The 288,358-nt window shown below is 34.3% G+C and overlaps 2 protein-coding genes across 9 annotated transcripts; both read right to left on the bottom strand.

Annotated features, from left to right (window-relative positions):
- Positions 1-59,258: 59,258 nt before the first annotated feature.
- On the bottom strand, positions 59,259-164,577 carry CALCRL (calcitonin receptor like receptor). 7 transcript variants are annotated; one of them, XM_070045941.1, is made up of 16 exons: positions 164,387-164,577; positions 144,980-145,047; positions 107,458-107,571; positions 103,593-103,958; positions 102,447-102,539; positions 100,017-100,149; positions 97,213-97,323; positions 97,003-97,115; positions 95,518-95,609; positions 79,579-79,705; positions 76,510-76,663; positions 75,116-75,176; positions 74,966-75,032; positions 67,907-68,125; positions 67,710-67,751; positions 59,259-62,385 (listed from the first exon to the last, which is right to left on the bottom strand). In XM_070045941.1, exons 5-16 carry the CDS (start codon positions 102,498-102,500, stop codon positions 62,170-62,172), a joined length of 1,389 nt encoding a protein of 462 aa, XP_069902042.1. In that variant the 5' UTR covers positions 102,501-102,539; positions 103,593-103,958; positions 107,458-107,571; positions 144,980-145,047; positions 164,387-164,577; the 3' UTR covers positions 59,259-62,169. The 7 variants fall into 7 exon arrangements, with proteins under 7 accessions (XP_069902042.1, XP_060158142.1, XP_060158146.1 ...); XM_060302159.2 differs by lacking the exon at positions 107,458-107,571; XM_060302163.2 differs by lacking the exon at positions 107,458-107,571 and having other exon boundaries at positions 103,593-103,681.
- Positions 164,578-178,719: 14,142 nt separating this feature from the next.
- Positions 178,720-247,829, bottom strand: TFPI (tissue factor pathway inhibitor). 2 transcript variants are annotated; one of them, XM_030850058.2, is made up of 8 exons: positions 247,678-247,829; positions 216,560-216,682; positions 210,948-211,145; positions 204,160-204,204; positions 197,802-197,978; positions 197,036-197,131; positions 182,143-182,322; positions 178,720-181,469 (listed from the first exon to the last, which is right to left on the bottom strand). In XM_030850058.2, exons 2-8 carry the CDS (start codon positions 216,678-216,680, stop codon positions 181,363-181,365), a joined length of 924 nt encoding a protein of 307 aa, XP_030705918.1. In that variant the 5' UTR covers positions 216,681-216,682; positions 247,678-247,829; the 3' UTR covers positions 178,720-181,362. The 2 variants fall into 2 exon arrangements, with proteins under 2 accessions (XP_030705918.1, XP_069901951.1); XM_070045850.1 differs by lacking the exon at positions 178,720-181,469 and adding an exon at positions 185,815-185,839 and having other exon boundaries at positions 182,149-182,322.
- Positions 247,830-288,358: the final 40,529 nt, after the last annotated feature.

Below are 288,358 nucleotides of genomic sequence, written 5' to 3'. Positions count from 1 at the left end.
TTTAGGGTCTTTTGTGGGTCCATATGAATTTTAAGATTATTTGCTCTAGTTCTATGAAAATGTCATGGGTATTTTGGTAGAGATTGCATTAAATCTGTAGATTGCTTTGGGCAGTATAGCCATTTTAACAATATTAATTTTCCAATTTAAGAGCACTAGATGCCTTTCCATTTCTTTGTATCATCTTCAGTTTCCTTCATCAATGTTTTCTAGTTTTCAGAGTGTAGGTCTTTCACCTCCTTGGTTAAGTTTATTCCTATGAATTTTAATTCTTTTTGGTATGATTTTAAATAGGACTTTAAAAAAACTTTATCTTTCTGATAGTTCATTATTAATATATAGAAACACAACCAATTTCTGTATATTAATATTATATCCTGCAACTTTGCTGAATTCATTTATTCTAATAGTTTTGGGGTGGAGACTTTAGGGTTTTCTATATAAAGTATCATGTCATCTGCAGATAGTGACAGTTTTACCTCTTCCCTTCCAATTTGGATGCCTTCTATTTCTTATTCTTATCTGATTGCTGTGCATAGTGTTTCCAATGCTATGTTAAATAGAAGTTACAAGTGTAGGCATCCTTGTCTTCTTCCTGAGTTTAGAGAAAAGACTTTCAGCTTTTCACTGCGAGTATGATGTTGGCTGTGGGTTTGTCATAAATCGCCTTTATTATGTTGAGATATGTTTCCTCTGTACCCATGGTGATGAGAGTTTTTATCATGAATGGATGTTGAATTCTGTCAAATGCTTTTTCTGCATCTGTTGAGATGATCATGTGATTTTTATCCTTCCTTTTTTTAATGTGGTATATCACATTGATTGATTTGCAAATGTTGAACCATCCTTGTGACCCCGGAGTAAATCTGACTTGATCATGGCATATGATCCTTTTAATATATTGTTGGATTTGGTTTACTAATATTTTGTTGAGGATTTTTCCATCTATATTTATCAAAGATATTGGCCTATAAGGGAGGCAAGAATATACATTGGAGAAAAGACAGTCTCTTCAATAAGTGGTACTGAGAAAACTGGACAGCTATTACATGTTAAAGAATGGGATTAGGACATTACCTCACACCATATACAAAAATAAACTCAAAATGGTTTAAAGACCTGAAACCATAAAACTAGAAGAGAACATAGGTGAAACACTTTTTGACATAAAGCATAGCAATATTTTTTTGGATCTGTCTCCTAAGACAAAAGAAATAAAAGTAAAAATAAATAAATGGAACCTAATTAACCTTAAGAGCTTTTGCACAACAAAGGAAACCATTGACAAATTGAAAAGACAACCTATGGAATGGGAGAATATATTTGCAAATGATATGACTGATAAAAGGTTAATATTCAAAATGTATAAACAGCTCATGCACCTCAACATCAAAAAAACAAACAACTCAATTACAAAATGGGCAGAAAAAATGTATGTGTGTACATACAATGGAATATTACTCAGCCATAAAACGAATGAAATTCTGCCATTTGCATCAATGTAGATGGACCTAGAGAATATTATGCTTAGTGAAATAAGTCAGAGAAAGACAAAAACTGTATGATATCACTTATGTGGAACCTTAAAAATAATAAAATGAATGTATATGCAAAACAGAAGCAGACTCACAACTATAGCAAACAAACTAGTGATTACCAAAGGGGAGAGGGAAGGGGGGCACAAATTAGGGGTATGGTATTAACAAACTACTATGTGTAAAATAGATAAACAACAAACATATATTGTATATCACAGGACATTGTAACCATTATCTTGTAATAACTTTCAGTGGATCATAATCTATAAAAATACTGAATCACTATGCTGTACACTGGAAACTAGTATAATACTGTAAGTCAACTACAATTAAAAATCTGAAGATTGGCTGCCCTTGGATCGTATATTGATTTGTGGTCCACTCTGTGACAGGCGCTGTATCATGTGAGTTTAAATATGGGTTAACATTTTGTTGGTGGGAAAGCTAAGGTTTTTTCCTTTAGGAGAAACTGTAGGCTTGGAAGGAACAATAATTGGTACATCCGAAATACAAGCTTCTGTTTTATCTAACACAAAGGAATTGTGCTCCAATATTATGCATCATCTTTTATGTACATTTTCTTATATGGCAATTCAATTTGTACATGATATACACAAACTGTTAATTTAGGGTGGAATATATTGGATTTTATACCTCTTCCTCATCCAAGAATAAGGATATTTTATGCGCGTTGCTTATCAAAGTAAGTTATCAATGAGACTGACTGATGATATGGCCCCTGAAAGCCAGGTCATATGACCTTATATTCTATATTTTATAAGATGATCCCCCCCAATCCCAACTATAATCATAAGGAACTTTGCCTGCTGTTAGGCATGTATTTCTTTAAGGATCATACTCCTTCGTATTTTGCATCCTGGGTATATCAGTAATGACTTCTCTAAGTGCCTCGGTGCCGTGGGAATTATGATTCCTTCGAGTCCAGGTTTTTCTTGGTATGTTTGGAAGTGACAGTACAGTTGATGTTAGTATCCCATTTTCTCATCATTGTTTTCATTTCAGTATGTTCTTGATACTATTGCTGCACTGAGGGTTTTTTTTGTAATAAATGGATGACAGTTTTTAATTGATCTTATTTATTTTTCATTAAAAAGAGAATAAGTCCTCTATGCATCATGCACTCTCATTTTAAGATTTAATGCCAAAGCATTAATGTAAACATTATTAATACTATGATGGAGTTACATAGCTATTATTAGCAATTGTGTGTGGCATTCTAATCTTTGATTGTATAAATTAGAAATATTACACAGAAGTACATGTGCTTTAAAATTAATGTACAGTTTTACATTAAAACTGTAAACATTTAATCAGATAATTCCACATTACCAAATTTTAATCTGAATTTATAATTATAATCTCAATTTGTAATTCATTCATTCACTGATCCCATAAATATTCTTTGAGGCCCTATTGTTTTGGGCCCTTATACTAGATGTTGGAGATACAGATATAAAAATGAGTATTCCAGAGTTTTTAGAGGGATTCATAATTTGTTTAGTGCTTGGCAAGACAATAGAATAAGTGCTGTGAAAAGAGTATGTGTGTGTCATATGGAAGTTCATATATGGCCATTTAGCCCAGGGAGAAAGGAGTTACTGAAGAGTTTCCATATGGAATCATTTTTAGTCAATTTATTGAGGTATAATTTACGTACAATAAAATGGATTAACTCTACAGTTGTCTGACAAACATATACATCTGTGTAAACTCTACCCCAATTAAGATATAGACCTTTCAGTATTCAAGAAAATTCTCTTGACCTTTTTCACCCTTTCCTTGCAGACCCTTCCCCATCAGCCTTCCTAGCATGGGTAATTTTTAAAATGAGTTTTTAAGATGCCCGTGAGTAGTTCAGTAACTATGTCAGAAGAAGGAGAAGGAAAAGCACCCGACTGAAATTAGGGCTTCTATCAGAGAGTGTAGAAAGTTGAGGCTAGAGAAGTTAGTAGAATTAGATTCTAGAGACCCTGAAAGCCATTTTAAGGTTTTCAATTTCATCCTTATGGTAATGGAGAGTCTTCAAATGGATTTAAGCTTGAGTCATAATAATAGTTGTAAAATTAAAAGTTAATAGTAAGAAGAATTTTGAGTGGTTACCAAGGGGTAAGCCCTTATATGCATGACTTAATTTAACTCTGTAAGGAGGATACTTTTCTTATCCGTTAAAGATGTGAGAAGATAGAACCTCAGAAATATTAAATGAATTGCAGATTCACGATTAGTAAGAACTCCTGGGAAGATTTTACACAAAAGCCCATGTCAGTTCATCTTCAGTATCAAGTTTTTTAAAACATTAACAGTAAATGAACAGATAAATCAAAATCAGCAGGACTGGTAGCAGAGGTATAATACAAATGAGAAATAATGAGGCCTGTACAGGGGAGGGAAGGAAATGTCCAATTGGAGAGATAATTAGGAGATAGAATCTACAGGGCTTAATAATAAATCGTTGGGGAAAGGATTTAGTGGAGAGAGTACTGAGGGTCATTCCCACCTTAGGTGATTAGATGGTGTAATTACCTAAAATAATGAGACTAGAAAGAGAAACAGGTGTGCAGATGACCAGGTCAGTGTTGGCCTTGCTGATTTTAGGTACCTATGTGACTTCCAAGTCTTAAGTCTGGCAGGAATTTGGAAATACAGGTCTGAACTTCTGAAAAGATTTCTGAACTATTGAGAAAGATAAAATATCGTTAGTTTATAGATTTTAGTTAAAGCCAGAGAGAAAGTAAGTAATTAGCAGAAGAAAGCTAAGAATAGAATTGGGAAACATGAGTCTTTAAGGAATGCTGGGGAAAACAAAGACTATCTAGCAGCAAAACAGGAAGACATATAATAGAGAACATCTCAGAGATCAAGGGTTGGTGGGTTTCTTAATAGTTCAGTGGTACGACAAATAGCATGGAGAAGTGAAAGGAGAGAAGGGATTAAATGTATTAATTGTGTTTTGAATCCAGGTGGTCACTGACAATTTGAGTGAAGGTAAGTCCTTTGATAGGGGAAGAAAGACTGAAATGCAGAGACATGAATGGGGAAAAAATATAGACAATGCATGTGAAAAACTCAAGATGCTTGACTGTGAGGGAAGGGAACAGATGGGAATATGGTTATAGGAAATCAGGAAACTGAGGGAGCTCTTTTTTTCCAGTGGGAAGTGGGTGATGGATTTTGTACAAAGAGAATAGAGAAAGTAAACAAAAGAAAAAAAGCCGGTGAAAAAGAAAAGATACATAATAGAGCAAAGTTCCTGAGGATATAGGAAGATATAGTATTTGAGCACAGGTGGAGGGATAAGGTAATGAGGGCACTGCAGCTCAGTCATTGAATAGGTTGAATGTGGGTTGGAGAGCAGGCATTTGTAGTTGAAGCAATTTCCCCACCTCTGTGTTTAGGGAATGTCAGAGTGTAACTATCCTTTCGTGGTGGCAGGGTGGGGAGCTGCAAGGAAAACTGTGCACTCTGAGGTTCACTTAAGGCAAGTGTTGTGGGCAGCACTTTCTAATGAGGTGCAGATTTAGAGGCAATATTTTTGATGAAATTAGTATCACAGAGCAGTGAAAAATTTTTGAGAGGGAGGAGTCTTACTCATAATGGATAATTCTGTTTTAAGTTTTACTCCATGAAGCATCATTTCCAAGTTCAGAACCCTAGGTGGCCTCTAATTGTTATTAATCACCTCTCAAGAGCCAGGCCTGCTTCCTCCTATTAAGTGTGTGTTTTTGCTTGTGCTATTCTGTTGCTTAGACTGTTTTCTGTGGTTCTTCCTATTGCTTTCTCATTGAATTTTCTTATCTTTTCTCACATTTGTTTCCTTGTGATAGAGCAGGGCTCAGTCCTCCTGTTTTATTACTGTTTTTAGTTCCCCATCTATGAAGTGGCACCCATTAAGTCTGCTCTGAGCTTCTGCTAAATTCTATGCTGTAAAAAAAAAACTTGTTTGCATAGACATTTTTCCTTGTTTGTTTTAAATGTGTGATGGGTAAGAGACATCAGTAAGGAATGTTTTAAGTGTGATGGGTAAGAGACATCAGTAAGGAATAGTAAAAAAAATTAGAAAGAATATATAAACAAATTCTAGCTTAAAAATTGAACTACTGCAGGCTTCCCTGGTGGTGCAGTGGCTGAGAGTCCGCCTGCCGAGGCAGGGGACACAGGTTCGTGCCCCAGTCTGGGAAGATCCCACATGCCGCGGAGCGGCTGGGCCTGTGAGCCATGGCCGCTGAGCCTGCACGTCCGGAGCCTGTGCTCCACAACGGGAGAGGCCACAGCAGTGAGAGGCCCGTGTACCGAAAAAAAAAAAATTGAACTACTGCAATTGGCCTCCTATTATGACTTTTCTTATTTAAGTTGCTAAATTATCTAAATTCAGGCTTGTAGAAATCTTCATGAAAGAATCCTATTTTATTATGCCCCTACATTTGTATTAGCTACATTAGGTATCTCTGTCAAGAACACTTTTTAGTACAAATTATATCAGAATTAAAATAGTTAAAATAGGTGAAAATAGTCAGGTAAAAGAAAAAAGATGATTAAGGACCTATGTCCCATCAACTGTTACTATATTTAAAAAAAGAGGACCATAATTCAGAGTATCCTGTTTTTCCTTTATGCTTTGATGTTTTTGCTTGTAGTTGCCTTCTTTAAAGTATATAAGAATACTCAGATAAACTAGAATAAAATTAATGAGCTTAACAAGTTTTAGGTAATTAGCCTAGCTGGATTTGTTTTTCTAGGAATAGTCTGTGAAGATACTTTCACAAATAGTCTTAAAGTTTTAGCAATTCAGTAGGAAAAAACAAACTTTACCACATTAAATTAAAAATAGAACCATTTGTAAATTAATTTTCAGATTATTTTTACTGATTTTAATGATGCACATATTGTCTCTAGTAATATACTTGGATAAACTATATCTTACATAAGCAAAGCTCAACATAGATTATTTGTATCATAATTAAACATTTAAATACAGAAATGTTTGGTAATCAAATTAGACTAGAAAGTTTAATTCCAAGTAGCAATTTATTTTCTGAAAATGTCTGATGGATTTTTAAATCATACTTCCCACACAACTCCTTAATTTTTATATATTTTATTGACCAAACAGTATCATGTAATAAGTAATACTGTTCAGGTTAATCATATCCCCTTGAATGCTATAAACACTATAGTTACTTCTACTTCTATGAACTTTGAGATTATTAATTTCTGAGACTATCAATTAGTCAAAAAGCATAATAATCATTCACATTCATTTGTTCCCATAGTATAAGGTCTTAAGAACCGTTTCATGTATATATATACATGGCATATATATATATATATATATATATATGCCATGTATATATGTGGCATATATATATAATATATATAGATATGGCAATACTAAGTCAATTAAGCTTGGTACTTTTGGAATTTATTTTGTTACCTTTCAAAAAATTTTTTGAAGAATAACAGGGGATCAAAGGAACCTAATCTGTTTCCTTTTCTCATGTAAGTAATACAACCAAACAGGGGTGCAGGGGTATGGTTAGGTGGTGGATGGGATAAGGCACTTGTACCATCCTCATACATGTTGCATCTCCAGAAAACACACCATCTATCTATGCTACTTACATGAGAATCTATTACTGTTCTTTGTGAAAGTTTCACAGAACAGAGCACTATGTCTCTTCTGTCATCCCAGGAAAAAATAGCAAATACAGTAAACAATATTTGGTATCAACCCTCATGAAAACGAGAGAGGAAATTTTGACAATAAAAATAATCTCCTGTGTTTGTACTTCCAAATTAGGTTTGGGATGACAATAGGTGGAAGGATAAAATAAAAAGTATAAAAACTTCCTCTTTGATTTCTTCAGTGATCAGTTCATTATTAAGTAGTGTATTGTTTAGCCTCCATGTGTTTGTATTTTTTGCAGATCTTTTCCTGTAATTGATATCTAGTCTCATAGTGTTGTGGTCAGAAAACATACTTGATACAACTTCAATTTTCTTAAATTTACCAAGGCTTGATTTGTGACCCAAGATATGATCTATCCTGGAGAATGTTCCATGAGCACTAGAGAAAAATGTGTATTCTGTTGTTCTTGGATGGAATGTCCTATAAATATCAATTAAGTCCATCTCGTTTAATGTATCATTTAAAGCTTGTGTTTCCTTATTTATTTTCATTTTGGATGATCTGTCCATTGGTGAAAATGGGGTGTTAAAGTCCCCTACTATGAATGTGTTACTGTCGATTTCCCCTTTTATGGCCGTTAGTATTTAAAAAATACCTAGAAACAAATGACAATGGAGACACGACGACCCAAAACCTATGGGATGCAGAAAAAGCAGTTCTAAGAGGGAAGTTTATAGCAATACAAGCCTACCTTAAGAAACATGAAACATCTCGGATAAACAACCTAACCTTGCACCTAAAGCAATTAGAGGAAGAAGAACAAAAATACCCCAAAGTTAGCAGAAGGAAAGAAATCATAAAAATCAGATCAGAAATAAATGAAAAAGAAACGAAGGAGACGATAGCAAAGATCAATAAAACTAAAAGCTGGTTCTTTGAGGAGATAAACATAATTGATAAACCATTAGCCAGATTCATCAAGAAAAAAAGGGAGAAGACTCAAATCAATAGAATTAGAAATGAAAAAGGAGAAGTAACAACTGACACTGCAGAAATACAAAAGATCATGAGAGATTACTACAAGCAACTCTATGCCAATAAAATGGACAACCTGGAAGAAATGGACAAATTCTTAGAAATGCACAACCTGGCCAGACTGAATCAGGAAGAAATAGAAAATATGAACAGACCAATCACAAGCACTGACATTGAGACTTTGATATAAAATCTTCCAACAAACAAAAGCCCAGGACCAGATGGCTTCACAGGCGAATTCTATCAAACATTTAGAGAAGAGCTAACACCTATCCTTCTCAAACTCTTCCAAAATATAGCAGAGGGAGGAACACTCCCAAACTCATTCTACGAGGCCACCATCACCCTGATACCAAAACCAGACAAGGATGTCACAAAGAAAGAAAACTACAGGCCAATATCACTGATGAACATAGACAGAAAAATCCTCAACAAAATACTAGCAAACAGAATCCAACAGCACATTAAATGGATCATACACCATAATCAAGTGGAGTTTATTCCAGGAATGCAAGGATTCTTCAATATAGGCAAATCAATCAACGTGATACACCATATTAACAAAGTGAAGGAGAAAAACCATATGATCATCTCAATAGATGCAGAGAAAGCTTTTGACAAAATTCAACACCCATTTATGATAAAAACCCAGCAGAAAGTAGGTATAGAGGGAACTTTCCTCAACATAATAAAGGCCATATATGACAAACCCACAGCCAACATCGTCCTCAATGGTGAAAAACTGAAAGCATTTCCACTAAGATCAGGAACAAGACAAGGTTGCCCACTCTCACCACTCTTATTCAACATAGTTTTGGAAGTTTTAGCCACAGCAGTCAGAGAAGGAAAGGAAATAAAAGGAATCCAAATCGGAAAAGAAGAAGTAAAGCTGTCACTGTTTGCAGATGACATGATACTATACATAGAGAATCCTAAAGATGCTAACAGAAAACTGTTAGAGCTAATAAATGAATTTGGTAAAGTAGCAGGATACAAAATTAATGCACAGAAATCTCTGGTATTCCTATACATTAAAGATGAAAAATCTGAAAGTGAAATCAAGAAAACACTCCCATTTACCATTGCAACAAAAAGAATAAAATATCTAGGAATAAACCTACCTACGGAGACAAAAGACCTGTATGCAGAAAATTATAAGACACTGATGAAAGAAATTAAAGATGATACAAATAGATGGAGAGATATACCATGTTCTTGGATTGGAAGAATCAACATTGTGAAAATGACTCTACTACCTAAAGCAATCTACAGATTCAATGCAATCCCTATCAAACTACCACTGGCATTTTTCACAGAACTAAAGCAAAAAATTTCACAATTTGTATGGAAACACAAAAGACCCTGAATAGCCAAAGCAATCTTGAGAAAGAAAAACGGGGCTCAAGGAATTAGGCTCCCTGACTTCAGACTATACTACAAAGCTACAGTAATCAAGACAATATGGTACTGGCACAAAAAAAGAAAGATAGATCAATGGAACAGGATAGAAAGCCCAGAGATAAACCCACGCACATATGGTCACCTTATCTTTGATAAAGGAGGCAGGAATGTACAGTGGAGAAAGGACAGCCTCTTTGATAAGTGGTTCTGGGAAAACTGGACAGGTACCTGTAAAAGTATGAAATTAGATCACTCCCTAACACCATACACAAAAATAAGCTCAAAATATTTTAAGGACCTAAATGTAAGGCCAGAAACTATCAAACTCTTAGAGGAAAACTTAGGCAGGACACTCTATGACATAAATCACAGCAAGATCCTTTTTGACCCACCTCCTAGAGAAATGGTAATAAAAACAAAAATAAACTAATGGGACCTAATGAAACTTCAAAGCTTTTGCACAGCAAAGGAAACCATAAACAAGACCAAAAGACAACCCTCAGAATGGGAGAAAATATTTGCAAATGAAGCAACTGACAAAGAATTAATCTCCAAAATTTATAAGCAGCTTATGCAGCTTAATAACAAAAAAACAAACAACCCAGTCCAAAAATGGGCAGAAGACCTAAATAGACATTTCTCCAAAGAAGATATACAGACTGCCAACAAGCACATGAAAGAATGCTCAACATCACTAATCATTAGAGAAATGCAAATCAAAACTACAGTGAGATATCATCTCACACCAGTCAGAATGGCCATCATCAAAAAATCTAGAAACAATAAATGCTGGAGAGGGTGTGAAAAAAGGGAACCTATTGCACTGTTGGTGGGAATGTAAATTGATACAGCCACTATGGAGAACAGTATGGAGGTTCCTTTAAAAACTACAAATAGAACTACCATATGACCCAGCAATCCCACTACTGGGCATATACCCTGTGAAAACCATAATTCAAAAAGAGTCATGTACCAAAATGTTCATTGCAGCTCTATTTACAGTAGCCCGGAGATGGAAACAACCTAAGTGTCCATCATCGGATGAATGGATAAAGAAGGTGTGGCACATATATACAATGGAATATTACTCAGCCATAAAAAGAAATGAAATTGAACTATTTGTAATGAGGTGGATAGATCTAGAGTCTGTCATACGGAGTGAAGTAAGTCAGAAAGAGAGAGACAAATACCGTATGCTAACACATACATATGGAATTTAAGCGAAAAAAAATGTCATGAACAACCTAGGGGTAAGACAGGAATAAAGACACAGACCTACTAGAGAATGGACTTGAGGATATGGGGAGGGGGAAGAGTAAGCTGTGACAAAGCGGGAGACAGGCATGGACATATATACACTACCAAAAGCAAGGTAGATAGCTAGTGGGAAGCAGCCGCATAGCACAGGGAGATCAGCTCGGTGCTTTGTGATCGCCTGGAGGGGTGGGATAGGGAGGGTGGGAGGGAGGGAGATGCAAGAGGGAAGAGATATGGGAACATATGTATATATATAACTAATTCATTTTGTTGTAAAGTAGAAACACACCATTGTAAAGCAATTATACTCCAATAAAAATGTTTAAAAAAAAGTATAAAAACTTTGCAAAATAATATGATATTTAAAATGTTCAAGCCTAAAATTGTTGGTCACATTGTGATGTGAGCACCAAGAAAGAATAGAGCTGTAATACAGATGTTACTCCTTAATCAACCCTGCAATTAGTGTTCACATTTCCTTAAAAATTTTTTTTAAAAGAAGAGAAACAGAGTGCATCTCACATGGAAAATCTAGAAATTGTATTAAAATATTTTGTTTCAGATAGATATATTTGATAGTAGATAGATAGATAGATAGCCTAGTTATAAAATTTATTTCTACACTGGGTAGTAGTTTCATAGTTTAAAAAGTTAGAAAAACTTCACTTGAGAATTTGTTTCATTTTCATACATAACCGTCAATTCAAATGGAAAAATGTCTTATGCATATTGTTAATATGTTTTGTTTATGTGAATTTTCAGATTTGCGTAGAAAAGGAGGTGACTAGTTGTGGAGGTCCATCTGTTTTGAATCCTAGTTTTATCCCTAAGCATGGAATGTTATACTGAGGGGAAAGGAAAAAGGGACTTGAGAAAATCATCTTCAGTAGTATAGAAGGGGGCTTCCGTGGTGGCGCAGTGGTTGAGAGTCCACCTGCCGATGCAGGGGACGCGGGTTCGTGCCCGGTCCAGGAGGATCCCACATGCCGCGGAGTGGCTGGGCCCATGAGCCATGGCCGCTGAGCCTGCGCGTCTTGAGCCTTTGCTCTGCAAAGGGAGAGGCCACGGCAGAGGGGGGCCCGCGTACCGCAAAAAAAAAAAAAAAAAGAAAGAAAAAAAATATATAAAATAGTATAGAAGGTAAATTGCTCATTTTTCTTATAAGGTAACATTTTGGTCCCTAAAAATTTATATTTACATAACAGTGAAAAGGTAAGGTTTTGTAATACAACAAAAGGTAACAAAAATGAAATGTTTTATAGAAATTGTTATCAGTGTTACTGTTGATTGAATAATGCATGAACTTAAAACTTCAGATTATTAGGTGTGGCACAAAAGAAGTCCACATAGCAAAACACGTTCTGAAAAATTTGGCACTCCAAAAGATTACAGAGTACATAATATTTTTTAAATTATTCTAGAGGAAAGAAAGTACATCCCTAAAAATTTAATATTTTGAGTCTAATATTAGTGATAAAAGATTTACTAAAGATAAAATGCAATTTTCTTGTGGAAAGGAAAAATGTTTAGCAAAAATTTCCACTTTTCTTAGTTGCTATTATTTTCCCCTTACTAGGGAAGTGCATCTCACAGAAAGGGCTCACCTCATTGGATCTGTTACCTTGCAGGGGTCTTTTTTTTTTTTTAAGTTTAGTGTTGTCACCTAAACTTGAAGCAATTAACATATATATTTATTTTTGGAGAAAAGTGTGGTATGAGAGTTATTCCATAGTGAGGTATGTCTTACGATTTTAGACTTTCAAGGCTTCCACTTGAAATAGTTTTAATCCCAGTTAGTATAGTCTTTCATACATACAGTATTGCTGCACTTACATTTACAATGTTAGTGGTAATGATATTGTTTTTCATATTTTTAAGCTATGAATTGGAATATTTCTAAGTGCTTTATAAGAGTAAATGTCTCTAGCATCAGTTCCCAGTTGAGTAGAGAGTTTTGGCTAACGGATTCAAATATCAATTGCTGTTCTGGGGACATAAGGAAAAAAAAAAACCAGAAAGAGATATTCACTTTCTTAGTGAGTCATTGTCAGAACTAGAAATTGTATCATGTTAGTACATTTCCTAACATTTTATGAGTAATTTCTATTGTTCTTTTCTCAAGCCTATAAGAAAAATATTTATTAATTCTGTACTCAAAATAAAAGCAATAAATTCCTCCTAAATGTTAACACTGGGTACAATGAAATTCTTTTCTTTCAAGATAAAATTATGACAATTATGTATGAAATTAAAGAACAGTATTCTATCTTCAAAAAGAAAAAAATATGTTGATATATTTAGATAGCACTTTATGATTTAAAACCAAGTAAATAATGATAGCTAAAATTCAAAATGATGCGAGGCAGAACATTATCATGTAAGATTTTAATCAAACCAGGAGACTAATTGGACCTATCCCTCAAATCTTAGTCAAATGCTTCTGACTTCTGAAAGAGCAAACACAATTTTTAATGTTCTCAGTTGGAGGAAGAGGTATCCTTATTTAGTTTTATTATCACCATGGAAATTGGATCAGAGATTGAAATTAGAGTACAGGATCAACTATTTTTTCTTGTCATGTGGTTACGAACATATATTGGGGAAGAATTAATGCTAAGCTTGGAATCACAAAATTACGTTCAAGCTCCTGCTCACACTTTATGAGGGGCATAATCGTAACACAAGTCACTTTTAATCTTTGAGTTCCAGTTTCGTCATCTGCAAACTGATGAGAATGGTGCCTATCTCATAATAATGTGAACAAGTTTGAATCTTTTATAATTAATAATACTATACAGAAATAAATTCTTATTCCATAAGACTCTGAGTTATTGTAAATGCATATTTTGCATTAAATAAATCAGCTTTTTGTAAATCATAATGAAATCATATTGCTTATACATGATGTGTAGAGAAAATAAATGTTGCACAAAGCTGTTTCAAAGCACAGAAAATTTGAAAAACATGACTGTTGAGAATGATGCAGTGTCTTTGTTTATACGATGAGAAGCTTGATTCTACACTCTTACCATCTTTAATCAATTTGTTTCTGTTATAGCAGGGGTTACTGGGATTTATTTAATCTGAAGAATAATGTGAAAACCCTGGCTTAAGATATCTTTTCTCTCTTTAACCTTTCCTCTGTAGGTACAGTGTCCAAGCAGAAGCTGTATTATGAGTTAATGCTTTGCTTCTCAAAACTTATCAGATCAAACAAAAAACAAACAGAAAAACTTATCAGATCAATAGAGATGACCCAAACCTTTCCCATCCACAAATTTCCTCTAATAAGGACAGAATAGATATGATAATTTATGAAGGAGATTTGATTCATAATACTTGGTCATATCAATACATCTACAAGTTAAACCTCTCTTATGCACTAAGCATATAATTCCCTGCTGAAGGAACTGCCTATTCTCCCCTTAAACATTCCCCTGTGTCTTTTTCCTTCATCTCTTTATCTGACTTAAAAAAATTGCTAATCTTTTGATTTTGATTAATCTTTTGGTTAATTTCTCCAATCCTACTTTCTTTTGAATTCATTAGGCCCGCTTTCTTCTTATCAGAGTCTTATCTTATCTTCTTATCAGAGTCTTCAACTTCTCACCCTTCAGCTCTTCTAAGATTAAATATGTTTTTAAGAGTTCTCATCCTATAAAAACATTTTTTGTTTGGTCTGTAGTTTTTAAAAGTACTATTCTATGTGTAAACTTCTATTCTTAACTAAACTTCTTGAGAGTCTACAGTCACTTGTCTCTGCTTTCTCACAAATCATAAGCATCTTGAATTTGGCTTTTACTACCACTTCTCCATTGAAACCTATTCATGAAGGTTTAACATGCTTTCAACTGTCATCCTCTTTGAATTCTTAACAGCGTCCATTACTATTAGTTATTTGATATGTGGGTGGTTTGATGGGACTTGATAAAATTTGACTAGATCCCTGACATGCTTGAATCCTACTTTGCCAATCACCTCTCTCTTGATATTTTCTAAACGAGGGAAGTCTAATGAATAATAGTGAATGGGAAACAAATTATTACATTATTTTTAGCTAAACCAGTGACAATGGTTTCCATTTCTAAGCACTTGTAGAAATAGATTATTATATGTCTCAACCCAACAACCTATAATCACCTCTTTTTACCACTCCAAATTCAATAGAAAAAATAGAAAAAAATCCCAAATATCACACAGAGATATTAAAACTCTCAAAAAGAAACTTCTCTTCTTTGGATAAAGTTCCAAAGTAACTAAATTCACTGTCTCTCCTCCTTATTGTCTTATTTTGTTCATCTAGACAGATTTTTCACTCATATGTCTGGGTGGTCTGAATTCCTTCTACACTATGTGTAACGAGGGCCATTTTCACTGGAATGGGTGTGGCCATTTCAGTGCATCCAAATTTGATTCATTTAATCCCATTTCTTATGTGTTCCACTTTTCCAAAATTTCAAGAATAGCCAGGTTCACAAAAATATCCCTACACTCAAATTTAGAATGCAAGAAAGACAGTATAGAAATGCATTATCTAAACTCCAATTCTATTATATCAATGAAAAATAATGTACCCAGGGCCCAATGACCATTACATGCCCTTCTTGCTTTATTCAGTCATAGACCACAGCTAAGGCTCAGAGTTATTTGGAATGAGCAGGATACACAGAGCACTTGTAAGACAACAGTAACAACAATAATCCAAACAAACACTAAAATCTTCTTGGTTTTTGCTTCTTTGGGATGCTGGTCAGTTCATTCCAGTTTTCCAAAAGCCATAACGTGTGGACTTAAAATACACTGGGTGAAGTCTCCTTTCAAAAAGCTGATTATCTTGTTATAGAAGTTTCTGGCTTTCTCAGCTTCGTAGTGACTTCCATAGAGATATTCCAAACCTAGAGACTCAGAGGAAATTCCAATGAGAAGTAGCATTACCTCCCCCCCAAATCTGTTTATCAGTTTTAATTACCTGGGTCCTTATTAATTTTCAATATGACCATCGTTTTCCATCATTTTTTTCTCTTTTCCTTCAGTTGTAGAACCTCGTGGTCTAACAGAGAAAAATATCATTCCTTTAGTCCTATCTAAATACTGAAGGAAGAAAAAAACAAGAAACCATCTAAAGCAAACCAGTTTTGGAGCATCCATTCTCATGTTTCTTTTTTTTTTTGCGGTACGCGGGCCTCTCACTGCTGTGACCTCTCCCGTTGTGGAACACAGGCTCTGGACGCGCAGGCCCAGCGGCCATGACTCACGGGCCCAGCCGCTCCGCGGCATGTGGGATCCTCCCGGACCGGGGCACGAACCCGCGTCCCCTGCATCGGCAGGCAGACTCCCAACCACCGCGCCACCAGGGAAGCCCATTCTCATGTTTCTTATCAATTCACGTCACTGTAGAGATGCTGGTTGAAACCTCATGAACTAGGCTTCGGCTAAAGATTACTTTAGTCAGTGTGGACAGCAGCCATTGTTGAGAATGCATCCATATACTAAAGACAGGTGTATTTTAAGGTGATCATTACTTTCCTTAGCAAGGTCTTTACTTTTCCACAAAGGGCCACAAAGTCCTAAAGAAATGGAGCTTCCATTATTACCAGAATCCCGAGTCAACTAGCCTCCATCTTTTACCACAAATACTAACTGAACTCACACCTAATGCTAGTTTTAACCCAGAGCTACTAAAAACTTTTGAGCTGGACGGTGTCTCTTCTCTCTTACGTACATCATTATCCATTTATACTCTTTTCTTTATCACTGGGTATGGAAGACAGAAAACTAATTTAACACTACCTAGTTCCCTGTTATTAGGGTTAGGGTTACACTAGTAGGTGGCACTGAAAGAAGATTGGAAGGAGGCAAGAAGAGCCATTTCCTTTCATTTGTTTATAAAATGCAAAGATCTTATGTTTTTCTAAGAAAAGCAGAGGAAATAACAGCTCTTTAGCAACTCAGCCTCAGACTTGATAAGGTTTTCTCCCTTTTGCTTTTCCAGTAACATTTATACCATGTGGTCTTTCAGCTACCAAAAGCTTTGTAACCAATTTTATGACTTAAATCATCACTGTCTGCTGGATTTGCAATGATTATTTTTCCCTTGACTGAACATTGACCAATAGAGTTCTTGATATTAGAAATGGAATCAAGAAACATATCCACCCACAAAGATAGGCACTCAGGAATTGTGATTTGATCTAATTGGATCTAAATGCAGTGATGACCTCATTGCTAGTGGAAAATTGGAGGAAAATTGCTAGTCAAAATTATGCAGTGGAAAAATAGTCATTGAAATAACTTTCTGTGATTTTCTTGCATGAAGCTCCTAACGAAGAAAAACTTTTGGGAGACCAAGAGTCTGCTGCATTTGATCATAATTGAGTAAAGGATGACTAAATGGAGGGTTAGGGCAACTGCCTTTGACTTAACTTGAGAGACTATGGAAATAAAATATCACGCTGAGTATTTTAACCAGCTCAAGTCATTGTCAGACAACCAGAGAGCTTCTAATGTTGCCCTAAAATTATTTATTTTCTCTAATAGCTGCAAGGCTGCTGAGATAGAAATAAGACTCAAAATTTGATTCTGTGGATAAAAGATAACAAAGTAACTTGAATTCAGAGTATTGTCAGTTTTTATTTGAAAGTGTAACCTAGGAAGATGTAGCTTTTACACAGTATAATGGCACTAATTTCTGCAGTCAAAAAATGTCCAATTTTTATTTTGGCAGGAACTTGGAGAATATGTACGAGAATTTTTTCTAAGGCTATTAGACCAAAAAGAGTAAAACATAACATTTGAGTCAAATTCATCAATATTAGTATACTTACCAGAGATTCTTGGATTAATATGTTATCTTGAGCAGCAGCTCTAATATTTTGTTCAGTTGATTAATTGAAGCTGTAACCCATCTTCAGTGATGTTGCTGCCGGAATATTCTTTCTATATACCTCTTTAGTTTTTTTTTTTACATCTTTATTGGAGTATAATTGCTTTACAATGTTGTGTTCATTTCTGCTGTACAACAAAGTGAATCAGCTATATATATATTCATATATCCCCACATGCCCTCCCTCTTGAGCCTCCCTCCCACCTTCCCTATCCCACCCCTCTAGGTCATCACAAAGCATTGAGTTGATCTCCCTGTGCTATGCAGTAGCTTCTCACTAGCCATCCATTTTACATTTGGTAGTGTATATATGTCCATGCCACATGCCACTCTCTCACTTCGTCCCAGCTTACCCTTTCCCCTCCCTGTGTCCTCAAGTCCATTCTCTACATCTGCATCTTTATTCCTGTCCTGCCCCTAGGTTCTTCAGAATCATGTTTGTTTGTTTGTTTTAGATTCCATATATATGTGTTAGCATATGGTGTTTGTCTTTCTCTTTCTGACTTACTTCACTCTGTATGACAGACTCTAGGTCCATCCACCTCACTACAAAGAACTCAATTTCATTCCTTTTTATGGCTGAGTAATATTCCATTGTATACATGTGCCACATCTTCTTTATCCATTCATCTGTTGATGGACACTTAGGTTGCTTCCATATCCTGGCTATTGTAAATAGTGCTGCAGTGAACATTGTGGTACATGTATCTTTTTGAATTATGGTTTTCTCAGGGTATATACCTCTTTAAAATAACAAAAAAGAGAGTCTCCAAAGGCTTATGGTCATAGGAACATTAGAGTGAATTTGTCACATTTGACTTTCACTCCGATCCACCAGCAGGTTCAGAGGACATTCCCTTTAGCAATACATTAAAAAATCTTGAAAATCTTTTCATTGTTTGCTCTCTGAAATTTAAGGGTGATGATGCAAGGTCAAGTCAAAAAATGTACTTCGTGATATCAGTGGAAATGGTAGAAATGGCAAAGACTAAGTGCTGGCACTTAACTGACAAGAGTCAAGGTGGGCATGGTCACTACAAAGGACAGAAGGACTTGGATGGCTATCAGAATGTAAGAATGATTTTTCCTTTAGCCCTGGCTAATTGTTCAGTTTCTAGGACTGAAATAGATGGGCAGCCTTCTAAAATATTGTTGATCAAAATTTAAAAAAAAATACAACCAACTCTAGACCTTACTTACATCATCAAAATTGGCATAGTGCAGTTTCAAGAACTTAGCCATTTTACATACATTTGCCAGAACAAAGACCCAGAATCTCTTGAATGAAGGTGAGCCTAGTCACCTTGAAAATGGCTGTGAGATAGCACAAGTATGTACTGTTAATTTTTCTCTGTGCTTTTCCCAAAGGGGCCAATGGCCATTTTTCAGAATTATTTTGCATTGGAAAATTGGAAATACTCAGACCTTTATAGGATTACTAGAAGCTTTGAATTGGCTTTAATCACTAGAGATCTGAACCATCATTATGGTCCACTGATCAGAGAGGGGAACTATTGATGACAGGTAATAAATGTTGATTGGAACTAATTCCATCACATAGTGGATCCAGTGGGTCTGTGGAGACAACATGTGCCTATCTTCCCTATCTGTAATGAGGTGTTGGAAGACACATTTAGCACCTGGCACAATGCCCACGTGGCTTCCCAGTCTGTGGAGTAAGAGCTATTACAAAAAGAAAGATCATGTAAAAAGCTTTGAAATGCCCCTTCCTACGTGAGTAATAATAATGATGCCTGCAGCATGACTCTTTTCTACTCCTGTGCTGTATTGAAGTGATGGGGACTGGGCTGTGTTGCAAATATATTATTTGTTAAAAAAAAATGCAACCCAAAACAGATGTAACCAAAAACAATACTCTCACCCCAATGGAATTGCAGAAATCAGTGCCATCCTTGAAAACAAAAGATGCATGTATGATTACAATCACATTTCAATTTTGTTCAGTTATTTAGCATGCAAAATAATTACCTGCAAAATAAGTACATGCAAAAGGTAAGTCTTCAAACATTACATTTAATTATCACAAAATTAACCAAATTGAAGATGCTATTCTAAATATGATCTCTTTACTAGACAAATCAACACTGTCTTGTTTGTATGTGCTATTTTTTCTTATTCCCATGATTCTATCTCCTGCATTCTTGAACAGCACTAGTAGCAGGACCTCACTTTGCTAAGACATGTCTCTGGGTAGTCTGTCTGAAGCTATTTCTTTTATTTCCCTCTCTCTCTCTTTTTGAGCTTAATTATTATAATATTGATTTCCTTGCATTTGTAAAATAGTTCACAATTTACGAATTATTCTCTCATATATTTACTTTGTCTTTAAACAATTTTATAGTAGATATTTTCTTTTCATTTTCTCAATGAGTAAACTAGTATTACATATATAAAATCTCTTTCATAATTTTCTTATAAGTATTTAATAATTTTCCCAAGAGCAAAAGTATAGCTAACTCAGAAGAGGAAACTTCAATTCAGATTTTCTTAAGTGAATCCCAGACTTTGTGTATTCACTGAGGAAAGAGCAAAGGGCAGGTGAGGGGTTCATAGATGCCTGCACACTGCCTTCAATAGAAATACACCCCTCTACGGAATTACAAATTAGGAAGAACCAGAAAGACTTCAAGGATCCAACCCACTCATTTTACAAACAAAGAAACCATTATAAACAGTTTGAAAAGCATTATAAATAAACACCAAGGGGACAAAAATTTCTTTTCCTAATCTAGTATCTAAAACTCTGTAAGAAAACAAATGGTTCAGTTTTCAGTGATTCTGGTGTATGACTCTTAATTACAATGATAGTATATTTTTAATAATATATCATCTCTGAAATATTTCTTAAACTTTAGATATTATTATTATTATTTTGGTTATTTCTAACCCTGTACAAGTAAAAGAATACAAGTGGCATTGAAGAGATCAAAATAAGCCAAATCCAACTAATTTTTGTAGTTCAACATGTCAGGATGTCAATGAGGAATTCAGACCCCTTACCCTCCTGAGATAGTTGCAAGAAGCTAAGACAAACAAATAACAATTAAATGTTGTATGGAGTCAAGACAGCTGGTATTTGTTAACAGTATTCATGGGTCATATTAAAGTCAGTGGGAAGAAGCAATGGGTGGGGAAATTTCTTTTTCCAGATGGCTTCTGTAGCTTAGCCTGTCATAATTAAAGCCTGATGATGGGATATGAGTGTGTACATTGGGGTTTAAGCTTACCAAAGCTTTGAGTGGACAGGAAGATATTCCTTAATACCCTGGGCCCATTCTTTTTATACTTTGTCCATTTTGGAGAGAACACAGAAATTAGCATTAAAATACTTAGGTTCCAATCCCGTCTGTGTGGTCTTGGGCATGTGCTTTCCACTTTAGGATAAGCATCTTAATCCATAAAAGAAAGGAAAAAATAAAATTAATAGAAATATTATATGCCCAAGATTAGACAGTGGTTGTGAAATTGTGAACTATTACTTATTCCTTAAATTTTAATTTAATAAATATTACATATACATATGTACATAATGGATAGAAATCAAGGATGAGTCTTTTCTAATTATTTCAAATCTATGATAACAACTTCTACTTCTAAAAATAATTAAAAAGCTGGTTAAAGTGGCTGCCCACCATAAATAATTTAAAAATTAGAGTTAACATATTAAATAATTGTTTTCAGATTTTGAACAAAAAATTACAAAACTGTAATAGTTAAGATAAAGGAAATGAATGAGATAAACTGCCAGAATAGTTGGTTTTCTGCCTGGAGGCACTTTCTAGATGTCAGTACAGAGATGGTGAGTCCAAATAAGAGCATGGCAGCCATGCTGAGCAGAGGAAACAGAGACTGGTCATTTTACAACTATTAAAGTGGCTAGAATTGGTCAGATACCAGAGTAAAGAAAATTTTGCAGAGAAACAACAGGAGAACTGAGAATAGGAAGTAGTCTACCATTGATTCTGTAACCTGCTCCAAGTATTTAAGTCAATCACTTGCCATAGGGAAAAAAATCTATTTGAACAATTTTTTAGTTAGGGGTCATTGAAATATTTCAGAATATCCAATCTTCTGACTCTTCCTGGATTTGGAACATCTAAATCTCATATTCTTCACTCTTATATTGACTTTTGAGAAAATCTTATACCATTGTTCTAAAAAGAGATGCACAGGGTGAAAAAAATACCCTGAGGCTCTGGGTCCAAAGGATGGCTGAATCAATATGTTAAACAATCAGAATTCAGATATTTCTTATGAAAATACTCAAAGTCCTAGTTTTCATGTCTCTTAAAGATGTGCTTCTGTGAAACAATACCTAATTTGTGTCATGAGAATGAGTGTCATTACAAATGTCTGTTACTAATCTATCTATTCACAAATTATAACACAAATGCCAAAGCTTCTACATAAATACTAAAAAATGAAATTTTCAGCTTAACTAACATTTATATTCTGATATTTCTGTTTTCTTATTCATTAAAAAATATGAACTACTTCAAGTACACAGAGAAGTAAAAGAGAAAACAAAATAAAACTAGTTATGTAATGCAGTGATTAAGAACAAGGCCTCAAGAGACAAAATGCATGGGTTCAAACCCAGTTCAACCTTTTATGTACTGTGCAATTTTGAGGCAACTTATTTAACTTCCCTGCCTCAGTCGGGAAGAATGGAAAGAATGGAAAATGGAAAGAACATGGTACTTTTCTTACACATTGTTATGATAATAGATATAAAACACTTAATGGTATTAGTGAGACTTCAATAGATAAGAGCTATTTTAATACATAATATTCAGTTTTGTCAAATCTTTATATTTGGCTATATTTGTTTTAGATATGTCTCATTTTTAAGAATTAAAATATGATATGTAGTTCAAAGTCCCTCAAATTTTTCCCCCTTTTTTCTCACCATAGGTGGCAAATGAGTTTGGCTTTTATCATTCCCATGACTGTTAATTTTTATGTACTTATGGAACTGTAATTAATATATATTGTTTTATATACTAAATTTAAAATTCCACACCTAGTGCCCAGTTTTAATAAATGAGGATGCCGAGTTTTCAAAATACGTGTTGTTTAAATCACCTTTAAAAAAGACAGTTGTGCAATTATATCTTCTATTGAACAACAGTTCAGCTTTTTATAGCTTGGTGTACCAGATAAAAGATCAGATAAATAAATAGCCTTATATTATTTATCACAGGATATCTTATATATTTCATCTGTTAAAATATGTACCACAGTTATAAAGTGATTAAACACAGGCTATCATAAATAACATTTTAGTGACTTAAAACTGTAAAGCATTTGTTTGTAAATAATCTTGGACTAATATAATTGATTCCTATCAAGCTGAAAGATGGTTTTGAGTTTTGAGGTGCATATGAGGAACTGATAAGAAATTGGATATTGCTAACTGGAAAAAATCAATAAAATACTATAATACTCTTAAGTAATAGCTGAGAGAGAGATGGAGAGGAAGAGGGAAGGTGGAAGGGGAGAGAAAGAGAGAAGGAAAGGAGAAACAGCTTCAGCTAGACTATCCAGAGACGTGTCTTAGCAAAATGAGCTTCTGTTACTAGTGCTGTTCAAGAATGCAGGAGATAGATATCACGGGAATAAGGAAAACAGTGCCTGAATGGTGCATCAGTTTGACTTGATGGACCCCTAGGGCTTTCTTGTTCTTGTATGAGAATGTGCTTCTGTTTTCATTCATCAAAGGTGGTGTCATAGCATTTCATCATAACAAAAACATGGTATTTTAAAATTGAGCTCTCATAGAACCTGTTATAAATGTTCTCCTCATAAGACACACATGGTTTTATGTTTCTGTTTCCAAGCTGATTGTCTTATGTAACTCACCTTGAATTTCATTTACTCTACTTAGCCACAATCACATAATATATGGGATTTTACATACCAGAAAATAGTTGCCTAATGAGGTCTTATGAATCAAAACAATGAAAGCTTCCAGCAGACATTTATTTTCTCAATTTTCCCCATCATATTAAATGATTGTTCAGGAGTATTTTAAAGTTAAACAGTATGTTTTTTCCTTCTATCTCTTCTTTTGTCTCTTTCTCACACTATGAATATTTTCTAAAAACCTTTGGACAAAGACCTGTGTTAGGAAATTCAAGTGGTTAAAAGAAAAGCAAGTTATATAAACCATGTATTCAAGTATATTTTACTCTAAGGATAGAGGGTTCAAACACAAAAAGAACTGTATATACAACGTAAAGATGTTAAGAATTTTACCAGAGAATAAACAAGCTAATATGAGAACACTGAGAAGTGGGAAAGCATATGCGCTGAGAACACTATAGGATTAAGAAAGAAGCAAAATTTAGATAGTTCAGAAAAATTGACAGAAATTCAGTAATTGGAGATGGAAGAGAAGTAGGAACATACATAGTGATTTTGGGCAGGGGGGATGAAACTCACTTTGGCTGATGTAAGAGATGTGAGAAGGAGTAGAAGAAAGTAAAATGAAAGCAGATCATAGGGAATCCTGAACACCCAAAGTCTGAATTTCAGTAGGCAATAGGGAATATGTTAAGAATTTGAGTAGCTGACTATTGGATAGCGTTAAAAAAAGCTTCCATTTTGAAATTTTTCTTTGTGTCTTCGAAATTTAGGAAATTGTATGTTTATATGTGGATATGGAATGTTTCCAAGAAGTCTGTATTCTGTTCATTATTTTCTTATTGATTTCTAGTTTATTGCATTGTGCAATATGCAATTCTGGTCTCTTCCCTTGTTTTGCATTCTTGACTCTTTCATTAGGACTTAATGTACCTTCTAGATGTGTCTCAATTATTCCGCCTTTTGTACCCCTAGTCTAATTGCCACTGTCATATCATCCCCCACTTTAGGCTGTCAGCCAAGCAGTAGTTAGAGACTCAATTCTAAAATGCTGTTTTGATCATGTTACTTCTCTACTAACAATCATTTAATGATTACTCCTTGTTTAGTTGCTTACAAGTTTAAAACAAGGTCTTTTACCAAGAATTCACGTACCTTCATGATCTGACTCATGGCTTTCTTTCCAGCCTTATTTCCCGTGCCTCAGAATGTTTTTTCCTATGTAATGGTCATGAAGAAATACTTTCTTGGGACTTCCCTGGTAGCTCAGTGGTTAAGAATCCGCCTGCCTATGCAGGGAACACGGGTTCAATCCCTGGCCCGGGAAGATCCCACATGCCGCAGAGCAACTAAGCCCGTGCACCACAACTGAACCTGTGCTCTAGAGCCCACGAGCCACAACTATTGAGCCCACGTGCTGCAACTACCGAAGCCCGGGTGCCTAGTGCCCGTGCTCCACAACAAGAGAAGCCACTGCAATGAGAAGCCCGCGCACCACAACAAAGAGTAGCCCCCACTCGCTGCAACAATACGAAGCCTGCACGCAGCAACAAAGACCCAATGCAGCCCCCCAAAATAAATAATTTCTTTCAATGATGTTCATTTGTGAATTTGAATTTACCATTGTCTCTACCCAAAATGTTTCTATCCTCTTTGTCTGTTATTATATCTTTTATCCTTCCTTGGTAATGCACTACAAGTATCCAGGAAGGATTTTTTTTTTTGACTTTTGTAGGCACAATTACTTAACCCTCCTCTATAATTTGTTCACTTAACTCTCTTATCATTTTCGTTTTTGAAATGCAACTACTTGAGGACCTATGTATCTGCTTCACTAGACTGTAAGTTCTTTGAGTCAGTGCCTTCCTTACTACAGGATAGTAGCAGACACATTGCAAACATAAATTTTTGTTGATTGGATGAATGAATAAATTATCCATTCTACAGGATAGTAGTGGGTACATAATAAAAATAAATATCTGTTGAGTGGATGAATGAATATATCCATGGCATATTAAGATTTTTGTAATCCCCCCAAATAAGAAACTTATATGTGCTTATTATAATTAGTATATGCCTATTTATACTTATCTTGAATCCTCATTTAATTATGGATCATTTCTGAAATTTGTCACAGTTGAAATGATCATGGAGATAGGATAACATTTTTGCTACCATAAATTTAGACCATTACTGTGCTTTATCCCAGCAGTCCCCAGACTTTTTGGCACCAGGGACCAGTTTCATGGAAGACGATTTTTCCACAGACCGGGGCGGGGAGAAAGATTTTGGGATGCTTCAAGTACATTATACTTATTGTGCATTTTATTTCTATTACTATTACATTGTAATATAGAATGAAATAATTATACAACTCACCATAATGCAGAATCAGTGGGAACCCTGAGCTTGTTTTCCTGCAACTAGATGGTCCTATCTGGAGGTGATGGGAGACAGTGACACCCGAAAAGTGTTGCTTATGTCCAGTCTACTCCGTAATCTTGTTCTGGTTACTGCCACTGCAGAAAACCCTGCTTCACAAAGATAGGATGTTGGTAATGGAAGCAGGCTTTTCAGTGCTTTTGTGGCAATCTCAAGATATTCCGCCTTGACCTTAATACAGAATGTATGGAGATTTGAAGTTGTCTCATACATACTTTTAAGGCCACCGTCATTTGCGATCGCAAGCAATTGATCCTCTTCTAGCACGGAGAAAGTCAATTCACCAGGCTTATTTACAAATGGGTCACAGATCCATTCCTTCCCAGTTCGGGGATCTTTTGTGGTTGGGAAGTAATGCTGAAACTCTTTTGAAAGCTGAGATAGGTGATCATGCACCAGCTGGGAGAAAGAAGGCCCTGGCTCAGTCTCTTTCAAAATCTCTGCTAATGTTTGAAACATGTCAAAAATCCCAGTGTTCACTCATCGCCCCCATAATTCCAGTTTGGTTTTGAATGCAGCCACTTTATCTGCCGACTTGAACACAGTTGTGGTTCTCCCCTCAAGTGACAGACTGAGTTCATTGAGCAGGTTGAATATGTCCCACAAGTAGGCAAGTTTTGTGACCCATTCTGTGTCACTGAAATGTGCTGCCAGTGGTGACTTTTTCTAAAAGAAATCTCTGCAGCAGCTCTCATAACTCAAAAGCTCTGGCCAGTGATCTACATTGAGAAAGCCATCTCACTTCTGTGTATGAGAGAAGACACGTGTGCTCTGCGTCCATCTCCTCACAGAGCTGCGCGAACAGACGTGAGTTAAGGGCGTGTACTTTAACGTGGTCGATAACTTTAATCACATCCTGCAAAACATTGTTAAGTTCAGGTGACATTTTTTGGCTAGCCAGCATTTCTCTATGGATGACACAGTGCGTAGACTCACATTCAGTAGCGACCTCTTCGACCGGAGTAGTGAAACCAGAAAGCCGTCCAGTCATGGCAGCCGCTCCGTCCGTGCATATACTGACACAAAATGACCAATTCAGTTTCCCTGATATGTAATCATTTAAAGACTTGAATAGTTCTGCAGCTGTGGTGTTGGTTGGCAGCAAAGGTGCACATAACATTACCCTCATGCCATCCTCCCGAAAAGTATATAGCACAAAAACAAGCATTGTTGCCTTGTCAACATCGGTAGACTCGTCAACCTGGATTGCATACCACGGTGACTCATTAATCCTCTCTAACAATTGCACCTCAATATCCTCTGCTATTTCATCAATTTGTCTAGTTATGGTGCTAACTGAAAGAGGAACACATGCCACCTTTTGAACTGCAGCCTCTCCTAAAAGTTCACAACAAATGTCCTTAGCAGCAGGCAGGATCAACTCTTCACCAATGGTAAAGGGCTTCTTAGCTTTGGCAATGCAGTTAGCCACTAAGAATGATGCTCTCAGTGCAGACACATTTGATAAAGTTGTGGCCTTCATTAATTGCTTCTGTTCTTCGTGTTCACATTTTTTTCTTTTGAAAAACTCCAAAGGCTTGGGCTTCTCTGGTGGCGCAGTGGTTGAGAGTCCACCTGCCAATGCAGGGGACGCGTTACGGGAGGATCCCACATGCCGCGGAGCGGCTGGGCCAGTGAGCCATGGCCGCTGGGCCCGTGCATCCGGAGGCTGTGCTCCGCAATACAAGAGGCCACAACAGTGAGAGGCTTACGTACCACAAAACAAAACAAAACAAAAAACCTCCAAAGGCTTGTCTTGTAATGGAGGGTGCTTGGTCTCCATGTGGCCAAGCAGTTTTGAAGGTTTCATGACTTCATTGGATAGCCAGTTTCCACATATTATATAAAGCGGGCTTGGAGAATGTGAATCACCTGTTACAATGAACCCCTAATTTAAGTAGGACTCTTGGTATTTTCTTTTAAATGCAGCTTTCTTTTAGTTGGCAGTCTTAGAGCCTTCTGCTGTCTCATCATTGGGTCTTTCCCCCTTTTCAAAGAAGCTCTCCAGTGACGTTTAGTTTTTATTCATTTTGGCTAGGGTTAGCTTGTGGGCTTACCAAAACTATGACTGAGACAAGTGTGCAGTGCGGGAAAGAGGTGTGGATGAAAGTGGTAAATAAAATAATGGGTGGGCCATGCATGGACTAAAATAAGTGTCGGATTCTGACTTAAAGCCTGACATCAGATGCAGCTGTACAATTGAAGTACATCAACTCACTTGCTACTATAAAGCCTGCCACCAGATGAGGCTTAATTGTCACTTGCCACTCACTGATAGGGTTTTGATATGAGTCTGCAAGCAATTGATTTATTACGGTCTCTGTGCAGTCAGACCTCTCTGCTAATGATAATCTGTATTTGCAGCCGCTCCCCAGTGCTAGCAACACCCCTCAGCTCCACCTCAGATCATCAGGCATTAGATTCTCATAAGGAGCACGCAACCTAGATCCCCCACGTGCGCAGTTCACAGTTGGGTTCGTGCTCCTGTGAGGATCTAATGCTGCCTGATCTGACAGGAGGTGGAGCTCAGGCAATAATGCAAGCGATGGGGAGTGGCTGTAAATACAGATGGAGCTTCACTCACTTGCCTGCCGCTCATCTCCTGCTGTGCAGCCCGGTTCCCAACAGGCCACGGACGGATACCAGTCCGTGGCCTGGGGGTTGGGGACCCCTGCTTTATCCTATAATTGTATATATTCAGCATGCTTCAGTACAATAGGAATAGCAATTATTACTATAGGCAAGGACATAAAAGTTGGCAATAGTAGAACCTGAAAAGAGTTAATTCTAGAGAGAGCCTAAAAATTGATTCCTTTCTGCCAGATCAAAACCATGAGTGTAGATCAGAAGAGGGCAGCAAAGTGCAGCCCAGGTCAGAAATCTAGCCTTGAGAAAATGGCCTGATATGAGATGGAGAGTATGCCTGGAAGAACCCTGGAGGGTGAGTGCAACATTTATCAATGGAGAAATGTAGGAGACCCAAGAAACTAATCTGCTGTGTTTGTATCAGGGACAGTAGCTAATATACTAGATAAAATAAAAAGAATATAACAAGATTGCTTGTACCCTCATTACCACTTTTTAATCTTTGAAAAATTCTCTGTGGTATAGATAACTAGAGGGAAATAACACCCAAAGAGGGAACCACTAGGAAAGAAAAGAGCCAGGACGTCTCTCAGATAACCCAACTAAGACGAACATGAGGAAGTCCGATTGACAGAGGCAGAGCCAGTAAGGTTTCAACCTAGAAAGCAAAGGCCAAGAACAGGGTCCAAGTAGAAGCAGCAAAAGGAGAGCAGCAGGAGGCCATAATTAGGATACAGATGGAGAATCTCAATGCAAGATAGCTTTTGAAAGGGATGGTGGGGATGGAGTCTGAAATCTTGGATAACATTCCTCCTGGTTAAAGATGCTTTGTTATGCCCAGAATCAGTGTGAGATCTTACGTGAACGCCAGATTTGTCTTGTTGGAACTCAAATCTTTTGACATCTCTTCAATGCCCAAAGTTGTATGAGTGTGATTTATTAATAACTTAGCTATCTCTAGTCCCACTGCCTTCTTCCTGTTTGGTGTACCTACACATTTTACACATATTTTTCTTGTGTAATTTTAAAAATGTTTTAAATTTTGGTTGAAACATGTCCTGTTTCTTATCTCCTCATCCCCTAACAAGTTTGAACTGCTCAAGGATGGGATAGGATAGTATAATAGGCTCTCAAGCAATTTTTGCTAGATGCATACTCTATTCATACCCACCTAATATATCAATAGATGAATTTTATTAGCACTGTCATAGAGGATAAAATTTTGCAGTTTAATTGTAGTTTACTCTCTACTGTTAACTGAGGTGATCAATATAGCCAAAATTAACACAGTTCTTTTCCTGTTGCAATGGCAGAAGTATTCTCTAAATTGGGGCCTTCTTCTTAGAGGAAGTAGGTGTTGAGAGGCTTCATCTACCCCATAAGCCTGTCAGAAAATTGCCACTGCAGAGAATTTCAAAAAATTTCTGGCATCATAGTTACAGTTGTACAAGGGCACAATCAGAAGGCCACTCTGAAAAATACACATTATGAGTACTTTCCTCCCCATCTTTCCTCCCCGTCCCCCATATCTTTCCCACTCTCTCTTTCTTTAATTTTTTGGGGCCCTTTAGGCAAAAGTGAAAATTTCTCTTACCAAATGAAATTGTCATCATTTCCCTTTTACTCATAAACATTTTTTCCTTGGACTAAATACAACGTAAATGTTTACTTTCTTAATTATCTGAGTCACACTTTGTGCTTTCTAATTACTGTTATATTTGTTCACATTTTTCTATCTTAAATTTAATCAATATATATGATACCCAGTAAAACAGCATATCTAAATCCTGCTGGGAGATTGAAAACAATGTTGCTCAATTAGAAGAATTAATTACCGGAGACAAGCTTTATCCAATCTTTGTTCATTTAACTGACCTAACAGCAGGTTCATATACCAATATCATGGTTGAAAGGTTTATATGAAAAATATTATTTTAACTATTTCAGTACCCAAAACTAACCTCTGTGACCATTGTCTAATTTCATATCTTTATTTTTAAAACATATCATAGTATAGTATGGATTCACCAGTTTCTGTAAGGCAGTTTTGTTTTATTTTTAGCTACTGTAACATAAAGTTCTGAAATTACTAAAAAGTAATCATTTTAGTATAAAACAAAATTTGTTTCTAATGTTTTTACTTTAGCCAAGTCTGTAGTTCTTTTAGTAATTATCTGGACAATGGTCATGTAATTAAGATTTTCAAATGACAAAGCCAAAATCTGCATGTTTTTCAAAAACAAGAATTTTCAAATTCAATAACAAAACATTTATTTATAAATGTGTTTTAAGTATGGAATATTCAAGTGTAGTATCCCTACAATTGAGCTGGCAAATTGAGGATATATATATATTCCTGAAATATTATAATTTCTACTTCCCGTATCTAAACATTGGAAAAAATGTTTCCAACTAGAACTAAAATATTTTATGCTTGATTCTGAAATTTTCTATTGAGAATCATGTAGTAAAATCATATTTTCTGTTAATTTCAGAAATATATATTAACATGGAAATATAACTTTAAAGTAAAAAACTGACCTGAGGAAAGAAAAATAATTCTCCTTAAGTTTCTTTCCATTCACATCTTTTGTAGTAATTTTTAGTTTTTTTCTGTTAGTAGGAAAAAATGGGTAAATATTACAGATGTCATGTTGATATAGAAACAGATATCCATTCACTACAATGTGTATTATTTTTAGATCTTCAATTTGGCAAGACTTTCTTTGCAGTTTTTTAAAAAGCAAAAATTATTTAGAGTATGCATGTGGACAACAACACCTCCATTTAGAGAAAACACAAACAAGTGACCCTCAAAGAGTGCTTTTCTGTGTGTACTAGCTTTGCATGGCAGAAGTTCAAAAGCAAAAAGCAGCAGGACTCTCCCATCTGTTTGCAAGCTGCCCTGGGCAATTTGATTCACAGAAATTCCATTTTCTTTTGGGGAAGGGCACACTTCTCTAAGATTTGAAGAGAAATTCCAGTGGTGCTCAGAGAAATAGGCACTCAATAGTAAAACTAATAATCCTTTATTTGGTAATAATAATAATTTTACTTTTAAACAAAATATAACCACTAATAGAGTAATTGATTGAAGAACTCAGAATAAGCAAAAGAAAAAAAGAATAATTTGGGATCATTTGAAACCATAGTATTCATGGATAAAATGGATTACAAAATATATAGAGGATTCAGACAATCATTTACAGCTTTTTGGAGAGATGTACGCACATGCACACACACTGATACACACACACATTTCCTTTACACAGTGGAAATATTGCCCTTGTATTTAGTACCCAGTTTTATCCCATTGTTTTTGAAGACCAGGATGTGATTCATTCTAAAAATAGCCCTCTTCAGTATAAAGTGTCTGAATAAAAATAGTTTGTTGTTGTAGTATTCAGGGAAGTCTAAAGACCTTGTGTGTGTGTGTGTTGTGTGTGTGTGTGTGTGTGTGTGTGTGTGTTGTGTGTGTGTGTGTGTGTTAACACTAAGCAGCCTCATAACACTGCTAAAGAATCACCAGGTAGTAAGGTATACTATACATAGAAGAATCATTTAACGGTTTGAGATGTTAAGGACTTGAAAGAGTATATTGGTTTTTAGATATAATGGTAATCTGACCTAAGTATCAGTCTTTTCTATTAACAAATAAACATAGTTTACTTCATTTTATATAATACCTTTTAATAATAACCTGGTCATATTTTACATAAACTTTTAAAGTATTACATTTTCCCCTTTTATTGTATTTTATAGGTTTTAGGTGAATCAGTATCCCACTAGAGAATATTTCCACATTTAATGTTTCTCATTAGTATTGTATATTGTATGATTGTGTAATGATTCTTTACTTTTAACAACTTTTAAATATAAAAGGAAAAAGACAGTATGGCAAAAAAGGCAAAGAAAATGAGAAATTGCTTGTCTGTGAGTACTTCTTTTTGTATTGTTTTACTTGTTTACTTTGTTTTAACTGAGATTGTACTTCATTTTACATTACAGCAAAAGAAGGTTTTTTGAACTTTCTTTTCTGAATTCAACAATACTGTTAACCAAAAGCCTAAATTATGTTAACTGAAATACCCATGTAGTGGGAATTTTAAAAAAGCTTTTCATCTCACACCAGGAATCATAATTTATCTGAAAAAGACTCTATTCAGCAAAGCAAATAAGAATTTTAATGTCATTAAGAACAGGGTGTTAACAATGAAGCACATCTTATTTTCAGTAATTAAGAGTATACTATTCTAGCAGTCTTTTCTACTGAAGTCCCATATGACCATTTCTTTAGTCTACTTCAGAATTCATTAAAGAGATTTTAAGATGAATACATACTGATATTAATGCAATAAATTATATTCATGAGTAACAGCACAATTCTAAAGCAAACGGAATATTATTTGAAGCTAAAATTTTGTGAGATTAAACTTCTCAAATGATTTTTATAATCACCATTTCATACCCCTCCAATCATTTTTCTTCCTCCCCTTTGCAGTGGAGTTTTCTTTCATTAATTCCCTACTAGTGTAATTCAGTGTTCAAACACAGAAAGCAATCATTAGGAGCTAGCCAAATTGTCCTATATTAAGCAAACTGAGAGTTTTCCTTGTCATTCTATCTTTGCAAATTGGCGATGAATATTCATTAAGCTATGGAAAGATTTGCCAGCTGCAAATCTTTGTAGGGTGCCCTAATGCTCCAAGCCAAAAGGAAGACAAACATGATAAAGAGTCTATTTATTTGTTTAATAAAGGATGAAGAAAATAATCTAACAAAAGTATTCTCAGGGAGGAAAATGTTCTACCACATATTTTAGAGGAATATATACATTTTTTGTGTGAAACTATGATTTTCAGGTTTTTTTCCAAGATCACCTTAAAATGACAAAATGGGAAGGATATCTTATAATTATACTAGTCCTTAATTTTATTTCCTTTCTGCTATACTATGGGGATCTATAAAGAAACTAAGGTTTTTGTGTTTTTCTTAACAAATTGTGAGACTTTTCAAAGTAGCCAACACCTTATATTATATTTAGTCATTATGAATGAGGATGGAGCACTTCTGCCTTATGGGAACCATATTTTTCTTATAAAAATCTGTGCTAAATTCTTGGATATTAAAATATTTGTGTTAATTTTGTGTCTTCTTGTGTTGAAATTACCAGATTTAAACTGAAAAGAATTATGCTCATGTGTTTGAAAAACATTACATGTATTTACTGAATCATAGTGTACTTTCAGATTTTATATTTCTTTAGCTAAGAATGCTCCACATTTTAATGTATCAGCCCAAAATGCAAAATTTAAAAGTTTTAGCTTCACTTTTCTCTATACTTCAGAGTGAGAGTTAATAATTCTTTAAAATCTATGTTAATTTGTATTAAATAAGCATGCATTTGTTCACTTTAAGTCATAATTAAGAATAATAAAGCTGTTATTTTGCTCTCAAAATATTTATTTCTTAATTAAAATTATTAAAAAGATTTCTTCTTGGGCAGAGAACCAAGAAGAAGAGTTTCCCACAAGCCAACAGTAGCTTACTGATGGCTTGGAGCCATTTAGTTATACCATCTCAGGCCCTGGTCTTTTTTGGCAATTTGCATTAAGGTTTGCAAATTTATGTAATACATAAAATAGGCAGTGTCTGTTTTCCTAAATCATTATTGTCCAACTGGTTATTCTTGCTAAACTTCTCCATTTAAAAAATTATTGTGGGCTTCCCTGGTGGCGCAGTGGTTGAGAGTCGGCCTGCCGATGCAGGGGACATGGGTTCGTGCCCCGGTCTGGGAAGATCCCACATGCCACGGAGCGGCTGGGCCCGTGAGCCATGGCCGCTGAGCCTGCGCATCCAGAGCCTGTGCTCCGCAGAAGGAGGGGCCACAGCAGTGAGAGGCCTGCGTACCGCAAGGAGGAAAAAAAAAAAATTATTGTGATATAACTTACATAGAACATTGTGCAAGTTTAAGGTATACACTGGTTGATATATTTATACATTACAATATGATTATCACCATACCATTAGCTGACATCTCTATCATGTCACACAATCATCATTTCTTTTCTTTATGGTGGGAACAATTAAGATATAGTCTCTTGGCAACTTTGAAGTCATAGTACAGTGTTGCTTTCTATCATTTTTATGCTGTATATTAGATCTCCAGGACTTATCTATTGGTGCGAGTTTGTACCCTTAAATAACATCTCCCCAATTCCCCCACCCCTGACCACTGCCCCTGGTAACCACCATTCTATTCTCCGTTTTCACAGCTTTTGGCTTGATAAACTACTCAAAGAGGATTCTCTGACTTTCTATAATTTTGTGAGAATTGCAAGTGTCAATATCCTCCCTTCATAAAAATGAAAAATCCATTTCTGAAAAGAGTGGAGACTTCCTGTTTATAAAAGTATGCTGTATGTTCTAAGGCGATACCATTAGATGATCCTTTGGCTATAAAATCACCATAGTATAATTAGGTTGAAAGGGCTCTTAACTCATACTTACAAACATTTTCAGTTTTATAGAATATTTGGAAGATACTACTGATTAATTTTTTTTAATTCTCTATAATGTACTTGTATCTATGCATAAACATTTAGAGAAATCATTTCTAATGTAGTATAGTATATATAAAGAGGATTTCATATTTAAGTAAATTTCCAAATCTGGGTCACTGGATTTGGAATAATCTCCCTGCTGCCTCTCAGCTGCTTGTTTGGTTGCCTTAGAGCTCACTGTAACTGTGACTTCCTTAGGGAGGCCTTTCCTAGACTAGGTGAATATCACCTGTATTTCCTCTTTCATAGCACCCAATACAATCTTTATTATTTGGGTGGTAGTTATATTACACCCTTCCCACAAATAAATGGTAATGATGGTACATACTCTATGTATTTCGGTTTTTTTTTTTTTTTTTTTGTGGTACGCGGGCCTCTCACTGTTGTGGCCTCTCCCGTTGCGGAGCACAGGCTCCGGATGCGCAGGCTCAGCGGCCATGGCTCACAGGCCCAGCCGCTCCACGGCATGTGGGATCCTCCCGGACCGGGGCACGAACCCGCGTCCCCTGCATCGGCAGGCGGACTCTCAACCACTGTGCCACCAGGGAAGCCCCTACTCTATGTATTTCTATCCATCTTACCCATACTGTATCCCCAGCACCTAGCAAGTTAACTGACTTGAAATACTCAAACATTTGTTGAGTCAATGAATAAATACATTAAGTTTTTAATCTTACCATTGGAATAACTCGATCTGTTATATTGACTTTTAGTTTCATGCTCATATGCATGTTACCTGATTGGCATATCTTTACAAGTTGCCTCCAATAATTGGTGAAACTGAAAATAATAGGTAGATAATTATGGCCACATCAGCAAATTAGAATAACATCAGATAACTAAACAAATAAGCATTCCATATCATTATCACCAATCATTGTTACGTGTATTCATCCATACATCTGTTCAAGTAATGTTTTTTTTGTTTCACCTTTTTCTTTTGCAAAAGTTTCAAGCTTTTAGGAAAACTGCAGAATTAGAACAATAAATTCTCATATACCCTTCACTAAGATTCCCCAACTGCTACTACTTTGTCACATTTGCTTTATCTCTCTCCATACATAACTATATGTATATATATTGTTATTTTATTGATGAATCATTTGAGAGCAAGTTGCAGACATCACAACCATCTACTCAAAAGATAGATGCGAAAGTATTTAGGAGTAGACGGTTGTTCAAGCAGTGTTTATTGAGCATGTATCTCAAAGCACAAGGGAGATAGCAGTCAGAAAGGTAGAAAATATCCCTGACCTTATGGAATCTACATTTTAATGGAAGAAAACAAACCATTAATAGGTAAGCAAATAAATGAAAAGATAAAAATAATTGAAGAAAAAATAAACCAAACAGGCTAATAGGATGAAGAGTAATTAGATGGGGAAGAGGAGTGGGAGGACACTTTGGGAGACTGCTCTGAGGAAGTGATATTTGTGCTCATTCATGAGGAGTCGGTCAATAAGTTGGTTATATCCAAAAATTCTACTCTTTTCTAAGATCGTTAATAAAATGATGGCATGAAACACACCCAAAGAGCATACCTTAATCATTCATTCATGTAGTACACAAATTATGGTTTTTCAAAATAGAAACTTGAGAGTAACAAATTAGAATTTAAAGACTATGAATTAATTTGTAAATTAAATTAGGTGAAAAAGAATTTCATTATTTTCAGGATCTTAGCAGAAAATATGAGAGATCTTCTTGGTATTAGTTTCAAATTTTGATACTGATACAATGTAAGACCTATAAAAACCATAGTAGATTTTAGGAGATCGAGATAAAGCTAAAGATACAATTAAAAGCTTCTTGATGGATTTTTTTTTTTAGTATTTCCTCGACAGCCATGTTATCATCCATAGGAAAATGTTTTTCCTTAAATACAGACAGTTGAGAATAATGTTAGCATTTATGGAATTTGCTTTATGTAGTGGTCATGTGCAAAGGATAGGAGATGGAAAGATTATCTGGTCCGTTTAGTTACTGCTAAAAGTGGGAAAACTTTACCACGGAGTTAATGGAGTTAATGACATCAAAGGAACTACTCACAATGTCTAAATCACAGAAGAACTGAATGGTAATGTGTAGTATTGCTTTGTCTGATATTTGTTAGACCCTAAGTGTTAATTATGAATAAAAATCCAAATGTTAGCTAGCACGTTTCAATTCTGTCAGTCCATAATTAACAGAAACAGTTTTTATAAGAACCATGTCACTTTTTAATATTCTTAGTTATACCTACATAAACTTGTGATTCAAAATTTTTATATCATTATTGCAACACAAGGAAGAAGTACCAACTGATAAAGAAATATAAAGTTAAACATAAAACCACATCCCTTTGCCTTCAGAATGTGAGAAAAAAATTTGGGAATGGTTTTATATGGCTATTTTTAGCTAGTATTAATTTCATTGATATTTGTATTTTCAAGAGTTATAATTCTTCAGACTGTATCAGGGAACAAAAGGGCATCTTCTTCTCTTCCTGCTCCGTTTGTCTGCAAATTTAGGTACATGCACCCTTTGAATGTCTAAAATTAGACATTCTCACAGTCTTTCTTGGCATTTCAATGCTAGATATAAAACTATCAACAGTAGTTATCTGTGTTCTTAGTTTAACTGCTCTTTGATTTGATAGTTGCAAAATATTTTTCACCATATTCTTAAAAAATCATAAAATATGAATATAAACGTATATAAGTTATCTCTGTGTTTTGTTTTGTTTTGTTTTGTTTTGTTTTGTTTTGTTGGTAGGGACTGGTTTGCAAACAAAAACGTCCGCTCCTTATCCTGTTTTGATTTTCTGTTTCTTTAAATGGTGAACATTTTCTTTACTCCAGACCTCTGCAGGCTTCTAGAACCATTATGGGGGCACCAAGTTTCCTTTATTAAGTTGTACAAAATCAGTACAATGTATGTACTGGTAGCACAGGCTCCAGAGTCAGAGGACCTCCATTCTAATCCTGGATCTTTGACTCTATTTCTCTGGAAATTTCTGGAAACTACCTACTCTGTACCTTTCTTCACTCATTGATAAAATGAGGATCATACTATTGCATTCGCTTCATTAAGCCACTGTGAGGACTGACTGAACTAATGTATGTAAAGTGCTTGGAAATACCCTGGTATATAGAAGCACTACACTAAATGTTACCTGCTGCTCTTATTCTCACTTCCCTCCATCTGAAGGAAGGGACATACATAGAGCATGTTATCCCACTTCTATTGGTGAGCCCCTGGGTAATGCAATGACACATGAAGGAATGAAATTGTTGTAATATCAGAGAAATTGTAAAGATTATGTTGTAAAGTACTTAGGAGAGTACTTGATATGTAGAACATGTTCCCCTAACTTTATCTTTTTCTTAGTGCATAGAATTTATAGACTGTTTTTTATTGAAGGATAATTGACATATACCATAATTTTAGTTTCACGTGTGCAACGTATGATTCAATATTTGCATATATTACAAAATGATCATCACAGTAAGTCTAGTTAATATCTTTCACCATAGTTACAAATGTTTTATAACTATGTTTAGATTTTTTGTTTGTTTGTTTAGATTATTTTTGATTCATTTACTTTTTAACCAAAATAGTCCAGTGCTGAATGGCGAATAAGAAGCCAAGAAATTTGATTTTTGTTATTATTTGAAAAAGGTCCCTCAGTGTTTATTGGCCTAGGATTTTTAAAAAATATATTAAATGTTCTGGCCAGTCATGTCTGGGATGAATGCTAGCTCTGCTGTTTCCTAGTTATGTGATCTTTGGCAAGTTACAAAAGCTCTGTGAATCTCAGTTTTCCATCTGCAAAATGGAGACATAAGTATCTGAAAAATTTATTGTGAAGATTGAAAAAATAGATTTAGAAAACTTAACATCATGTCAAGCACATAGAGTAGCACTAAATAAATGGTATTAGCTCTTCTCTAATTTTTTCCTAACAGTCTAAATGACAATTCACTGTCTGGTTTACCTCAGCTTTTCTTCTTGCTCTTACATGGCCATTCCTCTTCCCTATCAAGTCAAATGAGGCAACATGCACGTGAAAACATTGATGACACAAAATGCACTGTACACATGTAATTTTAAAATTAGCATTAATAACCTCTACTATGGCTATTATCATGTTTGACCTTAGACCATCTGTTTTCCTTTAAATGTTCTCTCACTATTCCTTCTCTTGCATGACTTCAATGATCATCTTTCCAGGCCCTTGGGCATAAAATTTCAGTGTTCCCCATCTCTTCCTTCTCTCTCTTTTCATAATCAAAATCTTACAAAATATTTCTCTGTATTCCTCTGAGAAACTTTTTATTTTATTTGTCCCCTTTTATCTATCCTAGTAGGATAATCTCTGGTGAAAGTTTTAGTCACATCATACAGTTTTCTTTCCAATCAATGCTCTTTTATTCTTGATAAAAATCTTCCACCTAACCCATTGATTCGCCTATTCTTAGACTTTCAAGTTCATTGCTGAGTACCTAAAGGTCCTCTACTTCCTCCTTATCTATGACTTTTCTCTTTCTACTTCCACACACACACACACACACACACACACACACCTCCTTTTTTCAATTTTTGTTAGAGAACTGAGTAATTTTAAGACTCACTGGGATTAGTGACCATTTTCTGTAGTCACCAATGATATAAATATTTTAATTTGTATTACTGAATTAATAATATTGTTTTGAAAATTGAGAAATATAAAGATCAACAATTTTTTATTTGTTCACATCTAGTAAATTCTAATTCAAGGCATAATCATTGTAATATCAGTTAAACATCTTTCAGAAACTGTCATCTATAATAAATGTACATAAATATATTTATAATGATGTAATAACCACAGTTTTTAAGCAAAACTAAAGGACATGATTTTAATACACGTGAAAAGCCACATATACAAAAGGAAAGATGTTTTCTGGCTACATATGTGTTTGTTTAACTCACTGGACAGACAGTGGCTGGGAAAGTACAATTCAATCTGTGATACCTTTAAAACTGGGAGTGATTCCAATTTGATGAAACAAGAAAGGGGAGTGGGGGGATAGGAAATGTTTGAAAAATGTTTTTTCAGTGGCATTTGTCTTCTTTGCTAATCTTAATTTTTGCTACAACAGATTCATAAACTTTTGACATTATGAGTTGGATTGAATTCAGCTGTTTAGAGGAAAGTAATTACGACTATTGTCCTCAAGCCAAAATAACAACACACCAATTGTGACTAGCCAAGAAGCCTGGAATTCACAACCGCCTTATATTTATTTATTTCTTCGTGTTGGCTGTTTATCAGGAAGTGACTTCAGTAAAGAAGAGCTGAAATTCATTTATTAAATAAACTTTCAAGCTTTCACATATGCTATACTGAAAAACTAGTCCTTCCAAATATGTAGATGTTATTGCATTTAATTTGATGAACACTTTTTAATCATTTGGAAAAATAGGTCATAGTGACATGAGTGAATGTGACTTTTAATCTCTTTGTTTCTGAAACACCTTATTGATCTGTGTACAATACTTAATTTACAATAGTAAATATAATGATGATATAGAATACAAATTACAATTTCAGGCATCTTTAAGAGCAAAATTCAAAGTAAAGTTTACATGAATAAACTGAAAGCAAGTCTCGACTGAGTTGACTTTGATAATTGTAGATGTAAAAATACTTTCGCAAAAGTTGTTTGGAGCAAATGCTAAAACATCTAAATGACAGGGGAAGTTTTCTCTGTTTCAATTACCCCTTTTTCTCTATTCCAAATAGTAAACAAAATAACAACATTTTTGAGAGCTAATTATTTTTTAAAATATCCTGTTTTATTTTAGAATACTGTAAACTTAAAAAAAATTTTGGGCTCTCAAAAGTACTCTTAATTATTGCCTTGGAATTATTTTATCTCTGATCTATTTCCCTCTCTCTCTCTTTCTCTTACTCCCCAGCTTTTTGGGTTCTTAAACTTCTGGGTAATTATAGGTTCCTTGGAGAATCTGATGAATGCTATTGACTCTTTCTCCATTAAAAAATACTGCAAATTATTTCATGTCCTAAAGCCCATTCGTGGGGCCCACATTAAGAAACCTTGTTTTTCTATCTCACTCTTCTTTCTCATTTGTATACCTAAAAGCATATTAGCAGACAAAATAATATCTAACAACCCTTCACTCTCATCACCATAGGGCAAAGGAGCATGATGATCACGTTTATTAGAGTTGCCTTGAAAACTATGCTTTATCTTAAGAGCTTTTGTATTACAGTTCTGGGCTGTGTTTTACATGTATATTCACACCGTCACGGACAACTTATTATTTGGGGGCAAAGAATAAGAAAATGAATGTCCTTTTCCTTTTCTATATTTCTAATATGAGTTTATTGAATTTGTGAAAGTTGCTCTTTCTTTAAGATAGATTATCTAGTGGTATAATCGCATAAATAATATTTCCCCAATCGCCTCCTCTATACCCTTTAAAACTTTCACATCCCACTTATTTAATAGCTATTTTAACTACTGAATTTCCTAACTTCTTTCTCTTTCATCATACATAGCATGCTGATTTCTCTTTTTATCTAAAATTTTTGTTAATTATAGGAATTTTTAATGATGCGTTTTTAGTAATACAATGCTTTGCAGATCTCTTGCCCAATAGACCTAATAATAGAAGACTGTAAATGCTGTGAGGACAGGCACACTGTCTGTCTTTGCTCACCATTGATTGCATCTCTTGCACAGTACCTTGCACAGTATAGAAACTGAATAAACATTTCTTTTTTTGCGGTTCGCGGGCCTCTCACTGTTGTGGCCCCTCCCGTTGCGGAGCACAGGCTCCGGAGGCGCAGGCTCAGCGGCCATGGCTCACGGGGCTAGCTGCTCCGCGGCATGTGGGATCTTCCCGGACCAGGGCACGAACCCGTGTCCCCTGCATCAGGAGGCGGACCCTCAACCACTGCGCCACCAGGGAAGACCTGAATAAACATTTTTTAAATAAATGAATGAAGTAAAAATAACGTAATTACAAATCAGGCAGGATATTGCAACTGCCACTGAATAGAAGTTGGTTACTGTAGTTCCTAGTAAACATCAGTATTCCTAAATATAACTCATTACCCTTGCAAGGAAGTAGAACAGATCATTGAAATACCCACAATATCTTTCATAAAATCCCATCAGTAAAGCCATAGATTTTATTCTCTAAGAGAGGCCAATAAATTCTTCCTTGAGGGGTATTTGTTCTTTATAACACAATTATAACTTACTTATAATATAAAAGCCAAATCAAATTTTAAAAATTATACATGAATAGGCTGTAATTTGTAGACTTAGCAATAGTAAGAGAAACCATGACTAATAACCTATCATGAAGGCCAACACAATAAGAAGCAGATTTATGGTAAGAGATGGATTTCATATTGATGAATCTATGCATGCCTGAAAGGTGGCATGCGGATTATATTAGTGATCATCATTTTTAAAAATATAAAATATTTAAATAAATAATTTATTTTAAATAATTAAAATTATATTAGGGTTTACCAAAATTTTGAACTAGCTAAATCATTATTACACTGACCACTATAACATTAAGCTGAAAGGACAAATGAAATAATTTAAAAAGAATATTTGAATGAAATTTTGGCATGCAGATATTCATATATGCATGCATAAATTCAAATTACTCTACAATTATTATATTAGGGATGGAGGCATGGATGAATAAAGCAGTACAGTGGAGAAGACAGATATCAGAACCAATTACTACCATAGCATGTAACCGCTGATATAATCACTGTGTGAGCATGACTCCTTTGGGAGAGGAAAACAGAACAACTACTTGCCTGAGGGAGTGAGGGAAGGCCACGGATGAGATGCATTTGAACTGGCGCTGAGTGACGAGCCGGAGTTTGCCAAGAGGAGGAGATGGAGTAGGGTATTCCAGGCACAACATTCTGAAAGCATATTGTGTGTTCAGGGAACAAGGAGGTCAGTGTGCTTGGCACAAAACCATAGAGAAGAGAGGAAAAGGTGGGTAGAGAAATAAGTTGTAGCCAGCTTACAAAAAACCTCCCTCCCTCCATCTATCTCTCCTTTCCTTCTTCTCTTCCTCCCTTTCTTTCTTTCTTTTCTTTCTTCTTCTTTCTTTCCTTCTCTCTCTCTTTCTTTCTTTCTTTTCTTTCTTTTTCTTTCTTTCCTTCTCTCTTTCTCTCTCTTTCTTTCTTTCTTTTCTTCCTTCCTTCCTTTTTTCCTTCCTTCCTCCCTCCCTCCTCTTTCACACCCTCCTCCTTGTCTTTCTGTTTCTTCAATATTAATGTAATAGTTGAAGCCATAGCACTGATTGGGGTCGATCAGAGAGAGTGAATATGATTGAAGAAGGTAATTAAGGGTGACCAGTAAAAACTTGCACTGTGAGATGGTTAGAAGAGGAACAGTCAGTAAAGGAGAAAAACTGATTGCAAAACTAGATACAGAAACAAAAATCTCAATAACATCATAGAAGTTAAAGAGAGTTTAAAGAAGTCAATTTGTCAAGCAGCAAATTCTGCAGAGGTGGAGGAGTAAGAGGATATTAGTGCCCTTGGTAAGAGCAATAAGTGTGAAAGATTTTAATTAATCCATTCGTTTATTTATTTAATCAGCATTTTTCAAAAGTCTTCTATGTGCTTGGGCTTGACACACAAATATCTGCAGTATATGTCACAATGTACATTGTAGTGAAAAAAGGGAATTTCTGCAGTGTCAATAATTTTGTCAGCGAAATAATCCATTATGGGTAGGCCATTATGCTCATGTTCAGGCTTTACACTGCAACCCTCTCCCAAAAATGACATTTCTATTAAAGATGCATTTCATTATATGGCATCTATCACTATCTGGTCCATAATCTCTTTTTAATAAATCAAAAACATGAACTAAATGGGATTTAGTTCTATAAGAATGTTTACCCAATAGCTGGTAACTTGAAATGACAGTTCTATAGAAAATTCTCCCAATTATCCCCACCACTCACCAATTATCAACAGCCACACATCATTATCTAAAATTCCCATATAAAATGGGATTTGCATAAGTGAATTTTTTAATTCATCAATTAGAAGCACAAATGTTCCCTGCATATTTTAACTTAATTTTTAAAAACAAATGACACATCCAATTGTAAGCTGTATGAAAGTCTGGTCCCAGATATAATCCTTCACTTTCTCACTTATGGCCACATGACTTTTAGACAAATGACTTAATTTCTCCACAGTTCCACAGTAGGTAAACTAAGAATTACAATACCTGCCTTGCAGAGTTATGAATTAAGAAGAAATGAACTAATATTAAAGAAATAGCTAAGAAAGAGTTTGGCACAATTTTGATATAGTAATTATTGTAGTAATTATTAATAGTAATTATAAATAAAACATAAAGTGTCTAGCAAAATTCATAATACAATAGTAGCTATTTACCAAGCCTAATCCTAAAACTGTGTTTTTTGAAATATCCTCCAGTTCTTAGCACCCCACTAGACATTATAAATACCTTAACTAATTTATTTCATACAAAGTTCTAAAAGTTGCTATTTTTGCCTTCTCACTGAGGAGCCAGAGAAACAAAAGTACAATTCAAGTTACTCAAACTGGCTAAGGTAGAAAATGATAGAACTAGAATTAGCACAGTGGCCTTTCTAATTTAGAATCCTGTGCAGCTGAACACTGCATGACCCAGCATGCTTCTCCTTTAAAACTCCTCCTCACCATTTCCTCCATCTTTTTTTTTTTTTCGGTACGCGGGCCTCTCAGTGTTGTGGCCTCTCCCGTTGCGGAGCACAGGCTCCGGACGCGCAGGCTCAGCGGCCATGGCTCACGGGCCCAGCCGTTCCGCGGCATGTGGGATCTTCCCGGACCGGGGCACGAACCTGTGTCCCCTGCATCAGCAGGCGGACTCTCAACCGCTGCACCACCAGGGAAGCCCTCCTCCATCATTTGATCTAATTTCTCTTCTTATATTTTTCATTTCCCATCAATTGTTAACAGGTATCCAGAGAAGCAATTGATTTTCTGAAACTCCTTTAGTATGTGCTTGCTCCCAAGATCAGTAACTTGGGAAGCCTCAGGTTACAGTTTCACATAGGGGTACTCTACTGTAAAATCCCTCTAGGGGTTGCAATGATTTTTATTAGATTTATTAAGATTTTACATATCAAATAGTTCAAAATGTTTTCGGCAAGATTGAGATTTTTCCCCCTTTTCTGACAGACACACTAAATATCTCTTTATGTCACTGAAAGCAATCCCTTTAAAAAGTGGATCCCATGGACAAGAAAGTGGGAAAACATGAAATGATAATTAACCCCAGCCATTAGTGATGCAAGTTTCAGAGCTACATTATCTTTTCCTTACTTTTCACAGAACGAGAACGATATCAAATTAATCAAGTGATGGGCTATTATCATTTACTACTTAATAAGTATTCATCCTCCTTTGAACACTTGAAAAAATTAGAGGTGATAATGATTCTACTAATACTTTTCCCATACGCTTATTCTCTGAACTAGAATAGATCTTGAAATGTCTTTGAGATCTTGGATGCTAATGAAAACTTTCATTCATTTTGATTAAAAAGGAAACTAATGTCATTTTCCTTTATAGTTTAGCATCTGTATTTCAGTCATTTTCCTTGTTGCTTCTTTTGTCAGTAAAAAATAATGTTTCACAGTGAAACGAGCCAGGCCTTATCCTTTGAGAAATCTCAGTGGTTTTCTACTTGGGATTCTCAAATTCTAAATGCCTGCGGTCAAATTTGGCAGGAATTATTTAAATTTACTAAACCTATTTGATTGCTGATTTTCCCACATATTTATCGACGTATCTTCACTCTGAGCTTTGGCAGCTGCCCACCGTCCTGGGAATATTGTTTGAGTATATACATTTCCTTTAACAAACACACATTAACGCTAGTCCCCTGTACATTTTCTCACTCTAGCTCCCTCTATGCTCAGTCAAATATTACCTTTTCTTTTACTATGTAAGCTAAGTTTGAATAGAATGGTTGTATAGGCAAAGAACTTGTGTACACTGGGTCCAGGAGAATGGAATGATGTTAGAATTACATCAATTTCTAGAACATAGTGTGTAGAGAATACCACGTGTATTGATTCACAGTCACACCATCTTTTTTCCTTTCAACTCATCTGTGCATCTGTCTCTTCCTTCTGCTAGGAAGAGTTGCTAAATGTATAATCTTATCCATTAACACTCACACGTATAACTCAGGAGCTAATGTTAATTAAAAATCTACAGTCACAAGGAGAAGAGGCTGTAAAACAAGAGTTTATCACCACACAACTTTTTAAAATACTTTTGCCTGAGATGAAATTGACATGCTCAAGACTCCAGAGGCAGCTAATCTAATTTGGAGCAACTAACTGAATTATAAACACAAAATCAACCTTCAGAATTTACATGAATTATAGATGTAAAGATTCCTTCACTATTCATCAGTTTATATTAAGATATGCAATTGGGTTTAAAAATTTCCTGTCTTGGACGGGTTTTTGCAAAGTGACCTGGGTAGGAATAAGAGGAATAGAATGAGTTCTCTATCATTACAATGGATCATTCATCACTTAGAAGGGAGACTTCACATGCATGGTACATTTAAAGACACTGAGTTTTGAAGGAGATACATTTGAAAATACATCTTAACTTGCAGATTTCTTTCCTTAATCAAGGTAAAAATGTGTTTTGTATTTGATAATGGTGTTGATGTTTTCTATTGATTTATATTGTTATTGTTAGGAGAGGAAACCAGCTGTTTAAGATATAAATCTTCATACAGTGGATTTGCTGTGCTCTGATAGTAAGAAAATCATTTGAGCATTTCTTTTTAATGTGTGTGACCTTCAAGTTTTTCTGAAATCTTCCTTGCCAACATCCCTGTAGTATTTTTAAACAATTTTAGGCTTTGATTTTAAGAGCTGCCCATTCTTTCTTCCAAGCAATGCTGTTGCATTCATTTAAAAAGTTTAGTCATTGCACCAATTGAATCAGCATCACATGGGAACTTCTTTGAAATGCAAGTTTTCAGGTCCCCCCAGACTGGCTGGCTGATGAGAAAATCTTGGGATGGGGCTCAGTAATTGGTGTTCTAACAAGCTCTCTGGGGATTCTGATACACACTCAATTTTGAGAACTACTGCTCTTCTAAACTATGGCTTGTCACTATTTTGTATATTTTTGACCCCTTTCGCAGTATGGTAAAGCCCATGGATCTTTTGTCAGAATAATATTTTTAAATATCTGAAAGCCTATGGATCTTTTGTAAGAATAATATTTTTAAATATCTGAAATAAAATACATAGAGTACTAAAGAAATAGATTACGTTGAAATTTATTTATCCAAATATAAAAAACAAATGTGTGATACCATCATACATGTGCTTCCTTATTAATAAATTTAACTGATCAAGATCCAAGAGCAAGTCTAATAACTATCATAGTTTTAAAATATTGGTGATCAGAAAAAAATCATTTCCAGATATCTGCAACAATCACTATGTGATATGACTATATCTGTGATTTATATCAGTGACAAAGTCACAGATATTACTAATGCTGTTGTGGTTTATGCCTACATTTGTAATTGAAGGAGACATTGAATTTCAGCCAGCAGTTAATAAAAATAAACAGTTTTCTGTGCATCTAAATTCATGTATCCCCTGAATTCTATCCACAAACCCCAGGGGAATAGAAGCCTTGAAAGATGGGTGATTTTTAGCCCATCCAAAATATGCTTATCTTGTAATCTGATAAATATAATAATTGGGTTGGCCAAAAAGTTTGTTCGGTTAGAGAATATGTTGTTCAGTAAAGTTCTTGGTGAAAATGAAAAATGTGTCTTTTATTTTTACTTAAAACCAAATGAACTTTTTGGCCAATCCCAATACATTGTAAAATAACATGGGAGACAGGATGTGAATCAAATGTGTTCTGGAAGCCATAGAATAAATTGTTCTCCCCTGGGGCACCTTGTGGCCTAACACCTGTGACAGTTAAAGCATAGCTGATTTAATAGTTTACTGGAAGTTACCAACAGTGCTACATATTTTCCTGCTTAATCGTACAAGACCTTCGTATTCATTATAGTTTAAAATTTCTTTCCCTGTGCTTTGCAGATCTTTACCTGTCACTTTATGTCTTAATTGACACCTCTTGATTCTTTAGAACTTCTTAGAAACAGTGAGTTTTCAACTTTTTGTATTGCCACGGCTAACTGCATTTGAGGAAATGGATATTCAAAGATCACATAAACAAGTCAAGGTCATGGAGCACAGTTTAGGGTCATGACCCCCACTGGGTTCCACATTTCTGGTTCTGACCTTGCTGGGCATGGCTGCAAAGAGTCAGGCAGCCAATGAGACCTGGCCTGGCCACCGTTTGAGATAGCTGAGTGACCATATCAACTGAATGAAAAGAACAACAAATGATTCTTTCTCTTTCAGCCACTGATGACTGACTACTCAAACAGGAAATAATCGTAGTATAAAAGGATGAATCTACTTTCATCATGAGATAGAAGAGACAACAGACTGTCAGGGAAAAAAAAAAGTTCCTATTTTGTAGATGGGATTGTGCAAAGGAATTTTTGCCAATTCCTTATTTTGGAAGCCATTATTTTAAAACCATGTCTTTGCCTTTCAGCTCATTTTCTTTGACAGATTCTTCCCCCAAACCCTTATTATCAAATGACAGTAAAAGGTCTTCTGAGGGGCTTTCTTGTAAAGTATTTTATTCTATACTGTCTCTTTTTGGTATGAACAGTTTGATACTGTTTCTAGTATCAAATACGGACATCGATTTCTAGTCTTAACTTTATATTTTGGAAACAGTATGGCATTGACATAAGTTTGCGAAGCCTCAATTTTATTAATCAGCTGAGGATTACATTTGCCTTACTGATTCAAATATATTTTTTAATAGATGAGGGAAGAGAAACCATATTTACTGAGTGCCTACTATGTGCCAAGCTCTTAAAATATAGAGGAAGCCGTGTAAGATAGGACATAAGGTAACACATCCTATTGGGCAGGTAGGGTAGAGGGAAAAGAAAGTCTCTGCAGTTGTTACAGCTACTCAGGGAGCCAGAGACAGTGAAGAGGCACAAAACAAAGAGACTACAGTGCAGAAAGAACCCATGAGCATCTTAGTGGGGTGTACGTGTCTGCAAAGGATCAAGAGTAGCAGGCAACCAACAAAGGATTTTGGTCATGCAGAGTGCTGAGTTTTCTCCTTTAGCTTTAGACAGGGGTATAGAAATGTCTGCAGACACCTGCAAAAGGAAAGTTTAAGAAAGATAAAAGGCAGGGCAAATCTTTCTCACATGGAACAGAACTGAGTGCATTTTTACAGCAGAAAGAGAAGGGAAAGCAGTGTTTTCTGTTAGTTTCTATTTATCATACATAATATCTACATTTGGAGGTTGAAAAAAAGCAGAGAAGAGGACAACTTGCACAGTTTCTGTGCAGGAGAGAGTGGGAGGATCCTTTGAGGAAGAGGCTTCTTTGTGAGAACCAGTGTCTCTAGAGAAAGAACAACTGCCCCCCAAACTCTGATGTTTAAGTCAATGTTTAGGAATGCAGTAGATATTTATTATTATGTTAATGCCAGGAAATAAAGAACTTTCAAATGATCTTTAGAACAGCAGTGAATCTGGGTTTAAAATGTATCAGTAGAAGAAACATGACTTTTGGAGGAATCCTATTGCAATTCCACTTAGCAAGTCAAAGACAGAGATTATTAGTTACCTTCAGAGGTGGCCTATGCTTCACAGGACCACGCAGGTATGATATTTGATCAGTAGAGTTATTAGAATAACATGAGTAAAACTAGCTGTTTTCATGGTTATTGTGAAGAATTATTAGGTTATGACTGATTGAAAATAATGGGAAAATGTACGCTTTAGTGTGCATAATAAAAGCATGAAACACATCTGTGGGTAAAAAAGAAAAGGAAAAAACAAGAAAGGTTTAACCATTTAATATGTACTTCTCAAATGGGGTTAGGGGAGGTTTAGAGTAGCAGTGAATAAGGGAACATATAATTCATTATCCAAACTAAGAAATGTTTATTCTAAGAAAATTGCTCAGGCTTTTCCCTAGTATCTGGAGCCTGAGGCAAGGGTACGAATTAAAGCCTGTGTATGTGACATATTCCAAGTATATAAAGGAAGCCACAACACTATTTGGTAACTTTCTATACCTATTTTTACACGTAAATATTCAAAACACCCAAGAAGATAAATTTCACATTTACGTTTCTCAGAATTCTTAGGATCCTTGGAGTTTTGTACAGGAATATGCTGGTATGGGATAAACTGTTGCCTGTCCCCCAAAAGGGCCATTTTTGTCCATCCCCAGTTCCTCCTTGCACTGATGGGGCCTCTCATGTGGATGTAAGTGTTCATTTCAGCTTGTGCATCTGAGTTCTGTTCACTTCTCGGTGTAAACACCCATCCCATGGCTACTTCTTGAGACTAGGAATGGGCATAGAAGAGGCAAGGTCCATCATACGAAAGGAGAATCCAGCCAAAAGACCTGTGCAGTTCCTGGATATGAGCATAAGCCACTGGAGCTGGAAACTCTGGGGTCCCAGGGTTCTCAGGATATGGTTAGAAGGGCTAAGCTTTAGGTGGATATGTTTCCTTGGATCAGATAACTCCTTGTCACATGGAAAGGGATCAAGCTAGAATACAGCCAGAATTAGAGTCTCTGAAGTGCCGGGAGAAGAACATAGCTCCTTTCTCATGGATCTGAGGCCAGTACTGCAAATGCTAAGCTGTAATTGATGCCAGGACAATAAGCAACAAACCTAGACTCAAGCAAACAAATGTATATGGTTACCCTAAATTTATGGAGCACACACTGGGGTGTAAATTGCAGTCTAGAAAATTGTCCTGGGTTTGCAGACTTGGATCAAATAGGTTTCTTTTCATAGAAAGAGCTCTTTGTATATCCTCAGAGATGAAGAACATTCTTATACAGACTTTGTATGACTAAGTAACAGTGAAAAATGATACAGCTGGGCGAGCTTCCTGGACACAGAATCCAAAAGAGAAAAATGACTGGCTGCATTTGTTACATGAACACAAAGAAATAAAAGTTTAAAATAACCAAAATGAACCTTAAAGGAGAGAGAATTTTGAAGTTTGTGAGGAAACTAGTTGTCCTATGAAGAATATCAAGAAGATAGCCATCAGCAACAGTCTGGAAATAGACTTAAGCAATGACATTTTTGCAGAACTCATTTCAGAAAAGGGGGCACTATCTGATTTACAAGAGGAATGCAAATTTTAGTTTTTTGTTATGTTTTGTTTGCTTTATTATGAGGTAATAGGTTGTACACAGAGAACTTGTAATGAAATAATGACGTGTTATGCATTGAATGTTTGCATCCCTCTCAAATTCATATGTTGAAGCCCTAACCCCCAGTGTGGCTGTATTTGGAGATGGAGCTTCTAAGGAAGCAATTAAGGTTAAATGAGATCATAAAGGTGGGGCCCTGAAAAAATAAGATTAGTGTACCTATAAGAAGAGACACCAAGTAGCTTACTCTCTCCACATGCCCAAAGAAGAGGTCATATGAGCACACAGCCAGATGGCAGCTGCCTACAAGTTAAGAGAAGAGGACTCAAAATTAAACTTTAATCTTGGCACCTTGAACTTGGGCTTTCTCTCCAGTACTGTGAGAAATAACTTTCTGTTGATTAAACCACCCAGTCTATGGTATTTTTGTTTTGGAAACTGACCAGACTAAGACATGCAACAAGCAGTAAGAGGCTAGGGTTTAAATATATAAATGAGTTTACAGAAAATTTATGACAATAATGGTTGGAATATAATATATACCCTGAGATAAGATAAAGAGAAAAAGGTCAAAGGAAAGTTACAATGTAAAGGACAAATTGAAATAGCAAAATTATTTAAGAAATACCTTAAAACAAAATTGTATGGTGAAGATATTTGAGCTTTCAGAAGGCCTGAGAAATGCCTTCTAGCTGGAGTCTGAGAGAAGAGATTGTAGATGGAATTTAGAAACAAAAGAATAACTATTCAACTTTGCTGAAAATGTAGGCCAAAGGGATTTACTTAAGGTTTAAGTACTCCTAGGTCATCCACAGATGTAGTTCAGCATCCATGAATCTATGAAATCACTGAAATTATATGCTTATAACTGTAACTTGAACAAACAAACAACTGGCATCTCCACTTTTTTCCCAGGCAAAAATTAATGAGGAAGATGGCTTTTTCTACAGACTTTTATACTTAATGGGTAATAGTTTCAATGAGTTTGGCATTTTAAAGCCAAGGGAGAAACCACTACCAGTTATGTCCATTTCTTACATCTGGTATTCCAGAGTTGGCACATTTTTAAAGAAGAGAAAGTGGGAAAGGACAAGAATTAATGACTCTCTGAGTGATAATGTCATTCCACTCCCCATTCTGATTACTGTTTTCTGCCCAAAGAGTAGTCTGTATACACACTTCCCCTCCTCCTGTTCTCTCTGTTCTAATCATGTACCGTTACCACTGTTTTAATTGTGTTTCATAACATCTGTTAGGGCTTATCTCCTAACCACTGTTATTTAGAATCTTCATGACTATTTATTTTTATTACCCTACAGTCCACCCTCTGTATCCAAGGGTTCTGTATCTGCAGATTCAACCAACCTCAGATGAAAAAAAAATTCTAGAAAGTTCCAAAAAGCAAACTTGGATTTGCCACCCACCCAGCAACTATTTACATAGCATTTACATTGTATTTACTATTTATATAGTATTTACATTGTATTAGATATTATAAGTAATCTAGACACGTATACAGGATGTGCATAGGTTATATATAAATACTATGCTTTTTTTATATAAGGGACTTGAGCCTCTGCAGATTTTGGTATTGGCAGGGAGGAGGAGTGCCCTGGAACTAATCCCCCAAGAATACCAAAGGATGACTGTATATGAAATTTAGAATCAGCACATCTGATTTCAAAATAACTATCTACTATTATTATTTAGATCATAAATACTTTATAATTTATTTAGGGGCCAAATTACATCTTTACGATGATCTTCCTATTTAAGAACATGGTGCCTTTCCACGTAGTGATGTCCTCTGTTGTGACCATAGTAGTGTTTAAAATGTATTTCATTCATTTCTTGCTTATTTTTTTCCTATATGTTTTATTTCTCTTGATGCCATTACAAATAGCATTTGCTCCTTTTTTTCCCACTGCATCTTCTACCTGGTTGGTATATGTATATACGGAAAATATTGAGTTTTGCACATTTACTTTGTATGTTCCTAAATTTCTGAATTCTCTTACTGCTTAGATTAACATTCCAGGTGTGTCTGTATCTATCATCAGAAAATCTTGATAGTTTTCTGCTCCTTTCCATATTTTTTACCTCTATTTTGCTTAATTTTATTTTGTTTTGCATTGTCAAATTACATTGGCTGGTTCATTTAGCTGGATACTAAATAATGGTGGTTATATGTAAGCATTTACATCTTGATCCTGACTCTAGGGACAAAGCTTCCAGTATTTTTCTATTAACATGGTGATGATTTGGGGGCTGAGGTATCTTTTGTCATGTAAATGAAGTGTGTGTATATAAATTCCTTATTTATTTTTATTTTAAAAAATTAAGTATAAATTGAATTTTGTCAAATGCTTCTCCACTCTCATTGAAGATGATTATTTGATATTTTTCTCCTTACTGCTATTACTATGGTGTATTAAGTTAATAGATTTCTAAATATTGATTCATCCTTGCATTCCTGAAATATATCTTGCTTGGTTGTGAAAGATCTTTAATATGCATTGAATTCTGTTTGCCAGTATTTTACTTTAGTATTTTATCTACCAATATTCATAAGATATTAATTGTACTACTCTGGTGCAATATCATATTTTGAATTCGATGATATTCTCACTTTATAAAAGTAGTTTGAAAGGTTTACTTTTCTAAATATGTTAATTATGTCTTTTGGGGTTTTTTTCTGATATTTTTGTCTACTTTATCATTGTTGAGAGAGAGAAATTAAAGTCTGCTACTACTTTTGTGTTTTTGTCTAGTTCTCCTTATGCCTCCTGTAATTTCTTCTATATATTCATAACTTCACAGGTATTCATATGTGTTATGCTTTCTTTGGGACTTGTACTCTTTAGCATTATAAAGTACATTTATTTTCCCCAAATGATGCCTTATTAAAAAACCTGAATTCCTCCCTGACTGATATTAAGATCAGGACCATTGCTTTCTCGTTTGTTTGATTTCCCTGATATCCTACCCTTGCTGATCCTTGTATTTTCAAGGTTTTTAGGTTTGTCTTTTGTCTACCTCAAAGATATGGTTTTGCTTGTGATCCAAGTTGAAAATCTGCTAATATGTAAGTTAAGCCCTAGATGCATTGGATTTGATTCTGCCATATTATTTTTATGTCATGTTTTCTATTTTTTATTTTGTTCAAAAAAGTATTTTACGATAATCCATTTCTCTGGAACCCACTGTAATCAAGATTTTGTCTCAAAAACTCCACTGAAACTACCTTTGCCAATGTCACTAATAATGCTTATGTTGCCAAAAAATTAATGAAATTCTCAGCTTTATTTTGGTTAAGGCCAAAATGTCAGTGCACCACAAACTTTCAGACCATACCAAGTGGAGCGAACCAGGATTTTGAGAACTTTTTTAATTGCACAAGAGACATCTTAGTGACATTGCTAATGTGAGATCCACCAGACCAAGAATTAATTTCACAGAATTGAAAGAACTGATAAGGAAAAATATTTTTATTGTTATTTGTATGGAATATTTTTAATATTTTGTTTTAGCATTCTATTTTCTGGATATTATCAGTAAACCTTTTCTCTTTCATTTTCAGATATCTAACCCAAAATAATATTATAAATTTTGTTTTTAAACTGAAATAAAACATTTAAAAATAATAGATTCTAACTGATTCCCAAGAATTTTAGGAAAAAAACTTAAGTATTCTAACTTTTTATGATAATATAGTTATTTGAATAGGTTCATTAAGAATGAATCCTCCTTCCTACCAGTATGTAATAGGACAAATAGATTGTGTACTAAAGGCCTTAACCAGGAGTGTCATTTTTGAGAATGATGGTCATTAAATTATGGTCATTTGGGGAAGAAAGTGTGACTGTTCTTATGGAGCCAATGACTATTAAACCTTCCTAGGAAAACTGGCTTTGTGCTTGACTTACAGGTCCCACCCAGGCTTATAGGTGGTAAGGATGGTCAATTCCTAGCATGCTAGGAACTATGTCACATTTGGGAGACCTTGAGAAAAATGGAACTCACCCAAATTTATAGACACAGCAGGTGAAATCTGGCATAGAGACTTTTTTTGTGTGTGTGTGTGTGATTTATTAGTCCCAAGATGGCAAAAAAAACCCACAGGTTTTAAAAAGTCCAGTCCAAGATTCCTTATAAAATTTCCAGCCAAAAATCAGTTTGTGACCTTAGTGATTGTTCAATACTGTATGGTTAACAAATTAGACAAAGTAGATGAGACAGACACAGTCCTAGAAAAATATCAACTACCAAAACTGACTCAAGGAGAAATAGGCAATCTGAATAGGACAATACCAAGTGAAGAAATTGAATCAGTAATCAAAAAACTGCCCTTATCTGGTCCAAGTCCAGATGGCTTTACCACTGAATTTCACCAAACATTCAAAGAAGATTTAATACAAATGCTTCAAGGAATTCTTCTTCACAAACTCTTCTAAAAACAGAAGAGGAGGGATCACAATCCAAATCGTTCTATGAAGATGATACTATTGTGATACCAAAACCAGACAAAAACATCACAAAAAAGGAAAACTACAGACCAATATCTCTTATGAATATGGATGCAAAGCTCCTCAACAAAGTACTAGCAAACTGAATTTAGCGACATATAAAAAGAATTAAACATTAAAATGACCAATAGAGGTGATCCCAGGGATGCAAGATTGTTTTAAAATCTGAAAATTAAATAATGTAATACATCATATCAATAAAATATAAAACAAAAATCACATGATCATCTCAATAGATGCAGAAAAAGCATTTAACAAAATCCAACACCTTCTCATAGTAAAATCTATTAACAAAGTAGGAATAGAAGGGAACTTCCTCAACTTTGTAAAGGGCATCTACAAAAAACACACAATTAACATACTTAAGGAGGAAAGACTGGGTGCTTTTCCCTAAGATCAAGAACAAGACAATGACGTGTGCTCTTGTTGCTTCCATTCAACATTTTACTGAATGTTCTAGCCATGACATTTAGACATGAAAGAAATAAAAGGCATTCATATTCAAAAGGAAGAAGTAAAACTGCCTCTATTTGCAGATGGCATGATCTTTTATGTAGAAAGTTATGAGGAATCCACTAAAATATGTTATAACTAATACATGAGTTCAGCAAGGTTGAAGGATATACGATCAATACACAAAAGTTAATTTTATTTCTATACACTTGCAATAAGCAATCCAAACATAAAACAAAACAATTCCATTCATGATAGCATCAGAAAGAATAAAATGCTTAGGAATAAATTTAACAAATGAAATGCAAAACTTATACTCTGAAAACTAGAAAAATTATTGAAAGCAATTAAAGATTTAAGTAAATGTAAAGTCATCTAATGTTCATGAATCAGAAGATTTAACATTAAGATGGCAATACTCTCCCAATTATCGACAGGTTCAATGTAATCCCTATCAGAATTCCAACAGGCTTCTTTGTACAAATTGACAAGCTCAGTCTAAAATGCATATGGAAGGACTTTCCTGGTGGCGCAGTGGTTAAGAATTGGCCTGCCAATGCAGTGGTCACAGGTTCGAGTCCTGGTCCGGGAAGACCCCCACAAGCCACGGAGCAACTAAGCCCATGCACCACAACTACTGAGCCTCCACTCTAGAGCCCGTGAGCCACAACTACTGAGCCCACATGCCACAACTACTGAAGCCTGCGTGCCTAGAACCCGTGCTCCACAACAAGAGAAGCCACTGCAATGAGTCGCCCATGCACCACAACAAAGAGTAGCCTCCGCTCGCCACAGCTAGAGAAAGCCCGTGTGCAGCAACAAAGACCCAACATGGCCAAAAATAAATTAATTAATTTAAAAAATTAAAAAATAAAATGCATATGGAGTTCCAAGAGACCCAGTATGGCCCAAACAACTGTGAAAAATAAGAATAAAACAGAACAACTCACACTACCTGATTTCAAGACTTACTACAAAGCAAAGTAATCAAGATATGTGGTTTGGATACAAAGAGAGACCAATAGAATTTTTCAGAAATAAAACCATAAATCTAAGGTCAATTGATTTTGATCAGGATACCAAGACAAAGATATCCTTCAATGCAGAAAATATTTTTTTTCAACAAGTATTACTGGGACAAATGGAGAGCCACATGCAAAAGAATGGATTTGGCCCCTTATCTCACACTGTATACAAAACTTAACTCAAAATGGACCAAAGATCTAAATGTAAGAGCAAAAACTGTAAATTCCTTAGAAGAAACTGTAGGAGTAGGTCTTCATGACCTTCAATTTGGCAAAGGATTTTTAGATAAGACACCAAAAGCCTAAGAAACAAAAGAAAAAAGTAGATAAATTGTATTTCATCAAGATTATAGACTGTTGTGCTATGAAGGACACCATCAAGAAAGTGACAAGACAACCCACAGAATGGAAGAAAATGTGTGCAAATTTTATATCTGATAAGGGACCTGTACCTGGAATACATGGAGAACTCTTTCAACTCAATAATAAAATACAAGCAATCCATTTAAAAATGAACAACGGATTTGAATAGACATTTCTCCAAAAATATACAAATGGCCGATAAAAACATGAAAAGGTGCTCAACGTCACTAGCCACCAAAGAAATACAAATTAAAACCACAAGAAACCACTTCACACCCACTAGGATGGCTAAAGTACAAAAGACACATAATAACAAGTGTTGGGAAGCATGTGGAGAAATCAGAACCCTCAGACACTGCTAGTGGGAATGTGAAATGGTCCAGCTGTTTTGCAAAACAGTCTAGCAGTCCTCAGATGTATTTAACATATGATCCAACATTTCCACTTCTAGGTATATAACCAAGTGAAATTAAAATATATGTTAAAAAAATTACCTTGTACACAAATGTTCATAGCAGCATTATTCATAATAGCCAAAAGATGGAAACAACACAGATGTCCATCAACAGACAGATGGATAAACAAAATGTGGTAAATCCATACAGTGGAATAATTTAGTCATAAAAAGGAATGAAACTGGAGCAAGTTATGGACTTGTGAAAACATTATAGGTAAAAGAAGTCAGTCAGAAAAGATCATATTCCATATGATTCCATTCATATGAAAGTCCAGAATAGGGAAGTCTATTGAGACAGAAAGTAAGTTAGTGCTGCTTAGGGCTTGGGTGGGAGCAGGGATGGGAGGATAGAAGAGTGATAGCTAAGGATACATGGTTTCCTCCTGAGGTAATAAAAATGTAATAAAATTGACTGTGGAGATGGTTACACATCTTTGAATATATGTAAATATACTATACCAATATAATACACTAAAAACAACTTTAAATGAGAAAATTATATTTTTAAGTAGTTCTTTTCCTTCTGTTTCTTTCTGCTATTCAACACAAAACTATACAGTAGAATATAATGGAGAAAGGAGACAAATCTTTGTGCATTTTCCTATTTCTGGGAATCTTTTCCTTTCATTTAGCCTAGGAAGGAATTTGCGTACACTGTACTTTATTTGGAATTTTTTAGCTTACAAGATGAATTCATAATTTTAACAAACAGGTTTATGGAATGATTTACAGATTTATGGAAGACTTCAAAGAGGGTAATGGTGATATAGTCACCGATTTTAAGTATTACACTGATTGCTGTAAAGAATTATATTTGTAATTTAGATTATTCAGTACTCCAGTAAACATAAGTGAAAATCAACTTTAGCTCATAACTTTAATATTTTCGTACAATCAAAATATAGAGATATACACTAAGTAAGCATAACATGAGTTATTTTAATTGATCAGAATATTTTGGGTATGTTTTAGAAATAAAAGAAATGGTTTTTATTAGCATATTAAAACCAAGAGAAAATTAGATAAGTTCACATTTAAAAAACATTATCAAGCAATAAATACAGCACTATAGCTACCACTACTTCTATGTACATTGGATTACATTTGAACAAACACTAAATTCCAGAATGAATATTTTATGAATAAATGCACTAAATAACTTTAGAAATTAAAAAAAAAAATGACAGACTAGAATTGTTTAGAAATTAAAATGACTTTCACAAATACTTTCAGAAAAGCAGCAGATTTGCATTTTAAAAGTTAGAAGTTCCCCAAATAAGTTTTTAGATACCAAGGAAGTTTGCTTTTAAACAGTATTGATTTTACTTTTTTATATGAGTAAGATACAAAGGAGATCTTAATTATTAGTACTTCAGTTTTAGAGAAGTCTAATATTTAAAAATATTACTTCTAAAAAAAATGGGTTCAAAATTAACACTGATTAATCATGGACTGTCTTCACCTAAAGATGGTACAATAGATAAATCCTGGCCACAAAGGAAATCTGATCTAAACTTAATATGATAAAAGCACAATAAAAAGACTTGAAAGTTACAATGTATTTTTAATATAATGCTTGTTGATAATTTGACATTTTCTACTGTCATTTATGGTTGAGACTTGATAGCTTGTCTGGAAGAATGCTGAAATATATGAACAGTGCCAGTGAAGGATTTGAATCTGTGTCTTTGAATAATAAATAGCTAAAATATGAGATTATTTAAAGGAATTATTGTATAATTTAGGCATTAGAAAGTTCAGAACAGCCTGAGTTCCTTTTTATAAAAGCTTGTTTTGAAATCCGTAAATCTGAAACTAACAATACAGCTTTTACATGTGTATAGATAAATCATAAATCTACTGACCAGGCCTTTTAATAAGTGAATTCTTACTAATCTAGATAATTTACCTGGACAATTTCAAATGACTTCTGAACTTACCATCTATTGACAGCTTAAGAAACAACCTATGATGACTAAGTCATTAGTTAATCCATTTTAAGCAGATTGACACACCACAGCAACAACAACAAAAACATATAGATGTAATGAATTCTCCTGCCAAAACTGACTTACTAATTGAAGGCATTTTGGTTTTCAGAAATCAGTGGAAAATGACATTAGGAAAAATGAATCCCATTTAAATGTCACTTTAATTCATTAGCGAGGATTTCTTCCATCTTAATTTAATTATTCCATAAATGTTCTGACAACGATTCTTCCTTACTGATACATTCAGGTCTTTTACAATATTGCATCATCATATATAGTATCTCTATTAAAATATAAAAACATTGTATATGATATATATTGTGTTCCTCTAATTTTAAAAAATAGCCTTGCAGCATTTCCAAAGCTTCATATAGTAAGTCAGAAAAGTAATCTTTTTAACGGGGTAAAAACCATAAGAATAGCAGATTGGCATTTATTATAGGAGTCATTTAAATTTTCTGGATTAGAATGAAAGTTCATCATCAAAATAAAAAAGGAAATATGTCAAACATATCTATTATTAAGGTATGAATCACCAAAGCTAATATATTCAATAAAACAATGGCCTTGAGGATTTTTTAAATAAATATTTTATATCTTATCATAGATATTTCTCAAACTTAGTTCTCAAACTTCTGATGCTGGCATCTGGTTGTCTTTAAAATAGTTACCAAATAAGAATTCCAGATTCTATTTTATTATAAAATCAGCCCAGACACAGTATCAGATATTAACATGCACACATTGTTACATTAAGTATTTGTTTTTAAAAAAATTACCTAGATTGTATATATTTGAGACTATAAAATAGAATAACAGAGTATTTACAAGCTTACTTTTCACAATTTTTTTACAAACTTTTAAGAAAATAAGAAATCCTTCATTGATTTCCTTCATGTAAAATAATTGCTAATTTGTCCACAAAGCAGAAATGGAAGGGGCAAAGTTTCTATTTACAGGTATATGGACACGAATTCCTTCCCACTTGTGTAGTAAGATGGGAAAGTAGTCAACTACATGTTTTGTAGTATCAACCAAGATTTCTCCCTAATGTTACCAAAGTAGGATTGCGTATCATACATACTATTCCTCAAGCCTCAAAAATGGATATGACAAGGGGTATAACTGTGATGAATCAACAAATGAGTAGCCAACAGCAATTCTGCTCATTTATTTTTTGGGAGGAGAAGAGGGTAAGCAAACAGGAATAATTAATTCTTTATCTGGTCCATTTGAAAAAATAAAAACAAAAAGGGCTAGAATACTTTCTGGGCAAAAAATCAACTTCACAAAGGAATATGGGATAAAGATTTTAAAAACAAATGAAAAGCTCATTTTCTTTCCAAGTCTATAGGCCTTAGCTAGGTCTCTTTAGGCAACAGGAGTGGAATTGTGCCCATTGTGTCTATGAACTTTTATGGTCTATTTATTTGTGGATTCATGCAGTGGTGTGCTAGAGCTGGCTCACACCAACCTACAACTGACTGTGCTCATTTTTACCCAAGTCCACATTCACTGATGTCAAGTTGGTAACTTGAAATCAGCCATGGCGGGAGTACTTACACCATAAAAACTGGCAAAACTTACAAATCAGGACTGTTTTCCCCCATGGAGCTAGTGTGAAACATTTATCAACACACTACTGAATTCATGTGAGGGTTTTCTTTGTCACCTTCAAATAATTCATTTAATATTGAAGTCTTCTGGTTGTAAAGTCATGGATCCAAGTCCTTGAGTTAGGAGTGGAACAAAATAGTTCAGCAATACACGCTCTATTATCAGTCGTATAACTTTTCTGGTTTTATGACAACGTTTTCAATATCGTGGATGCTTTTTCCATTTAAGTGTTCAGTTGGACAGTCATGACTGTAACCTGCACCATCACTGATTGTTGACACTGTGTAAGATGCACTACGGAGAGCATCTGAGTGGGAAAAGCTGTTTCCAAATTGGATTTTATATTGATTCCAGTTTCTTCTCAGAATTGCTTGAACCTATAAAACAAAAAGAAACAGAAAGGGTAAGAGCAATTCATAAATGAAATGAAGATAATGTATTTAATAATACAATAAAATAAGTTATGTACAAAAGCTTTTTTTAAAAAAAGCATTGATATTGAGTGAATAATATTACTTTATTTTCTTAATTAAAAAATGAAATTGAGTAAACTATCTTTATATTAGGAAATCTTTGCAATTACTCTATACTTTAGTACAGACTACAGAAAACTTCATATTTCTCTTTCTATGCCTTCTCTTTGAAGCTCTAAAAATGCACATGAATGTTTTGCCGTCAGATAGTTAATCTACACCCTCACTTACAAGTTGGCATGTGCAACATTTAGTTTTGTATCAATATTTTTATTAAAAGAATGAGATAATTAGTGAAATATAAAAGAAGAGAGAAAAAAGATTTAAAAACAGGGATACGGGAATATAAATAATTATCACCATCATCATCAACAGCAGCAGCAACAACATTTTACTGTGATTAGCATGTGCCAGGTATTGAGCTACATTCTGGAAAAAAAAGATCAGGGTTTTTGTCCTCATGGAGCTTACCCCCAGAGGGAAGAAAGTGTTGAACAGATAATTACAGCACTGAACATATAATGGGATGAGTATTGTGGGAAAAAAAAGTTTAGGAATGTCACCACTCCACTTTTTTGTATTTAGATACCCCCCTGTCTGGATAAATTTGAAGTTTAATGACTCTTCTATCTTTTCTGCGTGGGGATAGAGATGAGAACTGGGTAGATATACAATGATTTTGGTTTTAACTGAACATAAGACACAGATGATTTTCTTCATATTGAGTCAGTGAGCATAAATGAGAATATCAAATGCATCTCCAACTCGATCACCTGTACATTTCCTGTCTGCTTCTAGGTTAAGAATGTATTAGCCACATGCTGTGACCTGATCTGTGTCTTTGCAAAGCATGTATAGCTTTGAATTGTCTTCCCCAAATCTCTACTGCTCTTTGACCCTTTGATTGTTTCCCCAAAGGGAATCTGAGCATCCAAAAACAACTTTCTAGTAGTTCATGTCCTACAAACATACTCATACAATATTGTTTAACTTTCTACGAATTACATAAATTCCTCAACTTTTTACTCGTTACATTCATGTGTACATATCAATATTAAACTTTAAAATAGGGCTGCTTATTTAAGTCTTTTCATTTTCTTATCTCTTCTCCAAATTACAAACAATCTATAGCGAATAGGTATTCCCAGGATGTCTGCAGCTCTGTGGGATACTTTAAGGTCCTGTTAGTCTCCTCTAATCTGTCGCTTAAAAGAAACACAAAGTTTTACTGTCTCATTTCATATTTTAACATGTAGAAAAACAAAACAAACAAATATAAGGTCAATCAGTTTCTTTAGTAAGAATTCAGAATGAGTTATTAGAAATTCCAGGAGGGGCTTCCCTGGTGGCGCAGTGGTTGAGAGTCCGCCTGCCGATGCAGGGGACATGGGTTGTGCCCCGGTCCGGGAAGATCCCACGTGCCACGGAGCGGCTAGGCCCGTGAGCCATGGCCGCTGAGCCTGCGCGTCCAGAGCCTGTGCTCCGCGGGAGAGGCCACAGCAGGGAGAGGCGTCTCCCTACTCTATAATTCAAAAATTATGTAGTTAGGAATGCAATACATTGTTTTATTAATATGAAATTCAGAACTTCAGGAATTTCAAGCTTACTTCTTTACATATGGCAACTATATCTGAAGGAAATAATTTTTATTCATATAAATTTTCTTTGAAATAACAGCATTTATAGGAAAATGAATACATTTATCTTATAAAAATTATACTTTATTCCTCTCATGGTTTAGTGATGTATTTCTAAGTTCTCCAAATAACATATTTAAATTAAGATAATTAAAAAATACCATCTGCGTATGTAATATCTTCAAGAATATAAGCAAATGACAAATGGAATGGCTTTAGAGTATGACTTTTAAATAAATATTCAGAGATTTAAAACAAAAATGACATTTGGCCAATTATCTAGGTATTTCTAATGGGAGTTGTTTTTGATCCTGATTTTTATGCTTAATTAACTTCTCACTTTGTTACTAAAAGCTGGACTGATTGAATCCATGTGCTATATAGTTTCTGTTTGAAAGGAGGTGGAATGTAGCTTTGTACAAAAGATTCTACATAAATGTTGGGAAGAAGCTGACATGAAGAAATATTTTAGCTATGAGAGTAGTACTTATAGTCTTAACAAGGAAAGCTTAAATTCAATTCTAAAAGCGAAAATGGCTTTGAAATGTATGACTGTTTGCTCTTGAAATATCTACTTTGATTAAGATCATCACCCTATTTCTTCCTTGCAACTAAATCGTCAGAAAAACCATGGAAAGCCAATTTCCTGACTTATTTACTGAAGCTAAATATAAAGGTAATTAGAGACCCAGAGGCCTTGTAGACATCTGTTTGTTTATGGTACTCTCTATAAGGATGTTATTTTTTTTCATCTGCTTTCTCTAACACAACATCACACCTGATTAACAGAACATTAAAGTGGCCACTCTCAGTAAACTTACAATGAGAAGAATGTAATGGGGAAAGATAAAAAGGGAAATTGCCATTGGATGGCAAGAGAGCCTGCCTGATGTTATTAAAGATATGAAAGTGTTTTCATTAATTTACGCATAAGTGTTATATAAATAGTAAGGCCAACTTTTTAGAATATAACACTGCAATATATAATTTTGTATAATATAAAGAATATGGGTTTATATGACCATTAGTACCTGATAAGAAACCAACTCTACACTGCTTAACCTAAATCAATTAAAAGGTGTTTAATAGAGCTGTATATAAAAATTCTACCTACTTCTCATTACAGGATGTGAGTTTGGTTATTCTCAACAAATCTTTTTGTTCACGTTGTAAAAATATCTACTCTCAGGTGTTGTTAAAGATACCCGTGAGACTAGGGAGGGCCCTTCTGATGTCTAGAGTCCCTAGTTTATGCTAACAGTGCACATTTTTTTGATTGAGAGGACTAGAGATGAGATGAAAGTGACCTGAGTACTTGTCAAGCCACGGTTATTTAATTAGTGAGAAATGCAACTAGGAATATTTTGGCTAATAAATAAAAATAAAATGTGAGAATAAAAAATAAATAGAGATGTTAAGATAAAGGCAAGCTATTTGACCTAACGTGGAAAGCAAGAAGGAAACTAAGCCTGAGCAAATGATTTCAAGAAGTACATGACATAGTTGGAGCCACACAAAATGGGTTTGGCAGCTGTGTCTTCATGTTATGAGAGTGAGAAAAACTAGAGGCAAAGAGACAAAAAAAGGAAGCATTATAGTATTTCTTAAGATGAGAAATGAATCATACACAAACAGGGATTGTATCTAGAGATGAAGACAAGGGGACAAATATTGGGGATGTTGTGAGATGCTGAAGGATTTGCTAACAAGTTGGCTCAAAGATTTTTTATTGTAATTTTCCAGTGCCAAAGTGTTCTCAATTTTAGAACATGGCAAAAGATCAAGGCCTGTGTCTCTTTTCCTTACACAGGTAGAGTGCAATAAGAGTGTTAGGCATTAATTTAGATATTCTCTGGACACTTTTTCTAAATATAAGGGCCAATTTGAGATTTGATTCAGATATGATTAATATTCCCGTTTGTACATATATTTTTGTAAATGAGCGATTTGACAAATCTAAAAAGGAATCTATAATGTACTGAGTATCTACTGTGGGTGGGGCATGGTGCTAAAAACTTTATATTCCTAGTTTACGTTAATCCCTGTGAGATTTGTGTAAAGAACTTGCTTTTATTTCCCTTTAATAAAAGTACACACTGAGACCTCTGGAAGTTCAGAATATTTCCCAAGATGTTACAGCCAGGAACAAAAAGGCATCTTTGGGTTTAAATGCATTACTGTGTCAGCGCCTTTATTCTACACTGCCTTCCATCACAAAATATTTTACTAGTGGTTATAGTTTGTACATTTAAAAAATACCCTTTATAAAAATCAAATCTGTTTCTGCAGATGCAAACGTGTATCTTACTTATTTCATACATGCTTTATGGCATATTGTCTGTAGCTTTCTCATCTATATTTAACTGTAAAGTCCTATGTAGGCAGAAATTGGATTGTCTAATTCAGTTTATACAATAATTAATTTATAGAGTTATATAATAAATGCTAATTGAATTTTATTATCAAAACAGATGATGTATCTATTCTTCCTAATTGCATTCTCTGTCCCTACTTCTCACAGACTTCAGAAAAAGTCACTCTTGTCCTCGATACAGCAGAAGAATCATGGAGACACCACTCAAAGATATGAAATATAGTCTACTATGTTTGATAGTTCTATATGCCATTATAAATAAATAAATATATAAAATAAATATGTATATTTTAAAATTGATTAAGAAATCAAATATGAAATTTTATTGTATGCTAAGAGAAAGAATTAAAATATTACATAAACAAGGGAAAACAATATTTTATAGTTTTTCATGACATGTACATGATTTCCAACATTGATTAGTTGTATAGAAATGGTTCTTATAAAGTTATGACGACTGGTTCCATGTGTTGCCCATCTGAAGCTTTGTGATAAGCTTCACCATTACCAAATATATGTTTCATTAGTTGCTGTCTGAATTTCTAAACTTTATTGAATTTTGCCAAAATCCTCCAACAGGTTAAATTTTGTCAAGTAGATTAAAATCTTATAAAGAACTAAATCAATATAGCTCAAACCACTGAGTTATAGCCCTATTGATATGCATAAGAAGTATGGTACCAGTTTCTAAGATGCCTGAAACTTCCCAATTAGAAAAAAAAATATTGGATAAAAATCTTGAAATATCCAAAAGCACATTTCCATGTTACAAATCAGAGGGCTCTTCTGTTTCCTAACCCACTGCAGCTCTTCCCAGGAGAAAAAAAAACCCAGAGAAAGGGGGAAAATAAAAATGACCCAATTTTATTTGAGTGTATGTTCTATGAGGATAAGGATTGCCTAACATTGTACCTAGGACAAAGTCCAGAATTAGTAGGATTAGTTCAAGAGGTAGGTCGAAAGACTAGATGAATAAAAGTCATTGATGGAATATTTTAAAGTGAGGCTGAATTTGCCCCAGCCTTGAACTCCAATATGACCTGAGCTTTTGGGAAGGAGAGTTACATCTAGTAAAAGAGATTCCATGGTTCTTTTTCCTGACAGAAATGGAATTTGAAATACTTGTTCTTAGGGAATTTATAATTCTGTCTAATTTCTTAAAGTAAAAAAGTATTGCAAATACAAAATGATAAGAGGAATAAAATCAATCACCATACCTCTCCATTAAAGAAGCAGAAAATTGTAGATACCAAAAGACCCTGTAAAAGAAAAATAGAATTATCTGATTCCAAATGGAAAAGATACATTATTTGTAACCAACTTGATGCACATATAGTTAAAAATAAAACCAAAGCTATATGTAAATTTAAAACCAAATTTCACAAGCTGCCTTCCTGATGCAAGAACACCATACCTGATAGTGCATGAGGATGTGCATGATGTAATCATATACCTCCTCTGCAATCCTTCCTTCAGGTCGCCATGGAAACAGTACAAATTCAATGCCAAGTAATGGCACCAGGATAAGCGTAGCTCTCACAGCTTTCATGTAGAGATTGGATTCTGCTTGGTGAGTAACTTTTAACTTGGTGATAAGAACACGTACAATATTTAATAGGAAAAAAAGATTCACCTAAAAGAAAATAAAATGGCATATGGAAATTATTTCATATTTAGTATTAAGAATCATTATTGAAGGATCTTTTATTTTATGAATCTTAGAATATTTTCAGTACACAAGAATATGTTCTATTGATGAGAATATTTGCCTAAATATTAATTTGTATTTCTGCTACTGAATTTTTTCATATTTTTCCCAGTTTTACTGAGACATAAGTGACACTATATAAGTTTAGGTTGCATAGCATGATTTAACTTACATATATTGTGAAATGATCATCACAATAAATTTAGCTAACATCGATCATCTCATAGAAATACCAAAGATTGTATATATATATTTTACCTTATGATGAGAACTCTTAGAATTTACTCTCAGCAACTTTCATGTATATCACAGAGCAGTGTTAACTATAATCATCATTTGTACATCACATCCCTCATACTCATTTATCTTAAACGTGGAAGTTTCTGTCTTTTAACCACCTTCCTACAATTCCTCCTCCTCCACGCCCTGCCTCTAGTAACCACAAATATGTTCTTTTCTTTCTATGAGTTTGTTTGTTTATTTGTTTAGATTCCACATATAAGTGAGATCATACAATATTTGTCTTTCCCTGTCTGACTTATTTCACTTAGCATAATGCCCATCCAAGTTGTCTCAAGTGGCAGGATTTCCTTATTTTTTATGGCTAAATAGTATTCCATTGTGGTGTGTGTGTGTGTGTGTGTGTGTGTGTGTGTGTGTGTATAAATACCATAACTTCTTAAGTTGTTTCCATGTCTTAGCTATTGTGGATAATGCTGCTATGAACATGGGGTGCAGATATCTCTTTAACATAGTGTTCTTGTTTCCTTTGGATATGGAATTGTGATTTATTAATTTAAAAAGTACATCAATCTTAATAGGCTTAGATTTTAAAAAATAAATTTATGGTGGAATTATTGTGGACCACCTTCAGCTAAGTAATATCTGATTGTTTTGCTTAGTTCATTTTCTTATGCAAAATTTTAAAATTTTGCTATGATTAAAAAAACCAAAGCTTCTGAACATTTTCAGCTCAAAGAAAGGAAATAATTGTTTGTAGCAAAGGCTAATTATTTTGTGTCTACTCTGTATTAGTGTTCATACTAGGTAGCTACCAAATATGTATTATACCATAATAACCATTTCCATCTTTTTGGTTTATCCTTCCTGCATTATTTGTATGTGTATGTGTGTAACAACGATCCTCACAACTCCCCATGATAGTAATATAATCCTCTTTATCCTTATGAGGAGGCTGAATCACATATTGGAACCAGTTGATATTCAACCTAGATCATCCTAGAGTTAAAAAAATTTGGCACCCAACAAGGCCTTCTGTCAATTACTTTCTATAATTATAAACTTACTATGAGTTTACAACTTTCCCCAAAACAAATCATTCTCTTTGAAAGGGAGACATGAAACTTTAAAAATATAGTGTTCAGGGATAGAAAGTCCAGAGATGAACCAATGCACATATGGTCACCTTATCTTTGACAAAGAAGGCAAGAATATACGATGGAGTAAAGATAGCCTCTTCAATAAATGGTGCTGGGAAAACTGTACAGCTACATGTAAAAGAATGAAATTAGAACACTTCCTAACACCATACACAAAAATAAACTCAAAATAGATTAAAGACCTAAATGTGGGCTTCCCTGGTGGCGCAGTGGTTGAGAGTCCGCCTGCCGATGCAGGGGACACGGGTTTGTGCCCCGGTCTGGGAAGATCCCACATGCCGCGGAGCAGCTGGGCCCGTGGGCCATGGCTGCTGAGCCTGCGCGTCCGGAGCCTGTGCTCCGCAACGGGAGAGGCCACAACAGCGAGAGGCATGCGTACCGCAAACAAACAAACAAACAAACAAGCAAACAAAAGACCTAAATGTAAGGCCAGACACTATCAAACTCTTAGAGGAAAACATAGGCAGAACACTCTATGACATAAATCACAGCACGATCCTTTTTGACCCACCTCCTAGAGAAATGGAAATAAAAACAAAAATAAACAAACGGGACCAAATTAAACTTAAAATCTTTTGCACAGCAGAGGAAACCATAAACAAGACGAAAAGACAACCCTCAGAATGGGAGAAAATATTTGCAAATGAAGCAACTGACAAAGCATTAATCTCCAAAATATACAAGCAGCTCATACAGCTCAATATCAAAAAAACAAACAACCCAATCCAAAAATGGGTGGAAGACCTAAATAAAGCTTTCTCCAAAGAAGACATACAGATTGCCAACAAACACATGAAAAGATGCTCCACATCACTAATCATTAGAGAAATGCAAATCAAAACCACAATGAGGTATCACCTCACACCGGTCAGAATGGTCATCATCAAAAAATCTAGAAACAATAAATGCTGGAGAGGGTGTGGAGAAAAAGGAACACTCCTGCACTGTTTGCAGGAACGTAGATTGATAACAGCCACTATGGAGAACAGTATGGAGCTTCCTTAATAAACTAAAAATAGAATTACCATATGACCCAGCAATCCCACTACTGGGCATATACCCTGAGAAAACCATAATTCAAAAAGACACATGTACCACAATGTTCGTTGCAGCACTATTTACAATAGCAGGACATGGAAGCAACCTAAATGTCTATGGACAGATGAATGGATAAAGAAGATGTGACACACATATACAATGGAATATTACTCAGCCATAAAAAGAAATGCAATTGAGTTATTTGTAGTGAGGTGGATGGACCTAGAGTCTGTCATACAGAGTGAAGTAAGTCAGGAAGAGAAAAACAAATACCTTATGCTAATGCATATATATGGAATCTAAAAAAACAGCACTGGTGAACTTAGTGGCAGGGAGGGAATAAAGACGCAGACGTAGAGAATGGACTTGAGGACACAGGGGCAAGGGGAAACAGGGATGAAGTGAGAGAGTGGCATTGACATATATACACTACCAAATGTAAAATGGATGGCTAGTGAGAAGCTACTGCGTAGCACAGGGAGATCAACTCGATGCTTTGTGACAACCTAGAGGGGTAGGATAGGGAGGGTGGGGGGGAGGCTCAAGAGGGAGGGGATGTGGGGATATATGTATATATATAGCTGATTCACTTTGTTGTACAGCAGAAACTAATACAGCATTGTAAAGCAATTATACTCCAATAAAGATGTGAAAAATATATATATAGTGTTCAAGAAATGAACAGAGTTCTATTGAAATACATTTCTCTCTCTCTTCCTAAATACTACGTTCTCTCTTTCTTATCTTTATCCATGTCAATATCTGTTACTTTTGTCTATATCCTCTATGCCTATTCCTTACGCCTTCCACAGAATTATGGACAATAGCCCCAGAAAAGTCCCTTCGGGCTCTTATTCTCCTATGCTGTTCTCTTTCCTTTTTTCTCACCCTGACTTCTAGCATCTGTGTTTTGTTTAATAATGTAAAAATTTCAAACTGTGTACTATTATGCAATTTATATCCACATACTTTAATCAGAAAAATAATGGTAGCATCTCATTTAATGTAGAAAGCAATGAAAAAATAACATACATTTGCTGATTTAAGGCATGTGTTATGAAAATAACTGGGCATAAAAATATTCTACTATTCTTTTAGAGAATTCAATGGAACATATGCTTCAAAAATAAACAGCTAACTATAATCCTGATGGAAACACATCTATGAAAAGTAACATGGTTACAGACACAGGACTGTCTGCTAAAGACAAAAGCAGAATAAGCTATTGCAACAGGTGTAAGAATGAAACATGATGAATCAACACATCAGCTGTTATTCCACCCATCCTACTGTTTTCCCTTCCCAAGCATTCATTACTGTTTTAAAAGTTTTGACTAAGTGGAAATTACTACCAGCCCATTGAATAAAAAGTAATAATGCCATTTTATCTGCTTATAAATTTAGAATTTAGAATATTTTATAATCCTAATATGCAAAAATCATAAATTATAAAAATCACTATAAATGTTGCAATTTAAATGCCCATTATATAAAAATTTCTAAATGCAAAGTGCTTCTCCAAATGGCAAGTCTGATTTAAAATGTGAACCTAGAAACTAGAAAGTCATCCTACTTTATTTTCTGCAAATACTTCCATTTATTTTAAATACAAATAGAACAAGAATAGTGAATTTCAGATGAATTACATCTGAATCTCATCTATCTTAGAGAAAAACTAGGTAAGGAAAAGAGAAGAAACTTGTTTTTACTCCAATACCCATAAAGTTCACATAGATGGTCGTAGGTACAACAGGACATTTTCACATCATGATACCACCTAGGGTCATGGCAGGAAGCCCTGTGAATCAACCCAGTGGCAGCAGGATTCCTGGAAGCCATTCCTCTACTAGATTAGCCAGCAATCACTTAACTGCTCACTGAAGTGACCTAAACATCTCTCACTAAACACAAATTAACCGTATCCCCTCTCAACTTCCCCTTAGCAAGATCTCAAAAGTGCTGTAGACACTCCAATACCACCCTGCTCGAGGGAATATGGGACAGAGGAAGTCTGAGTGGAAAGAAACTGATTGTGGTTGAAATCTCTTCATTTATAAAAATTGTACAAAAATATGTGACCATATAAAAAATTGCTAGAGCCCCTCCCAAGACCTTGGAATTGGCCAGGACCAGTGAGGAGCCCTAGAGCTTAAACAAGGACAGATCATATTACCCTGTTAGAAAAATAGGCTCCTAATCTTTGGTTAGGCCAGAAAAATGGAAAAAGCTTTCTGCAAATAATGTGGATTTTCACTTCCTTTCTTACTGAGCAGCTTGATGGGCTATATTCCTATGTGATATTTTATCCTAACTGCACCATCTACTCTTCCCTCCCAAAGTTGTTGTGGACAGGCTCTTCCAAGGATTGTGTTAATTGCTGTTATATTTTTCATTTGTTAGGTGCTTTTACTTATTTCCTGAACCTCTCTGATTTAGGACTCTGAATCACATACCCCTCTCTAGAGCCAGATCTCTTATAATAAAATTTTGCCTTGTATTTGTTCTGTAAGCTTCTGGATGGCCCAAAAAAAGAATCTTAATTTCTTTGTATTTTCCTCAAAACAGAATCATGGTATCATGTAGAAATTATAAGTGAAGAATCTTTTAAAAGCATTTTTTGAGAGTTTATTATATTCTAGGCACTGTGTTAATTGCTTAACAGGATACATCTCAATCCTTACAACACCCTATGAGGTATTTATTCTTATTACTGCATAGTCATAGATGAGAAAACAAAGGCATAGAGAGGCTCAAAACAAAACAAAACAGAACTTGCCCTGAGAAACACAACCAGCAATGGTAGAGCTAGGTTTCAATGCTGGTTCTTTCCAAGAATACAAAGCTAGGACTTCTCAGGATACAGCTTAAACAATGTGTTATACATGTTCCTAGTATGTGCAAGTAGCAAGGGAAGGAAATGCTTCTGCCTCTGAAATTTTCATAAAGTCTGCACTAAGGTACATGAAAATTTCCATGAGATATAATAATAAATTTCATGTGTTGATTTTTTGAACTGGCTGTCTTGTGTAGCCAAGCACAAACCAGAAATTTGACACTTGCTCCATGATTTATACATGCCAGGCTAAGCACTCTTTATGTATTAACTCATTTAATTTCTTGTTAAAAAAAAATAAAAGTATCTGTAATTACATTCTCTGTTTTGCAAATAAGGGACTTGAGGCCCAGAGTGATGAGTTTAATTGCATAAGGTCACATAGCAAATAAGAGGTAGAAGAATTCAAACCCAGGCAATCAGCTTCTAAAATTTACCCTCTTAATTATGGCAAACTTTTGAAAATAACAGTGATACACTTGAGAATGGCTTGAATAGTGTTCTAACATAACCACATACTAAATTGCAGCTAGAAAATGTAGTAAAATAATAGAATATTTCTCTAAAAAAAGGATCTGAAAAGAAGGGTTAGGAAGCTTTGAATTTTGGCTGAGAAATGTGCCCCCTTCATCTTTTTATATATAATTAAATATCAGCTATAGTTACAGTCTTAAAGACTGTAATTGCAATCTGGTCTCTAATGCTCTATGAGAGAAAGCATGTTAATTTAGATTAATTTATTTCCCCATTGAAACAATGTAATAAAAGCACTGAATTTGACTTCTGTTTTCCTGCAACCACACTTAAAAATGTCCAATTCGTGAACTTGGATTAAGTGCTGATCATTATGATAAAACAACAGTTTAAGCAATACTTTCTTTTTCCAAATTAAAGTCTTTTCTTTATGGGGATATTAGTCTTATTACCATCACAGGTGTGTGGTTTTTCCTGTTTGCCATCCCCACTCACTAGATCCATCCTCTGCCCTTCTCTGCTCTGCGCCCCAGCAGGCTCTGAGGCAGGTCTGAGGACTGCATCATCACAAGGCTTTTTTACCCTTGGCATTTGCTGCATTTGGCCAATGGGAGGATCCAAGAGATCAGAGCATGGGAAAAGAGAGAAGTTTGAGTATTTCTTTCTCCTTTTTCCCTGTCAGGCTGTGGTTTTGACAGTTGCTGTGTTCCTCTACCCAAGGCCAGACCTCTTGTTGGGCTACCCCTCCTAGCACTCACCCAACCCTCTCTTAAAGTCTATCCATGATAAAAGCTTCCCACTGTTGGTGCCTGGTGCCTCACCATCCCTTATGAATTAGTTCCTTTCCTCTTCCTGCCAACACTTCAAATATAACACCTTCCTTTAACCCTCTTCAATCAAACACTGTGAGTATGCCATCTATGTCTACTGAGATCCTGAAGGATACCATAGGCCAGATGTTTCAGGAAATAAAGTTGAACTATGAACAATGATGAAAAAAGGAGCATTTTAATTACGTACCAATAAAGCAGCACAAATTGGGCCATGGATAATGTAGAGGAGATGGGTATCAGAACTGATCCAGCAGCTAAGGGAAAAAGCAGGGAAATTATGTTGAAGATTTTCATTGTAATTATTTCCAATTGAAATCAAAAAGAGAGATTATCTTACTTGTCATTGTAATATAAGCTTCTGGCAACAGCATGTATACAAGCAGGAATCAGTGGAAATCCTGTAAATGTCAAACAAAAAGAAAATAAATAGGCATCTTTCTCTGTAGATGGAATTCCTAAAATATGTCATGAAATATGAAACTCAGAGATACTCTAGGAGCAAAAATAGCTGGTCACTGTGTGCTTCTGATGTAAATATTATCTGTCTACTCATACAGTAAATGTGATGAAGTATTAGGTATCTGTCTTCAGGCTTGTGTGTGTGTGTGTGTGTACAGTTTCTTCTAATCTGAGCCATTTTGAATCAGTGGACTCCAGATCTAAGTTCATAAATGTGCTGCCTGGGCTCAAAAGCTTAGAAGAAATTCAGCATCCACATATCTTCCATAAGATGGAACTGACCAATCAGATGTGGGAAGAAGTTGAGACTGACTATGTGAAGAAGAAGAGAAGGGAGAGAGAGATGGCTTATATATCAGAAAGTTTGCATGTTCTTAGCATTCTAAATCAGATCTTTCAAATGTAAAATGAAGGTATATTTTATAAAGGTAACCTGAGTGTACTAATAGCCTCAACACATACATACATATAATTGAGCAAAAATTGGACTCACTTGGAAAATATATATATGACACTTTTATTATCAATAATATCAAACAACCAATAGGAACAATATTTATTTCAGTAAAAAAATATATAGTGTGTGTGTACATACCTCTATATATCTACATCTATTATCTGACTGGATAAATAGGTAGATACATGGATAGATAGATAAGTATCATTTCAGTTATGTTTCTGGAAACTAGTCCTTTTGAATTCATGTACAATGAATTCATTTTCAGCATTTTATGTTTTGTATTATTCTGGTTATTTTTAAAAAATATGTTAGAAGTGTATTATTTTTTGCTTTGTGAATAATATGTCACGAGATTGTGTGGAAAAAGCAGATTTTTTTGGCTGTCTTTATTCAGTTACTGTTGCCTCTACTCTTAAAATAAAATAACAATTTTTTTAAACAATCATTTTTAGAATGGAACTTCAAAGCTGGTTAAGCCCAATGCCCTCATTTGGCACATGAGGAAAAAGGAGATTCAGAATAGATCCCTAATTTATGATTCTAATTCTATTGTTTTAGTCACTACATATTTGGCCAAAATATACACTGGAATATTAAATAGAAAAAAATTGTATTATTAATTGACCTGTGGTTACCGAAAACAGTGAGTCAGTGGTACTTTAAATATTTTAATTTACAACAATGAGCAAAGGTTAATCACTTGATATTGTTTACAAAATGATTAATAATAATATTTTTATTACAAAGGAACTCTGCATCCTCCAAAAGTTTTCTTAAAAGATGAGTCAGTAGATATGCATGATGGCACTTACCCCAGCCAAGAAAATAATACCACATCAAGTGCTGCTTCTCTGCAAACACAGCCACCACAATAAGTGTGTGTAGGTAAATGCCTTCACAAAGCATCCAAAAGTAGTTACAGCCCATCAGGTAAAGATGAATGAATTGGAACACTTTACAGCTAACCTATGAGGAAAGAAAGATATATATATTAGATATAGATATATAGATTTATGTATGTATATATGTGTGTGTGTGTATATATATATATATATATATATATATATATATATATATATGTTTTGGCTGTGCCATGTGGCTTGGGGGATTTTAGGTCCCCAACCAGGGATTGAACCTGGGCCCTGGCAGTGGAAGCACAGAGTCCTAACCACTGGACCACCAGGGAATTCCCAGAAAGCAATCCATATTTAGTTGTTTATAAATGTACGTGTAAAGCAATATTCTAGTTTAGCTTAGTTATACAGAAACACAGAATTTTCTCTCCTCTACACAAAATCTTTCCTACTAATGATTCAGATTTATAAAAGCCAGTCTTCATCCCCATCTAATGGTGCCTCTAAAGTATTTAGCCACTGACTTCAGAGATTTAAAATGCTACACCTCCCAGGAAATGTGTGAATGCCGAATTTATTACATTTAGTGGGTGTGTATTTTCTTAATATTGTTTTAGTTATTGTGTAATTACAAGTATCAAAGTTTTGCACATGAATGAATTTACATCTATTTTAACCATGTCATCATGAACTCCTCGATTGTTGCATTCTGCTGGAAAAATCTTAATAATTTTAAAAGCAGTTCATGAAAAATGCCAAATACTTAGGAAGTCTTGCATATCGTGTGCTACCAGTGCAGATACTTATTAAATAATAATCTAATGAGCCCATTCTTTGTTTTATTTAAATACGGGGTTTGAGGGTTTCATGTAGGTAAAAAGAAAAAAAAGTTATGGTTTTCCTTCCTCTTTTCCTGAGGTCTCACTTTCTCAAAGAGACAGGAAGAGAGAGGTTTAAATATTGGGTAAAGAAAATACAAAGGAGTAAAAGAGATATTTACCCCTTAACAAGGGGAATAAATTTAAAGCTCTCCAATTAACTCCCATCAGCTCCAGTTTCCAGACTGGAACTCAAATATTTAGTGGCAATTATCACTGTTTTTGAAATAAATATCTTTTTCACTAAAAGGAAAAGTGGAAATTAAATGCACTAGAAAATAAATATTATATTATCATAGAATAGTAGTAATAACATTGGCATATAAGTTAGCTTAAAAATATTTTAGTATGTATTGTTTTATGTAATCCCTGAGATAATTCTGTGAGGCATGATTAATCACTAGCCACATACTTTATAGATAAAAAACTGAGTACTGGAGAAGTTAAATGATTTGCTAATTCATACAACATCAATCAAAGCTACATCCTGAACAAAATTTTGTTTTCTCGACCATACATAATGCCTTCTGACTGAGGATATTTATAAAACTATTCTTTTATTAAATACATCTGCAGAATGTATGATATTAAATTTTAAATATTGTACATTGATGTCAAACATTATATTAAAAAGTTCTCTCAAAAATAAAGCTGAGTTATTTAACTATGTTATATAGAAATGATAGGCTTCAGCTTCAAAATTTTATCTGTATAGTTTTTAGATACATATATCTAATTGGGCTTCCAACTCCTGATTTCATTAAAAATTTAATCTATAAATTATTATGATAAAAAGAACTTAAAGCATGCTTTAGAAAAATATTTTTTTGATGGCATTGGCAATATAAACAGACAATAAATTTTCCAAGAATACATTAAAAGTAACTATACTACATTTTGCAATTTATGTGATAAACAGTATCACATGTATATAAATGTAAGATTTAGAGTCTCTTTCTCTGAAGCTTCATGACAAAACTCTGACTTTCCTTGCTCTAGAGAAATGCACTCTAAAATGGCAGGATATTTGCCAATTTTTTATATTGCTAATTATACCCCAGTGTTTCCTCACCCAGTGACTTTAGAGTGGAACATATACAAGATTAAGCATCCAGATGCATATGTGCAAACAACACAGGGAATTTTAGAATTTTGGAAATTACCCTAAAAGCACACATAAAACACATATGAGAGTATCGTTTATTGAACAATTAAGTGAAAATTCCTTCCCTTCCCCGATTTCAGTAACCAGAACTTAATCTTTTATAATCTTAACCTTAATCTTTTATATAAAAACTATTTTATATATCATATATACACACCCTTCCCAAATCTACATCCAAAACTGTATTATAGATACTACAAATATAAAAGCAGGCAATTAAAAAATCTCAACTATATGCTTGCTATTTATGGAGATATTTTAATTTAAACATAGCTTACATATGCATATAACTTGCATAAAATATATAAAATTGTATTGTAAATGTCAGGTTATATTTTTAAAATATAGCTTTTGTATTGTGATAGTCTCTGTGCTTATTTTTGTGTATCTTTTTATATTTATCCTAAAACCTGTGCTTCCAAAGGGATTGTAAGGGAACAATTTACAAATACTTGCTGAGACAGTTAGGATTTTGTAGAGCACTTGAAAAATTTTATGTTGATAAAGTTCAATATTATATAGGCATAATTCATTTTCCCTGGTTTTATTAACTCTTTAAAGTCAGCCTGATACCAAACACATAATTTAAATTAAATTTTCCATTTTCACGTCCTGCCTTTCTCTAACTGCACAGTTAGTTGCTTTGCTTGATTTTTTAAAAATTTGATTGAGGAAATGTTATGTCCCACCAGCAGTAAGACTCTAACCATAAATGAGGTGAAGACATTTAACATATATAGGTAACTGAAACAAAGAAATTACTCTTCCTTTTGTTATGCAATATTTATAACTTGGGGAATATTGAGATATATTTACCTTTCTAAATTGGAATATAGCTACATATACATACTCTTTATATGGCAGACATAAAATATACATATATTAGTACTTAATTACACACATATACATGTATCTACCCCTGCCCCCCCACCTCTCCTATTTCTTCCCCACTAACCCCTTGAACCTAAACTTCATTTTACTTACAGGATTTGTGGCCACTAAGGGCTGGTTGTTGGCCACTGCAGTGAGATGAATGATTATTACAATAGAGTTACAAACGAAAGAGAAGAACAAATTTTTGTGCAAGGTAATTCTTTGGCAACTTAGGCTCCTGAAAGGCAAGAGAAACCAAAGTGTGCTGACATCATAAAATGTTTCCACATTTTGTATTAATAATCATTCAAATAAGATACATTCACAATTCATAGCAGCTGCTCCAAATTGGGAAGAATTATTTTTTCTCCCCAAGATTTACTCATGATAAAATTTTAATTGGGGAAAATCTATAATTCCTTAAAGCATAGAGACACATGAGTTGCTTCAGTACAGGTAAACATATATAAGGAAAGGAAATTTGTCTGTACAAGGCCTCTACATAAATTTCTTCCCTTAATCTCTCATCATGATTAATATTCTAATTCATTCTGAAGATATAGAAACTGAAATTCAGTGAAAATAGATAATTGATCAAAAAATCATGCAGCTAATTAATTTGAAAACTTTGGATTTGTCATCAGATTCTCACATAGATAATGGTCTTTTCATTATACCACATAGGCTGTTCTATTTATATAGCCTGTTTATGGTGATTTATGGTTGTTCTGTTTATATAGCTCCTATGTGGTAGTGGTGATTATGTAGACCAATCATGAGAAAAATAACATTGTACTTAGAAGAAATGAGTTGATAAAAATATAGATTTAGCAACCAATGAGGTTTGCTCAGCTTCACTGAATTTTTTTCCAATTGGCCCAGCCATGCATAAGATATAAAAATATTACCTCCTTTTACTGAAGGTCCTCATGTGTAAAACAAAATTTTAAAACTGCCTAAATGGAGTTCATATAGAAATAGATTTCAGGAGCAGATGTCATTCGTGACAAGTAATGCTGGTCTTCAGATTGAATCCACATCTGCTCTACAAGATCGTATATGACTGCCTTACCCATGATCAAAGACCAATTCAAGTATTACCTCTTCTGTGAAGCATTATTCAATGGCTTATTATGGGTAAAGTTTTAAAATAATATAAAGGAATCCATTTGAAACTGAACACTTAATATCAAAACAAAACGTATGTAGGAAGACATGAGGAATCATTTCATTACAAAGAGTTAAAAGCTCATTTTGGGTTTTACACAGTTATACAATTAATATGATCAACCTAGATAATCTGTCTTATATAACTCAAATCAATGACTTCTACTTTGGAAACTTTGAGATTTTAACCTAGTTTTATCACTATATCACCTTATTTTAAATAGAATATGTGCCCAGGATATTATAGTTAGGCTGGATGCCAAGGTTTTCTATATTTAAAATGCAAAGTTTAGGCTATATTGTCTCTGAAATTTCTTGCAGCTAAAGGTCTGTGATCGTGTATATAGCTCTAGTATTTTAAAGGATCTGAAAGTGAATCCAATCCAAATCAAAATTTATGGAATTTCAATACATGCCTTTCACAGAAGTAGATGCTATCAGGGAAACTTCTTTGAAAGGCTTCATGAACAAGACGGCCCTCAGATCAATCATTGTGTGTGAGACAGTCATATACCAACAATTGTGAAGTCCAGATGGAGTCCATCAAAATAGAAACAGCTGAGAGTTGCTAGTATTTTCATATTAGAGAGTCTTTAACTTGACTTGACTTTGCAGTGCATGACAGTAGTGAGAAGCAGGCAGGGATCAAGGAACAGTGTAAAAATGATACTCTATAGAGAAGAAGAATCTTTGAAAGTTTTTGAATTAAGGAGTATCATGAGTTCTGCTCTTTAACTGAAGTCAACATTGAGGCAAAGATGGCTCTATTTTTGATAAAATGCCACAGCAGTGACACGAGTGCTTGTGTTTACTGAGAGTGAAGAGAATTAATGAATATGAGGAGAGGTCTAATAAAAAATACTCTTTTCAAATCATTTATACATATTATGTGTAGTTTATTTCTTGTAATTTATCACTCTTCTGTGTTGAAAATTATGAACACATAAAATTTGTCAACATGGTCTTATTTTAAAATGCCTGTCTTGGGCTTACCCTGTGCCTATAGAGTGCCAACTATTGTTTAAGGAAAAACTGCTTATCCATGCAATTATAAAACACCCATGCCCTTTTTTAGTAACAGAATTTAGATAACTCAGCTACCATCATGGGAAAAAAAATAAAATGTTTTCCTTAACTGGGTTGTTTTGCCCTTTTCTGCTGAACACACTTATATCCAGGTCCATTGGTTAAGACATATATACATAAACAAAATTTCATATTTTTCAAATTATGACCAAAAGACTAGGAGGGTTTGCTTACAGAGCAAGTCAGAAATATTTGTAAAGAGTAAATTGGAATGCAGGAAAACAAACATTGAAGAAGGCTTTCAAAAATAGCAATTCATTATAGAAGTAAGAGCTGAAAGATATGAACTGAGGAACATAAAACAAACAGCATTTATATAATAACTGTTGATATTTATAGGATTCACATGTGAAAAGATTGAAAATACGTAAAATAAAATGCCAACTAGTTAGTTGAAAAACCAGTTTAATTTTCCTTGTGTTCATTTAAACTTCTTCTCTTCTCTATGATAGTCTGTATTTCTGTTCCTCTGAGAATTCCCTCTTTTCTAATGACTCTGCTCCCACCTCAATCTGGCTTGAAAGTTAAAGACTTAAAAATGAGCTGCTGGATGTAGAGAATGGACTTGAGGACACGGGGAGGGGGAAGGGTAAGCTGGGATGAAGTGAGAGAGTAGCATTGACATATATACACTACCAAATGTAAAATAGATAGCATATATGTACATGTATAGCTGATTCACTTTGTTATATAGCAGAAACTAACACACCATTGTAAAGCAATTACACTCCAATAAAGATGTTAAAAAAAAAATGAGCTGCTGGTATCTATTCTCTTCTAAAGATGTAATTATTGTGACTACAGTCACCAAAAAAATGGTTTCTTATTCTCTTACTATGTGATAAAAGAATATACCATATTTCCATCTTTTAGACCCAAACAATGCCATATTATGGGCAAAATTTTGAAATGATAGAGTGAAATTCTATGGTAAATGAATTTTTGAATACCAAAACCAAACAAATACTTAAGAGGACACATGAAATCATTTCAATAGACACATGAAGCTTATTTTGAGTGTTATACAAAATTATCCAAGTAGTATGGTCAACATAGATAATCTACCATATATGACTCAAACCATATACTTCTGCATTAGGAACCCTGATATCCTGTTTAGCTGTCTATATCGTTGTAACATACTGAACCATTGCCAAATCATTTCAGTTTGTGTTGTGTAAAATAAGTCGTACTCTCTACAATACTAGACTATAGTTTTGGTTTCTTCGAATTTTTCCTCCAGGAAAAAATGCCATCTGACATGTTTTTTCTCAATGTCTAGTGGTAAAAATGGTTCAGATTTTTCTAGTGATGAGTATTGTTTTCTTTTAAACATATTCATTAATATGTCTAAGTACATTAAGCCAAATAAAATCAACTTGAAAACGAAAACCAAAATATGTACTTGGTAAACACACTGGTTTGCTTAAATGAAATACTAAAATACTTTGCTATTTTTTCAAATGTTAATCTGCAACCAATTTAACCTATCCTAAATTCTTTAATGTGATTATTTATTCAAAATATTTTAAAAATTGTTTTATAGGCTTATAGAATGTTTTACAAAAATCTCTGTCTGATTTCTTTAAATGTTATCCTAGCATAACCATAGAATAGAAAATGTGGTTTGTGGGTCTGGATTGTTTCCGTTTCATATTCTCTATGTATAATTATTTTAGAACACTATTTCAATATGCAATTTTGACAAGCGGAGTAATAGAGGCAGTTGGCATAAGTGTGGCAGCAAAACCATTACATTCCATGTGTAATGTAACCATGCCTTTCAATTCTCTTTTTGTGCCACCTACTGAAAGTGTGACTTTGGACAAGTTATTTAAAAACTCTAATCCTCAGTTTCAGTTTCCTTTTCTGTAATATAGGGATAACAATAGTACTTCATAGGATTGGCTGGAAGGTTAAATGAGTTAAATCATGTCTAGTGCTAAGCGTAATATCTAACCTATAGTGAACATTCCAAGTTAACTATTATTTTTAACATAGTTTTCATGCGGTTAATTTTAATCAAATTCTCTAATGGTTTTCTCTCACAAATAATAAAATAGCATCAAGTTTCGTGTCAGTAATATAAAACTGCCCATGTTTTAAGTAACGCAATGATACATTGTCATCTTTTTGTTACAAAACACAAGAATTCAGCATCAGAAAGAGAATTTCCATGTGATGAAGGGCAATAGATCAAGCAACCTAAATTATCTTCCCAAGGAGTTGTCTGCAAATTTCCACTTTCCTTGTCATGCTGATGCCAGCTATTATGCTGCTCCATATTCAAAGTTCTGCCACAGTATAGACAAAATACTTGCCTTTGATTCCCATTTGGTTTTGACATGAGGTCGAAATTTCCAAATTACTTTCCTCAGTACTAAATCCTGAGCAAAACTAGTCATGGAAGGAGGAAATACAAGCAATAAAAGAATAGCCCACTCTACAGTGTACTACTTCCTTATGCTAGTTTATCTAATTTAATTTCCAAATGCTCAGCTTTTTCCACAAGAAAACACAAATCATGTATCCGAAAGGAAAGCCTGTGCCAATAGGAACACTGCCAAAAACAACAGGCAGAAAGCAATAAATGTATTAAAAGAATAAGCAGTATGGCTATCTTTTGTCTACTGGCAATGGAACTTTGAGTTGATGGAATCACCTGGTTATGTGACACAAAGTAGACATAACCTCTAGCATTAGCTCTCTTTTGGAGGCTGCTCGTGATCCATTCAGCCGGATTAGAAAGAGTCCAAGAGTGTTTCAACCAAGGTGCTCAGTCAAGTCCTGCTAGAGAGGAAATGGTTGCCCTTCCTCTATCATGCTCTCTCCTCCACTGCCCATGCCTTTCAAAGTTGCTCATTTAATATTACATATAAATACAGGCTGCATAAGGAAGAGACCTGCTCATTTTATGTGGCCAAATGGTTTGCTCTCATGTGTGAATTGCCCCAGTGCAAGTGTGCTTCTTGGTCTCCTAATGGGCAGAAAACTAGAGAAGAAATAGTCTGGCTTTCTGAATGCCTGTGATTCTTATGCTCTAAAAAAAAGAAAAAAAAGAAAAAAAAATCCCAAAAAGCAAAACCGAAAAACAACCCTTTTAGAGATAAAATTCATAATAATAGCATACACCATGATATTGAGGCTTTACAATATCCCAGGTGCAGATATAAGTATTCCACATTCATTATCTCATTTAACAACCCCTTGAAATATCATTATCCTTTAATAAAATTGAGGTAAGCTGCTCCAGGTCACAATCCTATTAAGTGATCTTTTGAATTTGAACATTTAAGTTTTTAATAAAGTATCAATAATAAGGCTTTTGTCTCCTTTAATATTCATTTAGTCACTTATAACTATTTTTGATGCATAATAATATATTGTTCACTGTTTCTAGATACTGGGGAAACAGTTATGAACAACACAGAGCAAGATCCTGATCTCATGTTACTCATGGGACGGTGGAGGGTAAATAGACACATATATTACATAAAGTAATTCTACATAGTGTTATATGCTTTTTAGAAGTTAAAATAGAATTAGGAGATAGGCGAAAACTGTGGCAAGAGTGAGGGGAATACTCCAGATAGAACTGAAACAGGAGAAGATAGGGAAGGAAAGCATTTCAAGCAGAGAGAGCATCCTGTGTCGAACATTTTTTTTTAAAGTTAAAGCTTAAGGTTTTTGAGGGGCAAGAAGGACAGACAATGTGAATAAAGCATAAGGCAAAACTCTACACTGTTTTTTTTCCATACTAAATGAGGAAAATTAAATTCAAAGAACATAACTTACTAAATGACTTTTTGATTCTGCAGCTCTTACTCTTATGTTACATCTTAATGTTCCATCAGCAAATGTTAGCAATGTAATATCCAGTCATTCTTGGGTTTTGTTTTTCCTAACTACTAAAAAGATGCTACAGTTGGGAGGGTTTACTTTGCTTTGCTTTCTCCTCATATATAGTCATATCAGTGGGTATGGTCTAGGAAAATAAACTATGTCTGCAAGAGTAGGAAACCAGATTGCAAAACATATTATGATTTGGGGAAGAAAGATGTTATATTATTTGTGTTATCTATTTCAAATTACAAAATTTTAATCCATTCTAATAACTGTATAGTTTTTACACCAAGCAGCGGATCATTAGCATTCTTAAAATAATTTGTCATTTTGTTCCCATGAAAATTCAGTTATGCTTAAATAGTACTTACATTTAAATATACGTTATAAATACACTTATAAAGAAGTTGCATATTTATTAGAAAAATCAACATAAATATGTAATCTTTAACATTTAGTTATAGTTTAAATAATAAATTTACTCTTTAAAATAAGTCCAAATTCTTTAATTCAGTTATATTTCCATACTTGGGACTCTTCTCCATAAACCAGTAATAGCAGTTACATTATAGAGGAACTGGATTTTGTTAGAGTAAACCCATTACTTCTTGCACCAGTTTGTCCTGATTTAAATCTGATACTCTAATGTGGAAATGCAATGCTTTTATTATATAATTACAGTGGACATATTTAAAAAGCTTTCCAGCCAAGACTCGCATTCCTGAATAGGTATGCTTTCAGCTCTCATCACGTTCATTTGAGAGGGAAGGATGTTTCAGCACATTGATTAAATTCATTAATTTGGAAGTAGACTCAGTGAGTATGCTCTAATAAAACATTATATGAAAAACTATAACTAACAATATCCAGTGTTAAGCTGAACGAAGTCTAGAATACATACAATAGAATAGAATGTATCTCAGAACTGTAGTGCACAACAGACTTACAATGAATGCACTCTTACAAGAGTGGAGAAAGCAAGGGTGGTCCTGGGTAGGCACTCAGAGGTATGTTATTCAAGGATCGCTACATGACTATTTCTGAACTCAGCCATTGTCAGACTTCTGACAGTGCAGATTTGCCAGGTTTTAAACAACTTATTTAAGTGATAGCTCTGATTTGCAAATACAGGGACATCAGAACATGATTTGTAGATAAGACTCTCTATTCTCTGTTTCAATGTAGGATTTCTTTAAATAGTTAGCTTTATTTGAAACCAGTTTAAAGATTGAATCATGAACAGTTTTCAGGAGAATAGTTATAGCTTAAAGAAGAAAGCCATACTTGTTCTAATTCAAGAGATATATGAAGAAACTGGAAATGAGAGAAAGGTTCACAATATTGAATGAATATTTTCAAATATGACTTTAAAAAAAGAAAGGTGAGAATTTGTGTCACTTGTCCTGAAAAGCAGAAATATAAGCATTAAAGGATCATTTTATTAAGTTGAGAAATAGATGTTTTGCTGAATTTTATTCAGGACTACCGAGAAATATCATCTTCTGTATAGTTGTAAATATGCAACTTGGCTTTAAAATTATTTAGAATCACTGTCTGAAATGTCAGCAAAATTAAGATGGTTTAAAAAAAAAGAACTACCTTCTTCCCCATGCAAGTTACGTGTGCTCTTTTATGTGCAAGAATATGGAGCCTTTTGTCTGGGTTGAAAGTAAGAGCAAGATTTGCTATGCTCTCAGATTTTAAACAGTAATTAAAATATAATTTATAATTAATTCTGGTAAAGCTTATTTATTTTTTTTATCTAAAGGGTTCTGCTTTGTTTTTCCAAGGATCATTATGAGTAAGAGTCATTGCCTCTTAGGGCTTGGCAAATCCCAAATTTCTGTCTCTCTCTCTTCCCCTCCCTTTCTGTTCCCTTTCTTTTTATTTCCCACTCTCTTTCCTTAATTGGCTCTAATATAAAACTGAAGTATATCTGGTAAATAGTGTTTCGTGTTCTCTGCTTCTAATTTAAAGCATGGATGAGTAGTAGACTTTTCTTTTCTCTCTCTAAATAAAAAATAACAAACAGTACCGTAAATCAACTTTTTGTATGGTCTTGGTTTTTATTAGGATGGATCAGTGACCCTCACTCAATTAACAAATGAAAAAAATAGTTGCCTCTACCCTAGACTAAGCAAGAATGACTGCAGTATGAGGAACTGGGTTCAGAAGCAGAAAGGAGATATTGATAGATTTTTGTACACACAATGATTTTATGTGAAACATCAGCTCTCCTAGGAATTGTTTCCAGGTTAGTTGGAAGAAAGCTAAGATTTCTATTGCTCATGACTATATGAACGTGCTTCATTAACCATTCAGTTAAGCATTTTCTGAGATGGCCTTGGTCTTCTTTGGATCTAGCTGCAGGGTATCCTATGTTATTTTACACAGTTGCTTCTACTGGCTAGAATTGTAAAGAGTCTTACTCTAATGTCTTTCTTTGTTGATGGAGACAGCCAAGGCCAGACAAACTCAAGGGACTTGTCCAAGGTCACAGATAAGTCATGGGAAAGTCTGTCCTAGAAATAAGTTTCCAAGTCAGTTCATGTCTTCATTCCTTAAAAATGTATTAAGTGCCTACTATGCACAAGGTTATGTGCTAAGCCCTGGAATGTGTAAAGGAACCAAGCAGTGATGATTCCTGCTCTCATGGAGCTAAATTTGTGCTGTTCTTTCCATTATTTCCTGTTTTAGTGGATAGTTGTTTTGGGTTGATAGTGGCTTTTCCTATTTTAGTAGATAGTTCTGGGAGTATATATTAAAAGTGCCTTAAAATCAAAGACTACAAATTCAAGTACTGAGTAAGCTATGTGATATCTTGTGGGCATTAAAAAAGTCTTATTATCTTTGACTAATTTACTTAACCTCAATTTTTTCCTGATATAATTATACTACTACTTTGTTTTATAAAATTTTTCATTCATTGTATACTTATTTTTCTTATAATGTGAACGTTATAACAATTTCTTTAAAAATGTGGTACACATAAAACTAGAAACTGTGTTCTTTAATTATGTTTTAAAAGAGCCCACTGTTAATTATGTTTTAAAAGCGCCCACTGTTAAAATGTGCCAGTCAGGGCTAAATATTTATATAAAATCTTTTAATGGACTAGTAAGAAAGAGCAAGAGTGACAACTATGCCAATAATAGTGTTTTCCAAACGAGACTCTCCACTTAACAATGCATATATATCATCTCAGCTATGATATAGATACTAATAGAATCTGCGTTTTAAAGATGTGAAATTGAGGATTAGAGAAATGAAAGAAGCTGCTCGATACTATGCAGCAAGTAGCTGACGAAGGTGGAATCTAAGAGAAGATGTGCCTGTTTAGAGAACATACTCTTAACTACTTACCTGTAGTGAAGGCTGTCTAACACATAAAAAAGTATTTAGAATGGTATACCCGGGCCTAACTTGGCCCAGGTTTCTCATAAAGCCTGAGAATGTATAATAAAAAAGAAAAATTAATTTGAAACTTTGCTTCTTTCTGGTCAAATTCTCCATTTTTAAAAGATAACTAAAGTCAAATAAAATTACTAAGCCAAACAGAAAGTACATAGATGGGGAGGAACCCTAGATAACTTAGTTAACTACTTAGAATATAAGTAAAATTAGGTGTTGAACTAGATAATCTCTTCAGTTTTCATGGCTTACAATTTCTATCTGTTGAAATTCTACCCTCTTTATTCAACACTCATTTCAGTGAGATTATCACCTCAAGAATCTTCCAATTCTATGAGTCAAAATGAGTCTTTCTTTCCTCTGTCTTCCCATAGCTCTTTGTAGCTCCACAGCAATTTTGGGGGCTTTTGTTGTTGTTTACTTTGTATTACTATTTATTTATTTTTTTTGCGGTACGCGGGCCTCTCACTGTTGTGGCCCCTCCCGTTGTGGAGCACAGGCTCCAGACGCGCAGGCTCAGCGGCCATGGCTCACGGGCCCAGCCGCTCCGCGGCATGTGGGATCTTCCCGGACCGGGTCACGAACCCGTGTCCCCTGCATTGGCAGGTGGACTCTCAACCACTGCGCCACCAGGGAAGCCCTGAGTTACTATTTATATAGGGATAATGTTAGATGACTAAGTAAGTGTAGTCTATGTGCCTACATGATTGATATTGTCTAAAGACAAAATTAGTACCTTTTACTGTATATTGAAAGTTTGCTACATGCCAGGTACTGTGTGTGTCTTCTCTGCCCAGTATTTTAAACGTTAGGACTCATTATAAAGAAACAGGCTAACTGAAAAACAGAAATCAGGATAAGTCCATACTATTAGTAAGTGGTGATGGCAAGATTTGCATATATCCCATGTTTTTAATTACTGTATTACACTATCCATTAAAATTAACTTGTACCTGAAATCAAGTATATATCTATCATGCTAACTCACCATTAAAGCTTTTTTATAGTTCACTATAGAAAATGAATAGTTAATTGTAGTTTCAGAATAAACTCTAAAAATAAACAATGCAACTAGTTAAAAACCTTAATTTTTCTTTTATGTAGAGGCCAAGAACCAATTTCCATATATTGGCAAGATATTTATTTGTTTTAATGAGGTTTTGCCTATGTAGCATGTCACAAATCTTTTTTCTAAAGCATTGAAATTTTTAGTAATTAACATATATATATATACGTTATATATATATATTGCATATAGTATTCTTGATTTTAAAAAAAGAAAACCTGTTTTTCTGAAAAAAATAAGGTCTATCAATATGTTGAACATGAAGATGATGTTTGGGGCAACATGAAATTTTTAGCGTCTCTTTTTAAAATGAGAAATGGGTCTACAGATTATATCTTTAAAGCTGAAGTACTTAGCATGTATATACACAATTTCAGTTTTTTAAAAAGTGTTTTTCTACAGAGAAAATAAATTAATTCTCAAGTTTAAAATTTTAACCCTTCAGTTTAAAATTACTTGTATTGGTTGAATAGCATTTGCTTTTTAAAATATAATATATGTAAATGCAGATATAAAAATATTGAACCAGATTTTCTTTCAATTCCTAATCAATAATAAATGTAGTTTACCTGTGTAGATTGCTTTCAGCCTGCAAAATACTTTCACAAATGCTAACTTTGCTGATATTGAAATTATATATTTTGTTTTAAAAAATTAACTCTTTCATTCTAATCTTCTTTCCTAAATTATAGACTTGGGCTTGAAAGTAGCATTACAGATCATTAGGTGCAGCTATGAACCCAGTATAGAAATCACCTATTTCAAAATTCCTGCTAGGTTGACACCTAATATCTGAAAATCTTGGGTGACAGAAAGGTCAGTTGGTCAACAGATGGTTCAGTCTATTTTGTTATTGTTTTTAACTGAGCCAACTATTTTTTCTCTCTGTTATTATACAAAATCTATTCCCATTTTAGTCTTTCAGATTATTGAAGTCATCTGCTGTTCCCTGTTTATTTTGTTGTTTGGCTTAACATTTTTGGTACCTTCACTCCCTGATCAGCAGATATTATTTTCTTTAATTTCTGCATTGTCCTGATAAGTCAGTTCTATGACATACTCTTTTCCTCTTACAAAGTCAGTCCATAGTAGACAGAATAGATGACTGGTCTAATTAGAGCTTTGAAACTGGATACTTTGCATTTATGTATAGTCTGGCTTGCAATATTGTTTTCCCTTGGCAGTCCCACTATTGCCTCATTAGTACACAGCAAGCATTTGCTCAGTTAAATCATGGCTTTTTCATAAAGAAACTGTTAATTTTACATTTGGTTTTATGGAGTTAGTTTAGAACTTTATTTATATCCTTAAATTTCAAACTTGATTGGAGCCATAGGACTTGGAATTCTAGGACACCCTTTGTCGTCTTTTTAAATACTGATTTTGGCATGCAATATAATTGCTATATTTAACTTTGTGTCCTTCAGAAATTTAATGTGTCTAAATATTTTGGCTTATTACATGCAAAATAAAAAGAGATCATTTAATCTGAAGGGTCTCAGCTGTATTAGTATTAAATCTGAAGAGATGGTGGGCTCCTAAATGGTAATTAAAAATTTATTCCACATTCAGCACAAACTAGTTGCAGTTTCAGAAGTACTACAATAAAAAAATCACAGATTTCACTGAGGAAATGATGCTAAGGTTTAGATCTGAAAGATGACTACATTTAACTAGACTAGAGGAGCAGGGAAGAGACTATACAGAATATTCAATTATAGGATACATTAATGACTTTGATTTTATATAAATTATAATAGGAAGTCTAAAATTTTTAAAGCAAGGGATGACAAAATCAGATCTATATTTAATATAAATCTTTGAAAATATTCTGGCTGCGATGTTTAGCATTGAATGAAGATGGTGAAAGTGGACTTACTGAGGCTAGATAAGACTAGGTTGGTGGTGGTGGCAGGAGAGATGAAACAAAATGGATAGATTGGAGGACTGTTAGGAGGTTTTATCCACAGAGTATGAGGAGAGAATGATAGGAAAACTGAGACGGTATCAAAGATTGCTCCTAAGTCTATGGCTTATGCAACTAGATTGCTGGTGGTGTTATTTGTAAAGATGGGTCGCTCTGGAAGAAAAACTGCTTTGGGTTAGGAGAAGGTAGATAGTATGAATTTGTTTTGAACATGTTGATTTTGAAATACTTCTGAGATGATATATCTCCAGAGCCATAAAAAGATAAATACCCTTTCACCAAGAAATCACAAGTCTGGGAATGTAGCCTAAAAAAATAGTGTAAAATATGGGGAAAGTTATGGCTGAAAATGTCCATTGCAGTGTATTTTATTAATAGGAAAAGTTGGAAGCAACGTTAATTTTCAAAAATACAAGAATGATTTAGTAAACTTTTGTCAACTTACTAAATGCAGTATTAGTTAGCCAATTAAATAGCCAATTAGCCAATTAAATGCTTGTTTTAAAAACTTCTTAGTGACAGGGAAAGAATTATATAATGCTAAGTTGTAAAAATAGTTAAAATAACTTGTACATTACAAATAAAACTGAGTAAATACAAATGAGTATGAAATAAAACTGGAAAAATAAATGAAATTGCCCAATAGTGTATTAGAATTATAGGTGTATATATTTCTTTATTTAAAAATTTATTTTAAAAAACTAAATTGTTTTCAATTTTTAAAAATATTGCAAATATAAGTGCAGTTCTCAAGACTAGTTTGTTTTTAATTAATGGTTGCATTCTTTTTCCTGAGGTTAGAAATATTAAAACATAACCTTTTCTCCAAGAAGCTTTTTAAGATAGTCTTAAATAACTCTTATGATTTCTATTGTATGCCTTTAGGGTAGAGGCTGATCTACTTTATACTTAGTCATGGTCATAAAAGTCTCCATGTTAGAAAAAGAATCTTAGCTGATATTAGTTACATTTAAATTAATCTTCTCTGTGTTTGTATGTGTGGTAATATGTAATTTTAATGAACTCAGAATCTGAGTTCTAGAGTACTGCATAGATTTTAGGGAATTACTTGTATCATTTAGTTCTAAGTTCCAAGAGAGTCATTTTTTCAAATTTAGATACATTCATTTTTAAATTGTAAAGATTTTGTTTTCAGCAATAAAGAAGAAAAAAGAACTATATCTTGCTTAAATTTATACTAAGTGAGATTTTGAAATTTTAATTTTATTTTGTGTTTTTAAATGTACTAAATAAAATATTAGCTGAGTTTTAGTGCCATATTTTACCAATAAGCTTGTTATCATCAGTAACATTATTTCACTTTGTCAATTAGCATAAATAATTTATCACTGTAGACCTGAGGACTTTATTTAAAAATTGTCACTTTGGGAAATGGTTTATTTTCCAGTTTTCAATCTATTAGACAGTGATAATGAAGTTTTTCGTACTCCAAAATATTCATTTCAAAAATCTTACATAACCTAAGAGTATATTCAAGAGTAAAGACATGAAGTTTTATTAAACTGTGTATAAGCAACTGATATTATGTAACTAATTATAAAGGCAGTGACCAAGAATTGACAGTTTGTTTTGAGCAAGAACATTTTGGCAATTTGTTACAAAATATAGTATAGTAAATTTTATTCTTTAAGAAATGTTTTCCATATTTTAGGATAAAGAGTCTCTTCAACTTATTTTGATGCATGTTTTAACACAATTTAGTAAAAAAAAAAAAAAAAGTCACATTTTAAAATGTACTCAAATGTTGAATTAGCTTTATTCAGAGTGGAATATTTTTAGTCGGTTTCTAATGGTGCCTCGATAATGTTATAAATCAAAAGTGCCATTTAAATTCCCCAAAGTAATAGTTAGGGAGTATGGGACCTACACGTACAGATTGCTATATTTAAAATGGATAACCAACAAGGACCTACTGTATAGCACAGGGAACTATGCTCAATGTTATGTGGCAGCCTGAATGGGAGGGGAGTTTGGGGGAGAATGGATACATGTATATGCATGGCTGAGTTGCTTTGCTGTGCATCTGAAACTGTCTCAACATTGTTAATTGGCTGTATCCAATATAAAACAAAAAGTTTTTTAAAAATTCCCCAAAGTTGAAGATTCTTAAGAAAGTGCAAGTTTCCAAAAACAGCAATTATGATGCAATCTCTAGATCCCATGATTTTGATCCCATGAAAAATAATCATTGGTTGGTTCGTATATTATTTCATGTACTTTGAATATTTGATGAACTGTGGGCTAAAAGCTGGTGCTCCAGTTACAAATGAGCCTAACATCTAGGTGTCTAATAATTTCTGGATTTGGATTATTTTGATGTGCAGCTACTACTTTAGTTGGTTCTGAAGCTGCTAATGTTCCAAGATAATTGTTGAAGAAGGAGAAGGAGGAGGGGCAGGGGGAGAGGGAGGAGGAGGGAAGAGGGAAGAAGAAGAGGAGGAAAGAGAGGAAGAGAGAGACAATGGCAGTGACACTGGTGATGAAGATACAATAAAATATAGCTCTATATATAGAGCTATATTTTATAATATAACTCTCTCTATATAACTCTCTCTTTACACTGAATTCTTTAATTACTGGTGATGATCAAAATCATGAAGACCATGTTAATGCATAAGATAATTATGCAGTTTTAGAATTTAGTTTCCTGTCAATTAAAAAAAATCACAGTTGATAGGTTGAATCAAGAAATTGGAGGAAGGCAGATAAATTGGGAATTTGGGATTAACATAACACTACTATATATATGAAATAGACAAACAGCAAGGTCCTACTGTATAGCACAAGGAACAATATTCAATATTTCATAATAACCTATAATGGACAAGAATCTGAAAAAGAATATATATATGTGTGTATATATATATATATATACACATAACTGAATCACTTTGCTTTATATCTAAAACACAGTAAATCAACTATATTTCAATTAAAAAAAAAGAAATTGGAGCTGACTCTCCCTCCACCCTAAAAAAGAATAAACTGCAAGTAAATTTCAAAATATAATTTTAAAACTATTTTAAATATGTCCCCCCAAACCAGAAAAATTAATCTAACCATAATATATTGAAATTATTATTTTTAATAATATATATGAAATGTCATTGCTATTTTTTGCACAAAATACCAGTTCTTATAATGTACCATGTATACTGATACTAAAATTGACCAAGAAGTTGAAAATTTAATTAGGAAGGCCTATAATATTTGGCAGTTTCCAAAGCAAATAAGGATAGGTTTACATATTCATTTTGGCTCCCTTTTTACTGCATGACTTCATTCTTATATGCATACTCATTTTGTAAAGTTAGGCTTCAGATATTTTATCAATCTCCTGATTCTCTACATTTTATAAAGTCAAGATAAAGTCAACATATTTCTAATTATTTTAAACATTCAATTTATTTTAAACATTATAAATCATCTATATTTCATAAATTTTATCAGCACATGGATAAACATGCACATGATACTGCATTCACCAAAGATAATCAGTAAGTTAAAAAAAAATTTTACATGTACTTACTTGAAATAAAAGAATATACCAAGTGAGATAAGCAGTGATGCAATAGATAATCCATGTCCAATTATAGTCAGATAAAACAAATTCAGTGCAGTCTGTAATTTGTATGGATAAAAAAAAAATTAAGGCTCATATCAATACTATAATTCTACATGTGTGTAAGCTCAAAATCAATAAAATAACTTATATTTTTAAAAACATGTGATCTGATAGCCTTACCATTTAGTTTGCAAGCCAATGAGTATTAGAATACATCTGGAATGAAGAATATCTATGAAAATTTATCAGGTGATATCAAAATTTATAAATTGCTCTTTTTATTTAAGAAATTAGGAGTCACATATTAAACATATGAAGAAATAAATTTCTTGATCTGCGTTGTATAATATATGAAAACCAACATTTATCATTTTGGAGGACATTGACAATTTTCACTCTATCAGTTTGTGCACCTTAAATCAATGATTTTTGTTTGTTTCTTTAGACTTAAATGCCAGATAAGGCTTTCTTTCCTAACTGGGTTTTTTTTTTTTCGTTTGACAAATTTGAGGCTCCAAAACAAGTCTCAGAACAGTAATTTAGAGGCGCCTCGGATCTGTACAAATAAATTTTTTATCTTGGTTTTGACTTTTTCTCTGATTTTTGTCTTTATTCTATTGTAACTTACCATTTTATTGTGTATTTTTATAATTCTCTTCAAACCCTTCTCTGAGTAAGCAAAGAATACATGATTTATAATTATGATAGCTGGCAGTTATCAAATGCTTACTATAGGCTTGTTAGTTTTCTAAATATTTTCCTTGTATTAAGTCAATTCTTATGAAAACCTTGTGGATGGGTTTAGTATCCTCACTTTACACAGGAGGGGACTGAGGCAGAGAGAGGTTACAGCTTGCCCAAGGTCACAGCTGGTAAGGAGCAGAAACAGGGAGTCAGAAATCAGAACTCAGCTTTAATCACTGTGACAAACTGCCTCAATATACACACACGTGCAAATATATGCAGGCACTTTGTATCGAAGCTTTATTGTTGAGACAAACTGTGAATAACCTTGACTTTAATGTATGATGTTAAAAGTGGGAATGCCAGTGAAGGTGACCTAATAGCCAGTCAGAATGAAAGCCTTCTGCTGAGGGAACTGCGTAAACCCCGCTGGGCTTATTTTGTTTATTTGAGCACAATTCCTGACCGTAATTATAGGAATTCCACCACAGATGAAAATTTTCTTTTTTCTTACATTTTTAAAGTATGTTTAATTTGGAAAATTCTGAACTCCAATACTGAGACACTGAATTACCTAGCAGGATTGCTTCCTCGGTGTAATGACCAAATCAATAATTATTTCTACAAAGATATTTTTGTTCATTGTTTTTATGAGGAAAAGGCTTTACAATGGAATGAACACTAGCTAAATTTTCTCCAATATTGTATCGGCAACTAACTTTTAAAATAGTGTAAATTAAATCTGAATTTATAATTATTACTTACCTTCACTTTCTCATGTGTGTTAACATTACATTGGGTATAATTTGTCCATGTTCTGTTGCTTGCTGGATGTCTAAACCAGTTTCCATCTTGATCACAGATTTTTGTAACTTTTTCTTTAAAATTAAAAAGGAAAAAAGGAAACTAATTTAGTTAACCTAGGGTTTATTAAATAGATGTCAAGGATATTTGTATATAAATTTCTGCTTTTACCTGAAGGATCAAAGTCCTGAAAGTAATCTGGGCAGTGCTGCATTGATTCTGTTCCGGCAGCAACATCATTCCAGCACAGCCATCCATCCCAGGTTCTGTTGCAATAAATGCCTTAAGGGGAGAGTAGAAATTAGGGCTTACTAACTCTCTCTAGTTATATAGAAAGACATAAATAATGGTAGACTCACACTGACATGGAGTAAAGACTGTCTACTGAAAATGAAGGCATCATATAAAATCTTTATAACAATTACTTGGATTATTCACAAAGTAATTATTAGAATAACTAATTGTTAAATTAAATTTAGAAATATCTAAAAAAATATGAAGTTTAGCTTTAATTCTAATTCTCAAAGGTAGCTATTTATTTAATAAATCACATGATCTTTGCTGGTTTTCTTAACCATAAAGTAGTGGTTAATTAGTGTCCCTATGCTTGAAATGCAAAAACTATGGGAAATTGAAAATATGTTTTATTTTAGAAACTGTATTCTTAGGGCAAGTTATAGTATTTTCTGAAGTGAACGGATGAACATTCCAATATTTCCTGTTTCACCACATTAACCCTGACACATACTTATTTAGGTCCCTCCACCAAATTCTAGCTCTTACTTTCCTTCCTTTTCTTTTCAAATGAAGTAGAGTGTTTAATCTCTCATTCTTTTCTTACCAACATTAAGAGAAAGAACCTCTTACATGAAAAAATGTAAAGTTTTTTAAAGACATAGAGAAATAAAATGACCAAAATGTTCCAAAGTTATAAGTCTGTAATCAAAGAGAGTAATTTTCCGCCTTGTTAGGTAAGCACACATAGATAGAAACTTGAATGTTGCATGAGATGTTTATTATTATTAACAGATTTGTACAGCAATCTCAGAATCAATCTAGGCTTCACAGAAATAGAAAAAGTTCTATTGGCCTGAAAATCTAAATAATTCTAGTTAAAAAAAAAAAGCCTCAGATAGTCTGTTTTCCCTCCTGAGATTTTCAAACTCATATAAATAGCTTGCATCCACATATTACTAAATAAAGTGCATTTTGTGGCCTATCAGAGAAAAATTTCCTGATACCATTTTAGAAAGCCTCACAAACAAGTCCTTATACTGCTCCAAAAGATTCCACAACACTGGCTGCATGATAGATTGCCAGGTCTAGAATTTTTCCAACTGTGTTGTATGGCATTTGAGTGAGACATGAGTAGGTATTCCATTAAAAAATTATGTAATCAAATAGATTTGGAGAACACAAAGTTAAAATAAACATTTCTTTATAACAAGATTTTCTAGAGTATTTAAAATTACAAAGTGTATTATGCCTCTCCAAGAGGAAGATTTATTTTGCAGTGATCTTGAACTTATTTTATCACAAAATTATTTTATTATAAAACCCTCATAAATATATTCCTATTGTTAAACAATTAGATTTGAAGCTAGCTTTCACACATATCTAGATGATTTGGAAGGTGTTAATTCAATAATTTTAAACTAATAACACTTAGTTGTTTTGTTTTTTTTTGCGGTACGCGGACCTCTCACTGTTGTGGCCTCTCCCGTTGTGGAGCACAGGCTCCGGACGCGCAGGCCCAGCGGCCATGGCTCACAGGCCTAGCCGCTCCGTGGCATGTGGGATCTTCCTGGACCGGGGCACAAACCCGTGTCCCCTGCATCGGCAGGCGGACTCTCAACCACTGCGCCACCAGAGAAGCCCAACACTTAGATTTTAATGGAATAAAGTGAGAAGCCAGATCAGTTAACAAAGAATTTGTATACAAATTTTAATTACTTGATAATTCAATCCCTATTGAGCTAATATCAGATAGTTTGTCATTGTCTGGCATATTTTAAAGACATGTTTTAACTGAATAAAAATATTTGGGCAGATATAGCTAACTACTTCTCCGAAGATGAACAAATTGTATTGTTCAGTTAGATTAAGGTTTCAAGAGTTGTCCAATGTGGAAAAATTGCTTTTTTTCTCTTTCTCACAAGCAAGTTCATTTTGACAGTTACAAATACTAATGATAACCTACTTTTAACATTTCATGTATATAACAAACATTGTATTTTATACTATCAAATATTTTCCCCCAAAGTTAAATTCTTTGTTTCCACTGATGGTTTAAAGATTTTAAAATATCTAAAGTCTTCACATTTTGCTTTGTTTCACTATGAGTGTTGCATTTTACATTTTGAACATAACTCTGCCTTTAGGGTTGCCAGGTAAAATACAGGACTTGTTTTTGCTTTTGCTAAATTTGGCAACTCTACTTGTCCTTGTCATAATTGAAGCATATATACGGCACTTAGTAGGCCCTCAATAAATGTTTCAAAAATACCTTAAAAATATCTTAATGGAAACAGAAGCTCTTGGATTTCATTAGCTTTGCTACCAAATGTATCACACAAAGTATGTTATGTGCAAAAAAAAAAAATTATTTGTCATTTTATTAAGCTATTATCAAGGAGCTTTTGAAAAAAAAGACATACAAATCACATAAACTGAAGATCAACTGTCACTGATTTAATCCAAGACACATACTTATTTGATATTTTAATATCTTTATACCATAAAAAAGTTACTAAAAATATCCCTGTCACACATATTTTTATTAGAATTTTTAAAAAGAGGCAAGATAATTGCATCGTAAAATGTTCTTCATAAGTAAATAATTAAAACTGCACATATACCAGAAAAACTAGCAATTAACCCGTTTTTAAGAATGGACCTAAGGGACCCATAATAATGTAATGAGGTAGTTTTCTTTCAAAAATATTTTAAATGCATTTAAAATTAGTCATGTTTACCTTCTGTTTGTTGAACAGGGTCTTGCATAATTTTTTGGTAACATTCATATTGAGCCGTCATGATTTTATTTCTAGTAACACCCAACTGAATTAAGTCACCAGGGTTCTCTTCTGATTCTGCTATGACAAGAATCTAAGGGATTAAAGAAAAATAAAACTTCAGAATTGTGAGAATGTCTGTGAGAAGCAGTCTGTCACATTAAAAAACAGTAAGTGCAGTGATGTACTGCAGGGTCATCAGGCTCTGGGGGGAAATTCCTGATTTGTAGTGTTTGCCAATTTCCATCGTGTAAATATCCCTACTATGTCCAATTTCAAACCACCACCAAGAGTTGCCAATGGCCCCAGTGAGCAGCATAGTCCACAGTTCCCTCTCAGAAGACTGTGGGAGCCAGCTCCAGGCCATGTATCTGGAATGCAGACAGCTGTATTCAAAATTCACCTCTATTTTTTGACCTGGGAGTCAAAATATTTAACTGGGAGTTTAAAATATTTAATATTTAATAGACAAGATATTTAACCACCCCCTCTACCACTACCAAAACTTCTGCTTTCTTATTGTAAATGGGATAAAATAGTATCAAGATAACAGAGGGGAAGTGTCTAGCACATGGTAAATGCTTAAAATTGTTGCCATTTTTATAATTACATTTTGATAATCAAAATAATGACAAGTTCATTTATGATGTTGGTAAACAGAATTTTTATTGTATGCACATCAATAAAGGTTTTAGGCAAGGTATATATTTATATTCTTCCACTTTAGTAGCCTTATTTTAAGCTTCACTTATACTTTAATTTCTACATGACTTTTTTTCCTGTTTTGTAGCATGAAGCCTGTATAAACCTTTCTTCAACCTTATTTCTTCTTTGCTTTTGCATAATTCCTATTAATTATTTTCCATAAACAGTTATCTTTCTATTCCTATTTTGTTTCCTTATTTTTGATTTTCTATTCTCTAGCAGGAAGTTGAATTTAATTTAAATTTAAAATAAATAGTAAACGTCCCTCAGTATGTGGCACCACTCAAGTTTCACCATCACCTCACCACCATTTAATATTAACTTTTTTATTCTTTGATTGGCTTTAATCTCTTAATAAAGATTTATGCAGCTGTTGTGCTGCACAAGTAATAAATGGAAATTTATAACATCAAGAAAAAATTCTTTCCTCCTGTTCTCAGTTTATAGAATTGCATAAAATCAATATCATTTTTATTGTTACTTAAAAACTCAAGTTTGCACATTGTCTGAATGAATTCAAGAGAAACGGTCACAATTCCTTAAATTACAATAATCAGATTGGTAATCTGTTACAGAACTACCTACAGGGAACCAACTTTGGCCTGTGCAGCTCATTGGCATGCTCAATGGAGGGTGGGAGCTGAAGAAACAGGAATCCTGTTTCTTGAATTTCAGTCTGTTTACTTAAGATAACATCTAAGAAGTGCAGAATTTGGACTGCTCCTAGACTTGAGAATGTTTTTAAATACAAAGGATGACAGGAGAGTAGTTGTGCTTTTTTCCCATTTAGGTTTTCTATATTTTTCTTGAGTTTCTTTGTTTGAATCTTTGTGGGGTTTACTTGGAAACACCACAAGAAAATTATTTGCTGGCACAGAATTAGGTGAGATTATGTCTCTGAGTTTCTCAACATATAATAAGAGTATAGTCACTGTTTTAACGTGAAACAGGGAAAAATAGGAACAAAAATTTCTGTAAATAAAAATAAAATTAAATGTCTATGACCTATGACCCCTCGAGTACATCAATTGCTTTTTAGTCATCCTTAGTCTACCCTCCACCTCCAGCCCCACGTCCCCTGCATATACATGCAGAGGCATGCAGGAATGCACATACTCACATACACATCTGCCTCAAACTTAGCATCCATGCCTGTCAGAAAATGGGCACTTAATAATTATTTGAGTGAATGGGTAAGGAAATTAATTTAAAACATAGTGCATGATTCCGAAGTGCTTTTCAATCAATACAGGTCAATCAGTTGGCAGAATGGGAGAAAAATCAACAGGTTGGAATTGCTTTTTTAATAGATCTAACTCAGAATCAGCAGGTCTGATTGAAAATATTTCATCTATTATGTACGACTGTACCATAGAGCCATTCCATTTTTCTTTCGAACTCTGGTAATGGCTTTTCTCTGGCGTCCGCACATTTGTGTTCATCATCCCTCCACCCACACTGCACTATCATACTGTTGTGCCTGCTACAGGACTAAAAGCCTAAAAAGGTACACTGAAGGGAAACAAATGATTGCTGTGTTGATTAGATATAAAAATGTACTTAATTTATGCATCCAATAACTACATGTATTTTTGTGTTATTAGCCTTTATCAATTATGGGTATGTTGGAAGTTAAAACAGAAATAATCATAGATAGGGAGATACATTAGAGAAATTTATGCTTACCATAAGAAAAGGCAAGAGAAACAGAAAATACAGGACACTCTTTTTCTCCATCATTAAAGCCAAGATGAAATATGTTATATAATATAAATCAAACTGCAATAGAAAATAAAAGAAATATAATTTAGCAATATTTATGAAATAAACATAGATGGCTCTCAATGGAAAAAATGTTAAAACTACACAATAATTTTGCTTTAAGGATTGGATTAATAGTCTTACATATTACAAATGTTAAGAGCATCATGGCTTAAAGTACTAAAGAGCTTAATTAAATACATTTTAATTTAACTTAATTAGCCTTACAAGCAGGAAAGCCTCTTACAGATATATTTTTAAGTAATTAGAAAACATCTCACTTTCTTTACCTTTACCAAAGTTGGGATAAAAAGTACAAAGTAAAGAGTTTCACGAGAACATAAAAGCACAAATTTTGATAGCATATTTTACTATAAAGCTTACCTTTATTTCCGATAAGTATTAATATTATTTTTAATTTTATGACTCTTCAACAGTTTAAGGGAAAAATTTGTATTTGGGCCAATTTCTTGAGAGTTAACATCCATAAGTCATAAAAATGGCCTTATGATTTAATAGAAATTATTCTTCACTTCAGCATTCAAGTTTTTAATCAAAAGTAAAAGATTCCCTAAGTCATCTATATTATTAAAATAAGTTTACAGGAGATGGGAAATACCAAATAAAAGTATTTCTGTTGAGTATTTCTAATGATAGATACAGTTCTCTGCTAACTTCTTAATTCTAAGAGACAAACATTGCAGGAGTAACGTGTATAATGCTTACTCCCTCTAAGTTCCATGATCAACATACTCTGGCAGTATTTTTATGAAATATAAATGACCATGGTTTAGTCATAAAATATAGTATTTATTTAACTGAATGAGTAAAAAATATTTTTCAAAGGAGATAAAAATCTAATCAATAGATATTTGCCAGTGGACTATGAACTTAGATTTGATTTTGTTAGGAAACATGTCATGATTTTTATTATAGGGCAAATGTTAGAATAAGAATTATAAAAAACTTTTCTTCATTTTACTTAGCATTTGCATTATCACATGCAATGAGAGCATGCCATTAACTAGCACACAGAATCTATGCCATTGCTTGCCCTCATCAATGACTTACCTAGAAGAAACTTTTCTTTTTATTGTAGCAATCTTCCAAATAATGTTTTCTCTTCAATCAGCTACACTGGGCTTTTATTATTAGCTGATCTTTAAAAAATACAACCCAGAAAAAAAAAAAATAGGAAGAATTCCATTAATTTTAGATGTAAAAAATCGTGTTGTAATAGAGAGAAAACAATGAATCAAAGTTTTTGCAATTCAAAAATTAATGAGTTGATATTTTAGTTTTTATTGCATGGAACAATGAGAAAAATCTAATTTTCCAATACTTAACATTCACAATTGTCTCCAGACTCAAATCACATTTTCTCTTGGATTATACTCAAAACTGTCTTGAAAAATTTCTTAAATCCAGGGTCATGACCTGAAATATTGATATAATAATTTAATATTATTTCAATGAGCCAAAATCATTTCCATAATAAATTTAAAATTTCAAAGAAAATGCCACTAGAAAAATGATATTTTTATTAAGCTATTCCAATTTTTAAAAATCTGTTTTGCTTACAATATATTTGAGTTTTGTCACAAAAATTTGTTGTTTTCCATTATATGGAAAAACTTAATGTCAATTTTCATTTATCCAGGATGGTCAAAACACTAGCAATTAACTGAATCTTTTACTTAAGTAAATTTCAAAGAACTAGAGTATGATAAAAGGACTTTTAAATTAAACTGTATTTTAAACTTCCTTTGAATAATTTTATGTAATATTTATTGGAATGTGTTAATCTTAGTTATATCTATTTCCCTAGCTTGTGTGGTGTCTCACAGGCAGAAACCATATCTGATTGATCTTTGTATCCTTTGTCTCTGGCAGTTAATTTACATTTGCTGTATAAATCAATGAATAAATAAATAAACAAATGAAACAATAAAGTACTTTAGGATTTTAAGCTTACAATCAGGAATACTAATCATAACTATTAGTGAACTGTCATTTCTTCTATTAGAAGACTTTAAGTAGTGTTTGAATCTATACTGACACTGAAAATTGGGGAAAAAAGTTCTTATATCAGCATGTTTACTTTCCTACAGAATAAAGTCCTTTATTCAGTTTTTGAGTCCTGTGGTCGTTTGGATATTGAATAAGCAGTAGTTTACTGTACTGTCTTTGGAAGTCATAAAGCTTAAGCCAAATTTAAAACATTAGTCGTCCACATTTTTCTGTATTAAATACATATAAAACACACAGATTTACAAACAGGAATGTAAAGAAATATTGATATTGTTTTATTTGGAAATCAGATAGGTTTTTATGAAGCAATGCTTTGATGATTTACATGAGTCAAGACTAAATTACCTTCCATGTGTACATGGGCTCAAAAATTGAAGGAAAAAGTGCCTTAAAAAACATGTTTGAAGTTTTCCTATATCCAACATATTTGAAAAACAGTTCATGTAACAATAGCAGTTATTTTTGTTGCTTATCTAATGGGTTTCAAAATCAGAATTCCAAAAAGTATCTTAGTGAAATATCTCTTAGCATGCAATAGATCATCCTGGCACCAATAATTAAGAGGACTTTATTCAACTCACAAAATATTGATCAGTGCAAGTAATTCCACTTTTACAGCTTTCTCTCTTTACCCTATTCCCTAGCGATTTGGAAAATGGGCTACTAGGGACAAGATTGTATTCTGCACTGTGTAAACTTGTAGCACTCCTAACCAAGGGGGCAGGTTCATGATCTCTGATTTTATCAAGGATGCAGCAGCAAGTTTGGGTGCCAGTCTTTCAAAAACGTGGTGGACACCTGTACTCTTCATTAGATCTAGCAATGTCCATTTCATGTGGTGATACAATTCGCTTGAGGCATCTACTCTACGAAGGACTCATTAAATTTCCCTACAAGCAGACACATATGGCGAGTGGTAGTTATGGAAGAATCACCTCTTTCACCAAGAGCTCCCTAGGCCAATAATGGAGGGATCATGACTGGGCATATAGATAATGCCATTGCAGATACATATGAAGGTCAGTTTAGATTGAGCCTCATATTGGTAGGTGTAATGGCATGATTATTACTAGGAGAAGTATGTTTACTTGTACTCCTAGGTTTAGCTTATTGGTTCTTTGTATACAGCCTCTCATATGTTCATTCAGCAAGTGGTTCTCTCTTCTATGTTTAGCTTATTCCAAATTTATCTTTGCTGAAGTTCACTTGATATCAATTGACCTAAGCTGTTAAGTAAATTATTGTAAATTTCTCAGTTCTAGTTAAACCATTTACTGACAACTGAGTTGCATGTTGCCTGGTGAAATACATAGTAGCTCCCATTCAATTTGGAGGAGAGATCAAGTACATAATTAAAGGAGGTCAAGTTAAATGCCTAAATCTGGTAGTGGATTTTTCCAAGTGAACTTAGGTTTGTTTCATGGGAAAAGCACTTCTTCAAAACTGAGAAAGCTCTAATTTAAACTTAAGTGAATCTGTAATCACAGTGGTACTAGTAGTAGTTACTGGCATTTTCTGTTTCTGCTAGCCTCATGGATCCTATAAATACCATTTCATTATCACACCTCAAAATTAAAGTGGAAGATTTGGTTCTACTACTAGAAACAAAATAACTTTCTTTACTGTACACATAGAATAAAAAATAGCTTATAAATAGTCTACAAGCTTCTTGACCAAAGAATCACCAAAATAAAATTAAAATGATTGATTTCATCACAGAAAGAACTTTGACTTGAGACCTCAACTAACTTTTGAAATATAGCTTCCTAGTCACTCAAGGCTTTATGTAGCATCATTCTGGGTTCATTTCTTAAAATTTCAGTAGATCTGCAGCCCAAGACAGTTCTACCTTTTTTTAAACAGTTCTACATTTCCAAGTCCACAAAATTTAACCAATCTTCTTGGCTTACTTCAGTGTAAAAACATGTTTTATTCTACATAAACATAATAGATTAGTGTGACTTAATCAATACTAATTTACCAGAACATAAAAGCATAAATCCAGTGCCTTTCAAACCCGCTTCTTATTTTCTCAGATTTTTATTATACATATACACATTTTCCATTAATTTATTTTTCTTAATAATAATTCTTATTTTTAGTTGAGTCACCTAACCCTAATATTAAAAGTGTATGTTCACTCCAAGATTAAGAAAAAAAACCCAACTTTTGTTTTCCACTCCTTCATTTCCAAAATATCTTGGATTTTCAGAGGCCCTAAGCCATATTCTCTCCTCCTTTTATTTATCCAGTCACTATAAAGTTGGCTAACAGAAGCATTTCCCACACATATCTAATTTGCCGTTAAGTATCCTGAACCTTTGTGTGAGCAAAGTGAGGCTGTTTCCTATCTAGTTACATGTCTTCCTTTATGGCATATTAAACAAGCTATATTTCTCCTGAATCAAAACAAGGGAAAAGCACTTTTCAATCTCAATATTCTACATGTCTATGACAAATGCAAACTTCTTTCTGTCATTTTATACTATGTGGAACAGATTGTGCCACTAAAACAAGTATCCAAGTACAAGACCTGGTTACCTGTTATTCGCTCCTCACTGCTTATTTTTTGGCAAAACGTAAGTCTTTGTGCTAGAATGATTCTTGCAAATTACTGTCTTTACTTCCACTAGAGTCTTTGAGAAAGAAATTCCAGTATAAGGTTTTAATTCCCCACCCCCATCCTGACCTGGAATGTTCCTAACACTTTCAATCCATGAAGCAGTAAGAAAATTAAAATATAAATAGACTTCTCTTTCCTGAAGATCTGTTACTGATGTAAGAAAATCAAACTGTAAGTCCTTTTTTATAATATGGCTTGGGGTTTTCATTATTTAATGAACAGTTACTAAATTACTGTTGTAACATAAAACAGAATTCCACAGAGTGTGGGTTAATGGATCACCTGTATCAGAATCACCACCAGAACTTGCTGAACACGTGAGAATGTCTAGGGCCCACAACAGAACCTCTGCATCAGAACCTTCAGAACTTTGGAATCTGCACGTTTTGCAAGCACCTGAGGAAATTCATGGCCTGTTAAATTTTGGGAAGCACATTATAAATACATCATCATCATTTGGCCATGTTGAAACCTGGACACACTTATATTCCTCTGTCCCTAGGTACTAGCCAGACTATTTTAAAAGTACTATTAAGTATAAATCAAGCAAAATATTCTGCAGTGTTCTCAGGCATAATTAATATCTGAGAACTTCCAGAGCAAGTTATTCAAATATCCTATTTTAAAACATTTCATGTACTGTTGTAATTATTCCTTTGTACCGTTTGTGCCTCTAGATTGTGAGCACAGGAAGAATAGGACATGCATCATATTAATCTCTGTGACTCCAAACCCTAGCAAAGTGGGGGCATAAAGAGGGTATATCAAGTATGTTTTGAGTAGGTTACTTACAAAATGAATTTAATCAAGTTGAAGAAAGCTTGTGTTCTGGGATGTTCTCAACCCTCTCAAACATATTAAAATTTTCTGATACCTTAAAAAAGTCATTGCCTGGATTGTAGTCCAAGAAATTCAGATTCAATTCATCTTGACTATGGCCCAGGTATAAGCATTTTATCAAGTTTCCTAGGTGATACAGGAATATACAGCTAAATTTGAGAACCAGTGGGATAGACAGAAGAATACTGTGGTAGGCAGAATAATGAGCCTCCGAAGATTTCCATACCTAATCCCCAGAATCTGCAATTTTAAGGTTATGGACTTTAAAATAGGAAGATTATCCTAGATTCTCATGAATTATCCTGGTAGGCCTAAACCCAGCCCTTCAAAGTAGAAGAGGAAGGTCAGAGTGATGCAGCAGAAGAAAGGAAGCAGAAGAGATATGGCAACATAAGGAGTTGATGCACCATTACTGGCTGTGCCATGCAGGAGCTCATGTACAAGGACCAGAAATAGGCCTCTAGAAGATAAAGGTGGCCCTCAAACTAACAGCCAGCAAGCAAATGGGGACTCAACTGTACATCCTCAAGGAACTGAATTTTGCCAACAACCTGAATGAGTCCAAAAGCAGATTCTCTCCAGGATCTTCAGAAGAAAACACAGCTCTGCCAACACCTTGACTTTGGCCTTGTGAGACTTGGGATAGAGAAACCAGCCAAGCCCATAGGACTTCTGACCTATAGAACTGTGAGATAATAACGGTGTGTTGTTTTAAGCCACTAAATTTGTGGCAATTTTTTACAGCTGTGAGAAAAAACTAGGTACAACTACTTACCTGATCAAAAATTAATTTTCCCATCAAAACTAAGTGGTAATCTTCTGCTTCCCAACTGGTCAGTCATTCCTCCTAACTCTAGAATACAGATCTTTTTCAATTTATGATAGGGTTATCTCCTGATAAATCATAAATTGAAAATATCATAAGTCAAAAATGCATTTAATATACCTAACCTACTGAACACCATAGCTTAGCCTAACCTACTTTAAACATACTCAAATCACTTACATTAGCCTACAGTTGGGCAAAATCACCTAACACAAATACTATTTTATAATAAAGTGTTGAATATTTCATGTAACATATTGAATACTATACTGAAAATGAAAAACAGAAGGTTTTATGAGTACAAAATGGTTGTAAGTGTATCAGTTTTTTACCTTCATGATCTTGTGGCTGACTGGGAGCTGCAGCTGCTGCCACTGCCCAGCATCACAAGAGAATGTCATACCACATATTGCTTGCCTGGGAAAAGATCAAAATTCAAAGTAGGGTTTCTACTGAATGTGTATTGCTTTCACATTATCATAAAGTCAAACCATTGTAAGTTGGGGACTGTCTATGTATTCATTATACTGCAAGGCAATCACGTTAGCTAGCAGAATTTCTTTCTAGCTGCTCCTAAATTGCTGTGTGATTTTGAGAAAATCGATTCAACTTTTTTTCTGCATGGTTTACCCAACTAGAAAATGGGTACTCAACTTGATCTTTAGCTTCTTGTTTGCTACTGCATCCTTGTTAGAAGAGGTATGCTGGAGTCAGAGAGCCATATTTTCAAACTTAAGCTCTTGCAACACTTAAACTCACTAAATCTATTTCCTGACCTGAAAGTGGGTGTACAAGTAGTGGCTGAATCAATGTTGCCTAGAATTTTTATCATAACTCATCTTGTCAGTGTGTTAAATTGGATAATAGATATAAAGAATTTGTCTAATAATAAATACACAATAAGCATTAGCTCTTGCTATTATCATTATTACTATATTATTTCAATCAGTTGTCACAATGCTAATCTCAACTGAATGAACCAGCATACATATTTTAGTGATTTGGCCAAGGTCACATAGAAGCTTAGGGCTGACGCAAAGCTAAGAACTCAGATTCTCTGACCCTAAATCTGGGCCCCTTTGTCCTGCACCATCCTGACTTAGAGGACTGAGTCATTTATTTGGATAATTAAGGTTTAAAAAGTGCAGAATACATTTCTATTTTGCTTATTCAGTTGTTTTATTTAACCGGCCATTCATTCATTGCATTGCATTTTATTTTTATTCATAAGACACATTTATAATTTTTTTCTGGCACAATTTCTTCTTTTAATTCCTTTCCTTAGAAATGTTGTGACATTTGATTTTTTTTTTTTTTAACTTATATTAGTAAATGGCTTGACAACTCAGACTTGCCATTCTGCTAAGGTACCAAAATCAAAAACACATGTATTGTCTCACTTGCAAGCACTTTAAAGTGCAGTTTAGATTAAGAAGTACTTCTAGAAATTCAATTAGTCATCTTACCCTATTTCTTGAGCAACTACTTTCACTTAGTTGTGCACGGAGACAGAAGTGAACACAAGTTAAGATTTCTGCTCTCAATGAAAATATTTATCAAGTTAGATAGTGGTAATCTTACACTGATTTTAGAGGATTCGTTCAGTACTTTTAAACACAGTCCATAAGAGTCATTCATGAGGTTCTAAAAAAGGATGATTTCACAACATTTAAGAAAGGAAGCTAGTGCTGGGCCTCAGTCAGTACACTTGCAATGAGCTTGAGCAGGTTACATACCTTCTCAGGTGTCTCATTTGTAAAACAAAAGAGTAGGATAAGATAAATTTAAATATTGAATAAAGGTTCAAAATTTATATAAAAAGAAAAAAATGGTTAGTATAGGAACAGTTTTGTTGAAAGTAACCCAAATCCCAAGTATCCTTGAAACCAAGTCTTTCCTGAAACTTTTTTCTGGCTCAGGAAGACTTTCTCTAGGTCTCCTACTACCAATTACCCAAAAGGAGTTTGAGTTTGAATCTAAGACAGTGGAAAGTGGACCATTTGGCTAGATGCTCTTTCTTTTGTTACATGGGAATTCAGGGAAAAGGTATCTAGGCCAAAAAAAAAATCGCATCTTGATTTCACCTCTTCATATACTGCCTCTTTTTAAGAGCCATTCTTACTTCTGAAAGGCCATTTGTAAAAAAAAAAAAAAAAAAAAGGGCTAGTTCTCTCTTCTGCACTGCAGAAAATTGAAATTAGAAAAGCAAACATACTTCCTCATAAGCCCCCTTGCCAGACTTCTCAGAATGGAATCTGATCAGTTCATCTAGGCCAAGCTAAACTTATTACCATCATCACTGGAATAGCCTTAATGCTCCTAATACTGGAAACCAACAATTTCTGAAATTTAGCTACATTGGTTTTTATCTGTTTTTCATTTAACAGAAAATGACTTAGGTAAAAATTTAAAAATCATACAGTGCCAAAAATTACAGGACATGTTAAGAAATGATGCAACAATATACCCAACAAGTTAATTAATGAAAGAGTAAGAAAAATTATTACATTTAATTTATCAAAATCCTATGAGTGACTTAGTATAAAAACACATCTAATATTTAAAAAGGCAATAAAAACTCTCATAAAAACCTCCAGAAAGTATTTTATTTTTGAAATGACACCTTAGTTTAATAATAACCATTAAATTCCAAATGCTAAGAAAACATATATTGTAAATATTGTCCCATTGCTAAAGATACAGTTTTCCTTTTTCCAAAGTTATTGAAATAAAGTAATATCCAACTGATATTTATAATTAGCATAATTGAGGGACAATGTGTGAGGTCAGTTACAAGTAGAGGCAGTAGTTGTACTGATTACTAATATGAGTAAGATTTCCTGATTTTAAAACCCAACTCAGCCTCACACTTGCAAGTTAAAAAACTTCATTAAGAATAGTTTTCTCATTTGCAAAATAGTTTTTAAACCAAAAGGCTATTGTGAAAATAAAATGAGATAATGTACCTAAACATTTTAGAACACAGTAAATGTTAGTTATTATTATTATATCACATTAAAATTTTTAATAATATAAGTAAGTTCATACATGTTTTAAGTTATTTGTTACAATTTCAATAGCATTATAGGTGAAAATTAATCCTATATTTCAAGGTGATCATGATAAGCATCTTGACTTTTTATCTTCTGTAGAAATAATATGATTGTTTCTATTGTCACTTAAATCAGTTATGAAAATATTGAGTTAAGTGAATGATAACAAGTATATTCCAAATATAATATCCATCTAGTTAATAAATAACTGCATATTTCCTAATGCTGAGCTTATATAAACTAAAACTCTAGCAAATTGTACACATTGTAATCAGTCACACTGTAAAGAATATAACATGCTAATCCAATTAAAAACAAGGTATAAAACCTCTCAAATTTGACTTTAATTTTAGGTTGACTGTAACAGCCTTTACTAACATTGTATTGGAACCAAAAAGAAAAACATTGACTCTATGCTTACTTGCTTATCTAATGAACATTCCAGGGTGAATAGTTGAATAACCATTAAAGAGAGATAATATTGTGATTAAATTTAGGACTTCATTTTACACTCTGAAGTACTTACTCATGGGAATAATTTTCCCATTGTGGGCATAATTAGCCATTTCCGGTGATTTTGGTCACCTTCTTTTTATTTGAAAGAGGCAAGTGGCCAAATATCAGCCTAATTAGTAAAAGGTAGGTGGGAACCTGAAAAAAATTGCTTTGTACTTGATGGAACAATCTCCCTCCAGGAGATCTAATATGGAAAGAATTGCTTGCCCAAGAGCATAGAAACAAAATACATCTTTCCAGCTCTTTGGACTACGAGCTTTATACCTATTTCCCTTCCACAAAGTCAGGAATCAAGTTCTATGCGAAAACATGTTTTCTTCCTCAGACAATAAAATCAGAAAGTATATAATTCTGCTGGAGTTTTAATTTGAATTAACGTAATAGTCCATCATAAAAGTTATGGTATTTTTGTTATTTGTTTTCAATCTTTCTCAAAAAAAATTTTTTAAACACCACCTACTAGCATATCTCAGCATTTCGGAACCACGGGAACTCTGTTGATACTGTTGGTCTGGCACACTTTCTTTTTTTCCCTGAAAAAATGAACCTCTCTTTCCACTGGAAAATCTGTTCCCTCTGGTTCAAGTGAGGCTGCTCTACTGAGGTAGGAAGTGACTGAAAACTGGTCAGATTAGCACAATCCTCTGATTTAGGTTGATTTAGGCATGAAAATGTGATCCAATCTGTACTGTCAAAATTCTCCCTGGGACATTTCTTTTAATGTTATCAGGGAAAACCCATCAAGTTACATTTTATGCCTAAACAGGATTGATTTGGAGTTTTGTCTCTTGCAACCAACACGTTTCTAACTAACAATTTGAGAAATGCTAGTGTAGTGGAAAGATTACTAAGAAGGTTCCATTTTGCATTCTGCCTAGCTTTACCGAGCCTAAGATAGTTACGCTGCCAGCCCCCAGTTTCCTGACCTGTAAAATAAGATGACTTCAATCTCTCTTATACCTTGTAATCTAAATATCTCCAAATTATTTTCTTTTTTACCAAGGCAGGACATCATTATTCATTTCCAAAGCATATTCCAAGCCCAGCCAATATGAGTTCATAAACTAACTTTTTCCACCCAATATATCTATGATGTGATTGTTTTTTTCTAAATTTGAAATAGCCTTAACCATATATGCCCTTGGATAATCCACAGCTAATATGTGCCCGCAATAAGATATTTATAGCTAATTCAAAAAGTAAATGCAACTCTTACATGAAAACAAGTGAATAAATTTTTGTGACCTTGGGTTAGGCAATATTTTTTGACATGATACCAAAAGCACAAGTGACCAAAAAAAAAAGATAAATTGGACTACAACAAAATTAGAAACTTTCGTGTTACACATGATACCATCAAGAAAATGATGAGACAACTCACAGAATGGGAGAAAATATTTGCAAATTACGTATTTGGGAAAGGACTTGTATTCAGAATATACAAAGAACTATTACTACTATTAGATAATAAAAAGACAATCCAATTAAAAATGGGCAAAATATCTGAACAGACATTTCTCCACAGAGATATATGAATCACCAATAAGCATATGAAAAAAATGTTCAACATCACTAGTCATAGGGAAATGCAATTCAAAACCACAATAAGTTATGAGTTCCTACCCACCAGGATAGCTGTAGTGAAAAAGATAGACAATAACAAGTAGGAAAGGATGTGAAGAAATTGTAACTTTTATACATTGCTGGTGGGAATGTAAAATGGTACAGCTGCTTTGGAAAGTGGTTTAACAGTTTTTCAAAATATTAAACATAGAGTTACCATATAACCCAGCAATTCTACTCTAGATATTTACCTAAGAGAAATGAAAACATATATCCAAAAAACCACTTGTACTTGAATGTTCATGGCAGTATTATTTTTAATAGCCAAAAAGTGGAAACAACTCAAATGTCTATCAACTGATGAATGGATAAACAAAATGTGATATATCCCCCAAATGATATATTTTTTGTCAATAAAAAGAAAGGAATACTTATACATACTACAACATGGATAAACCTTGTCAACAGTAAGCTAAGTAAAAGAACCCAGCCACAAAAGACACATATTATGTGATTCCTTTTATATGAAATGTCCAGAACAGGTAAACCTATAAAAACAGAGACCGTATTAGTGGTTGCTTTGGGCTGGGGGAGAGTGGTAAAGGGGAGTAATTGCTAATGGGTACGGAGATCCTTTTTAGGGTGATGAAATGTTCTAAAATTAGATTGTGGTGATAGTGGCACAACCCTGTGAATATGCTAAAGCCATTGAATTATACACTTTAAATCGATGGACTATATGTTATATGATTTATATCTTAAAAAGTAAATGCAAAATAAGGTGTGTATATCTAAGGGAAGATTTACACTAGATTTAGTAGAACATCTAGTCTCATTTCTCTCTTCTTTGTCAAGGGACAAATAATTTTCATGTTGTAAACCAAAATACATTGACCAAAAAACCTGCCTAGTTTACATGGATGTATACTAAGTTGTCCCTTCAATTTGATGCATTATCTCATGTTCAGCAACACCCAATCAACCCTATTTTACATGCTTAGTACTGTTTTGATTTGTAAGGAAAAGTACATTTGCATTGAAATTTGCTTTCACCTCATACAAAAAAATTTTACATTTCCCTTGAAGAATAAATATGTTTACTTAAAATAGCCATTGTACACAATTGAGCAAAAAGTATAATGATATCTAAGAAAATTTCCCTTAGTTTTAAATAGGATTTGTAGTTGTTTATCTCTTTTCTCTTGACAGTAATTTCTCTTCTCTACATTTCTATAGCATTATTTCATTTTCTGATAGGAGTAGAAACTGACAATTTGTATACAAAAATGCAGATATTTTTATCTCATTTGAGGCATATTTTAATTGTGTGATTACAAACCATAACAACAAAGAAATAGCACACAGGAGTATTAGCAAGAAAGAGAAGAGAAATTATTGAACTTTGGTTCATTCTTGGAAATAAACCCTGGTTAAAAATCCTATATCCCAGGACTTCCCTGATGGTCCAGTGGTTAAGAATCTGCCTTCCAATGCAGAAAATGCGGGTTCCATTCCTGGTCGGGGAACTAAGATCCCACATGCTATGGGGCAACTAAGCCCCCATGCCACAACTAGAGAAGCCCACGTGCCGCAACAAAAACCTAGCACAACGAAAAAAAAATCTTATATCCCAAATATTTCCCTTTTATGACGTTATTAATAGGTAAAAGAAAAGTGAAAGAAGAATAGAGAAAAAGGAAAGAAGGGGGGAAAGAAGAAAGAGGGAGGGAATGTGTGTCTCAAGTAAATGCACACTTTATTTAAAATTAACTCTATTTTTCATTATTTTTATAAAGAATCAAACAGAAGGTTGATACTACTAAAATTTGTTCCTTTACAGATTTCTTTTTCTCACAACCAATAAACATAATTCCACCTTAATATTTTTTAGTATATTCATTTGAATATAAAATTTATTTGTTTGAAATATATATATCAAAAGCTATGTTAAATACTGGGGATCCAGAAATGCTATAATTTTTTACCTTAGAGGTAGTAAAAAATCTTGTAGGGGAAAAAGATGTACAAATGTAGATAATAAAGTATTATAGATGGTCAATAAATATTTGTAGTGTCTGATCAGATAGAATGATGCATTTTAGATAGGAGAAGTGTGTGTGTGGGTGTGCACGCTCATGCATGTAGAGAGAAACATATAGAATATGACACTTATGTGGAGTTTCAAAAAATCAGTAATTTGGAAGTGTCAGGTGCTAAAAAGATGCACGTACTTATGAGATAAGGCTTTCTTGAAAGACAGGGATGCAAATTAAAGATGATATTTTCTGTCATATTGAAGAGTTTTGATTTAACGCTCTAGGCTATAGATTTTCATCTCTATGCCTACTCTGATTTGCTGTTGATGGCAGGCAGTATTGCTGCACTGAGCAGTGATGAGGTTGAGTCTAGGCTCAGTGAGCATCACTGATGCATCAGTGATGTCTGCCATGGGCATCATCCTAAGAAGGAATGACAAGTATTCAAAATATTTGCTAGCCCAGCTGCAGAAAAATCATAATAATAATAATTGTAGGGGAATTAAGTAGTAAAACAGTACGTCAAGATTTTCATTTTACAAAGTATGAGGGTTAATTCAGAGATGGTGACAAGGGCAGTTGTACAGAGATGAATTAGAATACTGCAGTGACTTCTAAGTAAGTGAGGCAAAAAAATACTGTAATCATGGAGGCTGGAACTAAGATTAATAATGTGGGGATGGAAAGCAATATTTAAAAGTCAGAGATACTAAAAAGGTTAAACTATGAAGATATTAGAATTCAGTTGAGTGTAATTAACCTAAATGAATCCCCCCAATTCTAATATGAGTATCTGGCTTCCGGTCAGTAATATAGGGTCTACAACAGAGGAAAACAAGTGTGGGAAAATATCTGAGTACAGATGAGATATTCTGAAGAAGAAAATGCCTGAGAGTGTTTGTCTAGATAGTTCTGGAAATTAGTAAGGAAGGGCCTTGAAATAAAATGTTCACACTCATCATAATATAATAGAACAGTAAAAGATGCCATTTTTTCCAGAAACACTGTCTATAATGGGAAAGGATTAGACAGTGTACTCTAAGAGATGTACATGGAATTGAATTGGAGCACATTTCAAAAACACTGGTGGAATTTAAGGAATTCCTTCCTTCAAAAGGAAGACTGTGTGTTGATAGAGGATAGATGTAGAGCTTTCTAGAGACTAGGAACTAGAAACACAAAGGCATAGGTTCATGAAAGAGCAAGGTTTGTGTGAGTAAGGGTAAAGGGGCAGGCTTGAAGGAACTTGAGAATCTTTAGGAAATCAATGCGGAGAAACCTGGATATGTGACTTGAAACATTTCCCAGGCACCCAGTCCCATGATGTACTCTACAACTGCTGTAATTTTGCACATACCAAACACAGCTTATTTTTAATTATTTAGTCCTGTGACTAAATCTGGGTTGTAATTTAAAAATAGATATTCCATTGCAAAAGAAGTTACACAGGAAGAAGCTCCTTGCTGAATTAAGCCATGCTTAAGTGAGAACTGCTGCTTAAGAACAACACGTTCCCTGTGAAAAAAAGATGGCAAGTCCCTTTCAGCGAGTCTAACCTTTATGGAGTGCTATTATCAACTCAATTTTATGTTTTTTCCTGTTTCACAAACATGTTCCCAAAAGACTTTTAAAATAGCTTTCTTTCCTGCTAAATTGTTGTGCAAGCACTTTTTCTGAATCTCAGCCTTAACTGGACCAGGATGTGTTAAAGAAAAAAAATGCCCTATCACTCTTGACATGGTATAATAGGCCTTAACAACAACAGTAAAACATTTTCCTAACCTGACTGCCCCTCCTCTCACTGAATCTTGAGACAGTGCATTTTCATGAAAATGCAAAATACCCTGAAGAAACAACAGAAGAGACAATTTACCAAAAAAAGTCACCATTTTAAATCAAGTGAAAAATCTGTCCACCGAAGTAGGATTTTTCTCCAAATAAAGAGAAAAAAATTACTACAGAAAATAAATGTTTTGTAAGAGTTAAAATAACCTAAAAGAAAATAAATTAGTCATATGAAATGGTCCCCTAGGTACCCAGTAAGTTGATCTTTCTTTTTTTTTCTTCTTTTGGAGGAAAAGAAAAGAATCACAACATCCTGAAATCTGTCTTGGTTACTTCAAAACAAACCCCAAGCATTTTGGGGGCAAGTTCATCAAACTGCAACTCAGGTTGTAGTGTTATGCATGTCTATCTTTGCAGAGAGAAGTGTTTCTCCATCAAAAGTCTTTCTAAACAGCAATCAAAATAGCAATCTCAGAAAAGGAAAAAAAAAAAAAAAAAGGAAGAGAAGGAGGAGAAGGAGGGAGAGGAGGGGGAAGAAGAGGAAAGTAAATAAAAGATAAACACAGCCTCATGGCCACTTTGATGGGGGCTATGGCTAGAAAACTCACATGTGGCTTTCTGGGACAGGAGTCAGTGCATTTATCTGAACAGTATGCTGCTTTTGGCAACGGATAACGACAACTTTTTAAAAATAACAGTAGGGGACTTGTATTGGGGAAAAAAAAAGACAGGAAAACGGTAGAAAGCAAGATGCAGGGCAAAGAGCACAGGTTTTTGCGTCAATGGGCTCTGGTTTTGGATACCAGCTGTAGTATTTACAAACTGGGAATGTAGGCAGAAACCTAACCTGCAACATTTACCTGGGTTTCTGTAGTTCTCAGATGGGCATTGCACTTCTATCTTAAGTATACCTATGGGGGTTAAATGTAATAACCCACGTAATCACCTGTTGCTATCTGGGAAGTGATAAGTACTCAGAAAGTAGTGGTCTCTATTCTCCCCTGCAGCGGACGAGAATGCCATGGTTTGCCTTAATCGGTCTCAGTGACAAGACTTGCAATTTTGGGTAAAATTATATGTGAATATTTAACAATGCCAACCTCCTCAGCTTTCTGTAAAAGAGGAGATTATTGGCCATCAAAAGCCTGGGATTTACCATGTTCAAAGGGGAGTGACAATGGACTGTAAATCCAAAATTGCTTGTTTTCTCATGAACACTACTTTGCTCAATACATAGCACTGCTAACCCTTGCTCTGTTAGGAGGTACCATTTCATATATATACATATACATATATACATATACATATATATATATATATACACACACACACACACACACATATACACACATACACGACATCAGGCCTTTTTACTAAGAAGGTAATAAACACCAGTGTTCCAGTCTCTTCTTTAGATCCCCAGGACAATATTATTAAGGAGGTGAAATCTTTTATTCTTTGTCACAAACACATACCCTATGAAGATTTCTACATCTGCATTATCAATTGTTTTTGATTTTCTTAATCCCGGGATGAAAAAAACCAGTAAAACTGAAGACATCAGATATATTATCTGGAAACAGGGAGTTTTTAGCTGGAGGCAGAATAGTGCAAAGATATAAAACATAAAGAGTTGAAGGAGAAAGAAAGAAAAAACTTGGAGCAGTTCTTAGGTAAGCTTATTTTGTTGTCCAAAACAATTAAAATTAATACAGACATATATATAACACAAAATAATTCGATTAATAATTTATTATTTCTTAATTAAATAGTACTCTTTGTGTTTTAAGACATAATGTTGCCTTTTAATATAAAATAGTATGAATGTGGGGCTGTAAGTAGCTGGGCTTTATCCCTTCATTCTTATGGTTAAAACTGAATTCTGGCCCACCTCACCACCATCCCCAGCCAAAGAAAGAAAAAGAAAAGAGGGAAAAAGTTGATATGTTTGTTCGTGGCAAAGAAACAATAAAAACAATACCTTATCTCAAAAAAAGATTTTGAAGCTCAAAAATAATTTCTTGTTCTGTAAAATTGCATATATTTTGATTTAGCTCATTGTTTTATGAAAATTATTTGTAACTATTTGATTTAGCTCTTACCTTTTATGAAAATTATTTGTTAGCCCTTACCATTTTATGAAAATTATATGTACTTAAAAAATTGGAAATAAATTCATTAACTAATGAAGATGTTTAGAATACTCCATTCACAATTCAACGTAAGTTTTCTGTTAAATATCTTTATTGTGAAGAAAATCTTAGGAGGATTCTACCTCTGCATAATGGTGGGTACAATTGATAAGAAAAAGGAGGAAAAAAAGAGGACGTATTGGGGAACCTAAGATTATAAGTCTGTTTGTTTGGGTATATCTATGGTCTCTTAAAGTAATCATTGCTTAAAACACTGTGGTTGGTACTTAAAATAAGCAACTAATAAGTTTTGAAAAAGATGTGGTTTGGTCCTTTTGTGTGTGTGTGTGTGTGTGTGTGTGTGTGTGTGTATTCTTACATAAGAGAGGGAGAGAGAGAGAGAGAGAGAGAGAGCTAAAACTGGAAGACAGAAGGACAGGATTTCCCATTTTATTTCCTACACAGGGAAGGAGTGATGGAATCCACACCATTAAATACACACATTAACTACTTAACTGGAAAATCTTTTAGTCAGATATAAGAAGAGCAGAATTCTCGGAAAAAATAGAACTGTTTGTCCTATAATGCTAATGATGCTTTATGAAGGATCTAATTACTGTCTTTTCAGGACTTATCTTTGGCTCTCTCATCCTCAGGAAACCCTCTCTGAATCCCTTATGTCCCTAATGTTCCCACCACAGAGAGACTGCACCCTCTTACAGCACATTATCACACTAGACTTAGTTCAGTCTGGTTTTTTACTTTCTCCCACCAAATGTGAGTGCTATTTGAGGGCGTTTGAGGGTACTGCCTTACTAACCTTTGGGTCCCCAGGACATTGCCTGGTGTGTAGTAACCTTTACCAGTTTTTTTAATGAATGAACAAATGAAATAAATATTCATCACAAAATATGTCTATAGTTATAATAATTAAAATCGTTTTAATGATTTACAAAGACTGATCACAGCAAAATTCATGTGTATTTAGGAAGAGTGTATGACTATTTAAAAATGGTTTGTCTCATCCATTTGTCAAATAAAGAAATACACTTAAACTAGTCCAAAAAATGTTTTCTCTCAGACGGTTGAAGAAAATTTTTAAAAATTAGTGGGTGATAATATCATGGCGATTAAAATTGGCAAGTTGTGAACATTTTCAAATGAACTGCTTCTTTTAATTCTAAAATAGTGCATATTCAAAAATTTAGTGGCATATTTTTGCTGTTAATCCTGGAAATTTGTGCTGACTTTTATATTCTAAGAGAAAAAAAAAACAAATTTAGAAATAAAAGAATGAGAAATATTTTGGCATGAGGTAAGGGCTGAGTTAAAGTGAGATATAAATATATGCTGCTTGATATTAAAGTTTTCTTTAACGTTAAGCATATATTTAGGTAAAATGTTGCTATTCTAAAAAATTCGAATAGCTTCAGGTTGAGTGTGAATAAAACCAGCGTTCTAATTTTAGCCAAACCTGGGGATCACAGCGGAAAAGGAGTGAAGGCCGGCTCTAGTGTGACCTAAAGCTTCTTGTGCATAGTGCGGTAAGATTACTAGTATTTTCACCTCTATATGTTGTCTTGGTTTCTGTCACTAAACAAGCTCTATATAATTTGAAAAAAAACCATTTACCTTTGGTAGTCTCAGTTTTGTACTGTTTTGTTTTTAAATCTGTAAAATAAGGGTATTGGACTAGATTCTTAAGGTCCTTTTTTGTTCTTTAATTCTACTGTTCTGAGGGGAAATATCATTGTTATTTTATCTAAGATATATATATTAATGTAAATCCATTAAGTATTGAAAGCTAAACTAAAGAAAATTTTCCTCACTAATTTGTTTCAGATCTACATGCAACAAATATTACAGTTTGCAAAATAATGCTATTTTGATATCTATTTAAATATTTAGAAAACATTTTTGGATTTCATTTTTTAGCTTTAGTGAGTTTTTTTCTTTTTTTTTCCTCCTCCCAATGCCTTAATAAATGAGTAAGGCAACACTTTTAAGAAGCATGACAGTATATTTTAAAGTTTATTTAAAACATTATTAAGAAATAGGCAATCTGTTGATAGAAATAAAACTCAAAGATGCCTAATGTGATATTCATAAAATTATATTACATGCTATATATCTTTCTTTTAAAAAGGTAGGATGATATGGAAGCCCAAACACCTACTAAATGAAATATATGAATGAATTCACTATAACCTTTCCCTGGAGTCTCTGTTCTGTACAAATGAAAATTTAAAAACTCCCTTCTGTAGCTGGCTTTTTTTTTTTTTTTTTTTTTTGCCCTTGTGATAATCCAGAACGGATCTTGAATTTTATTGTAATTCGTATACAAATCCTCCCATCTCAGAAATGCTACCAAGGAAATTTTAGTAAAAGAAATTAAGTAATTTAATCACTGTATAGTTGACTGAAATAATTATACTCCAGTGATAGCTAAAGAATAGCTCAACCAAGAAGAAAAAGGTTTATAAATGCAGTTTTTTCTTTAACATTTTTATTCTATTCTCTCTTCCTCCATGCTCTATATAGTTTGTAATTAAAACAACATTTTATGGAAATATAGAACTTGCTTTTTCCTAAAAATTATGTAGCAATTACATTTTCAAGAAAGCACAAATAAATTATTCCAGCACACGTAAAATGTTTACAGTTACTCTTGGTTAAAGGTCTGAAGTCTTTTTCTTTCTTCCCTTTTTGTCTCCTTCTCCCCAGTTTTCTCCCTTGACTGCAGCAGTCACTGTGAGCTCTTTGTAAAGGAATGTTTTACACGTGAATGCCTTTAATTGACTCTGTTTACCAAATAATGATGGATAATAGCCTTGAAATCCCTGGGGAAATGTTTACAACACTAAAGTCTTTTTTTTCCTTCCCCTCCATTGGATCAGCTTTTCAAACTTATTTGTTTTGATTTAGGAGATAACTTTAATACTGTCAGGATTGTTCTCTGGACCAATAAAGGAGATATTATTGTGATCTAATCATCTGTCAGAGAGGATGAGAGAGAGAGAATATTCCAAATGGGGGAAGGACCAAGTGCAAAAAAAATCTTTTTTAAAGACATGGAGAAAAGCATGAATATCAAAAAGACACAGTATTTATCTCTCAGAATTTTGAAGTTTAAAGAGATTCAAACATTCATTCTGTTTCCCCTGACATTGTATATGTGATTATTGTCAGCTGTTATATTTTAAACCTTTTAAGGTAATTGCTATCTATCTGATGGCTGCCCTACCATAATTGTTATATCATATTTTTATCAGTTAATTAAATTTTATCTCCCCCCCATATGAGGAAAGCAAGAGAATATTATAGAACTATATTATTTAAGACTTTGTTATTCATATACCAAAAGGACAAAAGTAGGTTTGGGGCAGCTAAATTTTCAGCAAAATAATGGAAATTATTCTTCTCTTCAACAATTCTGGTAGAAAAACTCCCTGAAGTAATTGTTATTGGCCTGACCTTAAAATAATCTCTATTCAAGCTAAAATTTGTATGTTGACAGCACCAGGGCTGACGCAAAAACTGTGATTTATGTCTCAATAGATATAAAATACCAGAGAAGGCAACCCAGAGTTGCTTTGCTTACATTTTCATCTTGGGAGAAGTGAGAAAGACTATTTTTATAGAGTTAGTCACTGATTGAGTCAGTATTTCATTGAGTGCTGATATAAACTGTCACTATGTATCTAAATAACCTAGGCAAATCATTTTATCCCTCTAATTTTGATATCTACATAAAATGTGAATAATTGTAGTATATCCTATTTAGGGTTTATGTGTTAGTATGTAGTGAGCTAACATTTTCTGACACATCAGTAAGCACTCAATGTGAATTATTATTATGATACAATTTTAATATTGGTTATCATTAATTTTCACACAGCAGGAGGAATGGGAAGTACAATATGTAAATAGGGACATCAGCATAGCAAATATTTTATTTATGCAAAAATTTCATTTATGGGAAGAAAGTTCTCTTTTCTACCATGTTTTATTAGGGTGCAAGTATGGAAAGTTGTATAAGTGTAGTTGCCTAAGAGGTCAATTAGCATATTCTTAGCCAAAAAGGTGTTTGAATTCCTCAATATTAGTCAATAGTATTTCATTCCTAAATATAAAAGTAACTTTAAATAGTAAAGTTATAAATAGATGACCACGTTTTAAACTCACTGCTCACATATTAATGTAGGCAGCAGCATGCCATAATGAACTCATTTAAAATCTACTTTGCTCTGAGAGGTCATAATTATTAGCAGCTAGATCTGTAGGATGTTGAAAACACAATCTTTCCTTCATCATAATAGAATAAATAATGTCTAAAACCAAAGTACACATGTGAATCTTGGCTAAAACTAGGATCTAAATAGCAACCTATGCACCGTATGCCATCTACTATCTTTACACCAGCTACACACTGAATACCCAGAGGTTGAAGAAAAACACATAGAAACATGGACATTTAAGACAGATTTTCCCAGGACCATGGAGGCATTCCAATTAATGTAGAGGTGGACTCAGAAACAGCCAGTGCCTACCCAACAGACAAAAAATTGACACACACTCCATCCCAAATTTAACATCTTCTCTGAAGCTCAGAGGATTGTGAGCTGTACTCACCAAGAAATTAGTAAATGTAGGTGTTTTTGGTTTTAAAGGAAGAAGTAGCAAGGGCCCTGGTGAAGAGGTTTTAATGCATTCTATTGGTCAAAGTGTGAGAGTTCCAGATGATAGGATATAGGATATGAGACAATTCCACTCTAGAAAAATCTAGATAAATGCTTTGTAAATGTTGGGACTTTGGCTAAAATTATGCTTATCTGCTTGCCTTTAAACTTCTGACATGAAAAGGGGTTTTGATGAAAGCCTAGAGAACAGTGAGCATAACCAAGGGAAATTCTCAAGATGTCTGTCGGCGAGCAGGTCTATCTTCAGGCCATGATCAGCAACCAAAATAAAATAAACCTTTTTAAAAAGGGGCATGCTTGAAAAATATTGAATCACAAAAGAAAGAGAAATCCTTCTGAAGAATCTGAGGAAGAGTATAGATTTGAAAAGTATACTTACTAACAGAGAAACATTTTTATAAGCCATTGTGTCATCTAATAGTGTCTATAACAGGAAAGTAACAGTGTTTCTGACACCAGTTTGATATTCAGCCATGAAAGGGTTTATCATTATGAATGGTTTATAAAATATTTGGCTAAAAGTTCTTACTGAAGGGCTGATATGTAAGAAGCTCTTACATAACAATTTAAATTGGGAAGTTATTGGCATATAGAAGATATCAATTGTAAAAATTAATAAACAGACATCTCAATTCAAATAGAGCCAGGAGGCCAGAAAGGGGAGCTCTCATGCCCTACAATGATGGTAGAGCCCAACAGGAAGAAGACTTCATCTTCTTTCTTGGCAAGAGCTCAGCCAACAAGAGACTATCACAACTCAGCCAATGGAAAGCCATAGACTCTGTTTACTATAGTCCTCCCAACTTCCGTCTCCTTTCCATTTTTGGGGGGAACTTGCACAAAACCAAGCACCAACTGCAAGGTTTTTTCAGGCTAGTTGGTTATTGCCGAAATTGGATTCCAAATTTCTCTGTTATGACAAAACCTCTGTATGTTTCATTCAACAACAACAGCCCTGACCCAATTTTGTGGGAAAAACTGGACAATACAGTCTCTAAGTCCTTAAAGGAGAGTCTGATGAACCCACCTGCTCTTGGGCATCTCAATTATCAGACTCCCTTTTTTTCTTTTTGTATATGAAAAGGAAGCAAATGTCCTTGGGGTAGTCACCCAAAAACATGGGGACCACCGTTGACCCATAGGGTATTATAGCCAGCAACTGGACCCAGGGACATTGGGATACACCTCTTGCCTTTGAGCCATTACTGCCACTGCCTTTTTGGTTAAGACTACTGAGAAAATTGTTGTGGGATTTCTCCCTAACCATTTTTGTACCTCATGCTATAGAGGCTTTCCTGAATTCCCATCACACTTAACATTTCTCAATCAGCCACCTCACCTCCTATGAAGTCCTTTTTTAAAACCGCTCCTCATATAACTCTTTCAAGTTGCAGTAATCTTCACCTTGCTACTCTTCTCTCTCTCACTGACAAAGTTCCTCACAACTGCTTAATGCTGACAGTTCACCTCCTGACTCTTCAGGACGATCTGCTGGAAATTCCTTTGGGAAACACTGACTTCTCATGGTTCACTGTTGGTTCTTATTGAAAAGGTGACAATGGGAAATATTGTGCTGGCTATGCTACTGCAACACATTTTGATACTGTTGAGGCAGCATTTCACCTATGTCTACTTCAGCCTAACAGGCTGAATTATATGTTCTTACATGGGCTTGTACTTTAGCCAAGGGCAAAACTGTCAATATTTATACTGATAGTAGATATGCTTTCAGACTAGCTCATGATTTTGGAATGTTGTGGAAGCAGTGTGACTTCTTTACTTCCAGAAAAAATAAAACAAAAAATGACCCTTATGTTCAGGAATTACTAAATGCAATTATTGCCACTTTAGCTATTACTAAGATTCCAGGGAATTCTAAACTTGACTGCCTGGAAGCTAGGGGAAATCATTTCCTTAAAGGAACCAACAGCAGCCAAACCTCTGTCATGGTCAAAAGGTATATTTCCCCAAATGATAAGTTATAAAAACTGGCTAGAGAAGCCCAACAATTGGCCTCAGAAAAGGAAGAACCAGATTGGAAATTCAATAATTGTTGCTTTGACAAAAAGAGAAGGCTCTGGTTTGGACCAAAAAACAACCCAGTCCTACTGCAGACTCTCAGATTCTCACTCCTCACTGTTGTACATGCATTAAACCATTGGTCTACTGACAAAATGATAGCATTCATGAATCAATATGGGTGGGGAAACATTAACAAGGCTACAAAAAGTGCTTATGTCATTTGTCCCACTTGTCCAAAATACAACCCAGGGAAGCCTGTTTGTATTGCTCCTGAACATTTTAAACTTCCTAATGGATCGTTTGAGGTCTGTCAAATGGATTTCATAAAATGTCGTCTGTCTCATGAATATAAATAAGTTTTAGTCAGGGTCTGCATGTTTTTGCACTGGACTGAAGCCTTTCCTTGCAGACAGACTACTGTAGCAAAGTCCTTTTGGAAAAGATTATCCCTACCTGGGGGACTACTCTCAAATTTCATAATGATCCAACAACTCATTTTACTGCTCAGGTACTTCAACAAGTCTGTGTTATTTGGCCGGTTTTACGCTTTCACTGCACTTACCACACTCGATCTTCTGGTTTAGTTGAATGCACTAATAGCAGTATTAAGACTCAATTGGCAAAGTTTGTGAGGCCCTCCAAATACCTTGGCCAAAAGCATTGCTGTTGGTCTTTCTAAAGATTAGATCCACTCTTTTGGAACTCATAGAACTTTCACCCTTTGAGATAATCACAGGGCACCCAATGCATTTGGCTCCTGCCTCTTTTGACCCACAACTTATAAAAGGAGAGATACTCCAGTATTACAGAGGTCTAACTGCTTCTATTAAAAATAATCATGTTTTGGTAGCGCAGTCTTTTCACAGTGTGTTTCAGGAGATGAAGACCTTAAGCATAACACCTTGCAAACTGGAGATTACATCTATTGGAAAAGATACCTACAGAAGGCTCTCTTCAACCTCACTGGAAAGACCCCTATCAGGTGCTGCTAACCAACCTTTGTCCTGCCAAATTCTAAGGAACAGACTGTTGGATTCACATGACACACCTAAAGAAAGCACCAAACCCTGACTTACAGGCATATCATCTGGTGACCTGAAAGTAAAGATTTCCAAGAATTGAAGGAAACAACATCTGATGAGATAGCTTTCCCAAGATATCCAGACCAGGCCTTTTGCAAGTTCATCTGCCAAACCTTTGATTATGACATAACACTTCAGATGACTGTGATCCTGATAGCATATGGACCTTAAATAAAAATTACCTGAGAGCTCTCCTTCCTACCGCTCATTTTTACTTGAATATGACCTCAATAGGTTTCCAATTTGTGCATTCTCCCTTTAACAAGGGACACTATACCCAGGAAATATTCTTCCTGGCATTGAGGGACAAAAAGCCACTGAAACTGGAAAAACTGACTCTTGACCACAATGATTTTAGAGAAGGATCGTGCTCAAAAATGGGAAATGTAGAAATTAATAAACAGAAACCTCAATTAAAATAGAGTCAGGAGAACAGAAGCAGTTCTCACACCCTACAACTATAGCAAAACCCAACAGGAAGAAGAAAGACTTCCTCTTTTTTCCTTGCAAGAGTTCAGCCAATGAGAGACTGCCATAACTCAGCCAGTGAAAAGCCACGGACTCTGTTTACTATAGCCTTCCCAAATTCCTTTTCCCCTCTATAAAAGAGGTCTCCTCTCCATTTATTGTGGGTGACTTGCATGTGGCTTGCCAGGATTGTAGACCCTGAATTGCAGTCCTCTGCTGATCCTGAATAAACCCCCTTTTTTTTTTTTGCTGTAGAAATAACTGGCAGTCTATTCATTTTATGTCAACAGGATGCTTAGTTTTTTACTTAGGGAATAAACCCAGTTATTACTTGGGATTAATTAAAAAGTTTCCAATAACTCTTACCTATTTCAACTCCATTTTCTTTGAAAAATTTCTTAGAAATTCTTGGCATTATGGAGTAAATTTTCCCCCCCTCTCCAAACTTATTCTGTTGAAGATATAACCCCCAATGTGACTGTATTTGGAGATGGGGCCTTTAAGGAGGTTATTACGGTTAAATGAGGTCCTAAGTGTGGCTCCCTAATCTGATAGGACTGGTGTCCTTATGAAAAGAGAAAGAGACGCCACGGATGCTCACATACAGAGAAAAGGCCATGTGTGGACATAATGAGAAGGTGGACATCTGCAAGCCAATAAGAGAGTCTCAAGAGAAACCAAACATGTCAACACCAAGGTATTGAACTTCCAGCATCCAGAACTGTGAGAAAATTAATTTCTGTTTCTCAAGGCTCCCAGGCTGTGATTTTTTAGGATAGCCCTAACAGACTAATACAGTTGGGTTGAGTTAGTTCTCAGAGCTAGAGTCTAAATAAAACCTGAAGAAAAATTTCCCAGAATTTCATAAAGGTATTTTAAAAATTATCTAATTTTAAACACTTCCTTGTTGATAAATATACCATTTCGTATATTCAAGATTAAAACAAAGAAATACATTTTCTTTTGCTAAAGAGCTATTATTTAAAGAAAATATTTACTGTATGTGAGGTTAAATTAAAATGCATTAAAAAGGCCTTCCTTAGATTATTTTAACTAGAGGTATAAATCTACCACTAAAGGATCTATGCTATCTGCCTGAAGCCATTATGAAGATAAATAGCATAATATTAAGCCATTAAACATAGTTTAAAAAAATGCTATGATTAATAACTATTAGTTCAGGAGCCACAAGCTAAGCTTTATGGAAGCAGAGACTGGCTCATATGCCAACTTAACCTCTGTTTGCCCTAATAATCAATGAACCTTCAGTTGCCACTCTCACACTGAACTATATACATTCCTAATAGAAATTACTCTAAAAGCTATAAAATGAAATAGATACTAACATTTCTAAAAGAGCCTTCATAGTAAGAGCATTAAAAATCATTTTCATATAGTGCTTGAAGTTAATTAAATCTGCTGATATTTCATGTGTTTAAAAGATTGTATCTTTGCCAGATGAATTTAAGAGAAAAGTTTCTGTCTTTTGTGTCAAGAACCAGTCTGATTAAAAGAATCATTTAATGAACTAATTCTGAAAGAGATGAAATTTCTTTCATGAAGTTATAATGCATTTTACTGTTCATAATGCATATCTTGGAAAAATCTGTTCTTTAATGAACCGCTGTTTTTTCAAAGTATAAAAATGACATTGCAATGAAACTGGTTGAAGGTACAGCTCAAATAGGCTAATGGTCATAATTATATTTCTTCTTCTGAAATTTTTTAAAAGGAAAGAATTGGACCAGTTGGGAGAGGCAGCTGTCCCTATGGTGAAGATCATTGTAGAGCATGATTCTTTGCCAAATTTCACCTATTTGCCTACAGCCACAAATAAAACTCAGGGCAGGCTAAAAAATTTTTTTAAATCTATTAAAAGGATACATTGAAAGCAGATATGAATTCTTGTCAAATACTGGCTAGAGGAAACCAAATCATTAAGGGCCTTAGGCAACTTAATTTGGAATCTGAACTTGGCAGGAGATAACGTGAGTTTACATTTCAGGAGTACATATGTTTGAGTGGTATCTTGAGTAAAAAGAAAGAAGCATTTTGAAATATACGTGTAAGTGATACAAGAGAGTGGAGGTGTGGGGAAAGGCTAGTGTTCAGAAAGGAAGATGAAAGAAAGACAATCTCTAGTATCCACTCTCAGATTATTTACACATAAATACAGTAACAATACATGTCTAGAAGTTTATTTTAAGTAGACTTAAGATATCAGGATACTGAATGCTTTGCATGGGTTTTGAGAAAGGATTAAGGGTTTTAAAGCCATTTGAGAATTTCCTCTGAACACATTAGAGGGAGGGTATCTGTGAATGCTGACTTACAAGAAGTTACATGTTACCTTTCTTAGGTAGAACTATCTAAACCATGAATAGATTAATCCTTAGGATTACATAGATCAGTAGCAGGACCTCCCATGTGGAAGTAGCTATATTCATTTTTTCCCATCTGAAAATAACTTTGCTAGGAAATATCACATACCTCCTTATTGCCAGGTGACTCATGTAAAAGCCCAAGGTACCTTAAATCAGCTGGGTAATCCCATAGTTCACTTACAATTTTCATAAATTCAGACACTTTGAAATCTATTCTTGGCTCCATACTAGTTAAATATTTATCTTAATTTATATCTAAATAAACTTTTCCATAATTATTCTTGTGACTGAAATCTTGTTAGACTGTAGAAGCCTCTGGATACCAAGTCGTATCATCAATAACCCCCAAATTTCTAATTTTGTCTGCTCCTTAGAACATGCGACCTCCAGCATCCTGCAAAGTCCCACATAACTCTTGAAATCTCTAAGGAAATGCTTCATAGGCCAGTTTCTTTCGTAGGGCCAACACACACCCTACTTTGTCTAGAACTCTGACCTCTTTATTCTATGCCCTCTGTCTTTAGAATCACTGGAAGTGACTTTACTCTTGATATTTCTTACTGCTTCATCCTGAAAATGATAGCACAAAGGCACTATCTCCTGATGCTCTCAAAGCCTTCAACTCTTGGGGCCAGAGACCTGTTGTGTTCTGTGCAGAAGTGGTAGAAAATGGTCTTTAATATTACCCTCTGCTGTGTTGACACCTGGGATCTATCCAGAGTTTTACTAATACTCTCATGAAAACATTTCCTTCATCTTTAGCTCCCTAGCAGCTCCACCCAATTCATGCCCAGTAAAGCATAGGTGCCATGCCACCCTCTGAGTTTTACGTCCTCATCATCGTAGGTTAGGTCCCATAAAACAGAACAAAACAACCCCCTCTTTCTTCTTCAACAACATTCAAAGTTCCCTGCACATTATTTCAAGCATATAGATGCTGGTAGGGGAAAAGGAGGAAGTGGGGAAAAGGAGGGGTATTTGCACTAAGCATCCCATCCTAGTTCCACTAACTAATAAAGGGAGAGCAGAAATTGTCAGAAATTCCTTGAGGTAACATTCAGAAATCTATTAGCAAAAGATCAAAAGTAGATAGTAGGGAATAAATCATTATAAATCAGGTCTTAATTTGGTGTTATTTGCAACAATTGAAATCAGAATTACAGGATAATTTAAATAGTAATAGCTACCATTTACTGAGTGTTTACTGTGTGATAAGCACTGTCCCAGCCACTGTAAGCATGCTACCATATTTAATTCTAAGAGTAACAAATTATTACACTCTCTCTTTTATTTTTCCAGATAAGGAAACTCAAAGTCATCTCACTAATGCAGTGAACAGCTAGGACTCCAGACTGTGACTCTGACTTCTAAACATATACTCTTAACCAGAACTTTCTCTGGACCCTGATGTATTTCACTCCCCCAAATAGTCACTGGCTATGCAGATATTTATCAGCAATATTTTAAAGTTTATGTGAAGCACATGTTCTCCCACAGAGCAAAATTATCACTGAAAGACCAATGTTTATGGAGTAATCCCTTACTATGTGCCCACCATCATGCTAGATCCTAGAGGAAGGATATTAAAATGAATAAACCTCACCATTCTTTTACATTCAATTTTGTTTCTCTGCTTATATTAAGAGCATTAAAGTATACTTCAGGGAAAAATGGACCATATTAAATAATGTTATGTAATTTCTACCTTGAAATTGCTCATTCTATGAGCAATCACATAAGACTTGAGATCTTTCTGACTCCAGAAGGGATCTCTTTTTCAGAATTAGAAAAACAGTATACAACATGACTTTTGGAAGTATATGCATTGCATGTTATTATTTATATACTTTGGAAGTATATGCATTGCATGTTTATTATTTAGTATATGCATTGCATGATTAAATATCACTTTTTCACAATATAAATAAAATCAATTTGGTACAAAAATTTACTTTATAGATGAGGACAAAATACCAAAGAAGTGAAGTGTCGTGATCACATTCACGCAACAGGTCTGAGGCAAAGGAGAGACTAGAAACATGTCTCCTAACTCAAATCCGTTTGGGTACTCTATGCTGTCACTGGGAACTTATCCCAGGTATGCAAAATCCTGTGAAATGAGCTAATAACACCCTCAATATAAAGTATGAACACCTAACTATACCCACAAGTGATCAAGTGATCTTTATTACTGAGATTTCACTTGAAAATTAGTATTTTTAGACTAATGTATTTACATATGGGTTCAGGCAGATTTAAAAACCAGTGACTCAAAAAAAAAAAAAACCAGTGACTCAAAAGAGTTACATTTAGTGAACAGTGTGTGCTTTATCTTTGTTTTTGTCTACTTCACCAGTGTTTGAAGTCAGTTTGATGCTCCTGCTAACAAGTCCAGCTTTATCTTGTGTAATATGTATTTTTTCAACATAAATACTAATTGCATAATAATTTCTTAAGGCCCTGGGGCTAAATAGGTCCAACTTACTACATAAAGAGAGAAAAATAAAATAAAATGGCAGTTGAGAGACCTCATATAGACAGAGTGGTTACAAAGTCTCTAAGCACATGTGAATGCCCTCTATTAACTGAGTGGTACCCTCATCATGTCAGGATATGGAGAGCAATTTCAGAAAGTTATTTGATAGGGCCAAATTTTTAAAAATAGAAATATTAATCACGCTGCTTATTTGATCAGGGTTTGAACTGAAACTGCATGAGAGATTCTGTGGCAACAACTATCTGAAATTTAAGATACATCAACATATTATGTGATCCCAGTTAGAAAATAACTTGACAATTCAATGGACAATGGATAGGACATGAATCCAAAAATGGGGTAGTTTTTTGAAGTCCAGATTTAACCATACGTGACAATTTGTTTTAGGGCATCATGAAAGAAGACTTATCAAATCTGTCAATAATAGTGATGATCTTAGAGTCAATATCAGAGAATACTTTGTTAAGTTCCAAGGGAAACATATAAGAAAATGTCCAGAAGAATACGGGGGAAAATTAAATTTGTGTGAAGAGTGGAGTGTTGCTTATAGATAATTTTTAAGGGACATGATTAGGTAGTTTGTGGGCATTTTATAGAATAGTCAGTATAAGTGTACTGAAGTAAAATGGATACTAATTCTGTTGGTGACACCAGATTACTATTTTGTTTCTTTTAATCAGTCTTTTTATTTACCTGATTCTCAGTTTTTCATTTCAAAAATGTGGGGTTGTCTCAAAAAACTGTAAGGATCCATCTAGTCCTACAAAACTATGAAGCTAATGTATTAGAAGATTGAATATAGGGCTTTTTAAAGCTCTGTACCTGGAAATGGCACCAAAGACTTCCAAGCAATAGAGCTGTAATAGAGAGAATAGAAATTACAGTTTACATTACAGTATTTAGGTGGGACTTGTAAGAGAAAAAATAACTCCTCCCTGCTCACTACTAAAAATTTTTAAAGACGCAGTTAACCTTCAAAGACAATAATAGAAACTAACAGACATTAAGAATAGAGGATAATAGAAGAATTGTTCTGGCTACAAAGATATAACTTTCCAAACCAGCCACTACAAAGTGTGAACCAAAAATATCGCCTTATTCTTTTTAATTTAGTTTGTCTTTGTGAACAAACACACCTCTTTCTCTTTATTTTCATTGCATGTATTTTTTTCTCAGAATGCATCTGAATTTCTGCTAATGTGTTTCAAGTTACACGTATGTATGTATGTATATATGTTTGTGTGTATTCATGTATAATTTCCACCAAATAGTCTATGAAATACCAAGTAGAATCTGAGAATTTATAAAAGCATACAATGTCTTTTTCCCCCAGTAAAGAAAACACAGAAACTATCTTAATAAGATATTGTTGAGGTATATGTTTATGTTTTGGCTGAAAGATGAATTCTAAGGTCTGCTATGATTCAGAAAACTTACTCTTATGATAGTAAAATTCATTCTAAAGTATTTTGTGATTTTATGTGTATGCATGCATTAATGTTTCCAGTAATATGGCAATCTTTGTGTCACAGCACTGTTTCCTGGATCCCTTATTAAATGTCCAAAGGCTTTGGAAAAAATTGAGAATAAATACACAATAATAAATTTTTCAGGAAATATGTAACTAAGATTAGCACACTCTATAAACCGGAATCCCAAATGATTTGAAGTTAGAGTTTGTTACTAATTTTATAGTAAATGTGAAAAACAAGTTTACTCTATGTGTGAGATAACAAATAATAAATTCAGCATGGCCATAATTTTTTCTTTATAGATAGGAGATCTCTTGCTTAAAGCCTAATTAACAATAGCCAAATTTTATTTAAAAGATGTGGATATGCCCAATGAGGTAATTTTTACCATTGGCAGTTGACAGTTACTGGTTACTCAAATTTCTCTCACTTAAGGTGATATTTGGTGTCATACAGACAAAACATTTGACAGAGAAGTGTTGAACTTTCATCTGGAGGTTTTGATTTCTCTAAAACAACCTAAAACAGTAATAGTGCATCTGTCTTGTGTTATTGTTGCCAGGTATATTTGCCAGGCTCATTGAATTATAGCATTCGTTTCCTTTAAATCCAGGGTCTGTTTCTCATTGGTAGAAGTGCTTTACATTCAGCATATTAAAAGCTATAATTATCTGTGTTGCGTTTCTCTTTGTCTTATATCTACAGCAGTCTGAGAGAGCAAAGCACTTTTAGTCACAGCAGGAACTTCCTGTAAAATACAGTAAATGACTGTGGTTTCCTCATATGCCACACTCTTTATTCTTCCTAGGTCCTAGGCATTTCTCCACTACTTTAGGTAGAAATGTGGTCACTTAAACAGGAGTCAATAAATGTAAATGTGTTTTCATTTATTTTCAATAACTAGTAGATGTATAAATATCATTAAATTTATTAGCAAGACTCTGTACATTAATGGAATAAGCCAAAAAGTGGAAAGGCTTGCCCATCTGGCCATTTATAAATATATTGTGACTGATGGATTAACACAGACAGAAAGTTAGATAATCTAGGAACGTTATAAATATGGGCAGTTTAGGAAGAACTGTCTCAAAGTTAAAAACTAGCAAAATTATGACCCTGACATGTATAAGTGAATTGTGGCATAGGCTGATTGATAATTTCACTTTGTTGTGTTCATGTTAGGGTCTGCATAATTGGGGAAGAGGGAAAATTTTGTCAAAACTGATCTATTCCATAGAAAGGTAAATAATTTGCTTTGAAAGGAAGCTTAAGGAAGGCCTGGGAGATAGGGTGAAAGACAAATGAAAAAATAATAAAATATCTAAGTGAAACAGACAAGGTTTTCTGTAGGGGGAGAGAGGTGCTTTTTTTTTTAATGCACGGTTTTCCTACAGAGGGGAAATCCACACCCTAATGACTGTTAGAATTAATCTGGAGTCTAATGGACTCTGGCTGAGATTTGGTTGAGGGGTCTGATTCTTAATCATAAGTATGGGTCTATCCCATTAAATAAGCTTTTCAAATATGATAAAAAACCCTTTCAAGATAGGTACTCTTTGTTCAACTGATTGCTTTTTTTTTTTTTTTGGCGGTACGCGGGCCTCTCACTGTTGTGGCCTCTCCCGTTGTGGAGCACAGGCTCCGGACGCGCAGGCTCAGCGGCCATGGCTCACGGGCCCAGCCGCTCCGCGGCATGTGGGATCTTCATGGACCGGGACACGAACCCGTGTCCCCTGCATCGGCAGGCGGACTCTCAACCACTGTGCCACCAGGGAAGCCCGTGATTGCTTTTTATATGGGTCAATGCATCTTGGAAAAAAGCTGTGGAGTTTTCCCACATCTAATGACAACCTCTTATGTTTTTGCAAATTATAATGTTCTTCATTATCAAAAATAAAACTTCATTATCAAAAAATAAAAGTAAGTTATTTGTTAATCATAAGTTACAAATATAAATTATTACACATAGAGCTATAAGCTCCAGTTGCAAAGGACCTTTCTTAACCTCCTTATAATTTATTATCCTTAACAACAAAAGAGAAGCCCTTATGGTATCTTCCAACCCACTGCTTGCAAAGCCTTATATTTATTTTCTTACTAACAACAGCAAGAGCTCATTTCCATGTGATATGTGTAGTACCTAGTCACCTTATCCCAGATCCAATACATCCTCCTGTAATTAAGTCAAGAACATAAAGTTAGTTGTTTTGGTTACAGATCCATGGTACAATGAAAGGTATGATATTATAACTCATCCTATTTTCATGATAAAAATGCTATATTCATATTTATTAATAAACTTATTTTAAGTGTACTTTTCATGGAAGAGGAAATGCAAAGATGAATTAAACATGCCAATCTAGTGCAGTGTTCTAACTTTTCTGTTGACACTATTTATAAAGTAATTTTTTAAAAAACTTCACTCATTTAAGTTACTAGGTCATTTGCAAAACGTAATTTTGGGCACATTTTAAATGATGACATTTTAAACTATGACTGTTATAGTATTCTTTTTCAATGAAATGTAAATGCAACAACAATTTAATACCTACGCAATCATTTGTAGAGAAATGAATGCTCTCTTCTTGACAGTTGGAAATTTTACTTCATTTCTTAATCTCATTGACATCATATTCTACTCCACTATCCATCTTTCCCTGATAGAATTTTATTCTACTGAACTTATTTTTCAAATTCTTTTAAATGACCACATTGAAAGAGAGCAGGAAAAAGCATAATACAGAAATAGAAGGAGTAAAGACAGAGTGGAGCAGGAAAGATGGAGGGATGTAGAAATAGATTACTGAGTGAGCAGGTGACACTTAAACTATAATGTTGCAATATCTTCCTTTTCCTTTGAAGTGTTTGCATGGCTACTATGCAAACCTCTCCTAATCTTTTCCTAGCAAAATTTTCAATGAAGTCTTCTCTGCTCAAAATCTTTTATACAACAAAATATGTATACCTAGGTTGAAATTTCATTAAAAAAAATCCTATCTGAATGAATGTTTTAAAAATCCTTCCCAATTGCATTACCATTACAATTTTTATTAGAAATAATAATACTAATAACAATGATGATAATAGTAGCTAAAACTTTTGGAAGGCTTACTCAATTTCAAGCCATGACCTAAGCACTATATACTTCTGCCTCTACTTCCATCAGTTCATGTACAGAGTGGCCACCAAGTCTGGAAACACCAATGATACATAATAAATGATATGCTACTTTATATTATAATACATGAAAAAATAATATTTACCTTTTCAGACTATATGATCACATTATTAAAACATATAAAGTAGGTACTGTTTATCCCAGGTTTACCTTTGAGGAAATTGAGGCACAAGTACGTTTATTAACTTCAGCAGATAATTAAAAAAATTGTTTCTCTCTTTCTGACTTACTTCACTCTGTATGACAGACTCTAGGTCTATCCACCTCATTACAAATAGCTCAATTTCATCTCTTTTTATGGCTGAGTAATATTCCACTGTATATATGTGCCACATCTTCTTTCTCCATTCATCCGATGATGGACACTTAGGTTGTTTCCATCTCTGGGCTATTGTAAATAGAGCTGCAGTGAACATTTTGGTACATGACTCTTTTTGAATTATGGTTTTCTCAGGGTATGTGCCCAGTAGTGGGATTGCTGGGTCATATGGTAGTTCTAAAGAGAGAGACAAATACCGTATGCTAACACATATATATGGAATTAAAAAAAAAAAAATGTCATGAAAAACCTAGGGGTGAAACAGGAATAAAGACACAGACTTACTAGAGAATGGACTTGAGGCTATGGGGAGGGGGAAGGGTAAACTGTGACAAAGCGATAAAGAGGCATGGACATATATACACTACCAAACGTAAGGCAGTTAGCTAGTGGGAAGCAGCCGCATAGCACAGGGAGATCAGCTCGGTGCTTTGTGACCGCCTGGAGGGGTGGGATAGGGAGGGTGGGAGGGAGGGAGACGCAAGCGGGAAGAGATATGGGAATATATGTGTATATATAACTGATTCATTTTGTTGTGAAGCTGAAACTAACATACCATTGTAAAGCAATTATACTCCAATAAAGATGTTAAAAAAAAACAAACAAAACTGAATCAAAATATGAGAAACACACAAAAAAAAAAAATTGTTTGATTCAGGATTTGAACCAGTTTGGCTCTAGAGTTTATACTCTAGATGAAAACATAATAAATTTATTATAAATTTTGATACATAATTTTTAAACACATAAAGCAAAATTTTATTAGAACTACATCATTAATGAGACGAAGAAAGTGGGAAAGTCATGTGTTCTTTTTAAGAAGGCTTGGCAAACATCAGTGTATCCATCATCCCTGTCCCCTCATTTATGCCCTAGGAGATTGTTACATCCTGCAAAAATGCTTTGTAGTAAGGCTCAGAAGGGTGAAATAGTGCATGTGTGTATGTGTGTGTGTGTGTAAAGAAGTAAAAGGAGCACTATGAAAGAAAAAGTGAGAAGTGGCCTGAAGCTTAGACCTTAGTAATTTTCTGTGGCAGATCAGTTCTAGGATGGAGTTCAAATGAAGGTTAAGAATCTGGAAATTGATTTCTGTAAAACAAGCTGTTTCTGCTTACTCCTTAGGGGTATGCATACCCCAGTTTGTAGATCACTGGTTTAAAGTGTAAGACATATTAAATGAAGAAATTCAATTCTACCAAAAATAAAAATGCATTGCATTTGAGAACTATTATGCTGGGCACTGTAGTGAGAAAAATGAATCAGACAAATTGTAACTTAATGTAAAGCAAATGTGAAAAGGACAAATGATAAGTAAATAAATGTATGAAAGTTTATAGTGTCTATACTACATATAACATGGTTCCCGTTAAACTTCAATGACAACTTATTTTTACTTATTAAATTAAATATTAAATAATTGTTATTATTAACAAATTGTTACCATAACTTATTAAATAATGATCATTAACATTGACACCAGAATTCTTCTTATAGAAGGAATTATATTTTTTTTTGTAAAATACATCAAAAGTAACATGGGATAGAACAGCCACATGGCCATAAGTGTTAGCAGTTGCTCAAATATAAGAAGCAGAAATCTCCTCTTCATGCTTCAAGAATAGAAAATGTATTATTTCCACTCCTAAAAGGGAAGAAGGAAAATGAGTGATAAAGAAGAGCGTGGATCCAGAAAGATGGAAAGAGGCTGGAAATAGGTAAAATATTGGAAGAACCAAGTGACCTTTTTATTTTTTTAACATCTGTATTGGAGTACAATTGCTTTATAATGGTGTGTTAGTTTCTCCTGTATAACAAAGTGAATCAGCTATACATAACCTATATCCCCATATCTCCTCCCTCTTGCGTCTCCCTCCCACACTCCCTATCCAACCGCTCTAGATGGACACAAAGCACTGAGCTGATCTCCCTGTGCTATGTGGCTGCTTCCCACTAGCTATCTATTTTACATTTGGTAGTGTATATATGTCCATACCACTCTCCAAGTGACCTTTTAAAATGGTGATGTCTACCACTTGATTTGAAATTGTTTGCATTGCTAATCTGTGAATCTCTCCTGAATCTTTCATATGAAAATCTGCAGTGAAGTCTACTATGCTCAAAAACAATTTAGTGTATGGAATTTTTTATAGATGTCAAAGAAAGGACTATTTCAGGGATCAATGCAAAGTAGAACAACTTTATGCACTAAAAGGCAGTCTGATTAAAAGTAAGTTAGCAGGGCTTCCCTGGTGGCACAGTGGTTGAGAGTCCACCTGCCGATGCAGGGGACACGGGTTCATGCCCCGGTCTGGGAAGATCCCACATGCCGCGGATCAGCTGGGCCCGTGGCCCATGGCCGCTGAGCCTGCGTGTCCAGAACCTGTGCTTCGCAACGGGAGAGGCCACAACAGTGAGAGGCCCGCGTACTGAAAGTAAGTTAGCAAGGTGGTTTCAGAGAAGTGTATTTGTAAAGAATACCACCATTTATAGGATGCATAATAATACGGAAATCTCTTAGAGATTCAAAAGAATATTAGTAGACATTTTTGGCACTGAAAATGAGAACCCCAAGTCACTGGATCAATAACAATACTGACTTACTGAGGTGGTGTGTTATACTTAGGTTCATGCTTTATTTTGCATGTGAGATATGTAAGTTAACATAAATGACAGGTATATGTAGCAAATGTTCCTCATCGTTTGTGCTAAACTCATTTTGTTGAATCCATAATTTTTTTGAATAATTTTTATTGGAAACATGGCTCATTACACAGAAAGATGAGAATAGGTATTTTTTGGACATTCTAACTGTTAGAATATTGCATCTTTTGACTCTTTTAAGAATTACGTTTAAAAATATATGTAAATGGGGCTTCCCTGGTGGCGCAGTGGTTGGGAGTCTGCCTGCCAGTGCAGGGGACACGGGTTCGTGCCCCGGTCCGGGGGGATCCCGCATGCCGCGGAGCGGCTGGGCCCGTGAGCCATGGCCGCTGAGCCTGCGCGTCCGGAGCCTGTGCTCCGCAACGGGAGAGGCCCCAGCAGTGAGAGGCCTGCGTACCACAAAAAAAAAAAAAAAAAAAATATGTAAATGGAGTGTAACCTTTAAAATAGTTTAAAAATAAAAGATAAAAATAATTTTTTAAAATATTCAAAAGAATTCCAGTTTTTAAAATATATATATGTTACATATTTTTATACCTACTTTTTGTAACAGGTCATTAATTATGCCTTCTAGAATAATGATATCTCTTAGTTTACCTGTTTTTAACTGAGCAATAAGATAGTGTGCTATAAATTTTTCAAGGGACAGTAAGACAATCATGCATGAAGTTGATCTATAAACATAGTTTAAACAGTAAAGATATAATTTCCAGGGAGCATTTTAATATAATTTGTAAACGTACTTATTGAGTTTACAGGCACTAAAAGATGTACTACAAAGAGGTTTAAAATAGCTCTTTACAGATGCCTCTGTATTGTAGCTCGGGGACAAGAAAGACGGACATGCCAAATTAAAGGACAAAAGACAGAACGTAAAATGTACCCTTTGGAGATAGAGATAAAACCATGAGCCACAGTGCCTGGGAAGAGTTAGAATTGAGGATCTTAGAGCAACTTTCTGGTTTTTTTTTTCTTTTTCTCAGATTTAGTTTAATCTCCTATTTTACGGATGGGGCAGCCAAACTCCAGTCTATTTATGTGACATACATAAGTCAAAAGCTTAGCTAGAAGGAGAGATGTGCTACACACCAGACCAGCCCTCAGTGGCCAGTATCTCATATTACACACCCGTGGCCCCCTTGCTCCTTGGGTACCCTTACTGCCTTACCAGATGAGATGTAGGAACCAAAGCACTGACAACTTGGGGACTTATATGCTATGGTCTTGGATTGGAGAAAACTAACACACTTATAGGATTCCTCTTTTAAAAAAAACAGCACCAAATCATAAACTCAAAGTTAAATGCAGGGTCTTGAAAGGGTCTTATTCGAGTGAAAGTCCTGGAATTTAAGTTTCATTAGTTTAGTGGAATACGAATACTTTTTAGTTTCCAAATTTACCTTAATTTAGTTCTTACTGTTCTAACCAACTGGACTCACTCCTGATTGTCTGAACTATTCATATTATTTGCTGAGAAAACTTTCATCTTGCTCTGTGTAAAAATCTTCTCTGATCTTTAAGAAACAGGCACTTCTCCTGCATGGAGAGCCGTTCTGAAGAAAATATATAATTATCTTATGGACATAAAATGATTTTTAATAAATAAAGAGACATTTGTATTAATACATACAAAACTAAAATGTATAAAGATGCTTAATTTTTCCCCAAATAATGTGTAAATGTAATGCAGTCAAGATAATAAATAATTTTAAAGGTCAGCTAAACAAATAACAAACAACAATAAGACAAATGTACTCTAGAATCCAAAATAATTTTGTTAATATAATTTAGTAAATAGAACAATTTAGTTATGTTTCAAATCAGTAATAGGAAGGATGAATTGTTTAGTAAAACGTGTTGCTACAACTGTCCATCAATTTTGGGAAAAAGTTTATATCTGAGATTCAGTTTCAGTTGGTTTAAGATTTAAATGTAAAAATGGACCTTTAAATTATTATAAATTTAAAAGTTAATATTTTTACTATATTGGAGTCAAAGAGAATTTTCAATAAGAATATAATATGTTAGTGATAAATAGAAATGGATCCTTCTATTGCCAAAATTCAGTCTAGCCAGAGATATTCTCTTTGTTTTTTCCTCTTTATCACCTCTTACCCATTTGTCAAATTTCAGAGTCTACTGAATGATTATGTAAATAAAGCAAAGCAAAAATATTCGAAGTTAGAGGAATTGAGCTATTACAAATCACAGTATTTGTTACAAAGAACTTCAGATGATATTTTATTTCCAGCTCCTGTCTTTAATTCAGAGTAGTTACAGTTAGAGGATCCAGAATCTCAGAGCTGGAATAGACCTGAAGGTCTCACAGTATAACCTGCTTATTTTACAGATTTGGAAGGTGGGAGTTCAGGAGAGTTTAGTGATGTGCCTCATATCCCACAGTAGAGGTAGATGAGCTAAGGTAAAACTAGGAGTTCTCTTTCCTAAGTCTCATTTCTGTGCTTCTTTTATTAGGTTAAAATTAAACCACATGTGAGTCAAACTAATATGATAGCAAACTACAGTCCTGTTTCTCAGTTATATTTTTTAATCTCCCTAGAGATCATTTTTTCAACCTCTTTCTTGCTAGAATTTAAATATTTAGCCACCTTAAACTCTACTTGTTAGAAATAAAATTTTAAAAATTACCATTAGGCCTATTAGTGTCTCACAAAAAATCTTACCAATACTCTGCAAGTCAGAAATCAATTTAACGAAGAGAATGCAGCTTAAATTTGGACCTTTCATTTTCAAGCCACTTCCAATTTATCTCCTTCAAACTATCCAATATATGTTAGAATTTATAAGGTGGAAAGACACTTAGAAAAAAAAAAAGGGTAATCCTCTTAATTTCCATAGGAAGATGACTGGTGCTAACAGATACTGTAAGTCAAAATCAGTTTTCGCCTAGTAAGTGACTCTTTTTCCATTTTCTGCTCTTTCTTGTATGTCTTCAATAAGCAAAATTGGGGCTTTAAAAATTGATCTGGCACCACTTCACATAAAAAAGTTCAGGAAGAAAAATCCAGCTGTCAGATACAAGTAGGCATTTTGAGCATTCAAACCATGCTCTAAGGAACAGTGAGTCATATGAGATGCAATGTGCAAAGGAAGCTGACACATAAAAAGGATAGAACAACAATGATGAGTTCCCAAAGACATGCTGTGGGACAAAGAATAATTATAGAGGGTCTATTTTGGGGTCCAGCAGAATGACTTGGGAATTTAAAATCAGAAGAAGGAATTATGTCACTCAGCTTTGAATTTAAAGTAAAATAATTCAGTAGCCTTTATTTTTCATTAATGCTATTATAGTTTATTGGGACGATGCATGATTGAATTGTTAAATACTTCACAGTCTAAAAATAAGTAAGGACAGGAAAGCTACTTTAATTTTGTCAGGAAGGAGGATGTGAGGTGTAATAATAATCACATAATATCTTATCTGATATGGAACTATAATACTAAATATAAATAAGACACATCTGTCTGCAACAGTAATCTTTTTGGAGGCACCAATGCCCCTGAAGCTTGAAATTAATGCCCAGGATTGAAATTGAAACTGCTTTGCCAGGGAGTTCTAAAAATAGTATCTAGAGCAACTTAAATCTTTAATTCAGCTAACCCCCCATTTTCCTGTTCCCTTATTTATAAATAATATCTTTTTACATTCCAATTATGGGAAAGGTTTACAGACATTTATAAGAATATAATAGTGACTATGTGGATCAGAAAACAAAGAACTCTACAGAGGAAAGGAATTTAGTTCAAAAGAGCAACCTAGCCCTATTATTTTATACAGGAAACATAATTTGCTTTTTATATATGTATATATAGAAACATATACATAGTTATAGTTAAAATAAGATTAGCCAAAGACATTATATACATGTGTGTGTGTGTTTGTGTGATGTTTGTGGCTAATACTACCAAATTGTTAATATTAATAAATCTTATAAGAACTGTTCGTATTAATTTAACATTCCTAGTCCTCTGGCCAAGGGAAAAAATACATGGGGGATAAGTTCATACCCAAAGGTCCCAAGGAAATGACTTTGTAAGTCTGACAGATGTCCCTAAGCCTGTATTTTGTTAGATTGCCTTTCAAAGTTTTCCTTGATTCAGAAGTTATTTGGAGTTATGTATCATTCTGTGAAATCTTTCTGATGATTGTTAACATGTTCATATTATCCTCAATTTCATTGGAATTTCAACATGTTACTTTCATCAAGTCATGAATGTTCTTTTGTAATATATTCATACTCAATACCTGAAGGTAGGGCCATCCATAGTTTTGACAGGTGGTAGCACAAGTGGCTGGTGTATCATCATAGGACCCTGGATGACAAGAGAACATTCCTGTGAATTTGGTATTATTAGTGGATAGTGGGATTTTACATAACTTAAAGTTATATACTAGTGTGGTTTTTTTTTGTTTGTTTTGTTTTTTGCGGTACGCGGGCCTCTCACTGCTGTGGCCTCTCCCGTTGCGGAGCTCCGGACGCGCAGGCTCAGCGGCCATGGCTCACAGGCCCAGCCGCTCTGCAGCATGTGGGATCCTCCCGGACCGGGGCACGAACCCGCGTCCTCTGCATCGGCAGGCAGACTCTCAACCACTGTGCCACCAGGGAAGCCCTAGTGTTTTTTTTTAAATCACAAACATATGTATTTTAAATGTCTCATTTTAATGGGAAGTTGGGAGGCGTTGTTTCAGGCACATTTAGGTTGCCACCATGCTGACCTGAAAGTAATCAGGAACTTTGTTCTTGGACCTTATTTCTTAAGAATGAGTATTTTAAGGAGCACGAACATGGAGGATGGTCCCTGTTGTTCAAGATCTTAGCACTAGGGAGAGGTGAATGCCCTGAAATGTTCAGGTGAAAGGTTGTTCCCAGAAGAAATGGTGGCTTGGTCAATGGTTCTGAGAAGGAAATGACATGGCTAGTTCAAAGTACATAAAGAGAGCCAACGTGATCAAACTGGAGTGAATGAGGGGGAAAGAGTGACACAGATCTTGTCAAAGAGGAAGCCAGAGGCTAGACCATGTCAGTAATGAGATTTAACTCTCCTTAAACATAGGGTATCACTAACAGGTGAGATTCATCCACTGCTAAACTGAGTTAACGTATATAAATGTGGTTTACATCATTTTTTCAGCCTCAAAATAAGGTCGAAGGCAAGATATAGCTATAATCTTGTTTACCTTGCTTTGCATTTACACAGTATTATTTGGACTTTAGAACTTCAAAAATATCAAATTTGCATTTGCAAATTTTTTATCTCCATTAATTTATATTGTGATTTGAGAGGCTTTTATTAAACTTGTTCTTATGGATCATGAATTTGCTACTTCCAAAAATAATTTCTGAATGATTGTCAAGGATTTCCATGAAGGCACTAGGGATCCTTACATGAAAACCCAAAAGTATTAAGAAAGCTTATGTTAAAAGCAATCTCTGTAATCAAATTTTTTTATATAAATCAAAAAGTTTTGATTACTTTGTAAAATTATTTTGTAAATTTTCACACCTTCATATATTTTAATAATTTATTATATATTATAAATTGTCTAGTATATGTTGTAATTAGGATCATGATCTGGTCATCTTAAAGACTTGTGTATTTTTACACCAATAGACTCTCCACATATATTTAGAATCTGAATTTTCTACAAGCTATTTTGGAAAAAATAAAAACTCCTGTCAGTCTCAGGCTTTACTGGAATTCATATGGAATTCACAAGGTTCAAAGTTGAAGTTTATTTTGAGTATTTTCCCAACTTGCTAGAAAATGCCACTAGAAATAGACATGACCATGGAGTGTTTTCTTTTTCTGCATGGGTCTAGAAATTTCATTTTTCATCCGAGCTGAAAATGCTGTGAAAGAATATTTGCACCTTTTTGGTGATAGGGAATAAGTAAAAAACAAATATGTCAACGATTACTTCTGACTATCAGTAAATTTATTGATGAGTTAACTTTGGTTAGTAAATGCATTGCACATATTAATAAAATATAATGTATATGTCAGCATGGTCTTACTTCCACTTTCCTCTGAAAATATCAGTATCTGTAGTACCAAAAAATAGATTAATATCCAAGAAGAGAGGATACAAAGAAAATATTATAAAGCCTTAATGAAAGTGATAGCGATACCTAGAGAAAACTCAAAAGAAAGCTAATTTTGTGGAAGTAGCACCACTGACTGAAGTAGACAATGAAATCAAAATCAACTAAGCCTTAGAAACACAGAAAATAAATATATTAGGTAAGAATACTGGATAAACTTTCTTGATATTTGCCGTGGTGAAGCAAAACAATCAAGCTGGAAAGAAAAATGCAAACCTAAGTGTATTTATTAAGAGGAAATCAGAATCTTGAAATATATTAGTTAAATTCAGCTACTGGATATAAGGGAAATCAAGTGGTTTCCAAAATGTGGAATTACATGAAAGACACAGACTCCAATGCTTTCTATGATATTTTTATGTATAAGAAATAATTTTTACAACAGTACAAAGAGAGACATTATCTCTTTCAGGAGACTTGTAAGCTCCATGAATGATTTAAAATAGTCAAAATATTATAAAAACACATAATACTTGTCATGATACATTTGTCCTAACTCATAGAATGTACAACATCAATGGTGAATCCTACTGTATTTTCAGTGGGCATGATGTGTCAATATAGTTTCATTGGTTGTAACAAATTTATAACTTTCGTGGGAGATGTTAGTAATAGAGGAGGGTTGGGAGAGGGGTTATATGGAAAATCTTTCACCTTGTACTCAACTTTGATATGAATCTAAAACAACTCTAAAATATAAAGTTTATATTTTAAAAAGCACACATGCATCCGAATGGAAGTGTTCACTTTCTTCCTCTCTCTTTTTTTTTTTTACTATATATTTTTATTTATTTATTTTTGGCTGCGTTGGGTCTTTGTTGCTGTGCACAGGCTTTCTCTAGTTGCAGCGAGCGGGGGCTACTCTTCGTTGCGGTGCATGGGCTTCTCATTGCGGTGACTTCTCTTGTTGCCAAGCACGGGCTCTAGAGCGCAGGCTCAGAAGTTGTGGCACACGGGCTTAGTTGCTCCGTGGCATGTGGGATCTTCCCGGACCAGGGCTCGAACCTGTGTCCCCTGCAATGGCAGGTGGATTCTTAACAACTGCACCACCAGAGAAGTCCCTTCCTCTCTGTTTTTAAAGAAGATATGTATTTGATGGGATTTTTGAATAAAAGGAAATGGAAAATTTGGGGTATGATTCTAGGTATTATCAGTCTATGTTCTTGATCATGATGAGAAATGCCATTCACACATACCCAGTTTTAAAAGCAATAAAACAATCTTTCCTTTCCCTGGACCACCTAACCAAAAATAGTCCTCTTCTTAAATAATTATAAGCAAAAAATAATTCTACAACATCAAGTCACTGCTACCCAATTAGAAAGAAATATTTCAGAGGAAAATTTTAACTTGTTTTACATGTAGATTTGCTGTTACTCATAATTAGGGCAATACAAATTAGAACCACAGTGAGACTATGTTATATCCACCAGGCTGGCAAAAATTTAAAAGTTTGACAGTAATACAAAGTATTGGAAAGGATGTGGTGTCATGGGAACCTCATACACTGTTGGTGGGACTATAAATTGGTACAAGAATTGCTAGGATCCTGAAATCCCACTCATAAATTTATTCCCTAAAGAAACTCAACCATGTGTACCTGGAAATACATTAAAAAAAATGTTCATTGCTTCATTGTTTATAATAGCAAAATGGTAGAAGCAATCCAAATGTCCCTCAGCAGGAGAAAAGATAAATACATTGTGCATTCATACAATGGAACACTGCAACAGTGAAAAGAACAAACCCAAAATTACACACATTAACAGTGATGCATCTTTGGAACATAATGCTGAATGAAAGAAGAAAGTCTCCAAAGACTATATTCAGAAGTATTCCACTTTCATAAAAGTAAAACTAAAAACATAACACTAAATAATACATTGCTTAGAAATACATATATAGGTAGTCAAGCCATAAAGTAAAGCAAGGGAATGACTAGTACAAGTTTAGGCTAATGGTTTACTTCTGGGGACATACATGTGACTTAATCAGGGAGGAACATGATGGAAAAGATGGGTTCTAGGTATAAAGGCATTTATTTATTTAAGCATTTTTTTTTTATAAATTTATTTTTGGCTGCGTTGGGTCTTCATTGCTGCACGCGGGGTTTCTCTAGTTGTGGTGAGTGGGGGCTACTCTTTGTTGCGGTGCATAGGCTTCTCATTGCAGTGGCTTCTCTTGTTGTGGAGCACAGGCTCTAGGCACGCAGGCTTCAGTAGTTGTGGCACGCCGGCTCAGTAGTTGTGGCCCGAGGGCTCTAGAGCGCAGGCTCAGTAGTTGTGGCGCACGGGCTTAGTTGCTCCGCGGCATGAGGGATCTTCCCAGACCAGGGCTTGAACCCGTATCCCCTGCATTGGCAGGCGGATTGTTAACCACTGAGCCACCAGGGAAGCCCAAGCAGTGTATTTTAATAATCTTTCGTATGCATGAAAATTTTAAAGTTTAGAAAGCTTTTGTAGGACAATGTGCAGAGTGTGATTCCTTACTTTGGAATCATGTACTTGTTATGGATCTGTGGATCAAAATACATAAAAACGCAATGTAATTCAGATAGGTCTGGGGTGTTGGGTGGGAGATGGAGATGCCTCACACAACACGCATTCAATTTTAAAGTTTATTTCCTTTTGTCAGAATATTGTTAAGATTAGACCCTTTTTAAGATTTCACAGTTAAATCATAGTATATGTATGATTTAAACACTTTGTGAATTTTACAAGTATGATTTAGGTGTGTGAATTCTATTTGACTTTAGGTTAGTTTCTTAGCTACATGGAGGGAATTTTGGAACACCAATGATGACCAACCTGTGAATCAATGTATATGTGTGAGTATTTGTGTGTGTGTGTGTGTGTGTGTGTGTGTGCGCGTGTGTGTGTGTACTTACCCCCGAGTCCAGTGAAAAAGGAAAGGGTCAGTAAAGTTGTATTTTGGATTATTACCAAGTTTCTAAGACTGTTAAGTTATAATGATTCAGACATGGAAAATGTACACCTCAAATCACAAAACTAATAATTCTCAGAGCCAGAATTAGAAGGGAAAGCAATATATATCTTGTTATTTATGTGTAGTTCAGTGTGAATTTATACTTATTATTTCATTATTTAGAAAATTAATTGATTTAAACCTGTGCCTTGTTCACTCTTATTTTGTTACTGTAAATTTGAACCTAATCAGGTTATCATCTCTTATCTCACAATATGCAGTGTAAAGTAAAGGGAAAGTGGTTTTCAGAGCACATGGGACTCAAGTACTTAAGTATCACCTCCCTCTGTATGCTGAGCCACCCCAGATTGATTTGGTAGGTTTGGAATGAGCCAAGAGATTTGCAGTTAACCAAATAAGCTCTGCTGTTTTAAATGTGGTATGATTAATGTAGCCCAATTTCTGGGCTACCTTTAGAGAAACTATCCTAGACAGACTAAGATTTCCCAGTGGGTCAGTCTCTCTGAACCCTCCCCTTTTAAAAGTAGAGTCATTATCTTGACTAATTGGGTCCAAGTCTTAGAACATGATTACCATCCAGGTAATCTTGGAGGTGGTACCACCTGGTACCAGGAGGTGGTATTCGCTTCTCACAACTTCTTCATAAACACTCCTCACCTCTTATCAGAAGGAATAACCCTTAGGCTTAACACTCAACCCCATTCTTCAAACAAAAGAGCAGGTAAATTCTTCATATCCAAAATGTTATACCAAGCAGCTAGAGAGTATTTGTATACTAACTTTTTGTTCATGACCATGTACCCCAAATATCTCCACATCTTAACTGATGCAGTTCAGTGCTGGATTTTTATTTCCTAACCTTTCTGGCAAACACCATGTCTTATTGAACCAATTTATCTTCTCTTATAGCTTCTCCTTTTATCTTCTCCCTCTTTTCCTCTCTTTATTCTATTCACTCCCTTTTATTTTTCTGGTTTATTTTACTTACAATCCCATCCCTCACTGTGGCTTTATATCAGTTTTTTGACTCAGTAAACAATAATTACTAAGTTAATTACATTATTACAGTCATATATATTTGGTCTCTGAATGAGAATTTTTCTGAATCTTTCCTGTTCTCTGTTCTCCTGATTAGTCTCTAACTCCCTAATCTTGTTCCTTTCATTTCCAGTTTCATCAACTTCTGGTTGAATCTCTAAACCTTTCACCTTGACAGACACTGTCACCGGCCCTGACATGGTTTTACTTCAAGGCAGAAAAGTTTAGGATTTGTATAGTTTTTAAATTATATGTTTAAAAATATGCAATTAAAAAATAAGATCCATGTAAACAAGGAGAGCACATCCACTCCTTTAGAAACAAATGAGGTGAGGACCTAGTAAGTAAGAGGAATTAGTTAAAATAGAACTAATCAGAGAATTGCTAGTAATGTTTGTGGACAACATCATGGATTACAGAATTGATTTATGGTTATATTCCATGCTATAGGCTAGCAAGCTATTCCTCTAGAATAGAGACAGTTTAACAGAGTCAAGGAGATCCAGTATATAAGAGCTGAAGAACTACTAAAAATGATAATGAATTTTGTTCTATACCCTTAAATCCAATGTGCAATGAAGAGTCAATTATAATAATTAGTGAAACTTTTTTGACAGCAATTTTGTTAGACTTAATTTAGTATTAGACAATTATTCAGTCTTCAAAAGAGCTTTTTCATCCTGCAAGTAACACTCTATTAGAAAAGGCTCTCAAGAATACATGGTACCTCTGCTGAATCTAGATGAGAGTAAACAAATGTTTTGGCATTGCCTTTTTCTGAACAGGACTACTGGGAGCACCCATTTTTCATTGTAGGGACTGATTCTAGCTTGAGAAAGTGTGAAGTGTCTCTGCTCACTGTGAGAAATTAGTTATTTTTGCGCTCCAATTTCTTGAATTGAAAATTCATTATTATTCTATTAATATGTAAAGCGTATTTTAAGTGCCCTTTCCACCATTTCATCAAGCCCTTCTAGATTAGAAATTGTCACATTTTGGTCTTTTAAGTTATTGTTGATTTCAGCTTTATTTTATTATTGTTGTTGTTTTTAAGCTACTTGGGACAAAGAAAATGTAGATTATTGGATTGTCATGTTATATATAAACATACCAGAAATTAATTGAATGTAGAATAATTCTTAAAACAAATACAATTTTTTAGGGTATTATTATCATTTATGTTTTGTAATAGTAACTTTATTATAAGTTTACCATTCAATAATACCACATAAAGTCAGAAAGTTCAAGAAGACTTAAAGAAGAAGCTATTTCACAACTTACTTTTATGTTTTGAACAGTACTTCATTGAGGACAGAGCGTTGTTTAATCCAAGCTAGTTTGTTGCTTGTGGTTTAAAATCCAGTCATATTAGATAATATACCGAAGGACAGTAAAGTTACAACCTTGACACATTTTATACACATATTTTTTTTCTGAATACTATGGACATATGTTGAGAATCAGTCTTTTTCTCAAAGGAATATTATTATTTCCCTGAATGATATACATTCTAGACTCAGAAGAAAAAAAACCTCAACAGTGATATTTCTAGGTGAATGAATGACTAACACCTGTTTTAAAAGAAAATAAAGTTAGCTCTATGTGTCTCAAACACATGGAGAATCTTAATTAGAAAAGTATTGTTATAACTTATGAGTTGTGTCAATTAAAAGATACATTTTGTGAAAATTCATCATTAGGCTTTCAAGCAAATCATGATTTTATTTAATGATAAGTATGTATTTTAATTTATAAAATAGTCCTTTGGCTTTAAGTTTAGAAAACTTTCAAAGCTATACAATGATGAAAGGGCATTGACAGTTGGCACACTTTAAAATTATCTTTAAATATTTATAAATCAACACTTAAAAGCTTGATAAATTATAGATTTACAAATATGTAACTCTTCACTTATCAAACAGAGGTATAATTTTTTGTCAATTAAACAGGAGTTGTATTCTACCCTATATGCTTTATTAAAAGACTGATTTACTTTCTTTCAATTTCACTGCTAAGAGTTTTTTTCTCCTTCTATAGACTTTTTAGTGCTATTGTCCAAAAAGGCAACAATTAATGGAGGAAGACTTTTGTTGGGAGGCAACAGTGGGCAAGTCTGCCAGTTTCAACAAGAAATTCTGCCAATTTCAGCCATTGTTTGGCCATTTGGGGAAATACTTCAACAATTTGTGTTAAAACACTGACCAGCCTTCTCATTTACCCCAGTTTGAAAGGTCATGCTTTGGAATTCAGTGAAACCTGAACACTAAATACATTACCGAAAGCATCTTTATTAATTTATTTTCCTTTACAAAGACAGTGAAGGGGTAAATATTAGGTTGACCTAAGAATAATGAAATGCTAATTAGCTTCTGAATATTTTCTCTTTGGCAATGTGTAGTGATTCTAACACCTTCAAAATTTCAGCTCTGACATCTACTGTGTACTGCATACAAAATCACAGAGTTACTAGTTTTCTGTGGAGACTGGTAGAAAGAAACATATTCATTCATTTAATCATTTATTAAGCAATCTTTAGCACCTACTAGTGCAGGCACTTATTTAGGTGCTTAGGATATATTAGTAAAAAAAAAAAATAGAAGTGCTTGTACTTGTAGAGCTTACATGTTAGTTGCATGGACAGAAAATAAATAAAAACAGAAAATATGTAAATTATAGTGGATGGTTTGTTGCAAGGTGATTGGTGTTATAGGAAAAAGCAAGAATATGCTAAAATAGCTAAAGATGAACAATAGGGTTGTGGTGGTATAGGTGTAGGTTTATCTTAAATAGTGATTAGTTTAGGCCCCATAGAAAACTTTTTACTTGAGCAAAGACTACAGGGAGGAGAGGGACCTAGGCATATGGATATCTGGGAGAAAAGCATTCTATGCTCATTAAAAGAGACTCAGATAAGTTTTAATCCCTTCTTAGATAATGTGTTGACCTTCCCTTAAATTTATGCCAATTGATATCAGAAGTACTAGCAAGAAGTAAACTTGTCTGGAGGTGAAGGACTCAACAAAAGAAAGAAGAGCTACTAAAATCTGGAATCCAGGAACTACACACCCACAAATAAGAACGATTAGCATTTTTTTTCATATTCAGGTGCTATAATGATGCATATGTGATTAAGAGTAAAGAAGACATAATAAACTTAGAAAGTTACTCAATTCATTCAAGTAAGTATTCCTTCATTGATTTCTATTATAATTTTGTATTAGTAAAGTAATATGATACACAATGATCTGTTTTATTTATATATTTATCATTTATTGGCCACGCCATGCAGTTTGCAGGATCTTAGTTCCCTGACCAGGGATTGAATCTGGGCCCACGGCAGTGAAAGCGCGAGTCCTAACCACTGGACCGCCAGGGAATTCCCTGATCTTTGTTTACTACAAATTTAATTCCAAGGAGTTAGTCAAATTGGAATTGATATACTGTGATAGCTCTCCAGATAGAAAAGCTTACACGTTGTATTTACAGACTGCTTCCCTTTCGTGATAATGAAATTATGCAGTTATGTGTAGAAGAAAAACATAGACCAAGATGTAGGACAATCCTTGAAGTCTAAATGATTTTGAGTAATTAGGAGCAGAGTGTTGTCTCAGTGTAAAAATCTAACTTTTTTTTTAGAGCACACGCTATGTCAAGACCTACATCATAGTTACACTTAATGAAACCCTCTGAAGACACACTGAGCTGGAGTCTCCTATTTCTAAGTTAGGATCCCATTGACTAGATTTATTTAGCTTATTCTAGCTTCTAGCTTCAGAAACTACATGTAACATTAAAAGTTTTTAACATGTAGTCTTTTATGGTATGTATGGTACTATAACTGAGAAAGTTGAGAATATGTAGCCTTAAATATGTAGTGTCTTATGGTACTAGAGTTGTGACAGTTACGAACTCAGTGAACTGTGAGCTTTCAGAGTTAATCTGAAACACACAATTAGTGGATTTTTGAAGGATTTTTTCTTTTTTAAAGATTCCTTTTTTTTTTTTTAAATGGTACAGTTACTTTTGTATTTTATTTATTTACTTTTGGCTGTGTTGGGTCTTCATTTCTGTGCGAGGGCTTTCTCTAGTTGTGGCAAGCGGGGGTCACTCTTCATCGCGGTGCGCAGGCCTCTCACTATCGTGGCGTCTCTTGTTGCGGAGCACAGGCTCCAGACACGCAGGCTCAGTAGTTGTGGCTCACGGGCCTAGTTGCTCCGCGGCACGTGGGATCTTCCCAGACCAGGGCTCGAACCCGTGTCCCCTGCATTAGCAGGCAGATTCTCAACCACTGCGCCACCAGGGTAGCCCTGAAAGATGTTTGAGTTATACAAGAACTCTAACATAAATTCTTTGATTTTGGTATATTTATTTTGAAGGAAGTAGGCTGGAATCTGGTTCATTAAATATGGACATATATTAATTTTATGATCAAAAGACTTGGTAAGTCTTCTAATAATTTTTGAACTGATAACATGGAGCACAGTACAGGAAATCCTTTTGGAAAGTGTATAATTAAGGAAGTTAATTCATGTGAAGAATTCAATTAATTAAAATATTAAACAATATTTAGGAAAATCATTTATGGATTACATCCCTCTCAGTTTGCTCTAGATCTTAAAACTTGCTCATATCTCATTTGAAGACCTTCCTGTTCAAATTAATGAAACCAAACATTCTTCAAACTTTATTCTTAATGATATCACTTTCTTTAACCACATTCTTTTTGTCTAAAAAATGAACAATTTCTGCTACATGACCATGACATTTGTGGTGGATTTAGATGCAAGGAAATCTTTCTGTTAAAATTTAAAATGTCAAAGTTATATCAGAAGCAGTTGAAAAGAAGATATTTCAGAATATCAAAGCACATACAATTGTGAGCTAAGTAGAATCCATTATATTGTTCTTTATTTCAGTTTTTTTTCTACTTTTAATCTATAATCCAAGGTTTCTTAAATATAATAAATATATGCAGAAAGTATCTGATTTATCAGGTTTTGTCATTTTAGAAACACCCTAGTTAAGGCATTCAGTCCTGATCTTGCAACAAAATGAAAAATAGAGTGGCAGCCAGCAGTATAGCTTAAGAGTTAATCAGCACTGTCTTACACTGCACTGAGGTGGAGCTGATGTTGTCCAGACCCGGGGTCTTACCTTTAACATCTAACATAGAGGCTGGCACATTGTGAGTGCTTTCTAAACTGAAGATCAGGCTGTTTAACCGTAGCACCCCTAATATCAACGATGACATAGTCACTGGGTTAAACTACAACTGTTCTCTGACAAGATTAAATTCTGGTGTGAACAGAAATTTCCCCATATAAAATATATTGCAATGAGAACATATTTTAACTTGATAAGAGGAAGAGCGAATCTGGAAGATCCTGTGTGTATGTTATCTTTTTTAAAAAAAGTGGAAACCTTATATCATTTCTCTTTACCCTCCCCCATTCATAATGTATTTTTATGTTATAACATATATTATATTTCTTTTAAATATACCTTTAACATACATTTAAGCCCATATCAGACTGCCCTACCAACCCCCTAAAAAAAGTCCTGAGTAACTAGAGAATATGAACCATGCTCATGGTTGGATGACAACATTAAGGTCTCAGTTCTTGTCAATTTAACTAGTGAATTCACTACAGTTCCAGTTATCATTCCAGAAGGAATTTTTGAAGAATTTCCCAAATCTAAAAATCTAAATAATTTTGGAGAAAAAAGAGTAAATATGGATGAATTCCCCAAACTAGTATGATGGTTAATTTATGTTCTAACTTGGCTAGGCTATGGTGCCCAGTTGTTTGATCAAACAGTAGTCTAGATGCTGCTGTGAAGATATTTTGTAGATGTGACTGACATCTACCATCAGACACTTTAAATAAAGGAGATGACCCTTGATAATGTGTGTGGGCCTCTTCCAATCGGTGGAAAGCTTTAAGATTAAACACTGAGGTTTCCCAATAAAGAAAGAATTTTTCTTCAAGATTTTTTTCCATGCTACTCTTGACTATCTGAGGCCAGAACGAAGCTGCTGAGTATTTGGTTTGGAGGAGAGTCCAAAGGTGTAGGTGTAGGTATAGAAACATCGTGAATGGAGAAGGGTACAGAGAGGAGATAGAAAATTACCAATTGCGGATTCTACCTACTGTGTAGTTTTTTCCTAGAGCCCTGCAGTATTGCCCTCTAGTTGATGGAGATAATCTTAAAAACCATTTGTTTCTGATGTTCATGTCTATTTTTTGAGTTCATAGGTACTTATAAAAGTATCTGAAGTAACTGAAAAATATATACGTATAATTTACTTCATTCAGAAGAAAAATTGTCGTTTGAATTAATTAGCAAGTTTCATAAATGAGATCCAAAAACTCTTAATGGATCCATCAAAAAGGGAGATCCCATGAAACTCATGCAACTGTATGCAAAATGTGAGTCCCTATGAATGTAGTTGGTTTTGTACTGGAGAAAGAATTTGTAGTTTTCATTATATTCTCAATATGGACCGTAATTCATAAAATATTCAAAAACAGATTTTTAGAATAAATTATCTTAAACCAAAACTTAAATGAATGTTCACTGTCCTATTGCACAAGTACTCTTTCATCCTATTTCTGAAATATAATACATAAGAAAATATAAGTGTCTACCATTAGGCAGTAGTAAGAAGGCCCTGTAATAAAGACATTTTTACAAAAAGAAAATAACCACCAAAAACTTGGAGCCCTACAAATGAAGTTTAATTTGATCATTCTAAATGTCCTTTAAATTTTGAGTTTCTACAGCTGCTATAAGTAGTAAAAACTAAAAATTTCTTGACAAACATCTAAATTTATCTCTAATGTACCATATTCCACAAAATCCACATAACATAAATAAACTTACTTTTATTATCTTATGTTAGAAGAAATTGAGTTTAAATCTGGTGGATCATTATGCTTATTCAACTTTGTGCAATGTTAGCAATAAGAGATCTAATAATAGATAATATATAATAGTGCAACAAAATAGTTAGGATTCAGAGTCATGGTAGATGTACGTTAAAATCAGAGCTTTATCAATGATATCATTTGACTTCGGGAACACCATGTACTTCATTGGGCATCATGTGTAAAAGAAAGAAAGAAACAATAATTTCTGTATAATATACCTTTACAATTCTTAGCTTGAAGATACTTTTTAGGTGCTCAAGCTCTGTAGAAATGGTGATTAACAATGTCAGTTTTATTAGGTCTGGCACATATTATATGATGATGGCAAAGTGTGATCAGTCTAAAAACTGATTACAAATCACACTTGTTCACTCTCCCTGTCCTGTGAAGAAGTTGTATTCTAATTGTCTGTATGTTTATTGTTTGGAATGAGCTTTTGCATAGAGACAAGTTATGTCCTCAGTCTTGTTCACAAAAGATTTATGATGAGCACTAAAATGTGTTGAATACCTACTACGTGCCAAGTGCTGTGCTAAACATTTTCAATGTATTGTTTCTTGGATTCCTCACAAAACCTTATAAAGCAATATGATTAATCACTTCCATTTTACAGAAGAGAAAGGGGAACTAAGAAGTGGTGAAGTTTGGGTTCATATGTGAATGACCTGAAGCCAAAGTCCATTAAGCTGCACTTCTCATATTTCATATGCACAGCTCATATTTCAGCTGTGGTATTGTAATTTTTTTCTTTTCATTTTATTTGCAATTGATAAGAAAGCAGTGGGAAATAAAAATCTACTTAAAAATTAAACTTATGGACTAACCAGGAAACCCAAGATTATTTACTCTATCACTGTTTCAAAAGAATTTCAGTTCATTCTATACTTAACTTAAGGTTCCAGGAACAGCATCCCTTTGCAATAGGAATGATGAGATACCAGCCACCAATTGGAAAGGGAAGAAGAGTGGTTCAGAGCATGAGTCAGAATTTAAGTTCTGGTTTTGCCACTTGATAACCATATGAACTTTGGCACATTACTTAGGAGTTCTGTGCCTTGGTTTTGGAGTTTCTTACCTGCAAACAAAGATAATAATATTTGCTAGGGCTTTGGGGAAGATTAAATGGGTTTATACATGAGTAATTAATAATGTCCATAGCACATGGCAAACCCTTAAAGAAATTAGCTAAATCAGGAGCAGCAAGCCACCCTTTAAAAGGGGGTTCTCTTGTATGAGTGCAGTGTGGACAAATTCACCCATGCTGACTTCTGGTGGGAATGCTGCAGCAGGGAAGGCAGACTCTACTGTTTGAGGCAGAAAAAAAAAAAAAAAAAAAGTTTCTGTCCCTCAGGGATATTAAGATAGATGCATCCAATAATGCATCCTTCATCCAATAATTCATCCTTATCTAATAATGTCAAGGACCAAAAAGCAAAGCTGACAATAAATATATTTACCCAAGTAAACCTGACAATTCCAAGATATTTTAGTTAGTTAACTGGGAGTTTAACGAAATTGTGTTTAACACATTTAAAATGTAGCAATATCCTTACTAAATGTGATATGATTGATGTCTAAAATGTACTCCATTCCAGGGAATTGCTTCAAACAACAACTATATCTAAATTTCTAAAACACAAATCCATAAGTTATATTTTTTGCCTTAGCTAATAAAGTATAGGGGCATGTCCTAAAAAAAAAAGATTTAAAACCAAAAAAATTTCATTGAAAATAGATTTTTAAAGAAGACATATGTAAATTGATTAATAAAATATTTAAGCATGTTACCCTGATATTAGATCTGCATTATTTAAGGAAAAACAAGTCTCCTATTTTGCCTCACATTTGAAAATAACAGAATTACGAAAAAAACCCAACAGTTTTGTATTGATGACATTCTTTTCCCACAGTTTTAATCCTCCTTATTTTCTGCTATAACATTACTTATTCTTCTCTAGTACTTACTGAAGTTCCAATTTTCCCTTTAAGTTATCCTTGGAAGGGAAGCAAAATTGAGGTTCATGCACAAATATCTGCATAATAATTGGTGTCAGGTTAACTAATGGTTATGGGTTCAAAATAATGCTCGTTTGTAAAATGTATGAAATCAGTGCTTGGATATAAGACAAATTTATCTTAGTTTTGATTGATAAAACCAAGCTTATGTGTTCATGAATATGCTAATGACCTCCCAGCTGACTAAGCTGGAAGGAGAGGGGCACCTTGTAAACCAGCTAGCCGCTATTTCACTATATCACTGCTATTTAATATACCAAATGACATGCTCACAAGTCACTATGGTTTTATGAGAAGCACAATTGAGTTCAGGTTAACCTAAACCTAAATAGAGAAATAATGACAGATTTATACAAAAGTTTATGCCATATTAACATTTTTTATCTAAAAAATATGTTCCATGTTAAAAGGAATAAGATTTCACTAAAAATTGGGCTCCATCCAACAACTTCAATAAAGTATAAAGCAATAGCCTCAATACCACAGGGTTGGTTTGGTTAATTGTTTATTTAGATTTATATTGGGTCAAGCTGAGTTTTTGATCTTTTAATTGGTAGTAAGGTAGGAAGCATATGATGCATTTAATTAAACCAGGAAGGAAGAAAAAGATTAAAACTTGTTTTATGTTTAAAAGTAAATAAACTCTTTTGACCATTTTTGCAAACGACAATATGTTGTGTTTGTTTTGTATAATACTGTTTCTTTTAAGTAAACTAATTTAAAGGAAAAAGAGGAAGAAACATGTTCTAGGAAAGTATTTGCAACTTATCATCTGATAATAATTCTGGTAACCTAATAAACATAGACTCTAACTCAGTTCACAGCCAGTGATTCCATTTTATTTTTTAACATTAAGAAGCCTTTTATTGGATCTTTAAAATCCATTTCTTCATTTTTTTGTAAATAACATTAAATTAAAAAACTAACTTGATTTTAAGTTTACTCAAATATGGAAAAATACAGATTATTTGATCTAATCTGATTTAATGAACAATATTATAATCCAAATTAGACATGAGAAAATAATAATCTGGATTTATTGAGGACAAAAAGTTTAAATTATTTAAATGGGAATGGCAATAGGATGTATAAAATATATTTCCTATTATTTAAATGGGTTTTGGTGATTTAATTATCATATATCTAATCATATGCTCTTTTTTCTTAAATCACACTAGTTCAATATTTATATTCCAAAGTTTACAATTAAATGTATTCTATATTATTTTTTCAATTTTACACTAATTAAGGCTGTATACCTTCAAAATTATAAACCAACTTGTAAGTAGGTAAACTAAAATTAAGGTGTGAAAACTATCCAGTTACTTTGAGTTGCATAACTACTATTGATGAAAGAATTTGGGCAGGTATGATTGTCCATGTGAATAAATGGGAAAATGATCGAGATATCTGGTTAGCATATAGACCTTGTGTTTCTGGTTAAGTATTTGTTTTCCACCTAATTGCATCAGAACATTTTCTGATATTAAATGAGAGAATTTCTTAAATTTAATAGTGCAGCATGGTAATAGTACTTTGGTAGAAAAAGAGAGATTTCCTAAGAAATTATAAACATTTATATAGTGCATCCATGAACTTCAAAACCAGACACAGACAAATCTTTTAAATAGGTGTGTACTGATTTTCCATCTTACGTATATTCTCTGATAGTCTAAGTCAAGAACTAAGAGACACTACAAGTCAAGAACTAAGAGATACTACACTCTTTGAGTGTCGTCTTTAACACTGTTGCAATGATGTATCTTATGTTTATGGTTTAAGAGCTTCTCTGAATCCTAAATAAAGATAAGGAATAAAACCAAAGACTCAAATAATGTCCTTTAAATATATTTGTTTTCTGAAATGTTGACACCATTATCATGGTATCCCTAAAAACAATTATTTTTTCAAGCTGTGTTCAAAGTCATACATAGAGTATGAAATAAGTTTTGTTTAGTGAATGCATATTTAGATCTTTAAAAAGTTTATTTTAATTGTTCTATAGCAGTCTCTAAGGCAATTCTTAAAAATTAAGTAACTATCAAATTTTAACCATGGAACTAAAGGTTGAAAACAAAATATTGTTATAATGGTTACAAATATCTAAATTAGAAATATGTAATAATACTATAAACTGAATTCTGATTAGTTTTTTTGTATTTATCAAAGAATTTTTCCACATTAACATAAAGCTTATAAGGTAAACTTTTGTCTTAATATTATTTTGAATTTTTTACTGAAGTAAATATCTGTTATGCATAAAATAATGATAAAATATGTACAGGTTAATGTGAAAGTTCTCACAGTATACTAGGGTGTTGACTCCATTTAAACTTCAGTATGTCCTAGGCATCACCAATGAGTAAAGTACATATACCTTGGCCATTCATTTAACATAGTTTTTAAAATTACAGACCCAGTTCTAATTTCTATTTAAGTTTTTGTTATTCATTTTTTTCAAAGTGAATGAATACTCTTATATATTCTAAAAATTTACATATTTTAACTAACAAAATAATATTTTGGCATATGCCAAGATATACTGGGGAAAAAAGAACTTGTAGCAATAACCAAAAGCATATTCTTAAAGATATCTAAATATTGCAGGTAGAACATAGTTTTGCTCACATTACCCATGTGATTTCTCAATTCTGTATTTTTATCTTACATATTTAGAACTGTAATTAGATTCTGTGTATTGATTTTATGATCCTACAGGGTAATATCATCCAGAAAAGTAAATTAATTCTTAATGGCTGAAAGCATGCATTGATGCTCTGATATTCTCTTACCATTAAAGAAAGCAAACTGTAGAATTTAATAATATGAATTCTTATTTCCAACTTTCAATTATTTTCTCAAATAATAAACCTTTGCCAAATGACCCTCAATATTCGTTGCCTAGTGTTTTTCCACAGTATTTTTTGAAAATAAAGATTATAAACCATACTATAAGAATAGTTACAAAAAATAAATTAAATTATTTTAATAATTTAAAGAAAATTATGGGGTTTTGGCTAGCAATTAAATAAAGATTAGAGAATTTGAGGGAGTTCCTTATTATAAAATATAATATTAATGTAATACCTCCTTGTAAGAAAATAATCTAAATTAAAAACAGTGTTATTTTAATTTTTGTTACTAACCCATGGCATTGGGTTAGGCATTTAGTGTGTTCTTTCCATTTCTTCCCCTAATTATCTAATGGCTATTTACAAAGTCACATTCTAAAAACACTATCCATTTCCACAAATGTGTCAGGGAACTCAGTACAATTAATGAATGACAGGAGATAGGAAACCAGCCATAATATTTTTAAAGAATCACAAAAATAAGACTTAATTGAACTTTCCATTATTTGGAGAAATTTGTGGGAAAACTGAGTAGAAAATTATGAAGGAATTACTCAGAATGTGTTGGTAGTCCACCGTTAATGTGCCAGATTATGGGTGATTAAGTACAGGATTTCTCCACTGAAGGATATTTTGCAGATTATAATTTCACTTAGGTAAGAAAATATATTAAAATTATGTCAATTAATATAATTTGAACCCAAATCTGACATCTAATTTTTCTTAGCAACAAATTTGTCATGTCTCTATACCAACAACTTATTAAGTAGATACTAGTTTCTTAAATTGTCCAGGACGGTCTGTACTGTTGAAAGAAGCATTAACAGATGATTCATCTCAACATTTCAGTAAGTTTTATCCTGGAAGTTCTTTTTTTAATACACACTTTAATTTCCCTGTTTAATTATCTGATATATCTATTTGGGAAATATTTTGTTACTTTTCTTTACCCACGGTTATCTCAGTATCACACCCTCCCCGAAAAAGTTTGCAGAGGGATACCAGACAAATGGAAGTAACACATTCTATTAGCTTAAGAGCTTTGAAATTAGAGTTAATATAGAAATATCAACATTTTCTCAACCCTAGTTGTTTTTTTCCTTTGTTACCCACCCCATGATCCAATACAGCGGAAACAGTTCAGAGTTAGTAAAAGAGAGACTTAGACACATCTGGCAACAGCGAACAATGAAAATTCCATTAGTTCAATAGTTAGAGATGTATGTGTAAATAGGCGTGAGTGGCAAATAGAAGACAAATATAATAAATCCAAAGTGATTCCTTTTCTTTTAATTCTCCATCGTGTTCAACTACAGAGTGAGACTCTGAGACCCCCATAAGTAGTTATTCTTTCACCCCCTTTTTAGAATACTGATTATATGGAAAGTTTAAAGACTCTTCCTGGGGGAAAAATGTTTTCCAGCTGTCAAAATTTAAGCTTAGCTAATAGTAGAGCTAATTTTAAAAAGCATTGTTCCCTGATTAAGATATTTGTTCAAAAGTATGCCTTTTAATCCATTTAGATGTTTTATCACTTCCCAAATTTATTTTTCTAGAATATCACTGTACATAATATTATCTAGTAGTAATAGGTATTGTGTACATCTTGGGGAGATATACTCTCATTTTTCTAACATGTGAAATAAATGAGAATTGTTTCAACATAATTTCAATGTCACTAACTAAATTCTATAGTAGAAACATTGTCAAACTACATGAGAATACGACTCCGAATAAATATATTTATTTTGAATAATGCACTTACCCAGCACAGCTCCTAAGGAAATTCTTGGTGAAATATTCTTAGGATGGAATTTGATTTTCTGAGATTCCGCAGAAGAAATGTACCCCCAGACAAGGTGCGGAAGGGTGAAAGCTTTGCAGTAACCCTGCAGGCAGGGTGAGGTCCAGTTAGCAGAGCTTGATGATCTAAAGCAGGAGGTGACACTCTCTGCTGGAGAGAGAGGGTTGTTCTGAGTAGATTGGAAGGGTTGTCACATTGTATGTGCTCAGCAGCAGAAGGGAAACATCAGAGCTTCCTGTTACATCACTCTGACCCCGCCTGCAGTTAGTGTTAGGTTACTTTCTTTCTCAAATGGCATACCCCAGGAAAGCAGCACTCCTTTTTTATTCTGAGACAAGAGCAAGAAGCAGCCTGAACAGACAGAGATCATATGCTGTATGAATACATTGTTAGCAGCAAAAGCTGGCTGTATTTCACCTTGACTGAGTTCTGTTAGAACTTGTCAAACAGAGATGCCTATGATTTGAAGGAAATCTGAACATAGTATTCTGCTCAAAGAATTAAAGGAATTAGGAAGTGTGTGCGTGTGTGTGTGTGTGTGTGTGTGTGTGTTGAATTACACTTTACAAAGCATCAAGGGAATTTTTTAATCTAACATGTCTTTCTTCATAAAGGAACACAGAAAACTAATAACTATTTTTCCCTCATAATTAGTTCTGTGATCTAACTCTTGTTAATTTGGATCTCTGATAATCAGAGCTATTCCCTGATCAGTTTTCCACAATTAAATGATGAAACTCTATCCTGTAGGTTTTTGAACATTTTTTTTATTTTGTTCATGACATAGATATGTGTGTATGTGTCATAACCAAAACCATTGTGTGTGTATGTGTTGTGTGTGTATACATATACATACATAATTATTTTTCATTATATATAAATATATATCTTAGAGAAAATAACCTTTTGAGAACGTGTTTATACATTTAAAATAATTGCACATATTTAAAAATATTTGACTTGTTATCACCTATGAAATAAAAGAGTAATTAATACCACTACACTTATACCTCAAAATAGCCTTAACAAAAATGCCAATAATTTGTAGACTTAAATTATGAAACAAGGTAAAATATGTAACATACTTTAATGTTTTAGAAAAAGTTTTGCCTCAAAACATAAGTTTATTCTAAATGTGTTTAATAAATCATTGGAAGTTATCAGGGGAGAAAGTTTTAAATTTGAAATGAACTTTTTTTTTGAAAATATGGTGTATGTGTGAGATACAACAACAATAATAATTTCTGAAATCTAAACAGCACTAAAAGTCACTTATCTGGGCATCAATTTTCTATCTGTAAACTAGAAGAGATGTATCAAAGAATATCTAAAATCCATATATTTTTAACACTTTCAGTCAACAAATTAGGTAACATTTAGAAATACATATGATATGATGATGATTACTCAATTCTTAGTAAATCTGAAATCAGAGGCAATGAGATATTGGTGTGTTACTGCAATTCCAGAACAAAATGAGATTCTCATATTCCTTGTAGAATAACAAAGGAGGACCAGGCAACATAAATTAAAGAGAATTCACGTATTTTAAACAGTATGTTCCTGCTGACACTTTTATTACTTGGAAGAAACTTATTACACAATTATTGATCTTAAGATCAAGAGGATCAAGGTTGATAAAAATAAGTACATATAAAAATTGGATACATACTAATCTCTATCAAATTATAGTTATAAAGCTTGTAAGAAACTAACTTATACCTATTTGGTTATTGAGAAATAGAAAATAACCATAGGTTGCAAGTTTACAGAATATTGTCATTTCCAGTTAGGACTAGGTTTTGCTTTGCTTTGGGAGGCTGCTGAGATGTACTTCATTTGGAGTTATTTCTTTCAGCCCATGAGAAGAAAAGTCAATGTTGCAGATTATGACCAACTCCACAAACAGTGGCTCTTTAATCAGAATACTGACATGGATATTGCCAGGTGAAAACTTTACTGAATTCTGCTGCAGAGTGAATACACTAAGGGAACCACTAATACAAAGCACTGGGATTGGACCAAGAGACATGAGATTGCAGTCCTGGTTCTGATACTTTCTAGTGTGACCTTTGACAAAACATTTTACGTGTTGCTGTTCCCATCTTAAAATTCAGAGCAGAATCAAATACTAGACTTTAATATGTGCCTGAATGTTTACTGTCCATGTCTTCTGATCTCTCATGCTTGGTATATCATCTGACTCCTAGTAAGAGATCAAAATATAGCTTTTGAATTTAAGTTATAAAAAACTAAAACTTTTGCCAATAAGTTTGCAAAAGTACTAATATTTTTTCTTCAAGAGTCATTGATTTCATTTGCCCAACACTAGTAAAGTCTAGGGAATAAAAAAATCTATGCTTTGGACTTATGTCCTAAGAATCTGAAACCAACCCTGTTTCTCCTCTACTATACATCCTCTTTCTCCTTTACTAATACTACACTAAATGGGAAGGCTAATAGAGGCTATAGTATTTATATTTAAATTATTGTTCAGGCACATGTTTATACTCCATGAAGTCCCTTGGATAATTTTTATTACTTATCATTTAAAAGCCTTATTTAGAAATAACAGGCAAACTGCATCCCACTAATCAGATTCTAAATTGCCATTTTATAAACTCCAGATGAAATAAATGGCATGAGGACTTTCAGGGAGCCACTCTGGTTATGAAGGGACAGGTGAAAAGATGGATCTCAACACTGAAACATGACAACAGATATTTGGGAAAAATGTAGTAGAACAAAGTGAAAGCATTTCAATAATCATTGAGGTGATTCTTAACCAGTGAGGCATTAATCAATATATTAATTTAGCCTTATGTATTTTATTTATAAAATAATTTTTTTCCAGAACAGATGATTAAAGACACTTGCAATCATTTAATAAGTGATCAAACCTATATTTTGAGCTAGACACTGTACTAGCTGTGTTGGGGAATTAAGAAAAAAATAGGATGTATTCTGTTATCTAGTTTATACAGCATAGATTGACGAGCACATGAGGAATCAAGTGCCAAATTCTCTGCAATTAACAACTAATGTTGCAAACGCAGAGTCTAGATGTAACCATGCAGGATGCTGTCAATAAGGTTTTCTATAGAACTCAGGAATGATGTACAATGCAGAATGAAATATATGATAATAATTAGTCATGCTTGCCCATTTCAGAATCCTAGACACAGATTTGTGCCTACATTTGTGGTCCCATCTAAGGCACATGAGAGCCGTAGTCTACCAGTAATGAGTACCAATTACCATGTGAAATGCACTTTGACTAACACTCAGGAGGAGATTATCTCAAAATATCTGGATTACTGTTTATATTATTTGACTAACTTAGTCAAATTAGACCAAAAATGTGGTTTGGGTTGAACTGACCACTTATTTTGAATTCGTGTGGCTACTGCCTTGGAGCATAGTTCTGCCACAAACAAAACAAAACAAAACAAAACAAAACACTTTTAAATGAAACATATTATGAACAGACTGTCCTTCGTGAGAGTGCAAGAAAGAACTTTAAAAATTATTTCTATGAAGTTTTTCAGGTATTATTGTGAATTAATAATTCCTCTGTGTTCTCAACTGTTGGAAAGTCATTACTTAGAAAATGTATGCATCAACAAAATTATGTATACCATGCATTGTTTAAAATGAACCAATAATTTGGGGAGAAACACAATTTTTATAATCTTTAAATCAAAAAAATCCTAGTAAGGAAGTCGACCTGACCTTCTATTATTTTACTTAAATTGCTTAACATATTTAAAGTTATTTTATTACTAAATGAATTGCATTTAGTAGAAGGACCCAGATCTGATGGCTGAGCCATTGAAAGTGAATATGCTATTTTCCATTATTAAAACCAAAGGGCTGATTTCACTCTAATTTTACACATAATTTATCATTTCAAGGAGATCTTGATGTTGTTTTTAAAACATTTACTATAAATACAAATTTGAAAAGAACAGAAAACTTTAAATTTGAAGTGAGTACCATGACATCAGGTCCCTATATGGATAAATAAAACTATTTTACTAGTTTATATAGAGTATTTCTTTCAGTATTTTATAATGTGTTTCCCCAAGAAAGTCAAACAACATATCAGTAACAATTGGCTACAAACCTGCCTATTCTTTTCATTGATTCTTATGAAGTTCTGATGGATTTGGATCTTCTAAGGAACTCAATATTTTCTTATAGATATTAATGAGTGTTTGAGCCTCTCCTCCTCCAAAAGGGCTAACTGTTGCTAGAATTAAAAGCTAAGACTGGCAAATGAGATATGTCATGGACTAATTAAAGATTAATTTTAAAATACAATAAAATTATAAATGCTCACAAAATGAACTTTCTGAGGATGAAGTCCCCTAAGCAGGGTGATCATGTGCCCCAGTTTGCTAGGGCAGTTCCAGTTTATATATTTATATTCAAAAGTGTCCTGGTTTGGATGAAAAATTATATATGGTCACCCTAGCTATACTTATCCATATTGCACTGACCAGTGGTACATAAATACTGAGAGTGAGTAATTCATCTGGGAAACTAGAATCGCTTTTCCCAGAAGAGTTTAAAATAGTTCTTATTTCTAGGATAGTATTAGTTGGCATTGAAAAAGATGCCCTTTTCATCGCTGGATATGTATTGCGAACTTATTCTGAAATGCTTCTTATTTGCTGAATATCCATCTTCATTGTGAAAATAAATGGTTTATTTAATTTTGTGTTTATGCATGTTGACCTAAGCAACATTTGATTAAGTGACCACATCTTACATTTTGCTTAAAAAATTAATTATTAAGTTCTAAGAATGCCAAATAGTATGAATGTTTTCCCAGTACAGACTATTTTATTCAGCTATTGTCATATTTATATAACTTGTAAAATTATTAGCAATTTATATTTTCTTTTCAATAATTTATTTGTGTTTAACATCACTCTATCATACACAGTGAAAGCTTTTAAATATAAAGTAGTGTGGAACTATATATAATGCATATATTAAAGAATAATGCAATGTATTTGCCTAAGAATTCTTAACACCTTTGAGAAAGTATCATTTTTTTTTAATACTTAGCTTTGAGGAGTTGCGTATCTACAGTCTCATCCTGCCATCTAGTGTTAAACATTCTCAAATTGCCAAAGTTGCTCTCTTAAGTGAAATAATAATGGAATTCTGTCCTTTTTTTCTTTAAATAAAAATCCCAATAACTAGGGAAGATTTCTAAGAAAACAATCTGATGCACATGATGACTAGAGTTATAGTGGGCATGTACTTATGGTAGCTATACAATTAAAATATCCTTTTATATACAGCAAAAAGAATATGTACTTCATACAGTATTTAGATGCAAAGGCAAACAATCATTAAATAAATATTAAAACATGAGTGAAACATTACAAATTAAAATGACATACCACCTTTTTTCTTCCAATGAATGTACATATCACATATATGTAACATACATACATTTAAATATTTGAAATGATCTAAAGCAGGACAACTCTGAAGCCTATGGCTACGTTAAAGTGGATTAACTCCTACATATCTGATCAGGAATACAAATCAGATTTTCAAAAGCTCACAACAGAGTGAAAAGTGTCTTTCACATTTGATAAACAAGGACCTCACTGTATTCAAGCATGAAAGATATTTGTTTTACCACTCTGTGTTAGGGAAAAAAATCAATGATTAATTGGTTATAATCCTGCCAGTCTGGCTTAATACAGCTGATATTTGAGAGACAGTATTTGGGGGCATATTAATTCCCCCTGAAATCTACCTTTCTAAACAGTTGTATCATCAGAAAGCAAGGTTTCTGAACTAGAGCCATCCATTGGATGTTAACTGATCATCATATTAATTGATCATCTGCCATGTACCAAGCATTTGGATGGTTACTGGGAGTACAAAATTGGATAATAGGGACATGGTCCCTGCTCTCAAGGAATTTAGTTTCTATCCTCAGGTAAACATTTAGGGAAATACACTTATTTTTACTCATATTGCTCAAATACTCCAATTGCTTAAAAGCAATATGTTCAATGACTGAAACACATCAGGACTGAGTGGATAGGAAGGTAGGATGGAGGGAGGACATACTTCTTGCAGAAGAGCATTTTCTCTGAAGGTAATAATTACTCTGGAACCTAAAAGTCAAGAAATATGAGGTATTCCATGGATTAGAAAGGAGTCTGTTCTCCGTAGGGCCCAGAAGCAGAGATTGAGAGAAGGATTTAGGTTCCCACAATTTACTGAAGGAGTGCTCTTTAGACTTTAGGAAAAAGCATTAAGGGAGGGAATGAAGCAGGACTGGAAGAAGAATGAGGTGAGCAAGCATGCGGTCTCAGGTAAAATCTGGATTTGGCCTAATGCATAAGGCTAGGGCTCTGGAGTATAAATTGCCTGTCAGATTTGTCCTCCCCTGCTGCACAGGAGTCTGTCTTTTCATAGCTTCTTCTTAGTCAGTCCTTGTGTGAAGCGCTCTGGGAGAGGGAAACAACTTCTAGGGAAAGTAACTACTATCAGCTGAGGACAATTTGCAGAAGGACGCAGCTGGGAACTATTAGCAGCCAGTTCTCCCAGCAACAGGGAGGTGAGTGCACCAGCACAGTACGGGTGGTAAACCAAAACAAAGCTGACTCGGAATACTACTGCAAGTAAGCAAAACCTGTCCAAGTGCTGCACCTCGATTGTTCCTAGAGTCTGGAGATCAGTGAGCAAGAAGAGAGTTGCAGGTGAGTATATCAGGACATAGTAAGTAGGGCCATGTAGGTTGTGATAAGGAATTTGTATTTTAATCTATTTGCAATGATCATGCACTCCAAATCAAGTTTTATGCTTTATTCTGTGAGGCTGGGTGGGACTGGGGTGGTGGGGGTGGCGTGAGTAGGCAAGTACAAAACCTTTCCCTGAGAAATGTTTCTATGTCTTTCTGCAAAGTTATTAGGAAGTTAATGTCTGCAGTGTCGACCATGGTCCCTTATATATGGTATCCTTAAAATGCATTTTTCATGGTATTTGTGACTATTCAGAAAAAAAATACTATGGTTGGAGGACCCTCTTTTTTTGGATTAATTGTAAGGAAGCAGAAAAAATAGATTCAACTTTGAGTTGTATTAATTAGTGTATCTTTAAGTACTTAATATCTAGCAGTGCTTCTGTGGTCTCTGCTCTGTTTTAGGGGAAGTTGAGGAAGAAGAGTAGCATTGTTGATGACTGGCGTTTTTCCAGAAATATGCTGTATGCTTTAGACATTTTCTTTAACTCTGAATAAGATTTTATTTTCACTTTTCAGGTGAGGAAATAGAATCTTAGTAAGTTTACACAACTGGATAAATTGGTAGAACTGGAACTTGAAACTTAAGTTGTTTAGTTTTCAAACCAGTCCTCCTTCTTCGTGACATTATGAGTAAAGTATTTAATCTGGCAAACTACTTCAGATATTTCTGGGAGAAAACTGTATGGAATATAATTCAAATGATATTAGCTACTGGAGTTTCAGTTAGATGATTCTGCACTGAGAAAAAGAAAATAATGAGTAGTAGCAATATAGGAAAACACAGAACAGCGTTCAGAAAGTTTGCATTAAAGCATCACCAGACGCAGATGTAGAGAATGGACTTGAGGACACGGGGAGGGGGAAGGGTAAGCTGGGATGAAGTGAGAGAGTGGCATGGGCATATATACACTACCAAATATAAAATAGATAGCTAGTGGGAAGCAGCTGCATAGCACAGGGATATCAGCTCGGTGCTTTGTGACCACCTAGAGGGGTGGGATAAGGAGGGTGAGAGGAAAATGCAAGAGGGAGGAGATATGGGGATGTATGTATACGTATAGCTGATTCACTTTGTGATACAGCAGAAACTAACACACCATTGTAAAGCAATTATACTCCAATAAAGATGTTTAAAAAAAAAAAAGCATCACCACTAGCTTGGCTATTTTTCTATTCAAATATATTTATAATCTGGTTTCTATCCAAAGCACACATTTCCAATATTACTCATATATGAATAATAGCATAAGTTTCTGAATATTTGGAAGGATGACACAAGGAATAATGGTGATCATTTTTTAAACTTAAAATTTCTTAGAAACATAAGATATAGTTAAATACTTTAATATGAGTTTTACATAGGTTCATTATAAAAATAAAAACATTCACTGCTTTTTACCCCTTTTACCCATGTTCCATATTAAAAATTTTATAGCACCTCTTAGGCAATTATCTCAAAAACAAATTATTAAAAATTTCTAAAATTCTAAATATAAAATTTTTACATTTTTCTTCATTAATCTTGTTAACAGTAAAACTACTTAATCTCATTTCTCATTTTAAGAAATTGTTACTTTAGCAAACAAAATTTACCTAAAATTTCCTACTCTAACTTTTAATTGCCTAATTTATTTGAATAATTCTTACAGCTCAAACTACTTTTTAAAACTTTGGGAAATAATAAATATTCAACACATTTTAATATCAATAGCTATCATCTTATGGATACTTACGGTGCAGCAAACACTATGCTAAATACTTTCCATGTGTGCTCTCATTTACCCTCATAATCATTTCACAGGCAAAGAAGAGAGAGTCAGGCTTATTGAGTACAAATCCAAATTGGTTTGAATCCAAATCCTATGCTGTTTATTATTGCATTTGATTTGGTGTTTTATGTTTTTCTTCTACAATACTTAAAATATTCTTCATTTGTGTCTGACAGTTTACTGGCAGCCAGTAGATAAAGAGAAACTGTGGGATTTACTGGATTTTAAAGATTTTCTTCCCAATTAAATGATGGTATGTATGTGTGTGTAGCTTGTGAAGGAGAAAAATAAAGAGAATATGCAAAAGGTTGAATAAAATTTTTCCTAACGTATACTTAGCTTTATAATTCCACAAACTTTCTCATCGAACAGTGACAGATATTTTGAGTAAAAAAAAAATGGTAATTGTTTATTTCTTCATCTCTGGAGTAGAAACTTCTTGGCAAGATGGATCATTTAGGTAGCTCACAGCTGTTTGCATTTTGAAACTCTCTGGAAATCTCCCTAGAGTGATTTACAAATTTTGTAGAACATTCTTTTGAGAATAGGGAATACGTTAAAAAAAAATTGACTTTTGAAGGTCAAAATTCTTGCTTTCTGATTCCAAAAATTGACTAAGAAGGAAGTATTGAAAGTTTCCTCTGACTTCTAACTTGAGAGCACCTGCAGCTTAAGAAAAGCGGTCAGTAAATTGGAATTACACTCTTTATGAAAATACAGATTAAATATGGATTAAAACCCCAAAGACACTCAGGTTCATAACTGACTTAGCTGATATTATCTCATGATAAATGAAGAAGAGCAAATTATCAGTAGTGTTGACAGAAATGGCTTAATTTTGGTTCAATTGAATTTGCTTAAAACTTATTAGTTAGAATAAATTGTAGATTGAAATAAAATATTTTGGTACTTGAAATAATTTACGCTTCACTAAATTTTGCTAGCTCTTTCAAGAATTATTACAAAAAGAGATTAAATACTTTATCATAAGCAAAAGCCAAATGTTAAGGCATTCAGAATCTTCCAAAGTGAGTGGGCCCCCTGTAAAGTAGTAACTTGGAAGCTTGTCATAAAAAACTTCTGTTGTTTATGGACTAATCAGGCACTGAAAAAGAAAATCTGTTGCAGGTGTAGTCAGTTTAGATAAGGCAAGCTGCATCCACATAGGCTAGTTTTGGAGGAATATAGCAGACCACTGAAAATGACTTCCTTAATCTACATGGAATGCGGTTATTACCAACAGAAGAGCCTGGCCAGTGTTGACTTTTGTTTTTTAGTCACAGAACATCTTCACATTTGTTTTGGCTTACCATGTATCGGTGTTGGAGGCTTTAAAATAGAGAACATTTTTATAAAATTCTAAAATGCCAAACTGGAAGAATTTTTATAAGCAGTCAAGTCCAAAACACTATTTCTAAATATGAGTAAATGTGGGGTAAACAAATTAGATGACAAACAAATTCATCCACCAGGTAGTGTCAGTATTTGTATAATAAACAATATCTCTTAGTTCACACTTCAGAACTTTTCCCCACAGCCTCTGATGGAAAGTGAAAGCCTTAAACAACTTTACATTTATTTTAGTTAACATCTATTTTTCAGCTAAGCACTCCAGGCACATAATTGAAAGATCAATTAGTACTAAATGTGTATAACAAGTAAAGAGCTATTCCTCATCCCTCAGACTTCCACATCCAACTTTTTTCTGGCTTCCGTCAATTCTTGCCATTGAGAGGCACAATTCCTTTTTTTATTTCTGCTTCTCTGTATGTGACCTATTCCTCCATATTTTCCCCTGTTCTTTAGAATTTTCTCATCTGTAGTGTTTGAAATTTCGTGTGTGCATGTGTGTGTGTGTGTGTGTGTATGTGTAGGGAGTGTGCTGGGTAGGTTTCCCTTTGTTGAATACAATATCCCATTTCAATAAAGGAAACATGTTAGTTCTATAAAATTTCCCTCCCCTCAATTTTATCTCTTCTATTTTTGTAGAACTTCTATTACAACAAGTTTGGGCTCTTGAATTGAATTCCGAATTTTCTTACTCTTTTTTTCCTCTCCCATTTTCCTTTTCTATGGCTTTTTCCTTCTATAGCTTAGATATTTTCATCACTTTTCTCTCCAATTTCTTAATTTTAAAAATGTTTATTGTATTTTAGTGTTTTTTCTTCATAATCTAGTGTTCTTTCTCTGCAAATACTAATTATAAGGGTTACAATAAATAGAAAGGTATTTAGCTTTTTTTACATCCCTCAATAACATATTGAATTTTTCTGTGGGGTTTTTCTGTAAAGGTCATTTACACATCTTTTGTGGGATTTACTGTTAAGTAGATTAGGGTTTTTGTTCTATTGTCACTAGTATGTATTTTCTGTTTTTCTTTTTTTAAATTTATTTTTAATTTTATTGCTATTTTCCTATTTAGCCTACAGAAATACTATCGATTTCATATGTTAAAATTGCATAAAGTAATCTTGCTGAACGCCAGTGTTCTGTTGTTTTAGATTCTCTTGGATTTTCAATTATGACAAGCATATTATATGCAAATAACTAATATCATGGTAATATTTATACCTAATTTCTGTTTCTTGTCTTTTTGCTTTGACTGTAAAACTAAGCCTGGATATGTTAATAGCAATGGTAATAGAGAGCATCTTGCTCCTGTTCCTGAGTTTAATGAATATGTTTCTAAAAGTTTACTCCGAAGTATTATATAATTTTTGGTAGATATCCTTTACCAGATTAAGGACGGTCTCTTCTCCTAAATTTGCTAAATTTTTAAATCATAAAACAAGTATCAAATTTAATCAAATGATTTTTCTTTATATATTGAAAATGATAATTTGGCTTATACTTTTTATTAATATTTTTTCATTACATTAAACAACAATCTCATTTGAACCATCTTTATATTTCTTGTAAATCATCAGTATTATTGGTTTTTCCTTTTGCCTCAAATAACAATATGGCTCAGTTACTGACCCTGTCTTTAAAAAAATTTTATATTTTCATCATGGATATTTGCTTTATTTTTGATTTATAAAAATACTACATTACAGTATATTTATCTTACTGAGTTTGTTTATGTCCCTTCAAACTTTGTGCCTGAGGCAAGTGTCTCACTTGTCTCACTCTACTCCCAGCCCTGCCAGTCAGATCACATATTTCAGATAGTGCTGATACCAACCAGATATTTGGGACTAAATTTGTGAATCAAATCTGGTCAGTCAGAAAGTTACATTTCTCTAAACATGGCATTTGGCTCAAGGCTGGCCATAAGACATTTGGGTCAAAGAGAGGGAGGCCAGGATTTGTTTTTGTTTTTAAGTTAAGATTTTTATTATTATTATTACTGCTACTACTACTATTATTATTATTAAAGCAGTTTTAGATTCACAGCAAAATTGAAGGAAAGGTAGAGTTTTCCCATGTCTCCTCTACCATAACACATGCATAGCCTCTCCCATTATCATTATCCCTGACCAGAATGTTACATTAGTTACAGTTGATGAACCTACATTGACACATGATCACCCAAGGTCCATAGTTTACATTATGGTTCACTCTTGCTGTTGTACATTCTATGTTTGGACAATATACAATGACATGTATCCATCATTATGGTATCATACAGAGTATTTTCACTGCCCCCCAAATCCTCTGTGTTCTGTCTATTCATCTCTTCCTCCCCCATGCCCCCAACCCCTGGTAACCACTGATATTTTTACTGTCTCCATAGTTTTGCCTGTTCTAGGCAAATGCCATATATTTGGAATCATACAATATGTAGCTTTTTCAGATTGGCTGTTTTCACTTAGTAATATGCATTAAGGTTCCTCCATGTCTTTCCATGGCTTAGTAGTTCATTTCTTTTTCGTGCTGAATAATATCACATTGCCTAGATGTAACAGAGTTTATCCATTCATCTACTGAAGCACACCTTAGTTGCTGCCAAGTTTTGGCAATCATGAATAAAATTGCTATAAGTATCTGTGTGCAAGTTCTTACATGAACATACATTTTCAACTCCTTTGGGAACACCAAGGAGCATGATTACTGGATGGTATTGTAAGAGTATGTTTAGTTTTGTAAGAAATTGCCATGCTGTCTTTCAAAGTAGCTATACTGTTTTGCATTCCTACCAGCAATGAATGAGTTGCTCTTGCTTTACCACATCTTTTCCAGCTGTTGGTGGTGTAAGTGTACCTTATTCAACCATCCTAATACGTGTGTAGCTCACTGTTGTTTTAATTTGCATTTCCATGGTGACATATGATGTGGAGCATCTTTTCATAAGCTTGTTTGCTGTCTGTATATCTTCTTTGAGGTGTCCGTTAAGGTCTTTGACCCATTTTTAATAGGGTTATTTGTTTCCTTATTGGTGAGATTTAAGAGTTCTTTGTATATTTTGGATAACAGTCCTTTATCCAATGTATGTTTTGTAAATATTTTCTCCCAGTCTGTAGCTTGCCTTCTAAGCTCTTGATATTTTGCAGAGCAGAAGCTTTTAATTTTAATGAAATCTAGCTTATCAATTATTTCTTTCATGGATCATGCCTGAGGTCAGGACTTTATTTCAATTCTTTGAGGTAAGAGAGTACAAACTTTTCTAGAAAACTTTACTCTGAGAGGATGTGGGACTTAAATTCTGGAAGTCATCTTGAAATCCTGTGAGATTAGAAAATAAAGGCAAAAAATGTTGGGCAGCAGAATCAGAGGTGAAGATAGATTGAATTCTGATGACAATATGAGGCCCTGAATCCAACCATAATGCAGTCAGATACCTTTGACTTTTTCAATTTTTGTGATAAAAAATATCCCTGTTTTGTTTCAGACTGTGTGGGCCAGAATTTTTCTCATTTGTAAGCAAATTGATGAAGAGATCATACCTGTTGTCCTAAAGCTCTATTTTATTTATTGTTACGTTATATGATTAAATGCCTGTGCACCTCTCTCTCTTTGGTAAGATGAATTATCATGTATTATTACTCCCTTTAAAAGTGGTCTGAATAATCCTAGCCAAGACTTCAGCTATGTGGTTAGAATAGTTCAGAGGTTGGGCCTGAGCGGCTGACAAGATCAAGGTTTCCGGTTCTGCAAAGCAGAATGCAGGGAAGGCAACTAAGATGTGTCCATGTTCAAGTCCTTGAGAAAGAACTAAAAGTCAAAAATTGGAGAGAGTAAATACAAACGCTAACTTCATGAAAACGAGACAAGAGCAGGAAGAGCTGGTGAAAAAATCAGAAAGTCCCCTAAATAATTGGTTACTTTAATGTCATATTCTTCCTTCTTCTGGTATAAAAATTGGACAGGCCTCCTTCAATAGTCAGGATCGGAAGTCATTTATATAATATATTGTCATATGATATATATTTAAATATATTTGTACAAATATGAGATGATTGGTAGAAATATATATGGAATAAATTAAATGTAGAATATATGGATTATAAGGCATAGCACACTAATTTGCTGAGTAAGAAATCATAACACATGGATGCCCATTTATAACTGAAAGGATTATTAGCAAATTCCAATTAAAGGAGGTAAGTAGAGTGGAGCTTGTGGAATAATTTTTTTCTTTGTCTTAGAACTCTTTATCTTTGGAATAACTGAAGAGCATTAATTTTTATTTTTTGAAGTATAAAAAACTCATGAGTATAACAGTCATACTTTACTATTCAGGATAATATATTTTATTTCTTATACTGTAAAAAATAAAATCATTTGAGCAATTTTCAGCATACATGGTTAATTTTGAACAGAGAATAAACAAAGTCGGTAAATAAGCATTATATGCTGTATAATGTAATTCTATATAAAATTCACAGTTAGATGCATTTGATTATGCAAAATAAGGGAAAACAATACCACCAGCGACAATCTTACTTAAAAACACAGTAAACATAATATTCACATGCATTAAACATTGCAAACCATCTCTCAGTGTGTGTCTTTCTTGACTAAGTAATGAAGCCATGAATAGTTGTTGGCGAAAATAGTCAACTCACCAATGTGCTGTTTATATGTCCTTGGTAGCAACTTGCAACTTGGCCTAGGGAGACTTTACCCTTTATTTAAAGCTATCGCTATCCATGTATAAAAGATAACAGGAATATTTCACAAGAGATTTTGATTTCCAAAAGTTCCAAATTCCACAGCAGAGACTCAGTTTAAGGCAGTTACTTATGTATGAATATTTGAAATCAAGATATAGAAATTTTCTTACGTGAACAAATTGACACTATTTTTCAATGATATAATTTTTATGCCATAGGGTGTATATTAGAACTTTTCATATTATGCCTCAAAATACAGTGATTTTATAGTTCACATCAGCTGTACCCTGACTTCACATGAATGGTCTGGAGGGGATCATATTTTTAAATAAAAAATCAGCATGAATAAACTAAGTAACTAAACATATATTCAGTGATCAGTGAATACCACTTTAAATTGAAATAGTCATGAAAGAGTAGTGTAGGTAAGTGCAAAAATATATATAAATATATCAAAATTGAGGGATGGGGTGGGGTTAAGTACCAATTACTGAGTCATCGAAGGTTTGAGTGGTGGAGAAATATATGAATTAATTCTTAAGTGGTTTCCAAGGTTTGGGGAAGGAAAAGGAGTGAATAGGTAGAGCAAAGAGGATTTTGAGGACAGTGAAAATACTTCGTTTGATACTGTAAATGGTGGAATCATGTCATTACACATTTGTACAAACCCATAGAATGTACACCAAGAGTGAACTATAATGTAAACTGTGGACTTAGAATGATTATGTTTTGTCAATGTAGTTTCATCAGTTGTAATAAATGTCCCACTCTGTTGCAGGATGTTGATAATGGTGGAGGCCATGCATGTGTAGGGTCAAGAGTTATTTGGGAAATCTTGAAATGTCCTCTCAATTTTGCTGTGAACCTAAAAGTGCTCTAAAAAAATAAAGCTTAAGGAAAAATTTAAAAAAGAAAAGAATTAAATTAATAATGATATGAAGAATGAAGTAGATGTAAAAAGCCTGGGAGTTAGATGAACTTTATGAAAAAGGAAGCGTTAGTGTTTAGAAACTGATTGGAAGTAGTATATGAGGGAAAATAAGAAATCAAAATGGGTTCAAACTTTCAAACCTGAGGAGCAGGCAGAATTATGATACTATTGCTAGAGAGAAGTAATTAAGCTAAACTAAATGGATAAAGTGGTTAGTTGTTTCTAGATGACAAGTTCAAATTTTAATGTGAAATTTGAAGTGAACATCATAGAATCTGAAATATCTAGAAGGCTGTTGAGATGTCAGACTGTACATGACTCAGCAGAGAAGGAAAGGTATAGATCTGGATAAAGTGAATTAACTCCAGAGAAATGTTAGTTAAAAGCCTGAGAGTGCATAACACATATGTTTTCTAGTAGAATCTTCCTTGCTGATAATTTTCTCTTCCTTTTCTACAGAAATAACATGATTTTGTTTTAAAAGCATGAATTACTGGTTGCTTTGTGTGCAAAGCCTAATTATAAATGAATAGGTTTCAGGAGTTTTAAATATACTTGCTATTTTTGGTAAGAGAAAAGTTTGTCAAGCAATAAAATTAGGAAGTACATAAACAATTTCCTTTTGATTGCCACTAAGAAATTCCCTTTCCCACCAAGTCTTTTCTTATCATGATCTGTATTTAACACACAGCTATTCAGCCGTCTTTACTGATATGATGAGCCATAAGCAAATAAAAGTTACATCAATCAAAATCAGGCAGGCACATGATGTAGAGTTGACTTTCTTTGTTCAGATATGGTTTGGCTCAAGATTGTTCAAGGTACTGGTTAATGCAAAAGGAGAAAAAGTATGTCTAGGGAGGGAATCACATGACAGAATTCTGTTATTACCAGCTCTTTCCAAATAAGTGATCTTTCCAAATTGAGTGATCTTTATCAGAAGAAGATGCTTGCCACTATTTTAGATGTGAAACCCCAAAACCACTTGATCTTTAATAGTTGTATTTCTTAATCTGGACATAGGCTGTAAAAAATATAATTGTATACATGATCAAAACAAATAAGTGACAACATATTCTCAAATAGGATGATCACCAAATGGTAAAATGGACTGATTTGATGTCAGTTGTATGATAAATTGTAGTTATGGCAGATAGTTAGAAAGGGATTGAGAGAATAATAAGTTCATAGTAGACAGTTAATAAGTTATAGCCATAGAATAAGCAATTTGACCAGATAAGTAAAGGAACTCTGATGCAAATGCATTAAGAGCAGGTAATATATGCATAGAAAATTCATGAAAAATTCATTAAAAAGATTTCAGGTGAGAAAAAATAGGAATCATAATGAAAAGTTTTATCCAAAATATTTAGTAGAAATAATGTTGTAATGTAACAAATTTATATCTTTTTAACAAAAATTTCTTCATATACTATTTTCACTGGCTGCTTCTTTCTTTTTCTTTTGGTTTTAATTAATCCCCCTTTTGATATTCTTTGGATAAAACCTAAAAAGGAAGATAAATAAATTTATGCATGATAAAGTAACAACATAATAAAACATTTAATCTAAAATTTCTTCAAATTATCTTTTAATGTTTAAAACCAAAAAACATGTAACTGGTTTAAAAGTCTTTAATTTGTCTATATCTTTGTGTAAACAACCTCTTTCTAAGGATGTCACTTTGCATAAATGGGTAAACGTTATTGATTTTTATTATTCACCTTGAGCTACAAAATAATACTCATTTTATTAAAGTGGACATGTGGCTATGTAGAGTTATAGATGATTTTTATTTACATATTAATACTCTATAAATATGCAACATTTTTATTGTCAGAAGAAAATAAATACATTAAAGTTTTGTGCATTAGAAAGCTTAAAGATATTTTGGTATAATCCTTTAAAATGAAAGCTTAGTATGTAAATATTAAAAGATAAAATATTTTGTTTAAAATTGATTTTTTTCTATGAAGACACATTAAAAGGAATTACAGTTAACATATCTGGCAATATTATCAAAATGTAGTTGAAAAGGAGACACTTAGTTAAATAATAATACTGTTTCTTATCATAAATAGAACTCATTTCATACTTTCATAGATTAAAATTCATTCATAATTTCAATATAATTATTATCTTAAACACTAGTGAATTAATAGGAAGAATGTCCTCTATACCTTTTTTACAAGTCTTAAGACACGCTTTTTTAGAGGTAAAATTGTTTTCATTCCCTCCACATCCACTGTACTTAAATGGGCGGCATTTCCCAATGATTGAATTGTAGTAGAATCTACTCTCATTGGCTTGACATAATCCTCTGTCTGCTGGGCTCAGACACCAGGAGGGGCCATAAAATTCTAAAAACATCAAGAAAACATGGTAAGCCATATATGATAGTTAATCTGAAACTTTCATATTTATTGTTTATAGATTAGTCTTGTGGCATGTTTATGTAAAACAGTAATCTGAATGAATTAAAGTAACAAAATTCATGTATTTCAATTCCAGGAAAATGTTTAACCAATCTCCAAGTGTCCACTATACTGACACCTTTCTCCAATAAATGTAAAAGTAGGTACATTTGTTAAAGGAAAGTGCCGGGATTACTCTTTATGTGACAAAACTAGTTGTACATAATACAAACAACCACTATTCAACAATTTAATTTGTGAAAATTTATTAACCATATCAATTTTTTAAAAAATTATCATTGTTTACATATCATTTGTTCATGAGTATTCAACTTTGCAAAACAAGTCCTGATGAGCAAAATCCTTACTCATTGTATGACACAAACTGAAGCTGAGAAAGAGTTCTTTCCCTGACTAAAGTTCTGAATGATATAACATATCACAATTTAAAGCGCAGGGAATCAGGTATAGCAAATTCTACCTTAAGCTTTGGAAAAGCTCAGAAGAGATGATCTGGCTTAGTAATAAAGTTTTCTTGTGAATTGAACCATCAGTTCTAGATGAGTTAGATATTTTTGCAAAGGAAGGAATATTGCTAAAGGCAGGAAAGATCAAACATTTACAGGTTTAAACCAGACAGACAGGCTGGTCTGTCAATGGGACCAACCACTTTCAAAAACAGAAGGAAAAAAAACATGCAATTAGGGTAATGAAAGGATAACTCATTTCCTTAAGGCGAAGCAGAAAAATGGTTTCAGCCCAATGATAATTTTTAGCTCCTTCTGGAATTCCTGTCAGTGAGGGGAAGCTGGTACTCTTCAGTAGCAGAGCTAAACTGCTTGATATTATTGGTAAATCAGTACTGCAGGTAAATTGGTGGATGGTCAGGAATCAATAAAAGAGAGCTTTAGTGGCTTTGCCAAATAGTGAGATGTGGTACAGCAAATGCAGATGAAGAGGATTTGCTAAATGTACATCACTGGCAGAAAACAGAACTTTGAGGAATCCAGTAGCAATGAAGGCAAATAGGTTGTGCAAAAAAGCAAGAAGTGGTTTGATGGCAAGTGAACCCCAGGTGAATAGACTAAAAGAGAAATAAAACAATTTGAGAAAAAAATGAAAAAGATCTTAAATTGATAAACACAATTTTATAACCTCCTGCCTTCTATGTATTTAAATATTAGAGTGTCTTGATATAACGTCTCATGTAAAGAGAAATTCTGGAACATATAAGAGAAGCAGTGGGAATACTATGGGAATAATTTATGATAAAACATTTTAGAAAGGTGACATTTTCTGTCAATTCAAGAACTGAAATCACATTAAAAATTTTTGTATTATTTAGTCTTTGACTAGGTGTGTAGACACTGATTTTTTTTTTTTTTTTTTTTTTGCGGTACGTGGGCCTTTCACTGTTGTGCCCTCTCCCGTTGTGGAGCACAGGCTCCGGACGCGCAGGCTCAGCGGCCATGGTTCACGGGCCCAGCCGCTCCGCTGCATGTGGGATCTTCCCGGACCGGGGCACGAACCCGTGTCCCCTGCATCGGCAGGCGGACTCTCAACCACTGTGCCACCAGGGAAGCCCTAGACACTGATTTTAAAAGAAACTCCTAGGATCTATAAAACATCATTCAAAATCATGTAGTCTAATTTATGTTTGGCCTCACCCCATTTGGGGGTTACAGTGCATGATTATTGCCATCATAAATCACATTTAAAATGTACTTGGTGAGAATGTGTGCTTAATTTTTTAGAAAATGTCAAGGTCTTTTTGCCCCAACAATGGCTCAAGTAAGAGGAAATTTCTAACAACCTAGGAGAGATATGTTCTAATTGAGTCCAATATTGTGCAAGCTTTTCCAATAGGTATGTTGTGGATTCTCATTAATCCACAGCCAAGAATATGAGATGACGAGATGGTTATCAGTTGCCACCACTTCTAATTCCATGAGTCATCCAAAGTCATCACCCATGTTCAGAAACAAATGAAATACCCCACAAGCAATTAGCCTGATTTGAGAAACAGAGAAAACAGAGGAAATTGCTATTCTTTGAAAAATTATCCTCAGAAAGCACCCACAGATGCTTCATAGTATATGTGTAAGTATGATGATATGATTTATACATCAATTTCACTTTAGCATTTTGTACACAAGATGTCATTAGCCCACAGTAAGTTGAAAATAATAATATGGATGTACTTGTAAGTTGTACACTTCTTTTCAAATGTTAGTTATTATGTCTTAATAGCAATGCCCTACCTAAAGTGCCTTATTCCGGGACAGAGAGAGTTTTCTGATGACAGGGAGCAAAATCATCCTTCTTTTTGCTTAAAACCTAGAGTAAAACTGGCCCCATAACAAAATCAATGCCATTTCAACTTGAGCAAAAGTTGGCTTGGATATCTGGGGCTACAGTCCCTAGATTAAAGGTAACAAGGGATGTGTCTCTGTTACCACAGGCCAGGAGCCTCAAACATCTTGTGAAAGCTAGAACCAAAATGATCTCTCCAGTGGGATCTGAAACCATGGAGCATACACCACAGTTTTGGTGGAGAGAGGTACTGCAGCGTCTGTATTCCTTTGGCGACCCAGTCTTCCAACAGTTTGCCACTGAAAAGAGCATGTTTTGCCAACAGTTTGCCAAAGAAAGAGCATGAAGAAGGCAGGGGATTAGTTTGAAAGCAAACAGACAGTTGACAGCACAGATCCATCAGAAAGAGTTTTTCTACCTGTTAAATTGTCCCAGGCATCAGATTGCCTCTACCCGAAGCTCTTTGTGACTTCTGAATCAGAGGATGTGTGGAATGCTGCTTTCTGACAGCCTGGCATCTGGTGTGCAGACTTGAATTGTCCCTCTTACCAGATAGCAGCTCCTACTCAGAAAGTGTCTGTCCATGACTGACCCGATGACAGCTGTTTGTCTATCTCATTTATTTGTCCTGTTTTAATCACTACCTACACAGATCATCAAACACAACTCACATTTGACCCAGGTCAATATAGAGAAGTAAGAATATTTTGATTAGGGGGTTAAAGCTTGAAATTAATCACTAAGAATGTTGTATTTTAAATTTTAAAAATTATGTATTTAATAATGCAATAAATTATCATCAGTTGGGGAGTCTTCATAATGTCATTACTCTTCAGAAACATGAATTATACCCACTACATAAACTAATCTATTTCTTCTAAAATCATTTAAACTCTAAGCAGTTAAGACTCTCATTGGATTATTTTAGCATAAACAACAGAATTAAAATAATGAAGCAGATGGTTTCTCAAGGACATTTTAGCTCCAAGGATGTTTTGGGTCCTTGATTATCATTTGATTCAATCTCCAAAGGTGAGGAAATAGAAATATTTTTGCCCCCTGTGAGGAGATAAGCTTGACTGTTTTCAATTAACATATTTATTCTAGATAAACACAGTCACTCACCTATTCAAAATCCAGACTTTGATATCTACAGTGAAAGAAAATATAAAGATTTTGAAGTAGTTGCACAATGTGATATTTTGGTCTAGATTATAATTATTCACAGAAATTTAAGATCGAATAAAAAGATGCTAACCTGACTTCTGTTCTTTTCCAAAGTAATTTAATAACCAAATGCATTCTGTCTTGATCTTGCCATTAATAACAATTTGGATAGCTTCCATTTAGAGGGTCTATGATAGATTTCAGAATTCAGGATCCACTTATATTCTGCCAGGAGCTGCCATGATGTAGTATGACTGGTAAACTATAAGGTGATGCTCCAGAGCCAGTTTTATATGTAAAGTGCCTTATGCAATTGCTTTGAAACTTATACACTAAACTTTGAATTTTGTACTCACTTGAATCTTTACTACGGTGTCTCTCTTACTGTCCCATTTTACATGCCTATATTTAGGTTTTTATTTTACCAACGAACTTAGGTTTTAGGAACTACCTCATCACTTGTTGAATAAATTATTTTTTGTCTTCTGAGATTGTTTTAGGGAATTGAATAACAAATCTTTCCTTTGAACAAATTCTTTTTTCCCATAATTTTATTGTGAAGAAAAATATAAAGATTTTTATTTTCTAATTATACTTTATCATTGTAAAATGTTGAAATAATATAAAAGTATGACAAATATAAAACAAAAGTTCTCCATAATTTGACCCTTGCCCTTTAAACCACCACCAGTGGTTTGGGAATATCTTCCCCCAAATCGTTTGCATATGCAAACATATTAGTATACTGTTCTGTCTCATTATTATAGTTGATAATATTTTCTGGCTTGTTTCCACATTTCTTCATCTGTATACCTCATTCTTTTTTTTTTTTTTTTTTTGTGGTACGCGGGCCTCTCACTGTTGTGGCCTCTCCCGTTGCGGAGCACAGGCTCCGGACGCGCAGGCTCAGCGGCCATGGCTCACGGGCCCAGCTGCTCCGCGGCATGTGGGATCTTCCCGGACCGGGGCACGAACCCGTGTCCCCTGCATCGGCAGGCGGACTCTCAACCACTGGGCCACCAGAGAAGCCCTACTACCTCATTCTTTTTAATGTATGCACAGTATTTAATTTTTTGAATTGACTACAGTATACTTAATCCATTATTGTGTATACATAGATTACTTCCGTTTATTTTTTTCAGGTCCAGACAGTGGCTCATGAACATCCTTATATACTGGTTCAGATATTTCTAGGAGATATTTCTAAAATTAGAATTGTGCAAAAGCTATATTCAATTTATAATTTGGTAGATGCTGTTGCCTTTTCCACTAAAAGTTTATATAAATTTATACATTTACAATAGTGTTTAAAAGTGCCTAAACAATTTAACAAAAAGAAAAGTGCCTAAAAATTTTAACAAACTTGGACCTTACTGCATTGTATTTATTTACCATTTGTTGCTTTTATTTTCTCTTCATACCCACAAAAGTGGAAGTAATTGCTCATTACTCAAATGTTCTGCAAATTTACAGAACCTAAGGTGCCATTGATTTTAAGATGCACCATTATTTTATGCACTGCTTATAAAGAAAAAAAATACAATTACACTGTTACATACCATAAGTTACAAGTTTCATCATGATCTGAACCATGTTAAAACATGGAAAAATATGTACCTCACAGTCAATAAAATATGATAGTTTACCTTTCTGTGTCAACACCCCAAAATTAAGCACATACATATACATATATAAACACACACAAAAAGCTGAGAGGGTATGTAATCAGTGGGAAAGGTGATCACTGTAGAGATGTTTTTATGAGGTAGGGAGCTTAGACTTTACAACTCTGCAAAATAGATTCTTTTGTGCTAAGCCTATTCTATACTGCTGGGGATCCTCCAGAAGCTACTTTTACAGTATTTCATTTACTTCGTGATGAGTTGGAAACAAAAATAGCAAAGAAATAGTAAAAGGAAATATGTTAGAATATTAATGGTGAGTGTCTCCGTGTAATGCAAATATGGCTAATTTTTTCTTCTACTTTTGTATTTTTTGCAAGTTGTCTTCAATTATGCTCAAATTATGTAATAATAAAATATATTATATAATAAATATTAGAGATATTATATAATAAAAATATTTTTAGGGGATCCCAGTGTTATGGGGTCATAAAGGCTAGAGATTAGAATCTATATCAGATTAGGAATGAAGAATAAACCTGTCACTTGTAAATTTACTATTTACAGATAGTAAATTTGTACTACAGGGAAAGCATGTATCTCCATTCACTAGGTAGAACTGGTGTTAAATGGGTAGAAACTGACATGCCATATAGAAAAGAGGGCAGGGAATGGGAAAACAAGCACTATGGAACTTTCTTTTTTCTGTGTGTACTGGGCCACTTAGCTGAGGTTGAAATGTAAAAGGTAAGCTGCCAGGGCACTTGAAACTGAAAGGTCATGAGGAAATAGACTGTCAGAAACCTTGCCCAGACAATGAAGCCCCACAGATTAAACAGGAGGAAGGGAAATTAGGTAGATATTTATTCCTTGCCTAGATATTGCCTAATCCATGGACAAAGTTCACAAAACTATTTTCATCAAGGGATTTTTCTAAATAAAGCCACAAAGGAAGAAAGCCATAGTAAAATCACAAATTATGAGACTCTTATGAGTAAACTTATACTAAGATAATTATACCTTATAATACATTAGAAAAACTTTTCTTCATATCTGCAACATTGAAAACCCTACAAGATTTTAGTAAAAGGTGAAAAGTAATGCTTATTTAGTCCCTTGATCAGCTTTCAAGAAATTTTAATAAGCAAAGGAGGTAGAGGGAATATAGGTGAAGGAAAGCACAGGTCCGAATATTCCTGGTTTGTTGAGGTACTTCACAAACTCCAAGCTATCTGAAGAGCAGAGTGCATGGAGCATATAGTGGGACACAAGGCTGGAAACGCAGATTTAGACAAAATTAAGAAGGTCCTTGAATACTAATATATTTGGTTTTTATGATGTAGACATTAATAAATGACTGAACATATAAAAGGATGAAAGAGACAAATTCTGATCTATCTTTATGCGTGAAACAAACACAACCAGGCGTGTGTCAGCTGAATCCAGTAGGGGACTTGCAATAGAGGAGAATATAAGATAACCCTAACTAAAGCAGTTACAGTGGGAATGGCTAAAATTAAGCACCAGAGTGAATGTGGGTAGTGAGACAGCTAGAGAGAAGGTAATTCTAATATTTCTAGACTGGTTGACTTAGAAGATGGAATATTTCTAATGTATTATGAAATATAATTAGAGTATAAAATACAGTCAGTAGTTTCAAAATTTGTCATTTTATCATGGCTTTCTTTCAATGTGGCTTTACTTAGAAAATTCCCTGAATGAAGATGGAATTGTGAACTATGCCTATGGATTAGCCAGCACCTAGGCAAACAAGTCCAAGACGTTAGATAGAAGATGGAACTCAGGTTTTGAGAAGACAGAAAATTTTAATTTTGACAATCCTTCAGTGCAAGTACAACATCCTGACTATGTCCTCCCTTCATCTATGTATGCCCCTATTTCTCAGGCATGCCTGTAAAAGACAAAACCACCCTCTTATTTATTATTATTAAACTCCCAGTCTGCATGACAAATCCTGTCATATAGAAGGCACTCAATTATTATTGAACTGAATCGAAATTTAGAAACATAACAGATCTGTACCTAAAGTCATAAGATAAAGTTGGAAACACAGGTTTGCAAGTCCTCTGATTAGAAATAAGACCCAAAGACACGAAACAGGTATTGGTATTTTATAATTATGTTTGAATTTTACAAGTGCTTTATGTTATTTCAGGTAATCATAGTATTAAGTATATTAAATACAGGCACTTCAAATCAAGGTTACATACTTTAGTTGTATTAAAAATGATTACTGATAAAGTGCATACATATGATACCCCTGATTATTTTATTTTTTCCTGCTTTAAACCTCTGTTGATACTGGATAATCATTGATACCACCATCGTGAAAAATTCAAATATTAATACCTTTGAGCCCTTATTTATGCTAAACACTGGGTTAAGATAAGTCATTACAATCTTCCCCAAAATTTTATGAGCTATCACTCTTCACGTATAACAAATGAGGCACCTGAGACTGAAAGTTGTGTAATTTTTTTCAAGGCCACAGAGAGAGTCTGCAATAGCAGAACTGGAATTTAAACCACATCTTTCTGCCCATAAAGCCAATGTTCTTAACCACTATGATATGTCTTCTGAAAACTAACTAGAAAATAAAAATAACTGAGCAAATATATTTTAATAATTATCAGGTAAAATGAAAGTTGTCACAACTTATCCTTTATGTTTCATTCTCAAAGTCTCTCTTCTTTGAAGCTCAGATTCAGTATGTCTTAGAAGCTTCTTACCCTCAGTTATGTGAGTGGAGTTGGAATTTATCAAATTTGTACAGGAGAAATATACCTAATCAAAACAGGTCATCAAACAAGGAGGCTGAAGACAAGTTTTGGGAGTAACAGTGCTGAGCCAAACGGTATTCAGAGAGCTCAAACATTTGAAGGCGAGAATTATTGAGTGGGCATGTTCAGCCTGGGCAGATTCTAGAAATAGACCAAAGTTCCAGGATTTTATGCCCTCTCTGATCATATTTGCACTGGCCAGTTGGATCCATTTAATAGCATTAAGATGTGATAGAAGACTAGAACCCTCATTCTGCTGTGTCCCTAGGAAAGATAAAGTTGGAATTTTCCTAAAATATACATTTTATTTCAATGCTTCTCAAATTCATTCCTGCAAAGATTGTCCAGCATTCAAATAGAAAAAGGGCAAAGGCTTACACGCAACACGGAGTAGCACAGCGTTTTCTAACCTATTCCTATCTCATTCCTAACATGTCCTATAGCAGTCCATACCAAAATCATAATATAGGGATTTTTCCTTTTTAGCCAAAAACATGTGCCATCAAATGAATCAATGAATTAGTAATTTGTTAGTTTGCAGTTTGTATTGTATTCATTTGTGAATAAGTTTTGATTTATAGTTGTGTAATGGTCACATGCCAAAGAAGTTTATTCCTACCATTTTACTTGTTCATATAAAATTAATGTCATTCAAAGTAATTTGGTTTTCAAAATGGAGGTCTGTGAATTTTCTCTTTTAAAGGTATCCATATATTTAGAAACACTTCTCTGGAGGAATCTTATGACTGGGGCAAAAAATTTATCCTTGTTAAAACCAGAGATGGTCCAGGAAGAAAAGGATTAGCAAAAGTAGTCAGTGGTCACCTAGAGTGACTATAGTCAGATGGCAGCACTCTTGGCAGAGATGAAGTGCTACATTTTTGTTTCTCACCAGATCTCCTGCCAAGAAATAGTAGGTCTGATGAATCCTTACCACAAGTTGTTATCAATTTTTGTAAAGCCAGCTTGAAGGCACCTGATTAACCACGCAGGAATATTTAGATTATGAGGGAAGTTTCTGTGCTTCTTGGTTTGAGAACACAGTATGAAAAACAGGATACTTCTTTGGGACTATGGAAGCGGGTTGTTGATGAGTGGGGTTTTCCAGAATTGTTGACACTGCTTAGTGATTAACTGTGGTATATAGCTAAGTGTGTAACTCTTCAGTTGATGGAGGTTATTTTCTTTCCAAAAAATTTCCATGGTTGTAATAGTCTCCTTTATGTAACCACATCTTCAACAAGAGGCCAAATAGGTGACAACATTCTCTTGCAAATCTGTAAATTGACCATATCAGTAATGGTGTTTGTTTGGTGTCAATCAGGCAATTTCTGAGCATAACACCTCTTCCAGATGAGCATAACACCTCTTCCAGAAGGCTGATAACCAAAATTTTTAAAAAGATGTGTGTGTGTGTGTGTATGTGTGTGTGTGTGTGTGTGTGTGTGTGTGTGTGTCTTTTCTACCCATTTTTTTCACATATATATGGAATCTGGCCACTAGGTCATACAATGAATACAGTCAGGAGAGACACAGAGTTCCAAGTACCCAAATGGCCTTCAGAATACCATCCAATCATTCTCCCTTGACCTGGAGGCTGCCAGGAAGCAACATGGGACTAGGTCAGGTATATAGATGTTCATTTTCTTAAATAGTAAGTACCAGACTGGGTTGGCAATAGACTTTTGAAGTCTACTCAAAGTTTTTCTTTCCGAAATATCATATAGCTGGTGTAGTTCCAAGACAGCTATTAAGAGTTGATATACAGGGGCTTCCCTGGTGGCGCAGTGGTTGAGAATCCGCCTGCCGATGCAGGGGACACGGGTTCGTGCCCCGGTCCAGGAAGATCCCACATGCTGCGGAGCAGCTGGGCCCGTGAGCTATGGCCGCTGAGCCTGCGCGTCCGGAGCCCGTGCTCCGCAACGGGAGAGGCCGCAGCAGTGAGAGGCCCACGTAGAAAAAAAACCAAAAAAAAAGTTGATATACAGAAGCAAAGGAAGCTATGAGCAGCAGAAGGATAATCCACTTTTTTCATGAATGAGTCAAGTCCACTCAAAAGGCCCAGTACCAATATGAACACTTGAAAACATTAGTTTTTCTTTGCTAGTTAGATGTTTATCAAAGAGATATATTGAGAGGAATATATTAACTCTATGCATATAAATATTAAAACTTTATTAATAGTATCCTATGAAAGGCATCACATATACCATATAAATATTAAAGAAATACCAAAAAACAATTATTAACATATGCATAAAATGCTATGTAATCTTAAAATGAATATGGATGCATGAATGCAGATGTTCAGAAAGACTTGGTAAGTGTGATCAGCATTCTTCCAACCGTCATTTGTTCTTTCTGTTGTAACTGTGGATTACAAAATTAATAAATAAAAAAAATATTAATCTTCTATCCTGTGCCTAACAATGGGATAAACACTAGGGGAGGGAGGTCTACAAAATATATAATCCATGGTCTCTTCCTTCAAAAAACTTGTAATCTAGTCAGTGAGGCAGAGCTGACACATCAAGCAATATAAATATTAAATGAATCAAAATAAAAAGCCAGGGGAAAGAGAGAGGAAGAAGTCTTCCTTATGGTGGTAAAAAAGCAGCTTAGATACGATGAGGAAGGCCAGTGAGTTTTAGGTGGGAGAAAGCAGTGGATAACTTGTGTTTAATAATAATGAAGATAGTGGATAATTTGTGTTTAATGACAATATCTATTCTGAATGGACAAAAAACTTTTTTATTTACAGGATAGTGAGACAAAATCTGGAATAGGTAGACAGCTAACAGATAACAGACAAATTTAAGCCAAGTGGATGAGGCTAAATTAACATGGGGAAAAAATGTATCCATTAAGTTAAAAATCTTTTCTATAAAGCAAGAGAAATATGTAAATTTGCTTGACTCTAATATAATGAATGTATCTAAGTAGGCCAGTCATGTCAAAAAAGGTCATATCTTATACATGTTATATGTAGCTCTGATTCTCCATCTCCGTCTTTTATGTCTATACATATACACACATATACATAAAATGTTTTACTTGACTTATGCCTGGTATATGACCATATTAATAATATATGTAGTATATCTGAGTTATAGCTGAACTCTGCGATATCTATTTATTTATCCTCCTTATCTACCTATCTAATGTCTATAACATCTGGTCTGCCAGAGCTAGTATTAGTTCATGCTTATTTTTTGGTATATCATGTTCCAACATATTGTGCTTTTTAAAAATTGAAATGTTTTAAAATAAAACTATAATATTTATCCACCAAAATGACAAACCCAATTTTCTGTCTATATGTATATATTTTAAATAAATAAAATTTTTTTTAGCATTCTCCTTTCATTTCTATTAGCATCCCAGTTTGGTTGACATATGATTGTTGTAATCTAAACATGAAGGATTGATAGTCTGAAGGAAACAGGCTAGACGGAAAATGGAGACGATGAGAATGGACATTTCATCAGAAAAAGCAATAGAATTTAATGACTGACTAGAACAGAAGTGATCAAAAGAGATTACCAAATGCTCAAGCTGAAATAAATGGAAAAATGGTGGCAGAATTCTGAAAATTTGGAAAGCTGGAAATACTGAAAACTATAAAGAAAAATTTTACAAATAAAATTCTTTTGGTTTCAAAGCCCCATGATACTTCTGCATGCCTATAGTCTCAGTTTGTTTCTAGGAAACACATTTGAACTGTTTAAGTTCCCACATATGTATTTAGTTCTATTGTGAATTCTCTTTTAAAGGTTAATTGTAATTTTTTTTACTGAAGCACTTATTTGAATAATTAGAGATTTTATAAGTGGCTGAAATACCACCTTTTCCTGCAAATGGGAATTTACAAAGAGTTGTTTTACAGATGAGAAACTAAGACCTGGGAACTAAGGCTTGTATTGCTCTGAATTACATGGGTAATAATGACAAATCATACTTATGTAGCACTCAGTAGGTTATCAGGTACTGTCCTAAGCAAGTTATGTATATTGACTGATTTCACCTCACAATAAAACCTATGAGGTAAGTACTATATTATTAACATCCTCATTTTGCGGTGGGAAAAAATAAGGTTCTGAGAGGTTAAGAATTATCTTAAGGTTGCACAGCTAGTAAGTGAAAGAAATGGGATCTGAGACCAAGTCTTCAGGCTCAGAGTCATTTCTCTTATCCACTATATTTTAGTGCTAATCCCAGCAGGAAAGTCAAGAAGAACCAGTTGTGACAGTCTTTCATTCTGAAGATCTTACACAGAACTGCATACATTTAGAGATACTGTGTTAGAATTACTTCTCTCCCACATGTACTGAGCACATATTTATTGTAACTATGCAGAGATCCTCACAATTCAGGACAAAGAATTAAAATCAAATAATTTGCTCTCACTTTTGCACAGGGCCATGCTTACAAAACATTTATAAAAAATCTCTTTAGGGCTTCCCTGGTGGCGCAGTGGTTGAGAGTCCGCCTGCCAATGCAGGGGACACGGGTTCGTGCCCCGGTCTGGGAGGATCCCACGTGCCGCGGAGCGGCTGGGCCCATGAGCCATGGCTGCTGGGCCTGCGTGTCCGGAGCCTGTGCTCCACAACGGGAGAGGCCACAACAGTGAGAGGCCCGCGTACCGCAAAAACAAAACAAAACAAAACAAAACAAAAACCTCTTTAAGGAAGAGCAAGTTTCAATATTTGAGGTCACCTATGTAGCCTACTAATATTGAAATATGGAAATGAAAGAAAATTAAACCTCAGTTGTTCTTAATAAGCATTCAAATATCTTGAGTCAAGAGGGTTCACTGGAAAATATATATTCTCATGCTAATTTGCAATATTATGGTTGAGAATAAATAGCAATTAAAAAAAATTACCAAACCATTTTCCAGTAACATTGAACAAAATTTCTAAAATGTTTTTCTATTATCATCAGAAAGAGAAACATTAAAATTATATTTATAAATATTTCACTTAATAACAATAACACAATCTAGCTATATTTTTGGAATATTCAAATACCTAAGGATTGTTTTTAATGAAAAGAATTTTAAATGAATGCTATTCTATTTGTATTGTGGGGCACATTCTTATTCCTGTACACTGAATCAAAACCTTAAAGGATTTACATCTTTTCAAAAGAACCTAATATCCACGGAGAACCTTACACATTTGCTAAAACGTTGAACAAGTTTTTACATAAACATAGAACTGTATTTTCTTAAATTATTATAAAATGTATTTATATAATTGCAAGCAGTGACAGATGTAATACTTCACTGCTCTAATTATAAAATCTAAAGACCTGAAGGCATTTTGAATATACTAACTCCCTCTGAAATTTTGCATGCCCTTTATGACACTGCAAGTACTATTGGAACACTATTTGAATGCCTGCAATTTGGGGAATTTAGTCACTGAAGCACTCATTCATTTTTGAAGACCTCACATTAAAAATAAACACTTTACAGAAAGAAATTTGTACTTTAGATTTCATTCATTAATTCTGATTCTTAGGCTGGGTTGAGGGAGATAAGGAACCGGGGGGATATGGACAGGGAAGACTGAAATGGAGAAGATTGAGTGAGGCATGTACAGAATTTAATTTTCCTTTCACATGACAGTGTTTCAAGTACTGAGAGTATATATAATGTTCTCTCTTAGATCTCACATCTCCTTACACTTTCCAGTCCTAAGTCTCAGTCCAGTGACTTCTAAGGTATGGCATTCAGGGCTGAAGCAAGTCCACAGACATCATCAGGTCAATGTAGGACTATATTCCTCATTCTAGATAAATCACAGACAACATTTGCAGTCCTTTAAATCCATCTGGGCAGAAGTTTTGCTTGTTTGTTTGTTTTTTGTAAAGAAAGATGCTCAAAGACATTCTGAACCCCATCCAATTCTGACACATGGCTGGGGTAGAGAACCTGTGCCCCAGACACTATGTCTCTTTTTACCCTAAGGCTGAAATTTTAATAGCCACAGAACTCTCAACACATGCCACCTTTACGTTTAACACTTATACGGACTGCTTCTAAGCAAAATCTCCAATTTCTGAATAAGCACTTGTGATTTTTTAAATTTAGAAAGAATTACATTCATCCCATTAACTTTCAACTTTTTAGGTTGTTTGTCTAGATATTTGTAGTGTCTGGTTATGTTTTCCAGTATTTCCATTATTTTCCCAGCTCTGCATTTTTGTGAGCATATTTCCTGTATGTTTGTTTAAATTTAACAAATATGTTGACAGGACAGAGTCCAGAAAAGTGTTCTGCATACATCCAAAAGAAAATTCTCTCAGAGTGACATAGCCTCACGGATGGTTAGTCACCGAATTCCTAATCTGTCCTGTGACTAACACCAGAGAACTTCTCCAATGCTATGCTCAATTTAAGAACACTTTAGGATGCTTTTGACACACTGCTGCCATTACAATGATGAAGTTGATAATTCCTAGCATTATTTTATAAGATAAATTTGGTGCAGAGTTAAATATCATGTAAAAGTTTTCATGGGATATGTAATCAAAAGCCTACTACAAAGCATACTTTAAAATAGACTAGGAAAATTATCACTTTTCTGGGACAAAAGGTCTTAAGCAATTTTGAATCTCAGTATTTCAACACACGTATTATTAAATAACAAAAGAAGTATAATTTTCTAAAAAGCATAGTTCTCATATACATTCTATTTCTATTGTTACCATGATAATATTTTTCTGGCAGCAATTAAAAGAGAGTCTTACCGAAGAAGCTGGGTACCTTGGTAGGCTGGGGAGTCAAGGAGTCATTATTCACAGCATCAAGCTGGGTTCTATAATCATCCACCTGGAAATCATTCACTGGAAAAAAATACAGCCAATTAAAATAGAAGACATTTTCACAAGCTCATAATTGTACACATAAAGCAAAGCACAGAAGTTGTGTTAAGAAAAGTAGATGTCTAGAAATTTTATTCACATGGGTATGTTAAATTAGTGAATCTTTATATATCTTTATATCTCATATATATAAGATATATATATCTTTATATATGTATCTTATACTATAATATTTCCATGAGTAACTTTGTGGTTCTTTGTCAAAACAAAAAAGGTAACAATTAATGTTTAAGTCACTCCTTTAATTAATTTTAGGCTCAGATAAAACTGACTGATTTTAGGTGGTAGTTTCCAAAGAACCACGTGCTCTCAAATTTTTATAAGCCTAAGGGATTTCAGCAGTCCTACTCTTGTGCCTAAATTGCACTATAGTATTCTCAGAAAGGAAGATTAAATAATGTAACCTAAAAGCAATTTCTATGGAAATAATTTCCACTATAAATTTCTTAATTCTCTGTTTCTTAAATAAACTAACATGGTGACTAATTTCTATCAGATTAAGAGTGACTACAGTGGATCTTCATTTGCATGGCTGCAACAAAATCTGGGTAAGCCTGAACATCCTCTAGGATGCCTTATTTTAAAAAGAATGCTATAAAATGAAGTAAAAGGAGATGAGAAATGAACGTACATGAGTCCTCACAGGTGTCCTTGCATTCTTCCAGTGATTCAAAGTTGTTGAGATTGCCAAGGCACCCACCATACTTGAAGCGTTCACACTGCTTTGATTGATTGTTATAAAAATACCTAGTAATATAACCTCGACAGATTCCAGCATCTTCTTCCAAAAAGCAGAAATCTGGCTTTTCTAGAAATTATAAAAATGTCAGAAAGCAATATTCCTTTTTGTTAATAATTTAATTACGTTAATTAAAAATATAAATGGTTAAGTTGAAATTATTTAAGGAGTAAATATGAAAAGATAAAGATAAAAGGTAAAATATAACTTTATCCACAACTATACTATATCTACTGTGACATTTAGAATAAGGGAGTTACAACTGTTGTCATACATTGTGTCTATTGGAATTTCAAATTCTAAATTTCTCATAGTAAATTAATAGGGCATTAACTATCAGCTCTTTCATGAACTGAGAGAATAAAAGATATTTGGTTTTTTTACCCTTGGTTTGGAAGTCCAAAATATTATGGCAAAAATTTGGTTTAATTATTTTTACTAAGCTTATGTGCATCAACATTTAGGAAAGATCTACAAATATTTCTTATTTTTCAGGTGTGCAGTCTCATTTAAGTATACTTTGTTGCTTCATTAGAATGGTTTCAATTTTTAAAAAAGGGAGAAGCTTTGAGGGGTATGGAAGCTTTCATGGCTATACTTAGAATTTCCTGAATTCTTATGCTGAAATTAATATCTGTATTAGGTATGACATCCTCCTCCACTGTGTCTCTTATTTTTCTTCCAGGCATTGGAATGACTCCAATAGTGCAGAGGCAGACAGGAAATACATGTTCAGGGATTGGAGAGGCTTTTGAAAAAGTCTAATACCCATTCTTTGATAGTGCTCCAAACCAGGCTAAACATAGCTGTCACAAAAGTTGTACCACTGTGATCTACATTACAAGCCTTGTTTACATGCATACTCTGTAAAGAAAAGCAATAAATTATTTTCAAAATTATGATGATTGCAAGATATATTGGGCTTGAATTTTTTAGGGCAAAGTTCCAATTTCCGCATTTCTTTCCCCCTGCAACTATATATTACCATAGCTGCAAAAATGAAGAGTAGCATCTTTTCACATCTTAAAGCATCTTGCATTTATCTCAGGGAAGCAATATTCATGAGTGCTTTATTATAAAAACAGTATGTATTTAATAATGTTAATGATTTCTGCAACAGTAGAAAAACCAATCCCCTATGAAAAAATTGTTTTATTAATTAAAACATCCTATTTTAATATAGAGTAAAATATCTATTTTCTATGACTTCTCAAAGTACCAATTTGAAAGTTATTTTGTTCATTGTTTACTGCCTCTTGTTTCTTAAGGTGAATGTAACTATTATTCCCATGGTTAAGTTTAATATATGGGACAAGGAAAAATCCTACTTCTTTAAATTTTTATAATACACCTTATCTTTGATAAAGGAGGCAAGAATATACAATGGAGAAAAGACAGCCTCTTCAATAAGTGGTGCAGGGAAAACTGGACAGCTACATGTAAAAGAATGAAATTAGAACACTCCCTAACACCATACACAAACTCAAAATGGACTAAAGACCTAAATGTAAGGCCAGACACTATAAGACTCTTAGAGGAAAACATAGGCAGAACACTCTATGACATAAATTACAGCAAGATCCTTTTTGACCCACCTCCTAGAGAAGTGGAAATAAAAACAAAAATAAACAAATGGGATCTAATGAAACTTAAAAGCTTTTGCACAGCAAAGGAAACCATAAACAAGACCAAAAGACAACCCTCAGAATGGGAGAAAATATTTGCAAATGAAGCAACTGACAAAGGATTAATCTCCAAAATATACCAGCAGCTCATGCAGCTCAATATCAAAAAAACAAACAACCCAATCCAAAAATGGGCAGAAGACCTAAATAGACATTTCTCCAAAAAAGATATACAGATTGCCAACAAACACATGAAAGGAAGCTCAACATCACTAATCATTAGAGAAATGCAAATCAAAACTACAATGAGGTATCACCTCACACTGGTCAGAATGGCCATCATCAAAAAATCTACAAACAATAAATGCTGGAGAGGGTGTGGAGAGAAGGGAACCCTCTTGCACTGTTGGTGAGAATGTAAATTGATACAGCCACTATGGAGAACAGTATGGAGCTTCCTTAAAAAACTAAGAATAGAATTACCATATGACCCAGCAATCCCACTACTGGACATATACCCTGAGAAACCATAATTCAAAAAGAGTCATGTACAGCAATGTTCACTGCAGCACTATTTACAATAGGCAGGATATGGAAGCAACCTAAGTGTCCATCAACAGATGAATGGATAAAGAAGATATGGCACATATATACGATGGAATATTACTCAGCCATAAAAAGGAAAGAGATTGAGTTATTTGTAGTGAGGTGGATGGACCTATATAGTCTGTCATACAGAGTGAAGTAAGTCAGAAAGCAAATACTGTATGCTAACACATATATATGGAATCTATTTAAAAAAATGGTTCTGAAGAACCTAGGGGCAGGGCAAGAATAAAGACACAATCATAGAGAATGGACTTGAGGACACAGGGAGGGGGAAGGGTAAGCTGGGACAAAGTGAGAGAGTGGCATGGACTTATATACACTACCAAATGTAAAATAGATAGCTAGTGGGAAGCAGCCGCATAGCACAGGGAGATCATCTCGGTGCTTTATGTCCACCTAGACGGGTGGGATAGGGAGGGTGAGAGGAAAATGCAAGAGGGAGGAGATATGGGGATGTATGTATACGTATAGCTGATTCACTTTGTGATACAGCAGAAACTAACACAACATTGTAAAGCAATTATACTCCAATAAAGATGTTAAAAAAGTTCAGGTGCACCCCGCCCCCCCCGCCCCCCGGGCTTCTGACCAACAAGGCTGTAAATCTGAGGTTCCACACCCCCCTCTTTGGGTTTGATTAATTTGGCTCACGGAACTCCAGAAAAGTTTTCTTACTAGATCACCAGTTTATTACAAAAGGATATAATTCAGGAACAGCAAGGTGGAGGAGATGCACAGGGCAAGGTATGTGGGAAGGGGCAGAGCTTCCCTCTCCAGGTATCCACTCTTCCCGAATCTCCCCAAGTTCAACAACCCGGAAGTTCCCTGACCTCTGTCCTTTTGTGTTTTTATGGAGGCTTCATTACACAGGCATGAATAATTAAATCATTGGCCATTGGTGATTGAACTCAACCTCCAGCCCCTCTCCCCTCTCCGGAGGTGGTGGAGGGGGGATGGGATTGAAAGTTTCAACCCTCTAATCAAGGGGTTGGCTCCCCCAGCAACCAGCAGTCCCCCCAACTGAGGAGCTGTCCCGGAAGTCACATCATTAACATAACAAAAGATACCTTTAAGACTCAAGTCAGGAAATTCCAAGGGTTTTTTGAGCTCTGTGCCAGGGACAACAGGAGGAAGACCAACTATATCTTTATTATAAATCACAATGTCACAAATAAGAAACATTCAAACAACCCAACAGTAAAATAAGCAATGGATTTAAACAGGTAATTCATGAAGATGTTCAACTTCACTCAGAATTCTAAAAGGAATGCCTATTAGAACCACACCGAGGCCTAGGTGTCTAGGCCAAGAGAAATGAAATCACATGTGCACACAAAAACTTGAACCCTAATGTACCTAGCAACATTATTCCCAAATGCCAAAAGGTGGAAACAACCCAGATGTCTATCATCTGATAAATGGATAAACAAAATGTGGTCTATCCATATAATGGAATATTATCCTGTCATAATAAGGAATGAAGTACTGAGATCTGCTACGACATGGATGAACCTTGACAACATTATGCTGAGTGAAATGAGTCAGACACAGAAATCCATATATTATCCATATATATCTATATATCCATATATTATATGATTTCATTTTTATGAAACATCCAGAATAGGCCAATCTATAGATGTAGAAAGTGGATTAATGGTTGCCTGGGGCTGGGGGAGCCGGAAGAAATGGGGCAGTGTCTGTTAGTGATTACAGAGGTTTTTTTGGGGGGGTGTGTGATAAAAATGTTCTAAAATTGATTATGCTGATGGTTGCGCTATACTAAATATACTAAAATTATTAAATTGTGCACTTTAAATGGCTGAATTGTTTAGCATGTGAATTATATCTCAATAAAGCTGTTTAAAAAAGTTTTATAATATACTGTATTACAAGAGAAAGAAAAATACATTTGATCACTAATTTGATTTGTTTAGGTCTTAGTATGTATTTATGAAATTTTAAATCATATTAACAAATAATATAAGAATTCTATGTTTAACAAAAGGGAGTAGGTAAAAAATATTGCATACAAAGAAGAGAAAACAGTAACAAATTATTCTGAAAATATGATTAAGGAATTATACAACTGAAAGTTGCCATATTTATATGAGGCCCCATTCTAGGACATACATTTATTTTAGGAGTTGAAATTGCATACTTGTAAAATAATTCTGCTTAGACCTAGAATTTAATATATCTACGGTCACAAATTAAGAAATTCGTTCCCAATATTCCTCAGATAAATAAAGTTCTAACGTTTGTATTGAATCTGCATACACAATCCTCGCTCTAAATTGATGCTCAGTTAAAACCCAGAAGGCAGGCTTTAAGATATATGCCAACTTCCACAAACCACATGATTTTCACTACTAACTTTTGTTTGAGGCTGCATACTTGGCAATTGTCTTAAACAAAACTTTCTCCCAAAAGGGTTGTAAAGAATCCCCATTGTCTTTATAACTGTTCTGATGTGATGTTAGGAAGCATATCACAAAGTTGACTTCAAATCAATATGCTTAAAGGTCTTCATCATGGATTGGTTTTAGCATCTGAACATTTTTTACACATGTGAATAATATCCATAGCTTTACTCTCTAACTTTCATATATAATATCAAATAAGAATGCTTCAATTCTAAATCATTAAATATAAATTAAGTAGCATAATTTTCCAGTAAATTTCCCCTGCATATAATTTTTTCCTAAATCTACATTTTTTTTTTTTTTTTGCGGTACGCGGGCCTCTCACTGTTGTGGCCTCTCCTGCTGCAGAGCACAGGCTCCGGACGCACAGGCTCAGCGGCCATGGCTCACGGGCCTAGCCGCTCCGTGGCATGTGCGATCTTCCCAGACCGGGTCACGAACCCGTGTCCCCTGCATCGGCAGGCGGACGCTCAACCACTGCGCCACCAGGGAAGCCCCTAAATCTACATTTTTGAAAAAAAATATACTAATGTTTAAATGTTGAAGATATCATCTTTTACTTGATGGACAAAAAAACCCTATTTATAAATATGCTGTATTCTTTGATATTACAGATAAGAAGAATTTCATTTAATTGAAGTATTGAACACTTTTGTAAAAATTAATTCAATATTTATAGAAAGTTATTTTAAAACTTATAAATAAATACATTTACTTATGTTGTTTGTACAAACTTTGCTGAATTTATTTTATAACTTTTGATTGAAATTCTGGACAGTAGTTTGTCTTAAGCTTATCAGTGAGTTATAGAATTTTTCAGCTCTTTCCCACATAATTAAATCAAAGTTAGTAAAACTAAAATTCACTTTGAATTATGTAGCTTTTTAATGTCCTGAATTAAATAATTTGATCTTTTTGTTCAATATTTTCTCATTTAAATGTAAATGCTGTGAATGGTAATTGAGCAAAGTCAGCTTCTAGACCTTTATTAAAAGGAGCATGTCTTTCTTCATCTCTTGTAACATTTTTCTTGTACTGATATAATATATTCACCAAAAAGTAATTCTTTTTAGTTAAAAACTATAAATAATTTAAATCAAAAATATGCAAATGCTAAATAATGTTGACAAAAGCAATTATTTATTGTTAAATATCTCCACTTATTTTTGCATACAGGCTGTTGACAACTCAAAGGCATATATATATTCAGAGTAATACTGGATGAAACTTACTAAAGCCACACAATGCAGAGATTATGAAAGAATTAGAGATCTGAGAAATAAAGTAAGAACAGCAACATCTAAATCACTATTTTGGGGATGTTAAAATAGCATGTGCATGGCTCTGGATTGTTACTCATCTAATACCAGATATCACACTGAATTAGAATGAGTAAACACAGTGTTTGAAGTCTTCCCTTACCAAATATCATGTATGTTATTTCTACATTTTCATTATATGCACTGAAACAAAACACCATGTCAAAGATCACATGGATTTATGATGAATCTCATAGCAGAGAAAGCTAAGAATTGAATTGCCAAGTGCCTTATGTAAATGCTACTAATGAGCATACAAATGAATATTCACCTTTTTGCAATGTTGTCTTTGTCCTTCTAGTTTTCTTTGGATAATCTGCAAGTAAAACAGTATATATGTATCAATTACCACAATTTATAATATAATGTTATGACTTTCAATTTAACAAACTAGGGTGATATGTTTATTACTATTAAAATTATTCTTATACAGAATGTCAATAAATTTCTTATTTGCTCTAAAGATTAAATTAAATTATTACAGTATAACCATAAAGTCACCTACATTTTAATATAATAATGTCTCAAAAACTATTTTAAAACTTTCTAACACATTTACAAAAATAATAATTCATGGTGAACTAAGTTTGCTATTCAAAATATCTATGATTAAAATAATTACTTATTAAAATAATGTGAAATGTGAAAGTAATTCAAACAGATCATTTCTATAGAGGAATGGAAGTAGGGGTGAAAGGAACCAGAATTACCTCCTTCCCCGATTCCTTCTTCTGCTTCATTATCTTAATCCAATTACAAGCTTCATTATTATTTCCAATTACAGAGGAGAAATGAAGCAAATGGTATTTGTGAGGTATTTTTTAGTTTAATCTCATAGAATTATTGGAATTACTCCACTTGAGAACTAGAATGCTACTTGTCTTTGACCCATTGTATTTCAAGTATGGATTCTAAATTCTAATTTAAAGGATAATGAAATTCAAATTGATATATTATGTAAAATTTTGATTTGTTCACATAAACATTAGGAAAACTAAGTGATATTTGATTTGTTGTATAATCAATTGTTTTACAGAGAAAAGCTTTGTTCAAGGCAGCTTATTATTAGTTGTATGGCCAGAGAGACATAAAAGGGAGGGAGAGAGAGGCAAGAGAGAGAGAATACGAGTATGAGATGGCTTAAATGCCCCTTTCAGCCAGTGATCAATCAGGATATTCTTTGGAGAGTAAAATGTCTACGAATGATAAGGTGATGTGGTTCATCTCCCTTTTGAGCTTTACTATGTTTTATTCAACAGTCTTAAAAAAGATGTGTGTGTGTGTGTGTGTGTGTGTGTGTGTGTGTGTGTGTGTGTGTAATTCTAATTGTATTTTAAATGTTAAGAAAACCTGATTTTTTTTTATTGTAAATAACCAACCCCCAATTAATGTTTTTAGATGGTGGATTGTCATAATAAGCTTACATTAAAATATTTTAATGTACAATTATTATGTTACATTTTTAATTTATGAAGGCAGGGAAAGAATATATACATATAAACAGTATATAAGACTAGAGAGCTGAGTAATCACTTTTGCTCTGTTTTACCTACTGACAATAGCCACGGAACAGGAACATAGAGATGCTTGATTTCAATATTCATGCAATATTAAAAGAGAGAACTTGTTCCTTTCTGGTAACAACCAGGATACCCTATTTATTTTTATGCCAATTACAGTCTGAAAAGATAGATAAGGTTTACAGCAAATTATCCAAGTTATCATATTTTCCTAGATTTATGCAGAACATAACATTTATTAATGATGTCTTAAGGAATAATGAGAGTATGTTTTACTAATTCTTATTTTAGTAATTCCTTGAACTCCAATGTATATGAATTCACATTTTAATATTTCATCATGAATATTAAAATTAATTGATATCAAAATTAATTCATAATTGCCTGATACATTTAAACAATTGTAAAAAAATATTTTTTTGCCCTATTCTTTCTTCATCTTTTTGTTTTCTGTTGGGAAAGGGGAGGGTAAAATCTGAATGCTAACTTTTATATTTCATATTTGTTGAAGTCAGCCTAGAAAATTTTCCAAGTAGATGGGAAAAGACTCTATGGACAGAATATTCTTGTTACTGGGTAAGTCTTCACTATTCCAAACAAATAAAACACAAAATAAACTTAAAAATAAAGAGAATGGAAAAAGTATTTACATGCTCTTTAATTCCCTGTGGAGAAAATTCCCATGTAAATCCCCATGAAAACCTGTAAGTCACAGTTAGCTCAACTAATAAAATAGTAATTAATATAAACAGAATACCTATTGGAACCTTTAAAAGTTGCTGTAGAGGCTGACTAGCTAAAAAGTTAAGTGGGAATTTGATCTCTTTCATCTAATTCTTTAATTTCCACACGACATACACCTATTTTTCAAAAAATAATAATCAAATACAATGTTGTTCTTGTATAGGCTATGGGAAAAAAGCAACTAAACCAAAAGACAAACATTTTGAAAGCCATGTGTTTAGAAACCATTTTACAAACTATATTTTAATTTTTTCTACCTTATTAACTTTGTTACCATGTCTCTATTATTACATAGGTAAATACATCATGCAAGATTATATATATTTGGAAACAACTGATAAAACAGCTTTACATGCAAAAGGACAGCTGAGCATACATATCAAACTAAACACATCCCTAGTTCCTATTCTCTGAAATATTTGGCTTGACTTTATTCTCAGGCATGGTAATTTACAAGCCATAGTTCTCGAAGGTCTCCAAAATAAAACAAAAATTCAGCTTCCAAGTCTTAATATATAAGATATACATCATATTTCTCCTTTCACTTCTGTCAGTTTTTTCTCTGAAAATTTTCCAGTTCTGTAATTGAGGCATACACATAGACATTGAGGATTTTTATGGTTTTTTGATTAATTGGCCCTCATTCTTATAATGTGTCTTCCCTTTCTCCTGCCAATATTCCTTGTCCTATAGTCTACTTTTACTAATCATTCTTCTGATCTGTGCTTGCATGGTATATCTTTTTTCATCTTTTCACTTTTAACCTCTCTGTGTCTGTATTTTTAAAACGTCTTTCCTGCAGACAACACGTACTTAGTTCGTGATTTTTTTATATTGTCTACTATATACCTTTTTTTTTTTTTTTTCGGTATGTGGGCCTCTCACTGTTGTGGCCTCTCCCATTGCGAAGCACAGGCTCCGGACGCGCAGTCTCAGCGGCCATAGCTCACGGGCCCAGCCACTCCGCGGCATGTGGGATCTTCCTGGACCGGGGCACGAACCCGTGTCCCCTGCATCGGCAGGCGGACTCTGAACCACTGCGCCACCAGGGAAGCCCTACTATATACCTTTTAACTGGAGTGATTATACCATTAAAATTTAATGTAATTTTAATATGCATCTTTAATTCATGACAATTTGGCTTCAAGTAATTAATACCACTTTCATCTGTAGTATCAGAACCTTACAACAGTAATCTCATATGTTCCCCCTCCTTTCCTGTGTGCTTTAGTTTTAAATCTTTTACTATTACTCACAGTGCAAGTCTGCTAGCAATAAATTTGCTCAGACATTGTTAATCTGAAAAAGTGTTTATCTCCATTATGAGGGTATTTTTAATAGATCTAGATTACTAATTGGCAGTTTATTTTTTCCTTTAGCTCTTCAAATAAGATGTTCCATTTTCTTCTCTTGTGAATTGTTTCTTGATGGGAACTTGGGGATTCTTTCGATCTTCATTCCCTCATGTATCATTTTCCTCATTTTTTTATGATTTACTTTTTATCCACAATTTTCAGCAATTTGATTATTATATTCATTTGTGTAGACTTCTTTTTCTTTATTCTTTTTTTTATTTTTTATTTTTTCAGTGTTCTTGGTTCTACAAGTTACAGTTTTCATCAAATGTGGATAATTCTTTGCCATTTTTTTGTTCACATATCTCCTGCCCCAACTGCCAGGACTCCAATTACACATTTTGATAGACTTCTTGATTTCCTGCCATGGGTTATTGGGCTATATTCTTTTTTGTTTGCTTGTTTAGCCTTTTTTTAATCCCCACTGTCCTTCATCTTGAACAGTTACTATTGCTCTGTCTTTAAGTTTACTGACCTTTTCTTCTGTAATGTCTAATCTGCTTTAAGTACATCTGGAAAATTTCTTATTTTATATACTGAATTTTTCAGGTTTAGAATTTCCATTTAGTTCTCTTTTATGTATTCCATTTTCTCCTTATTATGTTCATGTTTTCTTTAAATCCTTTACCATATTTATAATAGCTATTTTAAAGTCCTTGTCTACTAATTTTGTCACCTCTGTCATTTCTCTGTTTGAATTGAGCACTTTTTTCCTAATTATGGATCACAGTTTGCTTCTTCTTCAAATGTTTAGTATTCTGGGCAGGGGGATTATAGATATTTTTGAATATTATGCTGTTGGCTGCTGGATTTTATTGTCTTCCGTTAAAGAATGTTTTACCATCTTCCATTAAAGAAGTGCCTTCTGGCAAGTAGTTGAGTTACTTGTGGATCATCTGGAACTTTTATTTATTTACTTATTTATTTATTTTTTTTTTGCGGTATGCGGGCCTCTCACTGTTGTGGCCTCTCCCGTTGAGGAGCACAGGCTCCGGACGCGCACGCTCAGCGACCGTGGCTCACGGGCCCAGCCGCTCCGCGGCATGTGGGATCTTCCCGGACCGGGGCACGAACCCGCATCCCCTGCATCGGCAGGCGGACTCTCAACCACTGCGCCACCAGGGAATCCCTATCTGGAACTTTTAAGGCTTGGTTTAAGCTTCACTATGGCAAGGTTAAAGTAGCTTTTACTCTAGGTCTAATTTAGTCCTAGTACTAAATTAAATGTAAAATTTCTCCTAGTCATGTGGGAGCTCTGGGAATTGTTCCACTTACAAATCCCTGTAATTACTTTCTCAAACTCATGGAATTTCACCAAGTGCATGCAGTTTTATTATTCAGTAACAAACTCAAAGGGACCCTTATCCAGATTTTTTAGCTTTTTCTCTACATATGTCCATTCTCTCTCACATATTGTCCCTCAAAACCCAGCCACATCAGTCTACCAGTCTCCAATCTCCACATCCTCCACCATGGAGACCACCATGCTGTGCTGGTATTTCCCTCCTTTAACTGTGGTCTGAAGTGCCTTCATGCAGATTGCTGGGGAGACCAGAGGGTTCACCTCATGTGTTTCCCGTCTCTCAGAGATCACAATCCTGCACTGCCTTTTGATCAATGTCTGTAAACAGCTGATTCATATATTTTGCCCAGTTTTCTAGTTATTTACATTAGGAGAGAAAGTTCAGCTCCAGTTACTCCATCACAGCTGAAGATGGAATTTTCTCCTTAGGTGATTTTTTAAAAGCTTAGTAATTCTTCTATGTCAGCTATATCCTTAACAGTAGCTTACTATATAAAACACTCAGATATTCAAACAGTAATATCAATGACTTTTGAAGAGATAATGAGGAGATGGGGGCAAAAGACATATAGTTATGGTAGGCAATAATGATGTTTGAGAAAACATTATAGCAGGACATTCACTGAAGAACAAAATCATATTTGATTAATTTCTAAAGAAAAGGGTAACTTTTCACAATGGTGAAATAAAAGATTTGTAAATTATAAAAACTAAATAGGTATGTATTTCAGGAAAGAGGCCAGTTGATGAAATTAAGAAGGCTGCTACATGAAAAAGTGAGGATTTCAAAGAATGAGGCAACCAGGCCTCTAGCCAAGGTGCTGAACCTGAGTGATACTCAGTACGAAAGGATACTTGGCCCAGTATGGAATAGAACAGGGTATAGAAATCTACGATGAATGGGAAATGACCAGGCAATCACAAAAACCAAAGGTACTACAGAGGACCACTGAACTGCCTAATCTGTGTTAGTAACATTTCTAGCACATCTATGGAGAGGAAAGAGGGAAATAAGTGCTCTGAGATAAAGAAATTCATTCACATCAATTCTTTTCTGCCAGGTCTGGAGCATACAACAGTCACAGAGGAGAAAAGCTCTCTGTTTTTACCACACTGAGATTTTCCCATAGGCCGAGAGCATCATGATGCCAGGGCTGTTTTGTAAAAGCTGTTTAGGAAAGCATTATCAGAGTGAAAATGCAGACCTGCCTGCTTTGCAAAAAACAAGACACCAGTGTTAACTAAAGATACCATTGCTATGGCCCTACAGTTTAATTCAACTGTCTCTAAGAACATGCAGTGGGGAAATTTGGGACTAGAAACTGCAGAAATAAAGACAACTCAGGATTTTCTATCTCTCAAGTAGCTCTCAATTCAGAAGAATAAAACTGAGATAAAAACATTCAAAATATTGACCAGTAATTGTTTGGAATTTATCTCAGTCTAAAGAGAGAAAACCACATGAAACATTGTAATTTGTAGAATTTGAAAAAAAAAGTTGTTTTAACATGATTAAAAGAATAAAAGTGTTCAATAAAGTTTAATAGTAGAATGTGATATGCTTTTAAACCTTATAACTCAGTAAAACTATGAAAAGTTGGGTTCAGTAAGGTCTTCATAGGTCATCAGGGATGATATTTTCTACATTATTCCAAGGCTCCAAAGAGAAGGATTTTACTTTCATATATATATTTCTATAATTTTCTAATTAGTAGCTGTTGAGAACCTCAAATTGGATTAATTCATTATCTTGACAGGGAAACAACTATGAGATCATTGTATTGGTAAAGGAAAGTCTAAGTCACTGTGAATAACAATTTATTTCCTGTGAACTCATAGCTACCCAAGGAGGCTGAATTACACTTAATTTGTTGCAGATATAAAATCTGTTCTGCAAACTTAAGGGTTTTCTTCCCTCTTTATTATGGGGAAGAGTATAGGACAATAAGCTTACTGTATTTTATAATGACTGATAAAAAAAAATGAAAAACAGTAGTTGAACATTAAAGCTAAAAAAGTGAAAAAGATTCCTTGGAATGTTAAAATAGTTTTAACATTTTTTCTAAAATGATCAAATCTATGATTAGATCTAATAACTCTAAAGGTTTCTGGGTAATAAGTATCTCCAGAAACCTACCTCTTGTACATTTTTCTTTGCACTCTTCCAGACTTTCAAATCGATTCTGATTTCCTTCACATCCCCCATATATAAATTCTTCACATTGCTGAGTGTGAATATTGAAAAAAAATCTCTTTATCATTGCTTTGCATGGGCCATCATCTGCTTTAAATGCACAGAATGAATGTACAAGTTTCAACGGTGGCAACTCAGCATCTACAAGGTAAAAATAAAAGAATAACATTCATTTTTAATACATCTTAATTTTAAGGAGAAGTGCAACAATAATAAAATAGGCTGATATAAGAAACTATGAAAAGTTATCAAAAAGTTAGATAAAATATATAAACTCATCAAATGAGACAGGTCTTACCAACTTTATTAAACTTTAATAGTTGATTATTAACCAACTTTTAAGGAAAAATATCAAATATTTTTTCTAGACTCTTGTTATAGATGTTGCTTAAACTTGTACCAGTTGACCAATATGGAATTGAGTAGTAGTTATAAGGTAACTGATGTGTTGACATTACAGATAAGTAGAGATGTCTCCCTAATCCACAGCTGTGTCATTTTTTACATACAAAACAACTCTTTAAAAGCAACAATATCAGGGCTGGTACATGACTCCAATCCTCATGAAAGAAAAAGCAACAGAATATTTATATTCATACATGTATGTATATATCATACTACATTAAACCATTCCCTATTTATGAAAATTTAGGTGTTAAATACTATAAATTACAAATAATTAATTTTCTTAAATTATACACACAAGTACTTCTTTTCTCTAGAAATTAATAATATATAATAACATTTTAGAGTATTGTATATATCTGTATATAAACAAAAAATGACATGAAAAATATATATTTTCCCTTCATCACTGAAGTTACAACTGTCAATTTGAATTCAAAAATAAGCGAAAGCATTTTCTGAGTAGTACATTTATGCATGATTGTGAATGCTATTTATATTCCTTTCTTTACTTAAAGATAGATAATTCTACACATGACATTCTGAGTTGTTAAAAAATTGTGAGAAGTTAGAAAGCTTCAAGGACCCTAAGTGGTGCATCTGACTGAGAGATGACGCACAATGTGTCACTCACATTGTGTGACGCACAATTAGCACTTTATGTTTTATCTGCTCTATATACATTTTTGTAGGGCTGACAAAAATTTGACCTATCAGTTCTATAAATATCCTTAGGAGCAGATCTTAGAATCTCAGAAGTCACATAAATAATTTTGAGAAATGAGCTAGAATAAAAACTCTGACATTTTCATAACTTATGGCTATATACCATTATTTCAGAAATTCCTATAGCACTTCTCATACAATATGATGGTCTTGATTCCCAAGTTAATGTTACTTTAGAACTCTACAGACACCAAATCATTGAAGCAGTGCTTCAGACAGGCACCTTTAATATAGGCCACTTGTAGAACACAGCTTTACCTGAGTTGCCAAATACTGTATACTTAGGGAAACTATGTCTTATAAATCAATAACTTATATCAAATTATTTCTCATTGATTATTCCCGCATTTTTGACTTTTCATATATTTGATATTCTTTATTATCATGCCAAATCTTTTATTTTACATTTTCTGTATTAAGGATATACCATCTTATTTTCAACCTGCTATTTAGTAATGGTGCCACCAGGTGGTGGCAGCGTACCACAAACAAAGGATATTACACCATAGTTGTAGCAGTTGTCCTGGTAGTAAGAGCTAACGTTTACTGAGTAATTACTGTGCTCCAGACATTTTGCAATTATATTATTTAACGATCACAACAAACTTCTGAATTAGGCATTATTATCTCCACTTTACAGATTATAAAAGAGCACTGCAAAAATTAATTGTTCAGTTCACACCATAAGTGACGGCTTCAGAATTGACCCTCAGATAGTTTTATACCAGATACTGCTCACCTTCTTAATAACTGAGTGATACTGTCACAGATCTGTGTGACTGAGATTCCTTAATTGGCATTTAAGTCAAGCACATTGATTTAATTGTACAATTTCCACTCAATAAATTTTTCTAAACTTCACTTTATAAAAATTAAAAATGGTTTCAGTGATGAAAGCAGGTAATGATTTTATAGCAATTTCCTAAAGAAAACACTAAGAATTAACTTTGAGTAATGTATTTTACTAATTATTATCTAGTTGCTCATTTTTACCATTCATATTTTATTGTATTTCTTACACGAATCCTATATTAGAATATTCTTTTGTGCAGTGACCTTGCAACCTCGCACTTGGGCACAGCATTCTTGATTTGGGGGAGTGATCAGGTGGCCCCTCTGGACACACAGCCATGCTGTGCCACTAAAAAGGGATGAAAGTTTGTCTTGTTTTGATTTTTTAATTTAGATAAACCTTTTCAAAAGTTAACAATCGTGTGTTGGTCATTTGTCAGGCACTGTGCTGTCATGGCAGATATGATAGTAAATTAGGTGGCAGTGACCACCCCCCCCTTCATGAAGCATGCGGACACTAAAGACTTAGTTATATAAATATTCAAGAAGTTCAGGATGCTGTGTAAGTGTATAATAAGATACTTAAGCTTTTCTGAGGGGATCAGGGGTAACTTTCCCAAGACTTGAAGAAAGCGTTGACTGTGACAAGGATCTACCTAAGGCCGTAAAACTGGAAAAAACATACAAGACAATGTAACAGGACTTTAATCTGATGTAGTAAGATAAACAGAATTATGGTTTATATGTAATTATTTTCATAATTAATTTCTTATATTGGGTTGGCTAAAAAGTTAGGGGTTTTCCATCACATCTTACGGAACTTTCTGGCCAACCCAATATTTTATGTCTCACAGTCTGAGAATTAAAATCTCAGTCTTCCCTCCCCCTGTCCTGGGATGTTGAATGGAAGGCTCATGATATATTTGGGGATGTGTCATATCCTTGACTATTAGAATCCTCATTCTCCTGGAATTTGTTTGGGAACCTAGAGCTTTATGGTTAACCTACTATCTATATATATGCTACTTGACTCTCTAACTAAAATATTTGATTTCTCTGGAAAGGAAGAACACAGACGTGTACTCTGCCTCCTCTGTGCTAGGAAATATGCCAGATGCTTTTATGCAGTTTATATAACAACCATTTAAATGTAGTTATTTAGATCACTTACTTATAGATTAGGATACTGGGAGTCAGAGAGTTTACATAAACTCATCTAATTTTGCAAAGCTGCTATGTGGCAAACTACACATGCATACTTAGGTCTGTCTGATTCTAAATGTTATGAAACATACTTGCCTTTCTCTAAATGCTCCCTGCTAATCTTGTCTCTACCAGTCTAAAGGAATTTAAAAAAAAAAAAAAAAAGTTTATCACCACTATTTTTTAATCATTTTTATCTTATCAAAAATTTCTCTATTTCATCCTCCCTGCTGGTTGAACTAATTTTAAAAGGTCTACTATTGACTTGTGAGAGAAGCCGTAAAATCTTGTAATGTTTTTCAATAAAATGCTAGTACAGTATTTCAATGAAATGGCATACATCTATAAAATGATGGCATGACCTTGGCATAATGTGATAGATGGTATCTCCAAAATTGAATCGATACAGACACAGGATCATGCTATCACAAGATTAATTAAAAACAAAACAAAAGAAAACCAAAACTGCATAAGACTGTGCAGCCAGTCAGCTAAGTGGTCTTCAAATCTAGCTTTAAGATCAAAATTTTTCCTTATCCAGGTGGGTTTGGTCTGGATTTATCCAGAGATTTTAAACTTGGGTTTAATTATTGATGGGTTAATTCTGGTTTCTTGGCTGACTGTGGCAGTAGCAACAGTTTCAGGAACATCCTGGTTAACTGGCATGCATTTTCTCAGCCTAATTGAGGGAGCTTGGAGGAGGTGAATATTAGGAACACTTGGACTCTTTCTCCTCCCACTTTCTAAGACGGGATTGCCTGCTTTGCCCTGTTGGGACTTACTGTAACCTCCGCATTCCTTCTCTACCCAACCTCCAGAATATTAGAACTTTAGCCATCCCTTTTGAAAAATGAGTGGAAGGAAGAATTAGAGTCCATCTCATAGTGCCCACATTCCTACTCTCATAAGGCACATAATGGTTTTTACTTTATCAAATAATGTTCCATCTTTAGGAAATTTTCCCAATAATATATATGCATTTTTTGGTGGCATATAATAATAAGCCTTTATTTTTCATTCATGGGTAGGATGTGAATGGCCCTTCTGATCCCAGCTGGGTTTGCTTCTTATCGACCGGTCAGCTGGGGGCTGATGTAGGCTGGGCCTGCCTGGGCAGATGGACTTCAAGCTGTGGGTCCAGTTGGTCTAGACCTTCAGATCTGCTCCCAGTGTCTCATTTTTGGGTGCAGGCTGAAGTGATGTAGCATGTACCATTTGGCCACTTCCCTGTGCCAAGCTCTCAGATAGCCAAGCTTAGATGAGTCCCCCTTTTCTTTGTATCAACAGCAGCACCCTTATGCATGCCTCTTATCATTTCACTTACCACATTACACTGAAATAATCTGTCTACATTAAAGTCTCCCTTGTGAAACCATGGGAGAACCTGGTCTCAGTCATCACTTCTTCCCTAGCACCTACCAGAGTCTCAGGCACATAAGGTATATTTATTCAATCTTTATCAAAGGTTAGTACAAGGAACAAAATCACATTAAAGAGCTGTTGGAGATATGAAATCAAAATGTATTTATGGATATGTTTTGTACATCATAAACATATATACAAATGAATAGAAGCTATCACTTTGTTCAGTCTCTCATTATTAACAATGATGAGATTTTTATCACTAATTTACTAATTTGCCACAAAATATTACTTTTAAGAAAGAAATAAATCTATAATAACGATCACTACACAGTCTCCTCCTTGTTCTATTGTTTTATTGTTAAAACAGTTGATGCTTGAACAACACAGGTTTGAGATGCATGGGTTCACTTACACAAAATGTTTTTTCAGTAATAAATACTATAGTACTACATGATCTGTGGTTGGCTGAATCTGCATGCAGAACGCAGGACCTAGAGGAATCATGGATACGGAGGGCTGACTATAAGTTATATGTGGATTTTTGACTTCACTGATGGTTGGTACCCCGACTCCTGCATTGCTCAAGGGTCAACTGTATTTTATTTTTAGACACAGAACTTTACGGGATTAGAACTATCTTCTATTACCCAGATCTTCTGGTATCCTGCTTGACTAGATTCTTACTTTGGACTCATCTGAGAAGTTTTTATTTGAGGAATAAAGGCAAGAAGGAGAGAATGACTGAAACCTCAGATGTTTGTACTTTCCTTTTCCTTCTCATACTTTTCCCAGACAAAGGGTGACATCAAGGTTCATAGAGAGTTGTATCTATACCATTTTGCTCCTTGCAATTTTTCAGAGGTACTTCAGTATTTAATATATAGTCTGAGAAAAAAGAGATCTTCCTTGCTAAAGTGACTTTATTTTTTGGACTAAGATTTTGGAAAAATGTCACTTCAATAAAAACTGATTTTTCTACAAGATGGAGAAAAATGTTTTAAATTTTTGTATTAAAATTGAGAGCATTGACTAGCTTAAAAAGATGAATACTTTTAAGATTTTACCTGTAATGTTTGTATGTTCTTCACCTTCCTCAGGAACAGCATTAAGAGGGGCAGAGGCACAACTAAGCAGCAGACATACAGAAACCAAAAAAATATGTTCTTTCTTCATTGCGTCAATCATCTCTGAAATACAGAACACAGATATATCTAATAAATAAAATGTTAATGTGGATTTATATACAGACTAGTAGGAACTTTATGCATACCTCCACATGTAAATTTCTATGACATTTAATGTGTATTCTCATACATTTCTGTCCACAAATTCCATGAGTCATATTTAAAACGTGTATTAGCATTCAATATTGTAGATACACATACTTTCAGTGCATATAGCTAATAATATTCAAGTACAGAGGTCATATTTCAATCTTGAAAATATACATTAAAATGGCAATAACTGAGAGACATGGGTAATCCTGATCAATATGACTAAGTATGTATTAAGAACCATTTACATTTGCAATTCTATTTGCCACATCTTTCTCATAACTATTCTTTTTTTAAGTCAGAACTAATTTTACTTTAATTTTTCTTGCATTTTTCTATTATTTCTTTTTTTGTTGTTTTTTGTTTGTTTGTTTGTTTGCGGTATGCGGGCCTCTCACTGCTGTGGCCTCTCCCGTTGTGGAGCACGGGCTCTGGACACGCAGGCCCAGCGGCCACGGCTCACGGGCCCAGCCGCTCCGCAGCACGTGGGGTCTTCCTGGACCGGGGCACGAACCCGTGTCCCCTGCATCGGCAGGCGGACTCCCAACCACTGCACCACCAGGGAAGCCCTCTATTATTTCTTTAACGCAGCTTTCAATTTCTGATTCCTCTTTCCCTTTACTCCCATTTCAAAAAAGAAACACATTTCCAAATTTTCATCTTTGTTTCCTTTAAAGTATGTTTCTGTTTTTATAACCAATTTCCTAACCAGGTTTTCTATGAGATTGCAAACAGAACTGTTGAAAAAGAAATTGTCTAACATTCTAGCCAGTCCTTTGTCCCAGTTCTTCTCCCTCAACTTAGGGAGTTATCTGATTCAAAAGAGTTTCACAGAAAAGTGACTTTAAGTGGTAAATCAACACATTTACTCTCTATAGGAAACAGATTTCAGCAGGAGAGTGAGACTTCCTGTTTCAAAATTATTTAAAGATCAATAGCAAAAAATAATGGAAAAGCACATACAAATTTTTTTCTTTAAGGCTATTTTTCCTTTGGATTCAAAAGTGGAAGGAAATGTGTAATGTTTACACAGCACGGGAAGAGAAAAAGAAGAGAATACATGCACGTGTTCAGCCACTGATGCGATCGGAATCAGGAAGGAAAGAGCAATGTTATCAGTAAACATTCAGAAATGCAGGAACAGATATTCCATCAAAAACAATTTAGAGAATATTCTGTTTATGTCTATAGTGGATCACAGCTGCAATATACATCATTAAAGTGTAGTCATAATAAATAATAAAGTAATAAATGGCATTTGCTTTAAACTTCATTAAAATCACTAGTGAAATGTATAACCCATTTTCTCACACTTTGGAAATGATAACACATTTTTGAATTTTAGTCAGTAGCAGTGTTACAAAACTCCTAAATCATATCATAAAGTATTTGAATTCACAAATATATATGTATTTAAATGTATGTACAAATATACATATACACTGTTGACCTTTGACCAGCATGGATTTGAACTGCATGGGTTCACTTATACATGGGTTTTTTTCAATAGTAAATGCTATAGTACTACACGATCCACGGTTGCTTGAATCCTTGGATGTGGAACCGCTGATATAGAGGAATTGTGGATATGAAGGAATTGTGCATATGGAAGGCCTAATCAGAATAGTGTGACTACTTTTCTTCATGGACTAGATTCACATAGCTTCAGTATAGCATTGATAGTTTTAGTCTGGAAGTGTCCCACCACTGGACCAATATGTTTGAGGTGGAGAGCTACAGGAGACTAGCACAGATTTGGTGGACCCTAAAAAAAGTCAGGGGTCAGGGAATAGGAAAATGTCAAAACACTGCAAATCTTAATGTAAGTATATGAGTTTAAGGGTGGAGTGGACAGGTGTAGCTCCCAGGAGGAGTAGATTATTGCTTCCAGAAGAAATCAAGGGTGTTGGACAGAAAACACTATGAGTATGCTCTATAGAAAGCCATAGCTAATTAATGACTGACACAGAACTTGAATTCAAGTGAGCAGATTGCTAGTTCAGTACTTTTTCTTCTCCACAGTGTTGCCTCTGAAAAGTGACCGAAACCACTAAATATTTCAATTTCTAAGAGCAGTGTAGAAGACTGATTTGGGTGTGCGTGCCACTGAAAAAATAGTACAACTTGTTATAACATTCATAAAACTGTAATTTGTGGAGATCAACTAGAGTGAACTGATGTAATTATATATTATTGTAATGAACTTATTTTTAAATTTCAAAACGCATAATTACATTGTAAAATGACAAACAAGATAACAAACCTGACCTGAAGCTATCCAGTGATTAACACACTTCTTACACATCCTTGTACCTTTCTGTACTCTATTGTCTTAAATAGCTGGCCCCATTAAAAATATGTATTACCCAACCTGGTATCATACACAAAAATTGATTCAAGAGAATTTAACCATCTAAATGTGAAAGATAAAACATTAAATTTTAGGAGAAAAAACATATGAGAATATATTCATGATGAGGTTGGCAAGCATTTTTGAATCAAGATATAGACAGCACCAATTAAAAATAAAATACTGATAATTGGATTTCATTAAAATCAAGAACTGTTCAACAAAGGAAGCACCCTTAAGATACTGAAAAGGCAAGTTGTGAGGAAGTATTTGAAATTCACATATCTTAAGATTATATATTGAAAATGTATAAAGAACTACAAATAAATATGCAATTAAAAATGAATCAGGGCTTCCCTGGTGGCGCAGTGGTTGGGAGTCCGCCTGCCGATGCAGGGGACACGGGTTTGTGCCCCGTTCAGGGAAGATCCCACATGCCGCCGAGCGGCTGGGCCCATGAGCCATGGCCGCTGAGCCTGCGCGTCTGGAGCCTGTGCTCCGCAAAGGGAGAGGCCACAACAGTGAGAGGCCCGCGTACCGCAAAAAAAAAAAAAAAAAAGGATTAAAGATTGTACAGGCACTTTTCAATAGATTATATATATACAGCCAATAAGCATATTAAAAGATGCTCAACATCATTACTCATCAAAAAATACAAATCAGCACTGTTATGAGATACCACAACTAAAATTAGTAAAAACTGACAATACAAAATGTTGGTGAGGATGTGGACCTTTAACACTGTTGGTGGGATTATGCTATGGTCTGAATGTTTGTGTTCCCCCAAGTCCTTATATAGAATTCTAACTCCCAAAGGTGATAGTATTAGGAAGCAGGACCTTTCAGAAGGGATTAGATCATGAGGGATGGGATGTGTTCTTATAAAAGAGATCCCACAGAGGTCCCTTGTACCTTCCATCATGTAAGGACACAGCGAGAAGGCACCAGCTATGAACCAGGAAGAGGGCTTCACTCTTGCTAAATCCTCTTTAATTTATGATCTGTCATCAGAAGTTATTTAAGCAAGAATATATTACATGAATGTGTTGAGTCAGTGACTAGTTGTGCATAATAATATGTTAGTCACAAAGGGAGATTTAAAAATCTAGAGAAAGCCTTGACCCTTAAGGAATTTATGCTCAACCAATTGAATTAAATACAAATGCAATGTTAAGTGCCAAGATGAATTGTGAGAATATCTTTGCATATACCAGGCACATAGTAGTGGACGATAAATATATGTTAAATTATTTACCTTGAATAAAAATAGTATTTATACATTAGGGCAATAAACTAGAAATCCTAATCTCAGCTCTGCCAGCAACCTAAGTAACCTTCGGAAATTTACGTTTCTGAACCTGATTCATAAAATGCTTGACTTGGGCTAGATTGGCCTTAAATTACATTTCAGTTCTAAAAATTTATGCATTTGAACTAACACATTTTCCTCACTTTGCGGAATAACACAGTTATGTCATATAACTTACATTTTATAGTCACTTTAATGGTAATTTGCAGCATCAATTTTAACCTTTTTAGTCAAGGTATGTTCCTCGAATACCAGTTCAGCAAGATGTTATTAGTTATTATATTTAAAAAGTGTTCATAGATTAATATATATTTATATCTAAGTTTAAAAATTTATATAGGTTTCTTAACTCTAGGACTTTTAAAGAATGCTTAATGTGGTAATGTGCAATAGTATCTTCTATGGGAGATATAGTAACTGCATTTCCAAATTTATATGTCAAGGGACTATTTTCCCATAAAATATTTTTGGAAAATATCTTGAGAGATAACATTACAGATAAGAAAAAGTCAAGAAAAAGTCAGTAGGTTTTCTGAGCTAGAAAAATATTAAAAAGTATGATATGCTTTGTGCATTAATAAAATCCATCATGTATGGAAAGATGTTGAGAGGGAAAAATTATAAGTGGAATTAACAGCTAGAATGTTGCAGATCAGATTGAAATTATGAAAAGGGAGTTATCAGTGGAACTAAAGAGAAAGGGGCAGGTATTTTGAGTTAGTATTGATAAAACTGAGTCATTGAATAGATACAGAATATGAAGGTCAGAGGATTGACGTATATCCTGAGTGAACTGTTGTGTGCTAGTCACACAACTTGGTAAATTAATGTAAATATTGATTGGTGTACATATTAGGGACAAATTCAGTCAGGACAGATTACATTTGAGGTTATGTTTTCTAAGTGGAACAGTATAAGGGCAGTTAAAGACACAAGGCAGGAGATAGGAAATATTTTGCTGTAGCCCCATCATCACCATCATCATTAGGGAGGACCATTTTGACAAGGGAAAAGGTGTCCAATATGTCATTCCCAGCTCCCCTTTCAACTTTATTTCCTGTCAGTCTTTTCTGTAATTACTCAGCTTTATGGATACTGCCTACTAATCCCTTGGCTCCACTGAAGCTGTTGATTCTTGAACATAGCATATTCATTCTAGGTTTAGTACTTTAAATTTGTTATTTCCTGTCATGGGGGCACTCTTCTACAAGATCCTGGAATGACAGACTCCCTTCTTTTAGTTAGGATACTTGTCAGGTATCCTCTCTCCAAAAGACCTTCTTTGAGCACCATATTTAAAAAGTAACAACCACCAGTTCCTCTATTACTCTCTATCTCAATAACTTGAGGGTTTTTTTAAAGATTTTTTTGTCTTTTCATTATTGAATTGTAGGAGCTCTTTATATATTATGGATATAAGTTCTTTGCCAAATATATATAAATATTCTATCTTGGTCTATCTTATCTCTTCAATTTTATATGTATCTTTTGATAAGCACAAACTTTTAATTTTGATAATTTCAATTTAAAAAAATGTTTTAATAGCTATAACTATAACCACAGAGTTGTATAAACATCACCACAATCAATTTTAGAATATTTTCATTACCCTATAAGGAAATTCCCCACCCTTTAGCCATCACCCCCAGCAATTTTCCCATCCTCACGTTCCTAGGAAACCATTAATATAATTTGTTTCTATATATCACCTAATTCTAGACATTTCATATAAATGGCTTTGAGTCTGGCTTCTTTCATTTAGCATAATGTTTACAAGGTTAACCCATACTGTAGCATATATCAGTACTTAATTTCTTTTTTTAAAACTTTATTTACTTTATTTTCGGCTGTGTTGGGTCTTCGTTGCTGTGTGCAGGCTTTCTCTAGTTGCAGTGAGTGGGGGTTACTCTTTGTTGTGATGAACAGGCTTATTGTGGTGGCTTCTCTTGTTGCTGAGCACGGGCTCTAGGCGTGTGGGCTTCAGTAATTGCAGCACACGGGCTCATTAGTTGTGGCTTGTGGGCTCTAGAGCTCAGGCTCAGTAGTTGTGGCACATGGGCTTAGTTGTTCAGCGGCATGTGGAATCTTCCCAAACCAGGGCTCGAACCCGTGTCCCCTGCATTGGCAGGCAGATTCTTAATCACTGTGCCACCAGGGAAGTCCCAGTACTTAATTTCTTTTTATTGCTAAAAGTATTCTATAAATATACCACAATTTATTTATCATCATTTAATGAACATTTGTGCTGTTGCTACTTTTTGGATATTATGAATAATGCTGCTATTAACATCTGTGCACGAGTTTTTGTGAGGATATATGTTTTTATTCCTTTTAGGTATATACCTAGGAATGAAATTATTGGATCATATGATAGTTCTGTTTAGTCATTTGAGGAACTGCCAAACTGTTTTCCAAAGCAGCTGCACCATTTTACATTCCTAAAAGTAATGACTTGCTTTGTTTTTGGAATAGCACTTATCACCACTTACATATTTATTTGCATATATAGTCACTGTCTCTCCATCACTAAAGCATTTTCCATTCTTAGCATAACATTCACAATTCTATGTTCAATACCCAAAATAATGACTGACATGAGGATAAATAAATGAATTAATATGGATAAACTTTGTGAATTAAAATTAGGTTACAATATGGATCATTAGATATATCCATACAGTTTTATTTATTTCTACCAATCCCACCAAAATATAAAGACATTAGAATCAATGTGATGGAATGTCCATTTATCCACATTTATTTTTCTAATTGTGTCTTTTGTATTGCTTATTCCACTTTTCTGGAAGTATAAAATATTTTAATTGAAAAATTTGTTTAAAAAGAAAATTTTCAAAGAAAATGTAAAATGAATAGAGTAGATTTCTATTTGTAAAATTTTGCTTAAGTGATAGGTAATTTGCAACTCAAAGAAAGAAGACAGGGTGATTACTTAAATCCAATCAAAAGAGATGGTGAGTAGGTGTGCTTAGAAAAGAGGTAATTAGGTGAAAGAAATGTATTATTTATTACTTCACTATTTATTTATGATATTAATATTCTTGAGAGGGTATGTGAAAGAAAGGCAAGTGGTCTGTGTGAATCTAGTAAGTGAGGAGCAAAAATGGAAAGGAAAAATGAAGAACTTTGAGGTTTTCACTTGTTGAGGATATGAGCTCATCTATGAACTTCACATCAACTATAATACTCTTAAAAATCCTATACTATATGAAATATTACACCCATGTTAAGAAAACTGAAGCTTAGAAAGGGAATATAATTTTTCCAAGTAGAATGAAACAGAGCTAATATTTGCACCTATATCTGTGTAACTTCAGAGCTCAAGGTCACATCACCATACCAAGCTGCTGTCCCAAGAATTGGTCAATCTGTCTCAGCACTGTCTAGAAAGCACCCTACCTCCAGCTGCCTTGAAGGTTATTCTGGTTTGCTTGACAAGTATATTACTGTGGTAGAGGTGGCTATATCCCATATGGAAACCAAGAGCCATCAAATCAATCCAAGTAATGCCCTAAGTAACATCTCTCTCCCTCCCTCCCTCCCTCGCCCCTTCCTCCCTTCCTTTTCTCCTCCATCCCTCCCTTCCTTTTGCATGTTTAGTGGTTAAGAGGAGGGATCTGGATTAACACTGTGATATGAGCTGAACTGTGTCCTCTCCAAATTCATATGTTAACGTCTTAACCCCTAGTACATCAGAATGTGACTGTATTTGGAGACAAGGCCTTTGAATAGATAATTAAGGATAAATGAAGTCATTGGGGTGGGTCTTATGACTGGTGTCTTTATTAAAAAAAAGAGAAAGCAGACACAGAGAAAGATTGACTACCTATAAACCCAGGAGAGAGGCCTTAGAAGAAATAAATCCTGTTGACACCTTGATCTCAAACTCTAGCCTCCAGAACTGAAAGGAAATACATTTCTGTTGTTTAAGCTACCCAGTCTGTCATACTTTGTTTATGGCAGTTCTAGTAACCTAGTACAGACTGTAAAACTTCAAATACCAGTTCTGTACCTTACTACTTATGTGAATTTGACAATATATTTATCCTCTCTTTGCCTCTATTTACTCATTTATAGACTGGATATTTTACTAAAACCTATTTCAGAGGGTGTGAGGATTAAATGGAAAGGTCATTAGATTGATGACTAATACAATAAATTTTAGCTATTATAATCATTTTAAGTAATCTTTGACATCATTTTGGGTGTACTGTAAAAACGGAAGCAAAATATTTTGCTTATTCTTTGTTGAGCTATATTGAGCTTATTCTTTGTTGAGAATGTCATCTCAGACTCTGAAAATCTAAACAATTGAAAATATAGCACTGATTTGTAAAGACCTTAGGCCCAAACTGAGAGACATTTTTGTGATAATTTGGTTAGGTATGGGAGGTTTCTTGGGCTACAAGTTGTAAGATGAGGCAGTACAGATCTTAATGTAAAATGAATGTTTTTCTAAGAATCCAAGTCCATTGGAACTAGAAATATGTTGGCAATTTGGCTTTGGTGAGAACAACTCAAAGGAAATGGCAATGGATGTTGATGTGGATGAGAACTTGTGGCAGGATTCAGAGCAAAAAGCTCACAGGTAATGGAAGAGACCAACAGTAGGCTGGAAGGATAGCATTAAATTTCTTTCTTTTTTTTTTTTTTTAATTTTGGCTGTGTTGGGTCTTCGTTGCTGCGTGCGGGCTTTCTCTAGTTGCTGCGAGCGGGGGCTACTCTTCGTTGCAGTGCGCAGGCTTTCTCATTGAGGCAGCTTCTCTTGTTGTGGAGCACGGGCTCTAGGTGTGCAGGCTTCAGTAATTGCAGCACGTGGGCTCAGTAGTTGTGGCATGCGGGCCCTAGAGCGCATGGGCTTTAGCAGTTGTGGCTCATGGGCTCTAGAGTGCAGGCTCAGTAGTTGTGGAGCATGGGCTTAGTTGCTCCGCTGCATGTGGGATCTTCCTGGACCAGGGATCAAACCCATGTCCCCTGCATTGGCAGGCAGATTCTTAACCACTGCACCACCAGGGAAGTCCCCAGCATTAAATTTCTAATACATCATTTTGGGAAAGGCATATAACAACATGTAGGCAGTTATTACTCTATTTTATCATTAGTTTTGGGGTACACTCTTGTTATTTTATCATCTTATAAATTTATCTGGAAAAATCACATGTTGTGTTTACGTGTATATTATCATCATGGTGCTTATATAATTTAAACTTCCTAGTTCAGATTTTCCTTATCACATATCACTAAACTTTTTCTTTTTTAAAATTTTACTATTAATCTCTAAGTTCAATGAGTACTTTGCCACGTCTAAAAGAAATTTCATGTTGGCTGCTTATTTATTTGCAGTGTAGCAATGAAAGACAGGAGAGACAAAACCTGACAACCAAAAAAAAAGGAAAAATGTAACTTGAAAAATAATTCCAATTTTCTGCTCAGCAGTGGCAATGTTGTTATCCTCTTGGTGTTTAATACTTCCCTCCACTCAATTTGGCTGAACCCTGGGGGCGGCTGCCCACTAAAACCTAGTGCCTGTCTTTATCTCTAACCTTCGTGCTTTCTTGGCTGTTTTCTCATTTTGGGTGAGTTTGCAGTGCCTAACAACAAGGATAATGAATGAAGAAAGGTAACATGAGAATAAATCTACAGTAAGGGGAGGAAGACAAAAAGCCCTATCGGTATTCTTACAATTTTCTATTTTTTTTTTAATGTTTTGAAGTTCATTTTTTATAAGTAGTATTTTCAACTGAAAATTCCCAAATATTCACAACAATTAGAGTCTGGAAATGGATTTTTGTTAAATATATTTCTCACTAGACTTCCAACACTTGTTCCTGAATAGAGTTACTGAAATTGCATAATCTCAGTGAGAGATTTGAGAGCCAGATTTTTCTCAGGAAAAGAGTATTTTTCTAAATAAATACATTGTGGAAATACAAATGTTTGGGCAGTTTCCCAAGAGAGATCTAAGGCTGTGTAACTGCACGTTTGCCACATAGCAAATTCTAACAAGTCAGTACAGAGCCTTATCTCTTTATTAACTCCCCCCTCCCCCCCCCCCCCCCCCCCCCCCCCCGATCTCACATTACTGAGGCATTGAGTCATCACTATAAGCATTATTTTGGTATCAGGATTATTTATCTATGACCTACAATTAAAATTAAGATCAAATTTCCTGAGGCTCTGGCTGTATGGTATATTCACCACATTTATTTTAAGAATGATAATAGAAGTACAAAGATATATCATTATAAAACATTTGTATTTTGTAATGATTTTTTTTTTTTTGAAGTGGTTTCTTACCTATTAGGTTACGGTATCTTTTTTTTAATTTATTTAAATTTTTGGCTGTGTTGGGTCTTTGTTGCTGGGTGCGGGCTTTCTCAAGTTGCGGCGAGAGGGGGCTGCTCTTCGTTGCGGTGAACAGGCTTCTCATTGTGGTGGGTTCTCTTGTTGCAGAGCACGGGCTCTAGGTACGTGGGCTTCAGTAGTTGTGGCACACGGGCTCAGTAATTGTGGCTCGCGGGCTCTAGAGCGCAGGCTCAGTAGTTGTGGCGCATGGTCTTATTTGCTCCGCAGTATGTGGGATCTTCCCGGTCCAGGGCTCGAACCCGTGACCCCTGCATTGGCAGGGCAATTCTTAACCACTGCGCCACCAGAGAAGCCCCAGGTTACTGAATCTTGATAATAATGCTGTGTAGCCAGTGGGGCAGGTATACTGAATTTATATTAGAGATGCATGGTTTGTTTTCCAACCTCATATGCCCAGGTGGCTAGTAAGTGACAGAGGAAGGATAGGATCTCAAAGCACCGTTAAAATAAACAAGATTTGTGGAATAGAGACCAAATCCAATGCAGGAAACTATAATTAAATGTATTAATCACTTAGTCTCTCTCTGTTTATTTCTTTTTGCAATATACCTTTATTGTGACTTGAAGACGATGATTAGGCAATATCACCGTGGGAACTATGGGATAAAAATTGATTTCTCAAAATAATTGATTTCTCTGGTTTGCTAATCCTACAAGTACAATTAACTGACCAATATAAGTTTTTACTGTGATCATTACTGTAATTTTTGATTCAGTAAGTTGCCGAAATGTTTTCTATTCCTAGCTTTAGCTCTACACTTCATTAGTAATTATATTTATTACTGTGTAAATATTTCCACATCACTCTATCCATATATATGGGTAGCTGGTTTTTGGCCCAAGCCTTAGAGAACCATATTAGAGAAGGGAATAGGTCATAAACCTTAGAAAACTTAGGTGTTTGCCTCTCATACCTGGGAAGAGGATACAGAAGTTCACCCATCAGTCAAAGCCTGAATGAACAGATTAGAAGAAGTCTACACAAGGGAACATCTAAAAGAGGTACTTGAAAAATCTGTTAAGTAACATATTTTCTCTTTTTCTCCCAAACTTTAGAAGAAATAGAAACCACATATACACGCATTTTAAAAAATCTTGGCTAAAGACTAGAGTTGAAAAGAGCAAATTCCTATTTTATTTAAGCCCCATTTCAAACATGTAATTATAGTCAGCTCTTGAAATATCTGGGATAAATTTTCATATTGTAGATTAAGTCTTTGTTTAGATTTTCTCTCTAGATGCCTGCTTTTAAGCCACCTTATGTTTTGTTTTTACCGTGGGGTGGTGAAATTTCAGTTTGTCACTTTAATGATAATAAATCATAATGTGAAAAGCAGTTTCCAATAATAAGCCTTAATTATTATTTCTTTCTCATTTATATTTCACACTCTGTCTAAGATAATGTTGTTAACTTATCCTCATTTGATAGAGAAAACAAATAGTGGTTCAAAATGATAAAATAACTTTTCTAAGAAAACAGCTTGCAAGTGATTGTGCAGATGTACTAATTCTAAAGCAAATGCCTTAGTTATTGCTTTATACTGTCAAATTAAAAAAAAGTTTTGGTAAAAGAAAATTTAAATATTATTAAAAATTATATTTACACATTCCTCTGTGGATTGATTAGTGTGATTTGTTGTAATAAAAATGGTTAAGTCAAAATTTGAAAAAGACACTACAGATTTGATTAAGGCAGTCATCATAGAATGGAACCATGCTCCAAAGCATGTTGGCAGCGTAAGTTTTTTGGAACTCTGAGCATGCAATATTATAAAGGAAGTTTATGTTGATAGGCCAGCTAGTAAAAAATGAGTGAAAGAGCCTCAATGCTTAAGGTAGGCAATCATCAATGATCTAGTCCAGGTTTGAGGTCTGGCAAGAATGCTGAATTAGACCTCGTTCAAGGTAGTTTTTCTTTCCTATCACTTCCAACCAGCCAACACGGCTTGAAATGGATCTTTGTCAGGTAAGGATACAAGTGATTTTGTGGATAAAGCTCATAGGAGCTATCTTAGACTACTATGGCTGCCATAAGATGATACCATGAACTAGATGGCTTAAACAACAGAAACAAATTTCTCACAGTTCTGGAGGGAAGTCCAAGACCAAGGCATTGGCAGAATCAGGCTCCTGGAGAGAGCTTTCTTCTTGGCTTGCAAAAACCACCTTCTCTCTATGTCCTCAAGTGGCCCTTCTTCTGTGTGTGCATACATAGAGAGAAGGATCTCTCTCCCTTCCTCTTCTATAAGGTCACCAATCCTGTCAGATTAGGACACCACTCTTATGACCTCATTTTAACATTAATTATCTCCTAAAAGTCTTATGTCCAAATACAATCATATGGGGGATTATGGTTTCAACATATGAATTTGGGGTGGGAGGGACACAATTCAGTTCATAGCAGGAGCCCTCCTAGTTTCTTAAGAAAGTATCTCTAAACTTGGTGAGTAGATTTGTTTCAGAAGCAAGGGTCACTTCCCTTTTGTCATTAGGCTGTGGGAAGAGATACATCAGCCCTAGAGTTTGCTTTTTAATGTGTAAGCCGATTCTTTTCTTTCTGCACAATTACAGACTACCATGTTCTATTTCTTGTTGCTTAAAAATTAAGCCTGAGGCAGGACTGGCCATGGCCTGCCACATTCCTATAGGAAATGTAGAATCACCTATACTATAAGGATGCTTAGTATCCAGTTCTCTCAATTTATGTGCTTTTGTTGGGTTTTTGTTGTTATTTACTAAGAGGGGATGTGTTCTGAGAAAATTGTTCTGTATAATCTCTTCTAGGAAGGTGTCTTTTAAAGTTCACAACAAGAAGGAAAGACTTGGCAGGTAAAACAGACCCTCACTGCCTAATCCCTTCTCTGCTTCATTCCTTAACTGTAATCACAAATCATATGTTCCAGAGCAGAAAGCACTGCACTGTATGTCAGTCCTTATAACTTTAAATTAGAGAATAATTTTTACTCAGCCAGTTAGTTTTCTGGGCTATGAAAAGTTTTATTTTAAGATTGGATTTTTTTCATAATTTTGCATAATAAAGTTTATTAAATTATCCTAAGGGCCTGAAAACTAAGTATGTACCATTTGCCGCAAGATATTAGGAAAATGAGAAGTTATGATTACTCTTATGGAAAAGGATGTAGAGACACTCCCAACTGCAGCAGAGAGGAAATTCTGTGGTAAATTCCTACTCACAGGGTCTTCCTTACCTCTCCACCTCTGGAATCATGCTCTGATTCAATCTCATAAATGCTATGGATATATTGGTTCTGTATCAAATCTCTGCACAAATGGAGTCTTTTCAGAATCCTGCCTTGAACACTGAGACAAAATATCTCCATGATTATGTTCCATTCCCTTTCATGTTTTTTTTAAATCACTGCACTTATCCCTATATAACACATTTGCTTACTATCTGCTTTCTCTGTCCTTAAAAGCGGCAATTATATCTGTTCTTTCTGGTATCTAATAGGAGCTCAATAAATGTTTATAGAACAAATCAATGAATTAAGAGTTCTGCAAAAAAGAAAGTAAAAAGTCACTGGAGAAATTTAAAACAAATGTATAAACTAAAATTATTTAAAACTAAAAAGAAATTATTTAAAACTGTATGAATGAGAGGGAACATAATGGACTTCAATTATAACTTAATCCTCTACTAGAGATGACAATAAGTATTCAACTAATTATTTCTTCCTTTTCTCCACCCTTACTTCTAAGAAAACCTGCCCATATTCTCTACTCATAAAGTCAGCTCTCCAAACTCCTACTGAATGGATAATAATGAAGTCACATTAGCATCTGGCCACTGCTGACTTGCCAAGGGGTAGACATATACACAGAGTCAGATGATTTGCTGGTCTATAGAGAGAGGTGTGGTGTAGACTTCCAGAGAGGGCCAAATAACAAGAGCTCACTAGAGAGGCTGCGATGGTGATCTTAGTTGTTCTTTTTTTAAAAAAATTTATTTATTTATTTTTTATACAGCAGGTTCTTATTAGTTATCTATTTTATACATATTAGTGTATACATGTCAATCCCAATCTCCCAATTCATCCCACCACCAACAGCCCCCCACAACCCGGTGATCTTAGTTGTTTACATTCTAGTCTCTGCCTTAGCTCATGACTGTATGTTCTCTATAATACTCCATAGTCTATCAAGGAATTCCAATTGTGCCCTTGAGGTCTTATTATATGTGTTGTTTATTTCATCTAAATGAGTCTTGTTTTATGACACATAATTAAAATGTGATATATTTTATTATCACCATATTTGACATAATGGTCAATATCTTTTTATTTAAAAAAGTCAATAACAGAAAAGTAAATGTATTTAAGGAATTTTTTCTATGTGTATTTTGCAACAATTTAGTTATAATTTTATGATACAAATTTAATTTTTCATTCAAAAATATCTATAGTATATTCTTTTAATATAACTTTAAGACTATAATAAGCTTATAAGTTCTAGGTACCTAGAAATTTTATTTTTCCCATCTTTACAATGAGAAAAATACAAAAAATGTTAACAATAAAACCATCCAGAAATTGTCTATTTAATTTGTGTTTGATGCCATTTAGAAAAAAATGTAGTTTGGTTTTCATCTAAGTGATATATCTGTATAAATCTAAAGTAAGCATTCTGTGGTGGTTACTAGAGCCTGAGGGATGGGGAAATTGGGGAGATGTTGTTTAAGGGCACAGACTTATAGCCAGTAGATAAATAAGTCATGGAGAGCTAATGCACAGCATAGTGATTATAGACAACAGTACTGTATTATAAACATCAAAGTTGCTAGGAGACTAGATCTTAATTGTTCCTACCACAAAAAAGAAATGATAATTATGTGATGTGATAAAGGTATTAGCCAATGCTATGGTGATAATCATATTGTTATGTATAAATATATCAAATCTACACATCACGCACTTTAAATTCACACAATGTTATATGTCAAATATATCTCAATAAAAAAGTAAGCATTCTATTTGGTATTATTGAGATAGTATGAATCATAGGTAAAATTTTACTATGATTATGTATTACTAACTGTAATAGATTTAAATAAATATTTTCATCCAAAGCAGGAGAGTTTTAAGTATTTGTAAGATACTCATTGGAGCCACGAAATAAGAAGCTCAATATGTAGACATGGAGCTCAGGGTAGACATCTCTGTAGAGACAGAAATGTGAGAATCAAGATAAAAATGAAAATTACTCTGTGGAGTGCTGAGGTTGATTTGATTAACAAGTACTTAGGTAGCATGTGATATGAAGCAGGTGTTTTTCTGAATGATTGTGCAAATATTAATTCACATAATCCTGACAGTGACTCTATAAGGTGAGTGTGAAGATGGGGAAGGAACACCCCATAAGTGAACTGTGGAGAACAAGGATGAGGGAAATAGGTCTAAGAAGAAGATTAAGAAATAGACAGGGAAACAAAAGGAAACCTGGGAGGCTGTAGTGACATAGATGCTAAGGAAGTGAATACTTCATAACATTGGCACAAGTTGACAATATCTAGAGCACAGAGGGTTCAAGTACAAGAGTTAAAAAACATGCATGGGGTTTAGTGACAGTGGCATTGTCAGTACCCTTGCACACTGCAAAATAAAATTTGGTACAGTGGTGGGGGGCAGCAACTGGTGACCTGAGGAAGGAATTGGAACAAAGGCTGTGAAAACAGCAATTGAGGATATCATTTTATAAATCTATGCTGGAAAGTAAGAGAGGGTGTTTGAGGGATACTTTTGTGGAGGGCTTAGTTTAATATAATTCTGCCACTAGAGAGGAAGAGACAAAAGCTAAAAATAAAATAAATAGAGACTGAGATCCTGGACACAAGTAAAGAGGGTCTAACCTTGGCCTGAAGAAAAGAGTAACTTCCATTGAAATGAGGTTTTCTCTGTGGGGAGAGAAATAGGACACATTTTTCAGGGGTGTGTGTGTGTGTGTGTGTGTGTGTGTGTGTGTGTGTGTGTGTGTGTGTGTGTGTGTGTGTGTGTGTGTGTGTGTGTGTGTGTGTGTGTGTGTGTGTGTGTGTGTGTGTGTGTGTGTGTGTGTGTGTCTTATGATGGAGCTGTTGAAGAGTAGACAGAAAGTTGAAGATTTTCAGACTTCCCTGGTGGTGCAGTGGTTAAGAATCTGCCTGCCAATGCAGAGGACACGGGTTCAAGCCCTGGTCCAGGAAGATCTCACATACCATGGAGCAACTAAGCCCGTGTGCTGTAACTACTGAGCCCATGTGCTGCAACTACGGAAGCCCACACACCTAGAGCCCGTGCTCTGTGACAAGAGAAGCCACTGTAATGAGAAGCCCATGCCCCGCAACGAAGAGTAGCCCCTGCTTGCCACAACTAGAGAAAGCCCATGCGCAGCGATGAAGATCCAACGCAGCCATAAATAAATAAATAATTAAATAAATAAATAAATAAAAGAAAATTGAAGATTTTCTTGCTGTGATTCAATTTTCTATGTGAAGAAGAGGCAGAGATTTTCTGTTCAAAATGTCAAGAAATAATGGATTTTTAAAAATGTGAGGGTTTGCCATTTTCTCCAGGTAAAATAAAATGGCGTATCGAAAATCTTAAAGGATTATGGGCTGCTGGAATCCCAAACTATAAATTCATAGTAATTTGTGCCTTCAAAATTCAGTGCTCTTTCCCTCCAGATTCAGGAATTAAACTTTTGAAGGATTCAGAGTTGGATTTTATAAAGGACAAAAAAGGCAGGACTTTGAGTAGTGTTGGCAAGGGGAAGTATATAAGTGGCTTATTATTTAATCGTCAACTAAAAATTTTTCCTAAATGTGTACTTTCTTTGTTAAAAAACATAGATGATACTTTAAGGTACTGATATGACACTTGGGAATTTAAAAATATGAAAATGACTAAATGCACAATCTTTTTAAGAATAGAAATATTACATTTTTAAACAATGTAGGTATGCAACATTGACAATTATTAGATATGGCAGCACATCCATCCACCAGGTGTAATATTATACAAAGTTAAATTGGTAATGATAATGACTAGAAGATTAAGAGGGGATTAATCATGGTAATATGAATTTTAAAAGCTGTATACAAAAATATATGTACACTTTAAGATAAACTAAGCAAAAATTGGTGTTTATACAGAAAAATATGCTTTAATAAGGGAAATTAGGTCAGTGAGATTATGGATATATTTTTGTCTTTTTTTTTTTTAAACTTTGTAAGGTGTTGTTTCAGTCATCTCATTTGCTTATGCAACAACAATTCTGTCACTTTTCATTGATAGATGAACTGAATATGTTCATATGTCCAGTTCTCAGGGAAGGATAGCCTATGCCCACCTAAGGAATAAATTCATAAATAATAAACTCTTCATTAATCTACATTAATCATGGTGATTCCATTTCCCTTACAGACATTGGTTTAGATATTTCTATTTCATAAATCTCTGACCAATGAGATGAGAAAGGAAGTATGCTATCTTTCAGGGCTGGGGAACTTTTGAAAAAGGTCTTTATTCTAAATGGAGCCACATGGGAGGGCACATAATATTTCCTTCCACTTGTTTTGTCTGTATGTGATGCCTGTGACTGAAGCAATCATCTTGTAATGTTGAGAACTATCCCTAGATAAGGATGACCTGCTGTTAGTGATGGAAATAAAAAGATGGAAAGCACTTAGATCTGTGTTGAATTAACAAATCTTGAAGCATCCTCTGTACTTTGTATAATGTGAACTAGTAAATGGCCTCATATTTAAGCTACTCATGCTATGGATTTTGCCTTCTAGCAGCCAAATGTGTAACCTGACAGTTATTCTGCTGTTTTTATTTCACAAACTGGCTATTAACCAACTTTTTCAGCATTTTTGATTGGAGAATGCTTGGAGGATGGGAAAATAATATCATTACTATAATGCTCAGGTCAGAATCCCCTTTTCTTATCATTAAAATTATTTTGGGACTTTCCTGGTACCACAGTGGATAAGTCTCCACACTCCCAGTGCAGGGGGCCTGGATTTGAACGCTGCTTAGGGAACTAAATCCCACATGCATGCTGCAATTAAGAGTTCACATGCCACAACTAAGAAGCCTGGGAGCTACAACTAAGGAGCCTGCCTGCCGCAACTAAGACCTGGTGCAACCAAATAAATAAACAAATAAATAAATATCAAAAAAATTATTTTGCCCTTAAAATAATGCCTGATGTTTTGCTTTATAAAAGTCAGATTTTCAGATTATATTCTAAAACTACACCCAGACTAATGATAAAATATGGGAAACAATGAAGCAAAACATTCTGAACCTGGTAAGTAAATTAATATTGGAACACAGTAAAATACAACCAAAACAACAACAAAAACAAGCCTCCCCAAATAGTTGCAGACTATTCACTCTAATCATGTTTACTAAAAGATTGGCCAATCCTTCAGGAAACATCTATTGGATTTGGCTCTTGTTACAGGAAGTCATATTTCTGGAGAACTGCTTAATGTGGAATTCTTTAATGTTAGCAAATATGTCAAATCACAACATTTATCTGTATTTTAGGTTGTGACAATTGCACTGATAAAAAAGTTTTACTCTCTCTCTCTTTTGGATATGAAGTGGTTGTTAGGTATGATTTTATAAAGCAGGGAAGTTTCCTCTAGGAATGAAATGTTAAAAGCTGTTTACTGTGTAGGTCTAATTTCTTGTCATTTGTAATACTATGAGAAAGAAAACTTAAAAAAAAAAAAAAAAATCCCAGAGAAAAGAAATAGCTATGTCAGGAGAAAAAAGTGAATATCTTCATGTTACACCAAATAGCATACAACATAGGTAAACTAAGTTTATTTAAAAAATTTAAAAAAGCTGAAGTGAAGGGCAATGTCATAGAATTATATACTGCTAGAGATTTAAAAGACTACAGGGAGGGCTTCCCTGGTGGCGCAGTGGTTGAGAATCCGCCTGCCGATGCAGGGGACACGGGTTCGTGCCCCGGTCCAGGAAGATCCCACATGCTGCGGAGCGGCTGGGCCCGTGAGCCATGGCCGCTGAGCCTGCGCGTCCGGAGCCTGTGCTCCGCAACAGGAGAGGCCACAACAGTGAGAGGCCCGCGTACTGCAAAAAAACAAAACAAAAAAAAAACCAAAAAACTACAGGGATAAGTATCTAGAATATCCTACGTTTTTTAATGAGGACACTGAAGCCCTGAAACTAATTTTTTCTCTCCAAAGTCTTACATTTGCATATTGACAGAGCTTCAACTCAAACACAGGAATTGTGACCATCCCAAAAAAGGGCAACTGCAAGCTTAAGAAAGACCCACTATTTTCATAAATATCTTCTTCTTTCTTTTTTCCCCTAAAGTGAATTTCAGATTATTTACATTCTCTAGAAATTAGCAATTCATCAAATCATAAGTAGGGGATTTTTATTCTCTGTTTTGGACTAAAGTTCTATAAGTAAAGTAAGTCAAGAAACTCACCAATTATTTTTTAAACTTTTGTGTTTATATTTTTAAGAGGAAAAATAATCTCCCTCTAAATAATAATAGGGAATATTAATTCTTATTACTAGCTAAGAGAGAAGAGTGAGAGAACTGGATGTGGAGAAGGAAAATTGAGAAGCAATAAGAGAGAGCGGGAGAGTAAAAAGATAATTATAAAGTTTAGTGGAAATGTAGGGAGTTCCCTGGTTGCACAGTGGTTAAGAATCTGCCTGCCAATGCAGAGGACACAGGTTCAAGCCCTGGTCCAGGAAGATCTCCCATGCCATGGAGCAACTAAGCCTGTGTACCACAACTACTGAGCCTGCACTCTAGAGCCCGTGTGCCACAACTGCTGAAGCCCACATGCCCTAGAGCCCACGCGCCACAACTACTGAGCCCATGTGCTGCAACTGCTGAAGCCCACGCTAGGGCCCATATGCCACAACTACTGAGCCCACGTGCTGCAACTACTGAAGCTCACATGCCTAGAGCCCGTGCTCCGCAACAAGAGAAGCCACTGCAGTGAGAAGCCCGTGCACCACAATGAAGAGTAGCCCTTGCTTGCTGCAACTAGAGAAAGCCCACATGCAGCAATGAAGACCCAATGCAGCCAAAATTAATTAATTAATTAATTAATTTTAAAAAGAATACTGGAAATGTAAATATGTAAAAATATTTCTGAAATTTGTAAGAAAGGTCCAAAGAGAGTGTATATATTTTACTAAGAAAAATACAATGAACAAAGGAAAACAAGATAGAAATACATAATAAAAGAAATAATACCAAAGATTCTTCCTTATATCGTTGCCCATAGCTAACAAAACTCTTAGAAAAAAGGTGGGGAATTATTTTGTCTAGATATTACAGTTAAATTGGTAAGACATTTTGTCAAAAGAAGGTGGCACTCATTTCTTTGAACGAGTTCACCTTTCCTCACCACAGGGACTCTTCTTAATCTAATACAGTTTAACAGCAAAGATCTTCATAGTATGCTGTTTTCATTTCTTTCCTTTAAGCAGGAAAATAAATAAATAGATAAATAAATAAATAAACTTGGCATTATATATCTAAACCAAAATGGAGATTTCTGAGGATATAATTCTGGTCAATTACTAATGCCAGTAGCCCCAAATGGAAGGAAATAAAAAAGAAAAACAAAGGAATACAATGAATTTTGGTGTGAGAAAAGAATATATTAACTATGTCTTTATTATCATTACTGTCCATATTAGAAAGAAAATTACATAGAAAGACCTATGGCTGCTTCTGTTTTTTCTCCTGTTTGTATCTGCTCTTCTAGGCATCCATTATTTAGTAAGATAAGAAAATGGTATTTCAGGACCGTTGCTTCTCTGATTATATGTCTATCAATCAATCTCCTGATTACATAATTAATTTATTAATTCTAATTAATCTATTAATTAATATTGAGTATGACATCTTAGGCAGGAGGTATATGTATTTTGGAAAGACAGTCGAGACCTTCCTAACGGGTTTCTAATTAGAACCTTGATTCATAGCTTATGTAATTCAGGTTATTTTACCTTTTTTAATTTTAAAGATCAATAGATAAAGTCAAGTCTGCTTCCTCATTTCCCCTCAAAATCTGTTGCCATCTTAGATTTTGTCTCTGATTAGACAAATATATTGGAAACTTCTCAACTTCCTGCTTTTGATAGTATCTGTTGTAGTATGAGAAAAGGAGAGCAAAATGTTAGTCCATGTATGGGAAGTTCCCACAAAATATTCCTATACTGTCATTTCCTTGAGGGAAAGAGAAGCAAAATTTATACTCAATATACCTGAGGCTAGATATTTATAACATTCTGGTGTCAGATAAATAATCAGGTAACTTTGTTTCTATGAAAGTTATGATTCCAAATATTAGCTAAAGTTTTTATACTTAAGTACAATAAACATGTTGAACCAGTAATGATCAATTTTCTCCCTCCTCAGTGAGGGTAATTCTGTGGGTAAAGTAAGTCCGAAAGCAAAAAACCCAGGAATTTCTGATTGTGCTCTAATGAAAAGCAACTGAGCTTAGTTCAAGATTGGAACCACAGCTGTTGGTGACTACACCCATGACATCCTGAGTTCAACTTTCTGAGTCATCATTGTAAAGGAACAGGGGCCCCAGGCAGCTAAGTCATGGTCCTCCAGGAACCATTAACATGTTAATCTTCAGCCACTTCCATTCAGACTGTAAAATGTCAGACCCATGAAACAATGAACTATGGACTCAGAGAATGAAAGGAAACTAGTGCTACTTCCTTTTTTACTCATAGCATCCAATAAATAGTTCTTTTTTCTCTTGGTTCCTCACATTGAATGCTCATTATTTTACATTTTTATAAATATCTGCTAGTTTCTCTAAATTGCCATTCCTTTTTCTCCTATCCATATTCTACCTAACACATAATCTCAGGAATCAGATAGCATGTTCTTGTTAAAGGCCCTACTTAATTCCCCTGATTGTAATTTTTTGAGAATGAAGACCAGAGATTTTATTTGTGTTAAGTTACTTCAAATCCTAATAGGTTAATTTATAAATGATTAAAATTTATCATATTGGGCTTCCCTGGTGGTACAGTGGTTGGGAATCTGCCTGCCAATGCGGGGAACACGGGTTTGAGCCCTGGTCTGGGAAGATCCCACATGCCATGGAGCAACTAAGCCCGTGTGCCACAACTACTGAGCCTGCGCACCACAACTACTGAAGGCCACACGCCTAGAGCCTGTGCTCCACAACAGGAGAAGCCACCGCAATGAGAAGCCTGCACACCGCAATGAAGAGTAGCCCCCGCTTGCCCCAACTAGAGAAAGCCCACGTGCAGCAACGAAGACCCAACATAGCCAAAAATAAATAAAAAAATAAAAAATAAATGTATAAAAAAATTATCACATTGTAAACTTTTTGTACCCTGCATAAGTTCTAATATATAAAAAGTACATAGTTAATGCTCAGCTTCAAAGATATTAAAAATTGAATCTGCTTATTCAAGTGTAACGATTGAACTGAAGATCTTAAAATAATTTAATCTCTTCCAAGGCTTCTCAGAAAAGATCTTTTCTCCAAGATTTCTTATACATAGGATAACTTATCCATCTCTACCCCACCCTTATCCCTCCTATGTCGAGTTTATCTGCCTTTGAAATCTTTATCTTGCCTTCTTCAAGATATATTATTACTTGACACTCTTTTTTGATCCCAGTGCTATATATTGTTTTCCTTGGATATTTAATCATGTCTCAGATATATTTTCATGGTGATATGTAAGCTCCTGAGAGATCTGAGGAAAACTATACATTCCCTTCTAAAGAGCAAATGCATGGCTCAGATATTTTTTCACATGTTTTTGAGGACCATCCATGAATGCCCATTTACTCATATCCTTTCAGAAGAGGCTTCCAGTACCTGTTAGGAAGGATAGATGGTCACTTGTATCTCTTTGGCCTCTGAATAAGGAGATGGTAATGTGGAATGCAGGTGGTGGTTGGGAGAGCAATGTTGACATAGTAATGATAGGGCAAACACTGTTACCTAAGGAACCTTTTCCTTTCTTTAGGGATATAACTAATAAATGCAAATGGCTTTAAAGGAGTTTCATCCAGAGTTTACCACAAATAGAAAAACAAAAAAAACAACAACTCTCTTTTGCCATGTTAATTGAGGCTAATCTAAATTCTCCCTAGTTAAACACTTTTCTTCCCCTGGAACATTCTCCAGCAATTCCTTAAGAGAAAAACATACAAAAAGAGGTTAATCCTGGGAAATCTGAAACTTGAAAAAAATTATTGGCACTGAAAGGAGGGCCTGAGTGTTTTTAAGGTAAATTGCTTATCTCATAATTTTTTTATAAACCTGCATTGGTGCCAGGATGTAGATACCATAATGATTTCTTTACTGTGTACCTGTTTTCCTTTCCTCATAGACAGAATAACTATGCTAAAGGAGACTAAAACCACAGAACTCAAATAAGATGCATAGAAACTTCAATAATGTACACACTCTTACATAATTATAAAAACAAATTCTAACGCTAAATATAATTTTTGTTTACAATATTTGTCATTTGGGATTATCTGTTTATATCAATTGGTATATATAATTAAGCAGGAAACACCTGAAACATCTTTCATAAAAAGAGAAAGTTTTAATTTGTGCTGTCAATGAACTTTCACAGCTTCCAATATGTAGAAGTATCCAGGAATCAGGGGAGGAAAGATAATTATGAGAAATTGTGATAGGAAACTATCAGTAAAGGCAATCTTTAATTCATTGCAAAACTCTGGAGGCTTTAGGTAAATAACAGTCAGCACTCAGAGTTTTGGAAATGCCTGTTGAACAAGTGACAACTTGATTGGTTTTAAGCTTGTAGAATGAATTTGTCATCTAAAATAGAAGAGAGTAAAATATTAGCCACCCAAACAACTACCGTTATCAGAAAATCATAATGAAACAAACTGCTTATCTGAAATAATTATTTTTTAGAAATAGTGAATTTAAGTTTTTCATTGTACAATCATGTAAATATATTTACTCATGAAACATAGTTTCTGAGATATAGCAGGCAAAAAATGTATTTATCTTACCCAGGCCAATGAACGAATTACAGTTTATATGCCCTTAAAATTTCTCATTCTATTTATGTTTATTATTTTTTAGGATATCATTAAAATATGATTTTAAAAAGTAGCCCTTCCACTGCACAGCAAAGGAAACCATAAACAAAACAAAAAGATAACCCACAGAATGGGAGAAAATATTTGGAAACGATATGACTGAGAAGGGATTAATCTCCAAAATATACAAACAGCTCATACAGCTCAATATCAAAAAAACACAAATAACCCAATCAAAAAATGGGTGGAAAATCTAAATAGACATTTCTCCAAAGAAGACATGCAGATGGCCAAAAAACACATGAAAAAATGCTCAACATTGCTAATTATTACAGAAATAAAAATCAAAGTTACAATGAGGTATCACCTCACACCAGTCAGAATGGCCATCAAAAAAAATCTACAAACAATAAATGCTGGAGGGGGTGTGGAGAAAAGGAAACCTACACTGTTGGTGGGAATATAAATTGGTACAGCCACTATGGAGAACAGTATGGAGGTTCCTTAGAAAAGTAAAAATAGAGCTACCGTATGATCCAGCAGTCCCACTCCTGGGCATATATTCAGAGAAAACCATAATTCAAAAAGATGCATGCACCCTAATGATCATTGCGGTACTATTTACAATAGCCAAGACATGGAAGCAACTTAAGTGTCCATTGACAGATGAATGGATAAAGAAGATGTGGTACACATATATAATGGAATATTACTCAGCATTAAAAAAGAATGAATTAATGCCATTTGCAGCAACATGGATGGGCCTAGAGATTAACATACCAAGTGAAATAAGTCAGACAAAGAAAGACAAATATCATATGATATCACTTATATGTGGAATCTAAAAAAGAGATACAAATGAACTTATTTACAAAACAGAAACAGACTTACAGACTTAGAAAACAAATTTATGGTTACCAAAGGGGAAAGGTTGTAGGGAGGGATAAATTAGGAGTTTGGGATTACATATACACATTACTCTATATAAAATAGATAATTAACAAGGACCTACTGTATAGCACAAGGAACTCTACTCAGTCCTCTGTAATAACCTATATGAGAAAAGAATCTGAAAAAGAATAGATATATGTATATGTGTAACTGATTCACTTTGCTGTACACCTGATACTAATACAACACTGTAAATTAACTATACGCCAATACAAAATAAAAATTTAAAGAAAAATAGCCCTTCTACTTCCAGCCACAATGGATTAACATTGGATTTATCCTCCCACCTGAAACAACTTAAAAAAATAAAATAGTCAAAATGTATTAAATGATGGTTTTCCGCTAACTAAATACTGGTCAGTGAAGAGCAGTGATCCCATAAGGATGGGAAACAAGAGTTCAGCCCTACATTCTGATTTGCTCCAGCACACTGACTGAAGGGAATTTCCACATTCAAATTCAGGAAGAGGAGTTTCTGGAATTGCCCAGTGGTCTCCCTGAGTTTAGGAGAAAGCACATTGTCTGCAGAGGCCAGGGTAGCTAGAGTATGCACGGTTAAGTAACAGAGTAGAGAGCTATAGAGAAAAAAAGATCCAGAAATCTTCAGATGGCCCTCAAGTCTTCAGCCTAATACTGATCAGTACATATACAAGAGAAAAGTACCCAAGTTTGGGTAAAGAAAGGGCTAGAGGGGAATAACACTTAGAACACATGTAAAGCTGTGAATATTTTCTTGTCCCTAAATTGCAAAAACCTCCATTCATGGTGCATTAAGCAGAGTAGTCAGAAAGTTTTTTTCTCAGTACTGGGAAAAAAATTAACCATAGAATAAACATTTCTCTGATTCTGTCTAACAAAGCTTGACAGTGAGATAACAAAATACAAAATTGTTTCCAAGTAATTAAACTGCAACTCAGAACAGAGCTCAATATTATTTACAGGAATACAACATATTCAGCACTTAAGAAGGTAAGATTCATAATATCAGGCATTCAGATAAAAATTATAAGGTCTGCAAAAAACAGTAAAATATAACATAATGAGAAGAATCCAAATGACACAGAAATGACACAGAAAATAGAATTAACAAACTAAAATTTTAACTGCATTCATAAACTAAACTAAAATTTAACTAAATTTTAAACTAAAATTTAAACTAAAGTTTAAACTGCACTCATATGTTCAAGAATCTAGAGAAAATATTGAGTGTGTTAAATAGAGAAAGAAGATAGAGACTCAAACTGAGTTTCTAGAGATGAAAACATTTGAGATGAAAAATACACTAGATGGGATTATAAACACATTGGACATAGAAGAAAAGATACGTAAATTTGAAGATATAATGATAGAAACTACGTAAATTGAAACAGAAAAAAACTAAAAATATTAATATTTTTCTTTTACTATTTTTGATTGTGGTAAAATAGATATACCATGAAATTTGCAATTTTAACTATTTTTAAGTGTACAGCTCAGTGGCATTAATTACATTTATATTTTTGTGCAATCATCACCACCATCTATTTCCAAAATTTTTCATTAACCCAAACAGAAACTTTGTATCCATTAAGCAATAACTCACCATTCATCCCTTCCTCCAGACTTTGGTAACCTCTATTCTACTTTCTTTTTCTATGCATTTGCCTATTGTAGATATCCCATGTAAGTGAAATTATATACTATTTGTTTTTTTGTGTGTGTCTGGCTTATTTCACTTAGAATAATGTTTTCAAAATCATTCATGTAGCATGAATCAGAAGTTCATTCATTTTATTGTCACATATATTTGAAATTGGTTGCACATAGAAGAGTGAGTAGGCGTTTGATATTTTGATATAATCATTTTGATTCATTTCCTGGGATACTTTGAAGTTTATTCCTAAAAGAACTTTAAGAATATTACCAATATTTTGCAACAAACACTACTATTCTGGAGACTCACCCAATTTATGAGATTTACTCCATTTCTAAGCCTTGTGAAGTAAGGAATGAGGTGATGTTTAGATTACAGGATTATTACAGGATTCAAGGATGGGATAGATGTTGGTAAGAAACATGAATTGGAGAGACAGAATGAGGTTGGCAGCAGGGTGGTTGTGGCATTGAGGGTGTGGTACAGTTGAAGGGGGTCAATGGCACTCTATGCTTGGTAATAAAAACACCACAGTGTATCAGTGCTGTATTGATGGATACTTTTACATTCCTGATGTTGAAATAGCCTAATCAACAACATGTAATATTTATTCAGTCTAGAGAGAATGCTACCATCACATTTTGATTGAGGAATTTCTTGCAGTAAGTCTGTGTCTCCCCAGGCACCTGTGGTCTATCAGGTGGAGCAGGTGAGACAGAAATATTGCAGCACTGGGACTCCTAGTATGGATCATGGACCTCTTGTTTTTAAAATAATTTAAAAATATGGTTGTTCCAACTAAGAAAGAGCATAGAATCACAAAGGAAGGCCTGAAGAGAGATGAACATAGCAGATTTGACATGCATCCAGTGCTTTTTGTTATTGCTTTTGAAAAGAAGTGGAAATGACTAGGGTGCCCTCATCCTATTGGTAGCTGAATCCTAGGCTCTGGTTCTACACAGCACCTGCCACTTGAAGTGAAGACAGGGAGAGAAGGGTAATGGGAAGACTGGGCTCCTAGAGATAATACATCACACCAAGAAAGCAGTCACTGAGGATCTCAGAGATCCAAGAGAGGAGGTCTAGCATAATGAGAACTCTCTGGAATAAGAGAGTTGCATCCTTTCTTCATTTTGCTGAGATTTAATATCCAGAAACAAGGACTTCAATAGTCACTCCATGTTTTGAATTCAGATTTCTCCAAATGCAGATGGTAACAATCAAATAATTATAGTATTGGCATATTTCTATAAAAAAATAATGCATTTAAAAGTATTTTTGTTTTGGGACTTCCCTGGTGGTAAGACTCTGTGCTCCCAATGCAGGGGGCCCGGGTTCGATCCCTGGTCAGAGAACTAGATCCTGCATGCTGCAACTAAGGATCCTGCACGGCACAACAAAGATCCTGCGTGCCACAACTAAGACCTGGTGCAGCCAAATAAATAAATACTTTTTTTAAAAAGTATTTTTGTTTTAAAAAAGACAGCTCTGCAAATTAAGTTTCCTGAGTTACATGTTTTAGATGGTAAACAAGAAAAGGGTGGCTAAAGACAGCCTTTATTGAGAATAGATGAGTTGGACTGTAATACAATTTTTAGATCATGTCTACATATCAAAAATAAATTTATATAATTAACTAATTTTAATCAATATTATTCTACTTATTTAATTTATACCAATAAACAAGATTTTCTTGAAAACCCTATTCTGAGTACTTCCCTTTCCTTTTCATATTGTCTCTCCTGTCCCACCCTCCCTTTTTTTTTGGCAAGGATGTTTTACTTTTTTTTCTTCTATTAAGTAGAGATGTTTGATTCAGTTGAAATCTGTATTAAAAGTTTGTGACAGTGAATTTAGTAAGCCAACAATTCCTAAAGAATCTATAGCATATCTACTATTTGGTTAGATTGCTAGGTGTTCTGGGAATAAACAAAACCTTTTCAGCTTGGCTTTTTTCCTCTAGTAGTTTGTCATCTGTCCAATTATCATTATCATTGAATGGTTTTCTTTTTCTTATAACTTTATTTATCTATTCTTGGCTCCGTTGGGTTTTTGTTGCTGTGCGCGGGCCCTCTCCAGTTGCAGCGAGCGTGGGGCTACTCTTCGTTGTGGTACGCAGGCTTCTCATTGTGGTGGCTTCTCTTGTTGTGGAGTACCAGCTCTAGGCAGTGGGCTCAGTAGTTGTGGCACTCAGACTCAGTAGTTGTGGCTCGCAGGCTCTAGAGCGCAGGCTCAGTAGTTGTGGTGCACAGGCTTAGTTGCACCACGGCATGTGGGATTTTCCCAGACCAGGGCTGGAACCCATGTCCTTTGCATTGGCAGGCAGATTCTTAACCACTGCACCAACTGGGAAGTCCCTCAATTATGTTTTGAATTTGAATGATGTAGATAACTAAGATCAGGAAATTAATTCTTAGGAAGGAATGTTAGTGTTATGAAAACTATAGTTTAATACAAAAACAATTTTCTATTCCATAGATTATTATTTTTAAATTTAGCAATACTGTTTATAGTAGAAGATTCTAGGCAAAATAATTGTACAATCAATAAGCAAATGAAGCCTAGAGTTATGGACAACCAATCAGACCAGCAAGCACTACCTGATGGCATAACCCATTTGAACAGGACCACATTTCCCAAAGAGGTTTTGATCTAGTCATTGGAGATAAAAGAAATGCTTAAAGATATCAGACTGTACCTTTAAAAACAGAAAACAAAACTTGTACAAGTCAGCATACCTAATAGAGAATGGAACCAAATAGTAGTATATATGCCATTAAAGCTCTCTAATAAGATTGTATAGTTACCTGAAGAAGATAAATTTGGCTTCCCAATATAACCATTCAAATTGTTAAAAGTAAATATTTTAAAGTTTTACATCTGTAATGTTAATTATCTGTATTTACATTAATAGTTTTCCAACTCTGTTGATCCCTAAGGATATTTTATACCATTTTATTAATCCATAGGCCCCAAATTAAAATTTCATACTCCAATACATTTTCAGATTATTCACCCTTCAGTTTAAGTATTAGATAAAATATAGATTATATGTCTTGAAATAATCATGCACTAGAATGATGAGTATAAAATAATCCTAAAAATGTTTTATGAAAGGTTAAAAAACTTTTCAATATCTCAAAATTGACACAATTTTTCACCTCTGACGTAAATACTATGCTTTTACACAGAATAAAATATGACTCTCTGGGCTGTATGTTTCCTGCTTGGGTTCTGCCCTTTGTATTTAATGTTATCACAATTATACAAAGTCATTTTGTGACTAATTTCCAGAGCACTGAGTCACAGTGTGGCTGTTACTTATCTTTTCCTTTTTTTTTGCACAGCACTGCTCTTGACCCTCATTTTTCCATTAATACTCATACAAACGAGTGCTTTCCATAATTAATTTTTTTTGTTTCATTATTGTTCTGTGGTTGTGTACTTCTATACTATGTGCTTTCTTTACTACCAGAAGCTAAATTTAATATCATTTTATAAGCAACAAGAATATGACAGTACATCATATAGGTATGTAATCTATTGCTTTAATTTATGTAATTGTACTATATATACTGCAATCCTATCTATTCTTATTTTAGTATATTTAGAATATGAGCGTTTGTTTTTGGAGACTTGTAAAATATTTTCTTAGAGAGATTAGTTAATGCTGGCAAGAAATATTTAGACTACAAGGATTCTAATGTTTATACCTTATTTTAAATATCACCAATTAATGGCAATGAAAGAAGTTTCTTTAAACATAAGGCTGCCAGACAGTCTCTTTATGATATTTCTTTGTATGTTACTAAATAATGTTTAAAGATTAAAAAAAAATCTTCAGAAAACTCCAATTAAAGACACAATTAGTAAAGAACTGCCACTACAAGCTGAAAATTATAAACAAGGCTACATCTCACCAACTTTTTATGTTCATGGTCTTAAAAGCATAATCCTATAGTGCATATATATTTGCTTAAAACTAAATGGAAAATGCTGAGAATTTAGTTTAACATTGCAATGAGTTTGTTTACAGAGAAGGGTCGATTTTCACTGTAGGGTTACAGACAATGGTCCTCCCCTACAAGTCTTTGCCTCTCAACACCCTGGTTCCCCCCGCCCCCCGCCAAGGAAAAGAAATAAAAGTTACTTCTCATGGGCTAAAAAGTATATTGCCAAGTACTCACGAGTAAAATCTCTGAAGAAAGTTCTTGGAAAGATTTTTTCAAAGCGGAGTTGAGGTCATTTTGTTTTCCTTTCCAGGCATTGAAGAGAGGATTTATCTTTTCTACTTCTTCTTTTAAACAGATCAGGAAACTGGGGAGTGAAGAATAATAAAAGAAATGCAATCTGATCCTGCCAGCAGTGAAAGGGCGAGGTAAGAATTTGACTTTTATCCAGCTCAATGTCGCTCCCGTCTGTTGGAGCAAAGAGGAGCCTCAGAGCCGGTCTCAGAGATCACCCACAGCTGGGAATAGCCAGGCTTCCTGTTTAGGTCACTCCAACTCTTTTTAGGCTAATTTCGCCAAATTATTCAAAAGCCTTTTCAATTATGAAGGAAACAGACAAAGGAATCAGCTTACACTAAGATTTCAGAATTACTATTTTTGCATAACGATTTCTTTTACTTTCCAGGATTCTTTGTAATCAGTTAAAAAAAAAAACTTTTTTCCCCCAGATCTATATATTTTAAAAATATATTTGTCATCATGTACCTACTTAATAAAGTGAACCTTTTTTTTTTTTGCAGTTTATTTCTTCTTCAAATTATTTCATCCATGTTGTCAATATATTTGTGAAAAACACCTGAGGGCTATTGAACTTCCTTTGATTAGAGAGGCAATGCAATGTATTGCCTGTTGCAGAATGTCAGGCTGTAAACCCTGCCTCAGCTACTTACTAGCTTTGCAATTTTGGTCAATTATTTAAACTCTCTGTGCCCCAGTTTCTTTTTCCCTAAAATAATGATAAAAGTTCCTAAGTTTGATATAAGTAGTAAATGGATTAATACATATAATATACATACATATAAATAGACATATAAAGCACTTAGTCCTCCACACATAACAAACCTTCAATAAATGTTAACTATCATGTATATTGCTGTTGTTTATATCATAATTATTATTTTACATGATATGTAAATATTTAAAGGCATCACTCACTTTGCTCTGCTCTAGGTCACTATTGCTGAAGTTAACCCTTAGTATTTCAGTAATGGAATTATGGCCATATCAGGCTAAGATCACTAGAGATTTCGTAAGATGGCGGAATCTTCTTTGCCATGACGGCTGAAGTCATTTGATCAGAAAATCCATCAGTTTCTTGTTTTTTCCATCTCTGATTGTCTTCATGTCTTCAACTTTTCTTGCGTCCTTCCTTTGACCTCTGAGTAAGGGGTTGTTACCGAGTCCAGGCTCATACTGCTCGCCTCAGGACAGGCCAATAAATCAAGAGATGGGCTGTTGGGGCAAGGAATAGCGACTTTATTCAGAAAGCCGGCAGGCCGAGAAGATGGTGGACTCCTGTACCAATGAACCATCTTGCCTGAGTTAGAATTCAGGCTTCTTTTATACTAAAGGGGAGGGAGAAAAGTCAAACCTTTCCTGGTTCCCATCAGCCTCTGGAGAGGCTGTGTTAATTTCTTCCTCTCTGCAGTCATTCACAGGTGGGCCTAGTCAGGATGTTTTCTTGTGAGCTAAACAAAAGTATTTTAGTTTAATGCTCATTACCTGGGAGGCAGGGTTCCCAGAGATGGGCCATTATGTATAATTTAAGCTTATAGGCAACATCCCTTTAGTGATTACCTTGTAACAGAATACAAAGGTCCTTCCCTATTACAGGGTAACTTTCCCTCTTGTGTGTTTTTACTATTTATTGAATAATTCCTAGGTGTCTGGCACATAAATTACCTCATTTAATTCTCACAGCCAGCTTGTGAAGAAAGCCCTCTCTGCATGACCATTTCACCATTTCATGGGTTTAAGAAGGTTAGGTATAGTTTGTGGAGCTCTGATTCAAATCATGTAGTCTGACTTCAGAGCACAGATACTTAAATACTCTTCCATGTTTCTTTCTCACCCATGTTCTGGATTTCATACCACAACAAAACTTTGCTGTGTGTTGAAACTTTATTTTTAACAAAGTTAAAAGCAGTCCTTCCCCAGGCCTAGTTCAAGAACTTTGCTGCATAATTATACCCCCTATTACCTGTTGCAACTCAAGCACATTCAATGTTCCCTTCTTGCTTAGATTGTTGAGGAAACTTGCCTGTTTTTGGACTGGAGTGGACATTGATTCGTTTTTTGGCCAATCTGCAGGCTCTACTAAGGTAGCGGTAAGCTCAGCAAATCAGATTTCCTTTTTGGAAACTTGTACTAAGAGCTATAGATAAAAGTATACAGTGCCAAGCTCTTAACTAAAAAGCCAAGATAGAGGAAGTGCTGACATCCAAAATGGTGTGCACCAGATGATTATGTGGAGAAAGCTAGTTGAGAGTGAATGGTGAAAGGGATGAATGAAAGAGGACGTGTAACCTCTGAGAGAGAAACAGGGAAAGAATGAAAGCAAGAGCAAGACTGAGAGATGAGATGAGTGATGAGAAAGTGATGCCTGAGCTCTACAGTAACAGTCCTTCCCAGGCCTAGTTCAAGTTTTTCTAAGTACTCAAGAACATATACCCTTGTAATAAACCCTTTTTTTCCCCTAAGGTCATTTAAGAAATCTCTTTTTCTTACTATGTAAAGAACCCTATTTGAAAGAGCCACAACTGAGCTGAAATTATTTTCTCAAAGATCATTGATTTCATATTTAAGTTGCACTTGACATCAGTGAAGACTTTTTACCATTTTATTTCCAGGTAATTTACACAGACTTGGGTATTCTTGTGCTGAAGAGAATGTGGGAAATTGACGTAAACTATTGTTAAGGTAAGACAACCTGATGCTGTCACTTAAGGGCTCTGTGGACTCAGGTTTTCTCTCCCTGAGGCTTGCGTGAGCTCCTTTTTGAGGTTTTATTACTAGTTTGCCTATCTATTTTGTACAACTCTAAGTCTAAATTATTTGGATAAAAAGATTTTCTCACCAACAACTTGACTATGTGCCATCCTATCTTAAAGTTCTTTGCATCTAATCATTATCTGGATGTTCCAAGTACCCACCTAATACTAAACACTGTCCTTTTCATTTCTCACCATACTCTGTTAATTTTGTCTTTCCAACTCTCACACAATTCAAATAACATTTCAGACTTTTATGAGCTTTATGAGAAGTTCATGAGTTTTATGATTCTATATTTTTCATTTTCCTGACAGATGATGTGCATGTCCCACATAAAGGTTACTCTTTAAAACTGGATCACAATAAAGATGACCCACAAAGGGGACTGAAAATAAATCCTTTCTTCATAAAAACCCTGTAGATTTTGGGATAGTTTGTTATCAAGCATAATTTAGGAAGAGATAAATAATATACTCCCTACCCCCTTACCTTCTTCCCTTAAAGATGTGTTATATTGACCACATATATATATTATTATGTTATGTAACCCTGGACCCCATACCCTCAGTCCCCCTGGTGTCCTGTGTTCCTTTTCACCCTTGGTTTGGTGAACACAAACAAAGAGAGAAGAGGCCATGGAAAGGAGAAGCAAAAATGCTGAGAATAAATTCACAGTCCTGTTCTTGAGGGAGATTAACCACCGCTGAGCTCACCTGAGTTTCAGTAAATACTCTTTCTCTAGGAAATCTGCCTGGAGACTCCCTTCAAAGAAAGTCCAATCTCAGATAACAATGGAAGGGAGTAATCTTAATTTCTATAGTTTCTACCTGCTTGCTTCTGCATTTGAATGTCAAGACTTGAAGTTTATACTTTCAACAACTTTGCGTTTTATCCTTTAATCTAGACTTTAATTGCTTTGCTTTATTTATTTTCTAGATTTAAAACCGGTTTTAGGCTTTTAGTTTTCTGGTCCTTTTAATTATTTTGTAATACTATTATTCTTAATCATTCTTCTGATTTATATTACTAGTACTATTAATCCCATCTACAATATTTTAACTAGTTTTATTACTTTTAGTGTTATTTTAATTCTCATTTTTATGGAAGTGTCTATCTTAAGTATTATTATTGGTACTATATTGATGAAGATATAATGTATTATGCCCATGTGTATCAATATAGCATGGTGTAAACCAGGAAAGTTGGGTCTTTATTTCCTTCAACTTGATATAGCAGCAAGCCCTCAATTCCCTAGGATAGACTATCCTTCCTTAACCAAAGTAGGACTCAGTGACTCTAAGATTACCGCATTGAATAATTTGATAGGCCCACAGAAGAAAATTATTTCCAACCACTGGCTTACCTATACTGCCAGGACAGACACTGGCAATTGCATGAAAAGTCTACCTTCTCACAGCACATACTTTCATTCTGAACCTCCCAGAAAGATGGCTTGTATCGATAGGTAAGTTTTATTCCAGTCTCTACTACCAACATACACATTAATTTACTACTTTTTATTCACTGTGTTTGAGGGGTAGTTACTTATACCATAAATCACCTCTTATTGATTAGGAATGCTAAGGAAAGTTTGCCTCAGAGAGGATTATCCTTATATCCCCATTTCTATTGTTTTAGATTTAGGGAGTTAATCCCTTGATAGATTCTGCGCTCAGAAATCCTTGCTGATTAGATAATGTGATCCTGCCCAGAATTTCAAAGTATAGGACACCAGCTACCATCTCATTTTCTCCTTTATTGTAATATCAGCTGGGTTTTTGGATAATAATTTTCCATTCAAAATATTTTATTTTTATATCTCTTTGTTAAATATACATTTGTATTTTCACTATTCTTTTCTAAGAGGACTCAGAAAAACAATATTATACAGTGCCATTTGGAATTCTGAAAAAAAAGGAAAAAAGGCACATTATGATGGTGATTTTATGATTATCTGTCTCCCTTTGTCTAATGATAATAAGACACAACTACAAAAGCAAGAATGGTTGGTAGGCAGAGTTGAGTAGAGTTTTGGTAAGAAGCATAAAAATACTGTTAACGGATAAATTTTGTTTTAGAAATTTAAAACTTGTTTCTCATAAGTTTATACATTTTTATTAAATATTTTTACTTTACAAATTTCTTAGGGAAAACTTCAAAGTATAAAATAAGATAGCATATAAATATACCACACAGATGTATTTATTAAGCACCAGCTGTATGACAAACACTGTTCTAGGATTTAAGGAGACAGCAAAGAACATGACAGATACAACTCTGTCTTCTTGGAACTTTAATTTTAGTGCCATAAACTGAATGCTACTAATGATAACAATTCTTACTTAGTGAATTAGGATTACAGCAAACAAAAGAATGTCTCACCTTTTAAAATATCTCCTTTTAAAGCTGTTTAGAAAGAAGTTATTCCAGGAGCTGCATGTGAGAGTTTATTTCTTCTTTCTAGTTTATAAAAAAATGTGTTAGTTTATCTTGTGGAGGTTTTCATCGATTATTCATTATCTGAAATTTAAAGACAAACTATTTATTACCATCTTGATTAATTTCTTAAAATTTTTAGAATAAAATTTCACGGTTAAAAATTATACTTTTAGGGGCTTCTCTGGTGGCGCAGTGGTTGAGAGTCCGCCTGCCGATGCAGGGAACGCGGGTTCGTGCCCCGGTCCGGGAAGATCCCACATGCCACGGAGCGGCAGGGCCCGTGAGCCATGGCCGCGGAGCATGCGCGTCCGGAGCCTGTGCTCCACAACGCGAGAGGCCACAACAGTGAGAAGCCCCCCACACACACAAAAATTATACTTCTATATCAGTTTCTAGCCACTTGAACTTCACAGTCTGATAGTACGCATATACCAACGCCCTCAACAACACTTTTCTAAAAATTAACTTATTTATTTATTTATTTTTGACTGCGTTGGGTCTTTGTTGCTGCGTGTGGGCTTTCTCTAGTTGGCGGCGAGCAGGGGCTACTCTTCGTTGTGGTGCGCGCGCTTCTCACTGCAGTGGCTTCTCTTGTTGTGGAGCACGGGCTCTAGAAATTGGAATGCGATCCAAATTTTCAGGAACAGCGAGGAAAACGGTGGTACTCTGGTTACTATTTTCCTTTAAATTGTATGAAAAGGATTCATTTCTTGCTCAGAAAAACTCTTCGGAACTATTTGTGATAAATTACTGCCCTCTGTTGGCAGAATGTTATATAAATCTTAATTTATATTTTAAGAGTATTTAAAGTTAGAGTTATAACAAATCTCATCAACAAGATGAATAATTAAATCCCAGAGAATGGAAGTGCCTTGCCCAAGCAGCCATAGCTTTTAAATGACAAGGGCAGGATGAGACCCTGGGTGTCATGACCTACCATGTCTTTTTTTTTTGTTTGTTTGCTTGGGTCTAAGTAGTGGCATGCGGGATCTTCGTTGAGGCATGTGGGATCCTTTTCGTTGCGGTGCGTGGGCTCTTCATTGTGGTATGCAGGCTTCTCTCTAGTTGTGGCGCGTGGGTTCCAGAGCACGGGGGCTTTGTATTTTGCGGCACGTGGGCTCTCTAGAGGCACGCAGCTCAGTAGTTGTGGCATGCGGGCTTAGTTGCCCAGCAGCATGTGGGATCTTAGTTCCGCGATCAGGGATTGAACCCACATCCCCTGCATTAGAAGGCGGATTCTTTACCACTGGCCCACCAGGGAAGTCCCCTACCATCAGTCTTGTGTTGACTAAGTTAAAAACAGTAAATATTTTTGCCTGAGAATATTTCCCATTTTCTGAGTCAAAAAAGAAGTTTACAATAGTCAAAGGAATTAAAGAAATTATTTTATTTTAAAAATTGAAATAAGATGTTTGTTCAGGTTAAAAATAAACCATGTAAAAAATAAAAGTGAGAAGAGAAAAATAAACATCTTTCTCTCACTCTCCATCTAGATTCCACTCCAAGAGGTTGCCACTATTAACTGTTTCTTTGTCATTCTGGAAATTATATATGTGTGTGTGTGTGTGTGTGTGTGTGTGTGTGTGTGTGTGTGTGTTTCAAAATTGAAGTACTGTTCTCCGACTTTTTACAAATGTAAAACATATTTTAGAGTTTATTCCATATTACTTTGCAGAGATATAACTCATTTTTAAATATGACTTCCTTTTATTGACACTTTCGAGGATTACAGACAAATTTAGAATGTCCTTATTTAGGATTACCTGACATTTCTTGTAATTAATTTAGATTGTGCATCTCTTCTTGGACTTTTACACTAGTGAAGCTGTTTTGTTCTCATTTCATCAGGGGACACTTGATTTGGGTTTGTCTCATTACTGATGACAGATGTTAACTTTGATCACTTCATCAAGGTGTTGTCTACAGGCTTCTCCATTGTAAGCTACCTAGTTTTTCTGCTTCTGTGCACAGATAGGATTGAGTGGCAGAAATGCTCAACAAAAATACAAAATCAAAATAATTACCTTGTCACATCCTTTCTCTCAGGTAGCAAGAAGAGTAGATCTTAGATGCTAAGTGTTATTTTCCCAAGAGTGCTGAGTGTCCATTTCCTGGCTTCTTGTTTAATTTTAATTCCTCTTTCTGGAAGAATACACAAATTAAGGAGGTATCTGTAGTAGTTACTCTTGGAATGTGGAATGGTTTGGTATATTAAACAATTCATGTAACTCTGAACTTTTTCATGTGTAAGTGTATACATAACATGTAGAGTAAAATAATAATTCTTTTCATTGGCAGTTAGATGAACACTGAACACCAGAACTGCTGACAGTTTTTTCTTAAAACATGTAATAATAGAATCATATTTTCAAACATTACATTAAAATTTCAGTCATGTGAATTTTTACTTTAAATTTTGATATTAGATAAAACTTTTCATGTTGCATTTGTATTTTAATAAATAATTTTGATTGCTTTAGAAGAAAAAACTTTTAAAATAAAAGAAAATTTTTAATACTTAAATTTAATTTACATTTTGGACAAATTATTTCAAATTGCAGTAGAAGAAAATTATGTGATAATCTTGATTATCACGTAATTATTAATTGTGCTGAAATGAAAGCAAGAAAGATCAATGGTATGGAATAAATATACAAATACTCATAAATTATGTATGTATTTAGTTTATTATTCATCCAAGCAGCACTCACCAATTAACCTAATATCCAAATATGCACAATAATAACTCAATTGGGATGTCTTACAATTTTGTCAGCTTTCAGCCATATAAAAATTATAGCTTTACATATCTTACATATCTTACAATTTCATCTTATGAAGTATATTTGTCTAAGTAAGATAGAAAATATTTTTTGTAGTACTTTTCTAACTTGATTAATAACTTTTAATATTTAACACATGTTCGTCATTATGCCTTGCTGCCTTTCACTTTAATGCAAACAGAGCATTTTCTGAATCATTCATTTACTAACTATTTATTGACCACCTACTACATGCCACTATTGGGACTATTGCAGTAAACAAACCAGATAAACATTCCTGTTTTCTTGGAACTTACATTTTAGTACATTTTTCATCAAAAGAGTCAGGGGACATATTTAACATATTCAGGCATGTGATATTACTTTTGCCCTCTTAGTGGCACACACTAACTTTCTCAATTTTCCTCATTGGCATGACAAATTTTGCTGAATTAACATGTGATTTTGGTAGGAGAAAGCCATAACTGCAGAAGGATTCATCAAAAGACTTGGAGGAAAGGTCTGGCCTTGGGGAAAATGTTTAGGGGGCAAAAGAAAGCAGAAGAATAATAGAAAAATGTCAATGTAGCCAACAGTATCCTCAAAATTTAACGAGTAGAATTTAAACAAGAAAGAAAGAAAATATAAAATTAAACTGAGTTTTGTTTCAGGTTGGAAAGGTATTCCAGAAAGTAAGCAGAATAAGGTTGATTAATTGGTACTGTAACATGTAAAATAAGCAATCACAAAACCATAGCCTTTATATCTCCGTGGAGACATAGTGATAAACAGCTGCTGCCCATTTTGCACACACAGAAAATTAAGGTTAATTAGAAATACTGTAGTTGCAAATTCAGTTCCAGTAACAGCAAAATCAATTCAGCAAAAGGTATTTTCAAGGCATGATTTTTTGTGAGTTCTATTAGGATTGTGTCAGATCCATATATTAGTGATTCATTAGACAGCTTAGAAAGTGGGGTGCCTGCCAAAAACCCACCTGGACTGAGAAGAATATCTATTTCTACTTTTTTGGCAACAGTAATTTTTCTCTCTTTTGAAGTGGAAGTCATTCAAAACCCAGGTGACAATCATTATAACCAAAGTCAGACTAAATAATGAAGTCATAAAGACAATACGTGGTTTTCATTCTCTCACAACAATTTGAGATGAAACGCATAAATGACAAGGTTGATCTAGATTTTTCACGTTTATCTTAAAGTCAGGGAGTGTACCTTTGCTTCCACAAAAATGGATGACAACTGAGTAATGCGTTTACTTCAGCATGGTAGTTCAGGCTAAAATACCTATATGTCACTAAACGTGGAAATAATCGTTGGTGAGTATTAACATTCCTTTATGGCACATGAGTTATGGGGCTGTTTCTCATCTTGGGACATTTCTGCTGATATTTGTTCTATTCATGCTTTGTGGATAGTTTTACTACTCCTAAACAATAAGGACCCAGACTTACCTTACTCTGAAACAGCCTCAACTCCAGTCCACTTTACAGCCTCTCTGCCTCTTTAGAAGTAGTCAATATCCTGAAGTTGGGTGAATTTTTCCCATTTATGATGTTGTACATTGCTATATATGATATTTACACAATTTACACAGTTGCTCCCTTTTTAATGTGAGTAAATAGTATTATACTCAACTTATTCTTCTGGACCTCTCTTTTTCACACATCATTACATTTCTGAAATGTATACATGGTCATATGTGTGGATCTACTGCTTTTGCTTTACCTATGGTATAGTATTCCATTTATTAAAACATACAATTAATTTTTTCCATTCCTCTGCTGAGGAGTAGTAGATTGATTAGCTTGCTTGCACTTGTTTTTGCTTCAGTGAACATTCTTAAACATGATACCTTGTATAAATGTAAGCATATCTTCAGGGTAGGTATGGAAGACTGGAATTGCTGGCTTGTAGAATAAGCAGTTTTTTAATTACACAAGGTATTGTTAAACTGCTCTACAAAGTAGTCTCACCAGAGCACTATATAAGAGTACTTATTTCTCCAAATACTTGCCAAAAGTGTTGTCAGAATTTAAAATTTTGCCTAACTGATATGTAAGAAAAGATGTCTTATTGTAGATTTGATTTTATTTATTAGATATTTTGTGAGACAGTGTTCATGTTTATTGGTTTACTCTTCTGAGAAATGCCTGATCATATCCTTTGACCATTTAAAATATTTGATTTTCTGTTCTGCCTTTTTCTTGTTTAAATAAGAGCTGTTTCTTATAGATTCTGAAAAAAAATCCTCTTGGTTCTATGGAATGGAGATTCTTTCTCCAAATATGTGTCTTGTCTTTTTAGTTTGTTTAGAGAATTTTTTGTCATATAAGAGTTAATATTGAAGTAGGTAAATATATCAATCTTTTCCTTCATGGCTTATGCTTTTAAATTTTTATTTTAAAAATCCTACTACCATAATATGATGAATATATTATTCTATGTTTTCTCTAAATTTTTACTTTTAAATCTTTATCTTTGAAATCGTCATCTTTGTCTTCTGTTTCAAACATTTCAAAGTTCTTCAGCTATTTTTCCCTTTATATCTTCCATATAAAGTTTAATATCTGGTGTGCCCATTTCTTTGAAAAACTTAATATTAACTGGTATTGCACTAAGTTAATAAATTAATTTGGAAAGATTAAGCTTGAACAGTTAAGGGAGCTGGACTTTAGTGATCTGGTGGATGTACTGACCTTAGCTAGGAGACAGGCAGCTCATCCACAGAAATAGAAGTGAAGGCTGGTTAAAGGCTGGCTTCATGGATATGCTACTGCTGAGATCACACAGGGCATTGCACTGAGAAGGGTCCTGTGCTTGGTTTGATACCCTGCTGTCATCACCTTGAAATTGATAAATTTTATAATGTGTCCCCCAAATATGTAGCTGGTCCTGGAGAGGATATGGGTTCAGTTGCAAAGCATGGGTAGATAGGGTGGTGGGTGTATATGGAAGCAGCTTTTATTTTCTCATGGAATAGGACGTAAAGGTCATTTATCTCCCTGTGCTGCATTCTGGGTTATGTCTCAAGGTCTCATATTCAATTCACCAAAACTCCCTGTGCCTAATCTGCTTTCAGTTGATTCAATTAATTTATTTTATTTACATATATTTTTGAATTTTATTTATTTATTTTTATACAGTATGTTCTTATTAGTTATCTATGATTCAGTTAATTTTTAATTGCAGTGACTGTACTTTAATTTTATAGGTTCTACTTGATTTTCTTTCAGTTCTGCCTTTTTTCATAATTTGGTGTTTTTTTGATTTATGCTTTTAGTTTCTTGTTTGTCTTTAATAACTTTATACATACTTATTTTCTGGTCTTATTATTCTTTTGTATTTTTTTTCTATTTTTTTTTTGAAGTTTTTAGGTCTTTAATCATCCTGGTGGCTATGGCTGCTAGTGATCATTTATGATGCTAACAATTTTGGAAATGTCCTCACCTTCACAGTGAGGATGTTTGTGAGAATCTTGTCTTGGATTGTGTATCTTTTCAGAGAAATTGTGCATGGGCATATGCCAGATATCCCAAATGACTGCTATTATCCCACCTGGGAACTTTTTGTCACCTTTTCTTTTATTTTATTCCATAAAGTTGTCATAATGCATTAAGTTTATTAGAACAATACAACTTACTGTCATTACTGGAAAATTGTTATAGAAAAATACAATCTATGATGTCAAAGATATGACTCACTCTCCTTGAAAGCGGCACCATCGTGTAGTGCAAAACCTGCCCAAAAATCCATGATGGTGCTGGTTCCACCTATTTTTAAGCTTCTTTTTTTCACTCCTACGGGCATTTTAAAACCATTAGAGTTGTGCAAATTTGATCTCAAACTCACTTAAGGAGCATGCTCATTGATTTAAGTAATTGAGGGAAACTTGTTTTCCTGCTTTAATCCCAGGAAAATGTTCCTATGATCTACTTGTGCAGGTGCATAGATATCGCCATAGTCTTCCTTTTCAGTAATTGTGTAACTCTTTGCCTATGTCAATTATTTGTAGGTGCCTCAGTTCTAACTTCCTGTTCATATAGATTCAAAACTTATTTCTTGTCGCCATGGGTATGTAAAACTAAACTCAGTGCCCAGCCACAGCCACAAGATCAGCCTACTATCTCCATTTCCTTTCTTGCTTTTTCCCCACCAGCCCTGAGGTATTCTCATTCTATACTGTAAACACAACAATATATTGTATCAGAAAAGTTATATTTTTATTCAGCACTCGAGAAATTTCTAGCCAAAATTTTTTGTGTCATTCTATGCATTGCCTCAATCAGAATATTTCAATTGAATTCCACTAGTTCAGGAATTTACATTTTCCCTTCAAAACAAGAGGACAACTATGAGGACAACTACAAAGACAAAGGCAAGTTTTTGAACACCAATGCAAAATAAAATATTTATATTCTGCAAGTCCCTACTCCCAACACTTTACTCTTTACTCTCAGTAGAAAATTTTATTTTGTTTGGGGAGAAAAAGGAGACTTCCAGATAGCATGTCATCAAATTTCCTGTTCCCCACTAGCAATCTTTTCTTTATTCATGTTATACCTTTTTTCTAAGTTGTATGGATCATGGTTGAGTTAAAGCAAACAGAACCTACAATCTATTGTACAGCATAGTGTCTATAGTTAACAATACTGTATAGTATACTTAAAAATTTGTTGAGGATAGATCTTATGTTAAGTGTTCTTATCACAAAAAGAGAAATAATATAATAATAATAAGGAGCGTAACAGAAACTTTTGGAAGTGATGGATATGTTTGTGGCATAGATTGTAGTGATTGTTTCAGATGTGAAATTAAATATGCACAGCTTTTTGTGTGTCAATCATGTCACAATAAAGTGGTTTAAAAAGAATAAGTATATTTTTACAGTGTTCTTAATGGGTTATAAATCATTGAGAGAGCTGTCAAAAGAGACTCTAATGTAAATTATCAATAGTAGAACTGTTGCCAAAGCACCAGCAGCTCCTTCCATAATGAGAACTTGTCTATTGCATTGGTAAGTTGTTTCTATAGTTGCTGTTTCCAGACAAATGCCAACAGATTCACATGAGCACATGTGTGCATGCACAAAGCACACACACATACAGACATGGTGCCATTACAATTGCTCACTTCAGAACCATGCTGCCTCTTCCACAATATGTGCAAATAATTAGAGAAACACGCACTCTGCTTCCCTCATCAATAACCTCAGTTCTTTTTTTATTATTAATTTTTATTGGAGTATAGTTGCTTTAAAATGTTGTGTTAATTTTTGCTGTATAGCAAAGTGAATCAGCTATACGTATACATATATCCCCTCTTTTTTGGATTTCCTTCCCATTTAGGTCACTACAGTGCACTGAGTAGAGTTCCCTGTACTATACAGTAGGTTCTCATTTGTTATCTATTTTATACATAGTAGTATATATATGTATGTCAACCCCAATCTCCCAATTCATCCCATTCCCCTCTTCTCCCCTTGGTATCCATGTTTGTTCTCTACATCTGTGTCTCTATTTCTGCTTTGCAAATAAGTTCATCTGTATCATCCTTCTAGATTCCACATATAAGCGATATTATATGATATTTGTTTTTCTCTTTCTGACTTACTTCACTCTGTATGACAGTCTCTAGGTCCATCCATGTCTCCGCCAATGGCACGATTTTGTTCCTTTTTATGGCCGAGTAATATTCCACTGTGTGTGGGGTGTGTGTGTGTGTGTGTGTGTGTGTGTGTGTGTGTGTGTGTGTATGTATATATATATATACCACATCTTCTTTATCCATTCCTCTGTTGATGGACATTTAGGTTGCTTCCATGTGCTGGCTATTGTAAATAGTGCTGTAATGAACACTGGGGTGCATGTATCTTTTTCAGTTATGGTTTTCTCCGGGTATATACCCAGGAGAGGGATTGCTGGGTCATATGGTAATTCTGTTTTTAGTTTTTTATGGAACCTCCATACTGTTCTCCATAGTGGCTGTATCAATTTACATTCCCACCAAGAGTGTAAAAGGGTTCCCTTTTCTCCACACCCTCTCCAGCATTTATTGTTTGTAGATTTGGCCATTCTGACCAGTGTGAGCTGATACCTCATCGTAGTTTTGATTTGCATTTCTCTAATAATTAGTGATGTTGAGTGTCTTTTCATGTGTTAGTTACCCATCTCAATAACCTCAGTTCTGATTCAAGTCTCATGTATGTGCATTTGATTATGGAGTCTAAAACACATGTGGAATTCTAGCTATGAGGTAATCTGGGATTTGTTTTAAGCTTTCCTGTCTCTGCAGTATAGAAGGAAATACTAAAAGGAATCTGGAATAAATATTGAATGAGTAAATCTTTAATATCTTCCCCAGAAGATTTCATTTGTAGTTTATTTCATTTCACATCCTCAAGCATCTCCATTAATTACTCCTATCACTTTCTTTCCATATTAGCTCTTTCTGTACATCAGTAACATAATCAAGTTTCATCCCTCTTAAAAAGGAAAGCAACCTCTTCCTTAAACTTGCTTTCTGTTTAGTATTTTACAGCCTCTTTTGGCTTTTAGAATAAAGACTCTTGAAATAGTCAATACTTGTTATCTGCACTTCTGCATCTCCCAGTCTCTACTTCAGTCACAGCAAAAGTCTTTTTCCCAACACTGTTCCAGTGAAGCCCTCCTTTCTAATGATTGCAATGACTCCCTATTTGCTAAGTCAAATGGACACTTTTCAATGACTCTTGACCTCTCTACACACCTTGACAGGGGTCACTGTGTCTTTTTAGAAATTTCCAAATGGTTTTGCAAGTTTTTTTCACAGTTTTATTCTATAGATCCTCTTTCTCTGCTCATACACTAATTGCTGATATTTTCCCAAATTTTATACATTTCTTTCTTTTAACCTAAAGGCTGAACCTCAGTTATCACCCTCATATCCTTGGTATCAAGTATACCATATATGTATCGAATCTCCAATATTTTTCTCTAATACTTCTTTTCTAAACACAAATGTTATATTTTTAATTACCTACTGTATATATCTTTTTGGATAGTCAAAAGATGTCTCCAGAACATCATGTATAAAGCTGAACTATATCATTGATTTCCTAAACCCATCTTTTTTTTTTTTTTTTTTCCTGCGGTACGCGGGCCTCTCACTGTTGTGGCCTCTCCCGTTGCGGAGCACAGGCTCCGGATGCGCAGGCTCAGCAGCCATGGCTCACGGGCCCAGCCGCTCCGCGGCATGTGGGACCTTCCCGGACTGGGGCACGAACCTGTGTGCCCTGCATCGGCAGGCGGACTCTCAACCACTGCGCCACCAGGGAAGCCCTAAACCTATCTTTCTTGATACCCTAGAAGATTCTCTTAACTCTTCCTTCTCCCTTATGTCCTGTGGATTATAGTTCATAAATAGTATTTTTATCTTTTCCATCTCCTCCAAACCCACAGCTACCACCTTGGTTCTTCATTTCTTATTCAATAATTGCCATATTGGTCTTCCTGTCTGCAGTCTTAGCCTCCTATAATTTAGTGTCCAAATTGATATCAGTGTGATCCTTTACAAATAAAACACTGATTATGTCACTCCCTATGTAAATATTTGACGCATCAACTTTACAAATACCTATTAAATACTATGTTTTAAGTATAATACAAAATAGGCATAGTTTCAGTAGTCTCAGAATATATAATATAAAATAATCATTGCAGTGGTATACCTATCCTATGACACGAGAGTGAATTATTTTTCTTAACATCTACCCATCTCTTATATGACAAAATTATTATTTTTTAATGACCATGAAGTTAATTTATACATAACATTGGATATTCCATAATAGATGCAGACATTGCTGCAATTGCTTCCTAGTATATTTTTGTTGTTGCTGTTTGTTTGTTTTTGCTTTGTTGTTTTTTCCTTGTTGAGTTCTACTGGATTGACAGGAGGAGAGGAGTTTGTTGGGGAGTGATAGTATTAACTGTGAGGAGAATAGCAAATTGCTGAAAAAGGAGACGCTGGACTGGCTTCACACCTTCCCACATGGATGAGAGGACTGAAAAAGGAGTTAGTCACTTAAGACTTAACCTATGGAAAATAAAGAAAGGAACTTTCAACTCACTGACTTTCTGATGTTTATTTTGGCTACTGAAAGGGTTTTCCACTTATATCTGTTATGACATAGTGGTTAGCAGTGTAACATTTCAAGTGAAAACTCATTTTAATTGTTTCATGTTGGTGTATTCAATTTTCTTTCTGAAATTTACAATAATTATGAACAAGTTGCTGGTTATACAAAAATATTGCAAATGATTACAAGTTCCTCCAAGTTTTTATAGGAGAAAAAAGTACAATATTTATACAGTAGTTTTTATATCTACTTAACAATTGTGTCTATCATCCTTAGGTACAGTCTTATAAAGTAAGTTTTTATGTAAATAAGTGTCCAATAATTAGTAAGTGAATTTTAATACAATTGGAACATCTGCAAAACAATTTAAGTACTACTACCTCATAATTCTGATGTAATATTTTATTTTATTGATTTGTTCTTTAGTTTCCCAATAACAAATTAACAGTAAAAAAAAAAAAAGAGGAGTGAATTTTAGTTTTAAAAATATTATTTAAATTTAGCAAAAATTTTCATGTGTGGGATAAAATTTTGCACTTGCCAAAAATTATTATTCCTTCCAGTTCATACTCTATTTCAATGTTTTAAATTTTAAACACACATGCACAAAACCCAGGTGGTTACATAAAATGACAGAATTGAAATAACGTAAGTTTTGTTTCTCCTTTTTTATAATCATTGTGTTATCATAGTTTATTTTGAATCCATTCGTTAAAGGCAGGAATATGTGGTTCCCCAGGATCGGAGAATCAAATGGCACAAGAAGTGAGCTGGTAATTAGAACAGTTTTATAGTCTTTGAAACTCAGCCCTATTCATCTTAAAACTCCCAAGTCAAGCCTGATTCAGTACTCTTCTTCCCCCAACACCTCTGGCTCCAACACTTGGAGAGTCTCACTCTGAATATCTCTGCCCCTGCCCCCTCTCTTTTTTTTTTTCTTTTTTAATTGGGGTACAGTTAGTTTCTACTGTACAGCAAAGAGAAGTAGAGTTCCCTGTGCTATACAGCAGGTTCTCATTATCTATCTTATATATATTAGTTAGTGTGTATATGTCAATCCTAATCTCCCAATTCATCTCACCCCCGTTTTCCCCCCTTGGTGACCTTACGTTTGTTCTCTATGTCTGTGTCTCTATTTCTGCCTTGAGTATGATTTTTCCAATAAAACTGTCACATAAATCCAAAAGAATAAAAAAATAATAAAAAAAAAGTGAGTTGGAATGATTCTGCACAGTTGTGAATTGAGTGTTATGTACTATTGGAGTTAACAGAATTAACATCCACATAAAAAACAATGTTTATAAGAGGGTTATTAGCAAACCTGTGTTAATTTGAAGCTTACTATTCCAGTTATCTATTGACGAATAACAAACCATCCTAAATCTTAGTGGCTTAAAACAATGACGATCATTTATTTAGTTTGCACAGCTGTAAGTATGGGTAGGCTCAGTAAAGACAGTTTGTATCTTTTCCAAGTGGCACCATCTGGGGTAGCTAGGAGGACTGTCGGGTGCTGGAATCTTAATATTCACTTACTCAAATGTTGAACAGTTGATGCTGTCATCTGGGGCCTCACCAGAGAGTGAATCAAAGAAAAAAATGCATTGGATTGAGTTAAACAGAGAGGAAGACTATTCAAGTATATTGCAGTAGAGTTAAAGACTACTGCAATAGGGAGAGAGATTGAAGAGTTTTTAAGTGCTTGGGTGAGTCAGTAGAAAAGTACTAGAGGACATTAGGGGAGAATTTGGTCAATGGAATTAGGTCATTTGTGTTGGCTAGTTTATCAAAGTTAGGCTCCTACCCTCCCTCAGACACTGGGAAATAAGGGTGATATCTTTCTGAATGATTGCATGTTAAAGGAATGGCTCCCAGGTCCTCAAGAAAGACTTTCCTAGGTTATAAAACTGGCAGGAGGCTGAGAGATTTACATTTCAAAAAGGCAGAGAAAGAAGAGATGACTGCAAATCTTCTAAAGTTAGTGCTCTAAAAAGAGGAATGTCAGAAAGACAGGAAGAAAGCTGTGTACAATTTAATCAGCTGAGGGGACATTAAGGCCATCTTGGTCAAGTGTCATCAAGAACATCTCCATGTAACTTCTGCAAGTTACTCCCTGGCTTCCTCATAGTAAGGGTGACTGGGTTCCAAAAGCAAGCATTACAAGAAAGAGACACTTAAGACCTATCCACACTTCTGCTGCATTCTACTCAACAAAGCAGTTACAAAAGTCCACCCAAAGGCAAACAGAGGGGAGAAGGTTTCCACCTCTTGATGGGAGAGTGACAAAATTTTGGAAGAGCATATGGTACTGGAAATACCATTGCAGCTGTTTTTGAAAAATACAATCTGCCGCACTGGCATATATAGTATTAAAATTCAGCAATAACTGCAGAAGAAATTGTTGAGAATTAGACCAATAAAATATTTTTCTGGGAGGACTATTTTATCACTGACTGTTTAGAATTGCTGGTGCATTAAAAAGAAAGACTAAATAAGTTGATTTTATTATTGTTTTTAGGTTTTTCTAGAGAAAATACACTCAATTACTGCCTATACTCATGCAGTTCCTTTGCACTGTTCTGAACTTGCTAAGATATCACCCAAATCCTTCTGAATAAAATATGAATTCCCAATATTGCCTTAAAAAGGGCTTCATAAACTAAGAATTGCCTTTCCTTTAGAACTGTTATCTCAGAGTCCCCAGTTGAGCCTTATATTCTAGATATACTGAGAATCTTGCAGTTCTTGGGGAAAAAAAAGAACTGACTTATTGCCTGTTTTTTTTTTTTTTGTATGTACTTTCCTTCTGTGTAAAGTGAAAACTGCCTCAGCTCTACCTATCAATTCAGGTTTCACTCTTCAGGAAGCCTTCTTAGACCACCAGCTGAGACCTTGGACCATTCAGCCTCAGACATAGATATCTGTCATCTATTAGGGAGTTGAGTTATGACTCAGCTTTTCCTGTCTGATGTCTAAGCCCAAGCTCCTACTCACAATGCAACCTTGTCACTTTTCTAGGACTAAGATCACCCCAAGATAAAAATTTGGAATTAGATTCATGCCCTCTAAGATCCACATTAGGGCCAAGAGTTCTTGGCTTGTATATTAGCTAACTTGTGTATTTGCTCCATAGCATCAAATAGAGACTGTAGCGGCGTAATTCACACCACTTTATCACTAAGCCAAATGTATTAAGCTACTTTAGATATACAGACACCTATCCTTTGCAGAATGACTGTGAGTAAGAGGAAATCTGCAGTTTCTCTCACCAATGCTTTCTTATGTTTATCATTTTTGCCAGGAAAGTACTCCTTAAATAGGATATAAATCCTTTGTTCTCTTGCTTCTTTAGAAATAAAACAGTCATCATTCTATTTGGAAAAAGCTTTCATGTACTTCAATCCATTATCCAATCTCATTCAGAGTCTTTAACAGAGAGAATAAATCCAGATCTCTTAATGTCCCATCACACGTCTAATATTCTAGTGTTTTAGATGCTATTTAATCAATTTGCATCATGGAACTTTCCATTGAGTATCTTCTTTTTCATCTTTTTTGCAGACTGTAAATGTATATAGAACATGTATTTCATATAATAGAATGATTATTTCATGATTCTTACATGCAATAATCCTGGTTATACACTTGAATAATTTGCTTACTTGTGAAATTCCTGTGATGCATCACAGAATGAAGCTTTGCTTTTTATTTGCTCTTGCCTGGATTGTTTCTTCCTGTCCTTGCACATAACTAGAAATTTGCCATCTGTGACTTACACAGTTTGTTTTTCAAGTTATTACTAAATTTCCTTTTCTGTTTCTTGTTTCTGATTCAGTGAACCAAAGTGACTGTACTGTAAACACTGACAGTTTTTTTTTTCTTTTTTGTAATGCAAGTCCCTGACTTAAGCTTTGATTGCTGAGATGCCACTTCAAAGGGGCATCCGCTTCAAAAATGGCTATCTCGAATATACACATTGCCAGCCATATAACCAGATAAAAAACCAGGTGGCCTTCCCCCACTAAGGCTCCTTTGTCTAAAGATCTTGGTTGATTTCAATAACTGAACATTTCAGCCACTTGCTTTTTTCCTTCTTTGCTGTGAATTTCCACTCTCATATTTTAAATTCACTAATAAAGAGTGAGCCCATGAAACCCTAGGCTCCCACCCTCAACCTCGGTAAAAGCAGAATCCCAGGACCGTTCTCAATCTCTCTGTCTGAGACCTTGCTGTGTAGCTCCAGGTGTGCCATGTAATATCCAGGTCTTGTAAGTAATAAACCTTTCTTTTTTTTCAAAGTTTCCTGATAGTTATTGCTGCAGGGCATCTTGCAGTCATAATAAGGACCGTAAGGGCCTATCCAGCCATAACATTGGTTTTGGGTAGGCTGAGACCAGCACAAAACAATTGGCATAGTCAGCAGGACTCCAAGATTACCTTTGCAATTGAATGCCTTTTACCTGAATCTTGCTTACTAACCACCTAATTCAGGTGGGTAACACTATCTGGGGAAGGGACACTGCTTGCTGAGGTTCTGTCCCACTGTTATGTGCTTTTGGGTACTGCCTCTGTCATGTGTTACCTGTGGTATTCAACCCAAAATGTCAGGGCTGCCATAATATTCCAATGATCTTCCCAGAGCAGTGTGATCAAGGCCATATGGTCTAATGAGGTGATCAGACCACTATTTATATAGACTTTAATTAACTACTAATGTGCATGAGGGTCTTTCTCGCCTCAAGACCAAGAAGAGCTAAGGAGGGTGGATTGAATTGAAAAGCTTTTGGCACTGACCAAGGAGAGGTTCTGAGCTAAAGGCACAGGGAAAGGATTCTCATAGGTGAGGAGGATGGGAGACGTCCATCTGCGAACCCTGAGTTTGTGGGTCATGGCTGGACTACATGTCCTAACTCAGAAGAATGAAAGAGCCTTGAAAGGAGGCCAGTGGCATCATCAGAGAAAAAATACAAAGAGGCCTATGGTCACTTCACTCACTACTGTTGGTCTTCGTTCCCTGACCCAGTGGGATATTGTGGGTCCAATCACTGGTATGATATTGCTAAAAAAAGAGAAATAATAATGGACAAATATAAATGTCATGAATATCTGGTGCCAGCACCTCCGAAGAACCCTGAAGAGGTACAGCAGTTCCTTGATAAATGCAAAACCCCGTGGAAGCTTCCTAGGTGTTGTTCAGTGGCATGCATACCAACATGCCAAGACTCTGGAATTACACTCCAGAAACCTAGGGGCTTCCCCCAGAGACCATGTGTGTATCGTACAAGTGGAGGCAGATTCCAATCCCAGAGAGATCAGCTGGGACAATTCTGGAAAGGAAAGTGACCACCCACGAAGAGGGCTCCCAGTGGCATCATCCAAACCTTTGCAGTGACAACACATAAGATTAAGGTAATGGAAGAAAATCAATAAGTAAAACTGACATCAAAAAGTGTTACCTTAACTGAAATTCAAACCTTTCTTAAAGATTTTATGTAGCAAGTAGGAAAGAGGGGAGCTAATCAGCCATTGTCGGGTGTTTGTTTGGAAGGGGCTCTGAATTATTACTCATGGTTCCCCAAATGCCTCAACTGGTCAGTATCTCTAATGACCTTAAAATGTGTAACTTTCTTCAAGATCCATAAAGGATATATGCTTGCTTCCTCTGAGATACCACAGACGTTGAGCCCCCTTGGCCTTCCCCTGAATGTGTCAGAATTAAGAAACATTCCTCAAGAGGTATCCCTACCACCAAGGGAAAGGCTGACAGGGTTCTTGAGGCCTCTAGAGAGGAGGAAGAGGGAAACTGGGAGGCAAAGGCCCCCAGAGCCATCAATATTCATACCAGGGCCCTCCTTCTCCTCATCTGGGTATTTATTGCCTGGTACCCTGCCCATTCTTCCATCACGGCGATCACTGCTAAGGCTCACAGTGAATGGAAAACGTCAGATGAGGCTTGTCTCCTGCCATGAAAAGTTGGCATGGTCCAATGGGCTTATCATTTCCATGACCATAGTGACCAAAATGATGCCCCTCTTTATGTCCAACCCTGAAATGTCCCATTTGACCCTGAGTCCAGAGAAATTATCTTTACAAGGTGCTTCCCCTAATTATAGGGCTGTGCTACTACATTTTATTGGGATTACTGAAACCATCCAAAAGGCACTGATACTCGTAGGAGAAAATTTACATTCTTTCTCTATCACTTGAAGATGTAAACCTTACCATGTGTTGGAAATGTAAACACCCCAGGTGGCAACTAAAACACTGCCCACGATCACTTGAGACTGAAGGGTTTAAATAGCCGGGCCAGGGGGAAGGCGGGGAAGGGGCCTTTTAAAATACAAACTGCTGTAAAAGCTCTCTTGCCCAAAATCTAGTCCGCAGCCTCCTTAAGATTACTTGTCAAGGACAAACACAAATCTTAAAAAGTCTTCTCCACAAATGTTAGTATAAAGTTTCAGCCATTGAAGCAGGTAACTTCTACTTGTTCTGTCTGTCAATTTGGATTCAGCTGTTATTTGTAAACTAGTGAGTTTTATATTGCTGTACCTAATTCATGGCTAAAATTTTGGAACAGAAGCTATAGGGTCTCTGTTTGTGTCTGTCCGCATGTTTACAAAAGTCTATGTACGTATGTTAGGTGTATGTGATTATTTTTTCTTCTCTACCTCCGGATGGTATTGCCAAAATTAATTCATAAAAGAACTCTATTTAATTGTCTTAAAAATAAACTCTTATGAATTAACTATTACTTAAACTCAGAAATATAAAAACTAACTCCGAAGTTTTTCAAGTTTACATGATCTAGGATAATTTTTGGTAAGTAAAAGCTAGTTTATATTTGGTTTAATTAAAATAAGTATGTCTTCAGAGTTATCAGCATTAAATATAGTGCAGATAAACTATTTATATTCTACCTGAGTTTTCTAGTCAAATAAATTCATGTTATCTCTATTATAAAATCTGTCAGCAAGAAAAGTAGCTTGGGATGATGGCTGACTTTTTCTACTGCCTAATGAAGTTTTCACAGGTAATCTAAACATAATTGTTGGGAGCAAATGATTTAAATAGATGTAAGTAGGAAAAGAGTTTTTAGGTGAACTTTTCAGCAAGAATTATATGTTATAGTATGTCTATTTAAAAATAGTTTCCCAAATCTTTGGTAAGTTCCAGGCTTAGACTTTTGCTAAGTTAAAATAAATGATGGGAATTCATTGACTATCTAGATCATTTCCAAATAAGATAAACTAGTAAAACATTAATTATCAAACAAGTCTAAGTTTACCGACTTTTGACCTCTTATTATAGAGATTTGAGTCTGTTAGTAAACATGATTTTTGCAACATTGAAAAATTATTCTATGAGGAAATGTATGTTTCTACAAATTATAAAATATATTCACAGATTTGCCAAACTTAAAAAATGCTGGTGTAAGAGACAGTTCACAGTTGCTTACTTCTTAGTTTTCACTAGAAATTAAGGTTTTTAAGGGTTAAGGACCCTAGTTAATATATGTAATTAAAACTCCTAGAAATAATAAGGAAAAAAATCTCGATATGCAAGAAAAGTAAGATGTGTTTTGGGTAAGAAAGCTATGATGTATGGAGATGCATTTTTAAGGGAAATGCAAGTAATTATTTTGGGTTTTTTTTTTTTTTTGGTCTTTTGTCCTAAAGTAAAGCTGGTTATTTCAGAATGAGAAAGAGGTGAATAAAGGAAAAAATGGTATAGAAAGTTAAGAAGAGAGAGAAAAAGAGAATTTTACCTTGTGTGGTCAGGTTGGCTAAAATTGAATTGTTATTATAAGAGTTTTTTTTAATAACATTTAGTATCAAAGTACACTTATGCAATTTTCTTTCATCTGCCAAAAGGACAAAGGTTTTTTGGAATATTGGTCTGCTCCTCATAAGAGATTGTGAAAGGTATTTCTTTACCTTTTAAGTGATCTGGCTACAAAGCAAAGATTATGAGTTTTATCAGAATAATTTTGTGCTTCATGTTGTCTTAATCAGGTCTTTGATTACTTAAGAAAACTGAGCTTCCTCAACATTAAAAGAGCTGTTTTGCTTACAACTATGTAACCTCCTGTATTTGCCTTTAAAATCTTTTGTCACTTTGGTTAAGTAGATAATTAAGTACTGTTTCATAATAATTGGTGATCCTATTTCGTCAAATGTCCAAAACCTTTTGATATTTTTGACAGACTTCCCCAAATCAAATTCTAAATGAAGTCTTTTGGCCTGGAAGTAACTTTGGGATTTCCAGAGGGCCTCTCCTCATAAAAGAGAAACATTAAACTAATTAGGCTTATTTGACATGTTAAGTTATATGGGAAGCATTGTCAAATAAGAAATAATGCTAAACCTTCTTTATGGATATATGTTATGAATATGTGTTTCAGAAATTATATGAAACTGAAAATCTGATATGTAATATTATCAGTCATAATTCTAGTTATCATCTTGAAATGTCCTGTGTTAGAGAAAGAACCAAATTTCCTTATCAATTGCATTATAATGAACACTTATCAGATCTTTAACCATGGGCATTTTTAAGTCTTTCTTCACTTAGAGATAGCTTTTGTTTTACTCTGATGCTTTTGCAAAAGTGCTTCATCTTCAAGGAGATTTGTGGAAGGGACTCTGACAAATACAGGTTTCTGCTGTCAGATCATACCACTGAACTAGGTAAGAATTTACAGAACTCTAAGAAAAACTGGATTCATAAAATAGCTAACAAAAGATCAAGACCAAAAATTAATTACATAGGACTGAATGAATTGATGAATGTGATTATAATTTTTTTATGACTTTTTGTTTGAACATTGCTGGCCCTTTCATCTTTTGTTTTCCAGATTTAAGAAAACTTTTTCTCTTAAGCTATGACTTACAGCAATTTGTTAAAGTATACCTTTGTGAACAAAAGTGAAACAATTACTTTTTCTCCTTACTTGATCCCTCCAGAATTCTGAAATTCTCAAACTAAAACTGTCCGTTCCTCCAAACTATGCAAGCTAAAGTAGGACAACTTAATATAAACTTAGATAAATCATCACAATAGCTTGTGTATGGACAATCTTTGTGTCTGTTGCTATGTGGCCGCTCAGAAGGATTACCAGAGACATTCAAACTGCTAACCAAGAACCTGCATTAGATTTCCACTGCCTTCCCTCACTCCATCTGAAGATGCTTTAAACTCAACATCTAGAAATCTTGATTGGTCACCCTTGGGACTCAGACTGGGTTTATAGTCTGCTCCAACCATTAACCATTTTTTTCTTTTGTTTCTATAGAAATGCCTTTTATTAAGTAACCTGATGCAAATAAGCACCATATATACCTAACTCTGGGAGCCCACCTGCAATACCACCTCCTGAAATGAGACACGACCTTTTAATTAAACTGACCATTCTCAGAACTAAGAAACTGATTTGATGAGATATGGAACAATCTACCAGCTCAGGTCAGATTCAAACCAACTTACACCAGATGACCCAAGATGTTAAAATACTTCACAATATTGCCCAAATCTTTGAGCATATTCCCAGTCTGGTCCCCAAGATCACTGACATATTTTGATGGCTGGATCCTTTCAAGTTTGAGGCAGCGGCTACAGACTGGATTTCAAACCATTGCCTGTACAATTGTTATAAATTTGCTACTATAACCCTATTTAGATATGTAATTTCTGGGTTACAACAATGCCCTGTCCTTGAATTTTAGCATATTAGATATCATATCAGTTTTTTCACCATTGACTCTGAGGCCTTCAAGTATTAATTCTGCTTACTTCTAATTCCTTAACTGCCTTGTTCTGCAGCAGGCCACGCATAAAATACAGGATCAGTCAGGACCACTTCACATTAACATTAAACAATTCAGGCTGAGGGCAGGAGGGAGCAGGAAGTAGCCATTCTTGTGTATTTCTAGAATGAAATGCCATGACTTCGCTTACTGGAAGTGTTAAGCCATCCCATGGAGTAACATTATCCCCAGATGATTACCCTTTTTAAAGATTATTCTGTTTTTCCTAGTTTAAAACTAAAAATCTAATTTTTATCTTAGAAAAAATAAAAGCTCTTTAACGTAAATATTTCCCCCAAAGAAAACGACCATAATTTACTTGGGTAGAGGGGAGGAGAGGGATAGAAAAGGAAAAAAGAGTAAATTGAGATTTGTGTGGGACATAAGTAATTTGAACTCTGGACATGGACATGGATCTTTACCATTAGTAAGTGTTCTGCTATTCTGCAGGAAAGGAAGGATGAAGCTAGGGTTAGAAACAATTCAGGATTGACCAGAGATGAAAGCACTAATTCCAATTAGGGTGGAGGACAGGATTCAGAAATACTGGAAAGCTTTATTTTCCTCACCCTGTGTCTTAGAGCTGCCAGATCAGAAGTTGCCAACTCTGTATTAAATATCATAACAGCTGGGATGAGGAAACTTCACAGAAGGGCCACCCTAAAAGTCAGAAATGGAAAAATGCTAGAGGAATAAACACAACAAAATCCCTCAGGAAAACATATCTGGCCATTGGGTGGGTATCAGCCTTGTGTCATACTTTGTATTTTTTCTTCCTGTGAAATATTTGTTTTCCTTTCAAAAATAAAATAAAAGTGTTGGGATCAAAGAGAAAAACCATAAATGGGACTTTAACTAAATTTTTTTAATAAGAAAAGTTTATTATAAGACTGACATAATATAGCCAATGCAGACTGAAGAAAAATAAGAAAGACTGATGAAGTGTCCAAATTAAAACATTAGGAAAAAAAAAAGAAAGAAAGTGAAGCCAAAGAAACAGAGAATGTAGATCAATGAATGTTGAAATGATTAAATACAAAACAGTACAAAGTAGTCTAAACCAACCGGCCAAAAGTTTCTTTAAAAATGTCAGTTAGATAAACTTTTAACAAATCTGACAAAAGAACTATAAGAGATAGCAAAATTATGCAATATTTAGATTGATAAAATAGATATAACTTTAGAAAAAGAAGAGGATAAAAGAACAAAGGAATTATAAAATATTATGAACAATACTATGGCAATAACTTAGAAAACCTAGAAGAAATAGATGATTTCCTATAAAAATATAATATAAACTATCAAGAATGACTTCAAAAACATAGAAAGCAATCACCAAATAATAATCAATAATTACAGAAAACAATTGGAAAGATATTTGTAAATCTCCCATTGAGAGCCATAAGACCCTTATTGTTTTATAATTGAGCTCTATCTAAACATTAAAGCTCTATGTAATATGAAGTATTCTAGATCATAGAAAAATGGAATTTTTCTCATGTCATTTTATGCATTTATCATAATCTTAATATTATAACATGTTAAGAAACTCTAGAACAATTCACTTGGCACTATTAACTTTCTAAATACATTGTTCAGAAAATTAAATTCCCATAATGTGAAAAGAATAACAACAGAAACAAAAAGGATTTAGACAAAAATATAAGTTTTGTTCAAAATTAGGGCATCAATCTTAAGTAATTACATATACACATTAAAAAAGAGAAACCGTATGCCAAAAAGTATTTGCTAAAACTCTGTTTCCAATCTGAATTAAATTTCTAAACTTTATTAAGGAAATAGGAATGGAATAAGACTCCTTAAAAACAATGAAGAATATTCACCCACACTCACAGATAAACCAGCAAACAACATATAAAATAGTAAAATACTGAGATAATTAAAAATAAGAAGACAGGGATGTTCATTATCATGATATTTTTCAAAATTATTTTTGTATTTTCTATACACACTGTCCAGTACAGTAGGTGCTGTTCATATGTGACATTTTAAATTAAAATTAATTAAGTTAAATGAAATTAAAAAGCCAGTTCCACAGTTGCATTAGCCATGTGTGCCTAGTAGCTACCTATTGGCAGTGAAGTTTTAAAATATTTACATTACTGCAGAAAGTTCTGTTGGACATTATTTTTCTAGGTAATGTGACAAGACAATACAAAATAAAACAAGTTGTATAAAAAGAGAGAGAAACTTACTCTTAGATCTAGATAACATGAGTGTATACCTAGAAAACTAAAGAAACTGTGAGTATATCAATAAGAAAATTTGTTGATTGTTTAGGTTAATACACAGAAGTCAGTATAGCTTTTTATCTCTACTAACAATTGCCATTGAGAAATGGAAATAAAAATACCATCTTATGATAATGAATAATAAATACATAAATAGTAAATGATAAAATGCCTATAAATAAATTTTATGGCAAAAATGAAATACCTATATAATTTTTTTCAAGACCTGCACAAAATGGAGAAACCACGTAGCTGAATAAAAGTGATTGTAAAATCAATGAATAATTTCAAACAAGTCCACAGTAATTTGATTTTACCTTAGATTTTAAATAGGTTTTTATAGGTCAGAAGAATTATACCTAGTAAAATTTTAAAGAATTGGAAAAGGAGGTTCTGTTCTTGTTTTACTAGATATTAAATTTGAGTATGAAAACATTGTATGCAGAAGAAAGTGTATTGACATATTAAGGCACACAGTATCTAGTGAAATATATAAAAAGCAGTTTTGGAAGAGATATAAACCCTATAAAGGAACCTAATATAGTATTATAAAGGAAATATTTTAGTTCAGTGGGAAGTTATTTAATAAATGTTGTTGATGGGGTCGATTAATCATCTAACAGAAGAACAGCCAGATTCTTACTTCATTATTTAAAAATCAATGTCAATGAAGTAAGTATTTAAATGTAAAGAAAATGAATAAATATTGTACAAGAGTAATAGTATTTAGAAAAATGGAGGGGTTTTTTTGTACGGCAAAGGATACCACAAAATAGCTAAAGACTAAGACAAATAAATAATAGATTAAACAAGTATAACTTAACATAATCTATGAAAAGTTAATACCTCCTACAAATACTCCTGATAAACTGGTTTAAGAAACGACAGATATCAAGTTATAAAAATGGCAGTTGTTGTAGAAATGGTTAGTAGCTATCAAATATTCGCCAAACCCAGCTTGCTTGTACTTCCCAGCCCTACTGAAAGTTAGATTGGTGCTATGGGACTAGTTAGTGTAAGAAGACGTGATGGGTATTATTTGGCAGCTAAGGCTGCTATGAGCTGATAGGCCTCCTTTAAAATTCTTTGCTTCTTTGGAAGCTCCCTTGGAACAAATATTGCAGGTGGTTCAAATACAACATCGAAGAACATTTTTTAGTCTGTGGGTTTGGGATTGCTGCTAATCCACTTTGGGCATGTAACATGATTGAGAAGTAAAATTCTCCTGTGTCATACCAGCAAAGTTTCTGGGTTAACATATTATCAGCATACCCTAGATTATCCTAACTAATACAGCAGGAAATTTACAGAAGAAGAAATATAACAACAACAAACAACATCATAAAAAATATTTTCAACCTCACTTGAGGGAATGCAAATTAAAGCAACAATTAAATAATATTTTTGTCTTCAGATTTACCAAACTTTTAAAATTTGGTAATATCCAGTGCTATAACACGATGGGGGAAATGAAATTCTCTTTCCTTTTCTTGCAAGCCTTGCTACAATTTTTTTAAAAAGTAATTTGTAATATCTATTAAACAAAAGAAACTCATAATCCTTAAACTAGCATTCCCACTTTTAAAAATGTTCCTACAGAATAATATATAAAAATAAAAGCAATAGTAACTAAATACACATATATACAAAGATGTTTGTGGCAAGCAGCATGACTGCAATATAAAACTAAAAAGTAAAAAACTGTGAATATCCATCAATAGAAGGAAGATTAACAAACCTTCTGATCTGAGGAATAGTTAATATGCTTATCAAGAGATTTTATTTTACATTACAATGTACTATTTGTGATCCATATTTTTGGAAAAGAAATGAATAACTTCTACATGTGCATGTATTTAATATATTCATATGAATATAGAGGGAGTATGGAAGACTATACAAAAGACATTTGAAATTTATTAATTCAAGGTTGTGGGAAAGGAGATGTATGACTGGAGATCATTAAAGTTATCTTCACATATTTTTGCATCTTTCACTTGAGACAATATGCCCATACTAATTTGGTGATGAAAGAAGAAAACTAGTCAATTTAAATATTACAAGGACAGTCTTTCATATGGACAGACATTGAGATAATTTGTTTATAATTTCATAATTGGTAATTAGCTGCAAAAAACTGTATGTTTCTCTCTCAAAATTTCCATCATTTGATTTTACATATGTTGCATAAAAATAGAGATGGGGGGCTTCCCCGGTGGCGCAGTGGTTGAGAGTCCGCCTGCCAATGCAGGGGACATGGGTTCGTGCCCTGGTCCAGGAAGATCCCACATGCCGCAGAGCGGCTAGGCCCGTGAGGCATGGCCGCTGAGCCTGGGCGTCCGGAGCCTGTGCTCCGCAACAGATGAGGCCACAACAGTGAGAGACCCACATACCGCAAAAGAAAAAAAAAAAAAATAGAGATGGGTTCTAATTATGTTTCAAATAAAAAACACCAGGTAAAGTATCTTAATGTTTTGTTAATATAATCAAATTCAGCATGAACAACTTATGTTATCTTAAGTGAAAATTGTTAAAAGTTGTTTCCCTGTAATTTTCACTTATTGCTTATAGTTTCCCTGTAAGACTGAAGGAAATGTTATCTCCCAGAGAGAGCCTTCAAATATTTAAAGGTAACTGTAACTGATTATCTATGCTTTTCTTGAGAATTTAAAAATTCTCAAGTTTCTTCACCCCTCATATTACATACTTCAACATCTTACCTGTTCTCAAGATGCTTTCAGTTGTCAATGGCCCTCTTAAAACGAGGCAACAAGGACTGAGCACAGTATTCTAGATGCAGTCTAACCAGCTGGAGTTCACAGTTGGCTTATTTCCTCCCTTTGTTTTCAAATAAAACAGAATAAAAATGAAATTAAGGCAGACTAAATATTGGCTTGGCCAAAAAGTTCGTTTGGGATTTTCCGTAAGATGGCGTGGAAAAACCCAAACGAAGTTTTTGGCCAACCCAATAAAAACCTCGTCACAAACAGGTTATATTGAATCTGTGTTCAACTAAGAACCTCTCTAACATTTACTTTCCAGTGTGAACTATTATCAAATTACATCTCCCTTATAGTATAATTCTGTGATTGATGTGACATTTTGTATGCACCCTTGTTAGTTTCATAGTGGACAGTCCATTTTTTTCAGCCTATCATGATTGCATTAAATTGTGATTTTTTTTTTTTGGTATCTATTGTATTAATTTTTCCACTGTGCTTTTAGAAATGGTGAATTATGAGGTCAAGTTTTCAATATCAATGATATTAATGCAAATAATGAATAATGCAATGATGAGGACATAGCAAAGTAACATGACTGTGAAGTCCTCATCATTCCAAACACATACAACATACAATTTAATTTTTGCAATTAAAAGTCATATAGTTACACAGTCACCGTGTTACTCAATATTCACTACTTCACGTATTCAATAAAAATTATGAATAATGCCATTCAGTATCTTGGCGACAATCCACCATTCAGTAAAATACCTTAATTCAGTGGAAACGATTAATCTTGAAATGATAATTTTATGGATTGACTTTTTAAAATTAATAGACTTTACTTTTTAGGAGAGTTCAGAGTTACAGAAAAAATGAGAAGATAGTACAGAAAGTTTCCATATCACCCCACACAAATAATTTCCATTATTATTAACATCATGCATTAGTGTGGTACATGTTGCAATTGATGACTCAATATAGGTACATTATTATTAACCAAGTCTGTGGTTTACATTAAGGTTCACAATTGTATTATACACTTCTGCACGTTTTGAAAATGCATAATGCCATGTATCCACCATTACAGTATCATACAGAACAGTTTCACTGCGCTAAAAATCCTCAGTGCTTCAACTAGTCACCCCTCCCATCTGTCACCACCCTCTGATAACCACTGAGCTTTTAAATCTCTCTATAGTTTTGTTTATTCCAGAATGTCATTATAATTAGAATAATACAATACATAGTCTTTTTAGACTGGTTTCCTTTTCTTGGAAATATGCTTTTAACTTTCCTCTGTGCCTTTCTGTGGCATGATAACTCGTCTTTTTATGGCTAGATAGCACCCAGCTGTATGAATGTACCACAATTGTTCATCCATTCACCTAGTGAAAGGCATTTTAATTGCTTCCAGTTTTGAGCAATTATGAATAAAGCTGCTATAAATATTGGTGTGCACGTTTTTGTGTGGACGTAAGTTTTCAACTTATATGAGTAAATACCAAGGAGCACAATTGCTGGATCATAAAGACAGTGTTTAGCTTTGTAAGAAACTGCCAAACTTTGGCAGCAAAATGGCTGTAACATTTTGTATTCCCAACAGCAATGAATGAGAATTCCTTTTGCTCTCTATCCTTGCCAGCATTTGGTATAATCACTTTAAAAACTTTTTTAGCCATTTTAACAAGTGCGTAGTAGTATATCATTGTTATTTTAATTTGCAATCCTCTTTTGACATATGATACTGAGTTCTTTGTGTATTTTGGATATGTCCTTTTTCAGACATATGTTTTACAGGTATTTTTTCTCAGTCTGTGGCTTATCTTTTCATTCTCTAAATAATTGACTGGTTTTTATTTTCATCCAATAACTTTTTTTACAGACACATTCTTAGAACAGGTAAAAGTGTGCAGGTTAATATTTAATAACTTTTTCTTTTGCTTGTATGGCAAATCTATAAAATATTCTTTGAATAAATCTGAACTGTCACTGGATGTCACTGTTGCTTTACCAAATATGACTGTTTTGTTCATAAAGACAACGATTTATAATATTTTCTAAATAAGCACTTTATTAAAAGAAGCAAATCCAGATCTTAAGTACTTGTCAACTAGATTTAGGTCCAAGCCACATAAGATATAAAAAATTAGGAAAACATTTTTTTTTTAATTTAGAAGATATAATTTTTTTTCTAGACACGCTTCAAATAGCACAAAGAATTCATTAGGAAGAAGTACAGAATCAAAAGACATTATTTGAACAATAATTTTATTTTTAAGATAGAGGATTAAGATTTAGGCTACATATGGTGCATGGCTAATATATAATACATGAAACATTTTCAAAGTATTCCATTACTTATAAAACTTTTAAAATATATATGCATATAAAATATATATTTACATATACTCAAGTACTAAAAACTTATATGTTTAATATAAAATTGGAATAAATTCATCCTGTATACATTTTCCACCACATTCTGGTATATATACCGAAAACTTTTTTGAATTTTTTTTTTTCCTTAAGAAAGAAATGTCTGAAAGAAAGTAGTTTATCACAATCTCGGTATAACTACCAGATACCATAACCACAGCTAAAACTGTCTAGACAGACCGGCTTCTCTTGCAAAGTGCCTTAGGATAAAACAGCTTCTGGCCATGTTCTTCCGTGCTTTGAACATGTCCCACCCACACCCCATTGTCTGGCTAAACTATTCCACCTTAAGCATCCTTTCCTCAAGGGCTCCTATACTGGGTTAGAGTCTCTTAATTTACATTATCTTAGAACATGACTTCTCTCTCTTTCTTGTTTTTTTTTTTTTTTTTTTTTTTTTTTGCGGTATGCGGGCCTCTCACTGTCGTGGCCCATCCCGTTGCGGAGCACAGGCTCCGGACGCGCAGGCTCAGCGGCCATGGCTCACGGGCCCAGCCGGTCCGCGGCATGTGGGATCTTCCCGGACGGGGGCAAAAAGCCGTGTCCCCTGCATCGGCAGGCGGACTCTCAACCACTGCGCCACCAGGGAAGCCCTCTCTTTCTTGTTTTTAACATTCACTATCCACGTTGGTACTTGAACGCCTACTTGCCTTACTTTGCTGTGAACTTCCTAAAAGCGACACCGTATCTGCTTTACCGATTATTAATGTCTAGCGGCACATAGAAGATTATTCATAAAGATGTGTTAAGTTGTGAAACTTTGGTTAAGCAATAACAATTTTAGCATTGTAGGATATTACACTAAAAATACCGTCCCCAAAGAATAAAATAGATTTACTCACATTTCTCTTCAGTGAAGGAAACAATAGAGAATGGAAGAAGGTAAATTATAGACTGGGAGAAGATGACAGAAACCAAGGGATTAGAACCTAAAATCTAGGGAAACTCTTACCCGTTAATAAGAAAGAGATAGGAAACTATGAGAGAAACATTCAAATGATATAGTATTTATTAGCAGAATTAATTTGCTGGCTAATCTGTTTATGAGGAGATGTTCAATTTCACTAATAATCAAATAATTAAATGCAAATAATTAAAACATCAGTGTTACGGGGTGAATGTTTGTCCTGGTTTGCATAGCATAATTTATGATTGATATCTTTTACAGTTATCATGATCTCTCCTCTTAACTATTAAAAAAGTCCTGGTTTGAATAATACTCAGCCATAAAAAAGAATGAAATAATGCCATTTGCAGCAACATGGATGGACCTAGAGATTATCATTCTAATCAAAGTAAGTCAGATAGAGAAAGACAAATATTGTATATCACTCATATGTGGATTCTAAAAACAAAATAATGGTACAAAACAGAAACAGACTCACAGATTTTGTAAACAAATATATGGTTACCAAAGGGGAAATGTAGGGGGAGGGATAAATTAGGAGTTTGGGATTACATATACACACTACTGTATATAAAATAGATAATCAACAAGGACCTATTGTATAGCACAAGGAACTCTACTCAGTACTCTGTAATAACCTATATGGGAAAAGAGTCTGAAAAAGAATAGATATATGTATGTGTATAACTGATTCACTTTGCTGTACACCTGAAACTAACACAACATTGTAAATCAACTATACACCAATACAAAATAAAAATTTAAAGAAAAATAGCCCTTCTACTTCTAGCCACAATCGATTAACATTGGTTTATCCTCTCACCTGAAACAACTTAAAAAAAATAAAATAGTCAAAATATATTAAATGATGGTTTTCCACTAACTAAATATTGGTCAGTGAAGAGCAGTGATCCCATAAGGACAGGAAACAAGAGTTCAGCCCTACATTCTGATTTGCTCCAGCACACTGACTGAAGGGAGTTTCCACATTCAAATTCAGGAAGAGGAGGCAAGTGAGATAATACCAAGTGTTAGTGAGAATGTAGAGACTTGAGAGCAGGTTTATCTTGCTGATGGGAGTGAAAACTGGATGAGCTGTTAGGGAGGGCAAGCTACCAATCCTTATTGGAATTGTGATTGTGTGTTTCCTAGGACACTGCAATCCTGCTACTGAGTGTGTAACCAACGGACAGTGTCACTATTTATTATTGCATGACAGTTTGTGGAAGCAGAAGATTGGGGGCACCTATGTGTCCATAAAGGAAAATTAAAAATTAATTCTAGTGGAACACTGTGCAGAATTTTAGGACAAAAAAACTATATAAACATACAACAAAGATCTTCGAATATGATGTTGAATGAAAAAATTGGAGAAATTATATTTGTAGGTGAATATCATTTATACAAACTAATTTAAACACATGTTCCTATTACAGTAATTTTCACAAAGAATATTTTCAATTGGAGAAAACATGAGCATAAACCACCATTCTCTTTTCTAAAAAGGGGAGAAGTTACAAGATAGTAAAAAGTATAAAAACTGACAAATAATTCTGTTCTTCATATGTAGATGATTAATTAATGTGAAGTTGATAATGACTATAACCTCCTACTTTCTAAACTAGGCAGCATCTGAGACATCCCAGGTTCTTAAAATAGCAGTATTTATGCATAAAATATGTGATTGCTTAGATTTAAAATATTTATAAGATGAGATTTTAGAAAATAATTTTGAGTATTGGCTACATGACTCTTTTCTAGTAGTCAAAACTCAGCAAGATAAATACTTTACTTCCCTTTCTCCTCCGACTCTTCCTCAGAGAAGAAAGCCCTGTGAGGTTTGTTGCCTCTAACCCAGTTGTCTTCTCTGTTCCTTTTCTCTACTATTCTCTCTCCAAGTAATTTCAGTTAGAATATCAAACTACAATATAATTTTGAAACTTGACTCATTTTTTTACTTAATAACAATAATTTATTAATGCATCTGTAATAATCATTGACTAAAAAGTAAGATATTTCTTTCATTAACTCTGTTAAAATTGATATTGTCTACTTTAGTTTCACCTTTGAAGAAGTCAATGTTATTTATTTAGTTCTAGAAACTTAAAATAAAAAATAGCAGAAAGTTGCAGTTTAATTTTACACAATCAATCCAGTATATCAAATAATAGCTGATATTAAAATTCTATTTCTATACTATAAAACATCACCCTGATAAATGAAATTGTATAACTTGTTTTATCTTATTGTTTTATGTATCCAGAAAGGCAAAAAATGAAGTGCAATAGGAAATGAATATGGCCAGGAACTCTTAGAGGAATGTAATATTTCAATAGTAGAGGCAAATTCTTATCATTTAATAGAGTAAAGGGAGCTTGTTTATTTTTCCATAAATAATGTTTTGCCATTTATGAGTAGCTTGCAGTATACCTACACACTGGTAAAATGTCTTAAGAAAATATATTCTTCATAATAATCCTATCAGTTCCCTTTCCAACTCCATTCTAGAATACAACATCTTAAAACACAATGTGGTCAGGAACAAAATTCAGATGATAAATCTATTAACCCGAACACTATTTACTTATCTATTTACCCTCACAATATCTAAATTTTTAAAAATTTGGAACCTTATGAAAACACAGTTAAAAGCAAAAAGAGGTGTTAATAAGCACAATACAATAGTCAATAATGTTTAATTCAAAATTAATACTATACCAGAGAATATAATAATATATATTCTTTTACAGTTTTGTCCACATTAAGAAACTAAAGTACTCTTAGTCCAGTACTGTCCTGATAGGATGTCCCTTGTTTCAGATATTGATCAATTGTTGCTGATTCTTTTTTGTTAATTATGTGTTATTTTGATTTGAGTTGTAATGTCTCTTTCTTTTATATGAATCATTTTCAGCAGAAAATGTCTATCTTCTTATGTGTTATCTCACTGTTTTTTTTTTAATTTGTTCATCTATTGCTCCAACACGTTGTACAAAGTTGCTGCTACAAATTATAAATTATACAATTAATAGTTTCTTTTCTATTTGTGAAGTATTATACTTGCAGGTTTATCTCTCTGCCCTGCTTTCTCTATTCCTGCTTTCTGTTTTTCTATGTATGTGTCTGTGTTTGTGTGTATGACATGAATCTCCTCTATCTTCAGTGTTTTCTGCTCTTAGGGTGAAATGAAAATAGATCCTCAGAATTCCTACAGAAAACAGATGACTCACAAACATTTAGATACTTCAAAAAGAGTTTATTTCCAAAGTACTAATTATAAAGGTTTGGGGTGGTCAGGGGAAACACTAGTATAGTGCTGGGATCCAGTCCTAACAGCAGCTTAGTTATCAGTACCCCTAGGCCTAAAGTATCAAAGGGATGGAGGAAACTAAAATCCAGAAGTGAGTCATGATAGAGCAGACCACCTTGAGGGGAGCCGCCTTGATGATAAGTGACCTTTATGTAAAGGACATAACTAGTACAAGGCAGCCTCACAAAAGACACCATGGGGATCCATACCTTGATAACTCTCTCCTCTCCTCTCTCTCCCTACCACTGTCTTCTTAACCTGTCTCTGTCTCTTTCTCACCTCCTGCTGGATTCCCCGAAGTGCCACTGCCTATCAAGCATATTTCTTCTAGATGTGACATATGGTAGGCTCAGTAAATTTCATGGGCATGAGCTCATTCCTACACTTCCTTTGTTAGAAAATATGTCCCTGGCCTGTGATGATTCTGTGCAGTTTAACATAATAGTGAACAAGGAATTCTATAAATCCACCAATGATGGTGCTTGCAGAAGCACTGCAGTTCATGAAGGCAAATCCATATCCACGTAATTGTCTATCCATATGAAGATACTGGAAAGAAAACTAACAGAAGTTATCTGACACTAGTTACTTTTTTGAGAAGGGTTATTTCACTAAGGGTTTTAAGGTACACACATATTACTTTAACCAAAAATATATGGCATACTACTTTCTATGTAATATTGGTTTCCTGTATTTTTAGATTTTATAGTCAAGTAACATTTTATTTAAAAATTAGGTGCTCTGCAGAGAATGTTAACATTAAAATTTTCTAAGTAAAAGCAACTAAAAAATAACTTTTCCATTCACTTTAGTCACATAAAGGAAAGAATATTTTAGCAACTAAAAAGAAGGAAAAACATAATCTCAGAATAAAGTGATTATTTCAAAAGTAAAATTTTAACTTAATAAAAAACTTTCTATAGTGTCTTTAGTTTTCTTATTTTTCTGTGAAATGTTTAAAAAAAATCACAGACCGACATCTGACTGAAATGTTTAGGTAAGATTATATTGTTTTATTCCATCACAATTCCAATATGGTGTGAAGTAAGACCAGTGAATTCCATGGGCATGAGATCATTGCTACACCACCTTTATCGTAAGAGTTCTTTCCTGGAACTAATAGTTCAGGGATGTTACTGATTATCATTATACCTATAAATATAGTGTATATTTGTGTTGAGTGATATGACAGGAAAACATAGAATGATTTAAAGGGTTACCAAGACCTATTAAAGAACCTGAAGTGTTATGGCTACTGTTTCATATCAATCTAATTGTTGGATAATTGATGAATTCTAAAGATTTTTTTTTGATGTGGACCATTTTTTAAAGTCTTTACTGAATTTGTTACAATATTGCTTCTTTTTTTATGTTTTGTTTTTTTGGCTGCGAGTCATGTGGGATCTTAGCTCCCAGACCAGGGATCGAACCTGCATCCCCTGCATTGGAAGGTGAAGTCTTAACCACGGACCGCCAGGGAAGTCCCTAATTGATGAATTCTAAAATCTCCTCTGTATCTGATGTATACCCTTCTGGCGCATGAATATAAAGGAATACCAGACTCCTATCACACCTTCCTCTAGCTTGTCAAATTATATAAGAATTTTAAATGCCTATACACACTATGGGAAATAAGGTTATGGAAATATTCACATTCCCCACCAACTTTATTCTGGCCTCAAAATATTATATTAAGATACATTTGGTGGGGCTTTCCTGGTGGCGCAGTGGTTGAGAGTCCGCTTGCCGATGCAGGGGACACAGGTTCGTGCCCCGGTCCGGGAGGATCCCACATGCCGCGGAGCGTCTGGGCCCGTGAGCCATGGCCACTGAGCCTGCGCGTCCGGAGCCTGTGCTCCGCAACGGGAAGGCCACAACAGTGAGAGGCCCGCGTACCGCAAAAAAAAAAAAAAAAAAAAAAGATACATTTTGCATTCATTCACTTTTTCATTTCTGTTCTTAAGGGGAGAACTATCAACTTCACTTTTTTACATACACAATACTATGCAGGGGAGAAGGATGTTTATGGAGGGTTCTAGTAATGAAACCAAATAAAAAGAACAATTTCTTGAACTCTAAAGTTGGAACAAAGCTTCTCTATATCCCCAAAGAATAGATTATTTATATTATGGTGGGTTTTTTGTTTAAAGCTCAGTCTTAGGATAAAAATTAATATGGGACTTTTAGTTTAGAAATCTCAAATGCTGTATGACATAACAGATGACTGGTGGATATAAAATTATGTTGCAAATAAGAGATATAAAGATACCTGTTAAAACATATCAAAAATAACCTCTGCTAAAGTGCCCTCAGAAAATAGCAACTTCACCTTTGAAATTAGCCTTATTTCCTTCAGGGTCCAGGGTAAGTCTCATTCGTTTGGTTCTTTGATCAAAAGCAATGAAAATCTGAAAAAAATATTCAGTATCCTGTGGTAGAATTATTCACCAGTTGGCATCAAAAGCTTAGTGTAGAGAGTATGGACTTCAGAGTCTGCCAGATCTGGGTTTTAATCTTGCCCACATCACTCAATAATTCTGCAATCTCTGGCAGGTTACATAAACTCACTGAGACTGAGATTTCTCATCTGCAAAATGAAAACACAATATCAGGCTTGGGGCTTTCCTGGTGGCACAGTGGTTGAGAGTCCGCCTGCTGATGCAGGGGACACGGGTTCGTGCCCCGGTCCGGGAAGATCCCACATGCCGCGGAGCATCTGGGCCCGTGAGCCATGGCCGCTGAGACTGCGCGTCCGGAGCCTGTGCTCCACAACGGGAGAGGCCACAACAGTGAGAAGCCCACATACCACAAAACAAAACAAAATCAGGCTTGAGGCCTAGCTCTAACATTCACCAGCTGTGTGACTTTGATCAAGCTGTCTCAACACTGGGCGTCTTATGTTTCTTATCTGTAAAGTTATGATAATGATAGTACTCCCTTTCAGAGGCAGAATAACCAAGTGGCTAATAGAGAATCCTTCTAAGACCCTGTACCTAATTATATATTCATACTTTTATATTATTTTTTAGCTTCCCATACTAAAATCTTCAGGCCCCAGGAAAATTTGGATCCTCTTTTGCTCACTACCTTGGGCAG

The sequence above is a fragment of the Globicephala melas genome, chromosome 7 (genome assembly GCF_963455315.2).
Source record: "Globicephala melas chromosome 7, mGloMel1.2, whole genome shotgun sequence".
Lineage (NCBI taxonomy): Eukaryota > Metazoa > Chordata > Mammalia > Artiodactyla > Delphinidae > Globicephala > Globicephala melas.
The sequence above is the reverse complement of the archived record's forward strand: the minus strand, read 5'-3'. Positions and strand labels throughout refer to the sequence as shown.

Excerpts from the sequence above, each read along its gene's own strand:
- CALCRL (XM_070045941.1), bottom strand. The coding sequence starts at position 102,500 with ATGATGGAGAAAAAGAGTGTCCTGTATTTTCTGTTTCTCTTGCCTTTT. Across the intron at positions 97,324-100,016 it reads CCCTGTTCAACAAACAGAAG|GCATTTATTGCAACAGAACC; the intron begins GTAAACATGACT and ends TCTCCCCTTAAG. Across the intron at positions 62,386-67,709 it reads TCTGCTTCTTTAATGGAGAG|GTTCAAGCAATTCTGAGAAG; the intron begins GTATGGTGATTG and ends TTTGTTTTATAG.
- TFPI (XM_030850058.2), bottom strand. The coding sequence starts at position 216,680 with ATGATTGACGCAATGAAGAAAGAACATATTTTTTTGGTTTCTGTATGT. Across the intron at positions 211,146-216,559 it reads AGAACATACAAACATTACAG|ATGCTGAGTTGCCACCGTTG; the intron begins GTAAAATCTTAA and ends TTTACCTTGTAG. Across the intron at positions 197,132-197,801 it reads GGACACCTGTGAGGACTCAT|TGAATGATTTCCAGGTGGAT; the intron begins GTACGTTCATTT and ends ATTTTTTTCCAG.